At 48.2% G+C, this 235,932-nt stretch overlaps 9 protein-coding genes across 13 annotated transcripts; 7 read left to right on the plus strand and 2 right to left on the minus strand.

The window, feature by feature from the left end:
- Positions 1 to 11,937: 11,937 nt before the first annotated feature.
- Positions 11,938 to 18,181, plus strand: phospho1 (phosphoethanolamine/phosphocholine phosphatase 1). Of its 2 annotated transcripts, XM_088906205.1 has the most exons (4): positions 11,938 to 12,195; positions 12,404 to 12,470; positions 13,790 to 13,869; positions 17,061 to 18,181. In XM_088906205.1, the coding sequence occupies exons 1-4, from the start codon at positions 12,107 to 12,109 to the stop codon at positions 18,010 to 18,012; spliced, it is 1,188 nt and encodes a 395-aa protein (XP_088762331.1). In that variant the 5' UTR covers positions 11,938 to 12,106; the 3' UTR covers positions 18,013 to 18,181. The 2 variants fall into 2 exon arrangements, with proteins under 2 accessions (XP_088762331.1, XP_088762330.1); XM_088906204.1 differs by lacking the exons at positions 11,938 to 12,195; positions 12,404 to 12,470; positions 13,790 to 13,869 and adding an exon at positions 12,479 to 13,282.
- A 6,798-nt stretch (positions 18,182 to 24,979) lies between these two features.
- Positions 24,980 to 45,031, plus strand: eftud2 (elongation factor Tu GTP binding domain containing 2). The gene is made up of 28 exons (XM_088906479.1): positions 24,980 to 25,101; positions 26,354 to 26,466; positions 26,638 to 26,800; positions 27,488 to 27,566; positions 27,893 to 27,968; positions 28,306 to 28,371; positions 28,891 to 28,926; positions 29,327 to 29,417; positions 30,114 to 30,196; positions 30,394 to 30,560; positions 30,908 to 31,032; positions 31,339 to 31,402; positions 31,875 to 31,965; positions 32,306 to 32,441; positions 32,781 to 32,908; positions 34,227 to 34,420; positions 34,657 to 34,768; positions 36,713 to 36,853; positions 37,222 to 37,323; positions 37,640 to 37,722; positions 38,168 to 38,254; positions 38,746 to 38,872; positions 39,294 to 39,381; positions 39,641 to 39,759; positions 40,296 to 40,390; positions 41,896 to 42,049; positions 43,428 to 43,535; positions 43,958 to 45,031. Exons 2-28 carry the CDS (start codon positions 26,365 to 26,367, stop codon positions 44,051 to 44,053), a joined length of 2,913 nt encoding a protein of 970 aa, XP_088762605.1. The 5' UTR covers positions 24,980 to 25,101; positions 26,354 to 26,364; the 3' UTR covers positions 44,054 to 45,031.
- Positions 45,032 to 51,250: 6,219 nt separating this feature from the next.
- On the plus strand, positions 51,251 to 81,165 carry gjc1 (gap junction protein gamma 1). The gene is made up of 3 exons (XM_088906489.1): positions 51,251 to 51,376; positions 77,426 to 77,532; positions 78,260 to 81,165. Exon 3 carries the CDS (start codon positions 78,308 to 78,310, stop codon positions 79,661 to 79,663), a length of 1,356 nt encoding a protein of 451 aa, XP_088762615.1. The 5' UTR covers positions 51,251 to 51,376; positions 77,426 to 77,532; positions 78,260 to 78,307; the 3' UTR covers positions 79,664 to 81,165.
- Positions 81,166 to 88,890: 7,725 nt separating this feature from the next.
- On the plus strand, positions 88,891 to 101,565 carry LOC148814547 (uncharacterized). Its single transcript, XM_088906417.1, has 12 exons — positions 88,891 to 89,018; positions 90,659 to 90,792; positions 91,494 to 91,682; positions 92,347 to 92,397; positions 93,060 to 93,132; positions 94,048 to 94,112; positions 95,084 to 95,123; positions 95,469 to 95,514; positions 97,314 to 97,445; positions 97,927 to 98,062; positions 98,897 to 99,024; positions 99,384 to 101,565. The coding sequence occupies exons 2-12, from the start codon at positions 90,667 to 90,669 to the stop codon at positions 100,732 to 100,734; spliced, it is 2,337 nt and encodes a 778-aa protein (XP_088762543.1). The 5' UTR covers positions 88,891 to 89,018; positions 90,659 to 90,666; the 3' UTR covers positions 100,735 to 101,565.
- Positions 101,566 to 105,273: 3,708 nt separating this feature from the next.
- adam11 (ADAM metallopeptidase domain 11) lies at positions 105,274 to 151,315 on the plus strand. The gene is made up of 26 exons (XM_088906186.1): positions 105,274 to 105,649; positions 106,042 to 106,214; positions 111,896 to 111,972; positions 113,791 to 113,857; positions 123,772 to 123,854; positions 124,916 to 124,979; positions 128,956 to 129,016; positions 129,990 to 130,072; positions 130,251 to 130,325; positions 130,635 to 130,706; positions 131,429 to 131,595; positions 132,165 to 132,249; positions 133,006 to 133,096; positions 135,964 to 136,015; positions 136,558 to 136,657; positions 137,101 to 137,172; positions 137,769 to 137,861; positions 138,178 to 138,258; positions 139,335 to 139,385; positions 139,833 to 139,896; positions 140,272 to 140,371; positions 140,929 to 141,048; positions 141,375 to 141,543; positions 142,694 to 142,808; positions 145,458 to 145,548; positions 150,180 to 151,315. Exons 1-26 carry the CDS (start codon positions 105,592 to 105,594, stop codon positions 150,226 to 150,228), a joined length of 2,313 nt encoding a protein of 770 aa, XP_088762312.1. The 5' UTR covers positions 105,274 to 105,591; the 3' UTR covers positions 150,229 to 151,315.
- An 8,038-nt stretch (positions 151,316 to 159,353) lies between these two features.
- LOC148814549 (glycylpeptide N-tetradecanoyltransferase 1-like) lies at positions 159,354 to 170,495 on the minus strand. Its single transcript, XM_088906028.1, has 12 exons — positions 170,349 to 170,495; positions 167,591 to 167,699; positions 166,886 to 167,030; positions 166,244 to 166,362; positions 165,488 to 165,579; positions 164,909 to 165,025; positions 163,839 to 164,009; positions 163,322 to 163,430; positions 162,919 to 163,089; positions 162,517 to 162,684; positions 161,794 to 161,931; positions 159,354 to 160,249 (listed from the first exon to the last, which is right to left on the minus strand). Exons 1-12 carry the CDS (start codon positions 170,456 to 170,458, stop codon positions 160,229 to 160,231), a joined length of 1,470 nt encoding a protein of 489 aa, XP_088762154.1. The 5' UTR covers positions 170,459 to 170,495; the 3' UTR covers positions 159,354 to 160,228.
- A 1,976-nt stretch (positions 170,496 to 172,471) lies between these two features.
- Positions 172,472 to 204,051, minus strand: LOC148814550 (1-phosphatidylinositol 4,5-bisphosphate phosphodiesterase delta-3-A-like). 3 transcript variants are annotated; one of them, XM_088906025.1, is made up of 16 exons: positions 203,215 to 204,051; positions 190,870 to 191,037; positions 187,081 to 187,312; positions 186,752 to 186,881; positions 185,034 to 185,262; positions 184,299 to 184,500; positions 183,571 to 183,715; positions 182,963 to 183,115; positions 181,595 to 181,735; positions 181,164 to 181,193; positions 180,211 to 180,361; positions 179,586 to 179,702; positions 179,158 to 179,336; positions 177,478 to 177,613; positions 176,419 to 176,568; positions 172,472 to 175,060 (listed from the first exon to the last, which is right to left on the minus strand). In XM_088906025.1, the coding sequence occupies exons 1-16, from the start codon at positions 203,303 to 203,305 to the stop codon at positions 174,948 to 174,950; spliced, it is 2,367 nt and encodes a 788-aa protein (XP_088762151.1). In that variant the 5' UTR covers positions 203,306 to 204,051; the 3' UTR covers positions 172,472 to 174,947. The 3 variants fall into 3 exon arrangements, with proteins under 3 accessions (XP_088762151.1, XP_088762153.1, XP_088762152.1); XM_088906027.1 differs by lacking the exon at positions 203,215 to 204,051 and adding an exon at positions 194,493 to 194,554; XM_088906026.1 differs by lacking the exon at positions 181,164 to 181,193.
- A 2,346-nt stretch (positions 204,052 to 206,397) lies between these two features.
- Positions 206,398 to 216,319, plus strand: acbd4 (acyl-CoA binding domain containing 4). Of its 2 annotated transcripts, XM_088906450.1 has the most exons (11): positions 206,398 to 206,610; positions 206,999 to 207,298; positions 207,438 to 207,558; positions 207,911 to 207,995; positions 208,252 to 208,372; positions 208,839 to 208,988; positions 210,485 to 210,570; positions 211,213 to 211,363; positions 211,801 to 212,012; positions 212,479 to 212,532; positions 214,682 to 216,319. In XM_088906450.1, exons 2-11 carry the CDS (start codon positions 207,181 to 207,183, stop codon positions 214,808 to 214,810), a joined length of 1,227 nt encoding a protein of 408 aa, XP_088762576.1. In that variant the 5' UTR covers positions 206,398 to 206,610; positions 206,999 to 207,180; the 3' UTR covers positions 214,811 to 216,319. The 2 variants fall into 2 exon arrangements, with proteins under 2 accessions (XP_088762576.1, XP_088762577.1); XM_088906451.1 differs by lacking the exon at positions 208,839 to 208,988.
- A 6,981-nt stretch (positions 216,320 to 223,300) lies between these two features.
- Positions 223,301 to 224,952, plus strand: hexim1 (HEXIM P-TEFb complex subunit 1). Its single transcript, XM_088906259.1, has one exon. It carries the CDS (start codon positions 223,615 to 223,617, stop codon positions 224,629 to 224,631), a length of 1,017 nt encoding a protein of 338 aa, XP_088762385.1. The 5' UTR covers positions 223,301 to 223,614; the 3' UTR covers positions 224,632 to 224,952.
- Positions 224,953 to 235,932: the final 10,980 nt, after the last annotated feature.

Here is a 235,932-nt window from a genome sequence, read left to right on the forward strand (position 1 = left end):
GAAGAGGCTCTGTGCAGAGTTCACATTTAGTGAAACTGACTTCATGCTCTCAGTATAGATCTGAGTTTTATTGCAGGTTGTGTATGTGGAGTTTTTTGTTTTTGTGGCTTTGTGTTTTTGAGTTGTAGGTTACTGGGTTTCTGCTGCACATTAGTAGCAGACGACATGTTCTTGATCTTAAACACGAGCTGAAGGGTGGTGGAGGACGATACACTGGGAGAGCTTCGCTGAGAGCGCAGCGTGCGCTCTGTCAGCACGGCACAGCCTCTGGCTTCTCACTCGCTCTGTAGAGAGCACCTGGTCAGAGTATAAACACAGCTCTCTTTGTCGCTGCTGACTGACTCCACAGTACACTTGAACTGCTTCTCTGAGGAGTGGGGAGCTGCAGGCTCAGCAGCTTCAGTGCGGCTAGGTGCAGCCTTTCTTTGGCCAGGCCTGCTCATGGCTGTCTGGTTCTCTGACAATGACAAGGATTTCCAAGCCTGAATGTCCAGGGTTGATCAGGTACGTCTTGTGTGAGAGAAGATGTTCAGTTCAGCTGCATGATAATCAGCCATGAGTGTGTGAGGTGCTGAGCTCTCGCACTCAGGCTAACGAAGATAAAGTTTCTCTCCTGGGGTCCCGCCTTCTGCCATTCTGTAATTCGTTAGCTGTTGTGTTCTGAGCTTATAGAGTTACAAGAATGTAACTTGAGCTATTTTTCCCTCCTCATTGAACAAAAGAACTCCCTGGCCTCTTGCGAAGGACACCCCTGGACCACCGGCTGCAATGACTGTTTGTACAGTTCATGTGTTTGGATCATTACTGAAAGATGTAAAAATAAGTGGAGCCCTGTTGTACTTTCCAATAGGAGCTGTAGCTGTACACAAACTTCTCAACTGGATTGAGTTTTGGGCTATTGAAACCGACTGTGGCCTGCACAGGGATTGGGCTCAAGGTTCAAGAGGAAGTGTACTGTTCTATTGTCTGTGGAGGGAAGGGAGTATTCACTGTGCAGACCTTAGTCACAGCTAGCAGTGCGTCGCACAACAGCCTTGAGCCCATTCAGTCCAGTTTGCCCATTTGCTTGTCACTATCTTAATTAACCCCTAATCCCACGAGCAGCTTTATAAAATTGTGCCTCATTGTCTCTCTCCTAAGTGCTCCTGAGCAGAAGGACTCAAAACACTAGTTTTATGAGGCATCATAGTCTTCTAGAAAGAGAAGCAGACAAAACTGCTTCTGTGTGCCTGGACTCTGCTCTTCATGGGAGCTCCAGCTTTTTGCCACAGTGAAATTTCTTCTAAAAAATATTCTGTGTGTACGCTGCTGGTTTCTCTCTGGAGGGTAAAAACAGCGTTTCCTTGCTCAGACTCTGTCTCAGCACCAGCCTGAACTCTTGCAATCGGAGCTAGAGGGGCTGTTCTGTCCTTGCAGTTCATGTAGGACATCTGTCCAAACCTGGAATGTGTAGCTGTTTCCTTGTGCTTTGCCGGTTCTCTCTGTCACCCGAGCCCTCTTGAACCTGATGCCCTGGAGAGGTCAGCAAGTGGCTGTTTTTGAGGCTGGATTGCAGTTGTGTCAAAGGTGCTGAGGGGTCTGAGTTTGTTGGCCTGTCTTGTTTATTTCTCTCCACTTCAGCTAGAGACCCAGAGGCTGTCGGAGGACTCTGGGAGTGTAGATAGACGACTGTGTGTGCGTGCCTGCCAGTGAGCGAGTGTGCGTGCGTCTGCAAAATGAGCTGTAGGGCTTGTCTGAGGGTTCCAGCCAGTGTGGTCCAAGCTGTACATTTGAGTCACTTCTGGAACGATTTGCTAAGAGCTGTATAAGCAAGAAATGGGATCCTGCCTTTCCCATGTGTGTGGAAAAAACCTTTGCACATTTGGTTGAAGGCTTGTTTGCTGTGTGTGATTTGGGATGCGTTTTTGTGACCTAACTGTTGCTATTCTTTAGAACTGAGAGAGGTCTTTTACACTTGTTGAGACGTGTTCATTTGCAAGGGGTATCAAAGTAAGCTTATTTTCAGAGTCTTGATTTTCAAACTTGTTTTGTGTAACTCTTAAGGATGCCCCAGCTCTAACAGTACGCCCAACATCTGGACTCCACTTTCTCGACCTTGTTGGCCAAAGCGAACGTCAGCGTGTCAGTCAGGCTCAGGGGGGCAGCAGTGCAGGCAAGAATGGCAAGTGACAAGAAGGTGTTTTTCACATCTTGCATCTTGGGGGGGGGCTGTTTCCTGCCAAGGTTAGCAGCAGCTGGACGGGTATCTGGTAAAAAAACAAAACTGTGAGCAATTCTTTGTCCTTCACTGCTTAAAAATACTCAAAAGGTTTAACTCCTTTGTTATTGACCTTCTGCACTTTAATGCTGTGTGTGTTAAACTTGGAAATGGGAAAGCAAAGCAAGAAAGCTTTATATTATTCCCTGGAGAAGGGTGTGAATTCTGGCGTGTTGATGATCTGGGAGAATGATGGGTTCTGGAGTGGGAATATTGTTTCCAAAAAGCAGGTTTTGCCTTGGTCATTTCTACATTTTTAAACCAGACGTGAAGTCATTGCCCACATTTCTTTTAACGTGTCTCCACCATGTTCTGCGATCATAAAATTGATTTGCATTTCTGCAGGCTCCAGAGCGTTGTGCTGGGCTGTTGTTCGGCCTCAGTCTGTTATCAAGGGGTTCCTGCGGGGTGTCACCCGGCCCGTACCCCACACCCTTTGCCTCCTGCATTAGTGTTACTGCGTTATTGTGTGGGAGGGCTCAGGGAGGGGTCCCCACTCACACTGTGCTCGCCCCTCTTCAAGTACGGTTGATTTTCCTTTCCTTGTTATTTAGAATGCACTTTCTACTAAATCATTGCTAGTTAAAAAAGAAAAATCTTTATTCTTTAAAGATTGTTTAAAAAGCAAACTACTTTTTATGAATTTTTAACCACTCAATGTAGCATTGTGTATTTTATTCTCGTGAGTATCTGGTACACATTGTGCAGCTTTATAATGTTTCGGAGGTGGAATAATGCTGGGCCTTTTTTGATAATGTACGTTAACAGACCTTATGCTAACTTTCAAAGTAAAAGAAGTAGCCATAATTCTCACCTCCTTGTGTATTGTCGTTCTTTGCTTGTGTTTTCAAAAACCTACAAAGGGTTTTGGTGACCAGTGTGGTATTTTTGTGAAATTAAGAGACATGGCTCCTGCTGTGTTGAACTTGAACGTGATTTTAACCCCCCTGCTATCCAGAAATGTATGTTTCTCCATCTTATTTCATATAACACGTTTCTTTTTTTGTGTAAGGCTGTTGTGGCCCAGCCTGTTTTGAATGCTGTGAGAAAGTAATATAGTTGTTTGACATTTTCTTGCCTAATTATCTAACCTGTATTTCAGTCCTACAGCACCTGGAGGTCAGTACTGCCCCTCCTAAAGCCACCTATTAAATAATCATGCCATTGCAGTACCTTAATCATCTCAATTAGTCATTTCATTTCTACTTTTACATGCATAACCATGTAGATTAACATCCATGCTAATCATTAGTATCAAAGACAATGCCACAGGAGTGACACAGACGTGTACAGTATATACAGTATATGTGTGAACAGAGCCGTTTTTGTTTGAAGAGATGAAAAATACTGAAGTCAGAAATTAAGCTTCAGATGCTTTAAATATAGTAGCGTATATTAAAAAAATGTAAGACCGAAAATAAGAGATCTCGAGAAGTATGCAAAGGTCACAGTTCAGTGAAGGAAATCCAGTGCATTATACTTTGACTCCTTATCATTGGTTTACCTGCTTTATCATGGATTGATGTTGTTGTGTGAAAACCTGCTGAAATGAGGAAGCACTGGAATTTCGACATCCCTCCATCCCACTGCCGTTTGCTTTCTCAGAGGTCCTGTGTTTGTCTGCTTTGGAGTTACATTCCTGATCAAATCCTGGAGTAGAATCCAAGAAGAAAGGATCCAAACTGCACACGTTTGGTCGAGCATCCTGGCTGGTTGAAATGTGTTTTCTTTTTCAATTGATCTGGGTTTGCAGTCAGTTTTCCAGCAGCTTCACTGAAGGTTTTAACATGGTCGGGATCTTGTGCTGTGCATCTGTTGTGCCAGGGCAGTGTGTGTATTTATTAACTCCTCAGTTCTATTTTGTTTTGTGGACCACTCTCAAACCACTGTATTCGATTGAACATTCTGGCCATGTATTGGAATCGGAGAGGTGAGACTCCAAACCTCTTACATCCTCCAGCAGTGTCTGAGTCTCCTTTTACAGCACTGTGTTGGAGGAAATGTTCTTTTCAAAAGGCATGATAAAAAATCTGCTGTTTATGGAAAGGTATTCTGCAGCAGAATTCTGCAGCTCAGATGTTGTTCATGCCACATACACAAAAGGCAGCTGTATGAGGACAATAGAGCCATCGAATTTGATTCCACGCCTCATATCATCTTAAAATTCATTTCTTCACTTGTAGAATTTCTCTTTTTATTCCACATTTGCAAAAAGATTCTCAGCTTTTGGGAAATGCTTTACCCATCTGATGTTCTCAAGGATGATAATGTGAGCGGGCCAAATATCCTCCAAGGCTCGCTGACACATTCGGTATGTCATTATGTGCCTTGATCGTGTAACTGGCATTGTCTGAGGTGGGTGGAGCGGTGGCTCTGTGGCTCAGGATCTGTGCCTGTGGCTGGAAGGTTGCCGGTTCGAATCCTGCTCTGACCCCAAGCTTCTCTCCCTGTCCGTGTGTCTCATGGAGAGCAAGCTGGGGTATGCGAAAAGACAAATTCCTAATACAAGAAATTGTATATGGTCAATAAAGTGATCTTTCTTATCACTATGTCCAGTACCAATGAGGAGTTATTCAGAGGGCTGATCAACTGGTGTGGGTAGAATATGTCAGTTCACAGGTCATTTATTATCCGTGTTATACGAAGTGTGCAAAGCTTAGCAATTTTTAATATCTTTAGATTCCTCTGTAACTACAGACACACTGCGAGGCGATCTGATCAGTGTTTTATCTTTTGTGCAGATCAGTGGGATGTGGAGTCCTCCTTCCTCAGTATCTGCTGGTACTGTGCAGAAACCCGTTGACTAGCTGTAGGAATTGGTCTACTGCTTATTACAGTTCGTGTTGAGAAGTGCTCCTGTCTTGGGATAGTTGAGTTTTTGTACTTGCGCCTGTGTGATCAAAATCATAGATTTTGGCTCGTCTGCATCCCAACATTTCTGCCGTTTTTTCTTCTCACAGAACTGTCTCACTGATGTCAGTTTTTCCTTTTCTGTGTTTTTGTGGTTCTGAATTTCCGTCTTTTGTTCTGTTTTGAGTGTGTTCCAATGATGAGTTGCAGGTTATGCACTACTAATACTGTAAGATCCTTCCACCCATGTCCGTGACACCAGGTGGATTATTGTTGCTGTCATTCACTGAAATGCTTCATACATCCATTTTTAATTTTCACTATATACTTTTCTTTAAGTGGGTCAATGTATTTATTTGCACTATTGAACTCCTCGTATTTAGTTCCTGATTGTATAATTAACCTCAGCACCTGTGCTGATAACGTAATGCTGGGTTAAGAGTGACTACAGGGACACCTGGAGGATATCGATGGAACTGTTACGAGACATACAGCTGTTTTAGAACTTCAGGTGTGTGTCGTTCTGTCCATGCATATGAAACAGAACAAAATACAGGGTGTCCCATTTATATTGATGCGTTTATTTGTGTAATAAAACAAGAAAACCACACACTGATGAAATATCATTGAAGTGCAAATGTGGGAGTCGTGTCCCCTGGCGTTTCCGAACAGTCTGAATTGTGTATGGTCAGAGGTGCAGATGGAGCAAGAGACTCGTTCTGCTGGGAGCCAACAGGCTGACTGAGGACTGCTGTGGCAACCAAGTCGTTTTAGGTGCTCAGATGTACAGATGCTTCCTGTTTCACGAAGCTAGCTATGGTCTTTGTTGGTGAAGTGTAAAAATGCATAAAATATTTCACTGGAGAACAAATCACTGCAACATGCACCTTCCTAACTTTCTAGAACTGCCTTCCCATAGTAGAGACCAGCTTTTCCCATGGTGCCCTGCAGTCCAGCTTTTCTTGATGCCAATTCAATTCAGAAAAAACAGGCTTTTCTGAGAGTGCAATTCATTAATCTAATGTTTTGCATGTCTCTTAAATAGAACAGCAAATATTAATCCATATGGTTGTGGAAATAAATCATTTCAATAAACCGCTAACTGGAAAGAAAATAACCGTTTAGACTGCAAACTTGTAGAATTCAGGTGCAGTGTAAACAAGGATGAACGGAGTTTAAACAGAAGCTTTCAGTACACAGACTGCAGACTGTGCGTTGGACAGCAGGCAGACAGGCCCCCCTCATGCACCCTGCCTGTTTGCTGAAGACTGCTGTCCGATACTGCAGACAATATTATGAATGTGGATGCACTTTTATAAACCACAACCACAAATTAAGAGTCAATTATTCACAAAAAGACTCCTTGTCCTGTAATTATTGTAGGGCAGCATGGTGGTTTAGTGCTGTTGCCTCCCAGCTCTTGGGTCCTGCCTTCGACTCCAGGTTGGGGAACATCCTGTGTGAGTTTCATCTCTCTTTGCTTGATCTCTCCTGGTTACTTCCCACCTCCCAAAGCGCATGCTGGCTAGATTAACTGACATTTCTAAATTGCTTCTGGGTGTGAGTGTGTATCCCATCCTGGGTGTACTCCCGCCTTCTACTCTGGGATGGGCTCTGGATTGCCATAATTCTCTCCAGGAAGAAGCAGATTCAGCTTTCAACACAAAGCATAACTGGAAACAAATCAGTGGCAAAACTTTACTAATCCTGATCAGCCTCCTCAGTTTCTGTACAAGAGCCATTTCTAGCTTCAGTCCAGTTTCACTGCCCTACAGGAGTTCCTCAATAGAGGTTCATCCAGTCATTGGCAGTGGATTATTTCTGGTGAGCATCAGAACCTAAAGCCTGCGCAGCAACAAAGGGGACAAGATGGGCTTGCAATCTGGACAGAATGCCAGTCCATCATATGGCTCACACACACATACAGGTACACAGGGAACGTCAGACTGATCAGCCTGACCAGGATGTCTTTGGAATATGGGAGGGAACCACAGCACCCAAAAAAACCCACGAGATTGCAAGAAGAACATTCAAACTCCACACAGAAGGTGCCCATGACTCCCGATCTCTGAAGCAGCAACACTAACTTGCTGCTTGTAGATTGGGTCCACACAATCACAGTGGGCAGGCGCTCCTAAGGTCTAGTGTTAATCTTGTGTTCTATCAACGGTTGGACCTTCATTAGCCTAGGTCCTTATAGCCTCTCTGTGCTTCGATAAAACCATCAGTCTTAATTATTGCACCGTTTTCTCACACCGGTCAGTGACTGAAGGTGTGACTATTGTTTCTTACAAGGAGAAGATCTGGCACCTCCTGAGTGGCTCAGATGATGATGGTCACAGACATCCTGATTTCCTCTCTGCCTCCAGCACAATAGTGACCCCGAAACTGCAAGCTTCCCTGTCCAGAGGATTCTCCTGTTGCTGTAAAGCTGGTTCGTACTCCACTGCTAGTATTTTCTTCTGTGTAACAAATATGTTATAAGTATAGCTTAGTGTGGGTTTCATTCAGGTTGATTAGGATCTTTAAAAGCCTGCTCACAACAACTCAAAGTAAACTGCACAAGAGCTGTTTTAGTAGCTGAACTATCACACTTACTAGTCAGATCCTGGTTACTAATTGCCAGGTATCTGTTTTAATTTAATCTTTTAACTAGAAAAATCGATCAAGAACAAAGTCTCCTTCACAGTGATAACATGGATGCCCTTTTCATCCCACTGTCACTATATGATACACCCTGGAGTAGGATGCCATATACATCAACACTGAGAGGCACGTCTCGGTAAAACGTACTGTACACATAAAAACAGCTGTAAGGCTCTTTTATTTATACTGTAAGGGGAACCAATAAGCCAAAATCACACAACAAAAGCCTTAGTTCTCTTTTAGTTTCTCACTTGATGTCTCTAGTTACCTCTCTGAACAATGGTGTTGCTTGTCTCCAAATAGCAGATGTTGATTGATACTGGAAGCCTAAGCTTCCTGGCTTTTAAGCATCCACCAAGTGTCATGTGACTGAGGATGGGTGGTCATCTCCCCCCCCAGCTTTCTGGGAAATGTAGTCATCTTCTCTGAACATACTGCCTTCTCACACTAGGTTTTAAAACACTTGTCTTTTCTCACCAAGATCAGGCTATCAAACAGTAATCCATTCGTTCTTTGCTTCTGTAACAGAATCATTTTATTTACTGTTTTGTATTCTGAGAAGCTTTAAAAATGGAACAAATGCACATGGTTCTGTCTGTTGCATCTACAGGCTGTACAGGGATCTCAGATGTTTCAGGCCAGAAGACCTGCAGTTGGGTACAACTACATCAGTTAGTCCAGTTGTTAAACAGCTGTGTCACACCTATTATACTGTGCACAGGAAAACTGGTTTGTCATTTTTCCTGCTATTAATCTAAAAAAAACACCAGCATTTCTGTATCGGCAAAAGAAGGCCTGATCTGCTGCTTATTAGTCTCCTCGTTGTTGTTAACTGAACCCGTTCACCTCAGTTCATTAACTAAGAGCTGTGGAGATGGCCTGCAGGCGTCAGCTGTTGAGTAACAGTCTTGATTTCTATATATAGTCCAAACTCCAGGATTCCTCCTGCGCTGTGGTCAGCAGGATTTACAGCAGGAGTCCCTGGGGACCCACCTGCCATGAAAAGTGCGATGTATATTCTCACAGAGCATGTCTGGGACATGCAGCCCTCCATTTTGTGAAACATCTAACTTGTGTAAGGGATCGGCCCAGAATGAAATAGGCAGGGTTCCTGGTAAGAGAGTGTTCAGAGGGGAAACGCTCTGGGGTGTCAGGTGAGGCCAATGCCTTTATCCCTTCCCAGTATCCCAGTAGCTGCACTGCATGTACTTGACTTCTCTGAAAACACCATGTTGTTGCAACATGCTGGGCTCCTCAGAAGCCCATTTGGACAGGTGACCTAGACGCAGCACAAGCTCGGTACTTGCTGTCTCATCAGTTCCTTCTCGTCTGAATAAAATTGCATTGGTTTAATATTCAATTATTCCTATGGTGGTTTCTGAAAAGTGGTTAAAAATCACAAGAATAAAAAAACACAACTTTAAACTCTTAAACTGATGACGTGAAAGAAACTGCTACATTCTTCTAGAGGAGTAATTAACACATGCCTTTTCCAGTTTTACTTGTTGTAGCAGTTTTCCATTCAAATAGCAACTTGGCATCATTTGATTCCTTAACTGGATTAACCTCATGCAGGGGCAGATCCATGCATACATTCTCCCCATTTGATCAGCATCTAATTCTCCCTAGAAAACTATGATCTGATTGGTCAATGAAAATTTCCAAAAGGCGATATGAGGTATCTTCTCCTGAGTGGGGGCAGGGAGCACAGGAGGTGTTTCTGAAGGCAGGTTGAGTCCCAAGCCCCAGGTTTGCTGACCTGAGTCTGGGCTGAGTGGTTAGTGAGCTCAGACTGCATTTCACAGGTGTGGGGAGGCTGCCCAAGAGTGGCCCCTGTGAATTCCCATGAGCCCGTGAGCGTGCTGTTTTGTCAAGGAGGATCACTGCTGTGGTCTATGCTTGGATAGGTTTTACTGCTGGCAAGATTCTTTGTCACTGTGAAACAGACAGACATTCTGTTATGTGACGGTACAGCACAGTCAGGAACAGGACACTGGGCTGGATTCTCATCATGCCTTCACGAGGACTCCTCTGCAAGCTCCGTACTCCAACTTCCCGTGGGCTGTGTAAGCAGAGGCTCCCTATTCCGAAAACGTTACGGTTCATTTTCACAGAGATGACAACCTTATGGCTTCCACAGCACAAAGGATAAAAAGGTCATCAGCTTTAGGTGAACTAGTTGGAAATCTGACAAGTCTGGGCCCATTTGTGTGCACACAGTTCTGAGTTCTGCTAGGTGTCACAGCTCATTATCTGAAGTGCCACAAGCAGGCTCTATCAGAGTCGCGTGAGGGAAGCCAGCCAAGGCGCCTGAGCGGGGCACTTCTGGGGCACTTTGTGGTTAAAAGGGTTTGGGGGGGTAGAGGTAGGATATGATAGTGGTGTAAAACCAAGTCTTGGTTAAGAACCAGCAGCAGAGATCCTGGATCCCCGCCTGCGTGAAGCGAGCTTGGCCCTCCTGTCGCCTCTGTGTTGGATACACAGATATCTGCAGTCCGTTCGCAGTGCAGGCAGGCTGCCCAGCCTCCTTCCACAGCCTCATGCAGCCAGGGCTTTAAATAGCAGGGCGTGGCTGTTAATTAGAGGCGTCCCGGAGCCAGTGGACCCGCCCTGCGCCCCTGCGCCCCGGCCCTGGCAGGACCAGGGGCTGCGACACAGAAACACAGCTGCTGGCCCAAGTGCCACAGTGTCCCGTGGTGCAGGTGCAGCTCCAGTGGTCTCTGCGTCATCGCCTCCTCCCGTAAATCACTGTAAACCACCGCTGATGAGATCTCATATCCTAGTTAACGGGTCTGCAAATCTCCCCCCCCCCCCCCAGGTGTCAGAGCCGGCAGCAGATGAACACCGCCCTGGCTGTGTTCGCGCTGAAGAAGGGTCCTGGCGTGGCGAGAGACTGAATCACCTGCAGCTGCTGAGCCCTAGTGCAGGAGGTAGGGTGAACGAACGCAGGAGAGGAAGAAAGGCCACAGGGAGGAGGTGTCTGCCCCTCCGCTCCTTCAGCTGTGAGGATCCCTTTACAAATATAGCTGGGGAGCTGCTTCCACAAGCCCACAGCCTTCCACCCACTCCTCCAGTGCAGAGTCACAGGGGTGCAAGGTGGGGGTACAGTCTGGACAGGACACACGCACACGCACCCGCACACCAGGGCCAATGTTTCCAGGAGCCGATTAACCGGCCAGTATGTTTCTGGGAGGAAACTGGAGCCCCTGGAGGAAACCCACGCAAGCGCGGGGAGAACACATGAACTCCACACAGACAGCACCCCAGGAACTGAAGTGAGTACAGTGACCCCTCAAGCCCCCCGCCATTTTGTGTAAAACACAGTGTGCATTTAGGACTAAAAACACACCTGCTTGCATTCTGCTTTGTCTGACAATTGTTCAGTGGCACTGCGAGCTGACTTCGTCAGGACCGGATTGTGAGCAGCAGCGTGTGGCTGTAGTCTCTGCGCCTTATCGCTGCACACGGGCAGGCAGGATGGAGAGAGCGCCCTCCTTCTGTGATAGCACCGTTTTCATTTCTGCGCCGAACCGACGGTCTTGTTACAGCAGATAGACTCGTATGCAGGAGCCTCGTTGTTTTACACGTACGCGAAACTTTCCCTTTGCAGCTGCCATCGCAAAACCCACCTCCCTGCGGGGTCTCCGGTCTTCCCCGTCAACTTTCTTCTGTTCTTCCGAATGCAGCCGTGGTGCGGACCCCGGACCCCGGACCCCGGCGTCTCGCCTCGGTCTCCCACGGGCGGCCCGAGCGCTCTCTGCAGGGGAGCCCCCGCGCGCCGCCCGGGTCCCTTTAATCTCCGCAAAGGGGCGGTCTCCATTGGATGCCGGCAAGTGACGTCACAAGGATGTCTTGTCCTGGCTTGGCAGCCCTTTAAATGGGCAGAGAGGCGCTGATCCGAGCGGAAAATTCCCCGAATCCCAGGAATGGGTGTCAGCGCTGCCGCTGGGCGACCCGGGGGGACACACTGATGAAGGGGACCGAGACTGGCGTCGGACGGCGAAGAAGCCGGAGCATGCACGGCGATTCTGAGTTTCTGGCAGCCCTCCAGCCCTGAGCCTGCTCCGCTGTGTTAATACCGCAGCCGCCCGGAATGCACTTTGCCCAGCGCCTTCGGAGAGCCGGTAATTATTGTGTAACATCTATTTTTCTTCTTTACCCTCCTTTCGTTTTGCTGTCCGTTAACGTGGGCACTGGTGTGAACGGGGGAAAATGCAGGCAGGCGACTAAAAATAAACTTGTTGACCAAATGCAGAGACGTGCTGTAAACAGCCTGAAGTCCGAACGCAGGACAGTAATTTTGCCCGGTGTTAATTAAAAACAAATAAGTGTCATTACCCTGAAGGGTATGTAATGCTCGTCCAGATTGTCCTTGAACTGGAGTCCAGGTGTCGCGGAGCAGGACAGTTCACAGAGGACAGGGGACACGTCCCGGGCTCTGTGTGAGTGTACCGCAGTGATATACAGTAGTGTGTCCTTGAACATAATACGTCCAGCTCCGTGGGTGTATATATATATATCTCTTCCACATACTTTCTAGGGTCTTGTTTGCGACACTACCTCACGTTTAATGTTTTGTTACTCGCTGGGATGTGCACTAAACGCTGTTATTTTTATAATTTGACGACTTTTTTTTTGTATGTCCTACAGATTAGCGGGACCGCTGGCACAGTGGATAAGAAACGCCAATACAATTGCGGAATACCCCAGCGAAACGGTCAGTTGGTGGTATTTATTTTAATTTATTAATAATAGCCAACACCCCCCCACCAAAAAAAAAGTTGAGATATTGCGCATGGAAACGAAACTTTATATATAAAACCTCAGACACTGTTTATTGCACTTTGATGCCGATACAGATTTCATCATCTGACCCGTGGCGTTTTGACAGCCAGCGAAGCGCATTCCTAATTTCTTTTCGGTAAAAGATGTGAACACTGCTGTTGTCAACCTCCGTCTTGCCACGGCATAGCCACGTTATTCTAACGCTGTCAGGGAGAAAGCTCTCCTGCTGCCTGCTGTCTCCCTGGAGATTGCCTTGTTAATGGCGCTATTTCATCCCAAGACCCTGCATACATTCTTGCTGTATGCATGGAAAGGTAGCATCAGGCTCATGCCAACAGCACACCTAACTTCCACAACGACAAAGCTCACCCCCTGCGTGTGCGCGCCCCCTTAACTTAACAAGCCAAATACACTCTTGAACAGCTCTTAGTTCTTTTGGCTAGCAGAGACGAGCTGTCTGTCATGTTTTACTATCAGTTCTGGCCGTGTGGGGTGGGATACGGTGGCAGAACATCATGACATTTAGATTTAGCGATCTTTTTAAAACTGAACAACTGGGGTTGGCGGAGAAGAGCGCGCCCCCTGCAGGGCAATCGCCTGTGTCTGGGTTGAAAGCGAGAACATGCCGCTGTCCGTCTGGAAACTCGCAGAGAACCGATCCATTTATCCTGTCAGAAAGAAAACCATTGAAAGAGCAGCTGATTCAATCTGCACTGAGGCTGTAGACGGCCAGCAGCAGGTCAGGTAGGTACCAAAATGATCCCCAGTTACCACTATTTCAGTTGTAGTCAGTTGTCATATTTAGTCAAATATGTATATTCAAAATGTTTGACATTTGTAAGAATTTGTCATAATATATTGCATGAAATGACCAAATTAAAAGTCTGAAATCCTTACCTTTATTGAAGATGTTGTGTGTGAAGAGTATTTAAGTGCCCATATTCATTAGTGCCCCTTGCCCAAGAACAGGACGTCTTCTCGGGCTGAAATGGAAGACGCAGTGGTAACTGAGCTCTGTGCACAGCGCAGGCAGTTATTTAGTTACATACAGTACCTAAATACTTTAAGCAGAGAGCATGTGGCTGTCAGGCTGGAAACCTCCGTAAGATGTGACAATTTAATATACAAAAGATGGCCAGTGAGGAACAGTACAGGAGTCGCTGGAAATAGACCGGAGCGTCTGGTCGGTCTGCGAGCGGAGATTGTCCTCCTGTTGGTTTGGCTGCATTGTTAGGGTTGTCTTGTCTTCAGTGTCACTTCAGAGGGTGGAGGATTAGACGTTTTCCGAAAGCAGACCCGTCCGTCCCAGTAAGACGTGTCTCCACATTCAGGTGCCTTGGACTGGTCCAATATTAGGACTCTAGTGGGAGAGGGTCAGCATCTGTTGTAAATATCAGTTTCTGTGTTTTGTGTGAGTTAGTTTGTTCAAAAATGCCTTTCTCTGATGAGCTTGTGCCTGCTGTCCCCAGCAAACTGCTGAAGACAGAAGAAGTTGTTGCTCAATATTCTTTAATCAGTGGGGCTGTGTTATTATTTAACTTATATAAATTACTTATATTCAGGCTGGTATAGGAACAGACTGTAATTAATACTTATTTAACCTGAATTTCTTATTTTACACTAACTACCCTCCTTCATATAGAAGTATGGATACTGGGACAATATGGATATTTAAACAATGTTCTGTTTCTATTTAAATGAAGTTCTTCAATATATCTTCAATATATTTTGTTTTATGTTTGCTTATTATTCTACCTTGTGTTTCTTTCTAGTAAGTTTATTATTTTACAGTACATGGGGTGAAAGTGACACACCCTGGAGTGGAATGTCAATTAGGATAGTTGATAGGTAGGTCAAGGAAAAATAGACATTCGAAAGAGCAATGATCTAAAGAAATAGTGCTCTTCTATTTACAATGAGAGACAAAAGAAAACTGCTATCTCCAGTAACATATTTGAAAAGCTTTGAGCTTCTCATTCAACGTGTTCCATCCCTCTCTACCAGTAGCTGGGCAGCAAAGCTCTTTACCAGCTGCTTAGCAAAGTTGTTTTCTCTGAAACCGTCAAGACTCACAAAGTTCTTGTTTGTCGGTCAGTCAGATGCTTCTGTACCCCTGGTGCAGCTTGCATCCCCAGAAAGCAGATAAAAACCAGTGCTAGACGCCTCCGGTTCCTGGTTTAGAAGCTGTCATGTGACTGTTGTCTTACACCACTTGGACAGATGACAGGATGGCAGGTCATTCCCCCACAGCTTTCTGGGAAATGTAGTTCAGAGAAGGATCTTGAGAGGACTGTGTCAACAGAGGGCGGGGTGGCCCAGAGAGAGAGCAGTGTCACAGTAGAACTGATTTCTGTTTTCAAGTGGAATTCAAAGCTTTTCCCACCCTGAATAATGGCTGATGCCTCAAGCTTTTACTGAAGCAACGGAGTGACCAGTGTGGGCTGGACTTACATGAAGTCCAGGGACCCTCTTTTCTCCTGCGAGGGGCTATCCTGTCATCATCTACTGCTGCCGATTTTTTCCTTTGCAGTTTCCCAGCTGTGCTCCCTAGGGTGATGGGAAGTGGACGGGATTGCAGAGCAATCCGAACAATTTCCTGTCCCTCAGCCGGCAAGCTGCTGGACTGCAACAGGCACTGCAGGATATCTGACCAGCAATAAAAACCTGCAGACGGGCACACCTGTTACCTCTGTAGGTTCAATCTGCCCCCTGTGTGTGAAAGACTCGCATTGTTGACTATGTCAGGGGCATTTGCATACACAACCAATTCAGTTTTATGGTGTTTAATTGCAGTGTTTACTCAGCATTGCTCTTCCTGTTCTGACCTCAGGCCTGAAGACGCCTGAAGTCCAAAGGAAAGTGCACTGTAGCAGACATTGGCTGTATGCCGCAGTGCCTCTGGTGTCTGCACTGACTTCTCCGTGAGCCAATCACGACAGACTGGGATCAGTCTGGACAGTCTGAGTGTTGATTTCAGGTCTTAATCAGAGGATTACTTGATGACCCTGTATATTGTGGGCTTCAGGCCTTCCTGAATGGAATATGCAGGCTTTCCTACAGTCTTCTCCCTATTTCCTAAAACAGAAGAAATCTCTTTAATGAACGATAAAAAAACAGGACCTCAGGTTTGACTGAGTTGACACTCAAAGCTCTTCGTTTCAGTCATACGTTTAGTCATGTTTTGATTTGTCCCTCACAGATCACCTGATGAATCTTAATTACAGTGCTTGAGTGGTTTGTTTTCTAATTGTACCCTTGTGCATCACATTGGGCAAGAGATTGATAGTTTGTCACTTTCTGGAAGAGGAAAATGAATAGGCTGTTAGGCTGACAGGGAGCACTCTTGGAGGATCCTTTATTTAGTTATGATTGAAAGCCAGACCTCAGAGGGGCAGAGAGGTCAGTTTACAGGCCGGAATCAACAGGAAGCTGGGAGGTCTGGTGTGTCCTATTGTTTAGTTGGCAGGGAGAGAGAACTGGACCTTGGTGCTGTGTCAGCAGTAGTCCTGTTCTAGAACATGATGCATGCTGTATTACAATGAGCAGACAGTAGTAATGTGTACAGCGGCGCGATACCAATCACAGACATTGGGCGCGTGCTCATGTAGAGCCATCCTTGTGCCTCTTAGGGCCTGACTGCCACAGATGCTCATGCACAAGGCTATACCATGATGCCTTGAGCACGCACTGCAGAATTCCACCTGGGTGTGGGAGTGCTTATGGCTGTATGATTGGGCTGCCTATCTAAGCAGGAGATATTTCAGCTGTCCTGAGCCACACAGCTAGTCAGACTTCTCAGTAGGTAGTTTCCATACCAGAGCCACTTCACCTCATTGGGCCTGTGCAGAAGTGGACTCACTTGAAGTAAAACAGCAGATCTGTAGCAGGGACTTGTTATGACAGGACAGCGACCCACCTGTTAAGAGACTTAACCACTATGCTACACTGTCCTGTAGTTTTGCCAAATTATCTTAACCGTTTATTTGAATGCTGCTCAACTGGAAAGAAAGGGCAGGTGTATTTGACTGTCAAAAGGCTCAGTTGACTTGCAGAGCCTTTGTTTCCCTGGTTTGTGCACTTATTGCTTCTTTTCAAAGAACCCCCTTCCTACATTTATTCGTGGCTCCTGTGCTGAGCCCAGCTGGGTTTGGTCACACCCAACAGCTAACAAACAGTTACACAAACATACCTCCTGAGTTTTATTGTCTCCCTGGAGATAATGGGCTCAGAAAAGCCATGTAATACCAGTTTATCGACAAGTTCATTTCATACTATGTCCTTTATAATCACCATTAATTAGTGATAATGCTTTTTTAAAAAGTAAGCTCGGAAATTAGACCAAATCACAAAAATTAAGATACACATAAGAGTATTTATGGGCGGCTCCCCTGTGACCCTGAGAAAACGGATGGATAAGAGCATAGCTCCTGCCTAAATCACACTACATTGCAGGATGAGTTTTAGGTGCGAACTGTGTATTCTTACTAAAAGTTTTGTTTTTCTTTTTCTTTTATCATTCTAGTTCTCCTCCTTCCTATTTGGTGCTTAAGTTTGCCAGATTGACCAGATTGCGGTTTGTGTCCGGAGTTTCCTTGCTGTGCGGGACCAGGCGGAGGCAGGTGGAAGGAGAGGGGCAGCAGGCAGCCATGAGGGACTCTGTGTTTAAATGCTGTTTTGTCCCTCCCCCTCCCGCCCCAGGAGAGGAAGAGCCGGCTGCGGACATGGCGGCGCCTGGCGCCAAGCGCTTCCTGATCTTCTTTGACTTCGACGAGACCATCGTGGACGAGAACAGCGACGACGCAGTGGTGCGGGCCGCCCCTGGGCAGGCACTGCCGGGCTGGCTGCGCGAGACGTACCGCGAAGGCCACTACAACGAGTACATGCAGCGGGTGCTGGCCTACATGGGCGAGCAGGGCGTGCGAGAGGAGGCCATGCGGGCCGTCATCGAGAAGATTCCCGCCTCCCCTGGCATCCCGGCCGTCTTCCAGTTCCTCAGGTCCAACCAGGACCTCTTTGAGATGGTCCTGGTGTCCGACGCCAACGTCTACTTCATCGAGACCTGGCTGCGGGCGGCCGGCGCCCACCAGCTCTTCCGCCTGATCATCAGCAACCCGGCCAGCTTCGACGCCCGGGGCCACCTGGTCCTGCAGCCCTACCACTCCCACTCCTGCCCCCGCTGCCCCGCCAACATGTGCAAGCGCAAGATCGTGCGCGAGTACCTGGCGCGGCGGGCGGAGGAGCGCGGCGGCCGGCCCTTTGAGAGGGTCTTCTACGTGGGCGACGGAGCCAACGACTTCTGCCCCTCGGTGGTGCTGGGCAAGGGCGACACGGCCTTCCCCCGCCGGGACTACCCCATGCACCGGCTCATCTGCGAGACGCAGCGCAACCAGCCGGGCGTCTTCCAGGCCGCCGCGGTGCCCTGGCAGAGCGGGGAGGGCATCACCGCCTGCCTGAAGAAGCTGCTCCGCAGGTGAAAGCAGGCGTGGGGGGGGGCTTCTCTCGCCAGGCCCCGGCTCAAGGAAAACCTAGCACTTTAGGATCAATGGCGTCGTTTTTATAAAAGCATTTTGGACCAAAGTGTTCCTGATTTTGTCAACCCAGGAAAAAAAAGTCTGTTACGAATTAAAACAAAAAAACCCACAAGTTCTTATGCAAGTTCTGTTTTTGCATTGTGATGTAACCATGATATGTTTGCTTTTCATTTTTTCCAGTCCCCTCCAAACCTCTGACAGTGATAGATCTCTTAACCGCATATTTTGTTATTTGGGTGTGAAACGCCCTGGAGCAGGGTGTCAAACAGCAATGTTAATAAAAGAGACTCAAAAAAAGCTGCGAGGTAAAGAGATAGTGCTCTTTTAGTTAACTTGAGAGACAACTGAATACCGGCAAAACTCCAAAACACAAAAAAAAGCCTAAGCTCTTCAAGCTTCTCATGAGACTTGTTCACTCAGCAGCTGGGCAGTGTCTCTTCCTCTAAAACCTTCAAGACTCAAAACATTCCCATCAGTCAGCCTGTCAGTCATGTCCATGCTTGAGTCTTTCTCCCTCCCTCTGGTACAGCTTACACAACACAGAATCTGCGTTGTTTCCCAGGTAGCATATAACAACCAAAGCTGGAAGTCTCAGCTTCCTGGCTTTCAAACTGTTACGTGACCGATTGGCTTACACCAATCAGTCAGGTGACTGAGGATGGCAAGTCATTCCCCACCAAAGGGAATGTAGTTCAGACAGGAATTTCCATTTTGTCTGAACCTCCTGCCTTCTCACACTGGTTATGAGAGAAATAGGGAAAAGGTTATAATAATAATATCACTACTGTCAGCACTGTGGTCAGTGTCTTTTACGTAGTTTACTACAGTGAATCTGTGCGGCATTTTCCAACAATTCTGCCACACTTTCACCATGACTGCACTCTGCTTTAACCATGGAATAAACTAGTAAGAGCTCCAGATTGCCAAAATACGTCTGAACATCATAGGAAAACAATCAGAAAGTTGGAATCCCCCAGTAGGTCAAACAAAATCAAAGTCAGAGTGAGGGACCAGTTGAACAGGTCCCCCTAGGACCCTCTGTTCTGAGACCCTGTAGCTCGAGTCGCATCAGATTAAAAGCCCTGACCCAAGGCGACGTCTTAAGGGATAGTCCTATACTGACAAGCTGAAAGGACAGAATCTCTTCATTCTTAAACAGAGACTACAACCAGGAGACCTGATACCAGTATTCAATGTCCAGCCAGCTCAGAGGCCTTGACAGGAAGCAGAGGGCACAGTTGGAAACGATGTGAAAATTCATTTAAAATCTAGAACAGGAGTCACTTCTTTACAGAAAGGGTGGTGGTGTGTGGAACAAGCTGCCCAGCCTCTGGCTACTTCCAAAAAACAGCTGGATGAGATCCTGGGATCTATGAGCTACTAACTGTGGGTTGGATGGGTGAATGGCTTCTCTCCTTCGAGACCTTTCTTATGTTGGGCTTGGCTGCACAGTATTTAGCATTGTTTTCAGTGTTGCTGCCTGGGGCGCTATCTGTATGGGCTTTTGTATGTTCTCCCCGTGTTCGTGTGGGTTTCCTCCGGGTGCTCTGGTTTCCTCCTCCGGAAATGGCTGTGGTGTGAGTGTTGGGTGTCTGTGTGTATCCTGTGAAGGACTGGCGTCCTGCCCAGGGTGTAACCCGCCTTGCGCCTGTTGCTTGCTGGGATAGGCCCTGGCTCCCCTGCGACCCTGTACTGGATAAACTGGTTAGAAAACAGATGGGTAGATAGACAGGTGGATGTCCCAGTATTGAAGCTTTTCTCCTGAAGGATATTAAGAGCTGAGAGAAGAGTAACAGGTGCACAGGGACTCAGCAGCCCTGATCTCTGCAGGTAGTTCGTTCTACCACAATGAGGGACAAGGGTGCAGAATGAATGTGCTCTGGAAGAGGAAGTAAGAATGGTGTGGTCAGGAAAGTGGTGTGAGAGGCTGAATCACACAGGGACAGCAACTGACCTTCATCAGAGAATTCAGACAGCCTCAAAACCACCATTCAAGTTGACCTAGTGAATGTGGTGTGTATGAAGTGTTCCATGACGGCACAAAGAGAAAAAATATAAGCTTGCCAAAGAGCAACTAATTGGATCTCCAGTCCAATGGGACTGATTGAAGCAACAAGGAGAACAGTGTTCAGGCACTCTCACCAGCAGTACAATTTGTACAGAAAAAAGATGCTCATGTTGAAAATAAATGCTGTCCCTTCCACTAAACAAATCTGTTCTGCTTTAGAGTTGTTTTGCATCCTCTGGTCCTTGTGTCTTAGTCTGAACTGAGGAACAGATGGATTCAGTGTATTTCAGCCAAAAATCAGCATCTCCTGTGAGGAAACTGGAGGTCAGCTGCAGATGCGCTTTACAAAAGGACAATGACAAAAACAAATACCGTATCAAATTCAAATAGTTAAAGAGATCTATATTCCTGATTGGTTACTAGGGTTGTGATAGAACAAGAAGGAGCTAGAGAGAGAAAATCAGAGCTGGAGAGATTGGGCATGGAAGAGTGGTGGAACACCCATCACGAGACCCTGAAGTGAAGCCTGGAAGGAAGGAAGGATCACAAGCTATTGATTGCTGGAGTGAATAGATTAGGAAATTTATTCATTTAAAAATGAGTAAAATTTTAATAAATGTCCTGTTCAATATCCTGTACAAGAAGCACAACTCCAGGAGTGTCACAGCTACAGTTCAATAAAGGTTTGAATAAACGTGTGTATATTAGGGCAGTGGTTCTCAGTCCTGTACCTGCTAATTTCCTTTCCAGCTGGGCCCTTAATTACCAGTGCTCACTGCTTGTTTACAGTTTCATTATCATTCTGTCCTTGGTCTCATAAATACCCTAGTTAAAGTACATTATTTCTGTCCGCGTATGCAAATTTTGTGCAGAATTATGCAAAAAGTTATGTCTCTCCTCAGCTTGCTAATTAAGAATTGCTCCCTTATATCTGACTGGAACGATGTTAATAGGCGAGTGTCTGGTGATGAGCAGACAAGGTTGGGAATGACAATCCTACAGCACACGTTTTGTTTTCCTTCAGCTGAAGGAAAGGTCATTCATTTCAGCTGAAAAAGCCAAATGAGGGGAGTTCTGCCACAGAAAGTGCCGCTGGGTTGATACAATTACAAACCCCAACAACATTTCTGAGAAGTGGTACAAAACGTACCAGAAAACGGAAGGCAGAGGGCTCCCCCAGAATCAGGATTGGGAATCGCTGTGTTAGGAAATGTGTCCATGTACTTCAGACTCATGTTGCTGAGAGTTACCTGGCAATACCCTTAACTGCTGCCATTGGAGAGTCTCTGCCAGTGGCAATACTGACCACTCTCCGTCCCGCCCACTGCAGCTTTCTCAGACGTGGTCTTAACTCTCTGTCACCTGCAGTTCCAATCCGTGGCTGTGGTAATTGCTAATTTGTAAAATAACATCCTTTTTGCATCGTCACTGTTACCAGGCAGCAGGTTCCCATACAGGAAGTCAGCTTAGTGTCGCCACACAGTTTACAACAGAGGTTGAACAGAGTGTTCCCGTAAATTCTTGCTCCCAGTAAAAGCCTTTGCTTCTTATTTTCTTTGGAAGCACAAAGATTTGAATCCAGAGAGAATGGAAGTGTAAACAGAAAAAATAAAGTGACTCCCCCTCCCCCAAGTAGTTTTCATAAATGATTGGTGTCATTTATTTGGAGCAGTTATGAACTGGATTGAGAAATTTTGAAATGTATCTTGTGCTTCAGGAAATGAGAGAGATGATTTCACAGCCGAAATGGCAGACCTTACAAACAAAAACTTTTTTCAAAATCTCTTAATCATTTTTAAATTTAGAAATGTCCTTCGTGGCCAAGAACCTCTAGCCACATCTGCTAAAACTACTTGGTTTATTCAAATTCAAAAAGATTTTGATCAATTCAGGACTGGGCAAACAGCTCACTTTAACAGTACATTTAGTTGTTTTTGTTGAAGCATCATTTTTATCTTCCAAGCAATATGGAATAAAAAATGGGAACAAAATGTTAGGATATGTAGATAAAAGTGGGGAACGTAAATAAAGGGGTGTTAGAGTAAAATTAAACAATGCACTAGAAAGACCTTGTTTAAAATATTATGCACACATTTCTTCACACTACTGCTCTGGAATCAGTTCAGAGACAAGCAACCAGATATACTCCTGGCCAACAAATTCAGCCTGCTAATGAGATCAGAATCCAAGTCATTGATATCAATTAGAAAAAGCAGTGGTCCCAGTACATATCCATGAGGGACTCACCCAATTACATCACCCCAAATTGAGCGTTTATCCCTATCTTATGTTATTGCTCTGGCGATTTTTTTCATTTTAATTCTAGTTTCCTTATTAAGACTGAAGCTGTTGTTTGCGAGGGTTTCAGTTTCCGTCACTCAGCCCCACAGGGCTCTCTGTTCCAGACTCAGATGGACGGCAGCCAGAGTTCATCCAGGAAAACTCACACGGATAACTCTTCACAGCATAAAGACAATTCACATGAAATATATGGACGCAAAAACAAGTTGTTATTCCCCTTGGGACTCATTCACAAACCTTTCTAATGCTATGAGTAGAAGCATCATTAGGCAAAGGGATGCTCGGTGAAACGCCACACCCACAAACCATGAAAATACGAAAAACATGTTAAATTGTAGCTTATCTGCCTTTGTAGTACCGCAGGGCCCCACAAGCCCGTCTGCACTCACAATACTACATCTCTCTACTCCCCACCATGCTCCACTCCTGTCAGCCATGGTGACACCAAACTGCAGGGTCTCAGCTCCTGCTCCACGACTCCTAACCCCTCTTCAAAATCCTGTCGCTGGTCCACCACTACGCCAGAAGAGAAATACCTCTCCCAATAGTGACAATTTAAAGGTGCTCAGACCCTCATCAGCACACAAGTAGTTGGATTCAGAGAAGAGCTACAGTTCAATAAAGGTTTGAAAAAACTACTGTATGTAGCCCACATAATTGCAGTTTTTATTCTGATACTGGATATCACAGAGATATCATCTATGTGCTATTGCTATAAGGTATCACTGTCTAATTTAAAAAGAAAGAAAAAGAAAAATAAGTCCCAACAAAGGACACATTAAAAAAAATTAACACCCAGTAATAAAAAAATCCCAAGGAACATTTCTTACAGTGTGATGTTCTTTCTCAGCGTATGTCTCTATCTGTGACTTTCCAAAACAAATTCCAGCAGCACAACTCTCATGAACCAGCTCTGTCCTTAAACAAAAAAGGAAACTCCATTTAGGATGTCCTCTTTAATGACCCCTTTTACCTCTTTTGCTAGGTTGCTGTGGGATTCTGCCTCTATCCTCTCACAGAGCCTGTAAAAGCACATGCTTGTCTGTCCCATTTGATAGTGAGTAGCTAATTGATTCAAGGATCTCATTCAGGAATGTCTTAAAAAAACAGGGCATCTGCTTCACCAACATGGCCCCTTTATGTAAAGAAATGCCTCCTTTTCCAGTTTTTCATGTGATTTGCACTTGAATCATCCAGTTTAAGTTTCACTGTTTATTCTGAAGAATTACTCTGAAGAAGTTCACTGGGCTAACTTTTGTTCATGGGTCTGATTAAACAATTATGAGGTTTTTGAAACTCCCTGTTGTTTAGGAATATAAATATTTATCAGTCCTTCTTGAAAGAAGCCAGTTTCATACTCCCACAATCCTTTGCCTCTTGTTCTTGGTATAAAATTCCACATAGTTCCCACATGTGTCCTCTGGTTTGGGTTTCACTGTTTATTCTGAGGAAATGCAGTGGGTTGCAGCTGCCTTCATGTAATGAGAAAGCTGTTGTTCCACGAGCAGCATGAGGATGTGTGTTGTGGTGTCGTCAGTGAAGGACGACCCTGCAGTGGTGAGCTAGCTGCATTCCTAGGTTCATGACAGTTTTCAACAGCTCTCAGTTGCATTTGAAAAAACGCTTGGCGATGTGGTGGCTGGACATCAAACCTATGCTCACAACTATACCACCAACACACGCAGTGGTGAGCTACAGAAGTCATCATGGACCTATCTCCTCCTCCTCCCGTCTTGCCTGGGCAAGAGCTCTTGTCTGGACACAGACCAACATGGCAGCCTGCTGGACAGCCCACCCCTTAACTTCTTATGGTTTTTACACTATTCTGTGCTTACGCCACCAGTCGGTGATCCAGAGGACATGAATGCACTGCAGGAGAGCACAGACGGGCCTCTTCACCCACGCAGACCAAGGGTGATTATAGAAACACCACGCAGATCGCGCCCCAGGAATTAAAACCCAGGGCTGCAGTGCAGAGTGGGAATAATGCTCACCACTGCACCATCGCCTCTTCGAATTCTTAATTCTGTAAAATAACTCTTTTGTTCTTTGATTATAATTTTACTCACACTGTTCCAAGTCGAGCCCTAGAAGTTTTCATTAGTGACATAAAAGCGGTGTTCAGCATTTTCTCTTTTTCTTTGTGATGATGTAACTGCCACTTAGACCATTTAATCGTGTTCTCAGTAGTAATCGGGGAGCCGCTATTTAATCCTTAAAGTGAGTAGACGAAATACAAAAGAACATGAACAACCTGCAACCGAACAAAGTATTTTTTGTTAACAAGCTAATAAACTCCAACATATATAGTTAATATAATAAGATGTTAATAAGTTAACACTCTTTTGCAATACTAAAATCTTTTTTTGCCCGTTAATATTTTGCTTGACAGGTTCACCTATTTTAGCTAATTACAGTATTTATTACTGGATGAATTCTGACATATAAAGTTTCACATATAATTATTTTATGTTTTTAATTTAATGGATATGAAAACATCGAAAAATAAAATAACATTAAAGTTGTATAAAAGTATTTTTGAACAGGCAGTTCAGTGGCCGCCATGATCTTCTTACGTCATTTACTCCGCGCAGGGTCCTTCCTCTCTGCTCGTCGCAGCGGGTGAGGGCGCAAGTGAAACGCATTGAGAGCAACACGCACCGGATTGAAGAAACATTGGCGAAAATAAAGGCAGTACTGTCTTAAACAACGTGTATACGAAGGTGAGGTTACAGTTATTTTAAAGATGTCCGTAGTAAGAACAAGTCGACGACTCGCGTTTAACACAAATGTTGAGGGAAAGCGGCAAATCATTACCGACTGATAGTTTTCAGACATTTGAATGAACATATAATAAACGCATTTTCATCTAAAGTTTGTTAATGATGCACACGTCGTCCAGGCAAATGGAGTTACTGTAATAGTTCCCGATTAGCATCAGATTTTTAAAATTGGTTCCCAAATTAGCCACGTTGTTCAGTACCAAACCTCTTTAAGATCAGCTTTACAGACATTCAATGGGGAGCTCAATTCTTTTGCACATTTAACATTTTTTTTGGTCTATATGTTAAAGTGCAAAAATAAAAGGATAATAGTTTACTATCCCTACAGTCAAGCTGGAGTTCTGGTGTGAAGTCAGACAAGAAATGCTCTGGTAATAGAAAATAAAGAAGGTGGAAGGTCCGTGTTTAGGATGAAGGTTGTTTACACTTGTAGCTTTATGTGCAGCAGTTCAGTAAACCTGTAGCTGAAAAGCAGGAATGACCCATTCTGTCGTACCTTTCATACCGTTGTGGGACGCAGTTTGGTTAGACGTGACTGAACTTCAAGAGAAAGCAGAATCTTAATAAACCGGCCAGACCTTTACAGCAACTGCAGACGGTCCTGGTGTTCTGAGACACCCCTAATCCGTTAGAAACTGGCGAAAAAATAAAGTTTAGAGAGTGGTTCCATTTGTGAATTTTATGGGTGATTTCAAACACCCCATGCACGTTGGGGTTTCATTGAAAATAGTTTAGAGTTCTGGGATTAAGAATAGTAATTATTACTATAAATCAGATTTGATGCAATGATACTGTGAATTAAGCAAACAACTATTTTCCAAGTGCAGATAAGATCACTTTATTAGCTATATACAATTTCTTGCATTAGGAATTCATCTTTTTGCATACCCCAGCTTGCTCTCCATGAGAAACAGACACAGACAGGGAGAGAAGCTTGGGGTCAGAGCGCAGGGTCAGCCATTTATACAGCAGAGTAGGATTCTTCTGCCAGCCGTGGGATTTGAACTGGCAACCTTTCAGCCACAGGCGCAGATCCTGAGCCACAGAGCCACCACTCCGAGGAATGGTCTTTGTTTGTTTGTTGTGCTTTTTTCTTTGACTTTTCCACGTGTGAATTTGGCTATGAAGTAGAACCAGGGCAGTGTATTTCTGAGCCCACTTAGGGCTTTTGATTGATTTTTTCCTCCCACAGATTGTTCCAGCATGGAGACCGACCTGTATGACGAGTTTGGGAACTACATCGGCCCAGAGCTGGACTCTGACGATGACGACGACTTGGACAGGGACGAGCGAGATGCGGAGGAGGTAACAGGCTAGCTGCTGCTCCTGCTCTGCTCTGTGCCCGGAGGAGATGGAGGAATGCGGCGCTTGAGCAGAGGCACAGAGTGTGGCACGCCCCTGTGTTTTTTCCTAATGTCCGGCGGCGCGGGTTCTCCGCTGCGCTCATCTTGTCCATCTGTCCGTCTGTCCGCCCAGGCCGACGAGGACGACGACGAGGAGCCGGCCGACCCCGACGAGGAGACCCCCGGGATGGAGGTGGTGCTGCACGAGGACAAGAAGTACTACCCGACGGCGGAGGAGGTGTACGGCCCCGAGGTGGAGACCATTGTCCAGGAGGAGGACACACAGCCGCTCACAGGTCAGGGGCCGCTGCGGTGCTGTCGCTCTGTGTTCGCAGTGGCCTCTCTCACTGAGCAAGCGTTCCCTTCTGACGGGTTTCCATTGCAGTCTGTTGAAATCGCTTCATATTATTAAAGAATCCAAAATTCGACCATTTCTGATTTCGCTTGTAGGTTGTAAGGTTTTCAGACATACCAAAATAATTTCCGTCCCTGCTTTAAGATGGCAACATTGTTTTTTATTTCCTTTTTCTGCACTGCAGCTTGAAAAAGCGGTGTGAGGTGAATTACATCTGGTTTTGCTGTGAGTTGGAATGTAGCTCTTACAGAAATGGGAGAAAGAGCACCTGTGAATTTGTGCACAGAGGGGTCCAGGTTAACGTAATTTTGTGACTTGAACGGCCTGTGTGAGATTCAGAGATGTATGTTATAACCTTTAGATTAATTCATTTACTGATAAATTGGCTAATGTAAAGCACTTTTATGTCTAGTAATTTAGTCTCCCGTTTTGATTTTCTGCCTCTGAACATTTTTTATTATTGTTAAGCACTCATAAATGAGAATGTCTGTCATTTAATTATGCAGTTTCTTTTTAGAACAATTCTGGAAATGGAGTAATAAAGATTATGTACTTTGTGCGTGTGTAGGAAAGCATTGATTAACAAGTTACTTGAACTGTGAATTTCCTCTTCTCTCCTTCCCCCTAGAGCCCATCATTAAACCTGTCAGGACAAAGAAGTTCACGCTGATGGAGCAGGAACTGCCCTCCACCGTATATGACATGGAGTGAGTCTCTCAGATTACACCAGTTTCATTCAGGTCAACAGGCTCTGGTCTTGTGTAATGGCAGTCGAATGAACATGAATGCTTATTGTGCTGAGGAAGTCTAGCCTCTGCTCCAGCAGTCTGGCAGCTGATTCCAGACTCCCACCACACTTCGTGTAACGAAGTGTCGTATTTTTCACTTGTTCCTGAATCCTCGTTTCCTGCTAAAGTAGTCCTCTGGGTTGACATTGTCATTGCTTGTGAGAGTTTTAAGTCCCTCTGTCTGAATTCCCCTTGTAGCTCTGTTGAAGGCTAAACATTTCAGTTCCTCATCTTCCTTTGTGCAGGTTTCTAGCCGATCTGATGGACAGTCCAGAGCTGATCCGAAATGTCACACTTTGCGGACACCTGCATCATGGCAAAGTAAGTCTAATGTTGGTTGGCAGTTTCCCTCCTGATGGGCAAGGTCCTCAGGGAAATGCAGTTTACCTGTAACTCGTCTGCATCAGTGAGCAACATGCTGAATAGAGTCCATCTTTCTGAAGGATACGTGCTTCTATATGCAGCATTTCAAGCTTGTTTTTCACCTTTGCAGTAGTATAATCAGGTCGTGATTTAAGACTTGGCCGAGGTCCACAGTAATTCATTGGTTATGGAGCACAAGGCTCAGGCACGTTTCCGAGCTCCGTGTGGGGAGTGAGAGTGCCCTGGCGGGACTGGCCAGTGCTGGTGTGTGATGGCCTGCTGTCTGTGTCCCCAGACCTGCTTCGTGGACTGTCTCATCGAGCAGACGCACCCCGAGATCCGCAAGCGCGATGACATGGATGTGAGTATTCAGACACAAGTGGGAGGCTTATAGAGATTCGCTTTTATTTACTTTCTCATTAATATTTTAATTTTTTAGCATTGCTGCCTTGCAGCACTGGGGCCTTGGGTTCATTTCCTGGGGTGCTTTCTGTGTGGAGTTTGCATGTTTCCCCTGTGTTTGTGAGGGTTTCCTCCCACAGTCGACATGCTGGCAGGTTAATTGGCTTCTGGCAAACTGGCCTGGTGTGAGTGTGTCTCTCTGCCAGCGATGATCCTGGCATCCTGTGCAGGCTTGCCCCGTCTTGCGGCTATTGCTTCTCACGATGAGGCTCCAACTCCCCCATGACCCTGTATTGGATAGATTAGAAAATAGATAAATGTTGGAAAATTGCAGTATGTCTCATGACCTGTGTTTATTTTATACACCCTTATTGCCAAGTCCTTAAATGACATCCTTAACGTAGGAGGTGATTGTACACAGAGTCGTCACCATTTTCACCTATTTTTACAGGAATAATTATTATTTTCTCTGTTGCAGCTTCGGTACACTGACATCCTCTTCACAGAACAGGAGGTAAGGAGAAAACCTGTACGAATTCCATCCTTTCCATTTAGGAATGGAAAATCATACTGCATGCAGAGTTCTGGGTAGTGTGTAGATACTACGATTTTCCTAGTTGCTCTAAATCGTGAGTAGTTTTATACTTGTGCAGGAGGGTTAAACATTTTCTGTTAAGGCTCAGTTGATCAACTACACAACTTTTCACCAGATTTTGAGCTCTATTGAACACTTAGTCAAGTTAATCAATATTGTACTTATGTAGCGTCTTTTAGGTGCTGTTCAGTTTTCAGGCTTCATAAACTGGAATGTTGATGCTGTTGATAAATTGCCAGGCCCTAGCTTGCCTGCCGGAAAGAGGACAGTTGGTGGAATCTGTGGGACGTTGATCCTGTGTGCGGGTTTGTTTCTGTAGAGAGGAGTGGGCATCAAGAGCACTCCGGTCACAATGGTGCTGCCAGACTCCAGGGGCAAGTCCTACCTGTTCAACATCATGGACACTCCAGGTACACCTGGGAGCCAGATGGGAGAGATTGGGCTCAGGCATGGGGTGAAACTGCCTGTAACCACAGATACATTTATCAGATCCTATTATTGTACTATTGTACAATAGTATTGGTGTGAGTAGTCATCTGATGTTTGAGCCATGTAGCTCTACTTGTCTTCTGCACCTTGAAACTGCTCATGCTAACTACAAGTCTGGGAACACAGGCATGGCATATTCCATTTTAAAACATTAGGTTTTAGGACTACAGCACCTGTTGATTTGTTGATTTGATTAATTATTTTCAAAGCATTTATTATTAGGCATTTACAATTGTTATCCTTATTAGTATTCATTCATCTAAAGCTGTTTAGCATGTGGATCTCACCTTTGTTCTCCAATTAGTAAATTTTATTGCATTTTTTCAAGATAAAGTTCAGAAATTGCTCCATAGATACTGAGATACTGCACAGAACCTGTGTGGGAATCCTGTCACTGTGATCCAGTACGTTTTTTCAGTCCTTTGAGTCCTGGTACCCTGGACAGGCTGGCGTTCAGTATTAGAACGAACTAAAGCAGTCGATTCATTAATCCAGTCCAGACAGTTCTTCAGTATTCCCAGGATGTCATCTTAATAATTCAGCCGCTCAGTTTGTTTGAGACAAGCCCTGCGACTTTGTTTCTGATGTCTTGAATATGTGATCTCTCCCTGTTCCAGGCCATGTGAACTTCTCTGATGAAGTGACCTCAGGAATCCGCATCTCCGATGGCATCGTGCTCTTTATTGATGCTGCAGAAGGAGTGAGTCATCTGCCCAGGATAGTTTCTGTTACTATATTTTCATGCAGGATGTGCCGACATGAAAGTAATAAGAAAAAAACAGTAGTTAAAGGTTATTTGTGCGCATTGCGTTAGATCTTATCCATGTTCTCTCTGCTGCTGTTGGAATCCCGGCTATGACGGCCCTTTCAGCAAGACTCTGTGTGCTCGCTGTGCAGGTGATGCTGAACACGGAGCGGCTGATCAAGCACGCCGTGCAGGAGCGCCTGGCCGTCACCGTCTGTATCAACAAGATCGACCGGCTCATAGTGGAGCTCAAGCTGCCGCCCACCGACGCCTACTACAAGCTGAGGCACATCGTGGACGAGGTCAACGGCCTGCTGAGGTGCGGCCACTGAACCCGGCTCCCGGAGGGCAGCCTGCGGCTCTCCTGTTTTCTCCCCCCCGGCCTGGGTGCAGTCAGCCACGCTGACACAGCTGTACTCTCCTAGGGCTAGGTGGCTTGTAAAATGGGGTGGAGAAGAGAAAATACTTTTTTTTTTAAATCCTGATTTTTAGTTACTACCTGGTAAACAGTGCACCTAGGCTTAACTCCATTGTTGGAGCACAAGGAGTTAAAAATGCAATTCTACCAAATTCAGTCTGATTTTTCAAGTAATCTGTTTTTTGCTGACGCACATGAAAGCTTGTTTTTTTTTTTAAATGATTTGATTGTTTTCTCCCCTGTCTCAGCATGTACACCACTGATGAGAACCTAATGGTGTCCCCACTGCTGGGCAACGTGTGTTTCGCCAGCTCACAGTACAGCATCTGCTTCACGCTGGGCTCTTTCGCCAAGATCTACGCCGACACCTACGGTGAGCCACACTTTTCCACCCCCACTGCCTGCGGAGCTCAGGCCAGTGACCCCAGATCTCTGGGCCACAGGGTCATCAGCTCTCACATCCTCATGTGTCATATGCTTTCCTGCACTTACGTGAAAGCTGAGGCTTCATGCCATGGTTTTATAATAAGACTATTTTGCCAGTGGCCTGAGGCTGTAACGTGCTGTTGGCTGTGTAAAGATGGAAGGGATGTGTGACTGTTGTCCACGTTGAATTGCTCTTCTCCCAGTCCTGCTGCTCAGCTGCTGAGCTTATCTGTTTCTTGTTTTTTGTTTCAAGGGGATATCAACTACACAGAGTTCGCCAAGAGGCTCTGGGGGGACGTTTACTTCAATCCCAAAACGTGAGTGCAAACAGCTGGTCCTCACATCCTGTTTGTAGGCGGTGGTCTGGGTGATGGGAACTGCACGGCCCGGAGCAGACTGCAGCCGAATGGGTTCTCCTTGGATGCACAGAGAAATGAGACTGTTTGCAATTAACTGAGGAGTCTAACTGTGATCTTAGAAGTCCAATCTCCACATTACTACTACAAAGCTATGAGTCTTTTTGTATTTAAATCGCTGCCCAGCATTTCAAGTTAGAAGTAACATTGTTTGGCCTTTGAGTAAGCCTCAGCCTTACAAGGAAAGATGATGACTGGCTATTTCTCCTTTTTTGTTTTTGATGAGTCAGTAATCCTGACTATTTTTGCATAGTTGCGTGTCTTTCTCGATTAAATTGGTAGCAGTTGAGAGAGCTCGGGGCCTTGAGGAACATTCACAGGCTCACAGTCAATGTGCCTTCTGTTTCACTGATCTGTATTTCGTGCTCTTCAGGAGGAGGTTCACCAAGAAAGCTCCCAGCAGCAACTCTCAGCGCAGCTTTGTGGAGTTTGTACTGGAGCCACTGTATAAAATACTGTCTCAGGTGAGAGCACACTGCTGGGGATGGGGGGGGATTGTGCTGTTTCGCTCTTGCAGTACTGGATCCTGCCTGAAGATGGAGGTCTTGTGTTTTTTTGGGGGGTGAGAATGAAAACCTCATTCTGCAGCGGGTTGCCCTTCAGGTGTGCTTCTAGTCTTCCTCGGCTTTGATGCACATGTCTGCTCCTGGTCCATGTGAAAAGTGCTGATGTCCATAATACTTCCAGGATTCAGCCTTCAGAATTGCTAGTGCTGATGCTATTATCAAGCAGCTTGAAGCTGAAGATAGCATGTCAGCTAGACAGGCGTCCTGGCTGTCTGCTGTAACGGTGCTCCTGCGGCAGGTGGTGGGCGACGTGGACACCTCTCTGCCCCGGGTGCTGGACGAGCTGGGGATCCACCTGACCAAGGAGGAGCTGAAGCTCAACATCCGGCCGCTGCTGCGCCTCGTCTGCAACCGCTTCTTCGGGGAGTTCACAGGTACGGCGCTCTGACCCCCCGCCCCCTCCCCCTGCTGATGATGGTTCTCCGACCCCCCGCCCCCTCCACCTGCTGGTGCTGGTGCACTGACCCCCCCCTCCCCCTGCTGGTGCCATATTCATTCTGAACTGTCAGTGTTAGTGCAGCGGTTCTCTTTTACTTTAAAACAGAGCTGTGTTTTGAAGTCCCGAGTTTGTAGATTGTGACTGAATTTAATGTATTTTGTGTTTAAATGTCTGTGTTTTTTTGTAAAGTTCTATTAAAAGAATTGACATATGCATTTTGGCATGATCTGTAATTTGCCCGTCGTAAGTTTTTCTTGTTCTCTTCCTGTGCTAGGCTTTGTGGACATGTGTGTGCAGCACATCCCTTCACCACAGGGTGGCGCCAAAAACAAGATTGAGCACAGCTACACTGGGGGCCTGGACTCTGACCTGGGGGAGGCTATGGCAGAGTGTGACCCTGACGTAAGTGCGGTGGAATAAACTGGGCGCCTGAGAGAGTTATAAAGTGTGATTATGGAGCAATTGAGGCGTGTCAGACTGTGATCATGTCTGTGCAGTGAGGGGTCTGGACTGGTGCCGGGACGCAGTGCGTTACAGGGTGTCTGAGCTGTGAGGGGCTCTGGGACGCAGTGTGTTACAGGGTGTCTGTGCTGTGAGGGGCGCTGGGACGCAGTGTGTTACAGGGTGTCTGAGCTGTGAGGGGCGCTGGGACGCAGTGTGTTACAGGGTGTCTGAGCTGTGAGGGGCTCCGGGACGCAGTGTGTTACAGGGTGTCTGAGCTGTGAGGGGCTCTGGGACGTAGTGCGTTACAGGGTGTCTGAGCTGTGAGGGGCTCTGGGACGCAGTGCGTTACAGGGTGTCTGAGCTGTGAGGGGCGCTGGGACGCAGTGCGTTACAGGGTGTCTGAGCTGTGAGGGGCGCTGGGACGCAGTGCGTTACAGGGTGTCTGAGCTGTGAGGGGCGCTGGGACGCAGTGCGTTACAGGGTGTCTGAGCTGTGAGGGGCTCTGGGACGCAGTGCGTTACAGGGTGTCTGAGCTGTGAGGGGCGCTGGGACGCAGTGCGTTACAGGGTGTCTGAGCTGTGAGGGGCGCTGGGACGCAGTGCGTTACAGGGTGTCTGTGCTGTGAGGGGCGCTGGGACGCAGTGCGTTACAGGGTGTCTGAGCTGTGAGGGGCGCTGGGACGCAGTGCGTTACAGGGTGTCTGAGCTGTGAGGGGCGCTGGGACGCAGTGCGTTACAGGGTGTCTGAGCTGTGAGGGGCGCTGGGACGCAGTGCGTTACAGGGTGTCTGAGCTGTGAGGGGCGCTGGGACGCAGTGCGTTACAGGGTGTCTGAGCTGTGAGGGGCGCTGGGACGCAGTGTGTTACAGGGTGTCTGAGCTGTGAGGGGCTCTGGGACGCAGTGTGTTACAGGGTGTCTGAGCTGTGAGGGGCGCTGGGACGCAGTGTGTTACAGGGTGTCTGAGCTGTGAGGGGCGCTGGGACGCAGTGTGTTACAGGGTGTCTGAGCTGTGAGGGGCGCTGGGACGCAGTGTGTTACAGGGTGTCTGAGCTGTGAGGGGCGCTGGGACGCAGTGTGTTACAGGGTGTCTGAGCTGTGAGGGGCGCTGGGACGCAGTGTGTTACAGGGTGTCTGAGCTGTGAGGGGCGCTGGGACGCAGTGTGTTACAGGGTGTCTGAGCTGTGAGGGGCGCTGGGACGCAGTGTGTTACAGGGTGTCTGAGCTGTGAGGGGCGCTGGGACGCAGTGTGTTACAGGGTGTCTGTGCTGTGTCGGCAGGGCCCTCTCATGTGTCACACCACGAAGATGTACAGCACGGAGGACGGGGTCCAGTTCCACGCCTTTGGGAGGGTGCTTAGCGGTACCATCCACGCGGGGCAGCCGGTGAAGGTCCTGGGGGAGAACTACACCTTGGAGGACGAGGAGGACTCTCAGATCTGCACCGTAGGGCGACTCTGGATCTCTGTGGCCAGGTGATGCTCCAGAGCCGCTACTTGAAAGGCACAGCTGGGACTCCAGCATGGCTCTGGGGTCGAATCCAAGAGCCCTGGAGCTTTGAGGCAGCAGTGCCCACCACTGTGCCGCCAACATGCATGTCTTTCAAGTGTTCTGCAAAACTGGATTAATTGCTTACAGGATCCAGCTGTGTTTAAGGAAGTCGAAGTCAGGACAAGACTCCTCCAGCTGTGTGCCCTCTCTCCCTGCCCAGGTACCAGATAGAGGTCAATCGGGTGCCAGCGGGGAACTGGTTGCTGATCGAGGGCTGCGACCAGCCCATCGTCAAGACTGCCACCATCACGGAGCCCCGCGGCAATGAGGATGTGAGACCACCCCGCTGACGCCTCTCTCACCCTCCACACACCACACTCTCTCTCACCCTCCACACACCACACACTCTCACACCACACTCTCTCTCACCCTCCACACTCCACACTCTCTCTCACCCTCCACACACTCTCACACATCACTCTCTCTCACCCTCCACACTCCACACTCTCTCTCACCCTCCACACTCCACACTCTCTCTCACCCTCCACACACTCTCACACATCACTCTCTCACACCCTCCACACACCACACACTCTCACACCCTCCACACACCACACACTCTCACACATCACTCTCTCTCACCCTCCACACACCACACACTCTCACACCCTCCACACACCACACACTCTCACACCCTCCACACACCACACACTCTCACACATCACTCTCTCTCACCCTCCACACACCACACACTCTCACACATCACTCTCTCTCACCCTCCACACACCACACACTCTCACACCCTCCACACACCACACACTCTCACACCCTCCACACACCACACACTCTCACACCCTCCACACACCACACACTCTCACACATCACTCTCTCTCACCCTCCACACACCACACACTCTCACACCCTCCACACACCACACACTCTCACACATCACTCTCTCTCACCCTCCACACACCACACTCTCTCTCACCCTCCACACTCCACACTCTCTCTCACCCTCCAAACACCACACTCTCTCTCACCCTCCACACTCCACACTCTCTCTCACCCTCCACACACCACACTCTCTCTCACCCTCCACACTCCACACTCTCTCTCACCCTCCACACACCACACACTCTCACACCCTCCACACACCACACACTCTCACACCCTCCACACACCACACACTCTCACACATCACTCTCTCTCACCCTCCACACACCACACACTCTCTCACCCTCCACACTCCACACTCTCTCTCACCCTCCCTCATACACTCCATGCCCTGCTCTTCACTCTTCCACCCCAGACCTGCTGTCCCATATTCTTTGGCTGTTAACCAAGTTAAAATAATGCATAGAGCTATAAAATGTTGGAATATTGAGTTTATTTTCCTTAAGAACTTCCTCTGGAGTGGAATGTTCGTTAAGTTGTTTTGAAGACCGACACTCATTACACAAATCTGCAGCATCAGTGTCTTTTGAATTTTCATGAGTCATTGCCGACTCCGGTTTTATTCAAAATTCCCTGATCTGTTTTACTATTTTCTTTTGCAAGCTGTGGGTATTGAGTAGAAAACTAAATATTGACTCGAGCTACTGTACCTCTGGACATCTTTCCTCAGCCAAGACAGTAGCAGCATCCGGGACTGTGGAGTAGAAATTCTCTTTGAAACTTTGTTTTTGGCTCTCAATGAGTGTTTATGCTCCTTATTATTAACTGGTTCACATTTTATTAACAATGCAAGGTTCATAAATATAGAACCCAATATAGCCAAGGTTTAATAAAGCTATATACTCACATTTTGGATTTATGATGCTGAAAGATGTGGTGAAGTGGAGGGACAAAATGCTCCAAGAGTGTCTTCCTAGTGTAGTGGGAATATTCATTAATTTGTATCAAAAGGAATTATTATCCATGTTCCCACTATGTTTTCTATAACACGGTGACTGTGATACTGAATACTGTGGTCAAGTTTTCCAAGTGGCTCCTTGCAAATGCTTTAAAATGCTCTGCTTTTAACAATTTATTCCAATATTTTTTTCCTTTTTTATTGGTCACCCACATTTATGCCACATTCTTTTTTTACATCACATCTTCATCTAAATTTTATTCATAGATTATTTTTTTCAATCTCAGCATCTCCTGTCTTTAATTAACTTGGTGCCCTTTAGCAGCTGTGATTCCCTGCTCTTGCCTACATCAGACTTCTCCATGGAGGGCAGCACTGGAGCTGTCGAAGGTCCCTCTTTAATCTGCTCTCGCTCTTCCCTCAGGCTCAGATCTTTAGGCCGCTGAAGTTCAACACCGCCTCTGTGATTAAAATTGCCGTGGAGCCCGTCAATCCCTCTGAGCTGCCCAAAATGCTGGATGGCCTGAGGAAGGTCAACAAAAGCTATCCCTCGCTCACCACCAAGGTACCCGCTGCTCTGCAGATCTCTGGCCCTCCGTGCAGCGTGCAGGCTCGATTCCTGCTGCACTCCCCAGGACACTCCCAGACACAAACAGTTTGTTTTAATGAAGTACTGGGACCAGAGGTGCCTGGTCTCCTGGAGGGCACTGTGGCAGTTCCACCTGTCAGAATGTAACTGGCTTCTGGCAGCTGGGTGTGTCAGGAAAGCACGTTTTGTCTGGCTCATGTAGTCAGGGCTGTGCCTGCAGACGCAGCATCCTGCTGTGCAAGGTGCTTGTTGTGAAAGTGCGGGTCCTGTCGCTGGGGGAGCAGTGAAATGTCCTGCGGCTCCTGTGGGTCCGTGCTGCTGTGTGACCTCTTGGCGTCCCACAGGTGGAGGAGTCCGGGGAGCACGTGATCCTGGGCACGGGGGAGCTGTACCTGGACTGCGTGATGCATGACCTGCGCAAGATGTACTCTGAGATTGACATCAAGGCAAGTGGCGCTCCCTACAGCCCTGACAGAGGAAGCGCACTGGCTGGGCTGAGCGGTACTGGTCTGAAGAAGCTGTGTGTGGGGGCAGTGGGTCAGGCAGAGAGCTTGTGTGGAGACTCGGTGGGGTTTCTGTCCTTAAGCAGAGTCAGTGGGGTGGGTTGGCCAGGCTGTGTGATGCCTCGCTCTGAAGTCAGAGTGGGAGTCGCTGTGGCTTTGGGGTTAAAAAAGAGGGCCTGTGGGGCAGCTGGGCAGGACTGACCTGTATTAGGTGAGGGAGGCTGGGAGTGCACTGTTATATTACTGTCCTGTCAAACAGGTGGCTGACCCTGTAGTGACCTTCTGTGAGACTGTGGTGGAGACATCGTCCCTGAAGTGTTTTGCTGAAACGCCAAACAAAAAGTGAGCGTCTTACTCTCATCATTTAGACCCACTGTAGCCTTTGGTACAATAACCCGCTGAAGTAATAATAAGGGTTTTAACTGCTTTTAGACTTATGCCTGTTTCTTAAAATAATATTGATTTTAGCTGCTTGAATATTTTGTTTTTGTGTTCTTTCACTTCTGAGTCCTGCTCATACCCTGCTAACTCTACCTCTCATAAGAAGAAATTCTAAATGTTTTTTGTAACAGCGGGATGAAGCTGTTTAAGAAAATACTTCAGAAACCACATAAATAACCACAAAAACTGTGCAGCTTGAGATGAGAACTGTTTCTTTTAATAGTTTAAAGTTTGAGAGAAGAAATCACCTGGGAGTGAAAGATGTACACTGTGCCTTCTGCTACGAGACTGTTGAGCAGAGAATGAGTTTTAAAACAGTTTTATTGTTTTATTTTCCACCCCGTAGGAACAAGATCACAATGATTGCAGAACCCCTGGAGAAGGGGTTGGCAGAAGACATTGAGAATGAAGTTGTACAGATCTCCTGGAACAGGTAACTGGAATAAAAATGTGGTATCTTTGTTGCTTCATGTTCAGGTCCGTCAGTTACAACAGTGAGCACTCTCGCTGAACACATAGGAATGCTTTGCAAAGCCTCACATATGTGTTTTTGCCATAAAGCTTTCAACAGCAAACAATAAACCAAGCCATGCTGCCCCATACTGTAGTGTTTGTCTTGTCTCTGTGTGCTGGGCATTTCATTCAAGTAGATGATAACAGTGTATTATGCTTTTAGCAGGAGTACAACAGAACTAATCTGCAGCATGCTGTTTTGTCTATATAACATTTTCTGGGAGTCAACATCAGTTCTGCTCTTTCCTTGAGACCTGTCTGAAGAGCCTGCCAATTGCCGACCACCATTAATAAGCGAACCTATTATGAATCATGTGGCCGTATGTGGTCATGCGATAGGCTCACCTGAGCGATCAGGAGAGCAAGTCTGTCCTGCTGTTCTGCTGACATGTTCTGGTGTATTTTCTCCAGAAAGAAGCTTGGAGAGTTCTTCCAGACCAAGTATGACTGGGATCTGCTGGCTGCCCGTTCCATCTGGGCATTTGGGCCTGATGCCACAGGACCCAACATCCTGGTAGATGATACTCTCCCATCAGAGGTGAGGATACTTTACCTCAACAGGGCTGCATTACAGCTGCGTGTGGCTCTGCATCATTGCTCAGGACTAAAATTGATATTGATCTAAAATAGTGAACTCCCCTGTTGTCTGCACATGAAAGGCCCTAGAATCCTGCTACTGGTGCTTAGTTCTCAATCACAGGGACTCAAAACTCAGAGGAAGGGATTTATGGAACTTTGTTAAAGTGGCAGGAAGAGCTTCTCAAATCAGTTTGTAAACAGGTGGCTGAAAGGCATTCTGCACTTATACCCTGTCTTACCTTGGTATTAATGCCTCTCAGCCTTGATGTTTTTCCAAGAGTCTTATTGCATGTGAATAGAGTTCATGAACGTCTTTTGACAGCGTTTGGTTTTCTACTGCTGGTACAAGAGAATGCATGCCTGTGTTTGTCTCTGTGCAGGTGGACAAGGCCTTGCTGGGCTCAGTGAAGGACAGCATCGTCCAGGGCTTCCAGTGGGGCACCAGGGAGGGGCCGTTGTGTGATGAGCGTGAGTACAGTCCCTCTGCTGCCCTGTCTGTCTGCTGCTTTGTCTCCTCTACAGACCGTGTGGTTGTGCCAGGCATGCAGGACAGAGTCCCCCTTGCAGCCTGTGTGGACTCGGGTGTTACAGTGCACACAGTTCTTTGCGGTTGTTGGTTCAGTTGTCAAGCCAATATCGAGACTTCGGTAAAAAGCAAGTGATCTCCCTAAAACCTTGTTATTCCTCAGATCTGCTGGCCTTCACCTCCTGTTGTTGTCTTCCTCAGCCATTCGCAACGTAAAGTTCAAGATCCTGGACGCGGTGATCGCTCAGGAGCCGCTGCACCGGGGAGGAGGGCAGATCATCCCCACGGCGCGCCGGGTGGTGTACTCGGCCTTCCTCATGGTACAGCCAGCAAGCACTCCTCGTCTCCGTCAGCCTTCTGTCAGCGCTGCCCAGCATGCCCTTCCCTCCCGCGCCTGCCCAGCATGCCCTTTCCTTATTGTTGGAGTCTTCAGTTAGGAAACTTCAGGTTTACAGAATGATGGGGACCACTGTTGATATTAATGTCGATCGTGGTTTTATTCAAGATCTATTGCCAAGACATTTTTAAGAAAATAAGCACAATTTGATATTGTGCACCTTGAACAGGGCACATTGAAATTAAAAATGGCATTGATCTGCAGTGTGATAATGTGTACCTCTGCAGAAAAGGTGTTATTCTGTAGGTTTCTGCCAGAGTTTTGTTCCTCAGCCTTCTTGGTGACTGATGCAGGAAGTACTGCACCAATCCAGCACATCTGAAGGTGCTGGTGCTGCTCTGGTTTGTGCTTGATGTTTTATTCTGTGTGTTGAGGCTGGTTGTTTCACTGTAGCAGGGCTGTGTAATTATAATTTGCCGATATCTGATCCAGCCACCTCCATCCTCTCTCTCCTCCCAGGCTACCCCTCGACTGATGGAGCCCTACTACTTTGTGGAGGTGCAGGCCCCAGCCGACTGTGTGTCCGCTGTGTACACCGTCCTGGCCCGCAGGAGGTAATCATTTGCAATAGGCAACTGTTTTCACCTCTCCCACTATGGAGTTAGTTGCTAATTTAATGTAGCGCATCCCCCGCCGGTCATTCAGTAACTGTCCTCTGGTTTGGGCAGAGAACCAACGTGTCTATTTCTGCTGCGATCGGAAAAAGGAAGGGACACTTGTGATTAGATTTATCTAAATGTGTATTTCAGCCTGCAAGCTGATTCACACTCCTTGGTCTTGTGCTATCTGGGCTCTGGGCTGTTCTGTATGAACGTCATTGTCCATCACCTCCCTTCAGTCCGAAGCACAGCATCGCATTTCATGGTGCAAATAACAGAGTCCTGTCAGGGTAACAGCAGCACTTACTTGAGCCCCATCACAAAACTGTAGATGACCTGGCTGTACTGTACTGGATAGCACTGGCTTATATTCTTGATTGTGTTCCACTTGAGAAAACACGTGTATTGACAGCAATGTTCTATTACAGCTGGTGCACAGAGGGGGCACACTGTCCTTATTGTTCATCAGCAGGCATGGCAGCAGCCTGAGAATACCTATAAAAATGCACTTCTTGGATATCTTTACCCTGGTCATCAGTGGCTTGAAGGTTAGATCAGCTACCCAGGAACAAAATAAAGTTCTTCCTTACCCTAGTTCATTTGAGAATGATAAATATTACAAAAGTGTTCTTCCTTCACCTGTGAAGTTTTGTCCATGTGCTGCCCATTTCAGGGCTGTCCTGTCCCCATCCTGCCATGGATGCTGGGCCTCCAGTACCAAGACTGGGCAGTCCTGCACTGTTCTGTCCTAGAATCAGCTAAACTATGTTGGGCTACTGTACTGCTTGCTGACGTTTCTGTCGGTTCTGTCTGGTTTCGGTGTGTTCAGCTGCTTAAACTGTGAGCCCCTGTGATTACGAGTGTTCGAGGTCAGCTGTGTATGAGGTTGAGGGATTTGGCATGAATATCTTTAAGATTCCTGCATCAGCTTCTGGTGTCATATAGGATTGTCTTCAAAGTCCTTCTCCTGACCTACAAAACACTAAACAATCAGGCTCCTTCCTATCGTAAAGATTTGCTGAGCTGTTATGTTCCATTCTGACAGCTCTTTAAATTCTGCTTTACTGTGTTCCCATGACATGCCGCAATACACAAGGCTATACAGAAATCGGCCTAGCCTGTGAAATACTTTCTCCAAGACTGTACTGTTCTCCCAGTCTGTTTTAAAAAGCTTCCTAACAGAAGTGCAGAAGTGCTCATATTTATTTTTAACATGTTCTGCTTGTGTACTGTTGATGTTACCTCCACTGTACAACACTTTGAGATGTCTTGACAGCAAAGGCGCCTTATAAGATGCCTGTTTATCTCTTCTTTGCAAGCCAGAAGCAGACTGTAAAAGCATTGTGTGGTTCTCCTGCTCTGCACTGTCACTGGCCAGGCGTGCGAGACTGCGCAGGCTTGGTGACGTCTTGTTCTCGTGTGTCTGACGCTGTTTCCTTTCTCGGTGTGTGGGTGTACAGAGGTCACGTGACCCAGGACGCGCCGATCCCTGGCTCCCCCCTCTACACCATCAAGGCCTTCATCCCAGCCATCGACTCCTTTGGCTTCGAGACGGACCTGCGCACCCACACCCAGGGCCAGGCCTTCGCGCTGTCCGTCTTCCACCACTGGCAGGTAGGACACCTGGGGGGTGCGGGCCGGTTAGACAGGTCTGCCGGTTAGGTGTTTGGGTTAGACAGCAGGCCTCTCTCGGGCATTGGCACCCCTGTGGTGCCTGCAGTGCTGTCTGTGAGGTACACCCCTCTCCTCCAGTTGGCACTCACCCTGCAGGGTGGGGCTGTGCTGCCTGTGACGAGAGGCTCGAAGGTGGGAGGGTCAGAGAGATGTGCCCGCACTTCCTCCTTCTCCCGTGTGCGGTCACAGGGTTCATAACCACGAGCCAAAGCCTGAAGAGCACGCGACTGGCTCTTCTAAATATAAAAAACAGAGGCATCTTTAGAGACCAGGAGACACTGGGCAAAGGTGCGTGGATCCCCAGTTTTGAGTGTGGCTCTCACCCTTGGTGGTTGTGTGAGAGCACTGTGGGGTTGCGTTCTCCCCTCTGTGGGGACGCACCTGTGCGCTCGAGGGTGAGGTGCACAGGCTGCTGACCCATGCGATCATGCCTCTGGTCCAAAGTGGACTGAATTGACGTGATGCTGGATAAGCGACTCCTGCTGGGTATATTAATATCTCCGCTGTGTTGGCAAGCTTCTCTGCCTGGGGGCACTTCTGGGTGCTGACGGCTCTATTTCCTCTGAGCGTCGCCTTTGCCCTCCTGTGTCACGCTGGGGCCGTTTGTAACAATGGTTGAAGATTTGCAAAAGGTTTCCCCACTGTTTCCTGTAGTGGCGGGAAGCAGAGCTCTGAGCACAGTGGTGCTGTTTTCCCCGTGCTTGAGTGAGAAGACAGTCAGACGGCTGCTCTCACCCGCTGAGCCCAGGCCACTGTCCACTCTGTCAGCCTTCTGTCATTGACATGTCTGACTACAACTTTGCAATTCATCTTTATTTATGATTATCATGAGCATCTGATTTGGAAGGCTGGTATGATTTGCTGATAGGTATTGTTGTTTTTTACCAAATCGCTTCGACAGAACCAATTCACTCAAAAGTACTTGTTACAAAATGTTTGCGGCACGAAATGCCCTTTTCTTGCTTGGCATCTTTAAACTCTGCTGCACTTTACTATGAAGACGTGGATCCCTGGACAAATGGCTTCTGGGCAAATCTTACAAGAGGGGTTTGAAATCTGAAACACCCTACAGAAGTGAGAAAAAATATCTGAATCTGCTGGTAGGCTGTGAAAGAAATGTCATGGTCTTGTAGATCAGTGTTTGACTGACGAGCAGATAAAGTTCATGTGCTGCTGTAAAGGTTATTTTTCACCTTGGTGCCAAGAACATGTTTTCATGTCCTCTGAGGGACAGGTTACTTTGACAATGGGCATGGAGCTGTCTGTCATCTGTGCACAGCTCTGTTACCAGTCATCTGTGTTTTTCTCTGTGTCTCAGATTGTGCCCGGCGACCCCTTGGATAAAAGCATTGTGATCCGGCCCCTGGAGCCCCAGCCTGCCCCTCACCTGGCCCGTGAATTCATGATCAAGACCCGTCGGCGCAAGGTGAGCGATAGGAGAGACCGCCCCCCCCCCACTCCTCCTCTCCCTCGTTCACAATCCTTTCCCTCTCGTGCCGGCCGAGGTCGCCCTCTGTTAATCTAATGGAATTCGGGCTGAGCCTCGGAGGACATCTGAAGAGCTGTTCCCCGTGTGCGGAAGAAACTCATGAGCTCATGGAAAGTCCCCTCGCGGGGTTCAGTCCGGACTCGGTTATCTGATCCAGGTTTTCGCTGCAGACCACTGTGATCTCAGTATGTGTGTCTGTAGATCTAAGCAATGGCGCCCTCTGTGTGAAATTAATTTTGTAGAGCTCATTTGTGGTTGTTTGCTCGGGGGGTAGAGTGTTGCTTACACAGAGAAGGGGTCTGATTGTCCGGGAGGCGTGGCGCGGCTCTGCAAGGTGACGGCTGCTCCTCTCTCCGCAGGGCCTGAGCGAGGACGTCAGCATCAGCAAGTTCTTCGACGACCCCATGTTGCTGGAGCTGGCCAAGCAGGATGTGGTGCTCAACTATCCCATGTAATGGCTCGGGGCGTCGGGACCCTTTCTGCCCCGAGCGCCGGAGGAGCACGCGTGCGCCCCGTCCCGTGGCCGAGAGCTCACCTCCGCCAGCTGTCCCGTGGGACGTCCTGCGAGGGTGTGCTGGGTGTGCTGGGCCTGCCGGCAGCTCCTCACTTTCTGTTGTGGGCTGCGGCCGCAGACATGACAGCTCCCATCTCCTCACAGCTCGCGCCCTGACGCTTCCCAGCTTTCTGTAGATTTCTCTGAATTTGTTTAGCAGAATGATACTGAACATCTTGTCAATAAAATGCATTTCTCAGGTTCCTTACCAGTTATGATCAACACTGAAAAACATCGGGCCCCCATCGGCTGAGATGTGTTTTCAGTATTGAATAAGAATTGAAAGACTCGGTTCCAGGGTGACTAATTCTTAAGTCACTTTTCAAAGAAATTGGATAAACCTTCAGCTTGTAGTTAGACCAATGTTAAAGCTTTCATGATTTTCCTATAGTTCCAGTCTGTTCACGGTGGCAGAGTGACAGTATTCTGTCTCCTTTCCAGCACCAGACAGTGACTTCAGCCTTCAGTATCATGGGAGCTGATTAGGGCAGCCAGTAAGACTCCTGATTCACAGCCCTTGGATCCATTTCAAGTCATGCATGAGCCAGCTATCCCGAGATTTTCCCTGCTTGGAGTTCGCGTTTTGGATGTTTGAAATTGCGTCTCAGCTTCATCAGTAGTTTGTACAGCTGATGAAATCTGAGGTGGTTCAGATTGCTGTCCAGTGAGAGTCCTGCCTGTTTTCTCTAGCTAATTCCTTATATAGGCCACCCTGAACTGTGAGAAGGTTTCCAATGCAGTGCGATAGTCTGTTTTTGTATACATATAAGAAATCAAAGTTTGTAGAAATGTTGGGAGGTGGTTGTTTTTACTATTTTGTATTGTTTCAGGTTTCTGACGTGCTGTACAAGTCTAAATAAAATCTCCGCCTGTTTTTCAACTCGCCTTTTTTTTTCTCCACCCATAACCGTCAGCCAAGTCCAATCAGTGGAAGTAAACGCAGAATCGAGCTGAGCGTGGCTGTTTATAGTCGGTCTGGACATTTCCCAGGCTGGCTTTCCCAGGAAATGACAGGACTGTGGCTGGAGCCTCTGAACTCGGGGCTCCTGTTAGTAGAAATAGCAGATCCAAGGCAAGCGAAACATCCTCACAGTCCAAGAAAAGGACGCCTGGTTTGTTCAAGGTCAGGGAACGGTTATTAGCTATGTGTGCATGTATACTTGAGGAATGTTTTGATCTGCTTCGGTAATGATCTCAAGCACAGGGAACTTCTGGAAATGGAGTGGTTAAGCAGAGACCTGGGTGGCTCATAGCCCTCCCTGAAAGCTCACAGTTGCAGTAGTATGACATTTCCACTCATCTGTACTCAGAGATACTGTAAGTAACCTTTTCCTGATCTGTGCTTCTCTACCACTTTGTCCTTGACCTTTTTCAAAAGCTCCTTGGTCTTCTTGGTTGGTTGTCATAATACTGTGAGTTGTGGCTTAAAATTGAATTGGAGATTTCCAATTGGGTGCCCTGTGATGTGCCCTGCCCTGCACCCATTTGCTGGGATCCGGCTCCCTTGAGACCCAGAAGAAGAGGTTAGAAAAAGAAGAGATTAACTCCTAACTGAAGGAATTTAGAGACAAATTAATTTTACTCAGGGGTTAAACTTTGTTTACACAGAGACTGATTCACTCATTTGGGATCTTTCAATCTACTCGTTTGCACCTGAATGGATTTTTAGTTTCCTTAACAAAGAGGGTGAAAATACTTATATAATGGAAGTGTCGTAATTGCAAGGTCAGTAAAAAGATGTGGAAGCTTTGTAGGGAGTGAATACTGAAAACCAGGAAAGGATTCAGAAAACGGAGCATTGGTGGTCTTCGGGATATCTTTCCAATTACAATATCCTTCTGTAATATCCAGATGTTTTGAGATTGCACAGCTGCAAACCTCTGGCCTATGTGCTTCTTCCCAGGAGCAGGAGGATTTAAAAAAGACTCATTTCCGCAGCAGACAGGCTCTGGAGCTGCACGTCCAGGGCCTCTGCTCCTCGTCCGCAGGGACGGGCCCGTACTGTACACTGCTGAAGCCCCTCAGGATACTGACCTGCCGTGTGACCTGAGGGGGCTGTGGACTTGTTTCCCAGAGGAGACGTGGACTCGTTGTTCCCACACGCTGCCCGGAAGCCTGGAAGAGGGAGTCTTGCTGTGTGAGTAAGCCTGCGAGAGAAGCCTCTTTGGCTTCTAAATTGTCATTTATGTCTTCCATTTTCAAAAACACATTTAGGCAGCTGGAGACTCTGTACTGTCCTTCATATTCAAGAGCAAGGCCTAGCCACCACCGGTCCTCACTATAGCTTGGCTTTAAAGCAGTACTGGGATTTGTTTGGCGAGGAAGTGAGGATGGACTGTGCCCATCTGGCAACCATGGAGCCCTTGTCCTTACTCTCGCAGGAGCGGTCAGTCGATTGCACTCCACCTCCATGAAGCAATGAAGCGGCTGACCCAGGAACAGTCTCTCAGATCTGGATCATAGACCTTCACACATGCCTGTTGTTAGTTAAATTGTGCCGATACAAAAAATTGCTAGAAACATTACCAGTTGTCTTACATGAAACTAATTCAAAAAAAAGAAGACGGATATCTCTGACTTTCCAGCTGTAGGGTTTCTGTCATCATGAGTGACAGTTTATCCGCAGGCAGACACAGCCTGAGCGACCGGCCCAAGATCTGTCCTCAGGTCCTGATAACCGGGCTTCTGTACCACATTGAACACCTGTGAAAAGCTGGTCCCCTAAAAAGCTGCTATGTTTCTCCTTGTAGGGCCAGATCGGACCACCCAGATTTGATAATTAAATATGATCAATTAACATTTTATAGCAGACTCAAAGCAAGTCATTTTATAGATCTGAAAACAAGTTTACAGGAGCGCAGAGAGTTCCAGACTAAGGTCATGACCTTGGCGTGCTGGTAAGAAACGATCAAGCAGAAGGTCAGGCACTTGCTGACTCTTCCAGAACTCCCTGTGGTGGTGAGCTGACAAGGGTGGGGCGGAGGAGACTCGGGAGTTGTTATGCAATTGAATTAGCTGAGCCTTATCCAAGGTGACACACGATGGGTACAATATTACTGTACAAGCAATTTCAGCTCGCGCGAGTGCGATAGTGTTAGAATTTTACTGAGGTGAAGAGATTGGCTTTCCCTTCATACAAGAGCGAGGTTGAGTTATCAAGGTGTGATTGTGTCCTTGGGTTTGTGATATAGTGTTTGGGCTGAGAAACACATTCATAAACGGGGAATACGGAGTGAAACATAATGGACAGAATTGCCTACAAATATTGCAGTGCAAACTGAAGGTTACTGCCCATCCACACCCAGGCTTGCAGGCAGCTTTTATAGGGGAACAGCAAGTGAGCTGAGTGTGAGGATCAAGGACAGTGAGCAGTGTGGGGGGGGGGGGCTGCTGTGTTGATTGAATTCTGTCTCTGTGCTCTGTGCTGGGGCCTGAGCAGGATGATGTGTCTCCACTTGGTGGAGAGGCAGGAGGCCCGTTTGTGTTTGGCAGAGAAGCCGGAGCACAGACAGAGGGAGGAGTGGAAGGGAGAGCTGTGGAGTATGCGCTCCTGGCGTTGATCTGTTTTTGTGTGATCTGTGGAGGGAGGGGGGTTGCCATTTTGCTTCCCATCTCTCTGTTGCCCACATGTGGCTCTGGGCAGCCATGCTGATCGCAGCAGTGCAAGCAGAGCTGAACGGAGCCTGGAGCTGCGAGTGCAATCTGTGGACCTTTGCTATATATAGCCAGGGACAGTCGCTGCCAGGATCAGGCTGCTGTGGCTCTCCTGACTCAGAGTCTGTGTCACTGAGGTCCCGAGTCGGCAGCGAAACAGGAGGCAGAGGACACAGGTGGAAACCACTGGGGAGCGTGTTCGAAACTTGTGAGAATCAGCCACGAGAACCGCAGACGGGAGGCTTCCGAGGTCGATGTCTTTCTGCCATTAGCGTGCTGGAGCTCAAGTGGATGTGAATCACGCTTTTGTGCAGAAACGTGCAATGATTGGTGTGCACAATTTCACAATGTGAAATTTCTCTCACTTGTAATGGCTCCTCTATTCTCCCTTCCCAGCTCCAACACAGATCCCTGTTGTCCAGAAACTAAGAATTAGAGCAGAATCACCTGGGAGAAGGTTTGTGCAGATTCATTTCCATTCGATTGCTCTTTTTATAAACACCTCAATGGGTGAAGCTGTCTGAGACAGAGCTGACCAGTATGTGAGCTGTGCACACTGAGCACTGTCCTTGCAAACAGACTGCTGAACAAGTTCACTTTGATGACAGCCTTGGCTCTGGTTTCAGGCAAGGGTGTACAGTTATTCCACTTTCAATAACTTCCAAGATATAAAAGAGGGACTTTAATTTTTAATTCTGTTGCTTAGTTAAAAGGTTAATGTGACTATTTTTAATTGCACCTTTCTCTTAGTCCATAATACATTTCCCAGACTCCAGATTTTAGTGGAGTAAATTTTGCACCACAGGGACAGTGGAAAGGTTATTGGGTGTTTGTTAAAGCTTGCCTTTGTTTTTAGGGTGTCAGACTGGATCTTAGTCTGACTTTGGGGTCTGACTGAGCAACCAGCCCTGCCTTCTGAGTCTTCTGATCCTCCCCGGAGCCTCCTTACAGAACTAATGAGTCCTGATCTGCCCAGAGGCCCTGATTTCTGACAAGGTCGCAATCCGGGGTGACATGACTCTCTGCATTAAGGACAAGGGCACAGTGCTAAATCAGTCTGACTGGGGAACAGCCTGGGACCATGCCTTCCTAACGAGAGAGGATCTAACGAGAGAGGATAGGGCCGTGGCTTTGAATTTGCCCATGTAAGCAAGTTCACAGTCAGATCAGTTTTATGGGCTGCTTCCTTTTGAGGTTCCAGCCCTGTAGTGACAGGCTGCCTGACAAAACACAAGCTTGTTCTGGAGATTGAAAAGACAAATCGGAAGACAAACGTCAGTCTTGTGCCTTCATATCAAGCGCAGAGAACTTGTAGGGCTTTTGAGACAGCGCTCACCTCTGGGAAACTAACATCAAAATTTGTAAATGATTTTCTGCTAGGGGTTAATGAGAATCGAACATCTGTGAGCCTCCAAGACAAATTGGTTACTTTTAGCTTTAATGTTTCGCCTTCAAACTGCTTGCCATACAGTAACAGAGAGGGATAGAGATCGTCTGTAATTATCGTTTGGAATAACAATGGACAGCAGTCATAGAGTGTACATGTCAAGTGCATGAAAAAAGGTGTCTGTGTTTTTACATTATTTTAATGTCAAATGTGTTAAGTAGTTGACAGCTTTATTTTACATTTTCCTAATTGTTTACTTTTCCTAAACAAAAAGTTAGAAGTGAAGTGCACTAAAAATGGGAACAAAAATCAAATCTGATAATCCCCAATTTATGTGTTTTTAAAACATTTTAGAGATTTGTAATAGTCATGTTTTTAAGAACAGTTTTAATACTCCTCTTTATCACCCTTGGTCCGGTGCCGTGCTCTCAGTTCTCCAGGAAGGGGTGAGAGGCGTGATAATTCCGTGACCATGTGAGCCGTCCAGTCACCTGACGTGTTCACAAGCCCTACAATGTCCAGCACAAATCTGGCCTCCAAAAGAGGAGCTCAGACCCCCAGCAAACCACCCCGGCACTTTTCTGTGTGGAGTCTGCATGTTCTTCAGTGTGCGTGTCCTCCGAATTCCCAGATACGGCAGTGTTAAAGTGACACTGGTGTGGTGCAGGAATGCCAACTCCGCGGCGATATGATTCGCAAGAGACCCCCTGTGTGACGAGCCGAGCCGAGCCGAACCGAACTCCCTGAACAGAGGTGGGTTTGCACTACGAAGCTCGCGTACGTGAGTCAGTTCGGATTAATTCAAACGGCCTCGGACACAGATATTACCTCAATACAGTACTCTCCTCTGCAGGTGAAGAGTGGCGACAGCAAACTCAAACCTTTTACTGGCGTTACAGCCAAGAAATGTGTATTTGTGAAAATGAGATATGAATAATAAGTACGATATAATATACGTTCTGTTTTTGGTTAATTACGTGCATAAATGCGATCGTATTGTAACAAAAACATACTGCTTTTATAGCACAATTTTTTCCAGTGACTATAACTACTAGTTAATTTCAAGGTCCTTTCAGAGTGAAAAGTAATTAATTGGCTATCGCTTTGAGGTAAAAACTGCATGAAGTCTACGACCCAGTGAGCTCAGACTCCTTGTGATTGTTGGAGACCTTTCACTCAGTCTGTGCTTTCGAGCTCCTGTCGGTCTTTGAGGTTTTCTTCAGTGTGCAAAATGCTGCTCAATTGAATTCAAATCTGTTCTGGAGACGGACGTGGCCAGTTGCGATTTTCCACTAAAATAACTATATTGTGACTTCTGAAAGGCACTGCGCGTTGAATACATTTCAAAGTTTGGAGCAAAAGTTTCTGAGAACGTCGTGTTTCCGGACTCTGGAGGAGAAGAACTGGTGTCGGGAGCTTAATTTATTGGTATTTATAAAACATTTCGTACTTACAGGCATATAGGTTTTAAAATCGAATAGAACAACAAACGCATGCTTTAAAAGGGACGTGTTGTGTGCGTATCTGCATTGGAAGCTCAAGAGTTCGGCTCAAAACAGTTCTTAGCGCCCAGCCGGCCTCTCGCCTGTGTCGCGCTGCGGCGCTGTGGCTGCAGAGCTCGGAGCCAGGCGCTCGGGAGCAGCCGAGTCCGAGGGGACGGGGGCGCGCCCAGCGCTCCGGGAGCGCGCCGCCAGTCGGCGGGGCTCTGCGGGCGCGGCGGCGGCGCGTTGCCACGGTGCCTCAGCGCCACGGACGGTCGGACACGGAGCCGTTTCGCGCAGCGTCGGCGAGCGGAGAGGCGGCGTGAAGCACCCGAGGCAGGAGACCGGGAGCTGGGGGCCGGCGGGCGGTGTGTCGGCTTTAAGCGCCCCCGTGGGGATGGAGAGTGCGGGCAGCCGGGCGGCGGAGCAGCGACACGCCGAGCCCGGCAGCCCCACGGCAGCCCCGGGGAGCGGATAGGGAGGCGGCAGGGCGGACCGGCGCTTACCCCGGACCCGGACCCGGACCGGAACCGCGGCTCGGCCGAGGCGACTCGCCTCCGAGACGCTCAAACGAAACTGGATAAAAAGTCAACGGAAATCGGTCAAAGTAAGGAAAGATACCAGAAGGGAACTTATATTTCTGTTGGTTGGCTGGTTTTCCCACATCGCCTGGAAGTTAACGGACGGGACCGGCGCCCCGGGGGTAAGAGCCGCGCGCGGAGCAGCTGCCCACTCGGGTCCGTACACGCGTGGGGTCCACTCGCCCCCACGCAGCGCAGCCCCTAACTTTCAGCCTTGCGCGTTTCGAAGTAGTCACAAAACGGCACATGTTATCGCGGGGGTGGGGGATAATCTAGCCTTTATTCGGCATTTTCTGCTGTGGGGACTCGAAAGCACGACCGAGGTCGCGATCCTTAATGTCGGGTCCTCCCGAAGTCCATTTATTTTGAAGATGTGTGTTTTTTGAGGGGTGAAATAAAGCACATGGTTGCAGCAGACGAACAGAATCCCACTCGCTGACAGCGCGGCGTGGCCGTCCTGAAGTACGAGCTGTGTAGCGGAGGGAGCAAACCCCGGGTGGGTGCCTGCCCCCCCAGTGACGGCCGGCCGACCGGCGAGGTGCCCCGTTTGATAATGAGACCCCAGGAGCAGCGGCCGGCAGTCCCCGGGTTCAGGGCGCAGACACGCGTGGAGCTGCCCGAGCAGCGTGGGTACAGGGGTACAGCAGCGAGGTCCCCCCTGAGCCCAATACTTTTCCACTCATGGAAATACTGCGCGTGGTTTCAGCAGAGACCTGCGGGGGTTCCCCAGAAACTCGCACAGAGGAGTAGGACTGTGGTGAGGACTGCTCACCAGAATCACTGCACTGTTAGCCGTTGGCGATAATGGGTTACAGTGTTAAACAGAAGAAACAGAATAGGGTCGTCTTCCTTGGCGTTTTTTTAAAGATGTTTAATTTTGAAGATTTTCCTGTTCTTCTCCCAACACCATATACAGTCATTTCTCGTGACTACTTTTTGAAGTGACTGCGAACGGTATTGTATTCGCTGTTATTTGAATGTGTAATTGCATCGTGTTTTTTTTTTATTTCTAACCTTACATGAAGATAATCACGCATTTAGCATGAAAAAAATCCTAAACCAATATTTTAACCTTGGACAAAGCTTTATAGGTGCGATTTATTTAGCAGGATTTTTTTAAAATCCTTTGTTTACTAATTTTCTTTTGATATGTCCTTGTACGCGATACAAGGACATACGAGATTTTTAAAATAAAACCGTGTAATACTTGTGATACTTGTGCCTATTTTGCTTGCAGCAGGAGCTGGGCAGTGTGTAGGCAGACCCCAGAGCAGAGGCAGTCTGGCTGTGTGGGTGTAACAGGGCAGGGAGGGCAGGTCTTGCCCGGTGGGCTACTGGAGTGGGTCAGAGGCTCTCGCTGGCACAGCTGTAGTGACTCTCCTGAGCTTCTGTGCGTTCAGGCTCGGCTCTTAACGACTTTATCGAGTCAGTTATTGACCCGCTCGTTGTAAGTCGTCTGTCTCCTTTCTCAGGGCTGCGCGGCTGTGGTCTTCAGGAGTGATGGGCACTGCTTTATAGTGGATACCCCCATCATGGCACAGGACTGGTCAGCCGAGACGTCCGTCCACTGACAGCCCTGAGAGGCTCCTGTCCACTAAAGCTTCCAAATCCACAGGTTCAGATCAAAACTGTAACACACTGTGAATATCTAGCAATTTATTCAAATAATTCCCTTCCATTCTTCATTATTCAAAAGTTTTTTATTGTGCTTAGAAAATGCAGCTTACTCGTGGATGAGTTATTTTTTAATTGCTGGACAGACTTTTCTTGCTGTTTTAAGGTCCTGCTTTTTTGGAAAAGGGTGTAAAAAGGTGCTAAACTTTTATGTTAAGCACCGATGTTCATGTAAAAGGGTGCTTAAGTTTGCCTCAGTGATTCTGCTGACAGTAGGTGGGTGTTTGTGCCAGCGCTGGGGTGTGTGTCTCTGTGTGTGAGCGGGCGCGCTGGGTCTCAGTTGTTCCAGGGGAGTGTGGTGCCACTGGCCCTGCAGGTGTCTGCTGTCCCGCTGAAGTCCTGGGCGCTGTGACCTGACCAGCCTCAGAGGTGAGCCAGCGCCGGCATGTTAATGCCTTCCCACGGCTCTTTCCGAACCAGACTTTGTCAGGCTGTTGTGTGTGTGGTTTGGCCGAGGGAGAGATGTGCGACTCCCTCCGGAGGCGGTGTTCCAGTTGGTCTGTCTGTATCCCGATATTGGGTTCTGTTCCCTGAGAGTCCAGACCCGGCCGAGCTTGAGACCTGGTGTGTCAGACACACTTGTGAAAACTAGACCTGGTGTGTTATTGTGTTTCATGTTATTTTGTGTTATTTTGTTTTTAAAAGCTAAAAATATACATATGAATATACAAGGGGAATAACAGCTGTACTACTGCTGTGGTGAAGCATAAAGGGTATTAACATACAGTATCAATTTATTTTGTGTCCGCTTTGTATATTTTCATTCATTAAATGCATTAGGCAAACTGCGTTTGCTACACAGCTGTGGTTGAAAAGCATCATTACTGTGAGCCTCAGAACAGTTATTTCAACGTGGAGACGTGGTGCACAGTAATTCAATTTGTGTGCTATTAAGTGCTTGCCTGCCATGTAACAGGCCCAGAGTGTATAGAGCCAGCTGTTCTTAAGTTAATGAAATGTCTTGGGGAATTTCTCTTGAGTGGGACTCCTGGTAATTAAGGAATGTGATCGAATGGAAGTGGAATTGTGTCTTGCTGGGTCAGCGCTCTCTCAGGCTGATTTTCTGAATTGCTTTTGGAGAGGAGCAGTGTGCTCAGGCTGGGCAGGTGTGTGAGCAGTGTGCTCAGGCAGGAGTATGGACACAGGGCAAGTGAGAGGCTCAGTGGCAGCACTGTGAGCTCAGCCAGGTGGCAGAGGAGCAGCAGGACTCAAGCAGTCGCACAGAGGAAGTGCAGGGAGTAGGTGGCTGTGTTGCTCTCTGAGAGGCTCATGACCACACTCAGCATCTGGAAATAAACAGAAAAGGTCTCATCTCGACAAATAGTTTGTGGAAGTGTTGCTTTCTTGTTTGCTTTTAGGTGTTGTGGAAATGCTCACTCATAGTCTGGCGTGAAATATTATGAAGCTGCATGATGTCAAGGCGATGTAAGTGTGGCCTTTTTTTAGGCAATGATGGGATTTAGCACCTTGATATTTGTGTTTACTTTGTGGAATTAGTGCTTTAATTGATTTTAAGTGGTGTGCTTCAGGGACCTCTTCTTTGGTAGATGATTATGCCAATGCTAAGTGCCACAATCTAGTTGCCTTTTTGCAAAATCTAAAGTGAAAATTAGTATTCACTGTATATAACATAGCCTTTTGTTATCGTCCTGGCATACACCACCAACCACGTTGTGCCGTTCTAAATCAGATGGTTTTGAAACAGATGGAGGACACATTAGACTGCTGGACTGTTTGTTTTAGTACTTTACTAGGTCATTGTCACATTGTGGATGCTGTTAGGAAGATTGTATATGTCAAGCAGGAGGACAGATGCAGAAACAGCAGTGATCTGTCCCCAGCAGCAGGGGCACTTGAGCGTTGATCATCGTGGGGATCGGTGCCGCGGGCTGGCTGTGATGGGTGATCTTGCCCAGCTTCTCCAAGGCAATCGCATGGGAAGAGAACAGGGGAAACGTTTCGCTGCTTTGTGATAAAGGCAGAAATGGAGAAATGCTACATTGGTGTCAAGTCCTGGGAGATTGCAGCCCTTGAGCGCGCCTAATGGGGGAAGGATATGTGGGGAGGAGCTCAGCACTTTGAGGTCGGAGGTGTTGCAGCGAGGAGGCAGAGCAAGAACGTCGCAGGGCGCTGTGCCTGACCGGGTCGTGCTTGTCCGGCCAGCCCACACCGGGCTTCTCGCTCTCCTTCGGGCTCCTGGAAGACACTCGTCCTCAGCCGCGCCGCTGAAGGAATCGGCTATTGATCACTGTGAATCCGCGGAGTTAATCCCACCGGAATTCCTCCCGTTTGTCATCCTGGCTCCAGACAGACGGTCGTGTGGTCAGAGGGTTGCTGTTGAGTCGGTAAGAAACAAACAAGCAGCACTACTAAGCGTATGAGAACAATCTCTTTAATTGCCAGAGCTTAGGGAGCACATACTGCTGTTCCAGAATCCCTTATCCTGTGCGTTTCCACTTCCTGAGCAGTTCGGACTAGTTAATGTTCCTAACAAGTTTGTTTTTGCTGTCCCTTTTAATCATGCAGCTTGAATGCAAGCTCGCCTGTCCTGTCAGTCCTTGCTGTGTTCATTCTGTGGACGACACTTAGTAAGAAATATGTGAGCCTTGCGTGAAGAATGAAAGCACGTGTTTTCAGTAGAAAAGAAGATGGTCATTTTTAGTTACAAGCTATGTCAATTAATGAGTGAAAGTGGGAGTTATCAACAGTTATCAGTTGTTCAAATTCCTCGTCTGCTCCTGGCGGGATTTCAGCCGGAGAAGCTGGCGCAGAACAGCTTACCGTTTTCTGACTGTGAGTGAAATTCTGTTGTAAAACATCCAAAAATGTACATTTTTGAAAAATATGTATTTTCCATTCTAAGCCAGTGTTCTTGGCTTGACATTCCTTTCGCATTAAAAAGCACGCGGGCAAATTCCATGACAGGGTCTGCTCCCCACCCTCTCCAAAACCTCCTTGCGGAAGAGAGCGAGGCCGCTTGCAGTTTCAGGGCGTAATCACATCCAGCTGTTGCTTTGACAGGCACTCTTTACTGACGTATGGCTGCCTGCAGCTCTTCCTCTGCCTTTAACTCACCGTGTCAGTCTTGCCAGACGCACCTATAACTCAGAACTTGGATGAGTCTCATAGCTCTTGTCAGTGGTGAAAGGTGCACTTTAGAGTGCACTCCTTTGTAAGAACAAATATTACATCTCAAGCTTTTTTTAGTTTAATGCTGAAATCTCATCCTCTCATTCCTCGTGACACTGAAACAGTCATCAGAACCTTTCAGTGCCATTTCAGGGCTTTCTGTGCATGAGACCAAAGCATCTGCTTCTCTAAATGGTGTTTGACCGCTAAAGTTAGTCGATTCTGGGCTTTGATTTTGTTGTTGTGAAGCGTTTTGTCTGAGCACAGTTTCCCCTCTCCCATCCATGCTGACTTACAGAGTGTGTGCGATGGAGAATTGAGCTTTGGTCAAATTAATTTAGTTGTGTCCTAGCAATGAAGCCCACTGTTGTTTGACTTCTCTAGGAAAAAAAAACAGTACATCAATAATACAATGTCTGACATTGCCCCAGCCTTAGTTGTCTCTTCTGAATTTGTCCAGCTGAGCTCATAATGGCTTAATTTGATCTCTTAAGTTACAGACTTGTGTTGGTCATGAGGTCTTTCATTCAGAAAATTCTCCTCACCTCTAAATAATTTTAACTTTAACTGAACTTAAGATTTGTTGAACTGAAAATATTTTTAGGAGCTTAAACCTCTTTCTAGTGAAGCAAGAGTGTGTACTGAATGCAGATCAGAGCTGAAATAAGTGGTTTAGAGCGCAGATGGCATACTGTGCAGTATTGCTGTATGCCACTGAGACGTCCTCGCTCAGCCCAGCTCATGATGGGGGCATTGCAATTAGAAAGCACAAGCTGTCCAGGTTCTGTTTCCCATTGCTAATTCCAGGGAGCAAGGCGGCTGATTTTGTCTCTATTTAAATTTGCTGTCTCTTCCAAACCTGTTCACCCTTTCCTGTCCCCGGTAGATGACGTGTTGCATCTGGCTAATCTGGGAGAGCTGTGAGCCTCTGTGCAGTGCGACCATGGCTCTCACCTCGCTCATCCCAGGCCTGTTACAGCTCGCTTCTCTCGTCCCCTCCCGCGGCCTGGGGACGTCTCTGGCCCCATTCCAGTTCAGAGTGTGCTTTACAGGCTCGTAAACGAGTGCTCAGGAGCTGGGAGGTGCTCTGTGGGTCAGTGTCAGACTGACACTCAGGTTCACAGAGTAGCTGCTGGAAAGGGTTGATTCATCAGCACATTGTAATAAAAAATGAAGAAGGTGACTCACCTGCTTTTCTCTGTCTCTAAAATAGTCGGGAAGGAAAATGTCATACAGTAGACGCTCAGTGTATGGACAAGCTTTTATAATAAATAGTTGGATTCTGATGAATGGAAGAAAAAGATTCCCAGGTGTCGTTATTTGGCAGAGCTGTGAATGTTCGCCCAGCTCCAGGGAATGTCACAGACAGCAGAAGGGGAAGGCGGAGTGGAATCAGCCACTTCCCCAGTGGGAAAGTCACTGCGCGATTCAGGCTGGTACGCTGAAGCAGAAACAGACGTAGATTAAAACTGTCTTGTGTAATGAAACTCTAATCAGTTATGGCAGGTCCCGTGCTCCGCTTCTGCTGGGTTAGAGCAAGGCCAAGCAATGACAGTGGCATCGGAGCAGTGTTTATATCTGAATGATATATGTCTGGTGAGCTTTTGTCCCAGATAGCTTTTCAGGAATCCTAGCTGTGTGCATGAACACAGCTCCGGTTTCAGGATGCTCAGCTGGTAGTGGTGATTGTACAGGTGTGTACTACTGGGCTGCTGCTGTGACACTGAACCATTGGCGAAGAATGACAACAGTGTATGTTCTTCACAGAAACCAGACTTCCCAGTTTCCCAGCAGCCAGTCCAAGGGCTCAGTGTACAGTTATTGAAGGAGTTTCTGTATGTGTGCATGTGTGATAAATGCATGTTTAAAAATGCCCTTGGGAATAGAAACAAGCAGAGGCCGCTTGAGGCCGGGCGCTGGCGTCCCACTGCGCTGCGAGGTCCGGGGGCACCGGCGTCCCACCGCTCTCTGAGGTACTGCCTCGCAGGGATGCTGCAGAGGAGAAATACTGTACCCAGCATGGTTTCAGAGGCCTGTGAGTCACAGCTTTCATTTCCAACGGGTCTGCTAACAAGTGTGCCCTTTCCTTGATGCTGGAATATCACTGGAAAGAAAGAAAAGCAGTTTTGCCCTGCTGATCTCAATGCAGTATTGAGCTTTCTTATCCGAGACAAGGACAGTGTGCTTCCTGTGCTGCCACTCTATGATTTGTTTCTGCTCGTCTACCTCCCGACCCTGACGAGTGTCAGCCAGTCCCGGGGGCCCTCTGGCACCGATCCGCATCCTCACACTTCCGAATGTGAATTTCACACTCTCCGGATCTCTGGCCGGTTCCCCGAAGGGGATGAGGCAAAGGGTTCAAAGTGAGGTCACGGTGCCCCTTTTGTTAAAAGAGGTGTGGGTTTCTGATTGTTACTGACCTATTGGCCAGCTTCAGAGCTCCCTTGCTGCCCCCATACCGCTGACTTTACACGTGCAGTGCTGTCCTCTGCAGGGCAGTATCACACAGCGTGTCCTTGGAGGCTGTTTCAGTGCTCGAAGCCCTCCTCTCTGCTGTCAGACCTGCAGGCAACGCTGGGCTTGGTGGGAACCAGAAGCCGGGAGGTTGGGCTCCCAGGCCTCACCCGGGCAGCCCAGTCTGCCTCGGACTGCCAAGGACAGAAACAGGGTTTTCCACAGTTCAGCAGTTCTGTCGGCATACACAGGGTATCGGTCCCAATGACACCGGCAGTGCCTTTGAGAGTTCTGAATACTTGAATCTTGCAGATTTACTTTGAAGCTTAACCTCCCAGGAGGACGTTTTTACTGTACTGTATGTTGTAGAATGTTTTGGAAGGCATCCAAATTGTGGGGTGACCAGCTGAGCCAGTTCTCCATATTTAAGAGGTTGTTCTTCAGTTAATTTGTTGGACGCTGGGTGAGACCTTTCAATTCTGCTGCAAATGAAGTGGACCTGCTCGCCTCCAGATTGCTCAAGCACAGCTGCAGGGCTTGTCCCCCCCCAGTCCTGTGGAGGTGGGGAACTGCCATAGTCTTCATCAGTGTAGGAGGGATATGTCAAGAGTTCTGGCCCATGGTGTAGCCATGAGTGCTACCATCTCCACTCATACACGTAGACCTGCTAAAATCTCTTCTCGGTGCAGCAATGTATAATTTACATTTTCTGGGTCATCACTCAGCTGGGTATAAGAGCTGATTCCAGCCTCCTGCACTTTCTAATACAACACCTAATCTCTAAGGGAATGTTACTTTTCACAGCAATAAATATCCCCTTATCAAAGGCAATTGCTTTCTTTCTCCAGCAGCCTTAGTGCAGTGAGGATTTAATGTTTCACCGTGACACTGTAGAGGCTGTGGCAGCAGTATTTCTGTTCCTTATTTATTTTCACACTCTGCTCAAGGGCTGGAAAGAGATGCTGTCGGCGTCAGCCATAAGTTGATTTATCACCAGGAACACGCAAATAAACAACATGAGGGGATTGTCATGTTGAGTCTCCAGGACTGCAGACCCCTTCGACTCAGGCAGCTTCCTCAGCGTGGTGTGACAGCCTCCATAGCCTTTGGGTTCCCCGATACCTGCTCATGTTGTACACAGGCGAGGTAGACGTTAACACAGTATTACACACAGTGGCGTGATCACACACATAACACCCGTCCATATGACTTCGTCATTCTGTGTTCCAAAAGCTGCACTTTGGAAGACAGCAGAAATGCTGGGATATTGTGCGGAGTGAAAGTGGAGACTCTAAATCAGGGCAGATTTTATTCCCACCGCCTTTTATAAGACCTTATTTGGAACATTTGTTTTTGCAGCACCAAAATGACTTTGGTGTCCTGGAAAGGTTTCAGAGACTGTCTAGAATAATTACCGGTTTAAAAGAAAAGTAACATACAGACAGTTTAAAGGATATGAATCTGTTTAGTATTGACCAGAGGGAATTAAAAACTTCAATCAAGTGCTTAAGGATCCTGATGGGTATTGACAAAGTCGACACAATGGACTCCTTTAGTATCAGCAATGAAACAAGGACCTGAAATTAAGGGGTGATGTATTTAAGATTGAAAACAGAAGGCTCCTCTTCGGAAAAAGAGCCGTGACTTGGAAGTGGGCTCTTTCAGGAAATGTCTAGATGCGATTCTGCAATCGATACGCCAATAACCGCCACACGAGTAGCATGGATTGAACGGCCCTCCTTTGTACTTTTTATATGTTGCATGTTTTTTCATTTGGCTAAATCTTCAGCTGTGCTGCATGCCAATCTATTGCCATTCCTCACTGAGGTCAGAAAGGTGATTAATATATATTGAGTAATTACTCATCAAAGCAGCCTTATAGATCCACAGAAGAGGGTGGTGAACCTCGTTAGCGCCATGAATGTAATCTTTCTGAGCGGCAGCTTACTGGCTCCGTGAGCACACCAGCAATTTATGGACATTATTTCCTGATGCAGTTTCACAGATATACGTTATGACTTATTGAGCACTTTCGTCACGGTTAAAATCCATCTTGGAGACGGACTGAAACCATTGCTGCATCTGCTGCTCTCTTGAAAAATACAGTAGGTTGAAGGTGAGCAGGTCTCTGAAACTGCTCAACAAGTCAGAATTTTCATTGGCTAATATTTTACCATTGAAAATACTCAGCAACTGTGAATCTACAGATGACTTTCTATGCAATCTATGGGAACATTTTTATTCAACACTGATGCCGTGGAGCCACAGCCAAACAGGTTGTAGATGATAATTTACATCACCAATTTCGAAAGATGGGGAAGAATTTCAGTGTTAGCAGTTAGGTTGTGAAAGTAGTTTTCAGTTTTTGGGGGATTAAAACGAGTGCCCGTGAGGTCTCAAGGGACAGAGGTCTCTTAAATGATCAGAGTAGTTAATTCATCACTAATTTGCAGGTGCTCCCAATCTGCAGAAACAGGTGTCCTGTCTGACTAACTGGATTGAGGTAGTAAACTCTCTTCAGATTTCATGACAAAATGAGCACAATCTGCCTTTTCTTAATACAAAACAATTTCTGTGGTTTGGCGGCAGTGTGGAGCTTAGATCCTGGGCAGGGAGCGAGGTACTTCACTCAGACGGCTACTGCAGTGTCCAGCTGTGTAACAGATCTAAGTCACTTCAGATAGACATGTCAGACAAATTAATAATGAGAATCCTAGCAAGGCAGATGAGTGATTGTGTGGCTGAGACGATCCTGCAGCCTCCTCCAGTGTCCGGTGTGTGTTGTCTTGGCAGTATGCACTGTCATTGGTGTTGCATGTCTACTGTGTGCTGGCTGTATGTTAATCTATGGTCAAAGTGTAAAGAATGCTGTGGTTAGCCTGCTGCCCCCTGCTGGTGCAGGGAGTGACAGCCCCACTCAGCACAGTGACCTCTCCCCGAGGAAGAAACTGCTTCCTCTGCTTGTCCCTGTTTGCAGTAATGAAAAATCACAGCTTTTGAAGTGTTTTACATGTCATGCTTGTAACACAAGATCAAAACTAGATATTGTCCATTTTAAATTTGGACTTTCATCAATGATTTATTAGATCTACAAGGATGAAAATAGCTCATTGCTATAACCAATGAGTATAACCAATAAATCTTTTTGCACGCGTATTATCGTGGTATTCATCTGAAGGGCTCAGCCTGTGCAGATCGAACACTTGGCCTTGGCTCACGGAAGCTCAGCACAGTAGCAGCAGGCATGAGAAAAACGAGGGATAAAGCTCATGATAAACACGGGACAGGGGACAAGAGGGAGTGGAGCCGGCAGGCAGAGCTGGTCTGGGTTCCAGGGGTATGATGATAAAAAAAGTGAGAAGAGCTATTTGAACATGTTTGGTGAGACAGGGGCCCTGTCGCTGAGACTCCCCCTCGCTGGCGAGTGGTTCTGCTGAGCTCCCTCTCGAAGAGCTCTGCTCTATAGATTGGCTACATCACTCTGCTCTCCTCCTCACTGACAGCTTTGTGTGGTGAGTGTGAGCTATGGCCGCCGTCGCATCATCCAGGCGGGGCTGCACACTGGTGCTGGAGGAGGGGATCCCCATGACCTGTAAAGCGCTTTGAGTGGAGTGTCCAGAAAAGCGCTATATAAGTGTAAGTAATTATTATTATTCCTGTTTTGGATTCTAACACAACAGTTGACATGTGCTGTAGTCTTATAGTGTTATTGACAATGCTCTCTAGTAGTGTGGCGGATAGCACACCAGCCCTAAAACTCCAGAGTCCTGGGTTCGATTCTGGCCTTGGATATCTGTATGGGTGGAGTTTGCATGTTTTCTTTGTTTTTGAATGGGTTTTCTCTCACTTTCCACGGGCATTGTGGCTAGGTTTCATCGACTGTGCTAAAGTCACTTTCTCCACAGCCTTGTGATGGACCAGTGCCCTGTCCTGGGGGGAAGCAGTCATTTGCTCTCTGTTCCATCCATGCTTCTGGGTAGGATTCAGCTTGATATGGCTCTGCTATGACTGCAGAAGCGTTGTTTTAACTGATCCAGTAATACTGCAGTTCAGTTGCTTTTGATGAGGTAACAGGATGGCAAAGTTCCATTCCTCCAGTGCCTAATTCAGGGGTTCCGTCTGAATGCCATGGGTGAGGAAAGCCAGGAGCCCTGCGCCTGTTCAACCCCTTTTACTGTTCCACCCCTCGTGTCCGTGCAGAGCCCTCGTGTGAGGACTGTGCTTGTCAGCCTGTTCTGGACGTCTCGGGATGCTCACTCCAGAGTGTGTGACTTCACTGCGGACTTGTGCGCTCCGCACCACTGCCACCCCAGTCCACACTCTTGGGCATAGTGACACCCCAGGGTGCTGTCTAGCTCCTACAGAGTGTCTTTGCCCGTGGAGTCACACAGGAAACACTAATTACTCAGTTTAGTGTTTTAATTGACTCGCTCAGAGACCTGGAGCACTTGCGGGCCTGGCGCAGGGAGCAGTGATGGAGAACTGTGCCATGTGGGAAAGACACAGGGGAACAGCAGAGCGAACCAGTTAATTATCTTCCACACTCCACTGCTCATGGTGTCCTACCTCGAAGACTAGGCCAGTGTCTTTTTTCTACAAAACTGGCATGTTGTATCTTAAATTCCTATATTGAACATTTTTTTTAAATCTTAGTCTTTATTCCCTTCAGAATATAGTGACCATTATTCTCCAGTGGAGAGTGGAATGAGTCCCTTCCTCCTTCTGGTTCTGTGCTGTGCTGCAGTGATCACTGTTCACAAAACACAGAGACCCTCAGTCCTCTAGGTTTCTCTGCACAGTGCTGTGAAATAGGCTCTTACATGCTGTACAGTCCAGTCTTTGAGCATTCGGAATACAGGGTGAGCACTGTGTTGTAGATGTCCCTCTTGTTTCCTTTTAATAAACAAAAGGTCATCAGTCAGATGAATTCCCTGCTCATGCTGTGTGCTAATTTCATCCTCTGAATGCCCTACGCTGTTCAGTGACAGGTGCTCATATTTCTTCCACTTTCGTGTTTGACACTGATAAGCACACTTCTCCCAGTCCTGCAGTGCATGGTGTGGCCTGGGATGTTTTTTTATTTTGGTGTGATATATATTCCTGCTGCGTCGCATCTGTCAAGGTCAGGTCTCTGTCGCGGGGGCTGGCTGCCCCCCATCTCTCTGAGCCCCGCTCGGGGCACGCAGGCTGGGGCGCAGCTGATGATGGACAGATCCCCCAGGATGCATTCCCATATAACCCTTGGCACAGGCTTCTATTTCATGCTTTGCATTGACTTGATTTTGTAAAAATTGTGCCAGTGTCCCACATGACCCTCCAGTGCTCGTTTCATTAGCTGTTCAGGAAACGTCCCCTGTGAGATTTCAAGCCGTGGAAATGTTTTGTACTGTAAGTGGAATGACGGATGGTAGATTGGTTTCTGGAATAGCCTTGTTGTAATTCTGAAAGCTTTGTGATGCAGACCTCACCATAGCAGTTCTGAAGATCAGTATTTTACCTGTGATGTGACTGCATGGCCAGAGGCACTTTATACCCAATGAACATGTTTGTTGTGTACGCTGCAGAAGTGTTGACCCCAGAAGTTCAACTTGTGCAGTGTCCCCTTTATCTCAGCAGACATGAGCTCAGTGTGGTTTAGTTCTGGAGTAATGAGTATAAAATGAACTTGAATGCATGTCCTAAATCTGAGTTTTGAGATCTTGTTTTTTTCAGAAGAGCAAGTGCCGTGGGAGTCAGATCACTGTCTGACACGTGTTTACTCTTAATGCCGGGGGGGGGGGGGCAAAGACTTAAAGTACTGTACGCGTGCCAGTGGTAAATACACCCAGCAGAACGTCATCTGTTTTTATTCAGAAGAAAATACACATCAGAGTACAGTACAGTAAAACACCCTGTAGCCTTGGCGTGAAGCGACTGATCCCACCCAGACCAAATGCCTGAACGCAGGCGTGTGTTTCTCTACCTCGCTGGCACAGGCAGTGGACTGGCGTGTATGCGGTCAGCTGGAACGGTGAAGAAGGGTGTTTTTGCCATTGTTCCTGCAGGTCAGCATGGGAAAGGCCAAACCGCTGCTGTAAATCAAAGCAAAGAATGTTAAGGGCACCTGACAGTCCAATTCAAAACAAGCACAGCAGCACTGCCCATTTCCAGCAGCATGAGGCTGGATCTTATTAAGTCTCTCCCGCTTGGCGTGTCTCACGCTAGTTTACATTGACCCCCTCATTACTAGAGCCAGCAGAGCAACACAGAACTCATCTCTGCGTGATTCATATCGAGCAGCCGGGCAGAGGATATGAATTATACCTTTGTTTAACGGGAGGAAGACAGGCTGGCACACACTGAGCTTGACAGGCTGATATAAAACACCCTTAGCAGCTGTAGGAGAAGAGGAAACTCCACTGGCCCAGTATTGCCTGAAAGCAAACCTTCCTTAAACCTTAAACCAGTTTAATAGTAATAGATTTAATTTGTAAGTCCTCTTTGTATGGTAGTACACTCGTAATACACATAACTGGAATAAAATGAAAAAAACACAGTGAATTGGCTCAATAATACTAACAGTAAAACTAAATCAGGCCTGAAAGGCTTTGGTGGAAGTAGTTCTAATAAAAAGCCACCAGTTGCAGAATCTGTAATGTTGCACACAAGAAGGCTGTCGTTCACTCTGGTGTGCTCCGCTCTTTAGCAGTTGGACAAAGCCTGATTCAGCAGATCTCACAGGAAGTGCTGGGTTCTAATTAGTAATAATTAATTACGTTAATTATGTCACACTTGTCATTAGAAAGGATCCCCAAGCACTTTGCATATAGGAGGAGACTCATTTCACTTCACTCATCGCTGCAGTGCAGCCTCCAGCCTCATCTGCAGGGGAGGTGGTACAGTTTGCTTGGAAGGACACTTGTTTACCGATGTTCCTTCTGAGAAGATGTTCTGATATCCTGACATTGTTGGGCTTTCTAACTGACACTGAGAGGCGTTTACTTAACACTAAATCTGCCTCGCTTTGAAAAGCTAGCTATATTTGGAAGGACAGCGTATTGCTCTGAAATCAATCACTTCGTGGAGGTCTGTAACAGAAAGGGTATTTCTACCAATATCATTAACGTGTGTCATCTGCTCACCCAGGCAACATCTTTCACGGACGTTCAGTCCGTCTTCAGTCTTGCGGATAACGGCCTGGGAGGCTTCGTTACACAAGAGGACCAGGGTCATGTCTTTCACTCCTCCTGCAGTAATTAATATGCTGTAGTTTCCTGGTCAGTGGCTATTTGTGCAGGTTCTAAGCTAGTTTTGGCAGTTTTAACTCATTGCAAAAACCCTGAGCACCTTGTATGTAATTGGATGACTTGAGCTCTGTTTTTAAAACTGTACATAGCATGCTAAATTAACTATTGATGCAAAACATAGACGGGTTTGCCAGTGTTCTTTGCTTATAGTTAGTACTATTTCCCCAAGGTGTCATTCCAGTAATGATGACAGATCTCTAATGTTGATACAGTGATACAGGCTCATCTTCACACTTCCACAAGATTACAACACAGCACATTGAGGAATCCGTGCAAGGAGCAAACTTAGCATTTCCATTTAAGGAAGACTTGAAATACTAATGCTGGAAGGACGTGACTGAATAAATCAGATCTTTTAATGTCTTATTGTCGTCTTCAGAAAAGAACACTGGCAAACATCCCTTATTTTTCCGTGTCCAAATCTGGCGCTACCTGTGTTTCGCCACACTCTTTCTCTCCAGTAGCTACATGGACAGGGCAGTGGTAGGATCACCTGGGTGAGTCCTTTCTGCTCTCTGCCTGTTTAGCTTTGCAGATTATGAACTAAATAGGAATAAAAGGTTGCAAATGAGGGCTCAAGTAGCCCATCAGGCAGTAGAATCTCATCGAATCATTTTTTAAAAGAAACCAGGGTGTCTGTTTCAACAAGATACCTGGACAGCTTGTTCCACACTCCCCCAACCCTTTGTGTACAGCACTGCCTGCTGTTCTCGGTTTTAAATGCCCTTCCACAGTTTCCGCTTGTGTCCTCTGGTTCATGTGTCACTCTTTGTTCTCAAGTGGTAGCTTCACTGAATGCACCCTAGCAAGAGGCCTGTTGTCTTCTTTTTTTAACATCCTGAGGGTGGTGGACGATTTGATGTTATTAAATAATACATTCAACTTCAGTGAAAGGCCTGAAGGTCAAAACTAATTTACCAAAATTAGACGTTGTCAGAGCCTGGGTGAGTGATAGGCCTGCACTGTACAGCGCAAGTCTTCACAGCCACGCAGAGCAGGCTCACCGTTCCTCCCCACTCCCGTGCTTCTGCTTAAAGCAAGTACAGCTGCACTCAGAACTACTGGCGCTTTTCATCTTAACATTATGATATCTAACCCTAACCCTCCTCACACCTCCTCTCCACTCTCTCTCCATCACTGAGACAGACACACGCACGCACACACACATACCTCCTCCTCTCCAGTGTCCCCCCATCACTGACACACGCACACACACCTCCTCCTCTCCAGTGTCTCCCCATCACTGACACACGCACACACACCTCCTCCTCTCCACCGTCTCCCCATCACTGACACACGCACACACACCTCCTCCTCTCCACCGTCTCCCCATCACTGACACACACACACACACACCTCCTCTCCAGTGTCTCCCCATCAGTGACCCACACACACACACCTCTTCTCCAGTGTCTCCCCATCACTGACACACACACCTCCTTACCATTATCGATATGGAGGAGTGCTCAGTGTGTCTATAGGTAAAAAGGTAGCCTTGCGTTCAGAAGGGATGTGTTTTTTTATTATGTAGAGCGTCCAATGTACAGTATGACACTAATTTGTTCTGTACAGATTATGACATGTTCCTCAAGTTCTTTTAGTTCAGTGTTCTCTAACATCGAAATTTAACAGCTCAACACTTTGTCTTTATTTCCAGTTTCAGCACTGTGTTTTAATCTCAAACACAAAGCATAAGTGAGCAAAAAGGTCATTTGGATTGTTGTGGTGAGGCTCCCTGAGTATACATCATTTTTCATTCTTGCTAGTATGAGTGTTCTGTATTTCTCAAACCAAAACATTAGGGAATGGGACAAGTTTGGTCCCATTTTCCCCAATGTTGATGAATTGCATACTGTGATAAGAATATTGGCTGTTTACTCTAAGCTGGAGCTTGCAGGCCTTCTATCGTGGACTGTTATTTATCATTATTAAATTAATTCTGCTAACAGTGTAATTGGCAGAAAATCAGAGAATTGTGTGAAAATCAAATAATTTCAGAAGAGTCTGAATGTAGGCTAATGAGAGAACTCTCTCATGGCTTTCTGTCGTCAGTAATATTTAACATGACTGGTAAATTCTGGGTGACATGAGGGTGTGGCGCTTAGTGCTGGTGCCTCACAGCAGCTGGGTCCTGGCTCACGTCTTTACTGGGGTGTAGAGTTTGCATGTTTTCCCATGTAGGTTTTGTGCAGGTTTTTTCCCATTTCTCTTTTCCTTGCTTCCTAAGTTCCTTTGTGTCTCTACATTGTGCTTGTGGTTGCATGTCCCCTGTGATGGACTGGTGTGCTCCTGTTTTGTACCCTGTGATGGACTGCTGTCCCGTCCAGACTGTGCTCCTGTTTTGTACCCTGTGATGGACTGCTTTCCCGTCCAGACTGTGCTCCTGTTTTGTGTCCTGTGCTTTTGGGATTGGTTCTGGGTTGCCAGGACCCTCAGTATAAATAGCAATTTTCTGATAAAGGATTAATTGCTCTTAAATTATTAAAACAGACTAAATCCTGTTAAGCAGTGCTCCTCTACAGTGCACAGCAGAAGAACTGCTGTCTGTTCAAACCATACATCCTAGACATAAAGCATTCATGACTGGAACAAATTATCACAAAACAGGATATTTTTTGTGTTTGTCTCACATTGCAGCCCGGAGATATAGATCAGTCTCTCTGAGCTTTGTTATTCAGGATTTCCATTCCAGACATCAAGGCCAACGTGGAATCTCATTTTTTCCGAAATACCAGCATATACCAAATTAACCTCTTCTGTCTGCTTGAGGACGAATTGCTGTGATTGTGCTATGCATGTTTGTTCATAAATTTATCATAAACAGTAAATACGTTCTTTTACATTCCTCATTTGGAGGACATTTGCATGGGTAGATAAATTGAAAGTGGTATAAATTGTATCCTTTTCTTTTTTGTTAATATTAATTACAAAAGGACCTTAAACTCGTTAAAACACTGATAGGGGTCAAACCACTATGACGTGGCTGTTTTGTGTGGCTGGGCTTTGCAGTCCTGCTTGTGAAAGATACATTAATCTGGTATCTGAACTCCCCTTCTGAGAGGGTCACACGTCTGGAATTAGGCCAGAAGAAGCCCGTGTTTGCCTGGAATAACATGCTGAAAGCACAGGACTCCCATTTCTCTGCTTTAAGATCCTGCAGTGTTTCAACTGCTTTCAGTTTTCTAGGACATTTGAAATCATGAAGTATAACAGATCCTTAGAACACCTGTTAAAGCCTAAACAAGTCATCATCTAAGTGCTTTTTAAAAGTATGAAAGAAATGACTGATAAATGGGAACCCTCCATTAGTCTCAGAAAGCCACACCTTAGCTTGACAGTGCTTCACTGCCAGAGGTAATGGTATTGGAGCTTGTTCACACCAGACTGCTTTTCCATTGTGCACTTTAGTGTAACCTTCCTGTGTTGTTTATAGGGAATATCTGCAGCACAGGGAGAAAACCCAGACAGTTTGAACTGTATATTGTGCAATCTAGAGTCTTCAGCAACATTTTGTTCTCTATAGTTAGAGAGCACAAGTCTTATTAATATTATATTATATTTTATTTCTTAGGAAATTGAGTAAGACTTCTCTTTCATTACATTTCAGGATGATGGATATTGCAAGTGTTTGACCTTGTTGTAAAAACAGCTGTATACGGATTCAGAGATAAAGTTTTAAAAACAGCTTTGGGGTTCATCAGTTGAGCTTTAAGAACCTGTATCTTCCAAAACCCAAAACGGGTTTACTGCTGTGGAATGGGATTGTGATTCCCTTGCACAAGTACTACTAATAATAACCCCTTCCCTTCAGCCCTTTTATAGTAAAACTTACAATTCCTAACTGTTGACATTTCCCTAAGCATTACGCTGATGAAACAGAAGAGAAGACAGTCCGTCTGAGAAACACTGATCTGTGGTCAGTTAGACACTCTTATTAAACACTATTTATCTGTACGTGAAGGCAGCAGTAGCACATGGCCCTGTGTGTGAGGGTTCTGTTTGGACAGTGCTGAGAAATGTTTGACTAATGGACCTAACCTAAGCAAGATGTTTTTCTCAGCAGCTCAGCCTCAGCTGCCAAAACCAAGTTTCAACAAGCTGCCAAGACATTTCTGCACATGGGCAGGGTTAGTGCGGCTCTTGCTGAGCACAGTGAAGCCTGCAGGAGGCGCTGTCCGGGAAGAGCCTTTGGAGGAGAAGCATGAGAGAGTCTCTGGGGCCAGGGGCACACTAGGACACTGATGCCTGATGCCCAGTGGGCTCGGAGACAGAACCACGCTGGGAGTTGTGCGGATACCAGGAGGTGGACAGCTTGACCTGGCCAGAACATTCCCACAGCACACTTCAAGACACGAAGCAGCTCCAGGGCTGAACGTCTGGACACCTGGGGAACCCAGCACCCCGAACGCCAGGGACCACAGCAGGAAGGTCAGGGGTTGCAGACCCACACAAGCAATGTGTCCCTCTTGGGGATGAGGAAGGACGTTTATTAAATATTAAAGGGCAGTGGAAAATCCTCAAGCCGGGCTGTGATTTGAGTGTGTTGGGCACGTTTGAAAGCTTTTTATAAACAAAGCAAAACCAGCACTTTCTGCTGTGATAAGATGTTCTATCAACCTGTGAGTTTACTTTTTGAAAATATTTTGTTAGTGTAAGTAATTTTGTAGTCCCCAATTGCTGACTGCTCAGTTAACAGAAGCGGTAGTGCAGATAATGATCTAGGGAAAGAAGGTCTTGTTAACAGACTATAAAGTAACATGGCTGTTTGGGGGAAGAAAACTTTTCTAGCTAAAATCTTTTCTGCAGCCTCAGACATGATCATTTTATTAAAAAATTGAAAAGCAAAGTTACAAACCCAATTGGTCCAGTAATTCACCTGAAGTTCCTGGGGTTTCTGTCCTTACTGCTGGTTATAATTTAGGTGACTGAAGGTTAATGCCTGCTGTAGCAGAGTGAGATAGCCAGAGTCAGAAGTACGCGTGCTGAGCTTCCTTTCCCCTCTTTTGCCCAGTTTCTTGATGGAAATGATGGGCTGCAGTGTCTCACAGGGAGCGGTGAGCAGCAAACAGGACTGTTGTGTAACTGGGTGACCTTCTGGTGTCGGTCACGCCTCACCTCTTTAGCAGCTGCAGACAGGGACAGTAGCGGCTCTGCTGAGGTTCATGTGACCAGTGGTTTGTGGATGAACAAGACGAGTGCAGGAGAAATTTGGCATGCCTGCAACAATTAAAGTAGCATAAGTCAGAGTAGTGTCCTGTGTCAGAGACAGGAGGTTCCAAAATATCTCACAACGTACAGTAGAGTCTTGATGTTTGCAAGGGTTCAGTGTAGAGAACTGTCGCAAATAGCCCAGATCAACTAAAATAACCTTCAGCAATCACACACATGTAGTAATCAGTTAAAATAAACAATGTGAAGTTGTTTGTTACTGTATAGAAACAAGACCACAGCTGAGATGTAGTTAGGGGCATTTGGACAGGCGGTGGGGAGAGGCTCACTGGCTAGCTAGACCCGTGTAACGATCCCAGTGTGTTGCACAGCTCATTTGAAAGTTGTGCCTTTGGCTTGTTTTCATCCCATTCTGCTCTTTTTTCATTTAAGACCCCCTCAGCCAGACTGAATCACGAATAAGTGCATTATTAGTGAATGTCAAATTCTCACATCTTGAGACCCTATTGTAGATAGAAAGCAGACCAAAAGTGCCACTTAAAGGCATCACTATGTTGGATCTGGGTCTTTAAATGTTTTTAAGATACCTTTATTTTGTTTTTAATATCTTATTGACCTAAAATAAATATGTGCAAAGATACTACACTAAGAAAGTTGATAGATTAATGTTGAAGGTGCTGACTGCGAGCATTAAATTAATTTCTTTCTAATTGATTGTCTACAATGGCTCCCTCAGTGATCACGTCCCCCTGTCAGTCCAGTCATCCACAGCAATACAAAATGCCAATTAAACGTGAACTGAAGTGATTGATTAGAGGGCACATGAATGGGAGCGGGGTAGGGGAGCGTCATTGCTTTGTGCCCACATTTGTCAGTATTTCCTAGGCTGAGCTGCCTGCTGCTGTCCCTCAGCACAGTGTTCCTCCCTGGGCTGCCATCGATTTAGAGTGCAAGCAGAGGCTAATATTGAGTGCTGCGATACTGGCACAGCTCTCACGCACTTGCACACTGCTGGGGGACTGGCACAGCTCTGACACACTCACACACACTGCTGGGGGACTGGCACAGCTCTCACACACTCACACATACTGCTGGAGGACTGGCACAGCTCACACACACTGCTGGGGGACTGTCACAGCTCACACACACATGGCTGGGAGACTGGTACAGCTCTCACACACTCACACACACTGCTGGGGGACTCACACACTGCTTTATTCAGAATCATTCCTTTTCCCAGCCCTTGTTGCAAAAGTACAAAACCCCGTTTGCTTGAGTCTTTGGAGTGTCTCAGTGATTTTGGAGGCTGTGAGTGCCCTCCAGCCAGTGGCAAGCTCCCAGGCACCCCTGTCCGGCTGTGGGGCACTACAATATTTCATCCTTTCATTCCTTCGCTGGCGTTGCACACGCGGGTGCACATCGCGGTCGCCGGTGATGGAGATGCGCTGGTTCTTCTTACACACTTGGCGGGATTTCTGCTCCAGCTGCTGCAGCTGTGGCAGGGGCGGGCTGCTCTGGGCCAGCGCCAGTGCCAGCGCCGGCGCTCCGGGTCCTGCAGCTGGGCTCTGCAGCCCAGGGCTCGGCCCGAGGAAACTCAGCCTGGACAGCAGCAGACCTGGCAGGAACATGCCAGCTTCAGGGTCGCCTGAGGAGTTGCTGCACCTGTGACATTTGGGACCTGCAGCTCTCCGAGGTGAATTCTCAGCCTTGTGCTCTCCTGGCTCTGCTCTTGGATATCCTGAGAGATCTTAAATTAATAATGCTGTCTGTTGCTCCCTAAAGCTCATCAGTGAGCATTAAAACCAAAACTAAGAATTCACCTGAAAGAGTCTGTGTTTTAGTGAGTTGCTCAATATTTTCTAGCAACTGGCTATACAAATAGTACCTACTATACAGCTGAATTGTGTGACTATGAAACAAGGCCAAACAGTCATTTACCCAAAGTCTACAAGCTTATTAAATTCAGATTCAAAGGTATATATTGGTATGACCAAGGAATTACAGTTTTGCCAAACAAGATACAAATAACACAACATTTACAGTACAAACATATTGGACATTTATGTACATCACATAAAACTTTATTGGGAGACAGGTTCTCTGCCTGTTCCTCAGGCTGTGACGGGAGATCACATATGGGACTACAGCTCTGTTGAGTTTCTTAAGCCCAGTAAGATCAGATACTGGTCTGATACTGACAGTTGTAAGAATTCTGGGATTCGATTTGTTAATATAAGGAAAGAATGTTTGTTGAATCCCAGAGTATTTCTTACAGTGCAGCTGAATCTCTGCTTACAGTACATCTCTGTGTTTGTATTTTCCTGATGACAGTGGGAACATTTCCTGTCCTCTCTGGACAGCCTGGTCTGCCTATGTCATCCAGTTTCTCTGCCTGGGATGTGGTCACTGAGAATGTACTTTGTCAGGGTCTGTTCTTCCTTGTTGTCTCTTACCTTTGTAAGATAATCAGCTAGTATCCAGTTTGTGTACGTGTCCCAGTGGGTGAGGTACTATTTGACTTGTACTGTGATTTGGTTGGCTTTCTGTTGTGCTGTTGTAGCTGTGCTTTCCTGAGGCTGTCTGCTGTCAGTGAACTTCAGGGCCAGGGGCTCTTATCTGGGCTCAGCAGGGCCTTCTGCTTCCAGGAGGTCTGCTCACTGCTTTTGAGCTGTAATCAATATTTTACCGCCCTGTTCTGTATATTTATTAGCACTGGATATTGCCCTAATTTGGCCTTGCCAAAGTTGTTTGCTCTTTAAATTGCCTTCTCTTTGTGAATGTGGTCATCTATCTCTTTAAAAACAATTTCAATGAATGAGATGAGAACCATAAATATGCTTGACACTGTATTTGAAGATCAGTTGACCACCCCTCCATTATCACTGCTTGAAATTCTTGCTAACAGAAAGACCCTACACCATGATGTCATACGAAAGACAAACACTGCCTCAGTCAGCATGTTTGCACTTTCAGCCCAACACACTGACAAAAATAAATACTCAGGCAATAAATTGTGTAAACTGCAATTTCAATAATTAGGTTTAGTCCAGCTAACGATGAATCTAAATGGGTCTGACTTTAGAAAATAAGACTTAATGTAAAACATCCAATGTATTGCACTGTACAAATATGGCTGAGTTACAATCCCATGTAATCATCACACACCCAGCAGGGATTTCCAGTAATTGTGAATGCACAGGACAGACCAGTAATGAATGATGTGATTTTTTGTTGGCCTTCTGATATATTGTATTGTGGTCTGTGACAACAGCTATATTGATGCTGTTCATGTCAGTGTTTAATGTGACATCAGGAAATCTCTTTAATAAGACTGACCTGTTTTGAAAACTGTCCTGGCATCATTAGACCATTCATTAAATTGGTCAGATGTGCTGTCAGCAGTGCAGAGCAGGCAGACCCGGGCTCTTGAATGTCTTCAGTTTACTGTTCTTTCTGCTTTTTTATGACAGTTTTTAAACAACTTTATTGTAAAGAACATGTCTATCATTGATTGGTTGTTGGTTTCTTTGCAATATTTAGGAAAAATTCTCTAATAAACTAGAAGTTTGAGAATAATCCTGGCTGCTCATGTCTTTCTGGCATCAGCAGGGATTAGGACTCCTGGAAACTAAAAAGACACAAATGGGAAGGATCTCCGATTCTCACTGCCCGGCCACTCTTCTCCCTGAGCAGGACTGCCTGTGGAATCAGCCTCTGCCTGTCGCTGCGCAGCCGACACACTGACCCGTCACGCCGAGCTCCCGGCAGGCCGTGTTCGTGTTTCACCGATCCCCGTCAGGCTTGTCTGCGCCTCTCACAGGCGACACTCGGGCTGTTTTCCTCAGCCTCTGTGGGCGGCTGTCACACCAAGCCCCTGTGTGCCCCGGCCTCAGGCCTCGGTCAGGCTACACCAAGCCTGTCTCCCTGGGCCCCTGTGTTACTAAACATTTTTCTCTACTGATCTGTTCAGAGCAATCCAGGTGTTGCTCACGTGCAGTGTCTTGTTTTAATCAGACGTGGAGTTACCTCGGATGGAACTAAAGTGAATGGCTAGTTCTAAATTTTAATTTTAATAAAGGAGAGCTACAACGTTATTTTTCCAATTCGGGGTTGTAAAGAATTGGCGTTGATGAGTGCATTTCAAACCACAGTGAAACTACCACGCACATGTTAACGTGTACAACCTCCGATTTACAACACAAAAGAGACACCATTTCGATGTGGGCGTGTACTCAGCGCCATATTGCTGTCATTGCGATTCAGAACGAGGCAGCAAAACCCCCAGTGACACAAAAGCCCAATTACATTGTAAACTTGCTAAGACTAGCGAATTGGACCACTATATTAATAGTAAATATTTTCATGAAACTGATACATTCAAGGCTACATGTTTTTTAGATATTTTTAAGTATTGCAAAAATAAAGCAACCTGGTGACCAACTAAAACACACTTATAGTAATTAAAGTTATTACTGCAGGAGACTGTGTTTCTCATTAGCTTACAGTGACCAGTGAGCAGAAAGGGCCGCATCACGTCGCATAGTGCACAAACTGTCGCGCTCTCCTGCGGCCAGATCAGCGGTTTGCAGTAATGTGGCGGCCATAGAGTACTTTCACAAATTTCACGATTTAACAGTGATTTAGAAATTTCTTGATACCGTCAATTCGTTAGGTTCAGCAAGGGAAGTTGGAGCTGGCAGGTCTGCTTCAGTCTTTGAGCCCTGGGAGGGTCTGACAGGACGTTGCCCCTCTGGGGCTGGTGGGAGACGTGTGCCTTCTGCTTCACCGCGCAGGTTATTCGAGGGTCCCTGCCTCTCGGTTCCTCTGGCCGGGAGAGGAGAGCACCACATTGTGATCTTCTGCTCCAGCGCACTGGCATTCGCCCTGCTGGGAAAAACCGCTCACTTAGAAGAACTTATCCTCCACTAGCTGCTGCCTCCTCCCGTGCCAACGACACAGTTTCACAGCTGGGGTGAGCCGAGCCTGGAAGGCTCTCTGCCTCTCGAGGGGAGCTCTGGAAAAGGATTATTTGTCAATGCGTAGTGTTTCACGTCAGGCTAGAGATGCATCACCCAAGAATTATCTTGCATCCTGTTCCTGTGATAGCGGGTTTGTGCCTGAGTGCCCTGACTGTGGTATGTGGTTGGAGCAAAATGTTGGACAAATCAAATCTTCAGTGGATTTTAAGTTGGGTTGCTTGAAGAATGCAATTAGCTCAGTTTTGAAAAACTGATTGAGTGGCTTTTTTGCAGTCACCCATCACCTGTTGTATAAAGAAGTGTTTTCTGTTTTCAGTCCTAATCACTGATTGAACCACTGCAGGTTGCCTAGGAGTAGATGATGGGTTTTCAGGGCAAAGAATTGAAACCCAGGGCAAGTTGTACAATGCACTAGTAAGATCTCATTTTATTGTCTTCAGTATTGGTCACCAAGTTACAACAACATGGTCGTCCTGGAATCTGTCCAGAGAATTGCAAAAGCGTGAATTCTGTGACTTAAGGGAATGCTCTACACCGACAGGATGAAAGAACTGTGCCTTTTTTGTCTGGAACAGAGAAGACTACAAGGAGACCATATACAAGTGTTAAAAAAAGATCGTGACAAAAGTCAATCCTGTGGACTTGTTCAGAATGATCTGAGAGAAACGAATCAGAGGGCTCAAACAGAAGCTGAGCGGAGTGTGTTTAACAGGGAACACAAGTCCCTGTTTTACACAAAGTATGGTTGGGGTCTGGAACAAGCTGTCCAACTATGTTGTCGAGCCATTCTTCTTTCAAGAAACGGCTGGATTTGATCTTGGGTCAATTAGCTACTAAGGACCAAATGAGTTAGTGTAAGCGTCTTCATCTCGTTTGTGAACTTCCTCATGTACTTGCTTGATCAGTGTCTCATACCGTCATGCCCCAGTAAACGATGAGGCAAACAGATCACAATCGTGAGTGAAAAATAAACCTTGTCCATGTGTCCCCATTGCTTTTCTCCTTGATGCTAGTTGGTTCTTTCTTGAATGGCTGTGCTCCAGTGTAAAGCTGTCCCTCTTGATAACACCAGTTCCAGTGCCCAAGACACGCTGGAGTTTGGAGTGAGTGTGTGTAAAACCATCAGTAATTAGGAACAAGTAATAGGTTTTTTCCATGCTGAAAAGAGAAGAGAGAAAACACATTAATTAGTGCTTGCAGGAGAAAACCAAGAGAGAATGGTGATGATAATTAACGATATGTGTAAGTCATTAAGTAAATAAATGCTTCCCCCATTCTTCGGGCCCAGTTGACTGTGCCAGTGCTCCTTTATGAGTGTACTGAAGTTCAAACCACAACAAGACCCAGAGGGGCTGCAAAATGGGCTTCGTTCTGTGTTCTTCCCTCTCTTCATTTATTCTTTTAATTAAAAACATCTGTTTTTACTGCAAACCAATGCCCATTTCCTGTTGTTCAGCAAATTCCACATGTTTCTCTGCAGCACCAGAACAACCCCGAAGGAGGAGAGAGCAGAGAGGAAAGTGAGAGGAAAGCCATTTGCGTGAGACGTGTTCCAGAGAGCGCAGCTCCCCCTGCTGCCAGCCCAAGGTAAACCTCTGAACTCGCACTGCCCGCAACTGAAACTTCTACTAATCTGTTGACGTTGGATTAACTCCTTCAAAAATGCTTGAATATTATCCTGGAACAGCAGTTCCCCTGCAGACTCTGCTGTTTAGCTCTTTTAAATTATTTCATAAACAAATCAGCCTAATAAACCCGATATATTTATCGATGTAACTCTGTATATACAAAGACAACACTTTTAATTTGTTTTTTTCCATCATGTCTGTGTTGTTGTTGTTGTTATGTCATGATGGAGATTGTATGTGACTGAAGATGTGCTTAGAAAAATCACTGCTTGGAAAATTTTAGTAGAGACTCGTTTGTGTGACAGACGCTTTTCCCTAATCTATTATAGTTCTACTAAATTCGGCAGAATTCTCCAATGTGTTTTTCTGCCTCATGTGGTACATGATGATACACATTTATTGAGAATCTCTTGCACATTTTATGCTGTGTTCAAATTCCTTTTGTGACTCTTTGCGAATCGTTTCATATTAGTGTAATCATCTATTTATAAACACGGGGGAGTACACCCATAATTACGGGTGAGGTGTGGGCTTAGTTCCTTGAAGAGGTTGCTGTCAATTGTTGATTTGTGGGAGCAGAATAACGCATTTGACCGTGTTTCGTTGGCGTGGGAGAGCAGAATCCGGCGAGGATGAGTCGTAACGCATTAGCGCGGAAGCGTGACTGTCCGCTGTCTGTCCCGCAGGGTCGCAGAGGGAGCGCGTCCCTCCCCAGGCCCGCTGCAGCCGCCGCCATGAGCTGGAGCTTCCTGACACGGCTGCTGGAGGAGATCCACAACCACTCCACCTTCGTGGGCAAGCTGTGGCTCACTGTGCTCATCGTCTTCCGCATCGTGCTGACGGCCGTGGGCGGCGAGTCCATCTACTACGACGAGCAGAGCAAGTTCGTCTGCAACACGGGCCAGCCGGGCTGCGAGAACGTCTGTTACGATGCCTTCGCGCCCCTCTCCCACGTCCGCTTCTGGGTGTTCCAGATCATCGTGGTGTCCACGCCCTCCCTGCTGTACCTCTGCTACGCCATCAACAAGATTGCCCGGCTGGAGGAGGGGAAGGGGGCGGCGGGCGGCGGCGGGTTTGGCTCCAGGAAGCCGCGGGGCAAGATGTTCCTGGGAAGGAGGCAGCACCGTGGCATCGAGGAGGCGGAGGACGACCACGAAGAGGATCCCATGATCTACGAGGAGCCCGAAATGGAGAGCCGCAGCGAGGCCACGCCGCGGGGGAAGGCCAAGACCCGGCACGATGGGCGGCATCGCATTAAAGAGGACGGGCTGATGAAGATCTACGTGCTGCAGCTGCTGGCACGCACAGCGCTGGAGGTGGGCTTCCTGGCCGGGCAGTGCCTCCTCTACGGGTTTGCGGTTCAGCCGGTCTTCCAGTGCAACAGCAAGCCCTGCCCACACAAAGTGGACTGCTTCGTTTCACGGCCCACCGAGAAGTCCATCTTCCTGCGCATCATGTATGGCGTCACCGGTCTCTGCTTGACCCTCAACGTCTGGGAGATGCTCCATTTGGGGTTCGGCAGCATGTGTGACATCCTGCGCAGCAGGCAGTCCCCTCCCGAGGAGGACGAGTACCAGATGAGCTCCGTCGGGGCAGGGGGCACAGGGGTGGCAGAGACAGAAGCGGCCACAGGAGGGTACAGCAGCTACCCTTTCACCTGGAATGCCCCGTCAGCCCCTCCAGGATATAACATTGTGGTGAAGCCTGAGCAGATCCAGTACACCGACCTCAGCAACGCCAAGATGGCCTGCAAACAAAATAAAGCCAACATTGCCCACGAGGAGCAGCAGCAGTTCGGCAGCAACGAGGACAACTTCCCGACTGCCGAGCCCCGCGACTCCCTGCAGAAGGAGATCCACGAGGTCCATGAGGGTCTGGAGGCGGCCCTCCAGGCCTACAGTGACCAGCACCACCACGGCGGCCCCCGCGGCCACCACCCACACCCAAACATCCCCGGCAGCCACGGGGACAGGAGGGCCAGGAGCGGCCCCCGGCACAGCACCAAAAAGACCGGGGCAGGGGACAGGGGGGGCAGCAGCAGCAGCAGCAACAGCAAATCAGCGGAGGCGAAACCCTCCGTCTGGATCTAGCCCGCCCTGCCCACACCAATCCCAGGGATCCCTGCTCTGTGGATCAGAGACTGGAAACCAGGCCTCCGTCTGGCACAGAGCAAAACACAATCCACCTCACCGGCCCTTCTTCCTCCAGCAGGGACGTCAGGCCCTGTTTTTCCTGTAGGAAAGCTGCCCGTGTGCCTGCAGGGAAAACCGTGGCTGTGCTGTGGAAGCTGGACATCAGGAAAGGGAGAACCCGATTCAGGGGACACATGCATAGGCAGCAGACCGGCTCACTTGATCTTAATGCTGAGGCCATCTTCTTCATGGATCAGTATGCTTCTTTATCATTTCGTGTTGTTTGTGCTTTGATCGTTATTTATTTCCATTTTTTTTCCCATTTGGAATTGCCAGTTATGTGCCGCCACACATAATCCTGGCCACAGCTGGCTGATGACATGGCCAAGACTCGATGGCAAAGTGTTGTCCACAGGGGTCTTGCTGCCCCCATCGTAAGCCCCCTCTTTAACGCCCTGTAGTTCTGAAACAAGGCGATGGCATTGTAGAGTCTGGACGTTAAGAGTCAGACTTAGCCATTTTGTCCCCGACTTTCTCAAGATTTGTGGGGTAAAACTCTATCGAAGTGCCTGGTTGAGATCTGCATCAGCTCCTTTAATGATTTACATTCCAAGATTTGAAAATAATTGGCCAAAAATAATCTGCGATTTCCATTGTGATTTGCATACCAAAAATGACTAAATGATGTGGAATTTCGGTAGAATTTTTTGCGTTCACACAAACAGACGTTCTGTTCATGAGTTAAAAGGGATCTAAGAGTTCTGGCTTGGCTGGCTTCTAGCTATATTTTTACATCAGTTTTCCAGATCGGGAGACAGTGAAATAACAGCAGCAGAACTAACAGTACAGAATGATAAAGCTGCAAAGCTGTGAAGTACCAGCGTATTGCATTTGGAAAACATTACACTACATGTAAGAGTGCACACTGGTGATGATCAGCTAACTTATACAGGCAGCAAAAGGTTGTTTTTTGTTTTGTGTTGATTTTCCTGAAAATATGGGGCATTGATTCCATTCTTGTTTTTGTTCTGAACATAACACTAGTGTCAATATTTTTAAAAACAGTGTGCAAACAGGAGTCATTTTGGTGTAGTGACATCCAGTAAACAAGAGGTTTTGATGGTGCTAGGAAGTACAGTTTTGTTTCTGTATTTCCTGGGGCCTTTTCTTGCAGTTGGGGTTGGAAAGAGGAAGGTTCAGATGCTGCATTTCCATGAAAGTGCCTTATCATCCAGCCATTAGAGCCGGGGTGAAGAACTCTTCAGTAACAGGCTTCCCGGCTCGGCGTTCCAGAGCAGATGAGCCTCCTCTTTAAAGCCATACACAGGAGACAGTGGATTGCTGTCGACAGGTTTAATGGATCCACAGGGATCCTCTCATCCTCGCAGCTCAGAAAGTGGAGTGTGACCAGCTTGCCTGCTTCCCCCCTGCATGCTGCCATGTCCTTCCTAGTCTACCGTCATTGAGACCAGCCACGTGTGAAATTACCTGCCCAGGACTCGCTGGTACCGTGGTATTTGCCCAGAGGCTGATTGCTCCTGCTTAATGAAAACCTGTTATCAAACAGTGCCTGAATTGCTTTTGGTGGCTGTGGCGATGCTTTGAAGGGTTAAAAACTAGCCGTAGTTCAGGACAGTTAGCACTGATGCCCAGATTCCCCTTTCCTGGGAGCTGGAGCCCATCCTATGGGCAGTGAGACAGGGTGGCCAGTGGGTACCTGGGCAGCAGTCAGCCCGATGGGCTCCCAGCATTCCACAGCACACCCCGCCAGCGCCAGCGCCAGCGCCAGCTCCGATCTTCCTTTCGGATTTAGCAGTGCAGCTCCTGGTAGACATTTTGCTCTCAGAAAAAAAGGAAGTGCTCAGGGATTTTTCAGGGGGAGACGGCATCCCAGTCGGATGGCATCCTGCAAAGAAAGGACTGCACCTCTGGAAGCATACCGCCTGCTTCTCCCCCAGCGTGGCTGTTTTTTTAGGTTCTTGTTTTTGTCATTTTTAAGCGCTTTTTTGATCTTGAGTAGGGGGGCATCTGCTGGCCAGATGTGGTGGTGCCAGTGTAAACATGTCATGTGTGAGTCTGTCACTCTGCTGGAGCCCACAGCCCAAGAAACATGGGGGGACTGTTGGGAACATCTTCGCTGTTTCACTGCCTGCCAGACCCCAGATGATCTGGATTGGAAGTAGGGTGTAAAATGAACTGTGCAAACAGCCTACAAATGTAATTGCTGTACTTGGGGGGGGAGCATTGTAACACGGAAAAGGATTTCAGAACTTCCTCTGTGGCTGCTCATGCAGAAGGAATGGATTTGTTCCCTTTGTAAAAATGGTGTATTGTTACAAGTTATCTGCTGTAAATCAAAGCAGTCATCAGAAAGATAGAGTCTTCTCTAATGCTGTGAAATTGCTGGTCTGTAGTTTCAAATTGCAAGAAAGGTGGAAGGTTCTCTTCTTCTAGAGCAGAGTTCAAGTGATCTTCATCAGGGAGAGGAGCAGAGAGGCACCCCCCATTGCAGCACAAGTCCCCCGACCTCTTGACCTCAGACATTCCACCTAAAGATTTATTTTTCTGTGTCCGGCAAGAGAGAAAGTCATCTCTGTTTAAGTTATCGCCTTTCTTTCCTCTCTCTGGTTACTGTGAAACTCATAACCTTCCAAAGCAAATGGACATCTGCCACCCAGTCCTGCAGTCTTCCAGCAGGCAGGGCTTCTATGCACATTCTCGCATTTGTGAGCTTTGGAGTTTAAGCCATCAGCACCACGTCCGCTGGATAATGTACCAGATTAGTACTTAAGAATTTTTACCTTGCTAGTGTTCTTCTGTTAAGAGGTTATTTCTAATTGTAAATGAGGTTCCGGACCTAACACTGTACTTAAGTATTTAAAAAAGAAAACTAACTTCTTTGTAGCAAACCTGTCTGTTTAAATATACGTTGGGAATACCACAGCCATGGCAAACAAGTTTACATGTACATACATGAAAAGAGTTCAGTTTTAGTCTTTTAGGTCTATATTTTCATAATGTGTGTAAAACATTTATATAAAACAGTTTTTGTTTTGCTTTTGTATGTATTTTGAATGGGTTCAGAGAACACAGGTTTTTTTAAAAAAGCTTGGTGAAGTTGTTTTTCTTTTGGGGCATCTTGTTAAAGATTTGTGAAATAGTCTGAAAGTAAAAAGTCAAAAGTGAAGAATCTATTACGCCCACGCTGAGCAGTGACAGGTGTGGGAATGTCTCCAGTAGATCCTGTCCTGGTGACGGGTGTATCTTGGCATCACAGCTGGGCAGTGTAGCCCAGTGGAGGAGATCAGACACTATCGGGTTTGCATGTTATACCCTGGTCAGCTGGTGAACATTGAAATTTCTGATATCTGACTGGATCTATCCCAGTATTGTCAGTTTTCACTGCCATCCTGTGTAATTTTTAACTTCCTTAATAAAGATGTCTGAAGAGTGCCAGCTCCGTCATGCATTGCCCATATTTGCTGTGGTCAGAGCTGGCCTCTTCCCCTCCAGATTAAGGACAGTGGTCTCCTGCACTGAATTAATCCGAAATCAGCGTCTGGAGGAAGCAAAGCAGGAATATGGATCTGACAGGCTGTGTCCTCAGTCCTCCAGTGGGCAGTCAGCTGTTCTGAAGAGGGCAGAATTAAAACTGAGTTGAATTTAAATTTAGAATTTAGACATGAAACATTTCAACTATTTTGCTTTTGTCATTTTCCTGGCTTTCCTGAAGTTCTGTGTCTCCTGGGTGCTTACTGACAAGCTGATGTCTGATGTCTGCTAGCAGTGCAGGTCTTCTTCTTGTGTTGGTTTCCTGTGGACTCCTTTTGGGAATGAAAGAGTGTTGTAGCTCACAGTGCAGCGCTGTTTCCTCTGTTCTTGCACACCAGCCTGCAGGAGAACCCTGGCTGGGCTTCAGCTCTTCATTGATCAGCAGATCAATACCCTGAAATACTCTGGGGCAGAGGGGTTATTAGTTTTGAGCAGGTGACTGAGGAAATTGGTTTCGGCTAGCTTGACATTTCCTTGTGTTGTGTGCTGCTATGTCCTTTTGAGGATTTCAAACTCCTAGTGAACGGGTGCAGGGATAGAAATTGAAAATATTAAGGTTTTTCTTTGTATTGACTGTGTGCCAAAGAAACGTGTGCTGTTTTTTATACAGAAAAGGCAGTTTTATTTACTCTTGAGATTTCTCAAGATAAAAGAGTTTGCATATCATTTTGACAAGCTTTATTTTGACAAGCTTTTTATTGAGAAGTGAAACACCTGAAAAAGAGTCGTCCACAATCTTTTTGAGCTTACATTCCTAGTTCAGAACAGACAAAAAGTTGTGTGCTAACAGGAGAGAGTGTTTTTTTGTTATTCACACCTTTCTAATTAAAATTGATTGGAATTAAATGAATCCTCCATTATTAACAATATAATTAAAACTATTGTTCAAAACAAAACCAGAGAGCAAGCCATTTGTAAACAAAATGGATGCCAGAGCTCTCAAACCAGTAAATCAGACCCACTCAGCAGCTTGAAGATACTGTACCATGCCTGAATTGTGTCTGTTCCTCATGTTGTCGAGCACACAAATCTGACTTCAGTCTGACTTATTGATCAGGGCAGGATTGCTGGAATACACCCCTTGATGTGTTAAGAAGTAATGGGATTTAACTGTGTTTAAGGGTTAGCTGGGATTTGTAAGGAGGACAAAATGAAGATGAGGCATTGAAAAGGAGGGGAGTGTAGTTTTGTTTCTGGGTTGGCAGAGCAAGTGCCTTTTTCCGTTGTTGTTTCAAGGACACATTTGAAGACCCAGAGCATTTTACAGAGCTTCTTCCTGCGTGCAGATCTCCTACTGCCCCTGACGTACTGTACACATCCCGAACAATCCAGCGCAGACCAGTGTCCCCTCAAGTGGAGGCAAAGGACACGTCCTTAAACCGTGGAGGAACCACTTGTGTGGCTTCCTATAGCAACAGCAATACTGATTCATGTTTGAAACTATTTATGCAAAACGTACATTCAGACACAGAGTCTTAAGTAGCAAAGCGAGAAGGAACGAGACCCGTGTCTTTCATTAAGCTTGCTCTTTAATGAAAACAGTAGTCAAGTTTTTCATTAATGTCCTCTTACTCGTGTGGAGACACTCATGATGTTTTCCTTTCCGTCAGCCTGTCATATTCGAGTAGTTTATTCTGCTAGTGTTGATTTTTTTTTTCCTGGGTACTGGGACTTTGCTACTGCCTTAATTGAAAAAACACTGGTCCAATAAAACCTCTCTGACTCTACCAGTACGAAAGCAGCATTTATGTGATGCAACATAATTATAAATTAAGTCTTCTCTGTTTCCTACTATTCAATGTATTATTTTGCTTTAAATTAGCATCCTTGCTAATTATTGACTTGAGGTTCCTCAGTCTACTGTATGATGAAACAGGATTTCACTTCTGATTGGAGGAACAGGTATGTGCAGCTGATCAGACAGCCATGTATGAATTATATTTACAGGTAATGAATTGGCAGAACTGCTTCCGATTCTGTTCACATTTACTGTTTTCACCTCATTATTACATTTTCTCTTGTTTTTTTTATTGCTATGTAGTAAATGCAAAATTGTTTGAAAGTGGCAAGCTGGAGTTCAGCTGTGTGAATACTTCCATTTTTTAATTACTTTTGTAAGGAAATATTAATGCATGTCCAGAACTATTTTGCTAAAAAAAACTGTAAATAAAAAATATCATCTTTCCCAAGTGTCTCTCTTTATTTGTCCTTCTGTGCCAGTTGAATCGGAGCTCAAGGTGGTTTCCTTGTTGCAGTGAATTCTATCTGGTATCAATAAGGTGGTGCTCTGGCTCTGTGGCTCAGGATCTGCGCCTGTGGCTGGAAGGTTGCTGGTTCGTATCTCGCGGCCGGCAGAGGAATCCTACTCCGTTGGGCCCCTGAACAAGGCCCTTAACCCCAACTGCTCCAGGGGCGCCATATAAATGGCTGACCCTGCGCTCTGACCCCAAGCTTCTCTCTCTCGGTCTGTGTCTCATGGAGAGCAAGTTGGGGTCTGTGAAAAGACAAAAGTCCTAATGCAGGAATATGGCCAATAAAGTGATCTGATCTTCAATAAGGAAATCGCCTCTTTCCTCACCTCTCACATTTCATGCTAATTCAGATTCTAGACCACAGCTTTCTTCACCACTTTCTATGCAACTTTCATACAGAATTTATAATTAGGAGAATTTAATGTCATTAATAGAGAAGCGCTGGAATTTCTATGGCGCTCTACTCTCCTATTTTATATCAACAATTGAGATTCTGGTGTGATTAGTGAACTAGTTGGGGTATGAAATTCAAAAAGACTGGGAAAAGACCTAGTGACATTTAGAATGTTGCACAGAATGCAGTGAATGTTGTGTACAATTACATTATTTTCTTAAATATCTGTGGCTTTCATACAAAGCTTTTGTCACTGTCCTGTGTTTTTGACTGGATACTGTTTCCTGCAGACAACTGCTATAAAGCTGGGTGACTTTAAAAATAAAACCAGGTCTGTGTGGTTAATTTAGCTGAAGGCGGAAATACTGGACGTTAGCGGCGTCTAACTCTCTTCCAGAGCCTCTCCGTGCGATTCATTGCCATTGAATATTAACCTCACCGAGCTTGAAGGTCTGAGAAGGGTAGGAAGGCAACCTACAGAAACAAGGCTAGACACGGAGACCGGGAGGCCTGGGGGCTTTGTGACACAACAACAACTGATCTGAGGAGCTGCAGGGAAAACCAGTCAGCGGAAGGAAAAGCCCAGCTAAACACAAGCGTGACCCTTAACCGCGTCGGCCCGAACAGCATCCCATCAGGCACACGCTCTGGTTTCATCTGAAACAGCCCTGTGTACTCACTGGATCGGTGGAAACTAGGGCGAGCTGTAGAGAGGCTACGAGTAATAAGGCATTTTATTTATAGTGCACTTTTCATAGGTCAGTCTCAAAGTGCACTATACAATTAAATACGTGCAACCCAATTAATAGACAGGATAGGATACAGGATAAAATCAAAAAACACAAAGCAGAAAGCGATACAAGTAATAAAAGATATCTCAAGCAAACAGGCAGACAGCTCAAGGCTTTCCTGTGCAGATCTGGCTGTAGTCTTGATTTAAATGGTGCCGGGTCCGGGCTGCGGTGAATCGTGGGGCAGGTCTGGGTCTGTCTCCCCAGCAGACAGCGTGGTCAGTGTCCCTGGGACGCAGTGTCTTCTCTTCGACGCCAAGGAGAAGCAACGTCTACGAGCCGTTTAAGATCTTTCCATCTAGCGGAAGAGGGTTTACACTAAACGTTTATCTGCAAAGTACGTTTTGTTGATAAGTGTTAGCCTGCTTAGTACATGAAATAACGATTATGTTAATACCAAGGATGCAGTTAAGGTCGAATCTGTGTCAAGATTTAAATGGGGTTTTGGTTGCTAAAAGTACATGCACTGTTCGGGAGTCACATTTTCATCCGCTCGCTTTTCATTGTGAAAAACCAAATGATGTATAGTGCGGCTATCGGTACCGTACACAGATTGAGACAGCGGTCTGGGCACCGCAGAATTATCTGTTACAATAAAAGAATGCAGGAAAAGAAAGACTCCCAGCGCACTATGAGCAGAGCAGACTCCGAGCCTGAGCGACGGCCGCGGGCTGACGGGCTCCGCTCAGCCGTGCCGGGCGCTGGGGGCAGAGGACACCCCGCTGGGAGCAGAGGACACCCCGCTGGGACACTCGCAGGTCGCTGGACAGCTAATGAGCCGGCGCGCAGAGCGGGCTCTCCCGGGGGGGGAGACTGCTGTTCGCTTTCATTTTCACGGAAACGCTTGGATGAGTCTCTCCTTTTCTCTTCGAGCACTTTGACACAATTAGGGTGTTTTATCTCAAGGAAAAAGGTTTCAGCGTCCCGATAATGGGAGCTCTCCGTGTATTCATTTATGTATTTTATTCGAGAGAGGCGAGTGCACATCCGCCGCCCGCCCGCAGCACAGTTAAACAAGCCGAGCCAGGCCAGCTGTCACCGAGTCCTGTCAGGATGCTTCATTGAAGGTCCCCTGGAGGGAAAGACAGTTGTACAGCCACACAGAGGTGAATGAAGTTGTTTTTCGGAACATGTATAAACTCGTCTACAGTTACACGAGATACTAGTGGTATTTTTGGAGTGCAGGCGGCCCCCGGTTTACGCTCATGACTATTTGTCCCTGGACGTACAAATTCCCCGACATTAAAAAAAAGATGTAAGCTAAAGACGGAGATCAGAGCGTAAAAATACAAATTTCTAGTAAAATCATTGCAAATAGCCTTGCATTATTTAAAGTCACTATAGATTTATGTTACTGTGTTATTTTATACCTGCGTATGTTTGAGATGTCAATGTAAATTTTACAGCCTCTCGGTGTCTAGAGCGGCTACAGACTGGACACCAGTCTTGTCACCCTACTGCCCCTGACTGGGACAGACCGAGGAGGAAGAGAGCTGAATCCATCTCAGGGTATGTGTGTGTGGGTCACTTCCTACTGCTTGACCCTGCTACTTGCTAAACCATCATTTCCTTCTGATGTTTAAATCTGAAATGGATACGTTTCCCCTTGGTTTTCTGTGCTACAGTGGCTTGGCTAGGAGATCACTGTCGATGAGAAACATTTCTCAATTTTTTCATCTGGAAAAATATCAGGTTGAATGAAAGAGCTGTTTCAGAAAACCAAATGTCCAAGGAAAATTTTCTTTTATACTAAAAGGTATTATCAGGAAAAAGGCCATCTTTTTAGTAGAAGGGGGCACAGATATTTTATTGACCAGACAGTTAAATTAATTTTCCCGATTGTTATCAGCTTGTCATCCCCACGGCTGTGCACCAGAGGTCCGCTGTGCGGGGTTTGTCTGGGGAGTCGTACAGTATGAGCTGTACGACTGAGACACATTCTTTGCAGCGTATGTCTGGTGCGATTCTGGACTTACATGCATGTGCCTGTTCGCTGCCTTCTGAGCCCTGGATGCCAAACACTATCTCTGCTCATCCCACAGGGGGCGTCCCTTACATCTGGTATCCACTGCTTCAACGGCCCCCTTCTTGCGAGAAGTGCGACCCCCGCCGCTCGGCGTGTCCCCGCCGCCGCGCCGTACCGCCGCGGAGGCCGGGTCTTTGTTGGTCGGCGCGCAGGGAGGCGGGCTGGCCGGAGTTTCAAACTCCCGGCTGGGAGCGGGTGTTTGGGAAGCCTTGGGAACAAGGACGGAGAGTCCCTGAATCACGAAACAAAGCTTCTTTCCTGCACATATAAACGAGGAGTTGGACACCTTTAGGAATCGGTGAGTTGGAAGCGTTTTAAATGATTTCCAGCGGCGTAACTCACTTGCGTCGAGAGCTCCGCTATCCTAGCCGTTGTCGCTTGGTTTACTGGTGCAGTTTTTGTATGTAACGGGCTGTTTTTACTTGATTTTTCGGCCTTTTCACTTTGTTTGGAGAACGTGTTGTCACTGGTATATGAAATAATTTTCAAAAATGGAAAAGAAGCTTAGCTTTCTGAATTGAAAGGCAAGTTAACGGCTGCCCGAATAGCGGTGGCGTTATTTTGGAGAGACTGATTGTCGAGTTCCTAGATATGATTTTTTAATTGCTCTAATTTCGGTCGTTTAGTAGCCAAGGGTGGTGAGAGATTCATGCTGAGTGCCGAGATTCATATTTCTAAAAGGATATTTGTATAACGAATGGAAAATGTTAGTGTTTTGTTTGGCTTGGCAGATGGAGGCCATGTTTGTGTGTTTTTGAATCTGATTAGAGCTTTCGAAAGGAAAGCTGTTTTTGTGGCCGTTGTGATTATACTGTAAGTGGTATTAATACTGTTGGTAAAACCGAGTTTCTTTAGCCCTGTGATATTTTTATTTTCTATTGATGGGAGTTTACTAGGTTACAGTGTCGGTGGTGTCGAGACCCGCAGGTGTCTGGACTTTAAGGTCTCTTAATAATGATCATTATAAGTGCTTACACTTTTAACAGCAGAAGGGCTGGGAGAAGCTGTTCAATTGGTCCCGTTTCCAGAACCCAACTGGGTTCGAAAGAAAACCTGCAGACAGGTCGGCTGTGCATGACCTCCCCACCAGTAACTCCCTGCAGCTGGGTCAGTCTGACCCTTCAGCTGCTTACTGTCTTAATGCAGATTGGGTCACGTTTATCTGCGGTTTGAGGACGCCAGACTGAATAAAAAAGAACAGATAAAGGTTTATTCCATGCTGAAAAGAGAAGAAAAGAAATACGAGGTTTCGGCTGTAGAGCCTTCCTCGGGTGTCCATACCGAAACGTTGTGTTTCTTCTCTATCCTGGGAATAAACCTTTATTTGCTCCTTTACAGCCTAAGCTGCTCCCTACTTGAACTAAGTAAAAAAGATCCCATTTTCATAGTCAGAGAGTGTGGCAGCAGTGTGGTGCAGTGGTCAGTATTGCAGGCTCACAGCGCTGGGGCTCCGGGTTCAGGTCCTGGCCCTGGGCTACTATCTGCATGGACTTTAAGATCACTTTATTGGCCATTTACAATTTCTTGCATTAGGAATTTGTCTTTTCGCATACCCCAGCTTGCTCTCCATGAGTCACTCCATGAGCTGGGGGTCAGAGAGCAGGGTCAGCCATTGTACAGCGCCCCTGGAGCAGCTGGGGGTAAGGGCCTTGCTCAGGGGCCCAACGGAGTAGGATTCCTCTGCCGGCCGCGGGATACGAACCGGCAACCTTCCAGCCACAGAGCCACCGCTCCGCCCCTGTATGTTCTCCCTGTGTGCACATGGGTTTCCTGCAGGTGCTCTGGTTTCCTCCTGCAGTCCAAAGACACGCCATAACCTGGATCACTCACTGGTGCGCTTGAGTGTCTGTGCGCAGCGGGGGGTCCTGGCCCTGACTCTGGGGATGTGGTGCACTGGGTTGTCCCCAGCAGTGAAGGGGCTTGTCTGTGATGCTGCAGGGCTGGCGATGCAGCGGCTGGAGGAGGAGCTCTCTCCCGGGAGCCAGCCCCTGGCCGGGAAGTCCTTCTACCTGGACGGCCTGAAGAGCAAGCACGCCGCCCTGCTGGTGGAGGCCATCGGACACCTGGGAGGGGTACGGTGCAGTCGAGTAAACCCTGCCTGGCTAGTTTAGAGCACCGCGGTGGGGCTGAACCCCCAGCAGCTCCTGCATAGTAAACCTGTGGGCTTGACTGCAGGGCACAGGCTGCGTGTGCGTGTGCGTGTGCGTGTGCGTGTGCGTGTGCGTGTGCGTGTGCGTGTGCGTCACTGTAATGTTGTTACTGTGTATATATTAGAGAAAAAGCGGAGGCTACCCAAGTCAAATGCCGGCCAGGTAAAACCAGCTCCCATTTTCCCATATAGTTCAGTATTCGTTACAGGTGGTTTCGTCAACCACAGGGGCATCCAGAAACCTCACTTGCGGGTCAGATGAGGGAAGGTAGACTTGGGCCTCACAAGTTACTTTAAACTGGTGTTGTTCTGCAGTTCCTAGCAGTGATGGTAAGCTGGGAAGTGGCCCAGCTTCCAAAGCAGCTGAGCTCCTTATCTGAACCAACAGGTTCCATTAGAACTTGAAGATGGGAGAGTCTGAGTTTAAGGCAACGGTTAAAAGCCAGCCTCTCTGCGTGTTTCGGGAGTCCCCATGCTGGTCCTGCCTTCTGGAGCTGACAGGAGCTGTGGCACTGTAGTGTGGCACCCTGGGTCTCGAGCACAGCGGTTTCCATAGCAACTCTGCTGGGGCTTCTCAAGCAGGCCTGCTCGATGCTCCTGCTCATGTCTGTTCTTATGTTCCAGAAAGTCGAGAGCTTCCTCGGTAAGGATGTCAGTTTCGTGCTGTCGGGCAGCAGGGAGGCGCGAGGGGACTGTGGCTCCGGGCCCAGGGAGGGCCAGCCTGTGGCGGGAACGGCGGCGGCCTGCTCCAAGAACCCCGCACGCAGGAGAGAGGGTCGGGCGCGGGGCAGCCAGCGCTCTCTGGACAGCGTGGTAAGGCATGGCCGCTCGCGCTGTCTTCAGAGTCCCTGCAGGAGACAAGCGCCCGCGCTGCACGGCGGAGAGCTGCCAGTTCTGCTGCGTGTGAACTGGTTTATGTCCGTTACCCACCTGCAGGGATACTGTGGGATAGGCAGCATTCAACCCTCCCAGAAGTCCACGCGACAATAAGGGTGTCGTTGTGTAGAATGATACTGTAAATTGAGTTCAGGTTTGGCCACTCACACCCGAGGTGAGATTTACACAATGTGAAGGACAGTACGTCTTCTAAGCAGTAAAAATAGTCTGTGGAAGTTAAATAGTTGTCTTTTTTTGTATGCTTTCTGTATGTTTTTTTATGTAATACAACTAAGGTTAGACAGACGATGAGGAACTGGCACAGTAGATGTAATGGAACTGCCATCAAAGCCTGAACATGGAATAAAGTAACAGACTGTGGCAGTGAGCCCTAATTACCTACCGCATTAGTGGCGGTAGCTGTGCGCTTCTGCGGACTGGAGAGGTCTGTCCATTGGTGAACACACCCATTCTCTCACAGGGCTGAGTCCTAGTGCTGTAGCTGTTTCACAGGGCCTCTGTGAGGGACACTGTGCGTGAGGCGTGATGTGCATGAGGGAGACTGGCTGTCTGCTCTGCCTGACAGCTGCTGTCCTTGCAGGTCTGCGGCAGCCGAGGAAAGGTGTTGCTGAGGAAGGTGATCCGGAACAGTGTGAGTACAGGGGACCACGGACGTGACTTCCGTGCATCTGTATCTGGAATTACAAAAAGTGATCCCAAAAAAGACCTGACCATGCATTCTTTACCTTCATGCAGAAAGTGATCCTGCACAGTTAAAGCATTAAGCTCCATTTAATCTCTAGTTTGGGTAAACCATTATAACGTTGTCAGGTTTGTGTTGAGAAATCCCACAGCACTCTTCCGTCGTCTTCTGCAAAAATAGCAGGTGCATTACTTAAACCATCAGAAATTAGCAGGAAGTGTGATAGCATAACATAAAATTCTAAAGGTTGATCAAAACTACTGCTGCAAAAAAATCTGTAGTTTTTTCCTCTTTCGTGGCTTTTTCTGACACCCTTCACAGATCAGTAGGTATTTAGGGAATGTGCCAACATGGGCTGAGAGCCTCGTGGCCTGTGATTTTATATCATCCTGTGTCTCTCGCTGTGATTCTTCCCACACAAATGTCTTTGGCAAATGTACGTCGGACAGTATGTGTACGTTGGGGTGTAGAAACTCAGCTTTGTAAGTTATTGCGCTGAGATGTAAAGATGTCTGCATCTGTCCTGTTCATTCAGTAACAAACACTGTGTGGTTAATAAGGCTCCAGCATGGTGGTGGACACGCAGGCTGACTGGGCTTCTCTCTCTGCAGGAGGAGCACAGCGATGGCAGCAGCGTGCTGGCCCAAGCCCGCTCATGGGGCGTCAAGATTCTGCACGTCGATGGTATCCTTCAGTGACATCTCTGTTGGTATTGGGGAGGGAGGCAGGTTCTTTTCAGAACCTCACTTTAAATTGACCTTGGCTGCTTCCCCTTGGAGTTTAATCATTTACATCTGGTATTACCAGTCCATGTTCACTCTTAGGTCCTTCAGAGATGATGGATTCAAACTTTCTTTATCTGGGCCTAGACTTCGGATTGTCTGGATTTAAATAAATGCTGATTAGAGCAGTTTTGCAGTTTCCAAGGCGTTTTTAAAATGAACGATTAAGCGGAGACTCACAAAACCGGTTCAGTTATACTAGTTAAACATGACTGATCCAATAAAATCACTCAAGCACATGACTAGCTTGTGTACATCTTGGAGAACACTGACTCAGGGACTCGCCGGTATTGGTTGTCAGCTGGGGTCCTAGACAGCAACACACTTGCATCTGTTACTGCCTGGACCCCTAGAGAGCCACATTTGACAGGACAAATCCTTCCTGCTTCCTCCCTGATCTTATTGCAGTGATGTAGACTGCCCACTTGGTGGCAGCATAGGGCCGTCTCACAGTGACGACGTGTGTCCTGGCTATGTAGCACACCCCTTCCATAGCTCTCTCTTCTGGACCCATAATACAACTTGATCGCTGTATTGGATTTGCTGATCAATAAAGTAATTAAAATGCTGCTGTTTGAATTTTGCATTGGAGGGGGTTGGAAGGACTTCAAGCTGAGTAGCCTGGTGTTGGGTTTGCAGTTAAACAGCGTATTGAATAATTAAAATTGTCCTCAGTACTTTGAGAAATTCTCCATAAACGTTACTGAATACCGCACTTTAATGTCAAACTTGGGGCTCTGCTTGAAAAAGATGCTAACATTTTTGTAATCTCTTAAAACACAGACTCCATGTTTGTGCCTTAACTTTGTGTTTCCAGACTTTTTGGCCTACATTGAGCAGGCACCTGCGGGAAGCTTTCACTTCAGGAAGGGAAAGCCAGAGGTAGGCTGTGGTGGCCAGGCGTGGTGAATGAGCTGTGGGGCATGTGTTGGATGAGATTTGAGTCAGGAGGGATGCTGGGTTAGGAGGGAGATCAGGATATAAAATCGGACCTGGAGTCCTTCAAGCCTTCCAGGTACATTTCCATGGGGAATTAATTTAAAAATTAGTTTAAATTTTTACTGTGGTAATTAGTTTGACTGTATAACTAAAATTAGCTTCAGAATGAAAAAGCAGGTCGAATTGAGCTTTGTGTTTTCTAGAGAGACTGGTTTTCCATTCCTAAGCAGGTGATCTTCCAGCAAGGCATACTTGGACTGGATCATAGGTTAGACTTGCTCACAACCTGACTCAGTTTGTTTGAAAGACTCGTTTCAGTTCTCTGTGATGGAAACAAATTGTTAACTGACAGATGGCTTAAACTGTTTAATCAGCCCTGATCTAGTTACGATGAAAGCTCTCATTTGGATGGAAAGAAATAAAATTTCAGCTATAACAATGGTTATATTTGCTTAGTTGTGCTGATCTTTGTGGGTCTTGTCAAGTTGACCTTTCCAAAGATGTTTGAATGTTGAAAGAATCCATCTAAGGAGGAACAAAACCACAGCTTTCTGCTGGAGAAATGAAGACGGTACAGAGCTCCTTTTACCTCCACAAAACCAAGCTGTGCTCTGTACCCAGCTGCTGGGGAGGGATTCCTTCAGACCCAGCATCAGGACGGCCCAGAGCAGGACTGCAGGGTTCCATAGCAGCTGAGCCCCTGAACTGAGCCAACAGGTTCCGACAGACCTTGAAGATGGGAGAGTCTGAGTTACTTAAACGCAATGGTTAAAAGGCAGCCTCCCTATGTGTTTAGGAAGTGCAAATAAATGGCTGAAATTAAAGCTGTTTTAGTGGTTTGGCTAGTTAGGTTCTGGGACCCTGGTCTGCCCAGCTTGCTGCCGGCAGTAATGGTGCTTCTTCTCCTCTTACAGAAGACTGTGGCGCCAGGCCCTGCCGGCCGTGTCATCAAAGGTCAGACTCGCCAGCACTTCCACGGGAATTTGATTGTGAGCCAGACAGGAACATTTCAATTGTTTTACTTTCCAGAATGTTTAAATTGGAATTTGTCTATATTGTCACTGCCTACTTTTTACTTTCAGAGAGTTTATTTAGTTTATTTAGAAAGCAATGACTTGCCTTTATGAGCTTGGAAGTCCTTAGAGGTTTTATAAACTTTATGTATATACAGTTGTTTTGTTATTGCAGTGAACTAAAATCAAAATATTGAAAGGTTTCCGACAGGCCATAACCCAAACCATGGTCAGGACTGTGAAGAAACTGCAGGCAGTTTTTGATTATTTTTTTCTTCTGGAACAGCTGGAACGCTCAAGCAGCCCTTTGTGAAAGTCGAGGACTCCAGCAGGTGAGTGGTCCGTGGGGGAGGGAGGGCAGATGGAGCTCAGTCTCCAATCGCCCGGGTATAGTGTCCCCCTAGCTGGAGAGGGTCACCAGCTGACAGTGCCCTAGAATCCCACAGATCGAGAACTTCCCAGTCTCATTCTCACTGACACGTTTAGCAGACTGGTGTCAGTAAAACTGGATGTGCGAAACAGCTGCCCTTCAGTGACTGAGAAGTATGAAATTGTAAGGGGATAACTCAACAGATCTAGCAGCGAAGTGGTTTCTCTGCACTCAGGTTTGTGTGTCAGGGAGAAGGAGAAAAGCTGTCGCAAACTTTAACACTTGCAAGGGTTAGAGAAACATTTCAGTGAAGACAAAAGCCTTCACTGTTCAAAGCTCTTCTGTAGGTGAATGAGAGTGTCACAGTTCACGCAGGTTATGTGCTTTGTGCTGTTTTGATCATTATTCTGTATCTACGTTGTGTTTTCTGCACAACCTACGCAGAAACATACGTTGTTGCATCAGGAATGAAATGGCCTTTATATTCATCAGGAGCTGACCGGGTGTTTGTCTGAGGTTTGTGGGTTTGTCTTCCTGGGACGGGAGTAGGATTCCAGTAAACTCCAGCTGACCCTCCTCCTGAAAGAAATCCATCCCCCTGGGTGTAACCAGACTCAAGAACCTGAAATGGGCCAGCAGCTGGTATTAAGCTTTAATCAGCAGGCGGGCATGGGGAGGTGGGCGTGGTGGGGGAGCCCGCCTGTAGAGGCCTGCTGGGAGGAAAGTGCGATCCCATTGCAGCGCACCTGCCACCTGTCAGAGCAGTTTGTAAATTGCATCTTTTTTTAATGAGGGGCTGTGGTGCGGGGCCAGGCAGGCTGCTGGCTGTGTGGGGGCGCCCGTCGTCCTGCCTCCCTGCAGCTGTTCCTGACGATAGACCAGCGGGGTTGTGGGGCGATGGCTGAGGCCCTTCCTCACATCGGAGAAGAAGGGTTTGGCTCCAGAAAGCCCCCTTCCAGAAGAGGTTTCCATCCCCACCAGCTCTTTTGTTTGACGTCAGTAAGGCTGTCTTTTATTGAATGAAGCACCTGCAAGACAATATTCCACTGTCTGCAATGCTGCCCAAAAGCCAAAGGCTAAAGAAATGAAACTCAAGCCATCTCTGCCCTTGAGAAATTCTATTCTGTAGTCAGTCTGCCAGCCCTGGTGCCAGAGTGCCTGCAGGATTTCAGGTTCTTGAAAACTGAAGCAACATGACAGAGGCCCGATGCCGTTTATTGACTTATTAGTCTAGTTCCAACTGTTTTAGGTCTTTAGTTGTTGAACTTTGAATTCCCTATGAGACCTGTTTGGCTGTAGCTGTCCAGGGCAGCTCTGAGCAGCTTCAGTGAAAGGTTTCCAAGTAATTTAAAGTTTAGCTTGAGGTTGACCCAGACATGCGACCCATCAAGTTCTCTCTGTTACAGTGCTTTGTGTGTCCAGCACGTTCATTATGTCAACCCTGACAATTATCAGTAAAAAAGTAACCTTAGCTCATGACTGCTAAAATGCTGCAGAAATGTACTAAGCTAGTACCGGTTTGCTTTTATAGCACAGACCTGCTGGGCATCACTTCTCTGTGTAGCAGGTCTGAATCGGGTTCAGTGCCACATTATTTATCGGTGCGACGATTCAGCTCTTTCTTGGTTGCTTCAGAACAGATGAGCTGCGCTTCTGGAGAAGATGTCCTGCTCTTCTTCATTAAATTAGGGAAGAATATCCGCTGGAGTGATCGGTGTGTGTGGAGTGATGGGCACTGTCTGTATTGCTTGATGTTTTTAGGTGCTACAGGCCTTTGTACCAGCATTTTGTCAGCTTTCCTGAGCTGGACTTCACCCGACCCGACCGGTTCAGCCCCTTTGTTTCCCCACTGCCACCTGGGAAGGAGGAGGACTGTGAGCAGAACAGAGTCAAGTAGGTATCCCAGCAGTCATGCTGTTGGCTTTGGAGTTTTCAGAGTGCCGCAATGTCCCATAGGGTAAGCGTATTTAATTGTAAAAACTGTCAAAAGAAAAGACTTTTCAAATCTTTCAAAGCTTAAATACAGCACATCTAATGCTCAGTGGAAATTAGGAGAACTGTGTAATTTCCCATTGCATTTGGGAGGCTCAGCAGCTGATTTCCATCTCTGGGCAAATAAGCCTTTTTCTTGTGCTCACTGGGAGCTTTGGGGTATTGTTACCAGCATCGTTCCTAAAGACTTTTAGTTTCTCATTAAATTTCACTTTAAGACCTTATAGTTTCCGTTGTTCTTCGAATGGACGGTGAGACGTTTGGATCATTAAGCTCCCAACAGCCAGATGAGCGTGGTGACCCGGAATGTCAGCTCCCAAGTTGTCCAGGGACTGGCTTGGCTGGTCTCTGTAGCTCTTCTCCCTTGTGTCCTCCGTCCCAGGAATGAGAGCCGGGCACTGACCACCAGCGAGGGCCAGCGGAGGCCGGGCCCTGTGGTGGCTCCTCCTGTGGCGGCCCGCCGTCCGCAGCGGGGCTACTGCGAGTGCTGCCAGCAGACCTTCCTGGGGCTGAGTGAGGTGAGCTGACTCTGCAGCTGGCACACCCACTGGGGTCTGAGCGGCGGGTGTGTGCGCGCCACACTCGGTCTCTCCTCCGCCCGCTGGCTTCGTCGGCATCACCTCGGCCTCCCTGTCTGCCACACAGCAGCAAAGCACACCCTGCCGTTCCGCCTTTAAACCCGTCCGCCACAACCAGGGCACCCACCGCAGCAACAGAAGAAAGATCAAAGGGGAGAAATTAATTCATTCAAATGCTGGCCATTTTAAACTTTCCCATTTGTAATCTATATGGTAATTTTCTGGAAAGCGAGTAGGCAAGATTATATCCTGAAATGTCAGATTGTCTGAATGCCTCAGAGTGTGAGGTGCTGGGAGGCTGTGTATTGTGGAGGCTGGCAGGGTGTTGTTGTTAGGCTGCTCTTCAGTAGATTATATTATTACAGCATGCTTCCACTGCTGCCAATGACGGTGAATTAAAATTGCAGTGTTGTCTTAATTTCTGCTTGTGTATAATCAGTGGTAGAGACGCATTTAGGATCTCGCGGTGCTCCCATTTCCATGGTGTCAACGCCAGGCTTCTGTATGAGCATCTGCATCAGGCTCTGCAGGTGTTTTGTGCTTGATGTTTTATGTTATCCATTCAAGACTCTTCATTTTTTTATTAAAAAATTACAAATATATTTGTAAAAGTGTCCAGTTGTGATGTTTGACCTTGGAGTCATTTTTTCCTCCGCCGACAGATCTCGAAATTGTCAAGAAAGCTCGTGTCCCCTGTATCACTTCCAGATGTGTAGCTCCTCTTAAAAGGGCAGAAATAGGAATGACGCTCCTCTGTGCCCGTTTGCTCTGCAGCACCTCCAGTCTGAGCAGCACAGGCTGTTTGCCCAGGACTCCTCTCACTACAGCGTGGTGGACAGGCTCATCTCGCAGATGCTTCCAGAGTTTGTGGAGACTCAAGTCCATCACAGTCAGCTGATGAGGTCAGGGTGACTTCTTCACACACAGATACAAGTCCTTTGTAGAAGGAGGAGCAAATGGCATTGCCTGTGTAAAATATACAAGATCCGTATTCCACCTGTAACACTTGACAAGTATTGGATGGATGTATTTGTATGCTGAATTATTGTCAATTAAGATTAAATTTAGGCTTTTGCGATATTAGACCATCCCCGACTATGTAAGACAGTATCCATGAAGCCAAAGTCTTCTGGCAGTTTGCTTCTTGTTTTATTGAGAGGCATTGATAGAGGAAGCCGTAGGTGACCAGTGATGTGTGGATCCGTATATTGTGGCTCCACAGGAAATGGCTCATGTGTTTTTTACATCACTTCCTGTCCAGGGTGGCTTCCCCCCCAGCAGGCTGCCTGGAGCCGCCCTGCGAGCTGACACAGGGCAGCAGCGAGGCGGAGCGGCACCTCGAGGCCCTGCTGTCCCTGCACGGTGCGCGCTGGCCCGAGGATGGGCCCGGAGGGAGTCTGCTGCCAGCCGGGGAGGAGAGCAGCCCGGCCTGCGGCGCTGGAGCCGCTTCCCCGGCACCCGGGGCCGGCAGGGCCACTCCCACCAGCCCGCGCCTGGAGGCCGTGCAGCCCGAAGAGGCAGAGGCGCCGGAGGAAGACGAGCCACAGCAGGGGAGAGCGAGAGATTCCAGGCTCGGCGCAGAGCCGGAGCACTCGGAGCCAGGAAAGCCAACCCTCTCTGTCATCTCTTCTCCCCGAAACCTCCGGAAGCGCCAGAGGTCAGCCAGCACAAGCCCCAGGGCTAGGAAGATCCGGAGAACCTCTCCGATCCACGGATCTGACCCCACCTTCAACTGCCCATCTGCCCTTCATCACGTAGACGACGAAGAGCGATCCCCTCGTCTGCACCTCTCGACACCGGCCGTCGAGGTCGTTTCCGGGCTCCAGCAGCAAGACCCTGCCTCAGCTAGTGGGCTGCAGGATATGGCGGCTTCGGCGGTGGATAAGCTTGAACCAGCCAGGGCACCAGCTCATGAAAACGGCATCCCATCGGGTGCCGTCCAAAATGAGAAAAGCCATGCCAGCTGTCGGACTCCACTCTGTGAGTGTCATGTTTGGTTCAGTCAGTCCCACAGTCCCTCGACGGAAAAGGGACAGAATCCGGCTGTCCCACAGACGCTCCTGGAATACGCAGGGCCGGGTGTTTCTGTGTGCTTCGGGGCTGTTCACCCTAGGCTCCTTGAAGAACAGTGTCCTTCACCATTTCTGCCCACCTGCTACCAACCAGGCTCTCAGGACCTTGGCCCAGTGCTGAAGGAAAGGGAGGTCCAGACTGTGAGCCGGCAGCAGTGCGCCTCTCTTGGTTTCAGTGCCTTTGCCCTCCCCCCGTGCCCTGCAGACCCACCCTCGTCCTGTCTCTCGAGGGCAGAGCAGGTGCTGGGCTCCTGCGTTCCCCACCTGCAGTCCTTCTCCTCCGAGTCAGACTGGGACTGCGGCCTGCTCTCCCAGCTGGGGGCCCCTCCAGCGTCGAGGGAACAGGGGGCGCTAGACCTGGAGGTCCTGCGGCTGACTTGCGCCGGGGTGCAGGACAGCGGGTACGAGGCGCGGCTGTGCTCTGTGCTGCTGTCCGGTGCCGAGCTGGAATGGGCTGCGGGCGCCGGCACTGCTGCGGCGCGCTGTGGCAGCCAGACCGACCCGCTGGCCTGCAGAGCGCTGGAGGCCGGGCCTGTGTAACCTGCCGGCCTGGCGTCGCAGAGGGAGGGGTGATCCAGGAGCTTGCTCTCGCCTGTTGGCCGTCTCTTCTGAGGTTTGTCTGTCAGTCCTCCGCACCTCTGAGGGTGTTTCACCTTCTAGAAGCTCGTTAGCTCAAGGCTACAGGGGTGGGAATACAAATCAGAATTCTCACTGATGCAGCCAACCAGCTTCTGTTGACATCATAATGCCAAATATTGAACTGTTAACAACTTATTTAGATAATTGAGATTTATGGTATTTTTTCTTATTCACCACTTGTAAATGCAAGATTCTTGTTCTTGTCTCAGGGAAAGGAATTCTTTATTTATCCTGTTGCCCAGCAGGAAGGGTGCTCTCTTGAGCCCTGCTGTGGGTTTTCGGTCACGTAAGCTCCCTCTGCCTAGCAGGTAGGTGTGGGCTACAGCAACACTGTGCTGGTTGCAAAACCAGAATTAAATTCCTCAGGATCTTAACACTGCTGCTCTTGCCCCAGAGACCTGTGTTTAGGAGGGATGAAACCTTGATGTGAGGGGTGGCTGCACAGTTCCCCAGGCAGTACCTTCTGCAGAAAGCTGGAGAAATGGTTTCACTCCTAAACGGTTTCAGACTAGCATTAGTGTGCTGCCTTTGTATTCTCTTGGTATTGGCTGAATTGCCAGCTGGGGGAGTCCTCAGTTTTGCACTGGATTAGCATTGGCTGCATCATGGAACACTGGGTGTGGTGATGTGTGTTTGTGTATATACACTGTTGGAACAGCTCGAGCTTTTTTTTTAATGTACTGAAGACTTTTAAAACTAAAGTGTTTTGTATTTCAAGTTATTTAATTTTATTTTGTGGTTTTTATGAAAATAAATCTGTCGTTGTGTTTAAGTGCTGTGTCGAGTGTCTCTGAAGGGGACAGCCGTGTCCAGTGAAATCTGCTTCGATGAGCCAACCAGAGCTGGTGTGAGCCTGTTGCAGGAGGCTGCTGCAGTTTAAATGACAGCAAGTCCTCCTTGCTTTTGGCTCCTGGCTACTTACGCGTGTTATCATATTCAGTTTAACAAGCTGCATCTCCAGACATATGTCCTGTTATGAAATAAGCAGCATGATTGCACCCTTCATACTGTGAGAGAGAGGAGACGTGATTTGATGTTTTGGCATTATCATATCCCCTCAAGTGAGGTAACTGAACAGGGGTAATGTCTCTCATCGTGAGGGAGAAGGAGATGAGTGTGGGCCAGGTCCAGACAGGGGCTGCAGGGCTTTGGCCTCAGTGGCTGCTGGGCTTGGTTTCAGCCCAAACCATCAAAGCTTCCAGTTTCTTCCCAGATCAATAGTGCACTGATCCTCTGGGTTTCATCTGCCGTGTAGTCGTTCCCTGTTCTCTGGAGCCACGGCCGTCTGTAGGACATTGATCTCGTTTGGAATGCGGCAGCGTGTAGATCTGAGTGTCGCCCTCCTGCTCCTGCTCCTGCTCCAGCCAGACCCTCCTGGAGCTCAACTGAGTTCTTTTTTTTTTCTTGCAGACCGCACTCACTCATGGGATCTTGAGGTTTCGGGTCTGTGTAACAACTGCCTAGCGAAATTAATTACCTTTCTCCTTAATGGTCCCAGAGCTCCTTGGTAATTAATAGATGAAACATCGGGGGCTTGTCGTCTAGTAGGGTGACGGTCCGAGTCCTGCACCTCCTTTTCATGAGGCAGACGGTTTCCTGCCTCCTGTCCTGTTTCCTTCCCGGCTTTGACTCCCTGGCGCGCTGCTCAGGCCTGTGGGCACTGATCCTGGCTGCACGCTTCTGCGTGGCGTGAAGTATGACGTACACCTGTAGCCGCTCTCAGCGGGAACACCTTCACGGAGCTTGGTGAGCTTCAGAGAAAACGCTGCGAAACACCCTGGGAAACCACAGTGAGTCAGGACCTGAAGGACGGCGCCTTTTTACAGTGTATTGTCTCCCTGACTATACCAAGGCATTGGGACCCACACAGACCGCAGGGTGAGCGCCCCCTGCTGGCCCTACTGACACCTCTTCCAGCAGCAGCCTTAGACCTCCTGGGAAAAACTCCCATCCAGGTACTGACCGGGCTCCCACTGCTGAGCTTCAGTGGGCTGCCAGCTGAGAAGCGCTGGGTGATACGGCTGCTGGCGATGTCCAGCACAGATGGAAACTATTGGCCAAGTTCCAAGATAACACTGCAGTACACTGCAAAGGCTGGGAGCTCAGTGGACAGCTCTCTAATGGGCCTCAGCCTTACACAGCTAAAGCAGTGCGTGCAGAAATCGTTGGGCGCCATTAAAAAGAAAGTGGGGAATAAACATGTCCAGCGCAATTCCAGATCGATATAACTGCCAGCTCACCATTGGGTTACGGGCAAGTGTTGCACTCTGTCTGCCAGCCATTATCCACTCTCAGCCTCTAATGTGTGCATTAGCCTGTATTATGAACTCTTCCCAGGCAGATCTGAACGGCCAGATCTGTTAAATCAATAGCCTGGAAATGTAACTGTAATACTTTCTGAACTACAAACTGTGTGATTGGCAACACGAGTACCTCTGTCTTTCCGCTGCTCATCCGGGAAAGATGTGTTTGGATAGGGAGGCACGTCTTAAACGTGTCCCATGATAACCAAGTTGTCCGCCACATCTATTGGGTTTTCTTTCGCGTAGTGAAACAAAGTTAAAACTGGTCGAGTGGAAATGGCGCAGTGCCCAGATGGAGTCTCTCGGGGTGCTGTTTAAACTGCCGGCTTTGAAGAATATGAGTAAAGTTAAGATGCCGCACAGACTGCAGGAACGTTTACCCCATCAAAATGTTTTAACTCGCCGAGAGTAGGTTTCGTAGATGAGTACTGTTCTATCTGCTCCTGTTGGCGCTGTTCAGGTGTTCTGTGAAATACTTAGTGACGACCACAGGTATTTAGCAAAACACTTAAAACTTCAGCCGGTTGTGTGCCTCTGCTTAAAAACTGTTAACTAGGAAAACAGGTGCCGTTCGGACAGTTTACCGTTTATTTCTATGAGCCAGAGCCGTATCGCCCTGCGCCTCCCAGCTGGCAGCCCACTGAAGCTCTGCAGGTGTGACCCTGGTCAGTACCTGGGTGGGAGACTCCTGGGGAAGCTGAGGCTGCTGCTGGAAGAGGTGTGAGTGGGACCAGTAGGGGGCGCTCACCCTGCGGACTGTGTGGGTCCTAATGCCCCAGTATAGTGATGGGGACACTGTACTGTAAAAAGGCGCCATCCTTTGGATGAAACAAAACCGAGGTCCTGAGTCTCTGTGGTCATTAAAAATCCCAAAGTGTCTCGAAAAGAGTAGGGGTGTTACCCTGGCGTCTTGGCCAAATGCCCTCCTGCCTTTACCAGCCCTCTCTCCTAATAACCCCCGTCTCTGAACTGCCTTCATCATTCTGCTCTCCTCCCCACGGACAGCTGCTGAGGGGGGAGCGGACTGGGGGTGGTGGAGGGGATCCCCATTAGCTGGAGTGGAGTGTCCAGAAAAAAGCGCTATATAAGCGATAACAAAGACGAAAGACTAATGAAGAAACATTGTACATTTCAAAAACGAGCGGCGCCACTGCGATTCTGGGGCAAGAGAAGTTGAGGCAAGGTCCTGGCTAAGAGCAGATCGCGATTTGTGCTTTGGCCTCCCGGTACGATCTGACCTATAGTTACCTTTCAGTTTAGAGGGCGAACTAACTTCTCTGCTGTGCCGAGGGGCGGTGGGAGAATTCAGCCCTGCAGTGAGTCTCCCCCTATAGGCGAAGCTGTATAAATTCACCGGGTGAAATCGGTGAATAGTTGATTTACCGCTATTCCGTACTGCTGCCCCTGACCCGCTCAGCACTGGAGACACAAACTCGCAGCAGCGCTCCGCCCGTGAGTCTTTGTAAACAGTACAGGCTCCAGTGTCGTCTGCGTGAAGCTCTCACGGCGCGATTCTCCTTCCTTGCCCACTCGTGGACGCTTTCACTGCCAGCTGCAGGGTGGGTGCCGCAGCCCCGCCCAGCTGGTTCGTGTCTCTTCATTGTTACCGCTGTGGACGTCGCGGATACCTGTAACAGAAACACGAGGTCGTGTTTCAGGCTTTATTGTGTACAGCGCCGAGTAGCTTCCCACGCTGCTCCGCGGTGATAAAGGCGAATTTGGACAATGAGACCATATTCGACCATTTGAATTCCCATCTGCTCAGCTCGAAAGGCCTCCGCTAGACGCACCCGGGCAGGTGTCCTTCCCTTTGCCCCTGTGCGCGGTGAGAGAGGAGAGCACAGGCGAGGGTGCGGGGCTGTAACCCCAGGGTCGCGCTGAAGACGGCCGGCCACCGTGTCCAGACGCACGGGTCGCGTCTTCTCGCAATGCGCTGAGCATACAGCCTACTGGAAAACGATTTTTCAAAGTGTGTGTGTGTGTGGGGGGGTGTCTCTAAAATAAATACTCCGACGGGGTTATTTCTTGAATCCGCTCCCGGGAGCGAGAGGGGCTGCTCGCTGGCGCGCGCGGTGCAGGGGGAGGGCTCGGGCGCGCCCACGTGCTCCGGCCCGCAGACGGCACGGGCTCGGCTCAGCGGCAGACCCGCAGTGTCAGGAAGCAGCAGCGCTGCGTGCGGCGCCGCCAGCTCCCGTGGCAAGAGCCAGCCTCACAATAAAAAACAAACACGCACCCCCCATTCTCCCCCGGTTTCTTATCGATCTGCTTTGCGTTATTTCTCAATTATTTCAATTTTTTTTCCAGCGAATGTAAAAGCATCTGTGAAAAACGGGGACAATAAAACGGTGTTATTCATTTTTTTGTGATTTAATTACTATCTGCTGTGCAGAAGCCGTGATTCGTTTTCATTTTGTTTCTCAACCCACATACTAAACGAAGGGACTATGTGGACAACATGATTGCTTTGCAGTTCCTGGTTTTTGCTGCAGTGACTTCACGCTTGGCGCTGACAGGTAAGGTGTTGCTTTTCTCGCAACTTTTTTAGCCGTTGTGTGTTTTTTTTCTGCTTCGGTAATCACTTTCTGAATTCCGATAGGATTTCTTTTTTTTTCTTACCTAGTAATTTACACCGGATATTTATTTTTTGTCTGGGTGTAAGGGGAACCCGATGCGGTATTTGCTGCATCGGCAGAAATTGTCTGCAGCGCATCTCGCTAAAATATGCGGTGGTTCGTGGGGCTCCTGGGACTGAAGGCTGGAGCGGTAACTGGATTGGTGTGGGAATCGTACATTGGGGGGGTTGACTTGCTTTTTTTTGTCGGGGCTGCCCACGCAGTGCTTGGACCTGCGCTGGCAGCGTCGCCCTTGACTGACCGCGCGTGTGGGTCTGCTCTCTGTCCTGCAGGCTGCAGCGGCGCCGCTCCGCATCGTGCGGCGCCCCGGGACTGGGCGGCCGGGAGCCGGTCTGCGGGACACGCCAGCCAGCCCAGGCGGCTGATGCAGCAGAGCGTGTCGGAGAGCGAAGTCGAGGGCGAGCGGCTGGACACCAGGGTTAGAAACGACACCCGGGGCGCACCTGTAAGTCTTTGTGTGAAGCCGCGCTAGATAGAAGTGGGAGACCAAGCCGGTCCACGCCGGAAAGCGGGTGGTGATCCTCCATGATAGTAGCCGCGTCCGTCTCGTTGGGGGTGTTTTTTCGCAGGGAAGGGCTGAGCTGTGAGAGGTCTCGCCTGGTAAGGAAGGGCCGCGCTCTTGGAGTCCCAGTCACCCCAGTTTTTAGTGGGGTACAGCACCTCCCCAGAACACGGTCCCGGGCTCGCCTTCCCCCCCGCGCAGGTGGGCATGTGCCTTGCCCTTGTGTTGTGGCAGCAGCCCGCCGTCCAACAGCCACTCCTGCTGTTCGCCCACGCAAAGTGCTCCCCGGCCCTTTTCTTTTCAAATGCCGCTGCTGCGTGGGTTGCGCCGGCCCGCGAGTGTGGCGCTGACATTTCTTTCCCGCGGTGAGCCAGCCTGCTCACGCCTTGGCTCGCCTAAACACGAGCGACGTGGTGGAGCTCAGCTCCGTGTTTCTGGGATGACAGTGCTGTAGGATAGAAAGGTAGCGCTTCCCCTCGGTTTACCTCGCTTCCTGTGTACCGGTGACTCCGTCCACCTTTCACAGCGCTTCGGTGCTGCGCTGAGCTGCGACTGTTGCCGCGGACTTGCCGCATGAAAAAGTCACAGTGAGAATACAGCGCAGCTCTTAAGTTGCTGTGGTAAGCCCTGTTATTATCATATTAGTGTTGGGACACACAGAGACAGGGTAAGGCCAAATAAATTAATTTAAAGCAAAGTATTTTCATTAACGCTATTTACCCCCAAAATAAAAAATGAGTAGTAAAGAGAACCATTGTTAATTTTCATATGGTGGTAAATGGCTCGTCTGCGCAGTGACCACCTGAGTTGAGACTCGTTCTTCAGGGCTTAGGGGGAGGAACTTTGCTGATGAGTCCAGGGCTGTTTTAAACTTGCTTGTCCAGTCTCTCAAAAAAGATTAAAAGCCATGAATGTGGAAGATGTGTTTCTGAGGGCTGTATCTGTGTCTGTTCCCGGTGTGGTCAGTGAAAGTTTTGCCGCCCTGAAGGACTGGTTCTGAAAGCTGCTGTTTGAGATGAAGACCCTCAGACACTCTCACTGCCCTGGTGTGGCTCTGGCAGGGGTCTGCAGCCCTGTCCTGGAGAGCACAGCCCAGCAGGGTTTATAGGGAACCTGACTGAGTAATGAGTAGAGACCTGGAATGAGGGTTAATTGGTACTAATGAAGCAAATTATTGATTATTGAAGACCAGAAACCTGTCTCCACAGATCCCTGAGCACAAAAGGCTGCAGTCTCTCTGTTTCAGACCCGCAAGCGCCACGCAGTTTCATCCTGTTAGCTGAAGCTTAGCTTACAGCCTCGCAGGGAAACCACGTTTCAACACGGAAAGATATTCATTACTAATATTTATAATTTTATTGTAATCTTAATTTACAGGAATTTAAGGAATGTGTGTTTATGTCCTCAGATTTCCTGAATGTGTTTTGCCGTTTTCCACACAGGTGTGTCTAAATTTTTAAAAGAAAAATCCTGCTTTGCTCCCTAATGTCTAGCAGTCTCATAGGCGGGTCTCCTGGTCCCGGATCAGACTCTCAGTTAACGCGCCATCAAATCAGAACTGGCATCTCGCTGCTCCATTATTTAAACGGCTGTGAAGAGTTTATCAGCGGTGCCTGTGGATCTGGTCCTGCAGTGCGGCCGCGTCGGATCCGTCTGAGAGCCGGCTCAGCGCTTTAATTAGGATCTTATTTGTGCTTAATATTTAAGTCAGAGCTCTTCCCTCTCCCCTGCAGCCCTGGGCTGGGAGGAGCAGTTGGAACGTGAAGGGATGGATACCGAGCTGTTTGGGGGATTTGGGGTTCAAACAGTTCTTGCGTGATGGTGTGGTAGCGCAGAGTCTCCCCCTTTCAGTCCATCAGTGGGCAGCCCGAGGGCAGCACCCCGAGAGCAGTATGAGGCAGCACCCCGAGAGCAGTATGAGGCAGCCCGAGGCGGCACCCCGAGAGCAGCCCGAGGCGGCACCCCGAGAGCAGTATGAGGCAGCACCCCGAGAGCAGTATGAGGCGGCACCCCGAGAGCAGTATGAGGCAGCACCCCGAGAGCAGTATGAGGCAGCCCGAGGCGGCACCCCGAGAGCAGCCCGAGGCGGCACCCCTAGAGCAGTATGAGGCAGCACCCCGAGAGCAGTATGAGGCGGCACCCCGAGAGCAGTATGAGGCAGCACCCCGAGAGCAGTATGAGGCAGCCCGAGGCGGCACCCCAGAGCAGTATGAGGCACCCCGAGGCAGCATGCGCAGTGTGAGCTGCCTCAGGGCCTCTGGCATGAGCGCCCGGTATGTGCTGTACTTACAGGTCATGTGTAATAGCCTTTGTTGCTTCTCGTGAGCAGGGCACGCAGCCAGGGCCTAGTTTCACAGCACTTTCCTGGAGACAATAGGTACATCGATCTGTCCGCCCACTGCCTGTGCCCGTACTGCAGCTCGAGCCCTTGTTGTGGTTTTGCTCCCACCTGATACCCTGTCTGGCTGAAGGTCCAGTGGGAGCCCAGTATGACACGCAATTCGTCCTGCTACATACAGGGCCTCGTGCCTCCTGCTCAAGTTTCACACCTCTCTGTCTCTCCTGTTACCTGCACTATAAATACTGCCCGCCCATCCGACTCTTCTCCTTCCTATCTCCGCACATCCATCCTCGCTGCTTCTGGATCTCAGGCTCTGCTTTCATAGTTTTGTCCTGACCCACGCAGCCCGGGACAAAAGCAAGAGGGGCGCCAGCCCCTGTCCTTCTCCCCTGTGCTCAGTGACTTGCATACTGACCAGCTTAGTAGATCCCTGTGTTTCTACTGACATTCTGCTTCAGAAAGATGAGCTTGGTTCTCTTCTGCTTCTGGGATCTAGAAGGAAATGTCCATCACATGGAAACAGGAGCTGTAGCTTTTTTATAACATGTCACTGGAATCTAGATTAAATAAATAGAAATAATCAGAGCAGCTAATATTTATGCACACTGATTGGACAAAATATTAGGAAATATTAGGAATATAAGATGCCTTGCATTGGTACTATATACTTGCTTGGTGAGCAGTGAGAACAGATTGGGGAAAAAGAACATCTTTTATTTCACAAGGTTTGGTAATATTTGCAGCCCAATCCCTTCCCTTTCCTCTTGCACAGAGAGCCCAGAGACCCCCAACCCACCTCTTTTTAAAGATTGACAACACTTTTAAGATATTGATTAATTAAGCAAGTAATCTGTTGAATTAGGAGTGTACTGCTCCTTCGGGTCTGAAGCATAGTTAAATTTTACTCCTAAATGTTTGCCAAATTACTTAATTTAACAAGTTGCCTGTTTAATTGATGGAATTGTTCTGTATCTTCAGACACTGTTGTGTAGCCAGGACACGTTTTGCGAGATCAGTAGCCAGGGGTCTGCGTGACTTTTTGTCTCCTGGTGTGATGCTGTTAGAATTCGGAAGTCGTGTTTCAGTGGTGTTTCCGGAGGTTCTGGAAGTGACAGTGTGGATACACAGTAATTCTAACCTGTCTTGAAAAGAGCAGGACGTTTTGGCAGCTGCTTAACAAAGACGAAAACAGACAGAAGCAGGTACAGGTTAAAGAAAAAGGCTACTCTGAGACGCCATTGCTGATGAAAGGGTTGTGTCCAAATAACGGACTCTGAAATGTTGTGGGAAAACTGCGGAATGACAATGAGTTACTGAACAGGGAGTTCAGCAAAACACGAGGGAACCCCCCGCCAGTCAGACGCATTTCAGAAACAGAAGGGATTCAGAACTCAAAGGCTTTTGCGGATGCCTGCTGCATTTTTAATGTGAGAAGTGCAGGTTACGGGGAATGCTGGCTGCCAGTTTGATTGGGTTAACAGCACATTGCTGCAGTGCTCTTCATTCTGCACACTCGGCTTAATTGCATCCAACGGCCTGGCCATCTGCTCGAGACTGCAGGAACGGTGCCAGGTTGCAGTGAGCTGCACTCGGCCCTCGACACAAGTCAGCTTGCTGGCGTCCAGGGTCAGGCTTGGCCAGTGGGCACGCTTGTGTGATCTCTGTCACAGTGTGCCATGTTTGTGTTGGCTTGTTTGCATTGTGTGGAGTGGGGTTCCTCCCCTCTCACCCCCTAACACCCCCTTTTAGCTGAGTGGGGCTGGGGGTAGGTAAAGACTGGCTGCTGCTGCCGAGACATCAGGCTGCATCTCATCTTCTCCTGTTTTCTGCCCCGCATGCCAGTTACTCAAAAAAACAAGAACTACGGTGTTGCCAGATTACTTTTAGATATTCCATCCATCCATTTTCTAGTGGCTTCACCCCATACAGGGCTGCAAGGAGCTGGGGTCTGTCCTGGAAAGCAGTGAGCAGAAGCTCGGGTACACCCTGGACAGGGTGCCAGTAGATTGCAGGGCACGCAGACACGCATACTCACGCCAGGGCCAGTTTTCCCAGAAGCCAATTCATCTACCAGCATGTCTTTGGACTGTGATCGGAGGGAACGCACATGAACACAGGGAGAGCATGGCAGCTCCACACAGACAGCTCCCCAGGAATTGAACCCGGGTTCCCAGCACTGCAGGGCAGCAAAGTTCCCATGTTTCCCTTGGATATTCCTCTTATTACAAACTCCTCACAGTAACTGTGCAGAAATCCTGTAGCTTTCTGCAAGTAAATATTCACAAGGGAAGTGCCTTTCTCTTTTTGAAAACATGTTGCAAGTTGCTTTTCCTCAGGTTTTTGGTAGCCAAATTCCCCATTTCGTCTTCTCCCCACCCAGAGCCTGCTGTGTTTGCAGTGCAGCAGTGTGGCAGTGATGTGAAGGCTGCCACAGCACCCAGTACCATCAGGCACCATCCCCTTGCATCTGGTGCTGTTTCCATGGCAATGAAGTGATTCCTGATCAGCATTAGATAGTAATGACAGCAAGCAGCGATGGTGATTTTTATTTAAATCCATTTCTCCAGTTATCTTCCCAAGCTAATTGTTATTCCATACAGTCACCTCTTAGATGGAGTCATCAAGATATTAGGTGCTGTTCTGGTCCCAGTGAGAAGGGTAAACATGGCAGCGAGGGGTCCCGGGTGAGAGTCGAGGCTCTCTCAGGGCTTAAACCAGATTCCACTCTTCAAGACATGAACTCAGCTGTTTGGGTCTTTTCATTACTGCCTGCCCTGCCTCATGGCACCCAGACTGGGTGGGTGTAGGCCCGATTCGGTGGCACAGCCAGTGTCTTCATACAAAGTCGAACTGTGTGGTGTAAAACAAAGTCCAGCACAAGCAGCTGTCAGGCCCTGAATGATGCCCACAAGGCCAGGCTAAAATAATGGTTTGTTTGTGCCTCCTCTGTTTCGTGCTTGGAGTTGTCACTCTGTGTCAGTGCTGCTTGTTTCAATATGGCAGAGCTCTGTCTGTAGTTTCTCTGACAGCGGACTCTTAGCTACTCGTGCGCTGCATGCCTCCTGGCGCCCAGGAGAAAGAGCAGTTTGGTCTTTCTCTTCTGCCGAGTGTCTGAGTTGCTTGTGCAGGAGCCCGCCCTCCAGGAGGCGCTGTACTTCCGTGGAGGGGAGAGAGAGCCCCTCCTATCTGTGAAGTGCGTTTGGATCCTTTGGCTTCTCCATGGATCGAAAGAGCAGCTCTTATTTTTATCGTCTACTAATAACGCTCTCCGTCTCTCCTCCAGCCTGTCCACCTCGCCCAGGCCAGTTTCCTGGTGGAGGCCTTTGGGAAATCCTTTATCCTAGACCTGGAGTTAAACCAGTAAGTACATCTTGAGGCTTCCTTTACTGTGGCTTTTTTCCACCCTGCTTTCCGATCTAATTATAGAACAGAATTCAGGGCTTCAGGGCATCAGGGCTCTGAGATATTGGGCCCTGTGCACGGCCTACCTGCAGGCACAGAGGAAAGGAACCTTTCGCCCCAGTAATCCGATCGAAAGCAAGAGCAACTGACTGGGGACACGTTTCCTGCGCAGAGCGCCAGCTGAAGAGGGCCGATCATGTTGTTGCGAAAACAGCCCTTCTTCCACAAAACGGCTTCCTCCGAGTCAGCAAGCGCATCAGCAGCCCGGGCGCTCGAGGCTGTTAGTGAAAATGTTCTCTTCCTGCGGGTGGGGAAGAGTGGGGGGGCTAATGGAGCTTGAAGCCGAGCTGTCTGGAGGAAGGCATGAATGTTTTAGAGAGAGATCCATTAGAGAGGCCGGTGGAGAACAGGCACGTGATGTGGGCTGGGGTTGAGAGTCTGCTGGGAAGGACAGACAGCCCTCCTGCTCTTCCTGGTCTGCCTGCGTGGGTACCGACATCACTGCGTTTTGAAGGTTAGCCAGATGTGCTTTGGAATCACCTCTACGCATTTATCTCGTTTCTTTGAAAAAAATAGAGACGGGCCAGTGTGCTCAGAAGCTGCTCATGATGGCTGTGGGTAAGGAGACATCCTCAGAAAACGTGAAGACGGGAAGAGAACCTTCTGGCCATTTTCAGTCTTCTCCTAATGACAATGGTGGCCCAGCAGAGATTTTCCAGTCTAATTAGTGGGGAAATAGTGTGATTACTGGAACGGGGTTTGATACCTGACTCTGACAGCATTAGCACGCTGGAGAGATCAGAGCCTCCCCACGGGATAGTGAAGAAATTCTCCTTGCATTCACATTCATAGGTTTCTGTGAACTTTCCCAGCTCTGCAGACTTGAGATTGCAGCATCACAGGCTCTGGTACTAACAGGGAGTGTAGGTGGGACTCAGTGCTCGGGGGAAGCAGGACTCCCCACCTGCGGGAGAGGGACTGGGCCGCCCTGACGCCCTGACAGGGACCGTGCGCTGTCCGTTTAGTGGAGCAGGCTGTATGTGAGCGTGCTGCTGAGCCATTCTAATAATAATCCTTAGAGCACTTTCTGGACACTCCACTCAAAGCGCTTTACAGGTCATGGGGATCCCCTCCACCCTCACCTGTGTGCAGCCCCACCTGGATGATGCGCCAGTCCGCTCAGCACACAGCAGCTCTCAGCGGGGAGGAGAGCAGAGCGATGAAGCCAGTTCAGAGATGGGGATTGTTAGGAGGCCATGATTGGTATTGAAATGAAATTCTGCATGTCTGCAACCCCCTCCTCCCCCCAGTTTCACCAGGCCAGGAGCTGACCTGTTCGATCAGAGATTCATCCTGGGGCTTTATTGACTGAAATAAAAGGCTCTATGTAAGTGCAGGATGCTGCTTTACATTTTAATGCTCAAGCTGAAGTAGTGTTCAGAGTTTGTGCTGAAAGCCATTGACTAGTGGGTTCTGTATCATAAGGGTTTTCTTACTGTACACCTCCTAGGACATGTGCCCAAAACGAGCTCCAAGCCCACTGCTCCAGTCAGCTGCTGCCTCAGGGGATCATGGGAGTAACGTCACAACAGACTGTGCACCCTGTTACAGACACTTGCTCCTTAAGCTTTAAGTGGAAGTTAACATTTAAGTGACATATTTTCTTTTTTATTTTTATTAATTGCTAGTCTAGCTCTGTTCACATTCTCCTGCTGCATTGCGGTTTGTAAACTGAAAGAGTCTTCAGGTCTGTTTTGTTTTTGTTTCTCTGTGCAGTAACCTCCTGTCATCTAAGTACGTGGAAAGACAATTCGACAAGGATGGAAGACCAATGCAGACAACGGTAAGAAATTCAGGTCCTGTGGATTAACCCTCTCTGAATCTCTGCATAATTAGATTAGTCTCTCTCCCACCAGGGTCTGATTTCCATTCTAGTTGAAATCACAAAGGTCTCACCAGTTTATTTGGTCAAGATTACGCTTGTAATCTAACTGCCTTTCCTTGGTTGTTAGTAGCCACTCGATCCAAGAATCTTGTCCAGCTTTTTTCCTGAGTATGATCAGCTTGGATGGGCTGTTTGTTACAGACTCCCACAGCCCTTCATGTAAAGGGCTCCTGAGGTCGCCTGTGACACTGGGAGGATGGGGGCTCTATAGGCTCAGGGTTGGTTAACCTGGTTTGTGCTCTGTGATTGTGTTGGATCTGACTGGAATACCGACACTGCATGTGATGGGTCTCCTGGGTCACGCAGGCCACTGTGGGAGACTGGCTGGTTGTTGAACGCTGGGTGGGGTTTGTTTTCTGTCGTGGTGTCTGGTGCTTCCCATAGGGCCGTGGCTCGCATGAATTGGTGGTTCTCAGCTGTATGGGACATAGAGCCAAAATGTAAATGCTTGGGCTGAAAGAGCTGCCCGTGGGACACTTTCAGAGCAGGCAGAGTGTTCTTTGTGACTGTCCCTCTGCCAGCCTGCAGGAAGAGAGTGTAGTGTCTGGAGTGAGAGAGGCTGGATGTATGAACAGTTTCCAGGGATTTACCCTGACAGACCGGAGTTTAGATGAAGTTCAGAGCTCCTCCTGCTGATGGCCAGTCATCCCCAGCTTTGGACGCTTCTAGAAGAAAGACTTGGAGATGTGAGCGCACATCCTGCAGAAACCACACGTTTGCTTTCTCCATGTTTGGAAAATGGCTTTTAAAGGGACACAGAGGGAAGTGGTACAGGATCTTCTCAACCTCTGGTGAGGTTTACTACCCAGTAAGGGCACGGAAAAGTTTCGACTCTGAGCTTAGGGCTCACTGTTGAGAGTCGCCCGGATCTCTCCTGTTATTAAAGACACGCGGGGCAAACCTGGAAGCAAACTGTTAAACTGCAGGAGGGCGGTGTAACAGCGTGGTATCCTGGTAAAGCCTGGAAAGGACCCTACACGCCGTGACAGTCTGGGGGGCCGGGATCTTTTAATCGTACCTCCTGTTCCAGTGCAGGAGAACGGGCCTCACAGCTGTTCCTTCCTAATTGCTTTGTTACTATGTACACTTGCAGCACTGGATAAGCTTCCAGCTTCTACTAATGTCAGCAAAAAATGAAGCCTGACTCCATCTTTGGAGCTTCTAGCCCGCTTTCAACTTTCAAAGCTCTTTGTTCCCTCGTTGACCTTCACCTGGAGAGCAGGTGCTCAAGTGATTCAGCCCTGCCTGACGAAAGGCTGGCCTGTGCCTGCCACGCCCCGCAGATCACAGCCACAGCCGAACCACAGCCGAGCTTCCTTCTGCTGGATCTGCAGTTTCCTCGCTGGGACAGGGCAGCCGAACTACAGGCTTGAGCAGGCAGGGCTCAAGTTGCTGAAGGCTTTTTGAAACTCTTGGTCCAAAATCAGTTTCCCCACATTCTGTCACAATATTAAGTTAGGAAGCCATCATGAAGAACTTCCAGTCTACATTTATGCTTTGCTACAAACCTTCGTGCCTTCATTGATGGTTCCCTGTCCTTGAAGCCTCCCGAGGTCACATGGTTTGGAATAGTTCCTCCTGCTAGATGCTCCTCGATTGGCTGGAAAGAACAAACCTGACATGGTTGAAATGCAAATGGTCTTTTTGCCATTAAAGTGCGATCAATTTACTTTCCTACATATATCGCTCCAGTTGACCGCGATCTCACTGTGCCTGTAACCCTCAGTAATCAGCAGCTCTGGGTCAGATGCAGGCAGCTTGGCTGCTGTCCCACCCCCGGCCTCTCGCACTGACGGAGCTCGGCACAAAGGCCCTTTCAGAGCCTGCTGCACGGCTCTCGCTTTTAACCTCATGAGTTATTTACGGCTCTGTACTTGGCAGCTTCGTCCCAAGGCTGCTGTCGACAGACCTCCTCCAGAGGAAGGAGGCTGCTTTGCATCAATATTTCAAATGACCGAATCATTAAAGCATTGCGCTGGGTTGTACGGGAAAGCTCCGTGGCCATGCTGTGAGATAATCATGCACTGTCTCTTCACGATGCCTCGCTGCGACGTGCACCTGTACGTGGGCAGAGCTCACCTGAGGTGATCTGATTCTGCTTAGCTTGGCACCTTGTTCCCCCGCTAATGCAGCGGCTTGGCACAGTTAGGAGAAGAACCCTTCATTTTGTGGATGTGCTGCTCTCGTTTAGAGAAGTGCTGCAGAACAAAAGCAAACCCGTTGCATTCACTTCCTCAGCCACCGGATGGCACTGTGCACGTCAAGGAAATAAAAAACCTCAGAAAAGACAAGGGTGCATAAAGCTTTATTCTGGTCATTTAGAATAAGATAGCTTAGGAGCTTTCTTTAGCTGGAGTTTTAAGATTTGTGAAAATTGTCTTAGGAAGGGTTTGTGTGTGTGACAGATGTGGTGCCTGCAAAGACAGAGAAATTTTCCAGCTCTCCCTCTGTGAGCTCCTGACAGACATCAGACTTGATGACAGCTACCTGCACAAGGAGTTATCAGACAGGTTACTCCTGCGTTTGTGTCAGCTACTGTTTGCTTTTGCACAATGCGTATGATCTCTTTAAAACTATTTGTTCTATTGAGATGACATTCAGTGCTTCGTATAAATTTGGATGTGAATTCCTTTTCTCTATAGAACAGTGGAATAGAGTTCTAAATATCTACAGTGCAGATGGGCCTTTGTAATCTAATTTGCTGGTTTTATTTAAAGAAATTAAAAGTCCACAATCTCTAAACAGCAACTGCCTCCATCCAGTCAGCTGTGATTCGTCTGAGAAGCACTGTTCAGAGTTGCCCCCCTCCACTCCAGTGCCCACCCAGCTCCAGCCAATCAGCTGATGGCTCCCATGGCAACGGGGAAACCTGGATCCCCACCCACGCTGGCCCAGTCCTGTCGCTCAGCGAGGAGAGTGCGGAATCTTCGCAGGCTGGCGCGGAGAGGAAAGCCAGTAAGGCAGTGGATCTGCGAGGGTTTCAGAGTGCTCAGACCCACACTCGAACCCTGGCAGACGGCGGAGAACCACGGCAGAGTCGCAGTCCTGCTCTGCTTTTTTGGTCTGTGTATGCACGAGATCAGTCAGGCGTCACGTGCTGATGCAGTATAACAGGCCCAGTCTTTCACAGGCGGTGAGATGTGTGCAGGCAGGCCTGCAGGCAGCGGGGAGCATTCCTCTTCACCCCACTGATTGCTGTGACCCAGATCAGCTCAGGGCTGATCCACTGAATTGGGAGAGACCACATAATCCTGAGATGTGTATAGACTAGAGCTCGCAAAATTAAATGTATATACGACTTTTTATTTGATATGGATTTTTATGATTACTTCAGAGAAAATCCTTGAACGTCAAGGTGAAATGACCTACTGTATCTGGATGACATTAGGAGACTCCTGACTTGATCTTGCCTGTGGCCTGGACACAGGCTTTGCAGACTTCTCTGTGAGGGTCCTGGGTGGGGGGCGGGACAGTGTGAGGTGGGGTCGCAGCAGGGACTTGAACAGTGCTGGGAGTTTGCAGACGCTCCCTAACCCCCACTGCAGCGCAGCGCAGAGCGCCAGGCCTCGCAGTGCGGTTATGTAATATCTGCAGTCTCCTGGGCTCCGTCTCTCTCGCGCACGAGTGGCGGTTCCGTCAGTGGGCGCTCTTGGGGGGGGGGGGCCCACTGCATCGGTTTCGGCTGCTGGGCAGCTGGCTCGCTGATTGTTTGCTCTGCGTTCACTTTCCTTCATGCAACAACTGCATCGCTGTTCTTCGCTGCTTCTTCATCAAAAACTGCTTCTGTGTTTAACAGATTTACAGTGTTAAACTGGACTTTCTCATCTAATGTTAAAAAAATGTGATGAGCAGTTTCACACTTGTAGACTCTCTCACACACACGTTTGCTCTAAAACACATGCACTCACACACATTGTTTCACGCACACACACTGACACACGTACTGTGCACTCTGTCCCTCACAGCTCACCTATGGACTATCACACTGGTCTGCCCACACAGCTAGTCAGAGAGTCAGGAGAGGCAAAGCCAATTCATGATTAATTCAAAGCTCCTTTCCCACAATAAACGACCTGCTCCTTTAGTGCCCTTCAGACTTTATTTCTGTTTTCCAGTTTTTCCCATGGTTTCCTGTCAAACACTGGGCTTTACTATGCTTTATTGTGCTTCAACCAGTGAGCTGTTTGATGGCACTTGAAGGTGTCTTTTGTCCCTTTTAATGCTGGTGTGCAGTGTCTTCAGGAAGCAGTGTTCAGTGTTTAATCAGCTAGGGCTGTCCAGTGCAGGGCTGAGAGATCTTTGCTGTGAATAAAGGCGCTATACAGGTGTCAGTCATCCCTCTGACAGTGTTGCAGAACTGTGGGAAATCCACATTGTGTGTGTCTCCTTCAGTGTTCTCTGGAAGTGGCCACGTTCATTACAGTTAAACTCCTCGCAACCCTTCACTGGGCTGTGCGGTGACTCCTTGCTTCCTTACACCAGACTGGAGCGCCTCTGTGTGGAGTTTGCATGTCATCCATGGGTTTTCTCTGGGTGCTCCGGGTTCCTCTCACCTTGCGGAGACCGGGTGCCTGCGCGGGGGTGTGGGTATGTCTGAATTGTACCTGTGTGCTCCAGTGATGGACAGGAGTCTATCCCTGTGCTCTGGGAGGATGAGTGGCTTCCTGCCAGTCGATGCTGTGCTGTGACAAGGTGCAAGGAGGAACAGTGACGAAGGGAAGGAATCGTGTTGTACGCTGGCGGGGAAGCCACAGCAGCACTGCAGGAGGGCAGACACGCCTCTCAGCTCCGTCACGGTCTGTAGCAGTGAGGCCGTGAAGATGACAACTCCAGACTGGGAGCACTGTGGAACAAGGGGTGGCTTTTTTATTGCTTAATTGAGCTGAAACAATCTGTTTTCAAGGCCTTAATCAGTTGCTAATTCAGAAGGGCCAGCTGGTGTCCAGCCCTGCTGTAGAAGAAGCTTTACCACTTAACGAGAGAGGTGCCTGTTAAATGAGCCAACGGGTTCCAGCACAGGCAGGGTTAGTGGCTGGGGGGGGAGGGGTGGACAGCGAGGATGGTGAAGTCATGTTTGGCTTTACTGACACGGCACCAAGGGGATCTCACAGTCTGTCACCTCCGTGTGACTGGTGACCGCTGTGTGTTCTGTAGCTGCTGGTGGGAGTTACTGGCTGTCCTGCAGGAGGGAGAGAGACAGGAGGATGATTGATTTTCAGATTTTTTATTTCTTAGCCTGTAAGTGTGTGAGTGGAGAGCAAGGAACTTCTCTGAACACCTCCTGGGAAGCAGGATTTTTTTAATGAGCAAATTTATAACAGCCACTAGCACCTCAGGACTTAACTGAATGAATGAGGAAGATGCACCACAAAATGAGCCATCTGGAGACACAACACCGAGCTGAAACTGGAGAAATCTTCAGTGTTCGGTAGCTGCTGCTGGGCTTCTCGTGGACCACTTCAGTTCTACACCACATCCAGGTGGTGGTGGGCGGGGTCTTGGTTTTAATCGGGCAGAGCTCTGTTTTTATGGGGGAACCCCACGTTTGAAGCTTGCCAGCAGCCCCAGCTCACTGTGCGAGTGTGTGTGTGAGAGTGAGAGAGAGAGTGTGTGTGTGTGAGAGAGTGAGGAGATGGCCTAGGTCCTGGCTGCAGACTGGCTGAACACATTAAGCAGACAGTCATTGCATTAGTCTTGAAGAGGGGCAATCTGGTCAGAGCAGCATCTGAGGATTAATCTGATTCCTTCACCTGGGACTGAGTCTGTTCTGAGGAGGGAGCAGAACAGCCTTGAAGCTCTTTGTGGGTCTTGTGTTGGTGCCCCAAAATTAACTACTCTAAGAAAATGTCTTCAACATATTTATTCAGCACCCTGTCTTCTGTTCACATTTATTTCTGAAATGGGTGTCTGTCGATCACCCTACATTGAACTCAGGTTTGAAGTTTTCTTTAAAGTGCCCCCAGCTGTTTTGCCTCAAGGCAGAGACTCAGCTCGCACAAGGTCGGGCTCTCTGCTTGGCAGGTGTCTGGGAGTCCACTAGTGAACACAGGGGCTCTGCCTCTGACTCTTCCAGCTCACTGCATTGCAGCACCTCGGTTTGTATCCTGGTCTTGCTGCTTATAAAAATTCGGGAGCCCTTTAATGGAGTGGACTGGCGTGGGTTACAAAGTATTGTTGACAGAGGCCTGTCCAGACTGGCCTCAGGAGCTGCTGTCGGGCACCTCTTTTACGAGAGAACAAAGCAGCAAAATGGTGGGACTGCCCCTGGACTCAGAATAGCTGACTGCCATCAAATTGTTTTAAACTCTGTGAACATTTTAACTGTGCAGCATTTCACTGTCCTGCCCCGTTGCCATGGTGACTCCACCCTGCTTGCGCCGCAGTTGAGCTGTTTTCTTTCGTGCGGCTTCGTACTGAGGGGCTGATGGGGAAACAAACCGCCTCTCGGCAGGGGGGACATATGTTTGCTTTCCTGTCTTCGCTGGGAAGAACCTGCTGGAGCTGCAGGGCTGCTCTTGGCACTGAAAAGAGCTCTCTCTCAAAATACACGTGAAGTTGCATTTTATTAAAAAGTGATATTTTGGGTAGCTTAGCTTAAACCAATGGATGGGATTTAGTTTCATTGTACCAACACTGACGTGCTTGCAGGAGGAAGTTTGGAGGATGAGGAAAACTAGAGACTGAGGATCTGATCAGTCTTCAACTGTTCTGTTGGCACATCTATATTTTATCAGTAGAGCGGCACAGTGGTTAGCAGTGTTCTGTTCTGGGCCTGTGGTGCTGTCTGTGTGGAGTTTGCATGTTCTCCCTGTGTTTGCGTCGGTTTCCTCCTGCAGTCCAAAGACATGCTGGCTGGTTAATTGGCTTCTGGAAAAATTGGCCCTGGCGTGAGTGAGTGTGTGTATCCTGCCTTGTGCCCGTTGCTTGCTGAGACAGGCTCCAGCTCCCCCACAGCCCTGAATGGATGGGTTTTAACAGTAGTCTGATTGTAAACATTAGGACCACAACACTCATTCAAGGACTTCTTCCTCTGTAATATATTTATTTCATATTCAATTTAAACTTTGCACTGGAAAGATACTTCTTTTCTGTTGTTAATCTTCTAAGTCATGTTGAAAAAGGCGTCCTCTGAGTTAGGAGCTGGCATCCCTGGTCCTGGTCTGTGTGGCTCAGAGCTCAGCTGGAGTAGACAGTAGGAGTTGTGGAGGTCCTGGCTCTTGGGGTTGGGAAAGCTTGAACTGAAAGAGCTTTGAATCCTTTTGTAGGCTGTTAAGGTAACAAAACACAAAATCGGATTTGTTATCATCTTAAACAGTCCTTGCAGGGTGAGCTCTGCCCCAGTGAGGGGCTGTGGCTCTGCCCTCTGCTCTGGACTTGAATCCTGCAGTGTCAGCTCTGAGTGGTGCTGCTGTAGGTCTTACTCATATGGCTTGGATATGTTATTGTCATACTGAAGTAAAAAAGTCACATTTAAATGTTCAGCACGGCTGCCTTTGTGTGTTGTTTAGGCAGTTAGATTCCAGTCATGTTTGATTTCAGTCACAAAGCATATTCATCTAACTCCTAAGTGTATTCTGCACCCTTTCAAGCTGACTGTCTACAGGTTGCCATAGCAACTGGGCTTTTAATTGCATAATTGCACTAATCATGACCTTCTCTCCTTAAACCACACTCTTCAGGGATCATTTTTAAACTTTTGCTTTAGATTCAGATTTATTACATTGCCTTCATTAAAGCATGTGTGTATAATTAATAAAAATAAACATGTTGACCAGAGCTCCTTTAAAGCCCTCAGCTGCTGCTCATCATTCGACTCATCTTCCTAGTGTGGTAACTAGCATAATTAACAAGACTTGCCCGCATGTGTACTGCGCTTCATCTAGCACTGAAGAGCAGCCCCACCTGGGTGACACACCTCACCGATCAGGGGGAGGAGTGGACTTTAGAGAGGCCAGACTGTACCTGCCCATACTGGGATGTACACTCCAGGGTGAACACCACTGCTCTCACAGTCAGTGCTGTGAGATCTTTAATAACCAAGTCGTCAGGACCTCAGTTTCACAGCTCTGCTAACAGCACAGTGTCTGATGCAGAGGCTTGGGAAATCTGCAGCAACCACGCCACCTGCTTTTTGTTAGAGGCCCATGACCCCTGGCCCAGCCAGGCTTTGCTTAAATATGTGAATGAACAGCATGTGTCCCCTGTAATAACTTCTTAGGGGTACCCATTGTTGCACTGGGTTCTTCCCAGTAGGCCATGATGGAGTTTCCCCAGACTGATCTTATTATAACCTTTCAGGGTCTTAAATACTAGTATCTTCCTCTTGTAGACTCCTCTGTTAATGTGGCTTCTTTAGCCGAGTCTGAACAGAGGAGCCTCAAGGAAGATTTTAGGTGCTTTGTGTCATGAGAGGTCTTCACCTGCAGGAGTCACTGGGGTTAGAGACGGTGATGTCTTCAGCAGACCCATTAGTGTAGAGAAGAAATTGAGAGTTTCTGGGAGTCAGTGCTTTAGCCTTCAGTCTCATGCTTGCCTGGAGGATTCCACCAGCTTATACACATGGGTGTGACAGACTGTTTGCAGTTTATAGCATTTAAATTATAAATCCAGGAGCTACGTAAGCATGTTGTGAGAGCTCAGCTAGCACCCAAACACATAAACATATTCATTGCTTCGCTGGGCCAGTGATATTCCTCCCATGTAATGTAGCTTAATGCACATGGACAGTGAACCTTCTTTAAAATGAAACCCTGTCCGGATCTGTAATGATAAACCCTCCCGCACACAAGGCGCAATTTTCTGTAAAGCATCCCTGACTAATCTGGCTGCAGCATCTTTTGATCAATAAGTAATAAGACTGTAATGCAGGAGTCTTTATTTTTTGGCTCTTGATGTGCAACATTGTATTCTGTTGCAAGGCATAGTCCAGTCCCGCCAGAGACAGTGGCCGGTATGAAAACACTCCCCTTCCTCACAGCTGCACTGAGCAGGGAGTTGGGAAATGTGTGAGCTTTCTGGAAGCGCGCAGTGTTGGGTTTCAGACAATGGAGTGGTTGTTGCAAACTCACTCATGCCTGATTTAGAAAAAGCCTTAGAGATCACACAGAGCCTCAGAGTGCAGTGATACTTCACAAGTGTGATGATCTACACCCTGCAGAACCAAAACCTGCTGTCTCAAAAATGACTATGAAGCAAGTTTCTGGCCAATGTCCCTTTTTTTAGTAGTTGCTGTATCTCAGTGTCAGTGTACTGTAGCTCAGGACCAGGGTACTGTGCCTGAGTGTCAGTGTACTGTAGCTCAGGACCAGGGTACTGTGCCTGAGTGTCAGTGTACTGTAGTTCAGGACCAGGGTACTGTGCCTGAGTGTCAGTGTACTGTAGCTCAGGACCAGGGTACTGTATCTCGGTGTCAGTGTACTGTAGCTCAGGACCAGGGTACTGTGCCTGAGTGTCAGTGTACTGGAGCTCGGGACCAGGGTACTGTGCCTGAGTGTCAGTGTACTGTAGCTCAGGACCAGGGTACTGTGCCTGAGTGTCAGTGTACTGTAGCTCAGGACCAGGGTACTGTGCCTGAGTGTCAGTGTACTGTAGCTCGGGACCAGGGTACTGTGCCTGAGTGTCCGTGTACTGTAGCTCAGGACCAGGGTACTGTGCCTGAGTGTCAGTGTACTGTAGCTCAGGACCAGGGTACTGTGCCTGAGTGTCAGTGTACTGTAGCTCAGGACCAGGGTACTGTGCCTGAATGTCCGTGTACTGTAGCTCAGTAGTGGTGTGCTGTATGTCTTTGTCAGCTGTCTGTGTTTGTCTTGCAGGGAGGGGAGCACTGTTACTACCACGGGCGGATCAGGGGAGTGCCGGGCTCCTATGCTGCTGTTTCCACCTGCCATGGCCTGCAGTGAGTATCACCGCGTACTCAGCCACCGTCCTCCCATTTTCACCTACCTGTTCCAACACTGAGCCACCATACCAGACCGCACCATCGTGACACTCCAGTTCCACTGTGTGAGCTGTGTGACACCTGTCCAGAAGGACTGTGCCACACAAAAGCACCTCGTGTATTTGCGAAGACACTGTACAAGCGTGCCAGAAGTGAACAGACCCTTCAAGCACAAGTGGGAGTGAAGTGTGGGAGCTACTGGGACCGAGAACAGGAGGCAAGAGCTGTGAGTGTCTGGGAAAACTGGTGCTGTGATCTTGCCTCTCTGATATGGTTCCTGAAGCAGCCCACTGACTCTTGGATCAGTGAGGAACTAGCAGCAGGTTTGGCTGAACAGCTCAACAGTGAAGGTCAGGCCTTCCCCTCTCCCTGCCCCCCCACCCGTTACACCCCCCCAGAGAGATCTGGAGCCCATGAGCGCCACAGGAGACCCTTTCAATCACAGCATCTCTCACAGAGATTTCCTCCCTCTAGCGCAAATGGTCAAGGACTGTTTTAGTGCGTGTGAGAGCGAGGCCATGTCAGTACTGTGACTGGGGGTTTCCAGCAATGCAATGCTTGGACATTCTGAGATGAGACAGGCTTTTCATGTGAGCATGATGGATCCCATCCTTGTAACCTTGGTACCTGATATTACAGAGTTTTTGAAAGTTAGGCTGTTGTAGTAGCTAACAGCAACAGAAAATGTATGTGGTTAATAGCAAAAAAATACATACATTGAGTTTGAGATTGCAAAATGTTTTTTTGTGCAAATAAAAATGTTTCTTCTACCTGCTGTCTCATAGAAGTAGTAATTAGGGAATGATGGTACTTTAGCAAATGATAATTGAAGATTTTTTGCCAAGAGGCAGCTTGGGAAGCCCATCGTGCGTCAGGCCTGCTGCTGCATGTGGAAGCGGCTGGTCTCTCACCAGGCCCCCGCCCTGCTGCTGTGCTGGACGTGCTCCCGTCGGGGCGGAGCTGTGTGCTTCTTCAGGTGGCCCAGGGAGCTAATGGCCTGTTCCTCTCTCTCTCTGCAGCGGCTTGTTCTTCGATGGCAACTTCTCTTATGGCATCGAGCCGGCTACAGGAGACAGCAGCCAGGTGAGTGTGTCTCCCACTGCTTCCTGCAGACACAGCCTCATGGCCTCCATGTGTCCTCCTGTCTCGCTCTCTCCCTCCCTGGCTGTTACTGTGGCCAGGCCTGCATGTGTGATACAGTGTTTCAGATTGCATTGCTGCCTCGCAGCAATTCCAGACATGAGGTGCTGTCTGTGGGGAGTTTGCATGTTCTTCCTGCATTGGCGTGGGTTTCCTCTGGGTGCTCCGGTTTCCTCCCACAGTCCAAAGACAACTGGTAGGTTAATTGGCTTCTGGGACAGTTGGTCCAGGTGCGACTTTGTCTGTGTGCCCTGCCATGGACTGACCAGGGTGTACCCCACCTTGCGCCCACTGCTTGCTAGAATAGACTACAGCTCCCCCATGACACTGTATTGGGTAAAGTGTTTAGAAAATGAATAGATGGAGTTTTCAAATCCCTATTGCCATGGGCTATGCTGCACAGACAGTACACACTGTAACAGAAAAATGCTGGGCTTTCATGAGGACGCCTGCTTGTTCCAGCGGCGGCACTGGCAGAGTTACAGCTGTTAGATGGCGACACGCTGATGCTGTCTGTGAGGCGGTCATTAAAGGGCTCTGTGTAGACAGCAACACTTTCTCAGGGAGTGTTCCAGCACAACAGAACTGTGACCAGCAGAAGGTGATGACTGTGCAACGTGTTCATGGCCTGACACTGTATGTGCAAAACCACGCATGTGAGCTCCAATCAAGCAATTATCTCAAGCTCATCTGCTGCTTTGCAAAACAGCTAATAGCGGCAACACCACATTGCTCCTCCCACCTATACCTGGGGACGCAGAATAAACTGACATCCTCTTCGGCGTGCGGTCACTGCTGGTGCCCTGAGATGGGCTGGCGTCCTGTCCGGAGTGTGGTCACTGCTAGTGCCCTGTGATGGGCTGGCGTCCTGTCTGGTGTCTGGGTCACTGCTGGTGCCCTGAGATGGGCTGGCGTCCTGTCCGGCGTGTGGTCACTGCAGGTGCCCTGTGATGGGCTGGCGTCCTGTCCGGCGTGTGGTCACTGCAGGTGCCCTGTGATGGGCTGGCGTCCTGTCCGGCGTGTGGTCACTGCAGGTGCTCTGTGATCCTGGGTTGCTGTGGCCCCTCTTAGGACACATGGTTGGGTTGATAGAAGAAGAACACTAATAGTGTATGCTGAAGATTGTAATAAACTAGAACTTATATTTATTGAACTCCTGTTTTTTCCTTGCAAATGACAGTTAACAGTTTTTGATTCAGTTAAGCTGTGTCTCTGTGAAAAGCTCTGTGCGTGTTTAGCCATTTGGCTGGTCAATCTGCTTGTCTATGGTCGTGCGCTGGCCAGTACTAGGGGTCAGATGTTCCTCCTGCCTTTCAGCAAAGTGGCATGATGAATGTTTAACGCGGCCGTCTCGCTGTCAGCCTTGAGTTTCACAGGCGAGGCGAGGCGGGGGTCAGTGGGCGGCGCACTCACGGTCACTCGTGGTCAGTTCAACGTGGACTGCCTGGCTGTACCACACCGACCCGTCGCCCACAAGGCACTGCTTTCGGTCAGAGAAGTGATCCAGCTCCTCCAGCTTCAGCTTTGTTCGGTTAAAAAAAATGGGTATTAAGTAATAAATGTGTGGAATTAAGGGGGCAATAGTTATCGAGAGCTGAGCTGGAGTAACAATCCAGGCTAGAAACACTCTGGGAGAGAGCACAGACTCGCAGAGATAATCACCATCAGGAAAACAATTGTGATACTGACATGGCTGTATGTTCGTGTACAGAGTGAAATTCTAGTTCCATGTGGCCTGGAGTGATGTAATAGTGTGAACTGTGTCTGAAAGTCTCTTGCCTTCCTAACCGTTATCAGATCTCCTGGCTGCTGCAGCCGTATGTCATGTCACTGTGTCTTAGATCAGAAGGAATGTGCGTCTGTTTTTGTTTTACAAAATACAGTATAAGAAGTATTGATTTTTACGGATTGTTTTTTCTTGAATTGCAAAAACATTTTTTATACAAAAAGGTTGACATTAATTCACATTCTTCTTATTACCACAGTGGCCTGCGTTCTGGCTGAAAAACAGTGTGTATGTACAGTACAGTATGTACAGTATGTGCTATACAATCTATGTATGAGAGGTTGTGTTCAGAAATGTAAATTCTTTGTCTGTTCTTGCTCTGTTAAGAGTGCAGTTTTAACTAACTAATAGAGATGTGGTATCCGGTGGATTGTGTTTGAGGGTGTGTCATAATGGGAGTGTCCTTGTCCAGGCTTTTATACAGTGCCTTTGAGCAGACTTTCATTCCATTAAAGTCTTGAGCCCCACTGTGCCTCAGACCCTGAGCGCTCTCCGCAAGGACTGGCTAATGATCGTTTAAACTCACTGCTAGATTTCTACAGGAAAAGGAACTAATGCTACCGTAAATTCAAATGTCTCTATAGATGTGCAGGAGAGGTGAAACTTGGATCCCAGCTTTACAGTTCTGGATATTTAGATACATTCCAGGGAAATGAGCAAGATTCCTTTCTTAGAGCTGCAGGACCAAACTGCTGATAGATTGTTGGAGAAAAACCCAGATCTGGACACAACTCTCAGAACCCGCTCGGTCCGGGAATGTTATTTAGCAATTTAAGGCAAAGTGGTGCAGCGGCTCTCTTTGCTGCCTCACAGCACTGGGGCCCTGGGTTCAACTCCAGACATGGGGTGCTGTCTGTGTGGAGTGTGCATGTTGTCACTGTGTTCAAGGGGGTTTTCCCCAGGTGCTCTGGTTTCCTCCCACAGTCCAAAGACATACTCTTAGGTTAATTGACTTCTGGGAAAACTGGCTTTGATGTGAGTGTGTGTCTGTGTGTGTCCTGTGATGGACTGGCGTTCTTGTGCACAGTGCTTGGATGGGCTCTGGCTCCCCCATGACCCAGTATTGGGTGAAGTGGTTATATATATATAAAATATATATAAGGAAATATTGTTTGTTAAACCTATATTGATTTGACAACATCTCTAAATGTATGGAGCATTTATTCATCCCAGCACAGGGAAGTTAAAATTTCTTGATGGAAAAAGTAACTTCCAAGAAGTGCATTCACTTTAAAAAAGAAGTACAAATGACTGCTCTGTTCATGCCTTTTGTATTAAATGAGCTCATTCTCTATGACATCATCACAGTTACTTGCACGATTGCTCAGATAACACAGGAAAGAGATCAGAAACAAATATAGTTTAACAAACAATATTTATTACCCTTAATGAATTAGTGAATGTTGCTGGAGGTGAAGGACTCCAGTATTTATGTCTGCACCTGCGTATATCAGATACCAGCGATAAATGGGTTGTGTAACCTGACACCCAGAGTGACCCATCCACTCTCGCCTTCGCTCTGCTGCGATATGAAATCTCTCACACTCGGGGTCTCTGATGTAATACTAGGCTGCTATTCAATCCCTCTGTCTGCCTCTGCAGCCATAACATCTCCCATAGCGCAGCTCCCCTCTGCACCCAGGGCCTCGCTTTTCCGCTGTCTTCTCGAAAGCCCTCCGCTCTGCTCCCCACTTGTCCTTCCCTGCCCGGGTGTCTGATACAGCCTTGTGTTCAGCAAGCCCTCTCCCCTGGCCTGGTCTCCCCATGTCAGGCTTGTACCCAGTTCTTCACACACCCCAGGAGTGCTGGTTCATGTCCTGAAGGGTTTGGGCTGCCGAAGATGCAGCACACATCAGGGTCCTTCTGTTTCCCAGATACAGACCCCCCCTCCGGGCTCTGCACGGGCTGGACTTGCAGAGCGAGTGTGGGCAGGGGGAGAGTAAGGGGGCAGGAAGGGGGAGAGTAAGGGGGCAGGAAGGGAGATTTGGGGCAACAGGAGTGAGTGCTGCGGGACAGACACCTCCACCATTCCGCCGCCCTGCTGGTGGGACCCTGGATCAGCCCTGTGCTCCAGCCGAGCGGCGCGGTTCTGACTGCAGCGACATGATGCCCTCTCTTGTCTCCCTGGCCCAGGGTTCAGATGCCCATGTGGTGTACAGGATGCCTGGCGTGGAGCTGCCCCTGCCGTGCCCTGGTGAGTACAGTGCAGGAGCCCCTGCTGCTCCATACGTCTGTTGCCTTCCTCAGGTGTGCTTGGCGTAGAGGTAGTTACACACCTCGCTTTGAGCTCCTGCTCATTTTCAGTGTGCAAGTGAAGGCAGGAATCCCACAGGACCAGGAGGCATCGTCTGGAAATAACCAAACCTATAACAGAGATGACCGAGCGATCCAGGTCAAACCAGAGAAGGGCACAGAATGGAAGTGCTTGAGTTTGGCACCAGTGGTGCTTACAAAGGCCCCATCTACACCAAAGGGGTGGTAGTTGTGAAGGAGTTATCATAAGTGAATGTGGGTGGGATTGATGGATGACGCAGGTGTTCTGTTGGCAGTGTGTTGGAGATAAAATGCTGAGGCTTCAGGTAGAGTGCTTGCCAACACTTTATCAGGAGCAGTACAAATGCTCAACAACACGTTCAGATCCTAGAGAGCAGACGTCCTTCCTGGGCAGCTCCTCAGTCTTCCCCCTGCTCCTGATGAAGGGTGGACTACCTGCTCCTGTATGCTGGCTTTTCCAGCTCCAGCTCTCAGACTCCTGCTGCTACCTGACGCTTCTGGTTTGAAAGCCTTTACCTACTGTAGCTGCCTGCAGGACACAGTGGGCTGGAGGCCAGGGGCAGTGATATCTGGCAACAAGACGGTCTTCAAGTTTCAGCCAGCTGACAGCGAGCTGCCAAGTGTGAAACGTTTGACACAGATTTAGGGCTTTCAGGCTCAGGAGCAAATATACATTATTGGCTATATTTCAAAGTTGCTGGCAGTGTAGTGTGAGTCTGGAGTTTAAGGCAGAAGGCAGAAGAAATATTTAAGGTGCTTTGTTAAGGGTGTTGGTCTTGAATTTTTTGCTGCCCTGCCTAGATGGAATCACTTCCTCTTTGACTCAATGTGGGTGACCTGTGTGCAGTGCTGGCCGATCTGTACTGAGCTCTCTCTCTCTCTCTGTCACCCAGGCTGCTCTGTCAGCTCCAGCAGTGAGACGTCTCGGCCTGAGCAGCTGTCCCCCAGCAGGACCCTGAGGAGATCCAAGAGACAGGTCAGGGCTGCTGTCCACCTGTGGGAAGAGTACAGAGTCACTCCCACTCTGCTGTCTACCTGGGGAGACCAGATTAACATTCATATTAAATGAGTACAATTTCCATTCAACCCCTATTTCTAGGGGTGAATAGGTTTGGAACCTGAAGCCGAATCTGTTTCTCTGCTGCCCCCTGCAGGTGCACCGTGTGCATTACACCATACAGAGTGAGACCAAGTACATCGAGCTGATGGTGGTGAATGACAATCACTTGGTGAGTGTGTGAGAATAGTGCTCGTGGTGTTTTCATTGCGGTTCCAACAGGCAGGGTCGTGAGCCGGCCCTCTGCTCGGTGACAGGGAGAGGAGTTTTAGACCTGATGCTCCAGGGAGCTCTGCCTGTCAAGGTGCCCATTCAGACCAAAGGCTGTGCCTTTGGCTGAGACGGCTGGACAGATTCCCACTGGCTCCCAGTGTGCTTCCCTTGCTGCATATCGGAGACCCCTGTGTTGTGTGCAGTGTGAGGACATTACCAACAAGAGCTGCATCTCTTTTTATCTCTTTTATCTCCTTTATCGCTACAGTTTACGCAGCTCCGGAGTTCTGCCTCCCAGACCAGGAACTTTGCCAAAGCTGTGGTCAACATGGCCGACGCGGTGAGGAGAGAACTTCAGCCTCCGCCTGCAGGCTCTGACTTTGTTTTATTCTCTGAGACAGAGCTCTTCCAAAGCTCTGTGCTGCTGTGCGCAGTGTGCAAGGGTTGGCAGTGTGGAGTGGAGGTTAGGGCTCTGTCCCGGGTCACACTGAGGGCTGACAGTGATGTTAATGGACACGTTCTGTCCACACCTGTGGCCCCTAGACCCCTAGTCTTCTCACTGAAGGATGAAGTGGACAGGTAAAGAAATCTGCCATTATAGGATTGATCTTGAAACCTGCCAGTGCACCTGTAGCAATCCTTCCGTTGAACTCAAAATACTTTTTTAAAAACCAGTGATCTGTTTGTCCAGCACATGAGTAAAGGCAAAAGAAAACACCACTTCCCTGAGAAGCGCTTTACTTGACCACAGGGCAGCAGGTGAGATGGGCTACGGAGGAGCTCCAGTCCTCCAGTCGGGCTCCTTCTGCGGCAGCGTCTCAGGGCATCAGAGTAGCTGGGCGGTTTGCTCCTGGTCGCCCAGTGAAGGTGCCCGCAGTCTAACTGCTGAGCAGTGGGGCCTGTGTGTGACAGAGCTGCACGCCACATGTGACCGGACTGCCTGTTGCACGCTGACCTCCGATCGGGCCCTGAGCTTAGCACAGTGTGGTTGGGGCTGACCTGATGTGGGTTGAGGTGCAAGTGTTAAGTAGCTGTGCTCATCTTTAATTTATTTCTGAATAGATCTATAAGGAACAGCTGAACACCAGGATCGTGCTGGTCGCCATGGAGACGTGGACGTCGCAGAATATGATCTCCATCGACGACGACCCCCTGGTGACCCTGCGGGACTTCATGAAGTACAGGAGGGAGAATGTGAAAGAGCACAGTGATGCGGTCCACCTCTTCTCGTGGGTATTACAGACTGCCGGGGGGTAGCGCAGGAGCGTGTGAGGTATTAGAGGCAACCCAGCAGCCCAGAGATGTATTAAATGCAGGGGTATCCTGGGTGGTATTACTGGCAGGTATTACCCAGGTATTACTGGCTACAGTCATTTAAAGCACATCAGTGTGCAAGGCAGGACAGCACACATCAGTTTAGGGACATGGTTAACCCAGACAGCTGGTCTTTGGGAGGAAGGATAAATCTGAGATCACCTCTGATGTCTGCACCAGCGTGTCACCTGACTCTTGGTCTTATTTTTTTATTTTTTCAATTGGTACCACCCCTCTCTCGTGATTTATAGCCAGCTCAGTTAACCAGGACAAACCTACCTGAGGACATGGACTGCAGGTTACATCACAGTGAAAGCCAGCATGCTCTGTTAAATCAAACAGCTCGTTCTGAGGCTAAATGCCAGTTCAGTTTCCCCCTGTGTAAATGTTCCTCTTTAGCTCGGCTTTAGTTTTGTAAGTTCAGTAAAGTTCCCTGTGTTCTGTTTGTTACTGCTGTTGATGTTATTCTTTCCCTGTTCAATAGGGGGCGCACCTTCCGCAGCAGCCGCAGTGGGGCAGCCTACATCGGGGGGATCTGCTCTCTGACCCGGGGGGGTGGGGTGAACGAGGTGAGAAACCGCTGTCATCTCATCTGACTGCAGCCACTCGGGATCACTCTTTTATGTTTTAAAATCGCTGCGAGTTCTGGGGATTGGGACGGCCCCCCCCACACATCCACACACCTCGCCTTAGTTTCCAGATCAGAAGCATTTTGACCCGTGCTCTCGAACAAGGCTCTTCCAGCCTGATTCTCCATTGTCTTACTGGCAAGGAGTCACAACTGGGTCTACCGACACACCTGGAAAGGGAGTGCAGGTTGGTCCAGATTATCCACACACTGGGCCTCTGTAAGCTGCCAAACAGCAGTGCTGAGGTGGCAGAGCTGTAGCCCTGTGCTGGGGTTACATGCGACTGGGTTAAAAATAACAGCAGAAGAAGGTGTACAAAGAAAGGAGGCCATTCAGTTTAGCCTGTTTTGGTCTCTGAAGGTTAACTGAGGATCTCGTCCAGCTGTTTCTTGAAAGTAGGGTATTAGCTTTGGTACCAGGACTGGGTTGCTTGTTCCACACTCCCACACCCCTGTGTGTAAAGATGTCTCTTGTTCTTTGTTTTAAATTAATTTCTCTTTGTTTTTCCCTTGTCTCCTCTGGTTCATGTTTGGGTCTCACTGGGTTGACTGTGTCAGTGTCTTTGAGGATCTTGGATGCTTGAATCAGATCTTTTGAAGAACTATTGTAGAAGATGCAGAAGGTCCCGTTCTTTGAGAAGGATATTCCTTTGAGCCCAGTAATGTACCCGATCTGCTCTGTGTCTCCTCTGAACAGTATGGCAATGTGGGTCCCATGGCCATCACGCTGTCTCAGAACCTGGGCCAGAACATCGGTATGATGTGGAACACAAACCGAGGCACAGCAGGTAAGAACATGAGGGGTCTCCAGTGACGGGACGAGATGGTGACCAAAACCCCATGCAAGCCTGGCTTCTGCCTGGCTCATGTAGTCCAAACCCTCCCTGGCTCTTAGTGCACAGAAGCAGTTTCCTGTCTGCCATCCTGATAACTAGCGCTCACTCCTGAAGGTCGAGTGAGTTGGAGCCTATCGACACTTCATCAGTCTTCCCGTGTGCGGTTACAGGGTCTGTAGCTGCAGGTGGAGAAGTGAAGCTCGCACAAACTGGCACTTCCAAATCAGGTGCCTTTATGACAAGTATAATCTGTAAATTGTAATTTTTTAACAAGACAAATTATAGCTCTCATTGGTTTGATCGTGGTATTCCTGGTACACTTTAACATGGGCGCTGTCTGAGAATTGCGTCTTAGATGCAATTGCATCGAGTTGCTTGTTGCCCGTCAGAGCGGAGAGTAGGAAGGTCTCTTCACAGTGCGGATTATGACCACACTTCCTGCTGGCAGGGATCGGGGCATCCACCCAGGGTCTGGATCTGACCCACCTATCCCAGCAAGCAACAGGCGCAAGGCAGGGTACACCCTGGATGGGACACCAGTTCATCACAGGACACACGGACACACAGTCACACCAGGACCGGTTTTCGCAGAATCCAGTTAACCTACTGGTGTGTTTTTGGACTCTGGAGCACCTGGAGGAAACGCACAATCCCGGGGAGAGCATGCAGACTGCACGCGGACAGCACCCCAGGGCCCCAGAGCTGCGACAGCCTCGCTAACCACAGCCCCACCGTGCTCCCGGGATCGGGAACAGTTCGCTGTGATCGGAGACCCGAGACTCCTGCTCCCAGCCACTGCGGCCCAGAGCCTTTTTCTCACACGGATGCTCAAGGACTCACTTGTCATAGATGAGAAGTTAAAAGTCAGCCTTGCGAGTGAAGATCAATATCCACTCACTCTTCCTCTGCAGGGCTCTGGTTACACACCACCCAGGCTTGCAGGCTTTGACCTTTCAGGACGTTCTTGCCACTGATATCATTATTATTGTCTCCACGTCCTGTCTAACTAGATTCTGTACCTCGGAAACAAGGAGAATATAACCCTGTCATCGTTAGGCTGCTCCTGCGTGCCCTCGTGCAGAGGGCGAATGTTTATTCCACAAAGCATTACAATGGTACAAGAAGAAAGACAATTCCAGGGTGTGTGGGGGGCAGTGCTTATTTTAATTTGGCAGGAATAATACTTGGGGTCATTGAATGAAGCTTGTCAGGGAGAATGGAAACGTCACCCAGCTGTCAAAACTGTTTGGAACATGGTAAAGAATTAGTGCCCAACGTCATGCATAAATTATGAGAATGAGGGATTAATTAGTCATTACGAAACTCGTATAATATTCAAGTGCTGTTAGCATTATATGGGACAGTTTGCCTTTATAGCCCATTGTCCTTTTAAATAATTACTGTTTTGTGTGTTCACCGGTTGATTTGTGGCTGTGTAATCACAAGTGCTGCTGTACTCGGTTACCTGTTTATGCGGCAGAAGAGGACACTTCAACACCTAGAGCCTCAGTGACCTGCCTCGGCGCTGTAGAGGGGGTCATAGGGCCTAGACTTGAGGTTGGCCTTGAAACCCCAGCTGGGGCAAAGGGCATACCCTTGACCACAGTGCTTCACTCACACTCTGCTGTATCAGTGGGCGTCCCAGTCGTTATTGTAAAAGAGCGTTTGTTCTCAGTGGGCATACCATGTACAATATCAAAATTCAACAACCTACTGAATTTACAGGTTTGCTAGTAATTCTGCAAAGATGATTGTTTTTACATTGTCTAGGCTGGGGCCAAGGTCTGTCTCAGGGGCCAGTTTCCTGGGGCTGGTGGCTCTCGGGGAGAAGAGCACTCCTGTGCTGGACAAGGCGCAGATTTCTAGGCTCTGAGCACTTTTATTCTTTTGACTTTACAAACTGAGCATGTAACAGCAAACAGATGGAGGAAATAGAGTGGTCTGTGTAGACTGTGACAGCTGTAGGATGGCGTGCTCAGTAGCCCTTTAACCTGCGTGTGGCTGCTGAGCACCTGGTCCGTGTGATGCTGTGTGATGCTCTTGCTCCTCTGTGGTCAGCGCAGCTCTGCTGGAAGCCCACACCGCTGGCGTCTGCCTCCGCGGCCATCTGCTGCTTTGCTGCTGATGCCCGAAAGGTCTGGAAAGCCTGTCTGTTCACTTCCGCTGCCCGCTCCTGGAGCGCGAGGCCTTATCTGACAGGTGCCGCTTGGCAAGTGTGCATGCGGAGCGGCTGTGTAAGTGGGACAAGAATGGATTAGTACAAACGACACTAGCCTTCCCCCACAACGCAGGCTGAAACTGAACACTGACGGAAAATCCATACATTCTAATTAACGAGCTTCTCTGCCACCCTCAGAGAAGGGTCGCACGGGCTGGTGTCTGATGACTGCGGCTGGGTTAATATTTAATGCCCAGCGGGCGACGTACACACTGGAGGGAAGGGGCCACGCGCGGCGCTGCGCGGGGGTCAGCGTGGCCATGGCTGAGAACTTTTCTGAGGCTGCAAACCCCAAAACCAGGACTGCTTCTAGGCTGTGAGCCCATAAACAACTGTTGCGAAACAGGCTTTCATTTCTCATCAGAAATTAAATTGTTGAAGACTGACCCCCGGGGCTATTTCCACTTACTGTACCTTGTTTTTGAAATGGGGTCAGAAATCCACATTACTGCACGTGGTGAATTTGAAACTGATGTCTTGCATTTCTTTCTCTTTTAACTCCCTCTCTTCCTCTCCTTCTCTGTCTCCCCCTCTCCACGGCTCTCTATTTCTCTGCCCTCTCTCTCCCTCCCTGTCCTTCTCGTGTCTCTCGCTCACACAGGGGACTGCCGGTGTCCAGACACCTGGATGGGCTGCATCATGGAGGACACTGGGTAAGTCCCCTGTCCGCTGGCTCTGAGGTGGCCACTGGCTGCCTGTTCAGATTCTTGGACAAATCATAGACGCAAGTAAATCACCCTGTGAGCTGCTCTTCCTCCCCTGCAGCATGGCTGCCCTGCACACATGGGCGCAAGCCTGTCTGTCTCTTGCCTGTGTCCAGGGTCTCTGCGGCAGCACTGGTGCTCTGAGGAAATCTGCATACCCATAGTGTGCTTTTGTGTTGAAGCCTGGCAAAGAGATTTCCTTGGCACTGAATACACTCCCACTGAGAGAGTTCCCTTGGCCAGATTGTTAGAGCGCCTGATTCCAGAGGCAGGTGCTCTCCTTGTACAACACACAGTCTGAGTTTCATTCCCTCCTGATTGAATAGCGTGAAGGCATCTGCAGGAATCCCCACCTTATAAAACGTTTATGTGACAGTTCATAAGTCCATTACTCTGTTTCAAAGTCGGTGCAGTGTAAGCACAGTGGAAATGTGCCCTGAATGAGGTTAAGTGTGTGTGACCCCGCTTGACCTTTGACTTTGGTGTTGCAGGTACTACCTGCCCAGGAGGTTCTCGCGCTGCAGCGTGGACGAGTACCTCCGCTTCCTGCAGCAGGGCGGAGGCAGCTGCCTCTTCAACAAGCCTGCCCAGGTGGGTCCGGGAGCTGCTCAAAGTCATGCAGCCAAGCAAAACCTGCCGTTTAACCACAGGATTGGGGCCCCCCCTCCTGTCTCCTGCGAGGTTGGGGTGCACCGAGCAGTGTTTTAGAAAGAGGCATCTTTGTGCTGGCCTGGTGTTTCTGGATGTACGTACTCCCAGCTGACAGGGGCAGTGTGGCAGGGAGGAGCAGCACAGAGATGGTACAGTGGGAGATGCAGGATGATGGAGGGACGACAGGAAGGACACGAACAAGGAACACCCAGCTCCTGCGTCTGTTCAGAAACAGAAGCAGTGAAGAGCACACAGAGGAGGGGTGTAGCCCAGCAGGACAGTGATGGGGCTGGGGCAGGAGGATCTTTTAATCATTTATCTGGACCTTCTTTTGAGTTTGTCTTGTGCTGAACTGGAGCTGCTTGGTCTCTCTCTGTTGCCAGCTGCTGGAGCCCCCGGAGTGTGGCAATGGCTTTGTGGAGACGGGCGAGGAGTGTGACTGTGGCTCTCCGCTGGTAAGACATGCACACGCCACGCTCGGCACAACACCATGGAAAAAACCGAGCAGACACGAACGCTGCAGCCCTGGAGAGGCTCTGGGCCCTGCACAGCAGGCAGATGCCTCATGTACACCAGTGTGGCAAATACTGGTCAGCTCCTCTGCCTGTTGTTTTTATATGGTTCTGCATCAATCAGACCCATGCAAGGGTACTGCTGGGGTTGCGATGTATCGGAAGGTACTAGTGACAGTGGTACTGAGGGTACAGAGTGGGCACTGAGGGTGTGGAGGCCTTATGGGACACACTCCCGTTTCTCAGTGGCGTTCCAGCTTCATCTTTCAGGGAATGCCAACTAATTATTTACTCTTCAGTACGAACAAAGAGCTGCATATGGGGTCTAACCAAGGTCTGTGTGCAAATCCTCACAGCAAACTGAAGTCTTCAGATATTCTGGGGTGAGTAAGAGAATTTGGACATGGGAGAAACATGGATGTTTAGTGCCCAGCTGTGTCTCTGGAGCAGAGCAGGTGAGGGCGATTGGGAGGTCAGGGGCAGTGCGGCTGCGGGTGGAGAGAGGCTGACGCTCGCTCGCTCGCTCGCTCTCTCGGCAGGACTGTGCCAGGAATGGGGGAGCCTGCTGCAAGAAGTGTACCCTCACCCATGACGCCATGTGCAGCAGCGGGCTCTGCTGTCGGGGCTGCAAGGTGAGGAAAAACATCCTTTTACTTCAACTGCTTGTTCTCTGCTTGAGAAATCCACTTTTTAATGGAGGGACACTGTGGGCGTGACTGGGCTGTGCTCTCTTGCTATGGGGGGGCACTGTGGGCATGACTGGGCTGTGCTCTCTTGCTATGGGGGGGCACTGTGGGCGTGACTGGCTGTGCTGTCGCTATGGGGGGGCACTGTGGGTGTGACTGGGCTGTGCTCTCTTGCTATGGGGGGGCACTGTGGGCGTGACTGGCTGTGCTGTCGCTATGGGGGGGCACTGTGGGCGTGACCTGGCTGTGCCGTGTTTTGCAGTACGAGATGCGCGGGGTTGTGTGCCGGGATGCAGTGAACGACTGTGACATTCCAGAAACCTGCACAGGAGACTCCAGCCAGGTGAGAATGGAGTCTCATTGCTCAATGTCATTCTCTGCTATTCAACATTTATACGTGTCCAAGTTGGTCAAATACTAAAATTAGTATGATGTATGATGACAGATCCTGATACTGAGGTAGAGACGTTAAGGAGCAGGAACCCCTCTCTGGATGGAGGGACCCGTCTCGTCTGGGTGTAGCTGTAGCCATGTTGTTAATCAGCTCTTTAGAAGCTGAGTGGAATTTGCAGTGGAGAATCAGAACTGTCCTCCTCCAGGGGTGGTGTTACACTGTGACTGGACCACACCGTGTCTGATACAGTGTCATGCCAGCCCATGTCAGTTCATCAGTTCTCTATAAAGAGCTATTTAATCAGAAATAAGGGTTGATGTTGTTACTATACCAACAATGTGATGCAGGAAAATGTTCACTTCAGGTCTGCTATGTTTAAAACTCAGGACTGAGTGCAGAAACAAATAAAGGTTGGGTCTGAAGAAGCATGCTGATAAAGGCATCATTAGCTGTGCTGAATCAGAGTTTAGCTGGAGCAATCCTGCTTTTGTTATAGATTATGCAGCCCTTGTTTTTAACATCAGTTAAAAAGGGAGAAAATTCTGCAGCTAGGACTGAAAATGAGATTTCTTTACACAGAGAGTTGGAGGTGTCTGGAACGACCTGAACAGATCAATGAGCAACATTCCATTCTGCAACAAGACTTCAGTCAATCCATCTGTTATCAGAAAGTTGTTTCTTCCTGGTTAAGGGTCACGGGAACAATTTAGAGACAATTAATCTGCCTTCCATGACTTTAGAATGTGGCAGGCAATCAGAGCACTCAAAGATAACCTACATAGACACGAGACAACCATGTAAACCTGGAGCGCTAGAGATATGAAGAGCTGCAAAGCAGGTGTGCTAACCACCCTGATTTCAGCCAAAAGTGTGTAATTAATCAGTGAAGACTTTAATTTCTTCTTAATTATATGATGGTTTCCAATTAATTAATTTCATTGATCTTGCTGCTCAAGCTCAAGCTCCCTGAGGCAGGGAGATGACAAGCTGGGTCCCTGACTGTCTGTCCTCTGTTCTGCACACAGTGTCCTCACAATGTCCACAAGCTGGATGGCTACACCTGTGAGAACGGGCAGGCAAGTTCCCTTCACCTCCCTGGGACAGGACGCTCCAGGCTGGCTTTGTTCCTGGACGAGCAGCGTCACAGCCTGACAGAAAATGAGCGCAGTGTCAATAAGGCCACCTCTGATGCAGTCGAATGTTTGCACAGATTCTGGGTAGTAAATTAAGGTGCTAAGGCAAGCAAAGACGGAGCTCTTTGATCGCGGGATCGAGGCTGGATCATGTTTCTAGCCGACTGAGACCGTCAGCCCTTGCATTGAGAATCTGAGCTGCGTGAGTGCTCACAATTCAGTTCACCTGGGGGCGGTGTGTTTGCCGTGTGTAGGGTGGGATTCTTGGTGTAGGTATCTCTTGGCTCTTACTGACACAGTGACCTCTGTGGCCATGAGAGCAGCTGTGTGAGAGCTGTGAACCTCTGGTCTCTCTCCCTCTCTGACTCCCTGTCTCTCCCTGTGTGACAGGGCCGCTGTTACAATGGGCGCTGTAAGACGCGGGACGGACAGTGCAGCAGCCTGTGGGGTTACAGTGAGTATGGCTCATGAGAAGGGACACGAGCTCTGTGGCCTCTCCTTTCTCCTGAAGGAGCCGGGCACTTGGAGATGAGCAAGGTCAAGACAAAATGACTGTCGCTGCAAAGTGTATGTGTCTGGGCGCATTTTCCAGGATGTAGTAATGTCTCAACACACTACACCCAGAGTCAGAAGATTCTGAGGGGTGGGGGGGTGTGGTCACAAGAGCTCGGTATCAAGGCTCTGTAAAGTGCGACTGGGAATGGGACAGTGTTTTCCGCTTTTGAGATCGACACTCGGACGAAGATCGAATCTGTGGGTCTGTGAATTTCCATCAGCTGCATGCAGGCCCCTGTGTCTCCAGTGATCCAGTCCTGTTGGGTTTTCACAGGCTCTGCGGACCGGTTCTGCTACGAGAAGCTTAATTCTGAGGGCACAGAGAAAGGCAACTGTGGGCGAGACGGGCCAGGCTGGATCCAGTGCAACAAGCAGTGAGTCGGTCTCGAGTTGTGAAATTGTTTTCCAGGTCCCAGGGCCAGTCAGTACAATTCAGTCATTTTCCTGCAGCAGGGTGGGATCCTTCTGGACTGGCTGTTTTTATTTTGCCAGTTTTGGGGACATGCTGCCACTATTGAGTTGAGTTGAGTTGGGGCTGCGCTGGGTTAAAGACACCTGTTCCTGAGCTGTTTTGCTGGCCTTTAAGAAACGGTGTAAGGAAGCCCTTGTTGACGTGTCACCGCCTTTGTTCTACATCCCCATGACTCAACGTCACCGCAAACTGGGGGGTAATTAACGGGCTCCTGCCCTGCTGCTGGCGTCAGGAAGGCTTGGAGATCTTGATTAGAACAGGAACACGGACAGTAAGTGCCTCACGGAGCACACCCAGTCCCACAGCAGCACTAGCCCTTCAGCGCCTACTTGAAGTCAGCATAGCCCTGCGCCCACCGTCCTCCCTCAGTCACACAGTCCCTTGTGTTGTCAGCAGTGCTGAACTGTCTCTTCACTCCCTCCTCTTCTCCATCACCCCCTCCCCTGCTCCCGCCATCAGGGACGTTCTGTGTGGATTCCTGTTCTGTGCCAACGCCACAGGGAAGCCGCGCTTCGGCGAGCTGGCTGGCGAAGTCACCAGCCTCACGATCTACCACCAGAACAAGTACCTGGACTGCCGGTAAGGACCGGCCCTCGCTGCCGGCACCCGCTGGGTGGAGGGCAGTTCTGCTGAGCTCATGGTCACACAGGGGGTTACAGGAGAGCACATTACAGACCGTGTGAAGAAACCCTGCAAGAGCTGCAGAACACTGACAACGACTGCTCTCTGGTTAATCAGTGTCTGGAGAAGTGGAAGCTATCCCATAGATTCAAATATTATACAGTAAATATAATACAGTTTCACAAACTCAAAGCTTGAACCAGTTTCCTGACGATATGCAGGTTTAAATGTGGTGTGTTGAAGAGCTGAGTCGGTGTCCGAGTGGCCGGTGTGCTTGTGCGCAGGGGTGGCCACGCGCTGCTGGACGATGGCACGGACCTGGGCTACGTGGACGACGGGACGCCCTGCGGGCCCAACATGATGTGCCTGGAGCGGCGCTGCCTGCCCGTGGCCTCCTTCAACCTCAGCACCTGCCCTGGCTCTTCCGACAGCAGGATCTGCTCCCAGCACGGGGTGAGGCTGCCGCCAGACCTGGGGCCACAGCTCGCCCCAAGACTGACCGCACAGATCGCCCGCTGACTGACTGCATGACTGACCCCCCTGACTGACCACAGTCACAAGATCAACAGCAAAGACTGACCTGCTGAGCTTTTTTTTTACTTTTTAATTATTGGAAACAGTTTACATTTAAAATATACATACAATGATTAGCTCTTTTTTTCCATCTTTTCTTTTAGATTAGAATTGTACCTTTTTAGAGCTATTCACATCATGGCAGCAGATAAGGGGGATTAAATACAGACATATATTTGCTTATTCAAATCTGTATTCTCTGGTCATTATAGAAAAAACACAAAATAGTGAAATCAGGTCATAATGGGGGTCATACATTTTGTCCAGGTTAACCAGTATTTTCTAAGCATGTCTGACTGTAAATTGAGAGAAAAAGTTATCCTTTCCATTATGTACAGTGCATCTCATTCACAATATCAGTCCACTCTTTGGATGTCGAAGGCTCTTTGTGATTGCTTTTTCACTAGCAGCTAGAAGACTTCCTAGTATGTATCTGTCTTTTGGTTCAATGTGATCAAAGGGAAAATTTACAAATATGTAACTGAGAATTCAAAACTTCTATAAGTTATAATATAACTTTACCATCTTACTAAGGGCCTGCTGAGCTCTTTGCTTTTGATTAACATCCCTGAGCCTCCTTGCCACCATCTTTTCTCATTTTGTCTCTTGTGTAAAATTCCTTCAACTTTTGAAGGATTTTACTGGTATGACCGATCAATCACAATGGCGATTGAAGGCTGGTGTTTCTGCCAGTTTTCCCTAAAGCAACAGCCAATAGTGTAACTAGATAATTTAGGTCATTAAGAACAGCTGAAGACGCACTGGCTGGTAACTACAACTGCAGCAGCTGGTTAACAAGCTATAGTGGAACAGAAAAAAGAATACTGTATCTGTATATATAACAGAGTAATTCGCAGGACATTGAGAACTAACAGCTCTGTCTGCTGATTGGCCTCAAGGAGAAAATAAAACCATAATAAATCATGAAATATTCGCATATCCCACACAATATAGCAGACTGAATATTCCACTCTGTCTCTTCTGTTTCTCTCTGCGTCTCTCTCACTCGAACCCGTGCTCTCTGCCTCAGGTGTGCAGTAACGAGGTGAGGTGTATCTGTGACCGGGACTACACGGGGAAGGACTGCAGCGTCTACGATCCCATCCCGGACCCCAAGCCGCAGGGCGGGCCGGAGAAGTACAAGGGTTTGTGTCGCTCTGCAGCGCCTCGCTCTAGACACACACACACACACACACACACACACACACACACACACACACACACACACACTCGTGTGCCGGACCGGCCGCCGGCAGCGGAGCGTGGTGCGTACCTTTCCCTGCGCCGCACAGAGCGCCCAGATAGCAGCAGGCCTGCTGGCTGTCCTGCGCCGCCCCACCTGTGTGCTTGAGAGCCTGCACTTCCTCATCCGCTGCTCTCCGAGCGGCTGGGCTGTGGCCTGCCCCCACAGCCCTGAGCGGCTCTTTACCACCCTTCCAAATACGGCTTATAGAGTCAGGATTTGCAGGAGCACATTGGCCAAAATCAAAAAGTAGACGTGAGAATTCACCTCAAAGAGCTAGATGTGGGAGAGCAAGTCTCACCTGTGTGAATTACTGAAGAGTTTTCCGAAAGGTGACTTGGCTGGTTTAGTGCACCTTGGTCTTTTGTATTGTATTTTGTGATGAAGGACACTACTGAAATAGTGTAATGTGTTACAGTACAGAAAGACTCCAAGGAGGAATAAAGGGTATTTGGTAGTAAAAAGTCTGTTGCTCATACTTTAATGGTGAGGGGTTTTCTGGAGGGATTGTTCTGCAGTGAAACTCTGATTTGAAAACTGAGTCTTAGAGAGCTGTGCCTCTGCTTTACAGTGCCCCCTACAGGGCAGAAAGTGCTCTGGCATATTTACCTGTTTATGAAGTAGGTGGGCATGTGTACATGTTTTTTTGACAATACTACTACTCTAATACTACTTCATTCCAAAAATAAAAATATTGAAGTGGGGAAAGAGTAGAATCAAATGAACTTTCAGCACTGCAGTGATGATCGATAGGGAGGCAGACGCCTTTATTTCCTAGGTCTGCTGTTGGCTGGGGCTCTGTGCAACAAAGTGCCAGACTGTCTTTACAGAAACATTGGAAAATAGGAAAGACTCCTAAAGCAAACCTGCTCTTGCCATACTGCAAGTTGATGCTGGTTTGAGTTCTGAATCTCCAATACTAACTGATCTCTTCAGTTAACTGCACACTTGCTAGATTTTGGGTGTACTTTTTTCTGCACTTCGGTCACCAGCTGTCCATGTGTCACTGGAATGTTTCTCCATTCGAGGCAGCTGTAGCATTTCCCAGGATGTTAACTGTTCTGTATTTTTGTTGGATCTCTATACTAACTTTAGCATCCTGAAATAACATTATTGATGCATTGTCATTGTCCCCTCTTCCTAGTTTGTGAGCTGTTCTACTACCCTTGAGGAACAGGTGAAGGTTCATTCCAAGCTGAAAAGAACAGAAACATTTCATCAGAGGCTCCACAGCTGAAATGGTTTCTCTCTACCTTCCCTTTCTGTGTGGAATGAACCTTTACTTCTTCCTTTGCAGCCTACGCATGCCAACTACCCACGATGTCTTGCATCCTCATTTGATTAGGACCCACCCCTTAATTACCATACAGAGTTTGCTTTGGTTTCATTGGCTGTGCACAGCTGCAACAAGTAATTAATTGTTCCCAATGACATCATAGTCAGCAGGAGCATCGCCTCGCCTCAAGTACAGTGTTTTTGCTCTTCAACAATGGAAAAAAAAGTTTATTCTCCATAGCATTAAAAAAATTAAAAAGTCAGTTTTCACCTGCCTACATTTATTTGAGGAAATCTGAAGCAATACGCAGTGTTTCTGCAGTTTTACACTGCTTTCATAGCTAATATCTTTTTATGTAACAGCATTGATGTGACGGCATCTTGAGACTCAGAAATATCTGGTTTCAAATTGGCTGGATCATGTCCACCAATTTCAGTCTGCAGAACTTTATACAGCCTCTCTTTGTACACATTTTAGTTGGAAGATTTGTGAATTAAGGACTGAAAGGCTTAGTTATTTGTGATTCTCTGTGGTTTTCCAGATATTACTATTTTTTGGCTTTGTCTTCTGGTGCATCTGTGCAGTTTTATCCACGAGCCTGTGGCTGGTGAATTCTGAAATGTGATAAACTGTTGCTCAGCTGTGTCCCATGTGTGATCATCACTGCCACAAGTACACACGGCCAGGGCTATCATGGAGGGCCACATCTACAGTGTGTCTGCAGATCGTCTTTCCAGCTCAGCTCTGAATGATCTGAGTCAGCTCACTGTTGGTTTACATCTCCAATTTAACTGTTTCTCCCAGCTCGTCAGGAGCTGGGGCTTTAAAGCTTGCAGACACAACGGTCCTCCAGCCAGCCCTGGTGTGGAGCTTTGGAAAGGCCTCCTCACCACCAGGGGGCACTGTACTTACTGATCCAGCCCTGAGCTGAGGGAGGGGGTGGAGGTGGGGTGCATCTAGACTGTATCTCAATGTGTTTTACTTATTTCTTGCAGTTTGCCAATGAAAGTCATTTGGCAATGTTGTGCAAAGCACACCCAAGGCAGAGCAGAGGCAAAGGGGGTGCCCGGCCGAGAGAGGCAGAAGTAATGAAAAACCCCCTCGTTTTCTCTGTCCTTTGGCTGTCCGTCTCCTCTCTCCTTCCCCCTGTGCCGCCCGTCTCTCTCTCTCGCCAGTCGGTGTTGACAAGATGTTCTGTGGTTCTGCTGTTTCTGACGTGTGTCTGGTGGTATTGTCCCCCTCCCCTCCCCTCCTCCCCTCTGTCCCTTTACACAGGTCCCAGTGGCACCAATATCATTATAGGGTCCATCGCAGGTGCCATTCTCCTGGCAGCTATAGTCCTAGGGGGAACAGGATGGGGATTTAAGTAAGAGCTCTGGCATGCCTCTTGTGTTCCTGTCTGCTTCTACCTAATACTGCCACTCACTTCCTGACCGATGGGGAGGGGGCCCCTTGAAAATCGGGAACTCCAAAATGCTGCAGGAAAACGACACAAATTCAAAAGAGGGCCCGTTTCAGACCGCCCCCCTGCGCTGTCCGGGTCCCGGGCTTCTCCGTGCTTTTTAAGACTCCGTGTCGGCGAAGCCTGGGTGCACACCCCCACCTAGACCAGCCCGATTTCCAAGGTGCTCGTCTAGGCCTGCGGACCAGCCGCTGTTGACACCAGTGAGCCCAGTCCTGCCAGTTACAGCGGGGAAGCTCCACTTCCCTGCGAGTGACTGTGCCCAGTCGTGTTCTGTCAGGGCTCCTGCATACGTTTCCTTAGACACATTTACACACACAGCTTGCACACGGCTTTCACACAGGTTACTCATATAGTTTACACAAGCATTATACATGGGCTACACACACTTTCCACATGGTTTACACAAGCATTGCACACACAGGTTACACAAGCATTACACACACATTTTACATAAGCATTACACATGGGTTACACATACTTTCCACACACAGTGCACTCTCTGTACTCTTCATGCACACCATACAGTACAAAGCAGATTGTACACATCTCCAGATAATCCACACACACACTTTACAGAGCTTAAATATTAATGCAAGACCTGAAAAGCAAGCAAGCACTTTCTGTCACAAGTTCCTCACCCTGTCGATCTTGACACCTGAGCTTTTCCACAGGCATCCTCTTTAGTGTTTCACTAAACATGCTCCATCAAACAGTATTTATAGCTCTGGTGAAGATCAATCACTTTGGACTGTTACATATACATAATTTCATTGAGGAGTGGAAGAACAGACGAGCAGTTAGAGTTGGGAAGAAGCCCATCTAGATGCACAGGTGTTAAGGAGGCCAGTGCCAAAACACAGATTACCTCTGTACACCTTGAGCTTTGTCTTACACGTACTGCCACTATGTGGAAATTAATTTTAAACCAGGAACATTAGGCATCTTTACCCCAAGGGTTGTGGGAGTCAGGAACAAGCTGCCCAGCCTTCTTGTTGTAGCCGATACCCAGGTTTAACTGAAGAAGCAACTGGATAGATCCCTTGATCATCTTGCTCTGAACAGCTTTATGGGCTGAATGGCCTCTTGTTAGTAGCTGTTCTTCTGCGCCTCCACCAGCAGAGGAGCTGCAGTCTGCCTCTGTGCGCCAGAGTGGGTAGTTGCTTTTTGGATAACCAGTGAAATCCATAATTAAAACATCTAGGCAATTGGCACCTGTCTTCAAATTTCAGATTCAAGCTTGTCCTCACCTCATCTTTAATTGTGGAATTTCAGCGAAATTTAGACGTGATGAATTCTGCGCCTTAAACAGGGAAGCCACTGTGACAGAGACTGTCCATTTGAAAGAACTTCCAGTTCTGTATTAATGTCACACACACGCTTCCAGACCGTAAGATCTCCCTTGATTTTGGTTAGAACAAGCTGATCAATGTAACATAATGAGTGCAGCAGTTCTGGTGATGGAATAAATCTTAAAAACTGTACCTGATCTGTGCCAAGTAAAGCTAAAACAAACACTTCTGTTTAATCTACATGTTAGAAAACCTATGAGAAAACGCCAAGTTTTTACTGCGTTTGCCTGGAAGTGAAATCATATTCGTGTTTCACACGATCCAGGATCTCCGTCGCTCCTCCTTCACACATGAGAAATGACAGGCCGGTCACTCGGCTCTGTGCGTCCGTCCAGCCCCTGGACAGAGCCGTGCCTCGCTCGCGGCCGGAGCTCTCGCTCTGCAGCTCTGCCGGCCTCCGGGAGCAGGACTGCAGCCGCCCCTCACCCCCTCACCCCCTCCCTCCCTAGACTGAGCCCCAGGAAAGCCTGCCAGGGACTCCTCTGTGCCCGCTGTGCATGTGTGGTTTGGGTGTGATCTCTGGGGGCGGGCCGGGGGGCAGTGGCGTGGATGCCAGCAGCGCATGCCTGCATGAGCTGCGCCCAGGCCTCTGACGGAGGCAGGGTGACAGCCTGTGGCGGACCCTGCCGCCCCCCTCCCTCACCCCTGCGGCTGCATTCGGGACAGACTGGATTCCCCGTGTCTGTGGGGCCTGGAGCCCAGACCCCTGCAGCTGTTCCAGCCAAACTTTCATTCCCATTGAAACGTTTTCTCAGGTCCGCCAGTGCAGTAGCTCTTTATGTATTGCTGTATTCATAACACGAGGAACTGTAAAGAGTTACATTAAGAGTTTTCAACATCTATGAATTAACATGAAAACTAATCAAAAGATATGCTAAATATTTCAACAGCATAACTGTAAAAATAAATTATTCTATGTGCTGTGAATGATTGTAATCCTCAGGTGTTTTTAGTTATTTGGTAGTATTTGCAGAGCCTCAAAGTTTTTAAAAACCTCCGCAATTCCTGCTACGCACACCCACCTAGAAATGCCACAGTTCCAAGGTACTCATTTAGTTCCACCATAGAGTGTTTTTCCCAAACAAGTTGAAATGAATTTGCTGTGTGTACTCGCACAGTAGAATGGAACAAAAAAGATGGCATGACACTGAGTTTTAGCATCAGATACTCCTTCAGTGAATACACACTCTCCAGGTCAATGAATTTGTTTAATTTATTTAACATTTTGAATCTGCACTTGTTTTTCTATGCCCAACAAGCAAGGCACTGCTGTTTTGAACTCTAATCCTAATCAGGATAATGATCGTGAGCTGTCTGTTCGAGGTCCTGAGAAAAACTTTTTCAGTAGGCAGTACGGGGAAGGTGATTCTTAAACAGGGTACCTGTGTACTATAGTACACTTCTCTCCAGTTGAGAAACAAAACCAAATTTCAACCCGGCTGTCATATTTCCTTGATTTACAGCTCAGGCTGGAATCCCAGAGCTTCCTCAGCCCAGTATTCCGGCATTGCCAACTAAATCACTCAATACACTGTAATACCTCTCCAGCCTGGTCTCTGAGGGGTGGGGGAGAGCTGGCCTGCGCCCAACCACCACTGGCTGCTCAGTCTGTCTCGATGACCATGCCTCAGCGCTCACGGCTCCAGCCTGGCTACACTGGACAGGGCGAGTCCACCGGGCCATCCTGCCAAACACGATACTAGCAATGAAACCATGTTGAAAATTGCTAAGATCATGGCCCTCCCTCTGGCTCCCTATATCTCCACACTGCTTCTGTGAAATTAGATGACGTGCTTGCTTCAGGCACGCCTCTCACTGCCGATTCATCAGCACACTCCTTTTCCTACTGCACATCCGCTGCCAAACCAAGCTGTAGCTCCGCTTGTTCTCAGCCGTGGGTTCGAGAATGTTTCGGAGGTGGCAGTCTTGGCCACCGGCTGCCCCTCCTTGTGCGCGCTATGGTCTCAGAGGTCTTGGGGGGAGAGGGGAACACAGGTGGCTAGCAATGGACGGGCCGAGCTCAGGGAGTGCCAGGAGGATGCAGGCAGTCTGGACTGGGCAGGGGGTCCAGCGAGAGTGGGGGCAGGCCTGTCTACCCTGACCGAGGTAGATCACTTGTATGATAAGTGTGCAGTTTTTTTATATATTAAACTCTACTAAGCCTGTTAGTGATGCATCTTTAAGTCGTATCAAGAGGCTGTTTGGAGTCACTTTGTGAAGGTGAGGGGTAGGGTGCCAGTACTTGTAGGAAACTCAGACATTGCACCCTTGCAGGAGCTCTTGCTCTTGCTGTGATTTGACATTCAAGCTATTTTGAATTAATCTGACCTGAAAAGTCATCTCTGTCCTACAGCTGTCGTGTTTGTCAGGTTCTCCCTGTTTCTTGAACTCGGCAGCGCAGCCCGGCTGAGGCATGGTCGGTGGGGATAGCTGCATGGGAAAAGAGGGAGGGCAGCGTGTTGTCTGGGATCAGCATACAGGGAACAGCTTCCTCCCGGATGGAGCAGTAAAGACGGACAGCATACCGCTGCCCTTGTCCAGGCGATGACAGGAAAGCTGATACCATCACTCCTGTGCAAGGCCCTCTGTGATCAATGAAATCCGGGATCTGAAATGGATATCCATTTGATTCATCGATCCAGGTGTTGCCCTCTCGGCACATGATTCATGAAGACTTGGTCCACAGACATGCCTTCTCCCAGAATAATAGTAATTGGTTTTGTGTAATTGTCCAACAATTAAAACAATCAGTCTTTGATCCCTGTGCACAGATGTCTGACAGAGCAGGCAGCGATAGGACCTTATTACTGAGTACTGCACTCTTGTCTAGGACTACTGATGCATAAATGAAAGCCAACTTTAAAGGGCATCTTTCCACTGGCCTGCAGAGGGTTCCTATGAACCAGAGCTCATCTGAACCTGATTATCTTCCCACAGGGTCACCTGACCTTTTGTGTTCACCCTGACACAAACTTTTCATCAGTCTTGGTGACCACAAGACTGCATTTGTCAGGCTTTGCATTTTCAAAAGAAAGCAGTGCCTGTTTCCTGTATGCAATCCTGAAAGTGATTGGATGTTTTTTGCTGTACCTGCTTTTGTGATAATTAACGCCACCTCTCTCTCTCCCTCTCTCCACACCACCACTTCTCTGCGGCCTCCTTGGCGTTTCTCCCTGGATAAAGAAACATCCGAAGAGGAAGGTATGATCCTGCGCAGCAGAGGATGATGTAAACCCTTCTCTGTGCTCAAGCTCTCCTCTCCATCCCTGCACCCCAACCTCCCCCTCCAGCACTTCTGCAGCTCAGTGAAGCTCCAGCGGTAGATGGCTACAGTCCCCACAGTATTGTGTTGTTGTGAGACACGGCAAAGAGATGATCTTCCTCAGCAGGAGTCACACTAGTCTGGAGCTGTTACTTCCAGCTGAGAAGAACACACTGTTAATTCCAGTACTTACAATTCTTAACACTGTGAATGCGGACGCATTGTTCTTAAAGACTCAACGCTGTCGGCGTTGAAGTAGAAACACATTTGTTAATGGCCTGCAGGTCTCCTCACATCACTCAGCTGGGGCTCTGTACACCTCTGCCGAAAATTATTCCAGACTGCTTTTCTTAAAGCAATTTTTTGCACACTGGGGTATCCAGAGAAATTTCACACTGCTTCCTCGAACAATCTCCACATGCCAATGCTGAACATGGTCAAAAGAAAATGAGCAGCACTGCTACGCCGACTGTCTTGTGTAGATTCACCTGCAAGCAGCATGATGGGCTTCTTCTGCAAGGGACAGTGTTATAGAATGCGGTGCTTGTGAATATGAGTGCTCTGGTACTGTATGTAATGTGCTCATTGTCATGTCCCCCTCTCCCCCTGGGGGCTGAGTCACAGCATCCCTTCTGTCTGTTCTTTAAGCACAGTGGGTTCATGTTCATTTATGTTGTGTGGTGGAAATTAAAGTTCGAGTCCCTTCACAACGACGGGAAGTCACTAATGAAATCCTTGCCCTGCAGTTGTTTGCTCACAGTTCCAAGACCAGAGACCAATGACTTCAGAGAACTGAGTCAAAGATGATTAATCTTTGCACCATAGTCTCTGGGAGAGCATTTCTGCAAACTTGGTTTTAGCTGTTTCCTCCTCGTGCTCGTGTCACTGCTGTAACAGGAAAGCACAGATGCAGTTTCTTATTCTGAAGTCGTCTCAGTAGCCCTGAGGTTTTGTTTTTTCCATTCTGATGAATAAGTTAGGTTTGAGAGTTGTAAAAAAATGTTGGGCAGATTTCTTATCTGTATCTGCTTTTGCATTATAAACTCTTCTGACTGGGGGAATGCAGACTGATTCTTGACTCTTCACTTCTTGGGTTCTCTCCAGTGAAAGAGCTTTCCTTTGTTATACCTGCTCTTACACAATTCTCCAACAGCTACCCTTTCACAAAGGTGTAGTGAATTCAAGTCTCTGCTCTGCTCACAATGCAGAAACATCTGTGCTCAAAGAGCCAGGCTAAGCCTTCAAGTCTCACTGTTTTCCCTTCTGCCTCTGCCTCTCTCCCTGAATCCCTCCATCTCCCACCATCTCCCTCTTTCAGAATTCTGTCTCTCAAGCTCTGTCCCTTTGTTTCTTCCAGATCTGGAGGAGCGTAGGACAGCTGTAGCTATGTGCAGCTTGGTCTTCCTTGCGCTGTGTCCTTTCCTCCTAGAAAAACAAAGTCTTCCACTTGTTTCCAGACTTCCCTGTCCCCACCTCCACCTTTCCACTCCAGCCTCCTCTCCCCCGGCTTGGTCCCTCCTGGATCTGACCGGGAATGACGCCAGCCGTCTCCAACATGCTGCATTTCCGCTAGATCTGACTGCCAGGTCCTGCGTGTGACTCCAGAACTCAAGGTGGCCATTATCCCGAGGATGATTAAGGGACCAGAGCTTTCACCCAGCGGACCAATCCAGCTCCGGGAGGGGCCCCCCACAGTTCCTGGAGTGGTTTGAATCTAGCAGATCCCTGAACCAACTGGATCAAAAAGATCTCCCTTGTTCCCAGAACAACCTTTCCAGTTTTCTGCGACTGTAGTTGGGGTGCTCTCTGATGCTGCTGTTTTTATATGCTTTGTTGACCCTAGATGTCTTCTCTGGACAAAATGAGAAGACCAGTTTTGCTAATATATCGTAGGTATTCTGTAGTATTTACATGAAGCTCCCAGAGTCAGGGGAGGCCCCTTGCTGGAATGGGAGTATTGGATCTCCAGAGGCCATCTGCCTTAATTCAGCGCCATTGGACTGAGGAGGTCAAGCTGGTACCAGGACCGATCCGTGGTGATTCTGGTAAGACATGCTTTCTGACAGTGGCTGTTAGTGGACACTGGCCAGGCTTGGCATCTTTTGTGTTCAGGTAAGGTGTACCCTTGTGTGGTGGGTACGAAACTGTAAGGGCATCTTTGATTGTTGTTCAAATGAAATTGAGAAACTAACAGCATCTGAAGGCTGTGTGGGATTATACATTGAGATGAACAGAGAAGCATGTAGAGTTAACCTGGACTTTGCTGAACTGTCTTGCATCTTTCTTAGCTGGACATACTCTTTGTTTTTAAACACGAATCAAAAACTTGTCTTGTAAGCTCAGTCATACAGAAGGCTTGAGAGGTGCTGTCAATCAGTGTTAAGGTCAGAATGGCAGGAGCGAACACGGCTCTTGCAGGCAATACCCGACTGTATCTGCTACTCTGCTGGTGCTGCATTCTGACCGGTGAATGACCTTTGTCCTCTTGTCAGCAGTATACTGTAGATCAATGTCATTTGTTGAACCTCTTGGGTCCTGTTTGCAAAGGGGATCAAAGACATTAGAGTAAGCAAGGTATTGCCGAGTGGCTCTGCCAGCAAAGGTGATTATCTTGAGTACAAGCGGAGATTCTGATCCAGGTGTCCAGGGGTTTGAGCCTCATGTTACCAGCTGGCTGTAACTGGGATTGGCTGTGAACTCCTACAGGGCAGGACTAACAGGCACAGCTCTCACTGTGATCCCTGTGGTGAGCTCGCAGCTTTCAGCTGATGAGGAATGAACAGCACCTCTTCCTCAGTCAGCACTGATTTAGCAGGGTTCTAAAACCTGTTTTTTAGTTCAGTGTACATATACTGTATAGAAAATGTCCTGTTTATAATATTGTAACATACAGGGAAACCATTGATTTATGAGAAAAGAACTACAGGTACAGTAACTGTAGAAACTGGCATCGGTTACATTAGATCACAAAGAATACACCAAAGCTGATGTGAACTCCCAAATTCTGCAAGAAGATTTTGGATTGCTTTCATTATCATGTGGGGAAAATAGTAAGAAAAACATTCCTTAAATATTTTGTGTAATATTAAAATGTGACAGAGAACCTGACAGGGGTGATTACTGGCAGTATGAGGTCAAGGCTTGTTTAAAAGTTTGTGCATCAAAGGCCAGGTGTGTGGATGGACAGAGGGCTGGTCAGTGGTCTCTGTCTCCAGTGACCAAAGGCCAGGTGTGTGGGTGGACAGAGGGCTGGTCAGTGGTCTCTGTCTCCAGTGACCAAAGGCCAGGTGTGTGGGTGGACAGAGGGCTGGTCAGTGGTCTCTGTCTCCAGTGACCAAAGGCCAGGTGTGTGGGTGGACAGAGGGCTGGTCAGTGGTCTCTGTCTCCAGTAACTCAGCTGTCTGGAACATGACAGTCCTGGTGCTGTAGCACAGCAGGAACTCAGAAAAGAAAATCAGCTAATTGTCTCAGGTTTATGCACTTTATTTTTAAAAAGTATTAATATCTTGAATCAGAGGTATTTAATTACAATTTACTATTGTAACACCTTGCATTCACCCCCCAGTCAGTTGAATAAATTGGCTAGTATAGTTTAAAGTCTCTTTCCATCAGACTGGCAATGCCCTGCATTGATAAACCAAGTAACAGCATTGAGGTCATGAGAGACTCTCCCTGCGTTCTCTCTAAATAAGCTCAAACTGAACAGGAGATGGGGAAATACTGAGAGCTGATTGGCGCAAGACGTCTGTTAGATCACAAATGTCACAAAATCGGAAAGCTGGATTGGGGCCCAGAGAATCATTAAAGAACCCGCACCAGAATACTCCTTTTCCATGTGTTATTTCTACCTGTTTCCTATTGTCTGCTCTCCACTCTATACAGATCCTTTTAGTACAGTTTGGAAAAATAGCCATCCTCACCAGATTGCACATCTCATATTTATAATTCTGTGCAAGAATTATTGGACAAAATGGAGACACTCCCCCCTACAGTAGGTTTTTGGTAGTTTGGCTTTGCCTCTATATATAGTGTCCTATAGGCAGGAAAGTAACTTATAATGGGAGAAGTTTAGATTTTTTTTGTTGTGACCTATATGATGCAAAGCTAGCTGAAGGATGGGCGGATGGATGGACCTACAGAAGTCATGTATTCTATTCAATAGGGTGCAAGTCTTTCTCTTCGGTATTCTGCAGAATGGAAGGTGGGCCTTTTAAAATGTCCTCGCAGCAGAGGAGAGCACTCTCAGTGCAGGCTGAGCTTTGGCCAACCCGTTCGTTCATTAAGAGTGTAGCACAGCAGACAGGGCCTGAGACTTTCTGTAATCATGGACATGGGCTCCGGCACACGCACACACAGGTGTGACTGAAACAAGGAGCCGGGAGTCCCAGTGTGGCTCGGTGGAGCTGACTGCCCTCTAGAATGTGTCACCGCTGAGGTCAGGCCCTCTGCATTGTATTCTGACCTGAGGCCGATCTACTAACATTCCACAGTGGCGGAACTATTCTGGAAATATTTACATGCTGCTTTTTAAAAAGTGTTAGATATACACAAATTAACCTGTAGTAACTTTGTCATTTATTTGAATGAAAAACTGTTTTATAAACCAAGGCTGATATATAAATATTTATTGTATAATCTAAAACAATATACATACTGTGTGTGTATGCGTGTGTGTTTGTATATAGTGTATCTGACAGGGGTCCAAGAATAATGTTTTTTTGATTCCATGAGCACAAAAAAAGAAGTCTGGATTCAAGTCGGGATAACCAGCCTCAGGTCTCTTAGCTGTGAAAAAGAGAGACTGATTAATACAAGGCTTGAGAGCAGCTGAGTGCAAGGCCTTGTCCTGAAGCAGAGTGGCAGCCCTCTACACCAGGTAGTGCTGTTTCAGGTCTGGGCAGGTTGTTAGCTAATATCTGGTGCCACAGCCACCTCTGTGCCTGATTCGCTGGCCTCAGTGAGAGCTGCTTCACTCCTCTGTCAGATGGCTGCGCTCCTGTTGGCACAGTGGGGCTCGTGGTGTGAAAAACCTCAAGTGCACGTTTCGGGGGAGAGCGTTACGATCTTCTGTTCCACACTGGTGTGAGGTGTAAATTCCAGCAACTAGTATTATTCCTTCTCACCTGGGAAATCACATTTAATCTTAAAGCACAGGAACGCAAATGAGATTATAGCACCTCTCACAGGAGATCTAATCCTTCTTTTCTGTTTGAAATCTACAGATCTCCACTCTTCAAACACATCATAAATCCCAGTGCTACACTGGAGTGAAGCCTGACTGACAGAGACAATTGAAAATAATATGGAAGAAAATAAATGCTGATGTCAAATTTCCAACACTATAATCTTTGAAAAAAAAAAATCCCTTTTTCCTCAGTGGCTGTACAGGTAGCCCTCAGTGGTCCTATATAGCTCATGTTCCACTGTGTACCCTAACACACGTCTTGGACCCCTGTTTAGAATGGATGTTTATGGGACTTATTCCAAAGCAATTTCTCTCTGAATTCTGTCCGCGTGTATATAACATATAAATATGTAAAGAGCTGCTGCAGATTAGCAATAGATAAATCCCTTTGGCTAAGTTCCCTTGTGAGCCCAAAGAAACTCCTTTAGTTCAATAGTGGGCGGACTGGTCCCACATTGTCACTATACAGTTTGGGGTTGAAGATTCTTATTTTTGAAGAGGTCTTTTTATTTTGGTGCTTTTTGTTTTGCTGCTGTTGCAGATTTGGAACAGAAAGAAAGGTGACCTAGAAACACCTTTCACAAAAACTATCACTGTCCAGCAGTGGAGAGGCTGCCGTTTCATTTGTCCTCAAAGGCTGCTTGGTGATGTATCCTGCCATTCCAAAGCTGCGCGCCGGTCAAGGCCTGCTGCACGTGTGCAAGAGGAATTGGGTGAAACCAGCCACAGGAATGATTTTGGGCTAGCAAGATTGTTTCAATGAACTGCTGTCCTATCTTGACCAGAGATCAGGAGCCATATTCTTGAAACATTTTTCACCAATCTGTGGTTGTAGCCCTTTTCTTGGGGAAGTTAAATAATGAGAGTCAAAAGGTCATGTTTTCACTGCCAAGGGAATCGGCCTCCTGAACGATGTAAATGTGCCTCGGCGATTTCCCTTCCTCTCGTGGAGCTATTGGCTACTGGGGAGTTAAACAGGCCTGTGCCCCCGCTGCCCAAGCACACACACTTCATACTCTTTCAGAACATGATGACTTAAAAGATTAAATGGATTGATAGCAGTGGATTAAGGTTTCAGGCCCTGGCTAGATTATATGAAAGATGAAAGCTGGCAGACCCTGCTTGTAAGGCACAACTGGAGTGTTTTTCCTGAATTTTCATTCCAACCCACCCCTTACAGTTCAAACCTGCAGCAGCTTGAACCGTTCCTGAGGGCTGTACCTGCAGGTGCATTCTTACAGCTCGGGTCAAGGCAGGGCTGAGCCGGATCCAAGTGTCTTCCACCAGCGGCTAGTTCTCTTCCTTTGGCATAGCAAAAAAAAAACTGACATCCACTGAGTTCTACTAGGGCTTCTGATTAAGAGCAGCTCTTCGGCCCCGCTGACCCCCTGTAGGGACTGCGCTGCAGGAACACTGGGGGGGCGTGATTGTGCCTCCACCTGTTCTCGTCAGTCTGGTGTGCACCGATGTGCTCCTGCTACTACCAAGACCCAGTGTGAAGCACCACAGCATGTAATCGCCCGACTAAAGACAAACCTGTTTTCATTCCAGAGTTATATTATAGTGCACTGTTAAATAAGCTGAAAGAGGCAAACGACAGTCTGCACAAAACCATAAAGTGTTAGGTTTTGCCTTGTGTCTTTTGCCTTACCTGGTGCTCAGGATTCTTACCTTGTTGTAGAACAGTCTGAACACAAACCAGTAATTCTGTCAGCCTGTTGGAGGGGACCGCTCAGGGGAAACACTTCAGGGTTACAGTATTAGGCAGAAGGGGTACGGGCCTTAGGCCACTTTGCTTCACTTGAACCATCCTGGCAAAGATTCTGGGTCAAAATTATTTTTTAAGGAATACTCCCTTAGGCTGACCAGCTGAAACTTGAGGAAAGACCAGAGAACTGCGTACGTAAGGGATTTCACTCTACACAAGCATGAAAATACACCTTGCTGTCTCAGGGTTCAGCGGAGCAGTTCATGTGTGCGCTGCTGTAGGAGAGCACCCAGACGTGTGCGCGCAGTGCAGCGCTACAGAAAACACGCGGAGTGCAGGCTGACATCAGGGTGTGGGCGGCAGTTGTGGCCAAACTGCAAAGAACACTTGTCTACAGCCTCCTCTGAGCTCCTTGGGTTTTCCGCCGATTTGAATGTTCACTCTCAGCAGTAAAACATTTACTAAAAGCACAAATTGTTTTCTTTTCTACAACTGTATATAGTGAGTTCTTTATATGTATAGATATACAAACCATCCTAACCCCCAGTTAGCAGTTTCTCCTGTACGTGTTGATAAGCTCTACCACGCCTGTCTCACACTGGCACTCTGTACATATGGTCTGCCTGCACTGTACATGACTACTGGCCCACAGGGAATGTGGGGTTCTGTAGTCACAGAAGAGCCTCATCGCCCCCTTTCTCTGCCTGTGCAGACCGCGTGAAGCATCCTTGCGAAAGGCAACCATGATGTTTCCGGCCATGTTTTTAATAAAGGCTTCTGACTCACTGATATACATGCAACTCAATGCTGTTAATGAATAAGAAGAATAAACTACAAAGTGAAATTATCATCCTGTCTGTCTTTTTTTTCCTATTATTTGTTGGGTAACAGATCTAGTCTAAAGCGTTTTAGATCCTGCCTCATCATAGCTCCAATAGGCCAGTCCATTTCACTGCTCTCCTGTTTCCACACCCTGTCCACCCCCCGTGTCCTGTGTCCAAGCCAGTCCAGTGCAGTGGTCAGTCCACCCCCCCATGTCCTATGTCCAAGCCAGTCCCGTGCAGTGGTCAGTCCACCCCCGTGTCCTGTGTCCAAGCCATTCCACTGCAGTGGTCAGTCTACCTCCTTTGTCCTGTGTCCAATAAAGGCATGTTTACTGCAAAGGCTTTTCCTTGTCCTTTGTTCTGCCAATGCTCCTGTCTCCATGGCACGTCAGCTGGTTTGGAACTATAGCAATCTGAATAAAGACGCCCTCATCTTTTCAGAATACCACAGGTTTCCCCGGGCTGCTGTGGAGACAGGTCACACCGATGCAACTACAGCTTTGAAACAACATGATCTAACACAGGCCCAGAAAACCTGCTCGAGCCCGGAGCCCAGGTCCCCGGATCCAAACCCGAGATACACTGTTTCCACACAGAGGCCCGAGGTGCTGGTCAGTTGCCAAGGAAACCAGCGGCTGTGTCTGCGGGTCCTGTGGTGACAGGCCGCTTGTGTGCGGTCACATGTGACATCGGCCCAGTTCTATACACTGGTACTGGAGGCCAGTTTCACTCCAAATCAGCTCTTAAACTGGATAAGCCTTTTACTGGACATAATGTAACAACTTAGTTCACATACCCAAGCTTCAAACAAGCCTTGAAATCCTGTAGATGCACTGACTGGACACGGCTCCATCTGTGAACGAGACGAAAATGATCTTCTGGTCCCCAATCCTCAGGATGCAAATACAGAGAAGCCTTTAAATGGAAATAAATTACATAACAATGCTACACCTTCTTTAAAGTGATATTGTTCCATAATTACTGCATATTTGCTGCAGACGGTCACAGCCCATTGAGCGAGACACGCCGAACAGCCCCCTCTCGTTTGTAACCCACTAAAACTTCTAATTCCGCAAATCATGAGAGGAAAAACGAGCCCAGGGAAGATCACGTTTGACCAATTTATTTCCTTCATGATTCTTGGATAGTTTCAAGACAACTGCTGAAAGAAATGAAGGTCTAGCAACCCCCGTTCCCCGTTGGACTGGTCAGAGACAATGTACAGGTCCAACGTACCTCACCATCCTGAAGCGCAGAAATCACTGGGTCAGTGCAGTTCCGTTAAGTGGCGTGGTCAACTCTTAACTGACTGAGTCTTGGTTGAATAAATAACTTAAAGGCGCCGCAGCCTGGCCTAAAGAAGACAGAACACTCCCTGCAGGATAGAGCACTTCTAGTTTTATTTCGAAAACCATCCCGTCCCCTCACACCCCCTTCCCATGAACACTGCGCTGTCTTCCAAGTCACTGACATTTACAAAAGAAGAACACTCTGCTTTAGTGTTTATTGCATTGCTGGCTCGCCGTGTCCGAAACTGCCTCGCTCATGCTGATCAGAGCAACGCCCCCCCTCGTCTACTGGACAGGTCCGTCTCTCGCCCGCACCAGCTCTGTCCACTGAACTGGTCAGCTAGACCTTGGACGCAGGGTTTCATTTTCCCAAGGACAGCTTGAAAGACACAAGAGCTGTAAGGTGAACCGTGATAAAAAAAAAGTCTTATCCGCGTCATCTGAGGATGGTTCTGCACAGCAAACCTGTGTAGCCTGAAGCATATCTGGAAACAGCTGGAGTTGGGGATTATAAGCCCTTACAGCCGCTGCTTTGTGTCCAGTGTCCAGGGCGAGGGGCACAGAGAGCACCTGCACTGCCAGCCTACATGAAGACCAGCAGCAGCGCCATCTTGTGGCCAGTCCATTGACACGGTTTCTGTCTGTCTGTTCCTTTTATCGACAACTTGGTCAGGTTCGGCTTTTACTGAAACGATGGCGAGAAAGTTGTGTGTGATCAGATATGATTGAGGCAAGTCTGCATGTTCTAGTTTTACTCCTTGTGTTTTTCCCCCCTGTCAGAGCAGTTCATCGCAACGAAGTCCAGTCGGCTGCAGCTCCGCGTTGATCTGGCACCTTTCCTCCCCGTGGCAGCGTGGGTCAAAGGTCAAAGTGGTACGGGTTCTTTCTCCTGAAGCAGTCAAGTCCGTCCGTCAGCTTGTCGGTCAGTCGGCGAGTAGCATCAGCTCCCTGCCCAGTCCCGGGGTCACTGCAGCACCAGGCCCACCTGACAGGAAGAGCAGAGGATCAGCTCGTCAGTCGAGATGACCACAGCTCAGGCCCTCTCTACAGCCCAGGCTCCGTCTGGCCATGAGCCTGCTGGGAAACAGCGTCTCGGCCGTGGACAGCCCTGTCAGGCCCAGGACGCTGAGCAGCAGGGCGGAGTGCAAAGAAATGCAGCAATTTCCTCAAAGCTCTGGTGAGACTAACACAACCAGCACCTGGCTGCAGCACTGACAGTGTTTCACAACACCTGCACTGAAATTACTGAGAAGGCTGGGACAGAAAGGCTGTTCCAGTAGTGACTCCATTAGCTCCCCAGGGTGCAGTGTTAGCCACTTTCCCAGGTCGGTATTTACCCACCCCTCCTCTCCCAGCTGTGCAGAATGCCTCTCCAAGATTGTCTGGCTCACAATGCCCCCTAGTGGCGATCAGAAAACAATAAATCCTCTTTCAACGTGACAGAGCCTGACCCTGCACTGCCATTGTGCTCACTGCATTCAGAAACAGCAAAACAATGAGGGAACACAAAGAGACAGTGACAATGCTGGCTTTCAAATGGCACAGGGTTTCAGAACAGTCAGCAAGAACTGAGGAAGGGTTATCAAATGGCTTTAAAATACTAAGAGCTAAGAAACCAAATCTTTTCATCTTAGTAAGGTCAATTAATTTTGGTATGATGTGCCACTGCTTTCAGACCCTCACAAAATGCAAACAGCAGATGGAGGTCAGAAGGCTGATGGCAGGTGTCCCTGGTGCTCCCCACAGGCACACAACGTTTATGCTTGGTCAGCAGTCAAGAGGAGGCCAGCGTGTCCCCTGCTGTGAGAGACCTGGCTGCAGTCACTGCAAAACACCTTGCCGGCCATTTCTAAAAATAAACTAAAGGGATCTTCTAGGACACCCTGACCTGATTTGGAATCGCCACTGTTTTCACGGGCTGGGCTTCCTGCCTTAACTGCAGGGCGACACCAGGGTGCTCTCTCTCCCTCGGGCCTCCGGCACATTTACACCAGGGGCTTTTGCTCATTTGACATGGTCTGGGGGACTAGGGCTTGTCAACACAGTAACTGCTCAGGTGCAGACGTCTCTGCTAGTTCCTAGCTGGGAGATTCCAGAGGGAATGTGACTTGATTAAAGACAGTGTGGAGCAGCAGTCGGGGGGGAAACTTCACCCAAATCACTGCAGGGGCCCCGAACGGCCCTGCAGCTGTATCGGTGGCTAGAGCAGGGAGCAGTGCAGAGGTTCATCATCACTGACGACGAAAAGCTGTGAAACACAGGAAGGCTGCACAGCGGAAAGGCTGCTACGTTTCTTTGCCCCTTTTATGCGTCAGTGTGAAATTAACCTCTACTCTAAAAATAGGTAATTTGAACCTCAAATAATCCACTTTAGTTAAAATCCAGAATCTGAGAATTCCACATGCTAAAGCAATGCCCTAATAAAAATCCATGTTCCTTCTATGACGCGACAGTTCTATCCTGTGTAAAGGCATCTTCGGTAGCAAACCCAACAAGAATCTCCACAGGACACTCGGCACGCAGACTCACCTTCTCTGCGCCCATGCTGGGACACTTCCAATTGTACAGGTAATACTGCAGGTTCCCATCTCCAATCCCAAACTTGAGCTTCTCCAGAAAGGTCTTGTTCTCCATCAGGTCCAGTGCATTGAAGACATCAAACCCTTTCTGTGCAGGAGAGCAGACAGGGAGACAAGGTCTATTTCCATGAGGTTACATACTTCTCAACCGAGTGAAGCCAGATACTGTTTGATGTTTCACAAAGCGACCATCAAATATCCTGGCGGTTTAGCAACAAATATTTCCCAGAAAGTCAAACTGGAGACCGAGAGATCCTAGTAAACTGAAATCAATGCACTGGATTTGTTCCATGAGAGCATAAATACATCTTTTGATTCCAGTCCCTGTGAAACGATTCCTTTGTAATCAGTGAGGCACTTTTGACTGTGATGATCACATGACCTTTTACATTTCAAGGTAATAAACCCAGAGGAAATTTAAATGTGTTGCAACACCAGTAAGTTAATACTGCAAGACACTAACTTGAACACTTGGGCAAATCTCCTAACTTTCCGATTTCTTGTGCAACAAGAGGCTGTGATTGAGACAACCGATGCCAGGATTAATGTGGAGTTAACACACTATTATATAAGTGCCTTGGGGGTGCATACTCAAACTTGGATGAAAGAATAAATGATGTGGAACGCAAACACCTGCAAAATGAAGACAGCACCATGCCGCGGCAAAGCTCACCGATTTGGCCAGAATGAGTGCGTCGCCCATGAGGTCCATGAGGGGCGCGACAGTGTGCACGTTGTAGAAGGAGTAGGCCGCCTTCAGGCTGCGGTGCACTGGGTGGTTCATGATGGTTGAGGGCAGGGTGTAGAAACTCAGGAAGTCCGTCACCACCCCCTCAGCATTCTGGGAAAACAGGCCAGGCCACTCATGAGAGGGGGGAAAGGTCAGGAACCTACAGCCGTGCTGGGCTGAGCGAAGCGCTAGTGAGCCTGAATTAAGAGTCTGGGATTGCAGATTGGAGAGACAACCTGGCAGATCTACAGGACAAACCAATTTTCCTGATCTGTCAGGGTGAGACTGCCCAGGAGCTGTGCCGGAGGGAGGCTGGCACGGGTTCGGACAGGCTGGCGCACTCACCTCCACCACATAGGTGTCGATGATGTTCTCCTGGGGCAGCAGCCAGTGCTCCACCTCCTCCAGGCTCATCACCGGCGCCAGGTGGAACTGCTTCAGGTAGGCCTGCAGCAGCCGGTGCACCATGGCCACATCCTTCTTCTGCATGGGCCGCAGCCCCTGCGTCTTCGGGTTCTGAACAGAGAGGGAGACAGCTCGGATTGGAACCAGCGCTGCCCCGGAAAGCAGGGCCCGACCCCCCTCCTTCTTACAGAACGCTCCGGTCTGCCACTCCCAGCCGGGGAAACAATTAACACACAGTTACGAGACAAGGGCCCGACCAGAGCAGGTAACCCTGCGTGGAACCATCTGCTCCGACAGCCGACCGGGAACGAGTGGGCAGTGGCGACGCAGCGCGGGCACTGACCTCAGGCAGCCGGTACAGCTTCATGGTGCGTTGCATAGTCATGTTCCGGCTCAGGTGAGAGAACTTCACGTCGATGAGCTTCCGGGGGTTCAGGGAGCGGTGCCAGTACCTGCCAACGCCACAGTCGCACACAGACACAGCTCAGTGGGCAGGGCTAGAGAACCTGAGTGCCTGCCGCTGTCTGGAGCAACAGATTCAAGCGTACGCCCACCCCTGACCGCTGCACCCAAGACATGCACGCCAAGCACACTACAGGCTTCGTGGCACAGTAACCTCCTCGGGACAGGACGCTGCAGACTAAAACCCACCTATCCGAAACAGGAACCCACCGAGACCGGCGGGCTGACTGCAGCAGCTGGCTCTGGTTCTGGTCCCGAGAGATCAAGGCTGTACAGAGGTGTGCTGACCCTCAAGGGAGTAGCAGACCTGACTGAAGACTTTCTAAATCAGCCTGCCTGATATTTTGCTAGGGGCTCCTCCTGCGGGGAGGGGGCGGGGAGAGAGTACAGGGGCTCACCTGCAGGTGCCCACAGGCTTGGGCAGCACCACACCAGCAGTGTAGACAGCCTGGAAGATGCCCTGCAGGTTGACCCGCCTGGTGATCTCCCGGATCAGCACCGGTGCCACCCGCTTGGAGCGCAGCTTCTTGTGCACGCAGAGGAAGTTGATTTCCACCATCTTCTTCTCTCTGGAGCGAGGGAGGGAGGCGGAGAGAGAAAAGAGGCTTTTTCAAAGACAATACCACAATACCACTTCACACCAGGCAGGCCTGGCTGCTAGCGGCACTGAAGGCGTAAAAACATCGACACAAAACCTCATCGAACACAAATCGTGGCCTTGGAGAGCTACAGTGCCATCTCAGAAAGCAAGAACGGTTACAGATGAGAGGAGCCATTTGGCCCATCTTGCCAGTCAGCTAGATAAGTAACTATTTCAGCCAAAGAGCTCATGATCTCAGCTGTTTCCTGAAAGAAGCAGTGTGTCGGTTTCAACAACATGGCAGGCAGCTTGTTCCCTACTCACACCAGCCTTCTGGTTTTCCAAACCAGCCATCAATTACTTGAGTCACCCACTTGCTTAACTAGACAGGAATAATAGCAATGATAATAATAATTTGAGTAATGAAGCCAAGTCATGGATAGCGATTATTTGGAGTCCATGACTGTTAAAAGCCAGGAGGATATTTGGTCAGGACACTGGCTTTATCAACCCAAAAAAATCTTTGAAGCATTAGAACTCTCCAACACCACAGTTAGTGCAGTAGAGTAATATAATGATTAGGAAATGAATACATTAGAAATAGCAGATATAACAAGGATTTCATCCTGTGCGCACCTTTCTGCTGATAATATCAGATGACCAGCCTGTGAAACTGTTGGAAACAATACAGTACAAGCTGTATGTTGTCCAGCTTCCTCAATTTCACTTTTCACTGTCCCATTGAAAAAAAAATACCAGAGAAATGACAAAAGAGCCCGAGCTCCAGTAAAGGAAACGACACTGGGGAGGGTTGCAGTGAGAGTGTGAGCGTGGAGAGAGGCAGGTGCGTGGAGCAGACGGGTCCAGTGGGCAGTGGCTGCCACTCACATGTCATAGATGCGGATGGAGGCAGGAATGGCACTGATGAACCCGACCAGCTTCTTATTGGACACCACCCTCACTCCGCAGTGCCACTGGGGCAGCCAGCCTGGGGGGCGGAGCGCCCTGCCAGGAGAGAGAGAGACACGGGGGGGCGATGATCCTCAGACACTGCTGTGCAGGACCCCAGTCCTGTAGGATTCTTCTACAGCAGTTTTCATGGTGTGCAGAAATAATACCCAACTGCAATGCCTCTTTTTGGACATCTTGGACAAGCTTTGTGCTGTCTCTCTAGACCTCAGCGCATGAAAAGCACTTCTAGAAGTACAAGTCTGGGGAGAGTCACTAAGTGCTGACGTTAACAAGTATTTTCTGACCTGTGTGAACTGCAGGTGGCAGAAAGGGCTTAACAACATCATGCTGATGTGGCGCGTCTACAGAACCTGCTCGTCTTAAAGCATGTTTGCATCTGCGCACATTAGTGGAGTAGACGCTAAAATGTGTGTGTGTTTGAGACTGATCCAGATCCCAACAGGTGAAGCAGCTGATGTACCCAGGGCACGGGGCGCCGGAGGCAGTGCCACTCACCAGAGCAGGAATTCGGGGGAGTAGTCAAAGCGGAACATGTTGTCGTCGTCCTCCACGTAGTTCTCATTCAGCAGAGTGTAGAGCTCCTTCAGCTGCCGGCGACAGAGAGGAGGGCGGGTTACATGGGGCTCCGGCACAGCAAAACGGGGGGACAGAACAACTCGCACCCGCCTGCCAGCCAGAGGGGCCGAGCAAGACATCGCTGCCCATGTCCAGTGCGCCACTGGACTTCCACAGCCGAGGGCACGGTGATGCTCTCTCCGGTCACGCAGCAGGGCGACTCTCTGAGGGCTCACATCCACATGCAACACGCCGAGAACAGGGGATCCAAAGCTAACCGAAACGCAGGACTGCGCTGGACTGGCGTCCCACCCCAGGGTGTGTCCCACCTCGCGCCCGTTGCTTGTCTATTCCGAACATCCACGGCTTTATCCAACACACAGTCGCAGGGGAGCCAGTCTCTTTAGAAAATGGATGGATGGTGCCCAGGACCAGATTTAATTTCTCGCTCAACAAAGTTTTCTAAGGATTAACAACAAATGCAGGTCTTCCCCTTTCCCAACGGTCTTCCTCAGCTGATACTTGCGTGGCATGAAACCGACAGGAGGGAAGCCCGTCCACGGGGAAATCGGCTCTGGACCTACGAGAAGCCAAGAGCTCAACACAAAGCACAGCTGTCTGAGACGGGCCAAGAGCGAGGCCTGTGCATCACCCGGCACCAGAAACCCCCTGGAGCAGAAGGAAGGGGCAGCTCACCACAGCAGAGTTGCCCAGGTCCAGGGTGTCCCAGATGAAGCCCTGGGGCAGGCTGTAGGGCTCCGTGCGGATGTTGTCCTTATCGGGCTCGATGGAGCCATGCGACATCACCACCTCTCCTGCAAACAGAGCCGGGACACACAGGTCAGCCAGAGTGTGTACTCCGCTGTGCACAAGCACAGCGTCACTTGAGTAGGTTAGTACCTGCAGTACACACTGTAGTTACTGATGAAAAGGAGAGCCTCTGTCCTTGATTTGCATTGCAATGACTTAACTGGATTGTTTCCCGGAACTAGAATGTCCCCCTCCCTCCTGGTCAGGTCTTAATGACCAATGAGCAGGAGAAAACAGGAGGACAGGCAGGAATTATGCTGGCTACAAGGGCAAGGCTGAGAAAAACATCTAACTGTGGGACAGCAGGGCATGAGGCACAGTGGGTCCCCAGGAATGGCAAGTCCAGGATCACCCTGCTGATGGTACCAGTCACAGCAGTGCCAGGGACAGCACATAACTGCAATCAGGATGCCCCAGCACACTGGAAGAAACAGATCTCCTTCACCCCAGGTGCAGATTGTCCAAGGTCGCTCTTGTCACCTGTGAAACCCGCCTCCCCTCCCTCGGCGCCCTGCCCTCCAGACTCACCCAGCTTGGGGACGGGCTGCGTGTCCCAGAACTGGTAGCTGCGACGGCTGGCCTCCTCCATGGTCTTGGCAGGCCCCTGGCCCACGGAGAAGAGCTCGATGGCCTTCTGGATCTCCTGCAGCTTGTCCGCGGGCAGGGAGTTCACCTGCGGTGGGGGGGGGGGACAGAGGTCAGAGGTCAGAGCAACCAACCATGTGACAGGAACCACCTGCAGGTGGAGTCTAACAGCCGACCTTTCCAGCTCCTGAGGTCAAAGGTCACATTGGCACAGCTGGCCAGATTTATAACTCCTTGCCTCGGATGGTTGTGTTGCCCTTTGAGCTAATTAAGACTCAGCTTAAAGGCTGCAACTTTTTAATGACACAGAAAGAAAGTAAAATGTACCGAGTCATGGATCTACCTTCTATATTCATGGTAAGATCTTACAGGTCTGAGAAAATGTGAACGTTGTTAATACAATGCCCACCCACTCAAACATTCAGCCTGCAATGACCGGAGGGCAGGAGAACAGGGTCAGGGACAAACACCACAACCAAACCACAAACCGCAGCACAGAGACGCACACCTGAGGTGCTCAGAGCCAGATCTGAACTTTACTAAACACGTGTCCTTGAGACTTTGAAAGACTTCCGTCAGGACCGATCTGCGCCTTCACCACAGCCCCGACACCCTGCTGCGGGACGTCCGGCCGGCGCTGGGGCTCACCTTGGCCGACTGGTCCTGCGCCACGTCCTTCCCGCCCGCTTTCTCCTTCTTCCTCCTCTGTTTCTTCTTCTTCTTCTTGGCTCCGCTGTCGTCCGCTGGGCTCTTCTCCCTGCGGGCAGAGGGACACAGCCGCCGGTCAGCCTCCTGCCAGCGCCCGGGGACACCAGGGACAGCAGCCCTGCTACAGCCAGGGCCCTCGGAGGTCCGGCACCAGCAGCGGGACCACACTTCCATCCACAGTACGAACCGAACAGAAGGACGGTGCCGAACAAGAGCCGGCCTCTCGCCCACCTAGCCCGTTCGGAAGTTAACAGATCCGAAATCAAATCCCATGTCCTCATCCGGCTGCGTCTTCAACAATCGAGTTGGGCAGCTTGTTCCAGACTTCCGCCACCCTTTGTGTAAAGCGCTGTTCCCTGTGCTCTGGGGTTAAATGAGAGCAGGGTGTGATCATTTCTCATTTTCAGCCATGTTATGTGTTACCCTGCGTCAATGGGGCGACAGGAGCCGCAAACCCTGAGTGTTCGATGGTTTTCAAAGCATATCAGGATAAGGAATCTAATGACCTGATTCCCTATTCTACGAAGCCCACGCCTGCTTGCAAACAGACGTTCTAACAGATTAATAACCCAAAGCACCTGTCCACATCTACTGCCAAAAGGGCAAGGGGGCAAACTCCAGAAATCCTATTGCTTTAAACAAAAATAAACTTACAGTAAGCACAGCCTGGACTACTAAGGGATGATGCACTCTTTCACCTTAAAATGATATTCCTTTTCTCATCACACAAAGTGCAGTCAAGTCCATTCATTCTTAGACATCTACTGCGGACCCAACCAGAATCTGCACACAGATGTGCCGCTGTGCAACATGAGCAAAGGGTAGTACTTCCCCAGGCAGGCTGCTTTCGGACTTGAGCCTAAACCACCGGGCTGCAACCACTCAGGGAGGGCAGAGACACCACCATGTAATGCTCAAACTGAGACGCCAAAGCACCGCAGCCACACAATACTACAGATATTAAAAATATTTTACCAAACGTTTGCAGTTTCTAAGTGTTCTTTGCTCTAGTAGCAAGATTTCAATGCAGCATTTCAAACCAAGCCCAGCATGGATGGGAGTCACTGTCAGGCTCTGCAGAAAGGTGAGTGTGTTGACAGACTTCAATCACGCCTGGCTACTTCTCAAGCCACAGGCGTCCAGTCTGATTCTGCAGGTCAGGGAGCAGCGACAGAGACCGCAGACCACAGCAGAAAGAGCAGGGCGAGGGGAAACCAACCAGCAGCCGCTGGCTCCACACAGCAACTGGAACAGACTAATCCTGCCCCCCAGGAGGAAAACATCACCTTCCGATCTTTCAGAACTGGCAAGTTCACGGAGACTGGGACAGTGCAGCAATCACTTTATAAACTAGGCTACACCTTTTTACAGACAGCCCCCTCACTAACAATGAGGCCCACAAGACCCTTGTCGGATGAGGTACTGAAGCAGAACTGAAATAAGAGGGAAGACAACACTGCTTCCATCAGAACCGATCCCTCCAGAACAGAAAGGCCTGGTGCTGGCCGGCGGATTCCCTGCAGCCCCCCTCGGAGAGTCGAACAGCCGGGCCGGGCAGCGAGGGGGAAGGTCAGGTCAGGGTCACGGCACCAGCGGGAAGGGGAACTGGCTGAGGCAGCACCACCGCCAGCACGTGGTCTGGACACAGAGCCCAGCTCCTCTCCTGCCCCGACCCGACCCGCTGCCCAGCCAGGGCTCTCAGGAATGTCCACCGAGGAGCAGCGCAGAGCGCACACAGCCTTGGGGCGCTGCAGGAGAGACTCCCCCGGCAACGACTTTCCTGCACCACGCTGCTTTTACATCACTGCAAGGCTTCGGTTTAAAGACGCAGGGCGGCTGTTTTCAAGCACTGCGCTGCGGCGTGGAGAGGGAAATGGATGTAAATCCTCCCAGCTCTCTGCAGGCGGCCCCCCTCCCCGGGGCAGGTGTGCGAGATGGGGTATTACACCCGCCAGTGGGCTTTTACAACAGCACGACAAGAAGAGGGAGGCGCGCTCTCGCACGGGCCCGCGCCCGCGCCCGCAGCACGCGCGAGGGGACAGACTGGACACGCGACCCGGGGGACGCGGCGATGACGTCATCACCGCCGAGCGGCGGCCGCCCAGCCCCCCGGTTTCAAACTCCTCGCCGGACCCTCCGACCCCGAGCAGAGCCGCTGCATCCTCACGACGTGCGACACAGAGCCGAGACCTGTCAGCTACAGCTATTATTCTGATGTTTACGTCTTTTATGCACCACTCATACGAATCCCTACCCGAATATGTGGCTCTGCGTCAGTAATCAGCGTGTGCAGTCCCGTGGCTGATTAACTGGGGCATTAATTAGACGTGTACCGTTTCCAGCCTGATGGGAATGCGGTATGCTTTCCTGTCAAATGTGGTTACAGTCATACTGCAAACCGTTTTAGATTTATTTTTACGAGCGGAGCTTTCAGTTTCCATCCGTGTCCCGGCTTTGCCACTGCAGAAAGTCACAGACCCCGAGACCCGCCCCCACCACGATGGATCTGTCTTCCCACCAGTCAGCTCTCAGAGCTCGCTGTCAATCCAACCACCCCTCCAATCAAACGCGACAAAGGGGGCAGGCCTGCGCGGATTATGCTGTTTCAACCCGGCTGTACTACATCGCTTTATTGTCACGCCGTATAGCAATAAACCCTATTTTGTACACAACCAAAAATAGCCGCCAACGTTCATACCCATCACTGAAGTGGTGCTCCTCATTCTCACAGTCACTGCAGTGGCCGTGGTCGTCTTCTACCTCGTCCTGTCTCTCCGGTTTCGGTGCTGTCTCATTCTCGTCCGCCATCTTTAACCAGGAACTAAGGGACGCTCCGACCCCGCAGTATCTGTCGCGGCTATTGGCCGGGCGGCGCGGTGTCTGCTGGTAAATGTAGTCTTGGGGCTTAATACCCCAACACATGGCCTGTACTGTGTCTCGGTGTGTGTGTGTAGTGTGTGGGAGAGGGGGCTGGTTGTTTTCAAGTTAGGATACTCAGTTCTGCTGTGAATTAAAGTGCATAAGCTTTGTCTTTACCTGAAGTGCATAAAGGTAAAGTGTTTCGGTTTAGTCGTGACCTAAAGTGTATATATTTAGTTTAAAGTTAATATATATTTTTTTATTTCTTGAGGATTTGTGTAATCTGAAAGATCTGGTCCATTAAAAGGATCACGGTCACGTATCTGTTTTGCTGTTTCACGAAATAAGTTTCTGCATAAAGTATCTACTTGGCACATATACGAGCAAATGGGAAACAGAATAAAAAATAAGCATCTAATGTCAAGTAATTTTCATTTCAGTCAATTGCACCTGAGAATCGCGTTTCTTCGTGACAGGAAGTAAAGCGACTCTTCCGCACTTTTCGAGTCAGCCGCCAGATGGCGATGTTGTAGCTGGTTTGAAGTCTATACCAACAATAAGATTCTGGTTGTGCGATTTGCAATCTTCAGATTTAGTTGATTTTCTGGTTCTGTCATCACTTCATACCTTGAGTTTTTAAAACACAGTTGTGGGCATCTAAAACATTTCACAGAAGAACAGGCCTAAGTGAAAAACAAAAGAGATTTCAACATCTATCACTCACAGTCTTCACACTGATAAGATAAGACAAGATAAGAAAAATACCACTGACTGGAAAATTGCTTAATGTAGTGCTTATCTGCAAAATGTATAATAGACCAATAAACCTCACTTATATTGCATATAAGGTTTACAGATGAATTCTTAAAGTGCAGAAGGTAAAGTGTTTAAGGTACTGCATGTATTTGATTTGAGAAATGGTTAACCAATAGGAAACAGTTTAAATGAGAGGTAAATGCCCTGCGATCCAAAATTCAAAATGGATCAAACCCATGGCAGGTGATGATTAATTTGACAAGTGCGGGGTGTGAAATGCAGGCAGCAGAAACATAAACTGCAAATATAAATTAAGAAACTACTTGTGAAAATACAACTAGTATCATCATTGCTTTAAACAATATGTAGACGTGTATTCATGTGTAAAGGCCAGTTCTAAAATCTGTAAAGCAGGGGTCTCCACCCCAGATCTTGGGGAACCAGTTCAGTTAGTTTCATAGGTCACTGTAAAACCACAGGTCTGTCTGAAACTCTAATCCATGCATGTTCTAAACGATCTCTGAGTTACTTAAGCGCTTGTTTAACATCACATTTCTCCAAATTCTGCAGATTAGTGAAGGTCTGATGGCTGCTTATAAATCCTGTTGGACAGCTGCTGATTTTTAGGAGATCAAGAAACTAAGACAGCAGATCTCCACCCAAGCACGGCAGGGGAAATTAAGGATCCTTTTAACAAACTATTTGGAAGACTGTATAAATCCAGGGTCCCAAGACTGAGAGCACTGTCATTGTCCTATACAGCACCTCTCACTGGGCTTCACATGCCTTGACCTTCATCCTCTTCACTAGGATGCTGCTCAGTCGCGTGAATCCAAAACACATTAACAGCTTTTCCTGGAATTAAAGGAAAGTTTATTGTCTCATTTCGGAACTGATGCTGAACTCAGGAGAGCTCACAATGTGCACACCTGCCTGAAGACACTGCTGCCTAGCTCTGATGCCATTGTGTTTTTTGTCTTACTAACATGCTCTGAAAGACATCTTTAAACAAAGCATGTCTAATATTATTGTGCAGATCAGACCTCAAAGTTCAGAATATCTGCACGGACAAAAGCTCTGTACCTGAAACAGAACTGGGAGATTGAGACCCTGGTGTATGTAAACAGGGTGCACATTTGATCTGGTTTCTTTTTGAAGGTAATGGACACAAAAATAGCACATGAAGCAAAGAGTTGAATAGAGGTATGGAAAACAGGATTTACCCTTTTTTTTACTTAATCAGATATAGGTACTTGAAAACTGATCCAAAATTCAGTATGTGTTGAGATTGCATCAGTGCAAAACAGTTTTGAAAAATGTACTATGAAATTGAACATAATCATAAACATAAATAAAATAAACAAACTAAAAGGCACAAATACAGGGATTGTCAAACTTAAACAGATATCACAGAAAAGTAGAACACACATCTAAGCAAAGAAGTCCTCTTGTCCACAAACAATATAGGGCACCATTGCTGTCATACATAGATATTGGAGGAAACAATTGTGAGACGTTCAGACAGAGGAAACATTGTGGGACTTTCAGACAACAGTGTTACCAATGTTATAGTGCCAGATTCTGCTGTGCACACAGGCTCATCCCTTGACTAATTTAGAGTATTAATCACATAAAATATAGCAAAGTAAGTGCTTGTCAGTACAAAGAGCACTGAAAAAATCTGAAATGATAAAGCTCTGTACAATTTTGTGCATTCTTTCAATAGACACTACAAGAAATACTGTATGCCTACAGTTACACAAGTTGCACAGCATAATAATTAAAAATACACAGATTAAAAATGAAAAACAATAAATACCATCAGAGGAGGTGGGGATACATTGAGCACTCGGTAAGTAATCTGATTACACTATCAAGTTAATTTGGTGAGCCTTTTAATTACAAGAAGCTCTGCAAAACATGAAAGCTATAAAGCCAACCACAGTCTTAGTGTTGTTCCAGAAGGCAGCGAGGAGACAGTTAGAGGAGTGTTGTGCAGCAGGTATAAGTGTTTGAAGACTCTTCAGAGGTGAAGTACAGTTAAGACCAGCAGCTCTTGCTCCTGGACAGATCCCCACTGTGTCATGTATAGCCGGACTTCGGTAGATAGGGATCCTATGTGAGGCACTTCTGATGGCGAAGGTTAGAAGTTGAGTCGGTAGGCGAAGGTGTGGTCGAGTACAAGAGCTGGGGTCCAAAATCCGTGAAGGAGTCGAGAGTTCATAGGTACCAAATCGGGAGGTGAAGACGTAGTCAAAGGGAGGCGTTGAGTCATAATTCCGGGCGTCTAACAACAAGTAAAGCAGGGTGGGAAACATACGAAGACGCAGCTCAGGGAGGAGACCTCAATCGTGAGCGAGGAAGGGAAGACTAGTGAGGGTTTAAATAGTGCTGAGAGGATTGGTGTTTGGACGTTTAGGGAGAGAAGAGCTCGTGGGAATGTGGGAGCGCTTACTTCCCCTTTGTGCGATTCGTGACACCCTGCTAATGAGCAGTGAATTTCAGCTTCTGATCTAAAATGGTGTTACAGTGCTGTGTCCCTGCACCAGGGGCATTTAATTAGCCACGGACTGGCAAGTAAAAAACACAGGTGGTTTAACTTCTCATCCAAACACGTAGTTCAATTAAGCGATGAAGTTCAGAGTTCCAGGACACTGGCTCTTGAGGACTCAAATTGCCCACCCCGTCAGGCACAAGGACAAGGGAGATTTTAAACAGGAAGAAGTTAAAAACTGAAAAAAACAAGACATTTCTTAACAAAACTCATTTCATGGAGCCATGTTCTATGAACACTGCCAGTTCACAGCTCTCTTGAATTCAAGAGGCAGGCTTTCGCTGGTCATATTTGTGGTTTGTTTGCTCTTTGTGTTCTGAGTCATCAAACTAAAATTTAAAAATTACAGCAGCTCATTTTTCATTTTGATGTTGATTTTCTGGCGGACCTGCCCTGGACTAAACAGACTGTGAGCCAGTGTGAGGTGTCCACATCTCAGGGTAAGACAGCCGCTGTTCCTGGCAGTGACTTCCTGCACCTCAGGGATAGGGATGTGGATCAGCTGCTTCGCAGAGACTGAGCTGAGCACAGGACCCTTAGTCTGGTTCTGCTCCTTCATGACAAATCGCTCCAGTAGCCCCTGCTCAAAAACAGCAGCACTGGAATGAAGCCTGGTCACATAAACCTAGAAGCTCCAGAGACAGATCACAATTGTTAAGTTACTCTTTACATTAAAAAAAATATAACTGGAGTCTTACATCTCTGCAAAATTGCATATCAAATATTGCTAATTTATCGTGTAAAATAATCAAATCAAATCAAATAAAAAAGGTCAGCTTTCTCAGTTCGATAAGCTGGTGAAATAAAAGAGTGAAAGTCCTGCCAGCAAGGCTGCTACTGTCCTCAAACACTCGACAAGCAGAGCACCCCAATGTCCGGACAGGGCCGGGGACCCCTGGATTTCCATGAGAAAAAGCTTCCTGGTGCTTCTCTCTCCGAGCTCCAGCCAGCTTGGTATTGGACCTGTCCTGATCCCACAGGGGTAGGACCGATGATGACCAATGGGGCTTGCCTTCTCTCTGGAGGGGTTTCATTTGAGCTGCTGGACGAGACACTGCCAGCGTCCCCTCATCACCCCTGTGACTGTGTGTGCGCTGGCCAGGGACCGGAGCACGGGGTTCACGCAGATCACGGGGACACAGGCTTGGTGGATCCCAGGGTGGAGACCTTGACGTGGATGAAGAGGGTGGCGGGGGACAAGGAGCAGCCATCCTCTTTCAGCAGGTGCACATGTCGGAATCCTGGAAGTCAGAGGGGTTAGAGGTCAGGGGTAAAAGGTCGTAGAAGCTGGAAAGGAGGGGTGCCTGTGTTGCTTACATAAAACGTGACACTGCAAACTAACAATGAACCCTGGCTATTCTTTCTATATTAGATATACAAAAAAGAACAGTTCAGTAGTTAGCTAATTGATCCCAGGATCTTATCCATCTGTTTATTGAAAGAAGTCAGTGTATCAGCTTTAACAACACTGCAACATTCCCTACTTCCACCACCCTTTATGTAAGGGGTGCCTCCTCTTTTAAATGCACTTCCACAATGTTTTCAGTAAATCTGTTTTGTTTGTTGTGTTACGTTTTCTGAAGAAATGTGCTGCATTGACTTTGTCAGTGTCTTTGAGGATTGTGAATATTTGTATCAGGCCCCCCTATCATTGTCTTCCTCTGTTCAAGACTTAAAAGGTTCAACTCCTTCAGTCTGTCAGTGTAGGACTTTCCTGTTCCAACAAATATGTGGTGGAGTAAGGATATTTCTCTTATTTAAAATAATTGAAAACTCTTGACTCTGGCTATTTCAAGGTTCTCATTTAGAGCCTATTGGTCACACAAGTACATGTCCATACAGCAGCTTTAAACAAAAGAAACAAAACCTGAGAAAGCCAGGAATTTTCCCATTTTCATTTTTCAAAAACAGGTGGTCAGAGCTCTTGACTGACAACTAAAAAATGTTAACTCTCGGATTCTGACTTTGTGTGGGGCTTTAAGAGGACAAGGTTTGCTGAAAGAGGCCTTGACCATTAGGCTAAGTACACACTCCCCCTTCCTGTGCCCTGATACACAAGTCAACACTCCCTGTTGACACAGCAGGGCCTGGCATGACTCAACAGTAGTACAATGCCGAGAGCTGTCCATCCACACGCCATGCTCAGATGCCTGCAGTGGTCTGGGCAGCCACAGCCTATCCCAGCAGCACTCAGGGACAGCAGAACACAAACTCACACACAGTTACCAGGCACTGTTGTTCATGACACACAGATGCATGGGAGGGCATGACCAGAAAGCAACTACATCAAGATCAAATCATCTGGACGGGCAGAGAGGCAGAGAGGTAAAGAGTGAGATAGAGGCAGGTGTGCACCAGAGAGGCAGAGACAAGCAGGCAACTGTGCAGAGAGGCGGAGAGGTGAACACCAGGCTGGCACTGGGTTATGTTGCTGCAGGGGGTGAAGGATATTCTGGGGTTTTCCTTGATCTTTTTTCCACTTTCCAGGAGAGCGAATGTTCTCCTCATTGACTGCCCAGTGAGGCTGCCTGTCCCAGGGAGCAGAGGCAGGCAGACCCAGAGAGAGGGGGAGAGATGGGAAATCAGGCCAAGACATTACCTCTGCGCAGGCTGGTGAAGGGCAGAGTGAACTGGCCCACAAAGTCATTACTGGAGGCCAGGTCATGATCTTCCACCACAAATCGGATCAGCGCTAGCTCAGGCACCTGGATCTTGAAGGACAGAGTGCAATTCCACAGCGGATTGAACCCTGCAGGCCACAGGAGGAAATTATCAGCACACAGCAGTCATCCCCTTGCCCAGGGCAGGACCCCCAGAGCAAAGGCCTTGTTAACGTCGCCGCAGCACACAGTCTCCTTAGAGATTCAGATGTCTTTTCTCAAGAGAAGCTGTAGAGCACGAAACAAACTGTAAGCGGATTAATGGAGGGCGTAATAAATGTTCCTGTTGGCAATCTGAACCCTGATTTAGCAGTTTTATCTCCAGCTCAGGACAGACCACTTCAATCGATTTACACTACACACAGAACACATCGACCACAGTGATGAGAAAGCTTCAACAAACTGATGACTGTAGCAATGATTATTAGGAGGCACAATGATCCCCACTCCACAAAATGCATACATGGGGAAAAGTCGTCAGGATGCCAGAATCCAGCAGGAATCAATGTTGGTTTTGATAAGAAGTACAATACAGACTGGAGTGAATGGGAAAATAAGAACAAATCCTCAGTGTCAAGTGTAACACAGGGAACTGCTTTAAAATACATTGCTCTCTTAATCTGCTTTGCACTACATTTTTTGACAACAGGGTCTTTGCTTTAAGGTATTGTTACAGGCTGGTTAGGAAGATGAGAGCACATTTCTTTTCACATTAAGAAAGGAAACTGGTTCTTTTGCACACTTTAATTTTTCCTCACAGAAAAACAAGATCAAAACAAACTGTTCTTTTCTGTCAGCTGCTGCCTTCTCCTCTGTCTGCTTCCTTTCCTGACTCGTCTCTCTCACTCACTCCCCCTTGGAGTCTGGGCTTTTCCCTCCTGAGCTCTTTCCTGGCTACCCCACACCCCTGCTGAAGGAAGCAGGTTGCTACTGAGAGTTTCTAGCCGTCTGGGATCACCGCAGCAACTACCAACAGCTGTGCCCTCTCGGCGGCGTACCGTTGTTAGTGATGTAGGGCGTCTCCTCCTTGGCGTTGTCGGACGACACACCGTGCACCTCGATCCGGACCAGGGGGTCCACGATGGAGTTGGGCTTGTCGGTGTTCAGCTTGGGCAGCTGCTGGGCGGAGATCACCTGGTAGAGGAAGGACAGACTGTGGTCAATGAGTCAAGTAAAAGTACTGGAGAAATTGATTACTTTTACAGATAAACTAGTTCTAGCTACCATTATCAGTGGGCGAGCCAACACATTTTACACAGACAGTGATGTTTTTCAATAGAATGTGCTCCTGAATTCCATGAGCTCTTGAAAACAGCAGCGGTCTGTAGGCTTCCTGCTCCGGGCAGTGTGAAAGGGTGCCAGGGAAGAAGATGTACACAAAGCTATAATTTTCAACAATATGAAGAGTTTATTCAGCAGGGACTAAGCTGACACAGTCTGGATTTCATAGCACTTGTGCAATTGCATATTCTGTAAGCAAGGAAAACAAGGTTTTAGCAAGTATCTAAAGCTCAAACATTCAACATCCCAAGCTAGTCTCAAACCAACACACCCTTCTGCTCCCTATGGCATCATGATAGTTAACCTTTTACATGGTAACCTCTGCCCCTTCTGCTTATAGGTCATCTGATCTGTTTAAGTGGTATCCATCCATCCACACATTTTCTAACTGCTTTATCCAGTTCAGGGTTTGCAGGGGAGCTGGAGCCAATCCCAGCAAGCAATGGGTACAAGGCAGGATACACCTTGGATGGGATGCCAGTCCATCACAGGGCACACAGACACAAACTCACAACAGGACCAATTATTCCAGAAGCTAATTAACTAACTCCTACACCACTGTGTCTCCCCTGAAACTGTATCCTTTTTCCTTCACAAACAACAGCAAACAATTATAACCAGCAAATACACATTTATACTCATTCACTTTAACCCGGCTTCTGTCCTAATGGTGTCTGTCAGTCTTGTATCAACATAGATGTGTCGCCAATATTGAGTTTACTGTTCGAACAAAGAGACCTAGGATACCATTTCCCCTCCACGCCACTAGATGGTGATGTTGCAGATAAGGACAACAATGTTCACCTGCATTAGCTCTGGAAGGCCAAGTGGAGCTCAATATGCAGGTCTAATAATTTACAGGAAAGTTACAGAAATACATATCCACCATTTTAACAGAATAATTATTGTTTTTTGTATATTGCACATGGCTTCTGGGAAATATAGGTATTTTCTTGCAATTATGGGGGTGGTGTGAAAGCAGACAAGTTTGTTCAGTCTATAATAAATGTCTGCTTACAGGCTATGTGAGAGGGTCCCATCACAACCACAGAAGACAAGATAATAATCTGAACACAGATAATAGGGTTTCTGCAGCTTGACAGCTATTACATTCCAAGACAGTTGTAATCACTTAAGCTTGCAACTGTCACTATAATTGTCTGAGATAAGCTCTTCATAAACCTTTTGGCTCTCCGGAATCAGGATTGCGATTCCTGATAAAAAACTGATTGGAAAGAGGCTTCCCTGACAGCCTGAACGTACAAACTGGTAAGGACCGTCCTGTACGCACACCAGCGAGGTCACATCTTCCTCCGGGACAGTCCTGAAGGCACGCCTGCTGTGGCTGCTGTCCACCTCCCCTCCCCCACAAGTCCCACAACTGCCCTCTCTCCCACCTTGATGGTCAGCTGTGTGGGCTGGTAGCCTTGGCCCTGCAGGGGGTTCTCGGGGTCGAAGGTCGAGTTCTCAGCGCGCAGGAAGGCGGGTTTGAGGATGTAGCCACAGCGGCCGTTGGCGAGGAAACGTCCCTGGTTCAGATCCATCTGCTCCCCTGGGGTCTGGAAGTTGAGCGCCACTGTGGGACACAAGACACATCCATCATCTTCATCATCGTTAACATCATCATCATTGTCACCCTCTTCATCAGCATAGTCATTGAAATCATCATCTTCATGATCGTCATTGCCATCGTCATCATCGTCGTCATCAGAGAGTCACTTACGCCAGAAGAACAGGGCACAAGTAGGGACCACACTCTGAGGAAGCAGTGTGGCTCAAGAACTATTTAGGAATGAAAGAGATTTCTTGTTGTTCGTATGCTGACCAATCTGACAGCCGCAGTTCCACATGTCCTGGGGGTTGTAGTTGGAGGACTGGATTCGCTGCCCAGAGGGGTAAATTCGACTCAGCTGCCGCGTGTTGTGCTGCACAAAGGCCGTTCCTGTGGAGGCAAAGTGTCTTAGCAAGTTATGAGTTTTACATACATGACATAAAGGAAACTCCCTAGCACTGAGAGAGGAAGACCAGACACCTTGCTCCCACTACAAGCATGGTGTAATCACTGCAAAGTTCTCATGAAACTGAGCAAATGCTGAAACAACTGGGATGTCTATTTATACCTTATGTTTAAACTGCTTTTCGCGAGGCTGAAAAGAGAAGAAAAGTAACAAAACGTTTCGTCTGTCGAACCTTCTTCGAAAGCCACCCGAAGAAGGCTCCACAGCTGAAACATTGTTTCTTTTCAGCTCAAATAAACCTTTACTTGTTCCTTTGCTGCCTACGCATGCTGACGCAGCTACCTGCTTGAACTGCTTTTCGCTATTACACACCCCAGCCACTGTTACTGTAGGTCCATAAGTCAGTGAGATGCTTTGTTGAGTAGAGTAAACTGGGGGCACTGGGTGAAATAAATGCCGAAAGCTGGCAGATTCATGCTCCCCCAGAAGTACCTGATTCCTTGATGTGGCGCTGGGCTTCGCTCTCAGAGAAGGACGACATCTCGTTGGGCAGCTGGGCCGCCTGCTCAAAGCCCCGGAACGGGGTGCTGCGGCAGTATACCACCAGGTCGGACAGCTCCGGGCTCAGCTTGGAGGTGCCGGCCTGCGGGCAGACAGACGCACTGGGCAACGGGGCAGAGCTCCTGCTGGCATGAGAGGGTCTGCCCCCTCAGTCACACCACCTTTAAAATGGGTCTTCCTCTGACGTTCAGCTGTCCCTCTTACACTGCCCTCTGCATTTTGAGAGCTCTTGCCTATTGCAGGGAGGACTGTATTTCCTTAAAGAATGGGCTTAATGGGACAAATTTAACAACTTAACAGCTTCTCCGAGTTCTTTAGGGGCTGCTGCTTTGAAGAGACCAAGGAACCCTGCAGAGACACCAACCCTGCAGATCTACGGTTGCCCACCTCTGGTCCATACATACACAGGAGAAGCACAGAGCAATTCTTCTTTTGAACCAGGTGGCACAAAAATGTCTTTACAACTAAAAAGATGTGTGAAGTCTTTCACAGGGGGCAGCTATGCTCTGCCCCTGCCAGGACTCGACTGGATGTAGGAGAAAGTACCCTGTCTAGACCGTGATGTTACTCCTGCAACATGCTCAGTTCCACTGAGCCCTGTTACACAAAGCTGAAGTGAAAAAGACTTTATTTTATTGAGTCTGAGCAGACAGACCTCAGAATGAAGGTGACAAGACACCGCAGAACCATGTATCAGTGGTCTTGAGCCAGAGGAAAATACGATCATCTAGATAAGAGACCAGCTGAGGAGCAGAAGCAGAAGATCTTTCATGACAACAATCAGAGACAAAGATACCAAGAAACAGCACAGGTGCCTAAAAGCTTTAGGGACAAGCAATAGCAGGCTTCCATTACACAGACAAAGCAATTTCTTTCCAGTTTACCTGTTTATTTCCATTGGCAACTGAGGGCGCCTGGAAGAATATTGGGAAAAACACATTACAGATCCCACATGCACTTTATACAGCTCTGCTGAGCCCCTTCATATTTACAGTAAAGCTGATGATACCAAGCAGGATGTACTTTTCTTTTAGCATAAAAATCAGAGAGGAAATATCTAACCGTTTGGCTCCAAAGTTTAGGGGAACTATTTGTAAACTAGGAATATCAACACCACCTTACTGTACCTAATGGTTCCTTTTTTCAAAAGAAAATAAAACAGGGGTCATGGCCTTACAGCAAGGCCCTGTAACCCACCCAGTTCCGCACAGAGTTAGCCAGCTTGTGAAACTGTGGTCTCAGACTTCATGTCTGGACCTGAGCTGCCAATGATCAGCTGTTTTGTCAGTTCTTAAACACGAGCTCACAGCCTCACCTTCGCCACCTCCTTGTTTTTGTTGCTCCTGGGCCCGCCTACCATCTCATCCTCTGAGCCGGAGGAGGAGCCGGCACTGTCCGTCTTCACTTGCTGGCCTGTCTCCTTCTTGCCCTTCACCAGGATCCGCCCCTTCAGTTCCTGAGCCCAGCCAATAAGAAGCCATTAAAACACAATAGCTCCTCCCCTCCCGACCTACTGACCCGCATGCAATCAGGTTTACTGCCAGGACAGTCATCCACAGTCATGACAAGAGCACACTTTCCTATTCTTTTACTATAACGTAGACACTTGTTAGTGTTAGTATGTTTGTAGTATAGATGGACCATACCTCTAAGCTGCTTTGAAAGTTATCAGAATTTCATCTTAGGAAGAACCAAAAGTAATTGATACATCCTCGTAGTTGTTTTGTTTTTTTTGCTGAAGATTTTAATGATAAGTAGAAATCAATAAAGCGTCGAGCTAAAGTCACCAGACCACCGGTTTGTTCCCAGACTGTGCTGTGAGGAGGCTGCCAACTGTAAAGCAAACCACAGGAAAAACACAGACATTGCAAAGTAACACAGCAGCCAGCAGGGGGCAGTAAGACATAAAAGGGCCTGATCAGTGGAGAGATGAGCCGATTGCACAGCAATCTGGCAGACAGGAGCTCTTTCCTCAGATTATCCTGCTGGCAGGAGCTCTTTGTGGAATTAGATTTCCTGCTAATGGATCCCACAGCCTTGCTTACTGCCGTCTGTGACTCTCTGCTCTCTGACACTCCAGCCCTGTGGTCCCTGACGGACCCCCGCTGTGAGTAACTGCACCCGCAGGAGACTCTGTGACCCATCAGAGGCCTCTTACAGTCTGCAGACAGAACGTGCTCCCTGTGCTGGACAGCAGGCCCATCAGACCCTCGGCTTTAGGCTGGCGTGTTTGTTGCCCTCCCACTCCTCACCCGTTCTTCCCACTTGAGATGTTTAGAAATGTAAAGAAGTGACAGAACCACAGAAATAAAAGCACATGACAGGAGCAGGCAGAAGCACCTGTGTGTCATTCCCAGGAGCACCTCCTGCGGTTCCTGAGTACCTGTGCTCTTTCACTAACACGCTCTGACAGGACTTCAGACCTTCTTCCAGACACCTCTGCTCTGTGTTCTGTCTAAACTCCTCCTTTTAAACACTTGATCCTAACAAGTATCACTTGTCAATTTAAATCCATTTACGAGAGAGATGCTTTTCTAATGAGGCATGTTTTTGGCAGTTCAGGGTTCAGAACTGTCTCCAACAACAAACCTCCTCCTGCCAGCTTGAATTAAATCCCACCCTGCTGCCATTTTGACACGTCTTCTCTGTTTACTGTAGGACGGCCGAGGCAGAGAAACCCCACCTCTGGAGAAGGCAGGCTGCTGCTCAGCTGGCCGTTGATGGGCTTGGTGACCAGACTGTCTCCCAGCAATGTGCGGAGGTGCTTGGCCATGACCGCCTGCTGCTCCACGGTGCAGTGATTCTCCAGAGACAGGATCAGGGGGTAGGGGGAGGCCTGGCCAGGGAGAGACACACCAGCACAGTCACGACTCTGAACATGCAATGGGATCTGCAGTAAAACTAAAAATGCCAGTGATGTGTAATCTGTTACATGTATAAATAGTACTGGAAGCTGACACCTATTTAGAAATCATTTAGCATCTGGCACACCATGATATTTTACAGAAGGGACACGGTGCTGATCATTTCATTTTGGGGGGGACAGGGGATGGAAAGACATGCTGTAAGCTAGAAGCCGGACTGTCACCTGGGCCCTGGGCTGCAGAGGGCTCTCCCCCGGGCCCTGGGCTGCAGAGGGCTCTCCCCCGGGCCCTGGGCTGCAGAGGGCTCTCCCCCGGGCCCTGGCCTGCAGAGGGCTCTTCCCTGGGCGGTGTCTGCAGAGGGCTCTCCCCCGGGCCCTGGCCTGCAGAGGGCTCTTCCCTGGGCGGTGTCTGCAGGGGCCTACCGTACCTTGAAGGCGTACTGGGCGATGGTCTGGATGACCTCTCGGAAGGGGATCTTGGAGGTGAGCGTGTGGCCGTGGCAGATGACCGGCTCCCCCTTGTCCCCGTCCCAGCAGTCCAGCTCCACGCAGCGGCAGCCCTGGTTCAGTGCCCTGTGAACACAAGCGCCCCCAGGTCACCCCGAGTCAGGACCCCCGTCCTGTCGCACTGTCACACTCCCACTGAGGAAGGGGGTGATTCCAGCTGAATCGACACATCCCGCTGGTGCGCTGTGGTCGCGCTGTGTGCAATTCCTCAAGCTGTTCTTTGGACATTACCATCAGCTGTCCCATGGTTTTGCCATGCTTATACCATATTATTACTTTATCCCACCATGACACCTCGCTACACTCTACAGTACTTTCACAGTAATTTCCCTGTGCTTTACTGCGCTTTACCATGGCGTATCACAGTACACTGTCACAAGGGTGTGCTGTTTCTTGGTCTGGTTACTTAACATTACAGGACAGCGCTCCCTGAAACAGTGGCAGTGCTTGGCATCCTACATGTGTCTTGTGACAGTCAGACTGAAATTATTCAAACCAATGACCTAAGATCTACAGTTTTGTCAAAATGAGACATAAAAGCACATTGGAACCGTCCATGAGAGGGATGTTAAGTAGGTTTTCCATTTTCCCTTGAAGATGGGGCCTGGCTGGACGGGGCTGGCTCACAGGGCCAGTGTGTGGAGCGTACCTGATGTAGGGCTCCGTGCTGCTCATGCTGGTGATCTGGTCCTTGGTCAGGTAGGTGTTGTGTGAGGCCGAGATGAAGTAGTGCGCCAGGGGCTGGGTCATGTCCTGGGAGACGGGGGCGTGTGCGGGGTTGAAGACGTTACTCTCGCTGGACAGCAGGTACATGGTGAACCCGTCCATCGTCATGAACTGGCTCTTCTTAGCTGCGATGAGACAGTGAGGCAATGAGGCACTGTGTCAAGCTGTCAAGTTGTGACTGTAATGTAGCAGTGTACTGTGTTTTGTCTACGATATGTGTGTGTTATTTCTGATCTTTCTTTCTCTCCCTGTATCTGTATCGCACCACGACAAACTCCTGACAATCCAGCAGGCTGGTTTGGCAATAAACACAACTTTATCAGAGACGTCATTGTTACTGACAGAGCAGCAGCAGCTGTAGCAGCAGGAGCTGCTCGAATGCAGGGGGAATGAGATGGGGGGTCCCTGGTTATAAGAAGCGATTCCCTTTGTCTACAGACGTGCCTCTTTGGAAGAAGAAGTGAGTAAGGAGACATCATTTCCCTTCCTTCCCTGGAAATTTCTCCTTCTGCAGTGGGACATCTATACATTCAGGACTCCCCTCTGGCCTATACCACTGCTTCATCTCCCTTGACAGTTTCTGAGGTAGTAGCAACCGTCTCACTGTGTGGGAAAGTAAGCCCCAGTGTGGCTCCCTGTCCCGCTCCCCCTGGCTCACCCCTGTTGCTGAGCTCGTAGGTCTGGATGATGGTGTGTGCGTGGGCCAGCGTGGCCTGCTCCTCGCCCTGGTCCTGCAGGAACTCCCGCAGCTCCTCGGCGGAGAGAGCGCTGTCATTCCCTGAGTACTTCCAGAACACCGCCTCCAGCTCGGGGCGCCGCATCAGGCGCCGGCAGAACTCGGCGATCTCGCTGTTCTCCAGCCGGCCGTTGGCCGATCGGTCGCACTGCTGCAGAACAGGAGCGCGCGCTGTGACACTGCAGCACAGAGCGAGCCAGTGTGCCTGGGTGTCAAGGAGCAGAGGAGCTCTGAGCCTTAACTCTTTTTCACCCAGGCATCTGCTAACCCTGTAGTTGCCCCTTTACCAAAGTGAGGCTCCAACTGCGGACAAGACACCTGCTGCCTTCAGTGGCCGACAGAACCCAGGAAGTGACTGGTCTCAGCGTGTCGGGTACCAGGGGACTGCTTACATGTTTATGCACAGACAGACGTTGAAACCAGTGACAGTGACTTTTCAGCCTTCCACTTATCAGCTGGCTTCTACCTTCACAAAGCGAGTACCAGCTAGAATATCATCCCCACAGTCCATCTTCTTTTTCTTTATTTCCCCCAGATCATCGGCTCAACAGGAGAACGTTCTGCGACGGGGGATGCTGACTGCGAGGAGCTGGAATCAGCACATTTTTATTGGTAGCTCTAAGCATACTTGCTTTCTGGTGCTGGCAGGCGGTGTAATTGAATCCAGACGTTTACTACAGACTGTCTGAGGCTGACTACAGCTGCCTCAGCCTCAGTATGTCTCCCCAGAGCCCCCGCCACGCCACCAGTAACCCCCCTCCTCCCAGACCACACCCACCGAGCAAGCGCTCTGCTTTCAGAGGTTCACTCTCCTCAGCTGCAAAAACCAGGAAAAACCAAGGCCTGATTTCTGGTAGCCATCAGAATGCCCCTATTTAACTGTTTCATAATAATTCTACAAATATGAAGTAACACGTGTAGCACAGAAATCTCCTCCATCAAAAGTTTTGAGGCTCTTTTCAGGATGGCTACTCTCTCCTGATGCGATCCAGAAGCTGTTTCCATGGCAATGATCTTGACAGGCCTGCAGGCTTTAATTAATATCTTACAGATATTATGTTTTTAAAAAATCTTCAGCTTCCGGTCTATTGATTTGTTAATTTGATCTAAGCCAGGGATGTCCAGAACAACAGCAGTCCTGGATCTGCATTCATAGGTATAATCAGGTCTTAATTACTTTATGGAGTTTATGATTTTTAATTGTTTGATTCTTTGAATCCCTAGTTCTTGAAATCCTGCACTGGGAGTACAGGTCCCCGGACTGTCTGGTCCCAGTCCAGGACTGGTCTTGGGCAGCTGGAATCAGATACAATTCCTTGGTTTCTTTGTTAATGGGGCAGGTTCCTAAAGAAAACCAAACAGTAGCCAAAAACAGGAAAAACAATCCTGAAAAGAACAGATTTTGTTTTGTTGATTCTTCTTTGAGGCTTAGAAAAAAACAAGATTTGAAATCATGCAATACGACCTGCCAGTGAGGCTGGAGAAATCTCTCGGCAGGACCAGGACTGCTGTTATAACTCTTACTTTCATCTGGAGGCGTCAAGCTCCACGCCACTGTCTTACAGAAACACTGGCCATCTCTGGGACTATAAAAGGGCCAGGCCGCCGCCCCCCTCGCTGCGCCCGCGGGCTGCCCTCACCTTGAACAGGCACCTGGCGTACTGCTCGTTCAGCTCGATGTTGATCATCTTCAGCAGGCTGCGCACTTCCTCGTAGCTCATCTTGCCATCCTTGTTCAGGTCAGCTCTCCTCAGGTAGCCATAGATCCAGGTGCAGGGAGTCAAGGACACTGACAGACTCACGGGCACCCCACTCCCACAGAACCCCACCCCCACTCCACAGCACCCACAGGAACCCCACCCCCACTCCACAGCACCCCCAGGAGCCCCACTCCCACAGGAGCCCACCCCAGACTGGTGTCTAGCGTCAGTGTAATAAGAAGTCTCGCCCCGCCGGCAGTGAAGGATATTGCTCCAGCTTGTCGCGCTGGCTCATGCTGAGCGCCCTCTCCTGCAGCTTGCGCAGGCCTCGGACCCAGCACTGCACCTCCTCCGAGCTGCCCCCCCGCAGGTCCAGGCTCTTGCGCTTGCCCCCTCTGAACACCACGGTGAAGCACTGCTGCTCGGGCGCGGAGCCCTCCAGCCCCCGCAGCGCCTCCGACTGGCAGCCCTCCCGCACGCAGTCCACTTCCAGCACCGAGACTGCGGGGGCACAAGAGCGGGCACACACATGGGCACGGCCCAGAGGCTCTGCAGCCGAACCGGTCTGATGCTGCTCTCGCTGCTGGCGCTGCAGGGACACTGAGCGCCGCCCGCCAGCACCTGGGCACGCCCGGTCACCGCCAGCCAGCGCACAGCCCCGAGCTGAAGTGGTGACGATAGCCTTTTCTACCCCCAAGAACAGGTCATGGCAAAGGAGACCAGACTGAACCCATCCAGAACTGCGCTGATAACTCGAGATCTTGAAACATGTCTGCCTCTAAGACTATGGATTCATTGTCAGCTCTCTACTCTAGAACCTCGCACTGCCATAGGTGGTTTTATATCTCATTTAAGACATTTGCTAGGACAAATCTGCCAGAATCTCCAAACCCAGTGTTACGCATAATCTCTGAAGGGGCTGTTATTTGGGAACCCAGTAACCCCTTTAAAGATTCCTTTGCTTTATCAGGACAGGCAGTGCGCTCTTCATACTAACAGAACAGATGAGATGTCAAACCTATTATCATGTCTCTGCTGTCCGGAGATATTCAGGACAGGAGTGGGTGCGGTGCTGAGCTGGGATTGTGAGTGACCTTAAGCCCTGAATGCTTGCAGGCAGCAAGTCACAGCTCCTCATTAACACAGACATGTGAGCCTGGCTGGCTTCTCTGCACAAAGAGCCTCTCGCTGCTAAATTCCAGGAATTCTCCAGCAGCAAAGAGGCTCATAGCTGCAGAAACATCCACACCAGTAACCAAGCAGGGAGAAAGGTCTCCCCCTGGGGCTGTTTCCCAGTCAGGACCCCAGTATCTTCAGATTCTCATTCCATCTGAGCCCACTGAACCTTTAACTAGTCTAGTAATTTGATTAATTACATCATTTTCATTTATTTCCAGGTTGGGAAATACAAGATGCCTATTAGAATATAGCTATGACAATAAGTATTCAGGATGTGAAGAATTTGAAATCTCTCCAAGGTAATGATAAGTGAAAAAGTTTAATTGCAATTAGTTGCAAACTACACTACCACAAAATCCAGAAGTCACTTTGCCATAACTGCACTTTACCACACCACCCTGCGCTTTACAACACCTTCCCATGATTGCTCTGCACTTTAATATAGCTGACTCTCCTCTCCCCATGGTGATGTCATGGTAAACCTGTAGAGGCTCCGGAGATGTCCTCTATCCCTTCCTTCTTCAGATGAATAAAAGCACTTCTTGCATGCCTTGGTTACTCCACAGAACAGTCATGGGCAAACACAAATTGCAAAGAGCTTCTTCAAATATCATGTGAATAATAAACCTCATTCACCTGTTCCTGCAGTTATCAGCTTTCTGCTCATTTTTTTATTCCAAAAATAGTCAAGGTTGTTTTTAGCCGTTCCACGTGCCTGTGTGTTTATTCATTATTTCCACACAGGAGAGCTTCACTCTTTATCCCTCCTTTTGTTCACCACAGAAGGGCTGTGGGAGTCTAGAACGAGCAACCCAGCCGTGCAGTTCAAGCCGATACCCTTGGATCAATCTGATACGAACTTCCAAACAGGCTAGATGGGCTGAATGGCTTCCTCTCATTTGTAACGGTTCTTTTATTTTTTTGTCTGACTGAGCCCTGAGCTCAAAGAGGACCAGGCCAGTATGCTTGCCAGCACACACACACCTCACAGGAGGAAGAGAGGATCTGCACTCTGCCTGTCTGCTGAGTCCCAGCTGTTGTCTGTCATGTTCAGCAATAACTCCAGCCCAGCAGAGCTTTAGCCACCACACTGAGCTTAAGAACATGTCCAATAGATGTCAGGCAGTGAATTTAAGAGTTATGTCCCTTTTCAAAACAAGCGCAGGAAACTTACGAAATTAAGAAGCAAATGTACAACAGGGAGAAAACTGAGTGTCGCACGCAGCCTATGGCACTGCCGTGCAACACACATATTCTTCCCCACATTATTTCCTGCCTCCTTCCAAAAAATCAGGGTTTTGAAGGAATGGACTATCTGTCAGCACAGGAAACGAGAGGGAGAAGAAAACACACAAGACAAGATATAAGAGGATACGGCTCCAGTAAGAAAGAAAGAAAAAGGACAGGCTGCACCAGGAGGTCAGGGAGCAAAGGGCAGGAGTACCCAAAGAGGCCCACTCTGCTATTGGTTGCAGGAGCCCCGCCCCTCGGAGCCCTCCAATCAGAACAAGTGTGCAGACCACGGATCACAGCTGGTCCTGGGAAACCACACACCTGCAGGTTTGCGGTCCAGCGAGCTCACAAGGATGGGGGAGAGCTGAGGCTCCTTTCTGAGTTAAGCAGGCTAAATGTAAGCCAGGTGATGCACACAGTGTCCAGACAGGGCAGGAGACACAGCTCTGACATATGGGGAGTTAATTACAGCAGTGACATGGGCTGGCTGGGGTGTGCCATGCTAAAAGAAATCTACTGTGTAATTTGAACTTTTTTTGGCCCAACGTTGCCCAAGGATGTGTTTAACCTGGGCCTGCCCCGATCTATTATTAGCTCCTGTCTAATTAGGATGAAACTCTGGTTTGCAGTGGTGCGGTTCAGAGGCACACAGGCCACAGAGCTCAGGACAGGAGAACCTCAACTGCAGGGAAAACCAAAGAGCTGGTCTTCAACGGGAGGCCAACTCTGTTATAACAGGGAGAGTTTGTACATCATTCATTTAAGAATAAATGAATTTATTTATCGGCTCTCAGATTGGGCACTGTGGGAAAGAGGAAAACCAGCTTGTGCCATTCTTTTCTTTGGGTGCTTAAAATGAAAAATTTCAATTATTATCATTATTAACAACACTCCCACTAGATTTCAGATTCCAAATCCATAAACCCTTTTCATATTTCTGAAGCTCTGCTTTCAGATTATTTACTTTATATCTTAGATCAGGAGTTACAACATGTACATGTAGAACAATTTACTCAGAGCCTCCACTAGTGTTTTAGTGACTATTACCACTAATGACTATTGAAATACTGTATTTAGTATTTAGCTTAATGCTATGCTGCATTTAATACGGTTTTCCTATAAAAAGAAACCAAAACCTTTCATTTACACTGAGCAGCACCTTCAAAAACCTGATCGCAGGTCAAGGCAAGTTTACATGAAGATGAGCCATCATCACATCATCATGCGCTGTAGTAATTCATCCAACACACCAATCACCAATCAGATCTGACTGACTCATTGTCACAAGTTCCATTAAAATCGCTTGTCCTACTTAAAAGGAAGTTTCTGTAAAACGGCCTTGCAGCACAAGTCTGATGACATCACTGACTCTAGTCTCCAGGCCCTGTGAGCCAGATAACCCAAGTATGATCACTATGGTACACCACAGTAAAATGATCAATAATGCACAGTGAAAGCATGGTAAAGTGTGCAGATATATGGAAAATCTCACCCCTCCCTCGCCCCTCCCCTTATCCCGCCCCCCATCTTGCCCCTCCCCTGGTCCCGCCCCATCTTGCCCCCCGACCCGCCCCCTATCTCGCTCCTCCCCTGGTCCTGCCCCCCGTCTCACCCCCCCTCCCCTCCCCTGGCCAGCGGGCACTCACAGGTCTGCTGGGCGGCCGCCCGGCGCAGCCGCTTCTTGGACTCCAGCCACACGGTCATGCCGTCCTCCAGCAGGCGCAGCAGGCGGCTCTTCTGCCAGCTCGCAGAGCGCACCTTCACCATGCTGGTGCCGCGCAGCATGGCCTGCACGTCCGCGTCCTCCATCACTCCTGGGCACACACACGGGCAGGAGCAGGGCACACGGTTAGCAACAGGCACTGCAGCCCAGGGGAAGTCACTGCACCCAGAACCTAACAACAGGCCTCCGCAGTTTAATCTTTTGAAAACAGATTGATAGTTTTTGCGGCCCTATTGGCTGTGTTTTACATTACAATAACTAGGTTACGCTCTGTGAATCACTGAAATTAGTTTCCCATACAACTGGGAGCATGGAAACATTTTCTCTAGGGCAAAGACACTGTATTGGCTTGCTGTGAGGGCTGTGTGCGTCTATGATGGTCTGAAATTGGGGTGCCATCGTGCAACAGAATGTGTTACCCAAAAATATTGATGAGTATTTTGATTTATGCAGCACTTTTCCTCTTAAAGGATCCCAAGACAATGAAGTGCAGCCCCCACCTGGGTGCCATTCCGCTGCACCGCTGATCAGGCAGAGACGGGAGACATTTCCTCATGCTGAAAGAAGTGAGAACTTCAGGGAGGCCAGTGTGGTTACAACAGACAGTTTGTGCCCAGCCCAGAGTGGACACATGGACACATGGGTCAACACCCCTGCTCTTAAGAACAGTTCCACGGGATCTCTAGTGACCAACATCAGTTTGGAAATTCAGGTCCAGAGGGAAGATCGCCACCTACTGGCCCATTAGCACAGCACCACTTACAGCTCCAAGCTGTTGTTCCTTAGAGGTCTCCCTTCCCAGTACTGGCCAAGTCAGCGATATTCCAAAGAATCTCCCAAACAGTATCGAAAGTCATTTTCAATACTTTCAATTCAAAACAAAGACATTTCTGTTTCTTTAGGAGCTCAGCATTTACTTTCACTAAATCCCGGGTTATGACAATGTCCACAGATTAATGAAAACGGTCACATTGTGTAACATCTATTTTCTAATGGTTTCATCCATTGCAGGGTCTCGGGGGAGTCGGAGCCTAACCCAACAAGCAGCGGTCACAAGTCAGGACACAACCTTGATGGGAAACCAGTCCCACAGACACACACACACACCAGGGCCAACTGCCAATTTTTCTAGAAGCCATTTTAGATGCCAGCATATTTTATCTGGACTGTGGGAGGAAACCAGAGCACCTGGAGAAGAACAAAACACAGGGAAAACACACAAACTATGCAGACAGCACCCCAGGAATGGAGTCCAGGCCCCAGTGTGGCAGGGCAGCAGCGCTCTCCACTTTGCCTCTGTGCTGCCCAAAGCTACAGGTATTTGCTAATATTTAATTTTCCAGCTGAACCACTGAAAGCCAAGTGTAAAAATCCATTCACACAACGGATGTGAACTTCTGCTGTTAGGTTCTCGTGGGTAGGTGCGAAGGCCGATTATTATAGTACCCTATGTATACGTGTTCCCCTGCGAGTCCGCATGTTTGGCATGGACAGGTCACGTGCGGACAGTGTGTCCTTCCAAGTCACTGTCCAGTCGTTGTGTTTAGAATTTGCCTAAACACGGATATCGTCAAGATATACATAAACACGGATATCGTCAAGATATACAATGTCCAGCTGTTTCACTTAGCATGCTTACCACCACACCTTCCTCTGGCCTAGAATGAGATTAATCTGAGTCCATCATGGGCCAAGAATGCTGGAAGTTGAGTCCAAAACAAACCCAGATGCACAAGAATAACCACACATTCTGACTCAGCTTTGAGACCTCTTAGAACTCTTCCGGAATGGAGATTTTCAGTTTATTCAAGATGATAAATAACCCCATGATTATTGTGGCCTTGGAGGAAGTCACCTGAGTCACCTTTATTAACCTTTTCTTGTCACACTAGAACCAATTTGTGTTGCAAATCAGGAATCAGGAATCCTAAAGGCATCTGCCAGGGCATCACCAGCTCTGACCAGTGAAGGTCCAAGGCTGAAGTGAGGTATGGGAGCAAGATCGCATAAGACCTTCAGCAGTCCAGAGCTGGGAAGCTGCAAAAACAAACAGTGGAATGGAAGACTAGGAGCAGAATCCCAGGAGCACACAGACAAATTCTGGGCTGTAATTACCAAGGAGCATTTTAATGACAAGGTTGGGAAAAACCACAGAGGAATCACAGCCCAACTACAGCATGGCTGGGATCACAGAGATAAACATCTGTGGGCCTGTTGCTCAGATCTTCATGTAAAACTGAGCTAAAACATTGATGTTTTCCCATACCAAAAGTTGAGGGAGAATGAGATTAGCAAGAAACAAATGCTAGACCAATATAAAAACACAAAAATGGTCTTAGAAAAAATATCTCCTTTCTCATTATCTTTTTAGTACCTGAAGCTAGCAGGTCGAAGGATTTTAGAGGATTATACAGCAAGGGTGAAGCTGGGGTAGACAGATCTAATTGTCAACAAGCAAGCAGATGAAGTGCTGTGAACCAATGGCCTTGATGAGGTCTTCAGACCTGATGGAAGGGTCTACAGCTGTTAAAAACTGGAGGTCTTTGGGAAGAAGAGCAGCCCATTCCTGGTTTCCAAGCATAAATACCTCATCTGAAGCCCTGCTTTGTAAATTAAACTGAGGGCTACATGGTGATGTCAGGAGGAGTGTGATAGACAGAGATCTAAGAAGATATAAAATGAATGTTTGACCTCGAGGAATGATTCACATAGCACAGCTCATGCAAAATATCAAATCTCCCTTAAACACAAAACACCATTACTTTTAACTGGTAGCAGAAAGAATTGCCTGTTCTGAACGATCTGGTTCTGCAGTGGTGAAGCCAGTAAAGATCGGTGCTCTGACCAGAGGAGAGCTGCTCTCGGCCGGTTCTCTGCTGTTCCTGCCAGTGGGCTGAGCAAGGCGGCTCAGCCCTTTGTCACTGCATCCCCCACATATTTCCTCAGTACTGCAGCGCCAGAGGTGCTCAGCAGGAGGGAGTTTCCAGCAATAGCTCTCTGCATAAAACGACCTGCATCTGGGGCAAATGGTTTCCTAAACAGCAACTACTGCCTTTTCGTAGGCAGGACAGTGGCAACATCCGGAGCCATGGAATAAAAATAACTGATAGTGTTTGCATAGACATTGCTTATACTGATATGAGAGAATGTACAGTATAATGATATTATAGCATAATCTTAACATTATCTGCTCACGTAAAGTGCACAGCCTTCTATTGCAGTAAACGTGGCTTCCAAAGCAGCTTGTTGTGCAGGTGCTGGAGGGAAACTTTAGCCCCTCTTACCTGCGCTGCTACTGACTCAAATGCACCACGATCTTATGCAAACCGGGGGCTTCCTTTAAATTCCAAACACTGCCAGACATCCTTTACATTTGAAAAATACACATAGAACCGAGCTTGTGAGCAACAGTCTGATAACTGACACATTGTATTTGTTCACAGAAATATTAATGTACAATTTATTTGAATTGGCTCTCAGCTGGTCCCTTACTGGGTCCTGACACATAATGCTGAAGATGTTCACAACCCATTTACACAGCCTTACCCCTTCAAGCAGTGAAGCAGGTCTCGCAGGTAGAGTGTTTTTGAAACATGTCTGTTGAAGGTCTGCAGAGAAGCGGAGTGTGCTCAGTGACTCAGCTGTGCAGGAAGGTTGCTGGAGAAGCCGCAGTGCCAGTGTCAGGACTGGACACCCCAGGCTGCACCTGAGGAGCCCCTTTTCTGGCCACTGTGAAGACTACTGTGGCTCACTGACCCCCTCGTCCAGGGCCCACACTGTTGCTGACTTTTGCCTGGCTTACAGACACAACCCACACACCTCGGCCATGACACAAGGCATGCAGGCTACTCTTCAAAGGTGCTTTTTCAATCACTCCCAGAATGAACCCTTGGGAGTTTTACAATGATGCACCATGCTGCACGGGGCTCGATGAGTCATACCTGAAAAACTGGTGTAACTGGTTATGCTCTCGAAAGAGTCAGAGATGTTATTCACGACCAATAATAGAATAATCTACAAAGAAACATCATTAGAATAATCATCCTTTCCCAACTGCTTTTTTTGAAAGGGCTTTGGAATTTTGCCCATTAGTGCTAGGGCCCTCACCATGATGTCTGCAGCACTGTATGACTTGCAAAGTGGGATCTGGTCAAAGTGGGTTAATTCTTGTTTCAAGTCTGAGAGAAAAGGGCATGATTGTGTCACACATGGCTCTAATTATTTAACAACATAAATGCTGCTCAACTATAAAACAAACATCATACATTCACGCCTTGCTGACCAGCAGCCAACTTCCTGCTATTCAAGAAAATCAGAAACAGTCTAGTTTCTATCTGAATTGCAATTTATCTGAATTTCTGAACCGATTAGTCAAAATTAACAGGTCAGGTCTGCAGCCAGCAAGTGGGTCATAAAGGTCAAACCATTCTTTGGGTTAAAAGGTAACAGATCACTGACATTAGGGAACCCATACAATCTACCACTCCTTAATGACTGAAAAGCAAAAATGCAGACAGGCTCTGATTTGACTGGGCTGCTACAAAATAAGATATACTAAAGGTTTCTGGGAACTTGGGAGATGAGGCCACATTTGCACAACACTGACCACTTAGCAGGAGGTTTTTCTCGTTCTTCTGCTAAAACCAGAACCAGAATGATTGTCACTCAACACATCCTCACAGATGAGGAGGGAAGAGATGAAATACACAGAGATCAAACAGCCAACCCACAAAAATATTAAGGGCTGTGGGCTGATGCACAGATGAGTTTATCAAGCAGGCTCTTCTAAATCTTATTCACAGAAGCTCTGGGAGTTATCCAACATTTCTGGGTGTCAGGACAATGCAGGCCTTTGGGTAAAGCAGCCGGGTGTTTTTCAGAAGGGGGATCTTGAGTAACAAACCCTGTCTCTGCCCAGTTTACTTCTGGGTGCCTTGACTTCGGCCTCCTTAATTACAGAGTCCAGGGCCAAGTCTTCTTGGCATCCAGCAGCAGCGCACACTGAGAAGCCAGCCCTGGACTGCACACGGCCAGAACTCCAGTCTGGCAAAGACAGCCCTGGCAAACCACTGTGGCTGGATTTCACAGCAGAGCCACAGGAATGTCACCGATGCTCGGAGCATGAAAGCAGTCAGCAAAGTGCTAGAATTTATACCTTATAACAAAAACAAGTACCCCCTTCTGCAGTGAGGAAACGTATAATGTGTTCACAGGGGTTACGGGTTATGGGTGTCTCGCTGCCAGAGAGCACAGGTCTCACTCACACACAACCCTTACTTCCTGTTGAACTGGGGGAGCATAGAAAGGTGACGTCACCAGGTAGGGCTGCGCACTGGTGGGGGTGGAGGGGATCCCCATTACCTGTAAAGCACTTTGAGTGGAGTGTCCAGAAAAGCACTGTATAAGTGAAGCAATCATTATTAATTATTATTATGAATTAAAGGAAAATTAATTGAATATTCAATTCAAGTCCAGTACTGCTGTTTCTTACGTGTGCAGATTTGTTTTCCTCTGTATTTTTTCCTGCGTCTGATTCGAGACGGAGCTCATTTGTTTTCTGTAACTGAGCTGCAGGGAAAATCCGTGTCGCTCCTTGTGACAGCCTGGCTCCTCTGCCAGTCACATGACCTTTGACCCACAGATTACAGCTCGTTGCCTTATTCCTCTCTTTCCCTAACGAGTGAAGAATGCCCATGTGCTCTGCGGGCTCCTCGCAGAGCTGGCGTGACCCAGTTCAGACTGGAATGAGGCCATTGTGTAATCAAGGCACAGGTCTCAGGGGTGAATTAGAAAGCGACGCTTCGCTGGGTTGATGCTGCAGCTTCTCTCTCTGGTGCTGGGAGTAACGTGACGCAGTCAGGGTTTATCTCCTTTTCTCTTCCATTCTCCTCAACATTACCCTCCTCTACAGGCTGAATGTTTTCTATTAAAAATCTAATTTCAGCTATTCTTCTGAACAAAAAGCATAAGGACAGGTGAGCTTGTCTGTAAACCAGTTCCCACAGGCAGACCCAGGGTTTGTATAGCTTTGCCCGGCAGTACATACTGTACTGTACAATCATCTACATAACGTTCTACAAATACGACAAATAACATTGTTTGCTTGGCTGATACTTCTGTGAACATTTTGTGCTCATTTTCTAAACAGACCTGTGATGGGTTGGTGTCCTGTGCAAAATGGGACTGTCCTTTCAGTTCTACCTTCTGTCCTCTGCTTTCAGGACAGACTCTGGGCTGCCGTCACCCTCACTAGAAAAAGCATCTTACGGTTAAGTGGAATTACACAATGGGACGACGGGAGTACAACAAAAATATGTTCACCAGTCAGTTCTAGTCAAAAACATTACCAGCTCTTTATCACACTGAAAAAACAAAATTATTTTGTCATTTATTTTTTTAAAGCACTTGTTTTCTGTTGCATACTGTGTTAGGCTCTTGGCTGATGTGATGTGATTTGTAGGAGAAGTGACCAAACAATGAAAAACAGTGAAGATCATGAGAATAATGCCTACTTGTTGACTACGATGCATTGTAGACTCAGTTCTTTTTTCAGTGGGAAAGACAGCTTTCTTGGTGATATTGGCCATTGCAAACCATAGCTCTATAATCAGGAAAACAGAATTCCCAGAATTTGGCTGTCTGAACGTGCTTAATCCTCCCAAAGCTAACATTCTCTTTCAACGGAACAATTTTTAGACTAGATGACAATAAAAAATTTCCAAATTGCCCTTTCAAAGTTTAAAGGATCTTGGAGATCAATGCAATCCCTGCTGAGTATCCCATTCCTAATGCAACAGCAGCTGTTGAAAACAGGAGGCCAGTGTCCCCGAACCACTGCTTCCACACCAGCAGTGCCGAGAGCTGGAGATTTCTGCCACGTTGGATGCGAAATCTTAATTTTCAATTAACCATTCCCCTCAGGGGTGAAAAAATAATCTGCTGGGTGTTGTTATCTTAATTGCTTCCGCTGGCAGACCTGCTTTCAATTGTTTCTAATGTCGGTCGAGCGTCTAAAAAAGCGCAGCTTGAAAGGAAAAAAACAGCTCGGTTGTTCTTTGAAGTCGGCTGTGCATTACGCTCAAATTGCAAGTTTCATTCAAGACCTGGGATCACAGAACACACGTTCAAACTGGAATATTCAAGTCTTACAAAGCTGCTCTGAACCATCCATCCATTTTCTAACCTCTTTTTACAGTTCAGGGTCGCGGGGGAGCTGGAGCCTATACTGGCAAGCCATGGGCACAAGGTGGGGTACACCATGGACAGGACACCAGCCAATCACAGGGCACAAGGTGGGGTACACCATGGACAGGACACCAGCCAATCACAGGGCACAAGGTGGGGTACACCATGGACAGGACACCAGCCAATCACAGGGCACAAGGTGGGGTACACCATGGACAGGACACCAGCCAATCACAGGGCACAAGGTGGGGTACACCATGGACAGGACACCAGCCAATCACAGTGCACAAGGTGGGGTACACCATGGACAGGACACCAGCCAATCACAGGGCACAAGGTGGGGTACACCATGGACAGGACACCAGCCAATCACAGGGCACAAGGTGGGGTACACCATGGACAGGACACCAGCCAATCACAGAGCACACACACTCACACTAGGGCCAGTTTTCCCAGAAGCCAATTTAACCTACATGTGTCTTTGGAGAACATACAGACTCTACACAGACAGCCCCCCAGGTCCAGAACTGACCTGAACTGAAGCCAGGGCCCCTGTGCTGTGAGGAAGCACTGCTGACTCTACAGTTTTTACACAACCTGTCTTTAGAGCCTCAGCTGACTCAAGACCTATTTGGGCAAGCAGCCCTGAAGTCAGCTAAGACTCTTCCAGAAATCTGCTATATAAATGGAAAACCCATCATAGAGCCATCTTCATCATATGAAATCTCTGATCTTATATGTTGAAAACCTTTCTATACAAATGACTGAAAGGCACCACATGTAGTATTATTTTGCAGTAGACAGTGATGAAATATCCAGTGCATGGTGTTGCTTTATGTAAATTGTGTAACTCATAAAACCTGAAATATATCAAACTGCTATGCAATGCAATAATAATAATAATTAATAATTGCTTACACTTATATAGCGCTTTTCTGGACACTCCACTCAAAGCGCTTTACAGGTAATGGGGATCCCATCCACCAGCTCCAATGTGCAGCCCCACCTGGATGATGCACCAGCTCTCAGTGGGGAGGAGAGCAGAGTAATGAAGCCAATTCATAGAAAACCTTATAACCTTCTTCATTAAATGCCTGTTTTTAGTATTATTTTGGGCCACGCATTCTCAGTATGGGATACAAGTCCAGGGCCTTTCTCCAGTCTGTTGTCTAATAATGTTTGTCCTCAACTGGATGTCTCCTGTTATTGCCTGAACATCTGAACTGCCTTTCACTTTGTTTCCTCAGAGATCATTTCCTCTACCTGATTATAAAGAGTTAATTATTAGTCCAGCAGGTCGAAGGTCAGCTTCTTGCCAGAGGTAAAAGGCACCTGTGTCTATCCAGCCGGCGTGGGGCTATCGCCACACTCAACAAGGCACACATTACAGCACACAAATCAGCCCAGAAGACAGACACACCTCACAATCTTAATAATGGCCTTAACACACAAATCAAGGGCTGCAGATTCCTTCAAAGTACCGCTGTGGTCTGGGCATGAGGCCAGCCCTACAGTGCAGATTGACAATGTATCCTGTGTTTGCCTGAAACGCCAGGACGTACCGAGTTCAGCCGAAAGAAAAGGGGCACAGCCAGCTGGCCAGAGCCCCCCACAGAATCATAGAAGCTGATTTGGCTGTAGCACCTCTGCGCCCACGTGCATGACCGTCTGCATCAGGCCCTGCAGGACAAGTACAAATCCAGCTGCTGGTTATTCATGTGCCGGCTCCTGCTCCATGTGGTGTCTGGATCGTCACATTTCAAACCGCTCTGCGATTGGTCTAGATCAGCACTGGCTGAGGTGCCAGGCAGCCAACACTTCCAGGCTTGGTACTGAGTGAGCGGTGCTGTGGGGGAAGAAGTGAAAGGAAACTGCTTCCCCTGGAGAAAGAGGAATTAAATTCATTTCATAACAGTCAACTTTCCCACAGTGCAAGCGCAGCATTAAAAGAGCCCAGTGGCTCATTCACGAGGAATCAAAGACAAGGTGCCCCCCGCCCCCGCAATCCAGGCTGACAGACTGTCACTTGTCGCTCGGCTCTGAATCGGGGGATGGTGATTTTAATACAACCGTGCTTTAATTGCTCTGAAGCACGTCATCTAGAGTAGCGTTTCTGAACTGTTTCAATCCCACTGCACGCCTCCATAACAAACACACGTCACCGGCCCGAGCGCAGTATTATTCATATTATGAGTAAAACTTATTTTAATGTTCAGCCCGAGTCCACCTCCTCCATACATGAACCTTTTGTTTTGTCAAGCGTCCAGCTTGACTCTCTCTGCATGTGAGGACTGGGGGCGTGGCCTCTGTCTCGTGAGTTCACATGTAACACCACACTTTGGTTACTCCACAACATTAAGATGTACAGTATCTAAACACCCCATTTCATTCATTCATTTCTTGTATTTCTGAATATGTGACCATTCCAAAAGGCCTCTACGGCCCGTTAATGTCTGAAGGCATGTCGCGTTAGTTAGGTGTCAGGTGTCAGTCACACCAGTCAGAGACACTCATGTAGGACACTCTTACACCAGGAGTCCAACTCCTCAGTTGTTATTCAGACCAACTGTGTTGATCAATGCAATGTGTAATTTCCATTCAACAGCTGGGATCTTGCAAAAGCATGAACATAAAAATGTGAATAGAAAATTTAAAACCATTGCAGCAATGAAGGTGCTTTTCATTTTCAACAATCTGTTACTATCCAAGAGGATCCAAGTTTCCATATTCCCAGCTCCATTTGTCCAGTTTTGAACCAGTTGCGATAATCTGTCATTCTGGTGTACACTTCTAGTCCCAGTCCCAGTGATGTGCCCAGTTAATGATGGGAAGTGCCCGATTCAGAATGAGCCCCTGGAGATCCTGTGTTTCTTTGGACCAGGATATGGGAACCCAGTATCGGACAGGGCCAGCAGTGCAGCTTGAGGGACATTGTGGGACATAAACACACAGTCTCCAGCCCCTTATCTGCAGCTCCTTTCCTCCGTTCTATTTCTGTCGACACGGCAGTGTCAGTCAGCAAGCTGGACAGGCGTCAGGTCAGCACGTAGAGGCTACCCCCTCCTCCCACGCTCTTTCAGGAACACTTGTGAGCGCCGTCACAGCCAGGGAGAGCACAAGGCTGCTCCGACTCAGACGCGCCCTGGCTCTTCAGAGGCCCTTCACATCCTCAGTGAGAAACGCGCCCTGCTGTGGGAGCTGTTTTCATAACCATTTCCTCCTTTTGTGAGGTTCAGGGTGAAATCTTTTCTGTTTCTCCATGTTCCTGGCTCAGGAAAGGCAACACAGTGAACAGAAGGACTCCATGTCTCTGCTGAGCACAGACAGCTCTGGACCTGACCCTCCCTACTTCACTGTCAGCACAGTAGGGCTCAGCTCAGCTCAGCCCAGCCCAGCACAGCCCAGCCCAGCCCAGATGGGAGGACACAGCAGTATTTGTCACTCCCACTCGCTGCCTCAGAAAAGGTTCACGCTGTATTTTCTCCTACATGGATTCCAACCGATGAGCAAGAACTAAGAAGGAAAAATCTTTTCAAAACTACACTGCCTTAGTTTTGAAATATTTTACAGCTGCTTCCAGTGCAATTTGTGCTGTCCAGTGCTGTAATTTCCAGCGCTCCTCGTTGTCCTGCTGACGAAATTAAAGGAATCAGCCTGGAATAGCACCCTGACAGTTATTTAGATCAGCGGAACCCTGCTCACCAGTATAGGCCGCGATCTGGTTTTATCCCAGAGACTGTAAAAATTAGTAAAGCACCAGAATATTCTTCACCTGGTTGGGAATCATCGTTCCCTGGAAAATTCCACTTCTTACACACGGAGTTCTTTCTTAGGGGAATTTCTCTTATGCGCCGCTCCATACCGTTTACAGTCGCGTCTTTAAATTTCTTTAACCATTCACTTCTGGGCAACTTTCAGAGTCACAGCGCAACTTTAAACGGCGAACCAGCACTGCCGCTGGTACAACAATTAACCGTGGTGACACACTCGTGAGTCTATGGGAGAGGAACATGTATATTTTCAGGTCTAGTAATATTCTGTGTCTTTCGTTAATAGTATCTTTGCGAATGAGTATATTCTCCGATACAGCACCTTTCGGACAGTTTGTGTGGACAACAGAAAACAGAGGTACCAAACAGGGCCCCGCTTGCGTCTAGCGCCAGCCCTCTGAATCACAGCATCTCAACAAAGGCTATAATAACTTTTCAATTATCCATCAACAAACACAAAGCGACAACTCTTCCCGATGACAAAGCCATCACAGCTCATGTGATCCTATACTTATATAACAATAATATTAATTCCAGTCGTCCCTCATCGCACATCCAGGAAAATTGCTTTTATCTTTACATAAGCTTTTCCAATAAGCCTCACTCATTTTTTCCATGGGCCGTAGCCTGTTTTTAAATTGCAGGCAAGATAGTCTGGCTTCACAGAGCCGTGCTAGAGCTTTCCGGTACCGTCCGCACCCCAAGCTCGGCATGAGCCCCGCCAGGACCTCCGGACTCCTCAGCAGGTCCCTGGGTGGCCATGACTGTCGGACCAGAGAAACACGCAGAAAAGTACGCGGGTTTCGCCCAGAATTGGCGACAGGGGGAACAGACCCAGCTGGCGCACTTCAGGGGTAACCAAGGATAAAGAATTACAGGCATGCCTGACACACACCGGCCACACACATGACGAGAGGGATCGCTGGAGTAGTTACTGGCTCTTCGTGGAGGGATGGTTTAATTTCAGTAACTCTGGCCAGTGTCCCGGGCTCGCTGTGGCATCTATCCTGCGCTTTGCTCTCAGGAGCCGGGAGAGACTTAACAGACGGGAATGTGCGCTGTCTCAAGAGACACCTAATAAGGCTCTCGGTGCATTCCCCACACCGGAGTCCTGTACGGTCTTCGCCATCAATAAATCTGGTACAGTTCGTCCACGTCTCGAATCATTTCGAAGGCAGATGTACACTTGTCTGTATCTGTCGATGGTGCACAGTAAATTATTGTTCAGTCTGCGGTGACTTGCAAAGTCCTATAACCGAATGCAAACACTGGTCACTATCGCAACCGCAGAGGCTGCCTTGATGCCACCTTACCTAACTTCCTCAGTGCGCGCAGATCCTGTTTACACTCCGACTTGCCCGCCTCGTTCTCCAAAACTCTGTCCTTCTTGTTTTTTCTAAACATGGTGCCAACCCGGGTGGTGTTTAGGATTTTTTATTTTTATTTTTCCCGGCTGTTTCTTATCTCTGAGGCCAGCGGTCCCTGTCCGTTTCCTCGCGTGTTTCTGTGAGCTCTCTTGTGTTTGGCGTCTCCAAGACGTCTTGCGAGTTAAAAAAAGTTTTCCTTCGCTAGTAGTAGGGAAAAAAAAAATCCGGAGGCTGCCCACAGAGCTGGTGATGTCACCAAAATGTTTGAGAGAGGCTAAAACCTTTTTTTTTTCAAAAAGAGCAAAGCGCAGCTTGATTGTGGGGTAAGTCTCCTCTGAAGCAAAGCGAGTACGGACTGAAAAACCCCGATTCGTGAGAACAAATAGCTTGGGACAAAAGACAAGCTCACACGCAGGCAAGACAGAGAGGCGATGGCGATCCGGACTAACAGGACAGACCCCCACCTCAGGATTTCTACCAAAGCTTTCGGAAAATAGGCACCCTTTTGTTTATTTCATTCATTTATTCTTTTACCACGATCTCGTGGAAACCGGCGCGGCCAGTTTCCCCAGTTGACCAGCTATCTTCTAATGCGAGTATATAATTACAGTATATATTCCACACCTCTGCCACACCGGCTTTCTCCGGACAAAAGCAAAAGTAGACGGGAACATATACACAGAGCTTTGGAGTCGCCAGGGTTTAGGGTTTGCGGGGTAAAATCCACACAGCGAGGATCGGAAAATAGAAGAAGCAATCCAAGCTAATATTTCCCTTTCAGAGAACCTGGGATACGGCGAAGCTCGTAATTGACCGGGCAGGACTGAAGGTTCATAAGACATTCAGGCGTCGAGATTTATTCAATATCCCAGCTTGGCGATAGGTTGCCCCCTAGTACCGGCTGAGGGAACTTCGACTGGAAAAAAAGGCACCTTGCCTCGACTATGAGGTTCTTAAGAATTTTATGCCGTTCTGTTTTCCCGAGAATGTACCGCGATAAAGACGTAAAACGAAGCTTTAGGTTAGAACACAGAATGAGCCGTTCTCTGCGCCACAGCCTTCAACACCGGTCCGGGCGTTAATATAGTGAAGGTGTCTGGAAACCAAACGGCTGTTTATGACAAAATAAAGTGTTTATACACTGTAGACTGTAACGCTTTTCAGAGGATCAATGAACTAAATGTAAGTTACAAAGATTGATATATACTGTAGATACCTAAATATAATTTGACAAATATAGTTTGAAAATGGACGAATAGCGAATAGTCTTGTGTTGGCTGGTGAGGTTTAATAATCTGGGGACGTCTGAAGAGTCACAAGGGTAGTTTTATTGCCCTTTTATTTCACAGAGGGCTGTTAATGAAAGGTAGATAAGGAGATAGGAAGCTGTTTGAATTGAGATAAGGATAGGGAGTGTGGAAGAGAAAGAGACAGGCCTGAAAAGGACAGGAGGTGAAAGAGCGATTTGTCTTGCTTTTATTAGGTGAAAGAGAAGGGCTGAGGCTTAAGGTGAAAGGCTAAGGGTCACTGGGACACTCCATTCTGGGGGGCGGGGGGGCGGAACACTACAATATTCAGTTTCTACCACACTTTAGCAGTACGAGATCTCGCCATCATAAATCAGTGCTCGGTGACTGCTCTGTAGAACGTGGCAGAGCCTGCATGTAGTCCTGAGAGTCAGGCTCAGCGGTAAACTAGAAAATGCTAGAGCGTATAGCGCCGCCTTCTGGTTAATACAACCTACAACAAAACTATACACTGGATACCAGATGGGATACTCTTGCACACGTTATTTCAATTATTTTTTTCATGTTTCGTCTAGACGTGTTTAAGGTCACTTTAAGGTTTCCTTCAAACGTGTCAATTTATTTGATGAAAAAAACACTGTTGCCATCAGCGGTTTGTCAGAGGAGCCTCGTAAACCGTCTCTGAATCGAGCAGATCACCCGTCAACCTGATCACAATCTTATTGCCCCTTGCCTTCATTGTTATGCACTATGCAACTAACAGAGTTATCCGAGAAATCCCGATGTTTACACTTGCAGTTTAATTTAAATTGAGACTGTAATGCAATCAGCTTATTTAAAGCTGAACATTAACATGACATCCGTCCTTCGGATGAGACGTAAAACCGAGGTCCTGACTTTCTGTGGTCATTAAAAATCCCAGGGCGTTTCTCGAAAAGAGTAGGGGTGTAACCCCGGCGTCCTGGCCAAATTTCCCATTAGCCCTTACCAATCATGGCCTCCTGATAATCCCCATCTATGAATTGGCTACAGTACTCTGCTCTCCTCCCCACTGAAAGCTGGTGTGTGGGGAGGGTACTGGTGCACTATGGCTGCTGTCGCATCATCCAGGTGGTGCTGCACATTGGTGGTGGTGGAGGGGATCCCCATTACCTGTAAAGCGCTTTGAGTGGAGTGTCCAGAAAAGCGCTATATAAGTGTAAGTAATTATCATAATTATTATTATTAATTCTGCAGGGTCAGGGGTGGCCACTCCTGACTTACTTATAGCGCTTTGAGTGGAGTGTCCAGAAAAGCGCTATATAAGTGTAAGCAATTATTATTATTATTATTAATACTATTATTACTGAAGGTGTAAAAAATCTGAGACAAACATCCGAATTCTGAATGAGCACTCTGGCGTGACAGTTCACGCTCTGAAATGCACCTATAAAAGCCCTGCTCAGGGTGGACAGCTCAGATGCAAACCATGGTCCATTTGCATTCTTCTAGTTACAAGAAATTTAGCTCTAGAGCCCAGCTGCTGGAGAACTCCAGAACCCGCTGGCTGAGAAGCCAAACAGAGCAAAATCTTCTTGTGGAATCCCTGAGGTCACAAGTCCTGTGTCCTGAAAACAAGGACCTCCGAAGAGTCGCCTTTTGCCACAAGAGGGCGCTCAAACTTCGCCTACATATGCAAGTGTGTGTGGGTTTGGCAGGGGGGAGGGGTCAAGTAAAACTTAAAATCTTTTCATTGGTTATAACGGTTATGACGTTTTAGTCCCGGAAAGTGTCTCGTTCTGATTGGTCCGTCTTAACTTCTTACGCAGGGGGTGGGAGGATGGGCGAAATCTCGGCCTGTGATTGGCTAAGAAGCGAGAGGAGAAGCGGAAACACGCCCGCCCAGGGACCAGCTGATGGATCTGTCTGCTGCGCTGTAGTCCAGGGCTGCTGAAGTCTGTCGCTGTGGTAATACAAGCGATATGGGCTCTGCCTGACAGCCTACAGAGTCGAGCTGAGCCGCAGCTGGACAGCGGGGCCAGTCGGTACCGGTCAGGTGCGCCGTGAGCTCCGCTGGTTTCAGAGCGGTCAAGAGACGCCGGGGTGAATTTGTAAGGTCGGTTGGTCAGAAGGACAGTGCAAAGTATCACTTGCTGAGTTAAAGATAAAAGCTATCAGCGCGATACAGCCGCCGTTTGAGTGCATGGGCGAGTTTCAGCACCGTCACTTTCAGCGAGATAAACGTTCAGCGAATAAAGGCTTTAAGATTTAAAGGTCTTTGCATCCTGGCGAAGTAACGCGCTTCTGTAGCTAAACGGACTCAGGCTTAGCTTTATGATTCCGTGTATAATGTACAGAACACAGTGTTGTGAAAATGTTGTATTTTCTGCTTTAGTTCTTTTTACAATGGCACCATACTGTGAAGAACTTACAGTACGTAATTAACTTAGTCATTTAGAAAGTCTCCACAGCCTAAACGTGTTTTCTTTCTTCTTTTTCCGCAGGGAATAAACCTATTGCTTGTTCCCATTTAGTTTTCACTACGAGGGCTGAGAGGTGTCTCGGCAGTGTTTTCACTCGGTTATTAACTCCACGGAGGGTCCGGGCGCCCTGACTGATCAGTCCCAGGCGGGACCCCCGGCTGGCGCCGCTGTGCCGCAGGCCGTCGCCCCTGAGCCCGGGCCAGATGCCCCTGGAGGGCCGTGGGGAGGCTGTGCCCGCAGGGGGCATGGCTCTCGCAGACCAGGACTGCCACCGGCGCTTCCAGACCGCGGTCTGCGTCATACAGAACCTGCCCAAGACCGGTGAGCTGGGCGCCACACGACAGATCTGCTGGGCAGACGTTAAAACCTCCAGCGGGAAAAAAGATGTTGCGATTTGTTTCGAAAGAGTTTTTCAGCCTCTGCTTGACTGACAGCTGGCCTGTGTGGTGCTCTGCTTCAGGCTGCTACAAGCCCTCCTATGACGTGATGCTCCGGCTGTACGGCCTCTACAAGCAGGCGACCTGTGGCCCCTGCAGGCTGCCTCGTCCCGGGTTCTGGGACCCCGTCGGCCGCTACAAATGGTGAGGGACTTGCAGGGAAGCTAGATAGATCTGTTTCAGTGGTTATAGACTGGAATATGCTGCTGCTGTGAATACAGTACATGTAGTATGTGTGTTTAGTTTACATAAGATTTATTAGAAACATTGCAAACCAGAGAAGGGCGTTCTGCCCATTGTGTTTGCTCACTTGCTGGTTTTCCCCAGGGGGTCTGCTTCAGCATGTGGTTGGCAGGCTTGTTCCAGACACCCACCGCTCTTCGTGTACAGGAACTCTTCCTGGTCGCCGTCCTGCATGCACACCCACCGGTCCTTGCGTGTGACTGTCATTGTGTGTGCTGATGGGATTTGGCTTTATAGTGCCTCTTCCTCGCAGGGACTCCTGGAAGCGCCTGGGAAACACGTCTCACAGCGCAGCCATGACAGCCTACATCGATGAGATAAAGAGAGTGGCACAGGAGGTAGGGCCGCTCTCCTGTGCTCAGCACAAGAAAGTCACCGTATTTCCTACTGCTGGAACTCCAGGCCTTTCTTAATGAGGTAGAAAGCATGACGTATCCAGCGTCTGGCATTGTCTTCTGCTGGTAAAGCCTGGGGGGGGATCAGACCGATTCCCCTGGGATTCAGATTGTTTCGGAGCGCGGGGTGACCTGAGCACGTACAAGCACACGTGTCCAGGCAGCGTGTCAGCACGACTGAGGCTGTCGCCCCCTGCAGGTGATTGACACCATGCCCGTGACGGAGAAGACGGCAGCCCTGTTCCACTACTTCGAGCCTCTCTACCACGTCATCCCTGACATGCCCCAGCTCCCCGAGGCGCTGCAGAGCCTGAGGGTAGGTCAGTATCTTATCATTCATGATCTCATCTGTGACTGGTACCTTCAAGTCCACTGTTTGCAGAGAATGGGAGAGCAGAGCCCTTATACTCAGCACAGGACAGGGAATATGGGGTCCTCTGAAACCCAGAATATATCTGGTGGTAATTTCTGACCTCAGATGACCTCATCTGAAGCTGAAATTTGTAAAAGGGTCTTTGTAAATAAATGGTTCAGTTTTAAGGTTGTTTGATGGACCTCGAGTAGACGCAGGTCTGTGAGGACCAGCACCAACAAGGCCAGAGCTGAGCGTGCCGGTGCCAGGTGTGTCAGTCTGTCGAGAGGTGAGCTGTCCTTCGTGACGAGGCGTGTTTGGAAGGGGATCATCAGCCCCGCTTGTACCCATGTGAGCAATGTGGCCCTGTGGACGGAGCTAACGCCACTAACACTCCCTTCTCCCTCCTGCCTCCTGCCTGTGTGTGTGACCAGGGCTGGAGCGGACGGACACGGACAGCAGTGCGAGTCTCGAGCTGAGCCAGGAGCTGCAGAGCCTGGGGAACGGTGAGCTCCCTCCTGCGCGGGACACTGTGCGGACGAGTGGCCGTCAGGGGGAGGTTTCTGGGAAACGCATCGCAGCAGGTGATTCTCAGGCTTCCCTGGTACAGTGTGAAGGTGTATATGGTATCCCACAGGTGCTGAATACTTCCTATTTATAGTGCAGCAACATGCACTGACATGTTGCAGTAAGTAATATGATTAGTTCAGCATTGCTGCCTCGCAGCGCTGGGGCCCTGGGTTCAGTCCTGGGCGTGGGGTGCTGTCTGTGTCTGTCTGTGTCTGTCTGCTCTGCGATGGCCTGACTTGTGCCTCTTGCTTAACAGGATAGGCTCTGACTGCTCCGTGACTCTGAACTGGATTAAAGTGGTTAGAAAATGGATCCATTGTTTCCGTATTGACATACAGTTCACAACTAACTTTAAAGAAAGGGGACAAGAGAGACTCTTGCCTGGTTTATCGCTATCTGAAGAATGTTAAGAATGAAGGAAAGGCAGTGCGGATGACATCTTAAAAAACATTTCAGGACGTAGCACAAAAACAGGACTTGCCCCTGGTCCTCAGAGCACGGCTGATATAATTAACTTGTTCAGTCTCTTCGTAAAGACTGAACCCAAATACTGGCCTTGACAGAAATAAAATATTTGAATTAAAAGAAAAAGAATTAAGAAAAAGTAATTTGTTAAACTACCATTTATGCCTTTGTGTCCTACTTTAAGACCTAAGTGAGAAGCAAAACCCAGCCTCAACTATATTTTTCAGACTTAAATCGGATCCTGTCTCTAACGTATTGACAGCTTTGAGTTTAGATGTTCAGCTCATTTATTTAGACTCTGCTGGAGAAAGGCTGTGAGACGGGCAGTTCATGTGTAATCATTAATACCACTGCTAACAGAAGGCAGGAGGATCAAGGGGCCTGTTCCTACATACCAGGACTGTGACTCCCAGGATCTGACACTGTGAAACAAATGTCTCAATTCGGGCACACCAGGACATGCCCCGCTCAGCTGGTTTGGGTTTTTAAACAAAGGGGTGTTGAGTGAGGAGGTAATTAAGAGCTTCTCCTGCAGATCAATGAGATCTGGACCACAGGCTGCACATACAGTCTGCAGTGTCTCTTATCGTTCTCCAACATGGTCCCTGGCTCTGTGATTTAATTACTTGTCTGAACTGAATTCTGTTGTGAGCCAAAGAGCACGCAGTCAGCGAGCTGCAAACGCTCCAGCTCTGAAGTGACCCTGACTGAATAGGTGCTGCATCTAGGAAATAGTGATCCACTGTCTTCCCTGGGCAGCTGTGAATTGAAGGAAACCTCCCCAGAGTGTGACCGGTGTCCTCAAGGAGTGATCAGTGTCTCTTCATGTGAGGGGTGGGTGGCTCTTCATTAGATCTACCTGTGCAGCAGAGCTGGATTGACTGGTTGGTGTTTCTGCTGTTAAGAGGGAAAACTCCCTCCCCCAGTCCCAGTCCCAATTTGCACTCCCTCCCTGGTGTCATTGTGTCTGTTGGGTTTCAGGGACGGAGGGGTGCTATCTGGGGAGGAATGTTTCAGGCTGGCGGCTTGTGTCTCTCTGCTGCAGGGGTGGCGCTGGAGGGCCCTCGGGTGTCCAGTGACTCGGAGGGAGAGGTCTTCTGTGACTCGCTGGAACGCCTGGACCACGATAAGGTACGGGGGTCAAAGGTCACAGATTTGTGACCAACAGCCTGTTGAGCAAAGGTGAAAGGTGTTTCTCCACTAGCTAACGATGTGATTTAATTACTAAGAATCTATACTGTAGTAATTGCAATAAAGCACAGATTTGGTAAAGCAGGATGTGAATATTGGGAATCAGTGGAAATGCAAAATAAATCCAGATAAAACCAGATTTTATCTGGTTCTTTTTCATACAGGAGAATTTTTAACCACTTATCCTAATTGCTGGGTGTTGGGCACCTAATTTGTCCAATAAGGGACCGACCCAATATCTTTTAACCCCCTGACATTTTGACAAAGGTCTGACAGTGATGGGTTGTGGTTGTCCAGGGTGCAGTCCCGTCTAGCCCCAGGAAACCAAGGATAGGTTTCGGGCAGCTGCGATCCTTGCAGTGGGAAAATGGAAGGATGGATGGAAACTGCACAGCTGGCAAGATCTGTGATGTTTCGATGGAGAACCAGGAACTTTAAACAAAGAGCTTCCTTAAAGAAATAAAGAGTGGAGAAGCACTCATAGTGGCCAGAGCCTACAGTCCCCGTGTGGAGCTCTGTAATGGAGGCGTGTCTCTTTGTGAGTGTGGCCTGTGGAGGTCACACTGTGTTCTCTGTCTGTAGTGCGACCAATGGCTGAATGGTCTTGGTTCTGACCACACCACCATCGCTGAGGCAACCCAGATGGGACTGGGCCAAGGCGGAGAAAGGGGACAGAGGATGAGGAGGAGGGGTTCCCCCAGGACAGTACGAGAAGGACGCAGAGAGGAGACACGTGAGAAGACATCGTTCTCTTATTCCTTCTCTTTGTTGGCTTAAAAAGAAAGAAATCTCAAAAGCTTGCCCCTCATGGGGTTGATTCATGATACGTATGCTTGAAAACACAGCTAGGCTGAAATCACTGCCAAGTTCAGCTAGTGTGATCAGTCTGTTGCCCTTCAACAGATACGTGCAGAGCTGCCTGCCAGCCAGTGCATTTAATATTGATGATCTTTCCTCGGGACAGCAAATCGGACAGGTGCTGAGATGCAGACTTGCCCATTAGTGCTCTTCATCGAGCTCCACTCTGGGTGTCTGTGTTCATGCTGGGGCCCCGGGCCCCTGGGCGTTTGGCCAGGGGGTAACCACGTGCTGCGGTGCTGCTGCTGGCGGGGGGCAGGTGTGGTGCCACGCCTGGCAATCTCACCATCCTGTGTGTTTGTGTCGCTGCAGGATCTAGGGACCGGGGCGACTTCCGCCGGGCAGAGCAGGCGCTGACGGGGGGCGCGGGGGCAGGGGGCAGGGACGGCGAGGAGAGAGGCCCGGGGGTCGGGCAGGGGGCCGTGGTGCAGGAGCAGATTGCCCTGGCGCTGCGGAGACTGCAGGAGGACATGCGCCACATACTGGAGCGGCTGGAGACGCTGGAGAGGCTGACGCCAGCACAGGTAGGCTCTGCTGGCCCTGCCCAGCACCTCCGGGGGCAGCAGAGCGCGGTGTGGCAAGGCATGTGTGCTGCCATGAGAGCCCCATCCTAGCAAAGTAAGTGCATGGAAATACTCGAGACTGAACATACCGCACAGTTTTACTGTGGGAATTCAATAAGACAGTCTGTGTCAAAGGTTGTCAAAAAACATCCCATCCCAGTATCCCGAGCATTTAATTACCCAGGTGGACCAGACCAAGGAGACATGCTGGGCTACAGCTCCCAGAGCACAGGAGCCAAGATCCCCTGACCTATAATCAGGGAGTTTGAAAAAGCCGGAGGTCCTTCTTGTGACAAACCCACCGGCTGCCCTCCAGCTGGTCGGACCTCTGCTTCTCTACAGCAGACGCAGGAGGCCCTGAGTGCTGAGCGGTCAGCATTGGGCACTCGGACACCTGTCTTCTGAACTCTGTCTCTCTGTGCTCCAGGAACGGCAGCCGGGCTGGAGACCTGCAGCGCGAGGCGCCACTCCTGCGGAAAAGGTAAAGAGCTCACGCGGTTCGCAGGGTGACACGGGCGGGTAGCCTCTGAGGCGTGCGATTGTGTTTGTCTCCATGATCAGAAGCGCATGATGTAAGAGGACGAGACGGGCCAGGGAGCCCGTCACACCTGTCTCACGGCATCTGTGCAGGTGCCTCTTTTGTTCGGGGGAAGCAGAGGTGAAGAGGTCGTGCTGTTAGGAGTGTGGAGAGAAAGAGGAGTCTGGAGGGCAGGAGACATGTCATCACTCCAGGGATCTGTCAGGGAGCGTCCTCAGAGAGGCTTGTAGATGGAAAAGTCATGGGGATGACAGAGCCTTAGAACAGATCTGCTCAGGGAGAGATATAAATCTCAGTCTATCGTTCAGTCTGTTGGAGTCAACGGGCGTCATGTCTGATTGTCAGGGACAACAGTTATATCTCTGACCTCTGGCCCGACAGTATCTGCTGGTCGAAGTTCACCTTAATCCAGGGTGTAGAAAGAGTAAGAGTGAGTGAAGAGAGAACAGTGGAGCTCAAGGACCAAGTTAAAGGAGGACAGGGAAATACCACTGAGCCGGTCGTGCCTGAGCTAAGGAAGGAAAAACTTGGGGTTTATGTACATGGTCCCTTCTAGTCATGCTGCCACAAAGAAGCACCTGTTACAGCAGCTAAGAATGTGAGCAGAGTGTCAGGGCTGAGGTACATTATTCAAACCTGTTCTGAGGAATCAGCCAGCCTACGTGACCTTCAAACCTCGGGTTAAAAAATAAGCTTATCAGCAATGGATCTGACAACAAAAATTCCACCTTTCATTAAGACGGGTGGAGCATTGCTCTGTAATTGGCCAGCCTGTGTTCTGACTGACAGTGGAATTTGTGGGCGGAAGTCTGCCCTCGCCCTGCAAGGGGGAGGGGTGTGGAGGGGTGTGCCGGTGTCTGCTGTGATCATCAAGAAGGCTCTGAATACCAATCATATCATCTGGCTTTCCTGAACCTCGTTCTTGGTAATGCTTTATAGTAAATGGCTATTGATGAGTCATTTCTAAAATTAACTGAAGTGGAATTAGTCACAGATTCCTACTGACTTCAGTTCCATTCATCGGTGCTCCACTGGAAACATTTTTATTAATGACTTTAAATTTGACTGCATATTTGTTCAAAAGTTTATCACTTAGACAAAAAGTTCAGATTGTTTTTACAACTGGCTACACTCCAATCTGATCTGCAGAGATGGTCAGTGACACCTGAGGAGCCGTTTGTATGTAGGAACAAAAAAGGTTACAAAGAATAGTCCACCTGGCCTGTCTGGTGGTGATTGGTCAAAAGTGATGAATGTCAGTTACTGAATGGATTATTGACTGTCTGGATTAATATGGACAATGTCACATTAATTAACACCTTCTGAAGGTGTGGCATTAAAGTGGTCAGTTACTGTCCAGCAAGTGTCATCGGTTACCTTTTTTAACTGTTCAACTGTTTAAAACACTTAATCTCTTTGGCAGCTCGTCATTAAATAATTTAGTGATTTAGAGATGTCTTGATGTGATAACAGGAGCTCTCCTCAGCCTCTCCACACAAGAGATGAACAATCCAGACTTCACTAAACAGAATACCTGCTAAACAGACTGAAACCTTGCATTTCATACAACATGAAACTGAGGTTTTAGTGTGACCTGTGGATTGGCCACCCCCAGATTCCAGGCTGAATTCACTGCTGAACTGGGCAGCCCGTTCATGTCACTTCATGTATAATTACACTGGAGTAACAGTTCCTTGTTATAGCATAACACTTAACCCCATTGCCCTCTTACAGATTGGCCAACCTCTGGCCTTTAGCCCTTGACCTTTACCCTTTGAATCCTTGCTTTAAAAAACAACCAGGACACTGACAGAAACACCCACAACGGGCTCTGTCCTGTGCTGGATTTAAGATGAACCTTCCTGCTTTCTAATTTTTCGTTTTCACATGGTTCAGTCTTTCTTGAAAGGCACTTCAGAAGGACCAGCCTATGGTTCTCATACCAGAAACAGAGCAGGAGAGAGGAGATCTTGAAAACAGGCTTCACTTTTTCGCATTGTAAAGAGCCGTGTTTGTGCTGTGTTTTACTCTTCTCTGCTGTGCTGCCACTGTCAGTAACTGCAGCCTCGCCTTGTGCTGTGTTTGCCTGCAGGGGCCCTGGTACAGGGCGTTCGGTGTGTCTGGGCGCACTCTCCTCTTCCTGCTCCTCTGGCCCTTTCTTGCCCAGGGCCTGGCCAGCCTGCTGTGGCATGGACACAGGAAGGTCCCAAAGGCCGCGTGACAGACCCGCGGGTCCGGGGATCCGGTGCCACTGCATCTCCTGCCATCACGGTATGGGTCGAGCCGAGTGCCTGACCCAGACCGGAAGACCAACACCGGCTACAGATCGATTAACACCGGTTGTGCCAGCACGCTGCACGACAGAGTGGGATTCCTCCACTTTAGACACTAGTATCCCATCGTCCTCCAGCGCTGAAGAGTCCTGAGAGAAATGGATGAGAAGAGTCCACAAGGACTGAGGAGTCCACTGGCATCCTGGATTGCTGTTGAGCACTGAGCAAATACACCAGTAAATTCTGTGTCAGGGGAACTAAATCTAGGAGCACCTCATAATGCAGAGATAATAACAGCTCTAATTATTAACTAACTGTTACTCATCAGCTCTGTTATCTACGGCCCAATGAGCTCTCTTTCTTACATTTGGGGTTTCTGGTTTGTGTGAATGTTTTCTGTTCCCATATTCCTCCTTGTTGGCTAAGCACTGTTTCAGGGGGAAAAAAAAAATCTGAAAGTGCTTCTTCAGGTTGAGTGTAATGAACAGACAGGGAAGCATTTCAGTGTTACGCCACAGAGCTGACCTAATGGAGAGAAAAGGAGCAGTGGCGCAACTGTGACTTCTGTCCCCCTTCCTCCCATGAGGTTAACGAGTTCCTTTCAAAAAGCTACGTGAAAACAGCAACTATTATCTTGGAAACATCTAAGAAGAAGAAACAAAGAAGAGTCACACAAGAACATGCAGTTTTGTTTTTCCTTTTAGTGTTGCCAGAATCACTAAAGAACCAAGTAGCTGTCCCTTATGGGAGGAGGCCATGGCTGCTTCTCAGTAAAGAGGTGCTTCAGTTCCAGTGCCGCAGCAGGACTTGCCACTCCGAGGGCTGGTGCCTTCAGGTGCAGCGCAGCATGACTCTGTTCAGTGAAACAGATCTGGGAGAGGATCGTGGGCGATACCTGGGAGTCGATGTGGACCCGGATTCAGTGCCTTTCAGCTCTTGGGTGAGGGGTGAACCGAAGGGCTGCTTAACGTCAAGAAGCTTAAACCGGCTTTAGCCCTGTTAATCAATTACATACATCCAAGATAATGGAGACTCCTGCGTGTCCTCGTTATTGTTGTTAAAAAAAGCTCGCTGACCCTGTTCCCAGAGTCAACTTAAAAGGGTTACAAAATATTTTCACAGTGCAACAAGAACAGTTATGATTCTGAGAAATGTAAGATGTACAAAGTTCAGTGTTTTGACATGCTGCAGGAGTGCAACGCTGATCAAGTGAGTGGGATGGAATGTATATGGAGACACGTACAGTATATGAAGCAGAAAGGCATTGAAATAATTACCTCTTGATACTTGAATGATCTGTATGCAAGCAGAGAGTAACACTGAGATCAGACTGTTCCTGTCTGTGGCTGAGAAAAGATTCACAGATAAAACAAGATGTGCAAAATTATATTGGGGGGGGGGGGGGTGTATGGTGATTAGAAAGTTTTAAAGATATTAAAAATATATTACATCAGTACTTTTCTTCTGAAATGTCAACCTTAAAACTGAAAACACGAAAACAGTCTTTTCCATCCCCTCTGAATGTTGCCACCTTACAGTTCATCCCACAGCTGCAGACAAGAGGCACAGCATTAAGAAGGGGCAATTTATCAGTAAAGAGGTATTTTAATTACTTTCATCTGATCTTGTTACACATGTGCCCAGAAGGGGGCGCTGTGACATGTGAAAAGCTGCTTTGCTAACACCTGATGACAGGCCCAGTGCTGTCTGTAGCTGGCGGCATTGTAGAAATACGTCTGAATGTTAATGAACCTGCACATGCTGTCTTGTGCTGCAGCAAAAACATCTATTCCTCCTCATCCTCCCAGAGCTGAACAGACCTAGGAATGGAGAAGAGTCCATCCATCCACAGAGAGTGCTTACAGATCAACTAGTGATGCAGCCGTGCGGAAATCCTGAATATCCCTGCAGCTGTCAGCCCAAGTTACGAGATGCAGAGGTGTTGATGTCTGTTCCATGTTGTGCTAGGTGCTGTGCTGGAGTTGTATTCTGCATGCCAATGAGACAGGTTTTATAAGGCTCCTGTGCACACATTGTGTCCGGTTGACAGTTGGCCTGTCTCAGTGTGGCTTTCACTATTAGAAAACTTCCTGTTTTTTCTGCCCAGCTCATAACTGCATGAATGTGACTGTGCACTGAACTATCGGGCGGAGCTGCAGTCCGTGAATTAGTGAGAGTGTGGGGCTCAGGGCGCTGCTCCATTCTGAGAGAGATCAGGCAGGCAGCCCTGCGGGTCCAGACACTGCTGACCAGTGACTAAACCGCTGTCTCCGGTGCAAAGCCAGGACCCTGACAATGAGAGAGTCTGACTGAGACAGTGCTGGGCTGTGCGCTGGAGGAGCAGACACTGATGCACCAGCAAGAGGCAGCCTGGCCTTAAACATCATGCTGCGCGTGGTGCCAACACTTTTACCCATCTGCTTCCACAGTGAAGAGTGCATGCTACCCGTATTAGTACGGTATAGTGCTGGTGTGCTGTATCCACTCTCCCACAGGCTGCTTCATGCCCTGCTGAGGAGACAGTGCATTCAATAAGAAGGTGCTCAGCTGCCAGGTATCGGGGAGCTTGATGACCGACAGCTGGCTCCTCTTGGACAGACACTCACACTGCCTGTCACACCTCTGCCATGAACTCTTGTACGTGTGCAGGATAGGAGCCAATTTCCAGTTATTGTACGACGTGTTTATCGTGTTTTATCGCCAGTCCCAGGGGATGCGTTGTGCATTACCATGCTACTCTGTGCAGCACTTTTGCTGCGCTGTGCTGCACTGACCTCTGATTTTACCCTGATTTCACTCTGCTCTGCACTGCGGCATTTACTGAAATACCCCTGTGCTGTGTTCTTTGGTTCTCCCCAATTTTCCCAGTAAACCTAGACAAGGGGCGGCACTGCTTTAGCAGTTGTCTCCCTCCCATGAGGAGGTCGGCTCTCCCTGCCAGCCCAGGGAGCACCCTGGAGCCTCCTGGGGTCACGGTGGGAGGGGGAGGTTATGGCTTATGATTCTTACAACGCATGATACAGTGAAAGTACAAATAAGATAACCATGTGGGGAATTAAGCAAATAATACCTTACAAATAAGCAGGGAAAACTAGTTTTCCTTTTTTTTCCAATCTAATATATAAATTTACTGCATATGTGCCTGTATGGATTTGACTACAGCTGCCGTCACATCATCCAGGTGGGGCTGCACACTGCGGGCGGTGGAGGGGATCCCCATTACCTGTAAAGCGCTTTGAGGGGAGTGTCCAGAAAAGCGCTATATAAGTCTAAGGGTTATTTATTTATAATAACAATGTGCCCACAATCAATATCTCTTTTTCCACAACCCATTTGCCCTTTCAGGAGGTGAATATAAATTCACAATTAGGACCCGAATAGAAAACCGAAATCCCAAACGATTGAGAGCTCGGCCGCAGCAGAAACCGGAAGACAGCCGTGCCCCTGCTCGGGCGCGGGGAGCCCCTGTTCGGCAGCGCCGCTCCAGGGCCCTGAGGTAATGCGGCTCTGTCTCCACCAGATGGCACTGTAAACACAGAGCGGGCCCGCAGAGGTGACGCTTTGGCCGTCCAGTTTGTTGAACTAGTAATTTTTTTAGCGAAATAGTAAAAAAAGAGCCCAAACTACAGGGCTTGTTCGGCCCTTGAGACCCTGTGGTGACATTGTCCGTTAGAAACCTCGGTAGCCTTGAAATTCTCCGGCGTCCAGGCTGGGGAAGTAGATTTCACTGCTGTGGCAGTGTGAGAATATGCTGTTGGGCTTGGGGACAGCTGCTCCGTTCTTCAGGTGTTGTTATATGAATTGAAACCTGAATGAAATGTGACGTGTGAAGTAAAAGCATCCTATACAGCTATATCTCACTGCAGATGTTTTTTTTTTTGGTTAATTATTGTTTAATACTAAAGAACATGAAAAAAATGTACAACTAAGCATACAAAAAATCGGCTCGTACGAAGCTCCCCATCCCCCCCCCTGGGCGTGCAGATCCGCAGCTGCTGGGCAGGCCAGAGTTCCGGGTCCGAGTGCCCAGCGCCTCGGTACAGGGAGCTTCGCACGAGCCGCGGGAAGACTCATAGCCCGGGCCACTCGCCTGTCGCGGTGGAGGGAGCTTGTGCGCCAGGAGAAGGGGCCGGAGTCCCGCCGGGCGAGACTGGCCCCCAGGGGACAATGGGGGGAGCTGAGCCACGCCAGTGTCGTGGTCAGAGCACAAGCCCCAGTGAGCGTCACGGCTCATCAGCCGCGCCCAGCTCTCAGCCCTAAAATCCCTGAGGTGGCTGGGAAGGGTTTTTGTGTTATGAGTCTTCTGTTTCAAACACGTGTTCACTGAAGAACGGTATGACATCAACTTCCCTTTATCTTGACAGTCTGCACGGCCTGTTTGTTGCCCAGTTGTCACTCAGGGTGTCAGCAGTCGTCTTGTCATTTTCCCATCATATTAAACAACCACACTTTAGCATGATTTTGCATTTCTTAGAGACGCATTTTAAGTGACAGAGACACATGCAGGCGAGCTCTGTCTTCAGACCTACTGTACATTCGGGCCCCTGCAGAGAGACACTAGCCTGGCTCTGAACCTGCTGAGACAGACAGTTCTGGCCAGAGGAGATAACGCACATCATAACCCTGGCCAAAAAGATGGAGCAAGATTATCCCACACCGGTTCCCTATCACAAGGCATTTCCTGGTTTTCCTACAACACTCTGGTACCAGTGATAAAAATATCACCCTCTGCATCAAGTCCTTCACTGGATACAGGGCCAAGCTGTCAGATACTGCTGTGTTAATGTTGCTCCATTTTATGCTTGGTGCTGAGGGCCTCCAAATAAAGAGAACATTGAAGCTTTTCATTCCAGAACAAAGTCCATTTACTGAGAGTTTTACAACAGTCTGTATAAAACACAGGCATCAGATAAAAACTCATTTCATAACAGAAAGCAAACATGATGAAATGTTCACTTCATTGCTTCTGCTGCACCTTGATTGTGTGGATCTACAGAACCTTCTTAAAGTCAGCTGTCCCAGCAGAGATTACTGTGGAAAATCAGGGAGCACAAAACAGAGCAGACACAAACACCAAAGTTGGTCACACCAGCCTCGTGCAGTTATGTAGGCAGAATGTAAGAGGGGGAGTCTACTAGTCCTCACTGGGGGAACTGCTTAACAAATTAATTTCTAAGACATAATCATAATCAAGTAGGGAGCTGCGTCAGCAGGTGTAGGCTGCAAAGGGACAAGTAAAGGTTTGTTCCAGCTGAAAAGAGCAGAAAAGAAACACGACGTTTCAGCTGCGGAGTCTTCTTCGGGTTGACACACCCAAAGAAGGCTCCACAGCCGAAAGGTGTCTCCTTTCAGCTGGAACAAACCTTTACTAGTTCCATAATCATAATCATAGTCGTTGCTTGTTTTTTCGTGAGCAAGAGACATCCTTTACTGGTGAATAGATGGCTTTTCACAGTGGAAAGTATTCATTGTGGCCCTTTCTCACAGTGTGTACTAACTCACAAATGCAAATACAACCCCATCCCTCTGATTTATTAGAGTAATGCCATAGAGAGGTGTTTCACATTCACAATCTCCTTGCCAGGAGGCTGATTCTGTTGGATCTGCCTTGTGTTTGGCCCACAATGCATTTGTTTCTTACAGCTATTTTTCATCTCATAAAAACAAAGACCACATGGAGTTTATTTGCTTGATGGATTGGACTATAACAAAGCAAGCCACACAACTAAACAGAGTGTGAAATCTGCTTGGCTTACCTCTTCCAGTTTTCTCTTAGAAGAACCACAATAAACGCAGTCCGGTGGGTATTGGGAATAGTCCCAAACGGCAGGCCAGTTTAACTCAGCTGGTTCAAACAGTGTGCTAACAGTACATGGCTCCTTCCCCTTTACAGATGTGGAAGCTACAGAAAGAGGTTTGCACTAACCCTTTTGCTTAGAAAGAAGGGTAAAAATAAATAAGCATTGGTGTTTAAAAACGGAATCGTAAGTAACATCGTCGGTCACAAGAGGGAACTGTTTCGGTGGTCTCAGCTCAGTCAAGGTGACAGGCAGCTGTACTTTGGCCTGCTGGCACGTAATTGCCACCAATTTGTGTTCTGCCAAAATAAAAAGAGCACACCCAAAAGATTACAGACACCTTCTTTTTCAACAATGTTTACAAGCTCAAGAAACATTTATCTTTCTACAGAAGCCTGTGCATCAGGCCCTGCATGACACACAAGGCCGTGTGGGCAGTGTGGTGTTTGAGCCTGCTCCGTTTTGTGCCTGGTGCCAGCTCACACCACACGCATTATTGCGGTGGCAGAGGCTGAACTAAAATTCTTGAACAAATGGACAGCTTAAGCTGAACAAAACACGGAGGTAGATGCTGTTCCGTGTGCTGAAGATGCTGGAATCGATACCTTGTGATACCTACTGTGAACCAGTACCAGGATTGGGAACCTCTGTACTATCCTTTCCAGAGCGTGGAACAACCTTGGAATTTCTGAAGAAAAGCTAAAGGGGTTGAGTTTTTAGCCATGGCCTAACTTAAACTGTCAACACTGAGAGCTCAGCAAAAGGGGGAATGAGTGTTTCAAAATCTGTAACAGTGGTGTTTAGCAACAAATAAGGCCAGATATTTGAAATCGGTGCCGTTGTGCTGTCACTGCCGGAGCGCAGCACAAACACAACAGACGCGCATCGGCGCCGCGTCCGATCGAGGCTCGGAAATCCACGGTGCCGGTACCGGTTCCGGCGGTACCAGTGAGCCCTGACCTGCAGCTGTGAAGAGAGCAGTTCGCCACAAACGGCACCAAGCCGAGCGGCGCCGCCCCCCTCCTCCTGGGGCGCAGCCCGGTACCCCCTAACCTGACACGCACCCCTGGGCGTCTGGAGTCACCCCACACACCCCTCACGCTTGCAAGTACTGTGAACGAGACGATTTTAACGGCGTCAATACGCCCCCCTGTAAACACTGCCACACGCAGACCAAGATGTGAGGGGGCCCGAAAATCATCCTCATCTCTAAACTTGTATTGGGTCCCCTGACACGTACAGTGAGCAACCCTTCCTTCTCGCCGGACGGTCAGAGTGGACAGCCGTCTGAAGCCACCCCCGGCCAGCGAGCCCCTTGGCCAACCGGGGCGGGAGGAAACGGCTACAACCGAGGAACCGCCTGAATGCTTTTCTCAAGGAAAAAAAACAATCAAACCAGCCTCGGCGTCTGGGAGACCTGCAGACCTGCGCCGGCCTGCTCGGGGGGCTACTGGCCGGACTGGGGGCGCGGGGTCCCCCGGAGACACGGGGGGCACTCGGAGGGCTTCGCTCTCCGTCGTGTTTTCACGCCACCCGCTATCACCGTGAAAACCGGACGGCTTCAGCCGCTTTTAGCACACTCTGCGCAGAGCTGCGCGTCTGAAGGGGCCCCAGCGCCAGTCTCCCCCCGACACGCACCCGCAGGAGCGGGCGAGCGGCCGCCCGGAACACGGCGGCTTGGACTCGACACAAAACCGCTAGAGAGCCCGGGGAGGAACAGCACTCCGGGAACGGAGAAACGGTGCATTCTTAAATGAATCTACGAAGTTACAGCCCCGCGTTGCCTTTAGATACACTCATTTATTTCACATGCGTTTACGGCACAGCTTCACAGCTGGGCTTTCCTTGCGCACTCCTTTCAGCGGAATGAAGGGAGCGCCGTCAGCATATCCATCCGCTCTGGAAATCAGGGGCTTGGCAGGGCCACCCTCACAGCGTTTGAAACAACGTAGACATGTTCAACGATTTAAAGTACAAGCGCAGCCAAAAGTCATCGTACGATTAAATGCAGATTTATATCTATATGTTACAGGACTAAGTGGGGAACTAGTTTCTGGATCAGGTAGCGTTCATCTCTTCAACTGAGGTGATCCGTTCTGGTTTGGATATTGGTAGTACTATTTCTTTAACATCTAGAAACATAAACATAAATGGTCAGTTAATTAAAACTGTTCACATCTGTATTTGATGTTGTCATCGTGTCTCTGTTGCGCTTCTTCAAATAATGATTTCAACAGTTTGTACGGAGTCTCCCCCTAACATTTGGAAGTGGTAGTTCCCAGAAGGCTGGCCCGGTTGACGTTATCTGATTGGAAGAAGGAGTTTTTAATTGACAGCACAACAGACGAATCGAGAACCAGTTGAAGCTTAGCAACAGCGCACGAGTCATTCTGTCCAATGGCCGCGCGCAAGGACCGGGTCGAATCTCGTCTCGGGCCTCGCACGGTGATTGGTTGACAGCTGGGGCATGTAGCTGGGGGTTGTGGGATAGGTAGTTTTTCAGGCTCCCCTGGCCGTGCTCGGAATAGGGCTTTCGGACTACAAGTTCCAGAACGTCGCTCCGCCCGTAAGTTTCTGGCATGCGCAGAGCGCGCGGCGGTGTTTGTATATAAACAGGGGCTGCTGCTCTCCGCCAGCAGTTGGGAGAGAGATGTGGAGGCGGTAGAGTGAGGCTTAGGAGGTGCGGAAGAGGGTCACGGGTGCTGAAAGAGTTAACTGAGGCAGTGGAGAGCTGAGCAACTAGCGGCGCGTCAGGAGTAACAAGTGAGAAGTCTGAAGGCAACTTTCTGCTTCGTCCAGGCTCGACGCTTCCTAGATAGAGACCGGATGTTGTTGAATTCAGGAAAGAGGAGCGACTTTTGATCAAGCCCGAGATCTCGCTCGCGTTGACTGGGGGGAGAGTCGGGGCTCTGAGTTGCGCGGCGGAGCGGACGAGCCGCCCACCTGCTGCCAGGATGTCGGAGCCTGCCGACCCGGACAGCCAGCGGGGCCCGCAGTCCCCCGGGGCCCCGGCAGGGGGCAGCCCTGCGCCTCCGGGGCAGCTGGCGGCCAGCGAGGGCGGCGGCGCGGAGGCGGGCGCTAGGGGGCGCTGCGGAGCCGGGGGGCCGGCCCAGAACGGCGCTGCCGAGGAGCCGGGTCAGGCCCGGGGCAGCCCGGAGGCGTGTCCCGGGGAGGGCGGGCCGGCGGCGCAGGGCCGGAGCGGGGGCGCCCTGAACCCCGGCTGCCCCGGCGGGGGGCTGCCCGCCATCCCGGAGGCGCGCCTGGGCAAGAAGAAGCACCGGCGGCGGCCCTCCAAGAAGAAGCGGCGCTGGAAGCCCTACTTCAAGCTGTCCTGGGAGGAGAAGAAGGAGCTGGACGAGAGGGAGACGGCCCGGGCCTCCCGGGTCCGCGCCGAGATGTTCGCCAAGGGCCTGCCGGTGGCGCCCTACAACACCACACAGTTCCTCATGGACGAGCACGACCTGGGCGAGCCCGACCTCAACACCGAGCTGTGCGGGCGGCGGCTGGGCGCGGCGGGCCGCCCGGAGGACACGGCCAGCGAGGAGGACTTCCCGGAGCCCGAGGACGAGGAGGAGGGCAGCGGCGGCGGCAGCGACGGCATGGGGCGGCCCGGGGACGGCGGCGGGGAGTTCCTGCAGAGGGACTTCTCCGAGACCTACGAGCGCTACCACGTCGAGAGCCTGCAGAACATGACCAAGCAGGAGCTGGTGCGGGAGTACCTGGAGCTGGAGAAGTGCATGTCCCGGCTGGAGGACGAGAACAACCTGCTGCGCCTCCGCGCCAAGGCCCTGGACGTGCCCGCCGAGAGCCCGGCCCCCGAGCCGGCCCCGGCCCCGGCGGACCCCCAGCTGCAGCAGCTGCAGGAGCTGCAGAGCGAGCTGGAGCGGCTGCGGGCGCAGAACAGCGAGCTCCGCCTGCAGAACGAGCGCTGGAGCCGGGAGCGGGGCCCCGGGGCCTCGCCGGGCGAGTGAGTGAGTCCTGCCGGGCCCCTGGCGGCCCCCCGGCCCCGGACCGGCCCGGCGGGGCTGCTGGCGCTTCTCGAACTGGACTGCGGGGCACTGGCTCCGGACTTCATCCGCAAGGAATGTACATATTTTAAGTCGGCTTGAAGGTTTTTACAGATGACGTGGTAAAAAATGTTTTCCTTTTTATCTTTTAGTTTTCTTTTCCCCTCCTGGTGTTAAAACTGAACCCTCCTCCGGTCTGTACTGGTCGGACTCGACTACATCTGACAGCTGTTGAAAAGCCACCTGTCCTTTCCTCTTCAGTTTGTAAATATATAAATATACACGATATGTGCTTTTGTGTTTTTATTTTTTCCGACTGTTTTGTTCTTGAAGCACTAGCCGCATCTCATGAATAAACATCCAGACTGGGCTCAGGCAGAGACCTGGGGTGCTCCCTGATAAGCGTGTCCAGCCCTGGTCAGCTTCACAGCTTGTGAATCCTTCCCCTTTCAAACGGGGGTGATCATTTTGTTTTAATAGATTATTGGCTGCTTCAGACCTCCCTGTCTAGCTGCTCAGTTCTGGAACAGCCTGAGGTTTCAAGTGGATGAACTGAAAGACAAATAGAGACCTGACAGCTAAGCCTGATATAACCGCTTCATAATATCTTTCTTTGATTTAGGTGACTAGGCAGCTTTAATCCCATATGGTTGTGTTATGGTAAAATGATTTCAGTAGTTAAACTGTGTGCTCTGGGGTAAGGAATCGTGAGTTCACAGGTCTCGTACGGGTGTTAATGGTGAGCAGTGCAGGCAGTTGTCAATGGGTCTGTAGCAGGGAAGCACTGTGCCACAGAGAGTCTCGCTGCTGCTGCCCTTCTGAAAGGAGGTGCCTGGTGCCATGCTGCAGCCTGGCCTCAAGGTGCCAGCGTTCCCTCGCTGGTCACTGCCTGCACACAGGGTAGTCACGCCTGATTCCAGTAGGCTAGAGCAGGCCTTGTGCTGAACAGCTGCCTGCGAGGATAAGAAAGGATTCAGCCTTGCGGTACACGATGCTCCAGAGAAGCTTCAACTGCTTCGGGTTTCTGGAGAGAGGTTCATTGCCCTCGATATGTCTGAAGAGGTGACTGGCACCATGTGCTGTATCCAGGCTCAGTCGTCGGAGAAGGAAGAGTAGTTTTACTTTTTTCAGAGATTAGCACAGGTGCACGGGTTCAATAAGGTCTCATGCACAATGATCTCTTTGTGCCCTTATTTGCAGTGGCTTGTAGGCGAAGAACAGCTGGGTCCTTCTGTGACTGGAGGAATATGGAAAGCAGGCATGTTGACTTTCACTCCCTTCTCCCACTTCTTTCCCTGTAAAGGTGTGTCCTGGCCAGAGTCCTGCGCTGTTCCAGGTTTCTTGTGGTGTGAGGCACAAGTCCTCAGGAGTTGGAGGAGGTATCATGTGGAGTTAGAGGGTCTTGGGAGTTTGGAGGGGAATTAACCTCAAGGAAGAGGCGTTCTGATTTTGAGCTGTGGTACTTTTTTAAAATTGGTGTTAATTACCATGATTTCCACTACTAACAAATCGCTTTGCACTTTATTAAAGAAATCAAATTCTTGCCAGTTCCAGTTCTTGTGCTGCTGAATGTTTGGTTCTGGTTGTTTCAGTAATGGGTTAAAAGTTGTGGTCTGTGGCCCATGATTTCCAAGCTGGGTTGATTGGATGTTAGTCTCTTTGAGTGTTTCACTTCTGTTTTGGTGGAGAATGGTTGCCCTGGTCTTTAAAAGCATAACCTTATTTTTCGGCTACTAACCTGATACTCATCTGCTACTAACTTTTAAGGTTATGCAGAGCTTTAGCTCATACTGTTAAGGTACATTTTTTTTCCATGTTTGTGTTGGTTTTATTTGTCATAGAATGGTCTGCATTTAGGAAAAAAATGGATTTATCTTTCATTCCATTTCATGTGCAGTAATAAAAGATGTGCATGGAAAATTTCCTACTTTTCCCAGTACATCCAAACTGCATGAGAACTGATGATTACATTAGTGCAAGCTTGCAACTTCTCTTAACTGGGGCTTTTTTTGGAGCACAAATGCTCTTGTGTTGCTTCAGGGGTTATTTACCTTTTTTCTTTTAGCTTGAGCCTTTAATCTAATGCAGACTCTAATCATATAATGCAGACTCTAATCAGGTGGGTCAGAATGAGGCTCTGGAAAGTAATTTCTGTGTATCTGCCACCTCCCAGTGGGGCAAAGAGGTGGTAGAACAGGCTCCAGTGCAGTTCATCCTATGGTTTATGGTGGGAGGAGACCCATACGAACTCCACACCCACAGCTCCCCAGTAAGTGCTCTAGCCCTGTGCCCTGGGCTGCCCAGTAGAGGTGAGCTTGCCTGTAAAGTTCCTCAGAGCAGATCTGAAGGCTGTTGATTATACAGGCAGACTAGCTGTGGGACTGAGCTCAGCCATCGCTAGAAGCTCTGGGAACCGGGTTTGAGACCCTTGAGGTCGAAGGGGAGAGGGGCAGCACGAGGGTTGGGGTTTGGACTGTGCTGGTCTGCTTGCTGCGTAGGCCTGGGCCTTTTTCTCTCCTGTCCCGGTGCTGTGATCCAGTTTTGGGGTTGCCCTTTGGGGTGTGCCCTAGTTGTTTTTAACCATTGTTTTGGCTCTCTTGATTGTCTCGCCGGTAGAGAGATCATGTGGTTGCAGCAGGTTTCTGTGTGCAGGAGACCTGCAGTGGCGCGTCACGGGACTGAAGTTGACAGGTTGTGAAGTGCTCCGTTTTATACAGTCTTGAAAGGCACAGAATCATTTATACTAATTTTATCTGAACTGTCGTTTAAACTTAATTTTGAACTCTTTAGTTGCTTCAGGGGGTTACTCTGAGATAGTGGCTACACGTTGTGATTTAATTTTGAGATGAAGATGCTTCCTTAGACTCTATGGGACTCGATCCTGCTTGTCTGCAGTGACCGTGTCGCGTTTGAAGGGAGAAAAGTTTCACTTGTAAAACTGGTAGTTAAGCAGCTTGACACAGATACTGGCAATCTTGACCTTCCGAAAGCCACTAATGTCAGGCTGTTAACATAACCATCAGTCAGTGGCATGATAAAGGAGAGCTTGTATTACACAGCTATTAGTCATTTACATTTAGGGAAATATAAAAGGTCTTCAGTGTCTTAACTAGGTGTAGCAACAGGCAGTCCGTGTGTCATCTAAAACTGCCCTTCTGTCTCTCCTGGTCTTTAACAAAAGGTGACGAAGTTATATCTACATTTTGCAATTGTGAGAAAAGATGACAATGCACTTGGAAAACTCCCAACTTTTTCTGTGGTGTGATTTTCAACCTAGTGCATTTTGAAAAGACCTGGTCACTTTGAAGTGATTTTTTAAAACAATTAACCTACAGTCTTTAGTACCCTGGCAGCATTGTGCATACACAGAAGTGACAAGAGGTGCAAGAGAGTTTTCTGCAGCAATGAAGTTGGCACTACTTTAGCCCTGGAACAAATAACTTAATACTTTAAAGGAGACTTTAAAAGGAAGTCCCGGTTAGGGACGGCCACTGTCTCGCAGGATTTAAAATCATTTAGAACTACTTGTATTGCAATCTGTTCTTTATCAGTTTAGCAAGTCAAATACTCAGCTAACTCATCCAGCCCTGCTTATAGAAGGCTGTAGTGTGTCTCCATTCACAAGGGGCTCTAGTTCAGTGTGATCATCCTCCAGAAACACTGGTACAATGTTCCACCTTTTTAAGAAATCCTGTCTGACTGGAATATTTTATCTGTGAAGTGTTATCCTTGAGGTCGGTTAAACTAAATATAAACTGATAGTATTTGCATATAGAAGGTTTTCTACATCTGCATATTTTCTCTGCAAATGAAGTTATTGGAACATAAGTAAAGGACAGCGCATTTCTGAAAGTGAAACTGACAAATCACATTAAATAAAATTTGTGACAACGATAAGCAGAGCTCATTGTAAAGGACTATATTTGAAATCCTCTGTGCTTCTGCTGTACAGCATGATTATGAAAATTTTAAATGAAATATTGAGTCAACCTTATCTACTGATGTCAGGTTTGAAAAAGGAATTAGGGGCTTGGTGGATTGTGCTGTTAGCACTACAAAAACGCTGAGTAGCACAAGTCAGCGCAAAGCACATTTATAAGGTTTCATGTGAGACTTAATTCTGCCTGCAGAGAGGTGATGGAGCTGCGCTTCTCCAACACAGCGGCCGGGGGGCTTGGAGGACCCCTCCTTCAGGCCGTCCTGGTGTGGAGCTGTCTGCCAGTCAGTCCTTCTCCTTCTGAAAGCCGGAACTCGCCGGGCTCTTGCGTCAGAGGTGTGAGAAAGGGAGTTTCCAGGATCCGTGACTGAAACCAGCTGGGAGCGAGGCAGAGAGGTACTTCAACCCCCTGAAATAAGGACCGAAGTGGCAGCACGACTGTAAGACAAATCGGCACAGATTTGCAGAGTTGGGTGGGCAGTGGGCAGGCGGTGGGCAGGCTGCTTGTTCAGACCAGGAACATGCAGTCCTAATGTTAGGAGTCCAGCAGGGCAGCTATCTCTGCTTCAAACACAAACCGGTTTGAGTCCTCCTCCTTAAAATCACACTTGTTGAGGTCCCAGGAGGTAGGACTTTCACTTCTACCACAATTATAACTAAATTCAATGGCTAAACTGTCCTGCTATTGTAAAATTACCTTATATCTTACAATAACCATAGTTATTTGAGAAAAGTATAACACTTTACACCGATTGAAATAATTTTTTAATGGAAAAAAACGTCAGACATTTGGCATAATTTGTGAAGATTTTTGTATCTTTAATGGAAATGACTATAAACACATTGAGCTCACCAGAGTAGCAGAACCTTGTGAAAATACCAGTCACTTTTTTTTACATTCTTCTGGATTCATAAGTCCTTTTGCTTAAAATCCACCTTGAGCTGCTTTGTTAGTATGAAGATAGTTTTATGAGTGCTCTTCAGCATATTCATATATCTTTTTATAGATGTAGATCTTTTTTTATTGTATTATCACCAAAACTGCACAAGTACTAAACAAGATCTTACTATTACATTGTAGAATTTTAATACAACTGTATATTTTACACCTTTAACTGTATATCGTAATATTCTATGTGCCTGTTTTATTGCTTCCCTGCATTGCCTAGAAGACATAAATGATATAATCACCTAAGGCTTGTTCATAATTTCGTTCTTTAATATCATACAGTTCACTTTATTAATCCCCTGGGGGAAATTCAGTTGCCAACACAGAAGAACATAAAAAAACTACACGGACAAATAACTCTGCGCCTTGACCTATTCACACTGTGCAGTGCACAGGAACAGTAAATGAAAATAAAATAACGGTAAAACTCCAATGCTTCCCATCTTGGATCTATAGTTTATATTTTTCTCACTTCTACCTTTGCCTAGCTTGTGTTATATGAACAGCATCTCGTTTCCATATGTACAGCAGGTAAAATATAATCCAAGACTGGAGATTTCTTAATTTTAGTGCTCCTCTAGAATACTTCCTCCTATTCTGTGCTAATATTTAACGACCTTAGCCTTGGACACGATATTGATTTATTCCTTAGTAAAGATGAGAGAAAAATAGTTATTTAGTATACCAGCCATTTCTCTTTCTTCGTCTTAAAGTTCCCATTAGTGTCTCTGTTATCTCTCTCACATCCTCTTTCTTGCGTGACTCCATTCTGAAGTGTCTCGCCTGTTGATTCTGCCCTGGCAGCTGTGGGCGTGTTCTTCTGTGATCTTCTAACATTTACTGAACGTACCTGCCAGCTCAACAAGTTATACAATTGAAAAGGTGTTCAGCTGTCAGGTAATAACTATCCCTTTTTTATCAAGAACTGGAATTGCCTAGATATGTGCATGATCATGTAAAAGTAACTGAACCACCCTTTAAACAATATAATGCACTGTAAAGCACCTGTGAGACTCGCCTGCTCAATGCACTTGTGCTGTGTGGAAAATGTCGCCCAGAGATTTCTGGCTCTGGGGGAACACTCTGCCATTTTCATCCCAGCTGTGCTCTAAATCTCCGCAGTTAATTGGATAGTTACTTAATTCATCTGCTTCCTTATTTAGATGTTTATTTAACTTGTTTCTTTGGATTATCAAAAATACTTGACTTAAGGGAACTGTTTCCAACCGCTTCAGCCTGCAGAATCTTTTTTGTAGCCTCTTCTTAACTTCCTGGCTGTTCCTTCTCTTATTAATCTGCTCCTACTAGTTGATTCAATGATGATGTACACACACGGGTGCGACTGACACTGTGTCACTCCCACAGTGAGCGACTTGTCCTTCTGCTGAGGTCTGGGTTCTTACAATTCAGGCAACATACAGTTCCACAAGGAGGGCAGTTCTGATACTCTGCATTTGGGACAGGGTTGATACCCTGTACAAATCCCATTTGACCTTTAAGCTGAAAGCAAATTTGCACATATACACAAACTGAAAAATGAAATAAATGAGCCTGTGTTTAAGAACTTGGTTGGAGAAAAAAAAAACATAAGACAGTGTTCATTCAGGAACAGGGAAGAAAACCAAAGATGCGCCACTTATTGGCTACATATTTTTTTTAACACAATATACAGGGAGACAGTGTTGTTGGTTTCCCTGAAACCCACAGCTGACGCGGCCTTGGCATGTTAACCTGACCTATGTGCTGCTCCTGCCGTGTAACTGCGTGCTACTATACAAAGGAAATGAGAGGCGTTACAGCTTCGTACTTATACATTAACAGGTAAACAGTGTATGTTCTGGAGCCTTCCGCTGGCCCATTATAGAAATTTTTATAAAGCTGTGCATATTGTTCGTTATCAATGTATAAATAAGTATTTCATGGGTAGGTGTTTCACATGTACACATACAGCAAGCACACATTCTGTTACAGCCTTTACAGTGACGTTTATTTGTTGACGTTGGTCGTTCTGCTTTTTAACGTGTAAAATAAACCACAACAGAAGGTCTTTACCAGCCAGCGCTTAATTGTGAAACGCACACCTGTGAAGACCAAAAATAAACCCTGACTGTCAAACCTCCACGGGCTGTTATCTCTTGTTACTTGAGCTGACGTGTATTTGCTACGGGTTTCATAGAGTAACGTGTCCCGCTAGCGGCGGTCTGTCGGCAAGCCTGTCACTAGGCCTCGGACTTTCCTTGTCGGTGTGCCGATATTCGCGGCCCCCAGCTCGGGAATCCCCTCCTTCCGACTCGGGCACTGAGAGGGCAGAACTCTGCTGTGCTTCGCTAACCGATAAAAGCAGTTTTATTTTAAAAAAACACAACACCTTTGGAAAACCAAGCGTTCAGTTTATGGTAGTTTTATTTTATTAGGCGTTTCCAAGTTTTTAATACATGTGTGTACAGTATGTAACTTATTTTTCAAATCTGACACGTTAAAGCCTTGCCATCTTAGTTTTTCCGTTTTTACAAAGTCTATTTGAATATAATTCTGTGCTATTTAAAATATATTTACTTCTTTGCCGCAGTAAAATTAATACCAGCGCCAACACCCACAACGAAATTAAAGCTTTACACAAGAAGCTGTGAAAGAATATTAATCTGATGCAAAACCCAACTTGAGTAAAATACTTAACGATGACAGAGAAATTTATTTCTGTAAAAACATGCAAGAATCAGTTTCTGTTCTTCGTTCACAACCACGTTTATTGCAACACGAAACTAAACGGATTAATCTGAAAACTGGGCACTCCCTGCTCTCGGAGGCGTATGGGAGATGTAGTCCTTCTAGTCTCCCAACGGCGGAAGGGCAGTGTTGGTTAAACTACTTTTCCCAGGTATCATTTCGGACACACGTGTAGTAGAAACGAGTATTGAAAAGGTAGGGGCGGTTGTTTTTCCAGTAGCCAACCGCAACGTAGTAAAATCTAAAATTCAGAACATCATATTTCAGAGAGTACTGTGTTTAAGAAAGATATTTAAAAATTAAAATGCATTTGAGAAAACCAGTACTCGATTTTAAGAGTAGCAACGAACTCTGCTTCCGGTGTTGGTGAGATCGGTTTGAAAGGCGATTTTCTGAAAAGTTTTATTTTCTGCAGTACAAAAACAGACAACGTCCCAGCTCACCATTTAAATATTTGAAATATTTCTTCTGGGGGAACTTTTCAAATTGTTGATGTCCTCCATTTCTAAGCTTTAAATCGTTATTACCGTGTGCTTAACCGCCAACCCTGTTTTTATGTGAAAAAAAGATCTGTAAGGAAAATGCATAGCAAATACGCAACGCGTGACTTTCCTACATCGATCTAGCATGTCTGGTCTCTGAGTTACCCATAAAGTGGGCTGTGGGAAGAAAATGAGTGGTTTTCTGTAATTATTTTGCAACGCAAAAAACCCGAAATGTTTCCTTCAAACGAAGTTCAAACAACCCCTTTTCTACAGAGCGCTGTGACAATCTCATTACCACGAGAAAGAGACTGACTGGTGAAACTGGACCAGATATATGTATGCATTTTCAATATGTGAGAAAATAACAAGGGCCAGATTAAGGTTAAGGCAAACTAAATGCGTGTTTAGGGCCCAAGCAGCTAGGAAAATGTTCTAATTGTTCTTTTTTAAAAATTTCAGCTAAAATAGAACTTTTTAATAAAATTGAAAATGTTTTCATGCAGGCGGTTTTGCAGTGGTTAGCATTAGTGCTTCACTGGGCTGGGGCCCTTGATTCTGTTCTGGACCTGGGCCGCTGTCTGGGTGGAGTCTGTATGTTCTCCTCGCGTTCACATGGGTTTCCTCTGGTGCTCCAGTCTCCGCTCACAGAGCAAGAGCACACGGGTGGGTGAACTGGCTTCTGAGTAAATGGGCTGTAGAGTTTGTGTTCGTCTGCCCTGTGATGGACTGGCGTCCCATCCAGGCTGTATCCCGCCTGTTGCTTGGTAGGATAGGCTCCAGCTCCCCCTGATCCTGTAATGGACAAAGTGATTTAGAAAACGAATGGATAGATTAGTATAAGCATTTCTCATTTCTCATCTCGAAGGGTTAGAAATATCAGGTTAAGGTAAGCTCTTACGTTCAAATTATAGTTGCAATGTTAAATGATGTTTCTCAGTGATTTAATAATCTTATTTTAATTTTTTTTTTTTACGATTCGGATAAAGAAACGAGCAGTATCCTGTGTCTTGAGCTACATGGTAGTAATATGACTTGAAGCAGTGGGAATGTACAGTAATTCAGTTTCTTTGTTTATTTGTGTGCTACTAATTATAAATGTTATTCTGGGTTGCTGGACACTGATTTTTAAAATTGTATTCACACTTACCCAGGTGTGTGTGTGTAACAGCCATGTGCACAGATGGCGATTCATGTAACCAGTGTGAATGTCTTCCTGTGAATTATTTTCTTGAAACCATCCACGTGTGGGGGTCTTAGTGACGCCCCTGAATAGACTATTTGCTTTATCTTATTTTTATTTCTGAAAATCACGTTTTTCTCCCTTTCTTTTCAAGTAATTAAACCAAAACAAAGACAGTAACCCCCCCTCGCGATCGTTAGGACCCTTGTGTTGTGTTTGCTGTAGATCAGGACGGTACAGAGGACAGCTCCTTACGCAGAAAGTTGTGGGGGTCGGGAACAAATTCGCGAGCCACCAGCCTTTCTCAAATCGCTAGTGTTTGCTCAGCCTGGCTTTAAAGGAACACGTCATGTTTCACAGGATTAAATGTTTGGCTGCAGGTGGTGTAAAGATGATATGAACCTTTTTTGAAGGCGTGTTTATGCCATCAGCAAATTCTCTGAAGCAGTTATAGAGGTAGAAGACAGTTTGGATTGTACAGGTAATTCTTCGTCTGCGGAGCTTTAAGGGTATTGAGAAGACGCGGATAACTGTGCAACGCCGTCTTGTGGCGTTTGGTGGTAACGCAGTCTGTATTCCCTTGTGTGCATCGTTCACGTCTTTGAGATAACAGCGCTTGTTTTTCAGAAGTAAGTTCTGCGTTCGTATAATTGGCTACTCCAAAAATAGTTTTAAAACAAAAAAGCCTACTTTACCTACACTCATACCGCAAAAATCGCCATTAATTGAAGAAGCACAATAGACCCTCTGTTCCCTACGATTACGGCTATTATGTCATATTCTATGATTATATGCCTGTACACCGCAGCCCGGCAGTCGGGATGACTCAGACTCTCCAGCAGCGCGCTGCTCCCTCTTGTGGCGAAAACCGACTCCTGCAGAACACTGCCCGTGTATGCCAAGGTTTCTGCTCAGGCGCTGGTCGCATTCCGGGTACGGTAAAGTGAAAAGGGACCGATCGTATCTTTCGAGCAAGGCGCGATTAACCAGCTGCCTCCCTTGTAGGGACAGGTGCAGGCTGTCTATAACGAAACCCATATTCTCATTCGATGAACTCAACAGTTACTCGCTATAGCACACAAGGTCCCCGGTGAGCGCTGGAGCCGGGGTTCACGTCCGTCAGGGTCCTAAAGACAGTCGATGAGGTTAAACGCACGTCTCTGAGGACAGCAGCAGCTGTCGAAGACACTTCTAGAGAAGCTGGACTGCACTCTTCCGCCTAACCCAGACACTTGCATGTGCCTAAATGTCTACTACCTGTAACGTGAAAATTCGTATGAATTCACCTCTTATGTGACACTTCATCAAAAATTCTTCTGATACTGTACTCTACACTGAATGTATGCTGTGTGTGTCCATTACTGCCGTTACTTGTTCAGAGAAGTCTAACCAAGTTAAGCAGAGCCTGCAGTAATATGTCAAAATTCCATAACCTCAAGTGTAGAGATTAAGTCTGACTTCTGTTGCAATTCCATGGTTCAGTGTTGGCAGCCTTTTAATGGTTGAGCTCTACAGTAGCGATGTTCCAGCCACTGGGTGCTACACCTGTCATTAGCAATTATTCTAAGAGCTGTGAAAAAAAAAACGTTTCCTGTGACTGAGAGAACACTGCTGTCCCTGGCTTGTGTACATAGCAAACAAAAGAGAGCATGTATGAAATGTCAGTCGAAATTCAGAACAGAACAAAGACCATACCTTCTGTCAAAGGGATTAAGCAATCTCAACCTAAGTCTCCACAGCACGTTGTCTTAGTATCTTAGTGGGGGGGGGCACACTGAAACCACACCACCCAACTCCCGGAGGAAATGTTGGTTCAGTTGCTTCTGAATGAAGTGTCACATACAGTTCTGCTTGATACAGGAGCTCAAGTTAGTGTGAGGGAGAGAAGGTGGATGTGACAGAAATACCCGAGCTACAGCTGAAGCCCTGAGATAAACTGTTCACACCGGAAGAATGCAGCAATGTTATTGCAGCAAATGCCAAAATT

The sequence above is a fragment of the Atractosteus spatula genome, chromosome 26 (assembly GCF_055471065.1).
Source record: "Atractosteus spatula isolate fAtrSpa1 chromosome 26, fAtrSpa1.hap1, whole genome shotgun sequence".
Classification (NCBI taxonomy): domain Eukaryota; kingdom Metazoa; phylum Chordata; class Actinopteri; order Semionotiformes; family Lepisosteidae; genus Atractosteus; species Atractosteus spatula.

Bases quoted from the DNA above. Each gene is read 5' to 3' on its own strand.
- phospho1 (XM_088906205.1), top strand. From the start codon at position 12,107: ATGCTCGTCCAGATTGTCCTTGAACTGGAGTCCAGGTGTCGCGGAGCA. The intron at 12,471-13,789 runs GTCAGTTGGTGG...TCTTGTCTTCAG, and splicing joins CGGAATACCCCAGCGAAACG to TGTCACTTCAGAGGGTGGAG. The intron at 13,870-17,060 runs GTGCCTTGGACT...TTATCATTCTAG, and splicing joins AGACGTGTCTCCACATTCAG to TTCTCCTCCTTCCTATTTGG.
- eftud2 (XM_088906479.1), top strand. From the start codon at position 26,365: ATGGAGACCGACCTGTATGACGAGTTTGGGAACTACATCGGCCCAGAG. The intron at 26,467-26,637 runs GTAACAGGCTAG...CTGTCCGCCCAG, and splicing joins ACGAGCGAGATGCGGAGGAG to GCCGACGAGGACGACGACGA. The intron at 39,760-40,295 runs GTACAGCCAGCA...CTCTCCTCCCAG, and splicing joins TGTACTCGGCCTTCCTCATG to GCTACCCCTCGACTGATGGA.
- gjc1 (XM_088906489.1), top strand. From the start codon at position 78,308: ATGAGCTGGAGCTTCCTGACACGGCTGCTGGAGGAGATCCACAACCAC.
- LOC148814547 (XM_088906417.1), top strand. From the start codon at position 90,667: ATGCAGCGGCTGGAGGAGGAGCTCTCTCCCGGGAGCCAGCCCCTGGCC. The intron at 90,793-91,493 runs GTACGGTGCAGT...CTTATGTTCCAG, and splicing joins CCATCGGACACCTGGGAGGG to AAAGTCGAGAGCTTCCTCGG. The intron at 91,683-92,346 runs GTAAGGCATGGC...CTGTCCTTGCAG, and splicing joins AGCGCTCTCTGGACAGCGTG to GTCTGCGGCAGCCGAGGAAA.
- adam11 (XM_088906186.1), top strand. From the start codon at position 105,592: ATGATTGCTTTGCAGTTCCTGGTTTTTGCTGCAGTGACTTCACGCTTG. The intron at 131,596-132,164 runs GTGGGTATTACA...CCTGTTCAATAG, and splicing joins GATGCGGTCCACCTCTTCTC to GGGGCGCACCTTCCGCAGCA. The intron at 133,097-135,963 runs GTAAGAACATGA...TCGCTCACACAG, and splicing joins CACAAACCGAGGCACAGCAG to GGGACTGCCGGTGTCCAGAC.
- LOC148814549 (XM_088906028.1), bottom strand. From the start codon at position 170,458: ATGGCGGACGAGAATGAGACAGCACCGAAACCGGAGAGACAGGACGAG. The intron at 161,932-162,516 runs GTGAGCTTTGCC...TCTCCTGCACAG, and splicing joins CACTCATTCTGGCCAAATCG to AAAGGGTTTGATGTCTTCAA. The intron at 160,250-161,793 runs GTGAGTCTGCGT...TCTTCCTGTCAG, and splicing joins CCAGCATGGGCGCAGAGAAG to GTGGGCCTGGTGCTGCAGTG.
- LOC148814550 (XM_088906025.1), bottom strand. From the start codon at position 203,305: ATGTTTAGAAAAAACAAGAAGGACAGAGTTTTGGAGAACGAGGCGGGC. The intron at 187,313-190,869 runs GTGAGTGCCCGC...GTGCCCCCGCAG, and splicing joins GGCGGCCGCCCAGCAGACCT to TCTCGGTGCTGGAAGTGGAC. The intron at 176,569-177,477 runs GTACGCCGCCGA...TGTGGCCTGCAG, and splicing joins GCCCTACATCACTAACAACG to GGTTCAATCCGCTGTGGAAT.
- acbd4 (XM_088906450.1), top strand. From the start codon at position 207,181: ATGCCCCTGGAGGGCCGTGGGGAGGCTGTGCCCGCAGGGGGCATGGCT. The intron at 207,559-207,910 runs GTGAGGGACTTG...TCTTCCTCGCAG, and splicing joins CCCGTCGGCCGCTACAAATG to GGACTCCTGGAAGCGCCTGG. The intron at 208,989-210,484 runs GTGATTCTCAGG...TCTCTGCTGCAG, and splicing joins TGGGAAACGCATCGCAGCAG to GGGTGGCGCTGGAGGGCCCT.
- hexim1 (XM_088906259.1), top strand. From the start codon at position 223,615: ATGTCGGAGCCTGCCGACCCGGACAGCCAGCGGGGCCCGCAGTCCCCC.